General features: G+C 35.8%; 1 protein-coding gene and 1 long non-coding RNA gene across 4 annotated transcripts; one reads left to right on the top strand and one right to left on the bottom strand.

Moving 5' to 3' along the window:
- Positions 1–51,947: 51,947 nt before the first annotated feature.
- LOC150104883 (UPF0462 protein C4orf33 homolog) lies at positions 51,948–202,444 on the bottom strand. 3 transcript variants are annotated; one of them, XM_090395392.1, is made up of 8 exons: positions 201,982–202,444; positions 163,808–163,870; positions 119,591–119,778; positions 100,949–101,006; positions 97,603–97,654; positions 81,855–82,045; positions 64,024–64,127; positions 51,948–52,082 (listed from the first exon to the last, which is right to left on the bottom strand). In XM_090395392.1, exons 3-8 carry the CDS (start codon positions 119,775–119,777, stop codon positions 52,069–52,071), a joined length of 606 nt encoding a protein of 201 aa, XP_090251518.1. In that variant the 5' UTR covers position 119,778; positions 163,808–163,870; positions 201,982–202,444; the 3' UTR covers positions 51,948–52,068. The 3 variants fall into 3 exon arrangements, with proteins under 3 accessions (XP_090251518.1, XP_090251517.1, XP_090251520.1); XM_090395391.1 differs by lacking the exon at positions 201,982–202,444 and adding an exon at positions 164,123–164,151; XM_090395394.1 differs by lacking the exons at positions 163,808–163,870; positions 201,982–202,444 and adding an exon at positions 135,227–135,314.
- Positions 202,219–225,975, top strand: LOC150104882 (uncharacterized). Its single transcript, XR_016548555.1, has 2 exons — positions 202,219–202,351; positions 224,882–225,975. It is a non-coding gene; the product is annotated as an uncharacterized LOC150104882 (long non-coding RNA).
- Positions 225,976–240,876: the final 14,901 nt, after the last annotated feature.

The following is a 240,876-nucleotide window of genomic DNA, read 5'->3' as shown; positions in this document are numbered from 1 at the left end:
CGCGCCTGGTCTTCTGCTACTTTCCCAAACTGGAATAGGTGGAGGGTGGAATTTTTGGTGGGGACGGAGTTCCTGCTTTTTTTCTTGTGTTTCATTTTTTTTAAAAAAAATATTTCTTCTACAGTTGTAAGTAAGACGCGACTTGCGCCCTGCAATTAGTAAAGATCTGAGTTCGATTCTCATCATGACACAAGGAACTTTATGGGTCTTTTCGGATGAGCCAGCCTCGTAGGCAAACCAGCGAGAGAACACCCGCAAACAGTTTAAAAAAAAAAAAAAGAGAGTAAATTTTCCACGATAGTTTAATGTAATGTGAACTGGTTATACGAAGTAGATTAGCGTAGTGTGGAGTTGATTGGAACTGCCGGCTTGCTTGCTGAATGGACAGCATATCAATTCTTCACTAACAAGTTGTGGGTTCGAATCCCATCGTGGGCATGTAAAAGCCTGCTCTGGACGAGCTTATATCGCTCCTTGAGTTTATAAGGCTTGTCTCTAGAAGAAACCGAAGCAACTACAGCTATGAGGACAGCGTATTATATATGTAAACTGCGTATGTTCTTCTGGTCTTTTTTTCCCGTTTTTGAAGAAGCAAAAACCGTATGAGACCGGCTAGTGGAGCACTCAAGATTTAATCTTGAGGGGGGCGGGGGCTCGAGTTGAGTAGACGATTTGAGAATACATACTACGCATTGCATACGACCTATGGCTGAGCATCTGCAGTGATTGTCAATGCATGATACCCGTGATCTCCTCTGGCCCGGCTCGGGCAAACGAAGTTGAACTCGGTCCGCCCGAGCACTCCTTCGTTCGCCTTGTGTTCACAGCGGCCGTGATTCCCGAGAGCTATAGGGTATTCCCACCTTATGTGACCACTAATTCATAAGCAGTATAGAAATAGAAAACACGACACAACATAATAAAAAAATGAATAATTTTAATTAGGAAAAGATTTTTGGGAAATTTTCAAGTGTTTTCCCTTTTTTCTTTTTTTTTTCTTTTTTTTTTTTTTTGCAGGGATCTTTTTCTTTTTTCGGCCCTTCCCTCCTGGATGAGCCACTGAGACCAGTTAACTTACCTTCAGGAGTTCATATCCAGGAGTTTCCTGCCAAAGATCATTGTCTGTATCAACTGAGCTACGGTGGCTCATAGTGTGGCTTACCGATGAGGCCTCTCCATGGAGGTGTCAATAAATAGTAATACGATGATGGAATTGTGGAGAAAATAACTATAATAATTTTAAAAAAAGGACAAATATGTCATTTTTTTTAAAATTATCTGAATTATCCTTTATCTGAATTATGGGATTGTTCCCTGAAGAAAATGCCGTTGATTATTTGTTTAGAGAGTGGTCAAATTGGTCAGACTTTTGCAAATCGGGGCAAATATTAAAAAAATATATCTATGACAAAAATCATAGGAGACAAGTGAGTTTTAATTAAGTAATTAAAAGAGAGAGAGAGAGACAACCAGATGTCATAATGCGCCTGCGCGAGAGATCCAATGATGATGTCAAAATACTAGCAGGTGCACCTAACACGAAACATTGCAATACTCTCATGTGGAAATGTTATGTGACGTTAAAATCTAGAAAACGGGACAGTGAATCTGAGAGTTAGCCAGTTACTAGCATACCGGGGATGTCTAACCACTTCTAGTGTTTAAGTAATATATTGTTTATTATTATTATTATAAAAATAACACAAGAAAAGTTGTGGAATTCATAGCCCATGAGAGTCCTGTATAGAAAAACGGTGTTCGTAATTGTACTATTTTATGAAAGGGTAGTTTATTATGTGAACCAATGTATCCACTTTAGAAAAGTTGCTGTTATTGTGTTCTTAAATTTTCCCCCAAAATAATCGCCTCCCCATGAGACCGTCTAACTCAACTTCAATTGAAGAAACGAAACGTCACGTTATGAAGCTTAAGCCTGTTTCTGTTTGAAATCGGATTATAAAATGATTACCAATCAAATAAAATTGTCGAAATTAGGATTTATTGGCACAAATAACTCAGTGCTGTTGGCACAGAACGAGTATTTTGGTATAATTCCTCAAGGAATCCCTAATTTTTTTTTTCTCGTAAACAAAATAAAAAAATTAATGTTTTATTTTATTTTTTAGTGTTCAGATTTGTTGTTTAATATATTTGCTTTTTCGGAATATTTTTTCGACTTTTTTTTTTTCAAAAGTAAACATGATAGATGAAAAATTTTAATTTTGATTTTGGCACTGCTTCAAGATGCTGTCAAAGCAAGTAAATAGTGACGGCAAAGAAATCCATCATAAGTAAGCAAAGCAAAGGATACCGCTGTACTCTTTCCTAACTTTGACTAGATAAATAAGCCTTTCTTTATTACTTAAATTATTTCCATGCATTCCACCTTACATCAGGCAAGAACTTCAATTTTATATACGACTTCATATTTTTTAATTTTAAAATTAAAAAAAAAATAAAATTAATTTAATACAGTTTTTAACTATTTGAATAAAAGTCCAAATGGTGCTATGATAGGTAAAAAATGAATAAAAAAATACAAAAAAAGTAAAAGTATGAAGGAAAAGCTGAAAAATTCCTTACTTTTTGAGGATACTGAAGTGCTCCAGGCTTACAACATTTCGTGGGTGTGAGTCACATTAAAAAATAACAATGAATAATAATTTTTTTCTTTTTTCTAAAACTTCGTCCATTTAGAGGAGAAAGAGGAAATTTTAAAAATAACATATGTAAAATACAGTACTGTATTGGTCGAATTCTAATCAGTTCAAGCAACCGTATACAATCTAGTCACTTCAAAGACACGAGAAATATTTTTCAGATCTTTTCAACCCAAGCTGATTTTTCGGTTTTGAAACACACACACACAAGTTATTCAAGCTGCTGATGCAATGAACCTGCGTAGCTCATTCAGTACGGATGATACCCTTTTGGTCGGAAAGACTTCGGTCTGAATTTCGTGTAGGACTGGAAGAATCCTTACTGGGGCTTTTCAAATGAAGGTAAGTTAGTCAGTCTCATAGAAAACAATCAAGCTTTTCATGCGCAAAACACGGAAAATAGTCATAAGAACACACGCAATTTATAGACATTATACACTGACCTTGTGGCCTTGGTTACTTCAGCCGTAAATCCAAAACAAATAAATAAACAAATCTTATCAAAAATGGACCAATAGAAAGAAAATATATGGACGCTTGTGCAACGCTTAGACCTATAAGGTCCGTTCTAGGGCAACTCATAAATGCTGGCAAGTGTATTCCCGTAAGTGGTCAAATTTCGTATACGAAACTTTCATAGTTTCTGCCTTCGGCTTTGAAATAATGCTGGATTTAACATCCACTTGATTTATATAATTAGTAAATATAATTAGTAAATAAACAAACATCTGAAATAGAATGAGTGAAATAAAAAAAGAAAATGAAAAAAATATATATATAGAAACTGCGTTGTTTTTTGAAATAGTGTTGAAGAAACTAAGACCATGAGACTTAGCACGCAACCATGAGACTTTAGCATTTGTCAATGATGAGGGTTTTTAAAAGGCGTTTATCTATATGTAGATGAAGAGAGAAAAAACGGTGTTTGCAACAGCAAAATCCCTGATAATTATCCGTGAGAAGCTTCTCCATTAGAAATAAGGGCTAAAAAGTCTTTTTGTACCTTTTTATAAGAATTTTTCAAAAATTGACTTCGTAAATGTTTTTTTTTTTTTTTTAGAAATAAAGGAAAAAGAAAGAAACAGGAAAGAATAAAAAATTGAAGAAGTAAGAACTAGAATACCGGATGAGAAATCATAAGAGAAAAAAAAAGCAAAATTCGGAGAAAGAAAGTATGATAGAAATTTATGGGGAATTGAAAGAGAAAAAAAAAATAGACAGAGAAGACGAAGGAGGAAAAAGGAATAGAGATGCGCATACAGAATCTGAAAGACAGTTTGAAGTGAGCGGAGTTGGCGTCAAACTGTTATCAAAGCGGGGCACACACGTGTCTAGAAGTTAGCCAAAGCAAGCGGGCTGTCTTCTAAGGCTTCTGTTATCTTCCTTTACCAGAATGGATACAAAGTAAATATCCAAGGAGGCCTCGTTAATTGCAACTAATTATTCAGACCGCTGTTTACTTTTAGCCATCGCCTGTTTCCTTCTTCTACCGAGCAGATATTATTGAAGCTTAGGCAGTCACTTCTTGTTGATGACTTGCTGAATAATTAGCGCATACGTAGTAGGTCATAAAGCGAAATTGTTTAAGCGAAGTACGCAACCATATGTGAATCTCTTTTAATGGGAAGTGAAACAACTTATCTCATAGGTGAATCTCTATTACTAGGTTTTGTTTAATATTTGTTACTTTATTCTCTTTCGTAGATTAACATCATCCACTTGGCTATGTTAAGAAAGATTCGAACCGAACCTTACATTTGTTTTAATACAATTTATGGACTTCTGGATAGTATTTTTTTTTTTTCTTTGCATGCGTTTCTCTCTCAAAATCTCTGTCATGTTTTAAACCTGACAGCACTTGTGATCTAAATCCCCCTGCTCACCTTGCAGTTGCAAGATATAAAGTTTCCCAAAGTGTAAGAGACAAGTCACAATGGTTACGCCAAGATAACCATTATAAGCCAGAGTTTTTTTTTTTTTTTTCTTGGTGCACTCATACTTTACTGCGTGGGCAGCATCCTTGGGAAGATTGTCGACAATGATAGCAGACTGGAAATAGAGAAAAAAGAAAAGCAAAAACATTTGGGTGGTTTTTTTTTTTTATTTCTTCAAAATCTATTTCGAAAATAGAGTGGAAACTATTCTCGGACCCCCCCCCCCCCCCAACCTCCCCTCACACACACAAAGCGATAAATGGTTTCTGACTTCCATTTGCTTTTTTTTTTTTTTGAGATCATTTGTTTACTGGTAGATTTTTTCTTGTTATTAGTAGTAAAGAATCGGGTGAACCGCGAACACTATTTGCTATAAAGCAACTAGTTCGGGGAGAAGGGGTGGGGGGGTAAGTAATAAGTTTGAATTCGTATTTTCTTTGTATTATATTCTGCAATATTCTAAGTTTATACATAATGAGAATATTAAAGATCATCCTATTTTTTCTTATTTGTACATTTTCTTTATACTAATTGCATACATATATAAATATAAATAAAACAAAGTGTATATATATATATATATATACAGGGTGTTCGGGATAAATTTGACATATTTATAATTAATTATATTTTTCCGTAAGTTACATGTATTAACACACACTTCTCTTCATTTAAAAGTTTGGACCCTTCTTCATTCACATACAAGATGTCAGAAAGGATGGATAGCTGGAACCCACCTGAATCATGGAAGAGAATAACTTGTATCATGATGATTCGTGCCCGCCATCAAAATAAGGATATTACGACTGCTGCCCAATGCTCCCTGAATACAGTAAAAACAATCAGGCATGAACTAGAGACTTACAATGGTGACTACGAGGATGTAGCAAGAAGAAAGATCCCTAGCAGACGATCTGATTGCGTTCGTACAGCAGAATTCCTCGCAAATCTGCAGGAACAGGTGTTGAAGAACCCTGGCATTGGAATTCGGGCTTTGTTCGTGGAGTTGCTAACTGTAGTCAAGCCCTGGATAACAAGGGTAGGCAATGGTAGGCCGTATGTATGGCAGCAGGATTCGGCCCCTTGCCACACCTCTGGGAAAAGTCAAAAATGGTTGTCTGAAAATTTCTACGACTTCACCAGTCCAAATGTTTGGCCTCCAAACTCCCCAGACCTTAACCCCATGGATTATTTTGTATGGGGCGCAGTTGAAAAAGACACCAATCGCACTTCCAGTAATACAAAAGCCCAGTTAATGGATAAAATTAAAACAGTTTTTGCGGCCCTTCCCAGGGAGACTGTAGCATCAGCTTGTTCGAGGTTCCGAAGCAGAATTGAAGCTGTGATCGATGCTAATGGTGGTTATTTTGAGTAAATCTTGTTGATAGTATTGTAATTAACTCTGCCTGTAATGTTTTTTTGTCAATTCATTAAATTTAATAGATACAAAGAAGATTTTCTTTTTCCTTACGAAACTGTCAAATTTATCCCGAACACCCTGTATATATATAATTAATTTTTTAACTTGGGGATACTGTATATTAGGTTTGCCAAGTAATTTTATAAGCTTGGTTATTTAACTCCTAATCCCAAGTATGCAAACAATTAAGTTTGCGCCTGAAACAAAGTTCAAGTCTAAAGATGGTACAACACCAGGGCAACTCATTGTAAAGGTGGTAAAGCTCTGATTACTATTCTTAGTATTTTCCCATAATGTAAAGCAATGTATTTAGGGTCTAGCTACTCACTGAGGAGACCTCAAAAAAGGTTGAAACTGGTCTGGGTAGTGACCCCACCCATAATGTATTGCAGTATACATCTTCTAGTGAGATGTGCTTTACATCTCACTAAAAGTATTTTCCATTATGCGAAAATACTAAGAATAGTGATCAGAGCTTTACAATGAGTTGTACCATCTTTAGACTTGAACTATGTTTCAGGCGCAAACTTAATTGTTTGCATACTTGGGGATTAGGAGTTAAATAACCAAGCTTATAAAATTACTTTGGTAACCCTAATATATATATATATATATATATATATGTATATATAAATAAACTTGAACTTGCGCCTGAAACTTGAACTATGTTTCAGGCGCAAACTTAATTGTGTGCATACTTGGGATTAGGAGTTAAATATAACCAAGCTTATAAAATTACTTGGTAACCCTAATATATATATTAGGGTTACCAAGTAATTTTATAAGCTTGGTTATTTATATATATATATATATGTATATACACTTTACCTATAGAAGTTTCATTACATCTATATCTCCTCCAGACCCTAAATACCTTGGTATTTAGGGTCTAGCTACTCAGTGAGGAGACCTCAAAAAAGGTTGAAACCGGTCTGGGTAGTGATCCCACCCATAATGTTTTGCAGTACACATCTTTTAGTGAGATGCGCTTTACATTATGGGAAAATGCTAAGAATAGTGATCAGAGCTTTACCCACCTTTACAATGCTTTACAATGAGTTACCCTGGTGTTGTACCATCTTTAGACTTGAACTATGTTTCAGGCGCAAACTTAATTATTTGCATACTTGGAATTAGGAGTTAAATAACCAAGCTTATAAAATTACTTGGTAACCCTAATATACAGTATCCCCAAGTTAAAAATTTAATCACATATATATATATATATAATTCATATAAATTATATAATCATTCAAGATTATCTGTAGCATTTTTTTTTTTTTTTGGCTAGATGGGCGAAGCAAGAATGCTTTATATATTCCCCTTATCTGTAAAGAAAATGTATGGATGAGGTAATATAGTGCCATAAGCTCTGGTCATGGCAGGAGGGTAACAGCAATAGCCGAGCCTCATTAAAACTTCATTGGCCACAGCATTGCCATCCATTACCCTCCCTGGGTACCCATTTTAGTCGCCTCGTACGACATGCATGGGCTACAGTGGGATTAATAAGTAAAGCCACCTCTAAAAATTAAGACGATCAACCAGACCACTCCCTACGAGTAGCCGAAAGACCATCCAACTCAGCGTTGGTTCCATTCAGTGATCGGTTCCCCTGTCACTGAGCAGAAACCTCTCATATTCCAGGGAAAGTATCAACCGACAAGGCCTCTGACGGACCACGGTTTCTGCAGAGACTGAAAATGTTCTCTCAGGCAAACCCCCTCAAATCTAAGCCCCTCTCACTGAGAGAAAAATTCCGGAAGATATCTGAGAGAGCGAAACCCTGCGTCCATTTTAGTCGCCTCTTACGACATGCATGGGTTGCAGTGGACCTATTCTTATCCGGTCACCACACGGAGCAAATAAAAATTAGATTACAAATAGATTATCATTTACTCTATATGAAAAATCAAATGGTGTATAATTAATCCTAATTTAATTTTATAATTTTTAAGCCATATAAAATGTTTTAGTTTTTCTAATACAGGGTATTTCAAAAAGAATGACCCGATTTCAAATAATTATATTTAATAATGAAAATGTGATGCAGTTACAAAACAAATTACCAAGTATGAAGTAAGGCCTAAAGTTTCACTCACCACAATTACAAATGCTCAATGCCCCCCCCCCCCCCCCCACCTGCAGCACGGACAGCATCAAGCCGATAGCTGAATTCATCGGGACATTCTTTTTGAAACACCCTGTAGTATATTATACTTTTTTTTAAATATTTTATTTTAGTTTTACTTTAATAATAAAGAAATTTAACTAAATAACACATTAATGGATAGACTTATTCAATATGCTATACGTATGGAAAGAATAGAATCTTGTTTTCCGTACTCTAAAGAGAATGTTTAAATGAAGCAAACCAATCACAATTCACCATTATACATTTTCGTGAAATAACTAGAGAGAATGATGAGTAGTAGTTTTTTTTTTTGTACATCCCTGGAGTATTGTGATCTTACGCTTGTGATCTACTAACAGCGTCAAGCTGTTAGTTGAGATCACTTCTGTATTTTATAAATGACTGAACAATCATTGAGTCATTGAGCAATTAGATGTTTTCGACCAAACAGTCCACACTTTAGAATGACATCAGTAAGAGAAAGAAGAATTTTAACTTTTAAATGAACAATCGATTCAAGGGATAATGATAATGCGTACTGTTGTAGAAATAGCATTTATTACACACACACACACACACACACACACACACACACACACACACACACACACACACACACACACACACACACACACACACACACACACACACACACACACACACACACCTTTAATACCGTTAAATTATTCTTTCGAAGCTAAAATGTCTGCAATTAATACAGCATTTGTATGCATAAGGTTAACGTTGGCCTCCACTTCCAGTATACAGGAGGTGGCATTCGAATCTCTCTGTGACACGGATGTCTTCAGGCGAGAGATGATTTCCATCGCCCGGTGTGCAACTACCACCACAACCGCTAGCTGATTATTGGAGGCCAGAAATTGTTTGTAAAGTTCCATGTTTGGTCTGAACGGATTTCCGATTTTTTAGACTCCCGCGCATGGTATTAATATACTATACTTTTAAATTTTCATGCACGAGATTATCATAAAAATCCTTAACGATATGAGTTGATACAAATCTATCTGTATGTTGCATGTTTCGCGTTAGCATACTTGTACACTTATAGTGTTAATATACAGATTGCAGACTTTGTGTGTTAAAAGGCGTTACAAGTTGACGACTTCCAATTCACATTTCTCCCACAGAGTATCAATAGGACTGTGTTCTTCTACACACCCTTCCTCCTGTACATAAATGACCTCTCACTGACATCTAGTCTCTTATACACAGCTTTGATGATATCAGTCCATTCCTCTGCACTATCTTTCCCTTTGTAGATAATACTCAGATCATATTTCTCTTTTTTAAGATTTACTTACACTTCTGGTCTTTCTTGGAACAAACACATCTCAGTCATAGCTTCTTCAGCCTTTCAAAAAAAAACAAAAAAGTTGTACTTGCCAACAAGGAATATTACTTCTCACTGCATAACCAATAAACAACGAATACACATTACGCTCTGCATTGCATTAATAAAAAGTGGTTACTCATGTTAAAATATTTAATTTTTCCACTTGTTTTCATTGTTGTAATGATCTTTCATAATAGCGTATATTTTCATTGGCTAATGCCAGTCAGATTGCGTGAGTAGGGGATCTGGGGGGGGGGGGGAAGAGAAGGTTAGCGAACAGTGAGAGAGAAGGCGTTAAAAAAAGAGATATCATGCTTGTGTCGCTGAAAGTGACATAGGGGGAGTTGGGAGAAGAGAAAAATATTAAACTCGCATGTCTAACTCTCATGTTATTATTATTCAAAGGAAAAAAGTATTAGATCTGTTGGTGAATGTAATAGAACACTAAAAATTTATAAAAAGTACTAGATCTAGTTCGAAAGTACTAGTGGTGGTCACACTGCATCCTTCCCTAAAAGCGAACACTTATTTCCTCATCGATTTTACGCTTAACGATTAAATTTCTCACATAAAGGGTGAAGCAAAATGCTTCTCATACTCCCAGCTATCTGATAGGGAAAACAGTGAGTGGAAAAATTTATGGGCCAATTGTTCGTCCTGAGCGGGCTTGGAGATTAGACATCAGAATTGTAGTTTAAGATGGCTTTTGGTCTTTTATGTTTGAAGTAATCTGTTGCTTCGTAATTTGCAGCTAGTCGAACCAATTTGTTGGGGTGTACAGACGCTTTTGAAAAGAACTTTGTTGCTATAGTTTGCAAGAAAGTGTTACTATAGGGGAAACATCTGTGTCTCGATGGAGTTGCACATTTCGTACGAACCATGGTGCGTTTAGGATCATTCGTAGACATTTATTGTGCACTCGTTGTAATTTGAGAATATTAGTATCAGCGATATGGCTTCAAGCCGGAGAAGCGAAAGTGAGTATAGGACAACCATTTGATTCTGGTGTTCAGGTTACTGTTCTTGTTGCTTAGAGGATAGAGTTGAGCAATGGCTTTTGATGTCTTTAAAAAGAGAGCCTTGATATGGCAGCTGAAAGTTAGCCTTCTGTCCAGTAACATATGGGGAGGTGGTATTTGACTTCTGTTTGCCACGGTATTTTTGTGTTAAACAGGACGATGTCCCCTTTAGGAAGCATCGGTCTTCTGGTGAATAGCATGGCTACGCCTTTCTGAGGGGGGGACTCACCTGTAGTTCTCCATTTGGAGAACCATTTTTCAATCAGTAGTAGGTTTTCTTGCAGTTTTTTCATGGCAAAATGTAGAGATCTGTAGAGATCTGGCTAATATTGCTGTATCATCCGCGTAGAGGGCCATGATAGATGACAATGGATTGCGTGGGATATCACACATGTATATGGAAAACAGAATCAGTGCCAGTAAGGATCCTTGTGGGACTCTAGCCAAGATACGTTTCTGCGCTGAAACCGTACCGTTGATCTTGAGTTGCATACGCCTGTCAAAAAGGTATGATTTAATTAGGTGAATCATTTCCAATGGTATTCCAGTTGAGATGAGTTTATGCAGTAATCCGAAATGCCAAATTTTATCAAATGCACTGGCTATGTCAAGGAAAACAGCCCCAGTGCATTGATGCCAATTGAGATGTATTCTACTGAAATTGACGGAACCCAAACTGCTCTTTAGGAAGAATGCTTAACTTGTGTACGGAGGCTTGGAGTCTGGTAAGAATAACTTTCTCTGCAATTTTGGACAAATTTGAGATGAGGCTGATTGGCCGATAATTTTGAGGCAGGTGTGGGTTTTTTCCGGTCTAATGAATTGGAATTATATCTGCTACCTTCCAACAGGAGGGGAAATGTTTGAAACGGATGATGAAATTAATTATGTTGGTCAGATGTACAATATCTATACGAAGAAGAAGCTTTATCACCTTGATGGTGATACCGTCAGGTCTAGGAGCCTTTTTGTTTTTTAATTTCTTGATTATATCATATATTTCTGCTGGTGATGTGGGTGCAATTTGATTGGAGCAAGTTACAGAAGATTTTAATGAACATCTGACATGTCGATGGATCTTGTAGATGTGATTGAAGTCTAGATGTTCATATGAGGGTTTACATTGCTTGTCTAAGTTTTCTGCTATTGCTTCCGTTTTATCTGCATCAGTGTGGATGAGGCCTAGATCTGTTTGGAGAGGGGGAAGAGATTTGTTTTTGTTTTTGACCTTTCCGATTAGATTCCAAATGGAGTCATTGTCAGGAGAGAGATAGAAGTCAATCTTTCTTCCCAAAGTTGACTTCTATGTGCTTTAAGGGCATCTCTCACTGCAGAATTGAGCCTATTCAGAATTCGTTTGTCTTGTGGTGCGCGGGTATCGTGAAACCTTTTTCTAGCCTCATTTTTCACCTTGATCAGGTTCATGATATCTTCTGGCAAGTGGTTGGGCCAGAGGACAGTTGTGGAGGTAGTAACTGCTGTAAAGGCTGTGTTAATTTGTTGGGTCAGGTCTTTAACAGCTGTTTCAATTTCTTCTTTGAATTTTATAAGTGGAACAGGACCAATATATTTCGGGGGTACTTTGGTCAACCTTTCCCATGATATGAATGAGTGTGTGTGTGGGGGGGGGGGGGCAGTTTCTCTTGGTTTCCCAACTGTAGCAGTATTGGATTGTGATCAGATGAAAGATCATTTAGTGTCATTAAACTGTGCTGGAGTCTCGCATTCTGCTTTGACTATATCCAATACATTTGCAGTGCCATACGTATTACAATGGGTAGGTTCAGTGGGACCTGCCACAACCGCGTTGTTGGATCCTGTATAGTTAGCAAGTATGTGGCCTGTTGGTGGTTGGATTGTTCCATGCGGGATGCTTGGCGTTTAAGTCACCGGCAATGACGAGAGGCTCTCTGATGCCCAAGATGGAGTCCAAATCCTGGGACAGTGATGATTTTAATGGAAGATTGTATGCTGCATAGATTTTTAGTCTACCAGCCGATCTCGTGAGAACCTCCACACCTGTAATCTCAAGATTAGTAGTAGGTGGGATGTTTACAGAGTGATGACTGGTGTAATTCTTGATGAAAATGGCAGTGCCACCGCCTCTGTGGGTCAGCCTGTCAGTTCTGTACAGATCATATCCCTTGATTTTGGGGTTGTCCGATGATCTCATATGCGTTTCACTTATCAAAACTACATCCGGCTGATGTCTTTGGGCGAACACTTAAAGCTCCAAGACCTTATTTCTGAGGCCGTTCGCGTTCCACGCGATAATCTGCAGTGAGTCTGGATTTAGTTCATTCCTATTCATGAGTGAGCGCGCTGTGAGGATCGTTTGTGTATCCTTTAGGAATCTTTTAGTAGAGGATGGTGTAGGTTGGATCTGCTGAAGTGTAGTAACATATTTGCCAGAGAAGAAGTGATGATAGATGTCAGGTTTGTGTGTGTGGTACTGGCTGATACTGTTCATGAGTTATCTGTTTAGAACGGACTACATCCGCATATGTCCTTTTAAAGGCCTCTGGCTGCGACAGATGGGCTTCTGACAATTTTTGCTGGTCTTTTAGAGGCTGTGGAGCTGAGGTTTTTGGCGTGGATCTACTGGGAGAGGAAGAGTATCTGTCTCCGATTTGCTATTTTTGGGGTTTTCAATGCATCCCTTGTAGTTGGCTGTGTGTGTGTGTGGGCCACTGCAGTTGGCACATTTAGCCGGAGTGGTTTTCGGCTTTGTACAGATATTGGTTGGGTGGTTGTCCCCACATTTTAGACGTTTAAATTTAGCCTTAACATTTTCTAGGCATGGCCAAATTTTTGACATCTGTGGAACCGATCTGTTGAAGCCCTTTTCCTTAAGGGTTCTGGACTGATTTTAAGTCCACAGATTGACGTCAGGTCATAAATTTGTTTATAAGATTAATGGATCTCAACTAATACTAGTGGCATCGGAGTCTTATTATTTTTTTTTTGGTCATTCTGCTGACCTTGTTGGGGGGGGGGGGAAGGTCCTGATGACATAGATCAGCAGCCACTTCTTTTGTGGATACGTCTTCAGATACTCCTCGAAGCACAACCTTCAGATATTTCTCTGAGCCGAGCGAGATTTCTCCTGTCAGTTTTCGATAGTCCACCATTGTGGTGGGCTGTATCTTGATCGGTGACTTTTTGGTGGTGATATGAGCTCTTTAGATTGGACATAGTGGCCCTAAGAGACATCCATCTTTGTTTTTCGCGGAGTATGATCTGAGGTACCTTCTCTTTAGTGAAGGCCGAGGGGTCCGAAAATGGGCTATCTTCTGCCATTTCATCCTCTTTTGGTGGTTCAGAGGCCGTGGTTTTTCGCTTCTTACGCGCTCGGACCTCTGTGAAGTCTGAGGGGAGCGGGGGTGGAGATCACCAAGTCCAGTTTCTCTTCTGTTGAAGCGTTGTCGTCACCCTCTTCGTCGTCCCCCGACATAGAGTAAAAATTGATTTCAAATTTTTTTTAGAATCTTTTTGGAGTATGTTTATGGCTAGTCCTCTGTTCAGTGACTCTACCACGGTATCACGTCAATTTAGGACCTTATTAGAAACTGAAGTGTAAAAGCACTGATTTAATCTTAAGTCCGCGTAAAAGTCCCGTAGACCCAATCAACGGTCTACCCGCCGAGAGAATCCCGCATCTGCAAAGGACTGCCAGCAAAACCGAGCATTGACAAAACGCTCAAAATAGCAGCAATGATTTAAATTAAATCAACCCGTGATTTAATGGGGATTCAGAACCTGCCTTGTCCCTTCTTTCCACCAAGTGTAGACTGGCAGTCGAAATCTCCTACTAGAAGGCTACTGACGGGCACAGGGCGGGAAAGAGGAGAGGGCCTGGAAAATTTGCATTAAAGCCAGAACCTTACCTTGCGATCAACAAAATCCTTCCAGTCTGAAAATCAATCGACAGTTCCCAAAATCACTAATTGCTACCAATATGCATCAAACAATCCCACAATCTCATTGATTTTACTTATCCTAATAGTCCTTATATAAGGACTGGCTTAAAGGGGCGAAGCAAGAATGCTTTTCATCTTCCCCGTTATCTGTAGAGGACTGCGTAAGGATAAGGCGTTATTGAGCTATTAAAGCTCTGATCATGGCAGGAGGGTAACAGCAATAACCGAGCCTCAGTTAGAACTTCATTGGCTACAGCATTGCCATCCATTACCCTCCAAGGGTATTAATCACCGCATCTCATGGTCGATTCCACTTCCTTCGCTATGCCAATCGATATTATTGCAATTTCAACTTCTACTTCAGTTTCAACTATGATAATTACCAACAGGTGTATTTTAATTAACAACAAAACCCTTTGATATATTAAAAAGATTCACTAAAAAGAAAAGTTATTAAAGGTATTTTTAAACTCTCAGTCATTCCTTATTTGCACTTTTAATCTATTTTATATATACATATAAAAGCTGAAGCCTTTTCATAGGTAAATAGCTTGGCTTAATGGAATATCTAATGCTGTGATACGGCAGTTAATTTATCTGCATAATCTTCCGTGTCTTTCAGTTACGTGTCATCTCTGGTAATTTTAGTTGTCGTGGATGAAAATCTCAAGTTTCTCGAAACTTGAGGTTTTCATCCTCTTGGTTCCGGTTTCTTAAGAGTGGTTTGTTGGATATCTTTCAAACCAAAGGTCATCGTCGTTACAGATTAATCAGGAGAATCTCAGTAACTGTAATTATTATAGCTTATTATAATAATTAAAAGAAAGTTAATTATCATCAAATCAGTTAACGCCTTTTATTCCCATATAGGGAGTAGGCGAGGCCGTTTCAGCCCTGTGTAATTTTTAGATACTTATGGGTGGGGGGAGTTCAATCTCCACCGGAAAACAATCAGCGATAGATTGCCCAAGTCTATCACTAATATATATATGGCGTTCGGTGAAGAGAGGCGACTGACAAGTGCTGCCATCTCCTGGTCCGTAATCCTAACACTATGTCTACTATCTAAAAATGGGTTCTACGTTCGATTTTCTTGAGTTTCCGGGGAAAAAAAACCGCTTGCCCTTGCGAGAGATGGAATTAACTCGTGAACCGGTCGAAAAAAGGATTAGTAAAAGTTCCTCCAGTCAGCGACTAGAAGTGAACTTACGATGCTTTTTCTTCGGGCGACGTAGTATTTTGGACAGCACACACAACTTCCAGACAATATTTTATTTTCTCAAAAGCATCAACGTACATTCTGACGAACTATTTACATATATACAATAAGTACATGGCACGCTTATTTCAGTTCACAATTTTCATTTACATGATAACATGCCCAACATCTATTTTTACCTAAAGTCCTGTGTAATTTTTTGGGCAGTTATTTTACCATTTAACATCCATTGAAATATTACAATATTTTTACCTTATCTGAATATTATAAGACATATACTTCCTCTTATGCCAATAGATATATTCATTACTATACAATATTTCTGCACTTATATATACATATTTATTATGCGTTTATTTTTCTATTCCATTATTTTTCCTTTCAGAGTGAATTGTATTGGCTTGTTTTCATTTTTTCTTTATGGTGGGTCTTTTATTTCTATTATTTGAAGGTTTTCTTCATATTCATCAGAGATAAGGCCTGTCTTCCGCCATTGGTGTTTGGTTATCTTTTTTCTGTTTATTGTGTCTGTTATGATTTCATTTAGTTGTTTGTTGAGTTTTTGCATTATATCTGGGCCTGTATCTCTTCCATAAATTCTGTCACATCTGTATGTCCAGATGGAGTACGTTGTTGTTATAATTATAATTGCTTCGGTTATTGTTATGCTTCCGTCTTTTAGCCAGAATAGTGTGTTCTGTGTCTGGTTCTGTGTTTTATGAATTTCTGAACAATGTTCCATATTGGAGAGGTATGGGGGCAGTATAACATTATGTGATAGTGTGTTTCTGGTTCAGGGCAGAAGTAGCATTTGGCTGGGGCTTGAAGTGGAATACCTTTGTATGCGCACCACATTCTGGTGGGTAGGCAAGCGTGGTGAACCTTGTAATAAAATGTTTTTAGTTTCGGGTGTATAGGTAATCTGAATGCCTTTTTGAGTACATTGGATAATTTAATTTTACCTTTTTCAAACTCTCGGTGTGGTGGTGGTGGTAAAACTGCTCGCGTGAGAGTGATATGTGCAATTTTTGGTTTCATTTTGAGGAAATATTTTATTGTTATATGATTATTAATGAATTTGTACCCCTCCGCAACTTCAATGAACATTTTTGGTATTTTGCCATTCGATTGTGGAAGGGAACAAATTATTTGGTGGGGCATTATTCTTTGCATGTAGTGTATGATATATTCACTCCATGCTTTGTGTTCCGAGTAAGCTCTCTCTATGATTTTTGCTCTTGCACTTAGAGTTTTTAAATGTACATTTATTAAACCAAGTCCTCCAGCTTCTATATCATGAAGTATTGTACACCTTCGTATGGGTTCGTATTTCGAATTCCAAATAAATTTTGCACATTCTGTGAATTTTGTCAACTTCGTTGCCATTGTAATTAATTTCCACTGAGCTACGCCAAGTTAATTATTACATTTTGTTAAACAGGTCTATGATACACTAAAATTTAAAAATTTTAAGTAATTAATATGAATTCATTTTAAACACAGAATTATAATCCATTTAAAATGTTTTATTTATTTAAATTTTATTAAAATGCAAATTTCTTTAATTTATATAGTTTTATTTAAAATATTAGTGTAAAAAGTAGTGTAAACTTTTTATCCTCAATAAAACAAGGCTTGAATTCCAGGTTCTTTAAACAATTTAAAGGACCGGGAACAAAACTATAAATGGCTTAATGTGCATATATTTATCCTCATGTTTAAATCATGCTTCAACTGATTTCGAAGTTTATTTTGAAAATCACAAATATATCTTGTAATTGAAACTTCGTAGCAAACCGACTTTGTCTACTCCATTTATTCGCCGATCTCAAAATAATCCCTATGAGCTTTAAATTGAAATTGAAATACATTAATTGTCCACAGTTCAGACATTTAAAAAAATATAGTATAAGAAAAATAAAAAAAAAATCGATCCTATGGCCATTTATTAAATAAGAATTGAGCATTAAAAAATTACCAGATGGAATAGGAAATAAATCATAACAATCTGAGGCTCGTGTAGATGAGGGAAAGACAAATAAAAAAATTAAAAAAAAAAGGAAAAGGGGAAAAAAAAAACTTCGATAGCCATTTGCTTAACCCTGGAGTTTGGCAACAGCTGCTTAACGGTATTTTTAAATTTAACTAATGACGTCATTAGGACGCAATAACGAATTGCAGCTTTGCACGTGAAAACTAGTGCACGAGATAAGTGTTGGAAACACGAGCGCATTTTGCACGTAACTTGTAAATTTCATTCACAGATAAAATATCCAGACAACAGCTAGGTTGATGATAAATTAATTCGTTAACGTCAAGATTAATAAATTAGTTTTTCTCTGTGTGTGTGTGTGTGTGCATAATGTGAGGAGCTATCGAATATTTAATGGTGGCTTCCTCCTTGAGTGTATGGCTTAATGTGCTCTCTTAGATACTAAGTACCCAACGAACTTGGTAAAGACGGGAGGGAAAAAAATCTGTAATCACTTTAATGAATGCAGAAGAATGATTAGCTATTAGGCGAACTGTTATTGTTTCGGGGATGCAGTTAAAGAAATTGTTTTCCAAATATTCCTATTAAACTTGGGATTTTCGATAATAGTTTTAAATATGCCCATTTTTTATTCGATAATTTCTTCTTCTGGTTATCAGTTTAATCTTGGATAATCGTAAGGGTTTGCTACGCGTATTCAAAGACTTACAGGTAACCCATTGTCCTCTCTTGTTCAATTATATCTCTGACATGCAAATCTTTTTGGTTTTATGAAAACGTAGATATTTTCTACACTCCAGTGGCTTATTCGTTGTCTAATAAAGCGCATAAATCACAAGGAATGGTCAGTTTTATTAGAGGTACTCATTTGATGGAATGTTGGAGAAGAGTAAGACATCGCAAGGGACATCGAATCAAAGCGGTTCCATTTGAGGACAGCGAGTCTCTGAGAACATATTAGGATATTCCATCATCATGTTTGCTGACATACGACCTCTGATATGGTGGATTATCCTGTTCAAAGTTCCATCTCATGAAAGATAAATGCCGAATGAAGTCAGAAAGATTTGGACAGACTGTTACCTATTCTTTTTTTGATTGGCATCAAGAGATTTAAGGAGTATTGGGTAAACATGATCCCGATCATGACTCCAACGCTATGCATTATTGAGAAGAAGCATAATCGTCAATCCATGACCTCGTTGTCGTTACCCCATGATATAACCGGAATTGGAATGCATTATTCTGTGCAACCCTTCTCCAATGGTGATGTTCGTTCTCCCTCCTTAACCACAGTTGCTTAATTTTGTTGGAAAGGTTACCTGTTAGCAGACTCATAGTGAGTTAGGTAAAACTCCTTTGCAGTCACAATTAAATAATTCTACCACACAATCATTAAATCAATTGTAGCATGGCACGTGAGTCGGACGCACGTTCCTATTGATCTTTTGTTTTGCTCTTGCATTCAGCTACTTCCTATCGCTCCCTCGACGTTAATTTGAGTTGATCGTGCCATTCTTTATATACTCGACACGCTGTTGCATGTCACCATCCTGACAGGATAACAATTTCTGAGATTCTTACCGTCTGGTTCCATTATCTTCTTGTTCGAAGTCACTATCTTTGTAGTTTATTTATAGTGAATGTTCGTGTTTGGTCGCGTATGGCTGTTGCATACCATTCATTATACGGAATGAGTCTAATATTTTGGCAACCGACTTTATTCAAATAAATAAATACACTGTCTAATGCCTTTTTCATTTCCCAAAGGGAGTAAGCAGCACTAACCATCTTTTGGAAATCGGTATCTATACCAATATATGAATTCGTGACTATTGACCATTTACAAAGCAAATAAGTGTAGTAGGCCACTAACCATCATCTCGTGATTCTAAATTCTACGGTTGGTTTGGTTCTTCCGAGTTCAGCGAGGAAAAACATGTGTTTCTAGAGGGAGCGGGGGCGGTCGGAAACATTACTTTGGCTCATCTGTGTATATTTGAATTGCAATTAGGATGTGACTTACTTGGACAGAGAGAAGAGTTCTACTGTACCAAATGGAAAGAAAGAAAATGGGAAAGATTTACATGTATTCTACTAAGGACTGCAATAAGGACTTTATGAATATGTAACAAGAGACAAGAATTGCGGGGAGTGAGAAATTCTCCCACTACTGTTTTGCAAGAAATCAAACTCTCCCTAGTAACTTAAACCGATTTAATTTCTTTTCTAAAGTAATGGTAAGGCAATATTATGAGTATTTTGTTGATATCATTGATTTTTTTAATGATGAAACTATCTTTCATTTGTCCAGAATGGCAATTCAGCAATGTGCAATTAATATAGTACGTCAGAAACAGTAAAAAAACAAAACAAAACGAATGTTTTATGCATTGCATTTAAACAATTAAGTAGTGATCAACTCAAGCTACTCGTGTTTGGTGGTTTGATCATGGTAAACTTAAGCAGTGATTTTTCAAATAAATGGTTTTCAAAATATAAAGTTTATTTGTAATAACTGTTTGTAATTTTTTTTTTGTACTTTGTAATAATATTTGTAATTTCTTTTTCAATCGAAGGTGAGTTAGCCGATCTCATACGGAGGTAGCAAAGTTTTTTCTCCTGGAGACTCCGGTTTTTTATCCCGCATACAGACAAATCGGCCCTTCAGAACACACGCAATTTACAGACAAAAAATACTAGTTGTGATGGTGGTGGGCGGTAGATGGCATTAATGTGGATGATTGGTAGTGGAGGTTCGGTGTAGTGGTGGAGATGGAAAGTTGTACAGTAGGTGTCCTCCCGCGATGAGTCTTCAGACTCCTTGGTGGTGTCAATAATAATAATCTTTTCAAATCCTCCTGACATGTTCTGATGGTTTGCTGCCATCTTGTAAAGAGTGAAACAACTATACATAATTCGAACTAAGTCTGAAACGTTTGTTTTGAAATTTACTTTTTTCTTTGTAAAAAAAAAAAAAGTCGCAGAATGGCAAAACAATTTTATTTTATACTTAACATTTATCTTTGTTTCGTTCCATAATTAATATCGACTTAAAGGTTACCTGAAGTAGCAGGTTGCTTATAGACGAAAACCTTTGGTTGAAAATACGTGGGTTCGAGTCCCATCTAGGAAGAAAGACGTTTATTTGAGTTTTTTCATAATGAAGAAGTGTTAGACGGTCTTCTTTCGAGATGGAAGAATTTTTTCCCTCCAGGCAATTGGGCATTTTCATCTCAAAGCATGCTCAACATCAGATTTTGAAGAAGCCAAGTTAGTTGGCCTGACAGACCACTGAAATCTAATTTTTTATATAACCAATAAAAACCGAAATTGCCTAGAATATCTGCAGCGAATAACCTCGCAAGTAGCATGCAGGTTGCGAATTAGGATTTCGCCGCCGCTGCCCTATAATTATTGTTCGTATTGATATTGATATGACTTCTTAAAATTATAATTATGTTTACTGTCTTATTTTGCATCTTGTTGTTCGTCTTATAGCGCCACAAATATAATTCCAATACATTTAAATTGTATAATTCCAATACATTTAAATTTAAATTATATAATTCCAATACATTTAAATTTCAATTATTTATATTATATTATATTATATATTATAGCACCACAAATATAATTCTAATACAAATACCAAAGATACCAGCAGAAAGCTTCAGAAAAGATTTGTATACAAATATTTCATATGTAATTAACAAAATGGTGTGTAGCAATATTTTTTACTATTTTTATAATAGTTTCATCATCATATTACTATTTTTACTCTTGAATTGATGACCCCCCCCCTAGATAGTAGAAGAATGTGCTATACCCAATACATATTTAAATCAAGGAAACTTCTTATCAAGCAAAAACAATTACAATTGGGTAGAGATCTATGTGCGCTAGTGCTGCCATCTATTGATATAGTTTACCACTAAACATATTAAACAAAGATATATTTTTAAGTTTTTATGGTTAAACTTTATTAAAATATTCTTTATAATTTAAGAGACTTCCTATATTTAAATAAATGTTTAAGATTTATTAAAATAAATTAGTTTCTTTTAAATTTCAAATGCCTCACACAGTAATGATTTCCGAAAAACATCACTTATAACGTTCTGAGAAAACACAGCGTCATAGAAATCTTCCTAATTTTGTGTATTGCAAAGATATTTTATGCTTATGCGTTGGCAGCCACATATCCATTAAATCCGATGTCGTTTAGGTATACAAAAATAGTTTCATCGCAAACTTGCGAAAGTATCATTACAAAAGAAAGAAACAAAAAAACAAAGGCAAATTATAAGGTGATATTGTGTTAGAGTATCAGTTTCGCCTCATTCCCTCACTTCGTGCGGTTCGATTTCCAAATTTTCTTTTAAGCCTTGCGTTTGTTATGAGTATGGATTTTTTCCTTAAGGCTTTTCGTCTCCATTAGTTGAATACAAGTTTGTGTCCAATGTTGTTTAGCTTTAGATTCCATCTTTGTATTTGAAACAAACATAATTTATGTTGTTATCGTATAATGTACTTTTTTTTTTAGTTCTTTTTTTCGTCTGCTACAACTTCGATGGCTTCGGTGATGTCATTTTCTCTTCCTTAACGTTCTATTTGCATGCCTTAGCACAGTACTTATTTTCTTTCGTGACTTTGTCGTCATTCGACACTTCTTATCTTCCGGGCGAAGAAAAAAAAAAAAAAAGAGACATATTTGATTTTGAAGAAAGATTTGTTTCTAGTAGAAAGGAAACGATTTGTCGTGCATTTCTGATTCGATTTTTTTTTTTTTTTTAGCGAAATAATTTTCTTTCATGGAGAGTTACATAATTTGATGATAGAAACTTTTCTTGCAGTTTGAAAGTGAACTTTTTTTTTCTTGGTTTTGACGACAACGGTCATTTATTGATAGGATTCATTTGATTTGTCAAGTTCCACTTCAAAAACAATGCGCTATTTTTTTTTTTTAAATAAAAATAAGAGGATGCTTGAGTCTTGGAACTTAGATAAAGTCACTTAACTATGAACGAAGTACGTAATTGCAAAATCGGCACATTGCAGCTTTAAAAAAAAAAAAAAAAAAAAAAAAAATCGAGGATTCATTCTAGCATGCCGATGACAGGGCAAAAATAAAAAGATGCATTTCCAAACCGATTTCAGTTGACTACCCTTACATTATCTGGAATTAAGATTAAGCAGATTGCATATGCACACTGGTGTCTTATGCACGAGTTTGAGGGGCCCCTGGGCTAAAAAAATTTTGGCGCCTTAATCACATTGGATTGAGCAATAATTAAATAATACATATAATTATATAATTAAGATGAAAAGCCAAACGGCTATATTTTCTTGCGAAGTTAGTTAAATTAAGATTAAATCAAAGTTAAATCAAATAATAAGGGATTTTTATCCCCTTAATTGAACATATAAGTACTGTAATTATATGGATTATTAAATACATATATGGATCAATGGCGCCCCTGGGCGTCCATTTAGCTCAATGGATAAAGGAGGTCTTGCATATACATACAATAATGAATCCCCCAAATAGAAAGAAAATTCAGGTCATTCACAGCCAGTGATTAAATTCAAACGGAGGGCCCCTTCAGGGACCGGCCCAGGAACTTTTTTATGCACCGGAGTGAGGTCAATCTTGTGTCAACATGTGTCAAACGCCATGAAGAAACTTGAAGAATACGAGCGGGGGTTCAGCATTATGAAGAATATTGTGACCCCAACAAGAAATGCGCTCATGGTTGAAAATGTCTTATCTTTGCTGACAGTAAATAGTTGTGGTCCACTAATTTCCCAGTGGGATCCTCTTCCATATGTTAAACGCTGGATGTCCCAATGAAAAAACAGTGCCCTTGCTTATTGTAAAACGAGAGACTTGACGCAGACAGACAAATGGAAGGGAGCCTTGTAAAACTATTGTAGACCTCCTGCGACTGTTAACTAAGGGTAAGCCGCGATATTTTTGTGCACTTTCCTGTACATTTCACTAGTAATATTTGAATTTTAATTTACTGATATGAGTAAACGCATACGTTTGTCTAACTTTATCTTTAAAAAGTACAGTATTATTTTACATTTTACAGCATATTCATTCAGATATCAATAAGACAAAAATTGTTCAATGTTTCTACAGTCTAAATAAGTTAAATTAGAAATTTACTAAGGAATTTCAGTTATTTATTTCATCATTATTGTATTTCCATTTTTTTTGCTGCATTTACGTAACAAGCTGAATAGGCCTACTGTTAATTCTCATATAACTTAATGTTATCTTAAACTAAATTATCTTGTAGTATGTTAGAAGTATTATATTAATTTCTAATTTTGTATTTGTATTTAAAGTTTTTGGTGGTGTGGAAGAGAAGGCCTGATAGTTTTAACTCCACCAGAATAAATAAATAAATAAATAAATATATATATATATATATATATTTTTTTTTTTTTTTTTAATGCTGCGACAATCTAGCAATAGCCTCACATTTATGATCCTTGAATGATATATGCACGTAAACACAAGAAAGATATTTAATTAACCAAATATTTCGGTCTAGAAATAGCAGACCATATATTTCCAGACCGAAATATTTGGTAAATTAAATATCTTTCTTGTGTTTATTTACGTGCATATATCATTCAGTCTTATGTCACAAGTATCCTTAAAACAGCAAATTTTTATGATCCTTACTTTAAGGTCCCAGGAGTTGATTCGTTTAGAATTTAAGCAACTATTCGTAGCTCAGAGTGAAAGACGGCGGTGTTTTAAATATGACACAATCCAAATAGGATCAATATAATTTACTTTAATTTTATATTTTTTATGTGCATCTCACTCACCAAAGATTTGAAACCTATCTTACAACGAGTACCGTGGGGGGGATTAAGGGGTCGATAATTTGGAAACGTTGCTTTACTAGTGTCTCCAATGAGCTGGGTAATTGACTCCCGTCAGACAATGGAATCCATCTAGCATCTGTTTATGAATTATTCAAAGTTTTAATTTGTATTATAAAACAGACGGGGGGGGGATTTAAGCATAACCTAGACAAGCTACAGTTTAGGGCCTTACAAGTGGCCTCCGCCGCAGTATAGATGACCTAAAATATACTCAGTAGAGGAGCGCCTCTTAAAAGTTATAGTTTAGGGACTATAACAGCCTTAATTCCGGGTCTGATAGGTGGTTTATGTTTTTGAGATCTGACTAAGAATTTACATAAATATTTACTCCTGTGAATTTACTCTTAGCCTTCGTATACTAAAAGGAATAAAGATAACAAGAAATTATTGGGCGTCAAAATATAACCGATAGATGAACAAAAACTATAATATAATGCAACACATTCGCAATAAATATATTTTTATTCAAAATATTTTAGTTCATTTCCAGTGGCGACTCGTGGCTTGAAATCGTGGGGGTGCTGCAACTTTCGAAATATACATACACACTGTAAGTACAGTGTGTACGTGTTTGGATAAAATATTATAATTTTGATAAAAATTTAAAAAAAAATTAAACATGAAAAAATATTGTTTATTATCGAATTATACAGTTCGGTATAATTCAAAATTACTTAAAAATTACTATAACAAATGTTATGTCTTTAATTGTAATGTCCAAATATTTAAAGAGACGGAGTAAACACGATAAGCACTACGAACATACTTCGCCCACCGATTAGAGGTTCCTCGACACTTCTGCGCATGTCCCAAAAAGGAGAATCCATTCCGATAATAGAGTAATCAAGCTGTCTTCTGGGATGAGTTTGTTTATTATTACAGGTCGGAAAATTTAGCTTTTCTTTTACGAACATTGTAGTTTTTAAAGTGTAACTATTTTGCTTGTATAACAGTTGGAAAAATGTACGTAGAGTATTAACAAAATTAAAAAAGGTATATCATAAAACAAAAATTTAACTAAGTTTATTTTTAAGAAAGTTTTCTATAAAATTAAAATAATTATACAGAAAAACAGAAATTTTTTCAGAACTTAGATATTCTAAACTTACAATTGAGAGAACTGAGACACTTTAATGTCCTAAACCGATTAATTATTTATGCCTTGTTGTGACTCTTTTAACAAACCCATGCAAAAAAAGGTTGGAAAAAAATACCATTATCAAATCCGTTTAATCTTCATAGTCATCTGAATCGGTGTCCGAATCGCCATCACTTTCACTTAAACTGATCACCAAAGGTTCGCATAATTATTCGATAATTCCGTCTCTGTCCCAATACATATTTTCCAATGAGGTGACATGAAAGCAATATTTTCCCCAGTTTTGAACTGTAATACTTTCAATCGCCTGTTCTGAAAGCTTAAAAAGTTTCAACACGTCTTACGTTGCGATGGCGAATGAAAACTTTTCACTTCTGCCCAAACATACTCAATAGTATTAATATCGCAATGATATGGTGGTAGCCTCAAAGCTAGAAATCCATGCTCTTTGAGCATCGTGTCGAATTTAAATAGTTTAGTTGTGGGCGAGTTTCTTTTGACCAAATTAAGCAATTCAATTTTTCGCATATCTGGGGAACGAGAAATGTTATTTGCAGAGAGCCAATCCATAAGAACTTGCTTCTTATTAGACCAATTTGGAACTTTGTTTGATCGAATAGAGTGATATGAAGCGTTATCAATTATAACAACAGCATTTTAGGAAAGTTTGGAATCAGTTTTTCTTCTGCCCACTTTTTGAAGATCGTAGAATTCATTTGCCTATGGTAATTGGCTTTGTATAGTAAGTTTGAATTCAGTAAAAAAACCCATTTCTCCACCCGCACACAAAATTATTATGCGCCGCGAGGCATTTCCGGTTTGTAGCACTCCACATTCTTCTTTAGACTGCCAACATTTTCCATAATTTAAATTACTATCAATCCAAGTTTCATCTAGATACACAATCGGTTTTTTTTACCTCCCTGAAACGTCTTATTGCTCTCAAATACTGCGTTCTAGATAAAACAATGTCACTTCGCTCCATGATAAGTTTCCTTTAATTCTGGGACTTTTTAAAACAAAATCCGATTTCATGAAGTATTTTCCTTAAAGTTTCTCTTTTCCAAGAAAAATTAATTTTTTCTTTAAGCACGGGAATCAATTTCGTAACAGTTGGCACTCTTTTCTCGACTACGTAAAATTCGTGAATAGTTCTTATAACGTCTACATCAAAATCATTCAAAGTTACGGTTTCGATGGTTTTCTTTACTCTGGCGTTTTTTTTTTTTTTTTTTTTTTTTTTTTTTAGGAGATTTAAATTTTGGCTTACCTTCACCTTTTGATTCCCTACGAATTCTTTTAACAGTCGACCCCGATACGCCCGCAATTGCACTTGCACGTTTTATGAATTGAGAAAGGGGAACAAGGAGACGATTCTTTTTCGCAGAATGTCAGCACATTATTCAATATTCTTTTGCAAGAGCTACTGAACGTTTAACAACAGTCGACTGTACTGGATCCATCATACAAATTAATAATAAAAAAATAATGCAAAAAAGCGACAACAAAAATCAAGCTAGTACTAGTACAGCGACAGACAAGAAAGCACGTGATTTCGCATGTTGGCGACCAATTCGTACATTCTTCATTTCTTTCTCCCCTTCAGCATGAATCGACTATTCTTGGCAAAAATGCCAAGGAGAGATATACAAACGGTGGGCGAACTAACTGGCGCAAACTGCATATAAACAGTGGAACTGCGCGACAGACAGTGCCGCATTAAGCTGATAGCTCGAACCTCACTATGACGTGCATATGCTTGCTCGCATAGCAATATGACACTGTGGTAAACACAGTGCTGATAGCGTCCTTCGCCCCCTCCCCCTAAGTGCTACAAGATGGATTTTTATTATTTATTTATTTATTTTTTTTTTACAAAATAAGTTAATTGTATTAGGATTGTTGATGATAAAATATTACAAGCAAATATAAATAAATTAATATATTTATATATCGAGAAAAATTGGGGGTGCTGCAGTTCCGTAGTGCTTATGCACGAGCCGCCCCTGTTCATTTCTTACTTCAGTAGGAAGCCTTTAGATAAGAGCTTAATTAATAGCCCCAACAAGAAGTAAAGACGGTGGATATGGTATAGTTCACTCAAGACGTTTATTGCTGTCAATAGCGGAATCGCATTACCTGACCTTTTAGGATGACGTCTGTGGACCACGTGTTGAGAAACCATTGTGTGAAACTGCAGAATAAAGTTCGACTAGTTGAATGGGATAAAGAGAAGACATTAGTTTTTCACTCAGTTCTCTATTATGATAAAATCACTTTTCAAAATGCTAAACGTACAAGTCTTTTTAACAGTCCGTACTCCAGTTACAGAAATTTTACTCCAATTTAGTGTTTGGAACTCTTACAAAAAAATTCTTCGAGTCATTCAAATCTTTCAGTTGGGCTATTTACAAGGATACAGAGGGATGAAACGGATGGAATCAGCTCGGGTTGGTATTGACGATGTTCTTTGATTGAAAAGATCCAAGTTTGAATCTCGCCTAGAATGCAAGGAACATTTAGACAGTTAACCGGTCTCCTACATTCGCAAGCCAATTAATAGACATAATATACTGGCTTCATGATCCTTTCGTTGTTTTGGCAGTAAATCCAAAACTACAACGCTGGATGGAACTCAATGAAATTTGGATTTTTTCACACAAGAATATGTGAAAATGTCTATGCATTTCAATCAGAACATTTTTATCAGTAAAAATATCAGACTGATAATAATAATTAATCTCTATTAAAATTTGGTAAATCGTTTCAATTTTGGTTTAAGTGGACTTATTCGTTACGGTAAAAGGGAAAACAAAATCATACGCTTAAAGTAAATAAGCCGTAAAGGAATCGAAATTTAATGAAAACGTATTATGCCTTTTGACAGATTTTTTTTTTTTTTTTTTGAATTTTTATCAAGTACCCCCGTTTGAATGTCATACTCTTATCGCAGACATGATAGTTCTCTCAAAATTAATAAAAATATAAATGTGTTTCCTCCTCTTTATATTAGGTCCTAGTGGCCCGTTACGTTCGTATCAGGCATGGCCTATTAGGCTATTACGATTCGAAACAGCGACTGCCTGGATGATAAAGTGGTTAGCCTTATGCCTCCCGGTGTGTGTGTGTCCTATGTCTGTAGATGCCTGTGTTAACGGACCGGTTTGCCTGTTCTGGGGAACGAAAAACTCGAGTTTCTGGGTGAAAAAAAAAAAAAAGAAATGTATATCTGTATGACACCGGCTAACTCACCTTTAGTGGAAAAAGACCAGATAAAGGTTCCTCACGTCTCTGACGGAAATCGAACCCGAGTCTTTCCGACCATAGGGCTTCATCTATACCGACTGAGCTACGGAAGCTCAACTCTAATGTTTATTTAAGTTTAACCCTGCGGAGGTCGCGGTCGAAAAAAATGCAGCGTAGACACGGATCTACGCTGCATTTTTATACTATACTATACTGCCATCGGAGATCGCGGTATCTCTCAGATACAATTTACTATGAATTATCACACACCTTTACATAACACGTGTTAAACCAAAACTGACCGCATAAACAGAGTGGAATATCACTCGTAACATATGCATGCGCGGCTACTAATGACCTCCAAGTTATACACTGGATGTGTAAGAATATTTATATTAAACAATTTGTTTATATCTGTCAGATCAGCCGCGACCTCCGCAGGGTTAATACATTGAGATCATAACAGTTTTCTCTGTTACAGCAATTTTCGATTCAAGATTATCTGATATATGATTTTTGTTGTTTTTCATCATAATTCTTTTTTTTTTCTTTACTGAGAAAACAACATGAAATCGACAATATATATTTTGCCTTTTTCTTTTCCACTAAAACTGGAATTCCTTATTTTAATGCCACAATAAAGAAAAATAAAATTGTCTACAGTACCCAGGCAAAAATCATCACTAGATTCATTAATGAATGAACCAAACGTACTGAATTATTATTTATGATGACAAGCATATTAGTTGAACACTATAACCTGTTTGTATGCCACAAATGTTTCCGTATTGATCGTTGTGTGAGCAGGTGCATTATCATGAAATAGGTGACAAGTAGATGGTTCAAAATCTGGCCGAACGCATATGATTCTCGCCAACAAGCGTTTCGATACTTCTAAACAGTCCTTTCTTCTGGAATGAATTCCTTAAGGATTATCTGTTTGTGATTGAAGAATGTGAACATTTTTGGACTCGCGTAATCAGCCTGGTTAGAATCCTCAAGAGTACTTAACTATCTCCAACATTACTAATCCAATTAGATGTGCGCATTCCACAAAAAAAAAAGTGTCGAATACGTATATTCTGCTTCTGAAAATACCTACAACAGACAGGGTCTCCCCTAGGAATTTTGCTACCCCTTCTCCCTTATTTTTCGTTTATGCCAACTTTGCCGCCCCGTGCAAATACACGTCTTGCACCGTCGGTAGAGACGGCCCTGACAACAGAACATCAACGCTCTTTGAAATGCCAACAATTACTGGTTAAAAGTTTTCGTTGTCATGTGCTGCCATCTACGAGTAGTCTCCATAAATACACGCAAAGATCGTTACATACAAAATTCTCACTCCTCCCTCAAAGCTATAGAAAACTAGTCTGCTGTTGAAGATAAATTTCATTCTCTGTGCCCGTTCACATCGTTTAGGCTTCTAAGGTAGGGTTTATATTTATTTCGTATGGTGATTCAACGGCCGTGAGCCCCTTTTACGGGGAGGTGCAGCACCACCTCAATACCCCCTATTTTTATCCTGCCATAGGTCTGAATTGTGACCTATGGCTGGAGGGATCATCTTAGGTATTCTTGACTGTATCCGTGAGTGTTCACAGGGAAGGTTTACAGGATGAAAAACCCCAGCTAAACTGGGAAGAAAAACCCTGCTGTACACGCCCATGACCGGCTAACTTGGCTATGGCTGAGGAAGATCCTAAACTGGGAAGAAAAACCCTGCTGTACACGCCCATGACCAGCTAACTTGGCTATGGCTGAGGAAGATCCTTAAGCTCCTCTCGTCGCAGACGGGAATCGAACCTAGGACACTCCTTCCCCAAGCATATGGTTGCGAAACACAAAGCCACTAGGCTAACCGCACAGACTAAGGTAGGGTGAAACGAGCAGACTATTTTAGGTATATGAAAAAAAGTACATTAGAATTTTTCTTCACAAAAATACTTTCCTTTTATTGCTATGTTACTGAAAGGAAATACTTCATTCAAAAAAAAAAAAAAAAAAAAAAAAAAAAATGTTTGCACTATTTTTTGAGCAGAGAGGGGGAGGGTGAAAATTTTCTTGGCCAACTTGCCAGAGATAAATAAAGCAGTGTTAATTATTCAAATTTTTGTTTATTGTGGTTCAGTCAATTTTTTATGTGGTAATTTGTCTGCTGATGTTTTTATTTGAAAGTAACAAATGTCATTTACAATCAAAAGACAACTGGGATTATTATATATCCCTATGGAGTCCTAGGACTCATCATGGGAAGTCAAATCTACACTACACAATCCATCACCTCCTGCACACTCCACAGCATTTTGTCTAACTGTATGTTTAATTTGAACAGTTTGGCTGTTTTGTAAAAAATACATTTGTGTGTGTGGGGGGGGGGGGGGGGAATCCTACTACAGCCAGCTATAAGAGACCACCTAACTCACCTTTGACTGAAATAAGTTCATATCAAGATTCTTCTCATGAAATATCAAACCCAAGTCTTTGCCAACTTAAGAACATATGCTTAGTTGTTCTTCAAACTGTGCTCCCATTTGTGTGTCATTTCCTATCCAGGAGATTGGCTACCATGATGTCACTCATGGTTGACTATGGGTGTAACGTGTGGTGAGAACCCTATCTTTTCCACATATTGTCGTTAAGTATTCATGGCTGTAAACCCATGTGTGTGTTCACGGGGCCAGTTTGCCTGTTCTGAGGGACAAAAAAAAAACCTCTGCCTCAGTATGAGACCAGCTAACTTACCTTTAGTCGAAAGAGACCAGATAAAGGCTTTTCATGTCATGGACAGGAATCAAACCTAGGTCTTCCTGACCAAAGGGCTTCGTCTATACTGACTGAGCTACAAAGACTCTTCCAACTATGCTATAGGACTATGAACAGCAATCCCATTTACTGAAACTAGAGTTTGGACAAAATTAAAAAAAAAAATCAACTTTTAAACTTCCTTAAATAAGATTTAAAAAAAAAAAAAACAGTACTGGTTACCTGAATATCAGTAATATACTTTGTATAAGGTTTTAAATAACAGCTTCACATATGTAAAAAAAAAAAAAAACTAAATAGAATTTATTACTCCTATATATTTCGCTCAATATGTCATGAACTTCATTCTGAGAGAAGGTAGAAGAGTGGGTAAGAACACTTAAATCATGAATACAAGAATGAGTCATACAGCATGAGTATAATATCATATGCCTCAGCTGTAGAAGTAGGAGGAAATACTATTAGAATTCAGAGAAAAAGGGTATAAATATATAATTAATTCATCTAGAAAAATTACAAACAGTTAACAGCGATTATTTCCCAAAACTTAGGGAGAGGCGGTACACACAGTCTGTCTGATTAAGATTAGGATGGTGGTATAGGGCTTCACATGAGTAAAAAAATAGATGATCAAACTGAAATCTACTAGTGTAACATGTTGGTATGGTTCCAGTGAACTCTATGTTTACTGTTGATGGCATGAGATGCAAGTTCTGGGCCTTCAGATTCCAAAAATCTTATATAATTTTGATGTTCCTGGATTCTAATCATAACAGAATTGGCAATCATTCCAAAATAGCAAAGATGACAAGAACAGGGTATTTGATAAATACCAGACAAGGATAGAGGTGATAATGTACCTTGGATAGGCAATAAGAAAAATGACAACTTTGGGGCTGGTTTGAAGGTGGCATATCTGCAAATAGTCCTTACTATTTGTTCAGCTTGCAATCTGGGAGAGGGATGATAATTATCAATTATTTTCTATGTCTAACACAACTGTCTCCATTAAACATCTAGTAATATGCTTAAAAATATGTAAAAAAAGCAAATGTACTGCTCTGATAAGAATTACAAGTTTAATTTTTTTTTAATGACAATCAACTAAATTCACTATAAGATGGTATGAACTTTTACTGGGCTATCTATGTCATCAATTAAAGACCCAATACCCAAATTGCTGAATATGATCTCTAGTAACAAATTAAAATGCCTTTGGCTATATATATGTTTGTATTCTACATATAAAAATAATCATTAAAAGTTTTCTTTAAAAATATTTTGTTCATAAACAAATATGTTGCTTTTTGATGGAAAAAAAAAAAAATCCACTGACCATACAAGGTAACCTTGCTTGAAGAAGAAGGTCTAGGAAACCTTTATATCATATATTTGAGCTGAACCTGAATCACTTTTCTAAGTTAAGTGACACATGTTGCTTTTTGATTGAAAAAAAAAAATTCCACTGACCATACAAGGTAACCTTGCTTGAAGAAGAAGGTCTAGGAAACCTTTATATCATATATTTGAGCTGAACCTGAATCACTTTTCTAAGTTAAGTGACACATGGTAAAATTCCACAAGAATGGATAAATCGTCATTTTACTATTATTTCTTTATTTTTGGCCTGCACTGCTTCTGTGATGCTAGATCAACAGAATTCTGCGACTAAATTAAAATATCTAAAAAAAAAGTTTTTTTATATATATTTTGTTATATAAAAATACATACTTTTTTAACATAAAATTTACATTAAAATTTTTTCTAATTTATTTTTCTGACTTTTCCTGGAAAACACATGATTACATGCACATATATTATTATACAGGTACATTAAACTGGTAGCCATTTACCTTTGCCCATATGCTAGTCTACTTAAGTCTTCCTGCAGAATCTCTATATCACCTTATTTTACTATCACTTTTCCTAGTGATCACTTTGCATCACCAGCAAATAATTGAATATTTCCTGTCAAATAATTTCCAATTATCATGATGCACAAATTAAAAAAAAACTGAGGGTACAGAGCGCTGTGGTATACCACCAGCCACCTGCCTTCTCCTGGACTCAACTCTTACATAAACTATGCTTTGATATCTATCTATTAATATCATCCTATTATCCAAATCATTAGCTTCATATTCATCCCCATATTCATCCCTATCATTAGCTTCATATTCATCCCTTTGCACAATTCAGCAGTATTATTATTATCACTCAGTAGCCATTTCCCTTATCCAACTTGATTGTCACTTTATTATGAAAAGTAAACAAATTACTAAGGCAACACCTACCCTTCATAAAACCATGTTGTTCCCTTATAAAGTATCACATAACCCTCCCTCATCCTGTTCCTTCTGTCCTCTCTGAAGATACTATATTCTTTGCATTCTATTCCTATGACTATACAGTGTGCCCGTTAAGTAATGAAACTGATTTTTTTACAGGATAGCCCTTTGAATAAAAGTAACAAACGTGTTCCTAGTTTTGACTGCAGAATGTATTGTAATTGAGGGTGCAACTTTCAAGTTGCACCTTCAATTACAACAGTTTTTGTGTGGCAACCGTTGAAGTAAGGGTGTGTGAGTAGTGTGTCAGAAGTTGCATCATGGAGCAAAGGGCTGTGATACAATTTTACTGTAAATTAGGAAAAACCACTACAGAAGTGTACCAAAACCTAAAAAACGTTTATGCAGCAATGACTGTAGGAGTCTTGCACAGGTGTTCTGCTGGTTTCAACATTTAAAAAGGGGAGGAAGTCCCTGGAGGACAAACCATGCTGTGAACAGAAAGTTTCTGAACAGACAAATGAAAATGTGGTGAAAGCTAGGGAAATTGTTGCCCGTGACAGGTAAATAACCACTAGGCTACAGCTTGGCATCGGTAAGGAAACAGCCAGATTAATCTTAGAAAGATTTCTGCACAAGAGGAAGATTTGTTCAAGGTTTGTGCTACACATGTTGACACATGAACACACAGAGAGAGAGTACTGCGTTGCATGTTGTCAAATTCATCCATGCAGTTGACCAAGATCATGATATGTTGCAAAGAATTGTCACCGGTGATGAAAGTTGGTGTTTTCAGTTTGATACAGAAAAAAACGCCATGGAATGGTATGGAACATGTGAAGGTGAGTAATCTATTACAAAACCTCAATGTCAATACATCTGTGGGATTGGATGGTATACCAGTTCGTGTCATACGTGAAGCAGCTCAAGAATTGTCAGTACTCTTGACCATTTTGTTTGAGTCTCGGGTGTGGGTTGTAAATTACCGACCTGTAAATCTGGGTTGTAAATTACCGACCAATTAGCATATCAGGAATAGTTGTCAAGGTCTTGGAGAAATTAGTCAAGAGAAGAATACAGGATTAGATAAATGAAAATGGGATACTGTATGGGGGACAACATGGTTTTGTGAAGAGTAGATCATGTCTCAGTAACTTGCTCACGTTTTATAACACAGTGACAGCTGAACTCGATAAGGATAATGGGTTTACATTGATTCTACTGGACCTTGCTAAGGCCTTTGACAGGATACCACTCTAATCAGTAAACTGCAGCATATGGGGATGGATAAAGGGTTGGTGAGATGGATAGGAGGGTGGCTGATGGAGAGATATCAGAGAGTGGTTTATTCAGGAGTAGAGTCCAAAAGACGGCTTGTGACTAGTGGTGTGCTGCAGGGTTCTGTTCTTGGACCACTACTTTTCAATTTGTTCATTAACGATATAGGAAAGGATCTGAGAGGAAGTGTTCACTTATTTGCTGATGATGCAAAGTTGGGTAGAGCAATTGTGAGTGCACAGGATGTCAAAATTTTGCAGGATGATTTGGATAGTTTGGAGGACTGGCTAGGGAAAATGGATGTCAATTTAATGTGGCAAAGTGTAAGGTTATGCATTTTGGCGTGAAAAGATTAGCAGCAGTATATCGCATTGGTGGAACCGTTTTCCAGGAGATTGATGAGGCTAGGGATTTGGAAGTATTGGTGGACAGGGAGTTGAAGTTTAGGGGGCACATCACAAAAGTGGCTAAATCAGCTCATCAAATCACTTGGTTGCTGAAAAATACTTTAACAAGCAGAGACAAACAAGTTATCGTTCCTTTGTATCGAGCCTTGATAAGACCCCATCTAGACTACTGTGCCCAGATATGGGCACCAGGGTCTCTTCTTGATGGGGGAGGAGGTGGAGAGGATCCAGATATGAGTGACCAAGATGATGCAGGTCTATGGAATGAACCTTATGAGAACAGGTTGAAGATTTGTGGGTTGCAAAAATTGGTTGATAGGTGGAAAAGGGGTGATATGATTGAGACATTCAAATTACTGAAGGGTTTCTATAAGATTAATCCAGAAGATATTTTTGGGAGGACTAGGGGCCATACATGGAAGCTGGGCAAGAATGTGGTTAGCAGAGGTGTTAGAGCTAGGTTGTTTTTTACTTGGAGAGTGGTGAATGAGTGGAATAAGCTGCCAGAGTCTGTTGTGGGTGCTATGACTGTGAATGAGTTTAAGGCAAGTTATGATAGATACTGTGTGAATGTCGAATAGTTGTTCTTGACATGATGTTAGGGTCTCCCTCGAAGAGTCTGTCGACTCCTTGGAGTTGCCCGAAGTAATAATAATAATAATAATATCTTCTTCTCCCTGGCAGAAGAAAGTCAGGTTGCAAAAATTATGTGTCAAGACAATGGTCATGGTTTTTTCAACACTGCTGGAATTATCCACTGCAAATTTGTTCCTGAGGGCACCACAGTGAACAGTCAGCGTTATTTAGGAGTAATGCAACATCTGTACACCTGCATGTGATGTGTCAGAAAAGAACTGTTCCACAACAATTGGTTTCTGTTGCACGACAATGCACCCATGCACTGTCGAGCAGTTTCTGACTTCGAAGTCAATCTGTGTGATTGAACATCCCCTATTCCCCCTGATTTGACCTCCCCCCCTCAGACTTTTTCCTCTTCCTAAAAAGTGCTTTGAAAGGCGAGTGCTTCAGCAACATTAAGGACATCCAACACAGTGTGATCCAGAGACTGAAGGAGGTTACTATTCAGGGCTTTCACCATGCCTTCGAACACTTGTCCAACAGGTGTAAATACTGTGTGGAATTGGAGGAAGATTATTTTGAATCTGTGTAATTGACAGTTCCAGATACAGTTCTTCGTTTTGACATAATTGTTACTCATCACTTAATGGGCATACATTATATATCATCCTCAGTCAACCAAATGCCAAAAAAATCCCCACTTTTCCAAATACCAATGGCATTAGCATACATAAACTGCAATATGTCCTACATTGGTATTGCTGATTATAGCTCTCTCCAGGTTCTTAATTTTAGTCTACTAAAATTAAGAACCTGGAGAGCTATAATCAGCATCATGTGATCACTTTCCCACTTGCTAACCTCTAGGTTGCCTGGACCCATACTCCCCCCTGCAAAAAAAAAAAAAAAAAAAAAAAAAAAAAAAAAAAAAAATTAGTTTCCTGTTCTGCACTTCCAAACTCTCACGAAACAACACTTTCTGAAGACTCCCCACCCTAAATCCATTCAAATGCAAGTCATCTAACTTATATAAATCCTTCCATCAAACTCACTCCATACCATTTTTCCTGCACGATCTGCACATTGAGTCATTCCCAATCATAGCTCTTCATCTTGGCCTGCCTCTATCATACCAATAGGCAACAGACTTACAACTTTTACTTTCTCACTCTTCTTTTGCAAATGCACTAGCAAAACTTTCATACCTTCTCACATACCACATGTCACTTGCTAAATTTGTACTCTCTGCACCCTTACACCACCACTAACATCCTTAATCTCGGCACCAAGAAAACATGATTTCATCATACTCTCCTCAAACATGCCTCTTATTAATGAATCATCATACCAAATTTGATCCTTATTTTCATGCTTTTACTCTTTCATACTCTGCATTCTCTTCTCTTACATCTCCCCATTCTTTCGCTTCTGTGTCATACATCTGCCAAGCATTTCTCCACCTATATAATACCACTTAAGATTAAGATACAATAACTTGCTGTATTCTCATCATCTTCACCTAGCACGTCCCAAAAAATGCATCATGGCAATGGTGAAGACTAGGAAACCTACCAATTTCTAAAAATTTAGACTAAATGAGTGCTACTCCCTTTGAGAAACAAAACAAATGATTTTATTTATTTTCTATTTTGTAAAAAAATATTTATTTAAATTTCAATTGCTGGCATCAATGACTGAGGGGAAACAACTATTTGTCACTAATATGCAATAGGTTTCAATCCCATTATTATTATTATTATTCAAAGACATCAAAGGAGATCTAAACCAACCATTATTTAACAATGCCTATCACAACCACACCTTAATGTTGTTCACAATCCACTGGGCAACCCTTTCCACTCATTCACCACCCTTGGACAACTTCCAGGGCTGTATCCTCTTGTTTCTTCTGTCCAACCATATATTGGAAAATTTCTTTAACATTTACTCTATAAAATAAATTAGTTGCATTGTGATGCAAACATAAATAGAATAATTAACTGAGTTTATAAATTCAATTTTGAATGTTTCTAGATTGTTAATTTCAGTAGAAAATGGCAAATGAATCACACATCATTCGACAGGTAATTTATAGATGTTATTAAAGAGAGAGATATATATTGTGTTTATTTAACCATAAGAGCCCAGATTTCAACAGTTTCAATATATATATATATATATATATATATATATATATATATATATATATATATATATATACACACACACACACATATATGTAAAAAGTTTTTTACCTTGGGTATAATATATATTAAAGATACCAAGCTATTTTAAATATAAACCTGTTTTTTTTTTTTTTTTACTCCATTTCCGAAGTAAGCAAACAGACAAGTCAGTCAAGTTTGCACCTGCAAGTGTTGCAAGTCTAGCTGACCCTGCACATAGTGCAAGTCAAGGCAACTCATGGTAAAGGTATAATAAGCTCTGATCACTATTCTTAATATTTACCCTTAATGCAAAGCACATCTCCTGGAGGAGATGTATGATGCTATGTGTTAAAGGCAAGGGGCCACTACCCACACCGACTTTTATTGACTGTATTACTTAAAACTTAGTATTTCGTAGCCTGGCTCCCACTGACGAGACCTCAATAAAGGTCGAAACCGGTCTGGGGAGTGGCCCCTCGCCTTTAATACATAGCATCACACATCTCCTCCAGGAGATGTGCTTTGCATTAAGGATAAATATTAAGGATAGTGATCAGAGCTTATTCTACCTTTATCACAAGTTGCCTTGACTTGCACTACGTGCAGTGTCAGCTAGACTTGCAACACTTGCAGGCGCAAACTTGACTGACTTGTTTGTTTGCTTACTTGGGAAATGGAGGGGGAAAAAAAAAAACAGGTTTATATTTAAAATAGCTTGGTATCTTTAACATATATATATATATTTATATATTCAATCAACTACCACAAATTCCAAATATAATATCTGTCTTTTTTCACTAGCTTTTTCCACAAACTGGTTCCCTGAATGGAAAACAGTTTCAAAATGTTGCAAATATACAACTGAATGAACAACAGCTGAGAAATACTGCCAAATAGGACCATCAATAATGCAATGAATAACGAAAGGATTGCTGCATGTGCAATCAGGATGATTACATTTTGAAGGAGATAATAGTATCTTACATGTGCCTTAAATTCTCGACAAAGTGGAGTGGAGTGGTGGAGAATGAATGAAGAGACAAAAACATACATGTGTTGAGGCTTATATAATGTGAGGACATCGTGTTGGAGGTTTCATGGAATATTTTCAGCACTGGGAAAGGATTAAAACCAATTTTTAATGATTCCAATATTTTGTCTCAGCCACTGAGACATCTTTAGGAATTACAAATAACTTTTGTAACAACACACTCAAATACAATGCAATACAATACAATACTAAGTGAAACACGTGGGTGACTCTAAAGTGCTATCTAGGTGGCCTAGGATGTCAAGTGAGATTTCTGATAACACAGCCCAACACAATTTTTGCTGACTTTTATATGAGACTTGTTTTTTACTAATTTCGGTGCGCTGATTTCAAATATCAAATCCATTTTTCTCTATCACGTCAGGTTTTTCCTCTATGGCATTTTCTTTTTGCTAATTTGTAAGTTTTTGATAGTTTTAAGGAGGAAGTACTATTTAGAGGATCAAAAAATCGATTTTTTAATATTATTTTCTGAAAGTATGTACTTTTAAAAATCTGTTTCTAACTTTTTATCAAGAAATTCGAAAAATTCCCGAAGGTATAGCCTATTATTCAAAGCGGTGCACAGATCAGAATCGGAGCACTCACCGCTCTCGCTTGTTAGTAAACGAATAAATGCGTAAGAACCTGCAACGACACGTACTGGCGCTTTGAATGCGAGATAGGCCGATAACCAACCTAATACATTTAGGTGATGAAAATTAGGCAATGACAACTGCCTAAAACAAACGAATGCTATATGCATCATAGCAGACAAAGAACGATCAAAATCAGTCAATCGTTAATCGATCGTGAAAGTATGATGAGCGCTTATAACGTTTCAATAAAGTCTGTTTTTTTTTGTCTTGTTAATTGCATGTTAGTCGGCAGCGAAGAAAATACATCATATCTGCTACTCAAAAATGAGTCAATAGCGTAGATTCCTTCTGCTACATTTGTGGCAGCTTTACTGTTCCCAGTCAAAGGACAAATATCACTGATTTCGTTATGAAAGTGTACTTTGCATACTTTGACATAAAACTTGCAGATCAGGACAAGTCATGGGCTCCAAATAAAGTGTGCAAGTCATGTGTAGAAAATTTATGACAGTGGAGCAAGGAAAAACGCCAAAAATTAGCTTGTGGCATTCAAATGATTTGGTGTGAACCGAAAAATCACGTAGATGATTGCTATTTTTGTTTAGTTCAGACTTCTGAACTAAACAAATGTTATAATTTCTTCTTCTTATTATTATAACAAATAGTTATAAGAAGAAGAAGAAAAAAATTGTGTATCCAAATCTCGACTCAGCAATTCGGCCAATTGCTCATTCCAATGAAATAGCCGTGCCAATTTATAAAGGACTTCCTTGACTTGAGAACAAGCATGATTGGGATATGTCAGATATTCTTGAGGAGCAAGACCCGGATGTTGATTTAGACAATGAAAATTTAATTTCTAGTTCTGGACCGCAACGTTTTACTCAAGCAGAATTGAATGACTTAGACATTTGGGCCTATCAAAGGAATCATCGGAATTGTTAGCTTCAAGATTAAATGAAAAAAACTTACTGGAGCAAGATACAAAGATAACTTTTTATCGTAGCAGGGAAAGTAATCTTGTACAATATTTTAAACGCGAGTGTGGGTTTGTTTACTGTAACAATGTGTCAGGTTTACTAACTGAAATGAGTGTTGTACAATATCATCCAAATGAGTGGCGTTTATTTATCGACAGTTCATGCAGAAGTTTCAAGTGTGTCTTACTACACAATGGGAATGTATATGGCTCAATTCCTATTGGCTATTCAGTCCACTTAAAGGAAACATATGAGGACATTAAAAAGGTTCTGAAGTTATTAAAATATACAGACCATAACTGGATCATCTGTGTGGATCTTAAAATGGCGAACTTTGTACTTCGCTTTCAAAGAGGATATACAAAGTTTCCATGTTTTCTATGCTTCCGGGATAGTCGAGCTAGAAACCAACACTGGAGTCAGAAACATTGGCTTCTTAGAATATCCTTAAATGTTGGAGAACAGAATGTTATAAATCAACCTTTAATCGACAGAGAAAAAATCATTTTTCCACCTCTACACATCAAACTAGGTCTTATGAAGCAGTATGTTAAAGCTTTAGATTTACAAAGTGACTGTTTCCAATACATATGTGAAAAATTTCCACGACTTAGTTATGAAAAAATTAAAGGCCGGTGTATTTGATGGACCGCAAATTAGAACTTTAATGAGAGACCCAAATTTCATCAACTCTATGAACAAAATTGAGAAAGAGGCCTGGACTTCATTTACGATGGTTGTGAATAATTTTCTTGGAAACAAAAAAGCGTGCAATTACAAAGATCTAGTGGAAACAATGCTTGAAAATTTCCAGCACCTAGGTTGCAACATGAGCATAAAGCTTCATTTCCTATACAGTCACCTTGATAGATTTCCCGAGAATTTAGGTGCTGTAAGCGATGAACAAGGCGAAAGATTTCATTTATCAAGACTTAAAAACTATGGAAGATCGGTACCAAGGAAGATGGGATTCTCACATGATGGCCGACTACTGTTGGAGTATTCAAAGGGATTGCCAAAACAGAACACACAGCAGAAATTGCTACAAACAAAAATTTATTCCCTGAAACTCATGTGTAAGTAAAATTGTTATTTTTTTTATAAATATTCTTGTAATTTTTAATGAATATTGTTAAGTAGTTATGTATCTAATTATCGGCCTCCCTCTCTCGCATTCAAAGCGGCAGTACATGCCGTTGCAGGTTCTTGCGCATTTATTCGTTTACTAACAAGCGAGAGCGGTGAGCGCTCTGATTCTGATCTGCGCACCGCTTTGTATAATAGGCTATATCTTCGGGAATTTTTCGAATTTCTTGATAAAAAGTTAGGAACAGATTTTTAAAAGTACATACTTTCAGAAAATAATATTAAAAAATCGATTTTTTTTGATCCTCTAAATAGTACTGCCTCCTTAAAACTATCAAAAACTTACAAATTAGCAAAAAGAAAATGCCATAGAGGAAAAACCTGACGTGATAGAGAAAAATGGGTTTGATATTTGAAATTAGTGCACCCAAATTAGTAAAAAACAAGTGTCAGATCATGATCAGCAGAAAAAAAAATTTTATTTTTGTCGGCCAGTGTAATTCATTCTTCTGATATTGTAGAGCTCTTTTTCTTTGCCATCAATTCTGGTTATTTTTGTTGGAAGAACAAAATCTACAAACAGATAGAGGGAACAGCTATGGGTTCCCCCCCCCCTTGCCAATTTTTACATGGAAAATTTTGAAAAACAAGCCATTGACTCAGATATGTAGATGATGTGTTCTCTATTTGGCCTCAAGACCCAGACATATTAGACTTCTTCCTCAGTCACCTCAATAGCCTACATCCAAGAATCCAGTTTACAAATGGAAAAGGAAAATAACAATAGTTTACCCTTCCTAGACACCTTCCTAATGGTAACCTTTCCTTCTCAGTATATAGAAAACCTACTCACACAGACAGATACATTTCACAAACTCTCTCACCACCACCCCTCTCAACAATATGGCGTTATTAAAACTCTAACCAATAGAGCCCACAAGCTTTGTTCCAGTGGAACCACCCTTTCAACTGAACTTAACCACATACCTTCATTTCCAATGGCTACAGCAATTACAGAATTTGAATAATCAGATCCTCCCCATTCCCCGGCCACCTCTTCAGAAATGCCATCACCATACCATACATCTGTGGCACATCAGAAAAAATAGCCAAGTCCTTAAAAAAGCACAACCTCCACACAGCATTTAAGCCCACCATAAACTTACTACCCTTATCTGTTCTGCCAAAGATCAGCTCCCTCCTCTCTCAGTGCCTGGAGTATATAGAGTATCCTGTTCCTGCAAGCAGGCTTACTTTGGACAGAGAGGCAGATCAGCAACCATCCATTTAGAAGAACACTAATCATACGTGCAATCATCACTATGGTTAATCTGGCCTTGCAGACTATGTTTTGGATACAACCCACAGGATCTCCTGGAGAAAAACCACCATGCTCCACCATAGTAAATTCAAAAAAGAAAGACTGTTTTTAGAATCTGCAGAGGCACTCAGAAATCAACTGAATTTAAATAAATATGGTTGCATGAAATTCCCCCCCCCCAAAAAAAATTGGGAAACTTTAATTATCAGAGATTCCATGTTACATCCTAGGCAACCTACAAATGCCCATAGAGGGTGCACCACCTAGATAGGACTTTTAGTCACACACGTGTTTCACTTAGTATTGTATTGTATTGAGTGTGTTGTTAAAAAAGTTATTTGGAATCCCTGAAGAAGTCTCAGTGACTGAGATGAAATATTGGAAGCATTAAAAATGAATTTTAATCCTTCCCAGTACTGAAAATATTCCATTAAACCTCCAACATGAGGCAAAAATATAGTTCCAAACTGTTTGAGATTAAGTTGTGAATAGCTACAGCTGGTCGTAACAGATTTAGAGGCAAGAGGGGAATTACTAATTTCAATATTGATGAACACAAATGATGGAAATATCTACAGAAAACGAATGCAACAAAACTAAGAATGGAGTTAACTAGCTAGTGAAACAGTTCATTTAATAATCTTCTGCAGTACAGTAAAAATATTTAAGTAACTTTAATTGACATCATCCCAAATTGTAAGATTTTATAGGTAGACTGATTTGTGATTTGTAGAGGCTGTCTGCAGAAGAAAACATAATGTACAGAATGAAAGATATTTATGTTCTATAAAAAAAAGTGAGAACAGGAAAAGGAAGTTCTTTTTTTTCCTTTTTCAAGAAATAAGACAGAAATGAATTTGCAAACATTGTAGTTAACATTATCAGACTTCCACTACAGGTGAGTTAGGAGATCAGTACAGGCAGTCCCTGGGTTACGAATGAGATACGTTTCTGAGAATGTCTTTAAGTCGGATCCCTGATGAACAGTGCATATGAGGAAATAATAATATAATGGCTCATATGTGGCAATAATAATACAGTGTAATACTGTAATAATAATACTCCTGTATACTATAATAATAAGTAACAGTACTATTGTGTTTTTTCTTTTAATTCAAACAAACAGAATATAAAAACTAACTTATACAAAAAGTTGAGATATGAGAAATTTTAAAAAAGAATATTAAAGGTAGAATCAATAGCTTGCTTACTGGAAGGGGCATTTGTGAGGCAAGAAGGTAGGCTAACATTAATCAGAAGATGATGAAGATGGTTCTAGAGGATAAGTGGGTGCTGAAAAATCAGGATTTGATTCTGTTTCTGGAGGAAGGGGAGCTTACCACTGAAGTCAGTTTCTTGAAAAAGGTATCTAAGGTTGTGTGCACGGCCTTTTTCTTTTTCTCATCATAAATGGCCTAGTAGCAGCTGATGTTCTCACTGACTACATGGTAAACCTTTGAAAACTTCTGAATGTTAGGATCTTGCTCCTCAAGCTTAGCAAATCTTGCTTCAATGAGATGAAAGGCTTCAGCTAATTCTTTTGTTTAAACTTTCTTGGCTCTGGATCTTCTGATTCTTCATATTCTTGTGTTTCTATCTGCTGCATCTCTATCTCCATAAAGTCTTCATTGGTTGATTCTTGTGAATGAGATTCTAGTAAGTCAATGATCATTTTCATTGATGTCCAATTGCAGTGCATTGCCACTATTCACCACAGTTTTTTCTGGCTTTGGCGATGTCTTCTGTGAAGCCACGAAAATCATCAAAGAATTGAGGGCACAGTTTGTTCCAGACCCCTTTAGTTGTTGATTGCTTCACTTCCTCCCAAGAATCAGCAATGTTTTTGATGGCATCATTGATGTTATAATTCCTTCAGCTCTCTCAAGGTCATCACATCATCTTCCGTAGCCCTGACTGCTTGCAGAAATGTATGCCATAAGTAATAAGCCTTAAAATCAGAAACGAATCCCTGGTCCATTGGCTGTAGTAATTATGTAGTGTTGTATGGTAAAAATACACTTTTACATTAGGGTGAAGGTCATCTAAAGATGTTGGATGTCCAGGAGCATTGTCCAGCACAAGCAGAATTTTAAAGGGAATTTTCTTTTACGAACAATAACGTTCCACAGCAGGAATAAAACAGTTCAAGATCCAATCTTCAAACATGGAAAGTGTGACCCAGGCCCTTAAATTTGACTTCCAAATAACGGGAAGAGCTGCTTTAATAATGAGGTGAAGGGCAGGTTTGTTTACATGCGCAAAAGAAACTAGTTCCTGTATTATTAATCTAATTATTCTTATGGAGAGTCTTGGGAGCCCGTTTGTATGTACAGAATGCCTAAGTTGGGTCGTCCATAACCCGAGTACTGCCTGTACTTAAGGAGATATGTGATTTGTTCAATTGTATAGTGCAATGTTACATAAAAATATAAACTGGAGTATGAGCTCTTCATCAAAACTGTGTGTGTATTATATCCACTGAATTAATCTGGAATCAACTGAAGATGAGAATAGACAAAGGAAAAGTTCTGTGCACCTAGTAGCTATTGCAAAGTTGGAGCACAGAGAGCTATCCAATAATATGTAGTGTGCAGCAAGAACAAAATGGCAATTCAATTGCATGTGAGTTTACATATCATTTTATTCGAAATCTTAGAGATGCTAAAAGCAACCACTTAAATGTCTCTATATTTTACCATAACAAAAACAATCTCCTATGGAGTAACATGAACAACAACTATTGCCAGTAGTTCACCTTTATCAAATCTTCCTAAGGTTTTGAATTTATTATATTCACAGAATACTTTACATATTTCTTCTTCACTCTTTTTTTTTTGAGGGGGAAAAAATGTAAATTTGAACACCATTAAATTTCATACTAGTACCACTTTTATATACTAGTAACAGTGTGAAAGTGAACTATATTCATTTTAGCACAATCAACTCCTTTGAATACTCTTCCATCATAACTGTTAATTCAAGCTAGACTGAGCTAAGCTGAAAAAGATATTAGGTAACAATTATATAGTAAAATATTTAGAGCTATATATTTATTTAACTTGAATGGTTTTAAAATGTATAATATAATAAAATAAAATATAATGTTTGATATTATGTTCTGATTAATACACGAGGAAATTTAGTAAACATTTTCTGGGTGTTCAAAACTGCACCTCACTATTATAAAAAATAACTCAAGGGAAAAAAACTATCTTTGACATTTGATCTTTGAGATTCAACAACCTTTTCTAGAAATGCATCTCAGTTGAATTTTAAAGTCCTCCTGTACTCATGATGATTTCTTCTATTGACTGATTCATGATGGTTAAAAGGGAAGGGAGACCATACTCTGGAACGACCAACAGTATTTCCCATTTATTGTGTTGCTATAGATATAATCAAACTCTCACTATATCAAATATCATCATTGATAATTCACTCCAAATAACAAAATCGAAAAATCTTGATGAAAGATCATAGCTTTAATGCTATTCTAAAGGAAATTCACTATAACAAACAAATAAGAAACTGCTTATTTGGTCTCTATAAATATGATATAGTAAAAGTTGACTGCATCACAATGTAAACAATATAGTCCTATCACAAAAAAATCTCATGATTAATATGTTTGCATATGGCTAATATGCATACTACTGATCCCCCCCCACTACTAAGAATATATTAGAAAGTATAGTAAAAAGAAAAGGGATAAAAATCAAGTCCAATTATAACTTGTAACTAATTTACAGTAGCAAGAGATGGCTGGGACTAGGAGAAAAATTAAATCTGGAGGAATAAGGATACCCCATCTTCATCTGTACAAAAACTATTTGAGCAACAACCTCAAAATGAGCTAGCAGAATGCGCCAAAGATCATCCAGGCAATTTTTACTTTTTCATATACCGCACATTATTTCAGAGTGTTATGAGATTTTTTTTCCAATCATCCCAAGCATAAGATTTCTTAGCTCTGATTGCCACTTGTTACTGTTAATTTTTTTGTTAATTCCATTGCATTAATAGTACTAGTATCATTTAGCTATGATACTAGTGATGAAACTGCTTGCTGGCATCTTCAACGTGACTCATGAGATGTAAATACTCAGAATACCAAAATGGCATATATTAACTATAAAAGATTGTCACAGTAGCCAATATAATTTTTTTTTGATAACAGATTTATTTGTTTGGATTTATGGTTGAGGCAACTAAGGTTATGAAGCCAATATATTATGTGTAGAAATTGCATGTGTTCTCCTGGCTGGTTTGCCTATTTCATGAAATAAAAATGCTGCCACCTCCGTATGGGACTTAAATAATAGGATTTAATTTTCAAAGGCAATTTATTTTTTATTATATAGCAAATACTTGAAAAACGATCTCTCTAAAATCATGCTAATGCTCTCCAAAAACATTTTTTTAGATATATCTTTAATATTATCATGTGTAAAATACATTTTTTTTTCAGAGAACCAAAAAAGCAATAATCATATAGACTGGTATCCAGACTATTGAGTGAGTGAAAAAAATTTTAAATTCAAATTCCTTACTTATTTCAATGGATGCACTGAACGAACGAGCATTGTCATGATGCAAACGAATGCGTTTTGATATTCCTTGGAATTTACTGTGAATATCAGGTTTTAATTTTTCCTTTGTATCTTTTACCTAATTTGTGCACCTTTTTTTTTTTTAAATTTGACTTCCATACTTTACTATGCTACCATCCTTCTGTAAACCTTAGGAGTGTGGTTGATGCCTTCTGAGGCAGGCAAAAAAATCTGATGACAACACACTAACGGTGTAATAAAAGCAGAGGTGATGTGTTTATCCCTTGAGTGTTGGAGACAAATTAACACTTGTAACTGAAAATACAGGTTTAGGTGTGTTATCTATATATTAGTTATAATAACCTCAAAAGTACATTCTGGCACGTGTTATTCTTACTTGCAAAGTGATAATTTTTCATTTCGCTTTGTATAATTAGGTTTAAATTTTTCAGTCTTTTCGGCCTTATTAATAAAAGCTCAGCTACCTAATATCCTTATAATTTTATCTTGCTCTTGCTAATGAATTCTTTATAATTACATTTGTAATTGGTTCTCTTTTTTTTTTTTTTGTCTTTTTTTTTTATTATTTATGACTCTTCTGCCTAGAATGTTACTGTAGAACTGAGGACATAACTTACTGTTCAGATTTCCACTCTGAGGAAGCAAAAAAAAAGCAAAGCTATGTAAAATTACTTTATTTTCTTTTACATGTGGTTAAGGAATTAATCTAAATGAATAAAATATCATTTAACAACGCACACACACACACACACACACACATATATATATATATTTTTTTAAAAAAATAGATTTAATGACTTAAACTGAGATAACTTATAAAGTTTTAATGAGAATAATGCAACTAGTTTCAGCTTATAACAGCCTTCATCAGGTATTCATTAAAGGAAGAGTATAGTAAAAAACGTATTTTTTGAAGTGTTCTAACTGGCGCGCTATTGTTTATTGCGTGTGTGTGTGCAGGCTCTCATGAACACCAATATTGAATAACTGAAGTATGGTTATCTGGGATGCTATAACTTAAATTGCTGTTTAAGTGTTCAGGATTCAGGATGATTTCCCTGGATTCTACTATTTTTCTTTCGAACTCATTCCCACAACAAAAAATATTTTCTGATTTATCCCAGCAAACGGAGTGGCTTTGTTGATCATCATTAGGATTATTTGAAAAAAGAACATGACTGGATAACGCAGTTGCATGAGATCTTTTGTAAGAGATGTCTCTCTTATGCTCTTCTATACGTTGTTCAATAGATTTGTTGGTTTATCCAAAATAAGGGATATTGCAATCGCGCCATAATTTATACACACCTGAATATTTTAGGTTGTGATGAATAGGTTTTGGATGGCTGATAAGAGAACGGATTTTTGGAAGTGTGGTGAAGAACGTCCTGATGTTGTATTTTTTGAAGACCTTAGCCAATTTGTTAGAGACAGTGCTAATGTATGGGATGGAGATGCTACCTTTAAAATTAATAGTTTCTGTGGTTGCATTGCCTAGGAGGATCCAGAAGAAATTTCTTAATCTTTTTTTCAGAGTATCCATTTTGTTTAAAGATAAGAGAGAGGCGATTTATTTCTTTTTGGAGTTCATCTGGTTCATTCAAAAGAGAGCGTGCTCTGTGTCCTAATGTAGATATAGTTCCAAGCTTCTGTGGTGGGAAATGATGAGAGTGACTATGTAAATATCTATTGGTATGAGTAAGCTTTCTGTATATAGAGATTTTTAATCTTTTAGAGCATCGTGTAATCATTACATCCAGGAATGGTAAGGAGTTATTTTGTTATAGATCAGCAGTAAATTTTATATCAGGATGTTGATTGTTAAGATGACGAAGAAAATCCATGAGAGATGTGCGATTGTGATTCCATATAATGAAAATATCATCAACATAACGTTTCCAAAGTTTAGGTTTAAATGAGAAGGAAGATATAGCTTTCTTTCAAAATCTTCTAGGAAAATGTTAGCTAGAACTGGGGGACAATGGGTTGCTCATTGCCAGGCCTTGTTTTTGTTGGTAAATGGAATCCCGATATCTAAAGTAACCAGAATGAATGCAATGTTTTAATAAAGCAAACATTTTTTTTGATAATTTTTCCTTTAGTAATGTAAGTACCTCGTCTGTAGGAACATTAGTAAATAAAGAGATAATGTCAAAATTTGCTAAAATGTCATTTTCATTAATGGAAATATCTTTGATATGAGAAACAAAATCTGTGGTGTTTTTTATGAACAATAAGGATTTATTGGAGAAACACTTGAGTTGCTTTGCTAGATATTTTGAAAGATTGTAAGTAGGTGAATCAATTCCTTCCACGATTGGGCAAAGAGGGGTGTTTTCCTTATGTATCTTGGGAACTCCATATATGCATGGTATAAGAGGATGTAGAGAGCTTAAAGAAAGGCGAACATTATGAGCAAGTTCACTCGTAGTCTTTAACAAGTTGTTTGTACGGTTTTGTAATTCTCTTGTAGGATCTTCCTGAAGAATTGAATAAGTCATGTTGTCTTCAAATAATTAAAGTTTGCTGTGATAATCCTCAGAGTTGAGGTCAATCGTGGGATTGCAGGTAAAATAACAATGTTATTATTCTTTTTAAGTTTTTTTTAGGGCTTGTCTTTCAGCAGGAGAAATATCTGTTGGAAGTTTAGCATTATTGATAATGAAATTCGATTCAATACAGAGAAGTTTCGCTAAATTTTTTATTTTGGACAAACCAAATCTATTGAACAACGTATAGAGGAGCATAAGAGAGACATTTCCAATAAAAGATCACATGCAACTGTGTTATCCAGTCATATTCTTTTTTTCAAACAATCCTAATGATAATCTCCAAAGTCACTTTTTTGCTGGGATAAATCAGAAAATATTTTTCGCTGTGGTGATGAGTTCGAAAGAAAAATTGTAGAATCCAGGGAAATCATCCTGAATACTTAAACAGCAATTTAAGTTATAACATCCCAGATAGCCATACTGCAGTTATTCAATATTGGTGTTCACGAGAGCCTGCATGCACACATGCAATAAACAATAGCGCGCCAGTTGGAACAACTTGAAAAAATACATTTTTTGTTTCGATTATGTGTTGCAATTTTTACCTGTAATTCCCAGTTTTTCAGATGCTTCAATGTTTTTTACTATACTCTTCCTTTAATGAATACCTGATAAAGGCTGTTATAAGCTGAAACTAGTTGTATTATTCTCATTAAAACTTTATAAGTTATCTCGGTTTAAGTCATTAAATCTATTTTTTAAAAATGTATCTCAACAACCGAGTATAAGTCTATGATTACACACACACACACACACATATATATATATATATATATATATATATATATATATATATATATATATATACTTTGACTAGGAAAATATTTTGTTGGAAGTTTTTTTTCCACTTGGTTAGACTATAATAAATTTAGTTTAATCCTTTATCCAAGTGTAAGCAAATCTGAAGTATCTTCAGCACTGAGGCAACTCCTGGTAAAGTGGACCAAGCTCTCATCACTCCTAGTCTTAGTATCTCCCATAATGCAAAGCACATCTCCTTGTGGACATGTATAATGCTATGCATTAAGGAAAGAGCCACTACCTAGACCAGTTTAGACCTTTATTGAGGTCTAATAATAAGGAGACACCTTTTGGAAACTCGTATAGGTAAATATGACTTCTCCATTGCTTCCACCTTAGTATCACCACCTCTGGGTCTGGCTCCCACTAATGAGACTTCAATAAAGGTCGAAACTGGCCTGAGTAGACCAGTTTCCCTTAATGCATAGCATTATACATGTCTGCAAGGAAATGTGCTTTGCATTATGGGAGACATTAAGACTATGAGTGATGAGAGCTCAGTCCACATTTACCAAGTTATCTCAGTTCTGAAGATACTTCAGGTGCAAACTTTGTTTGCTTACACTTGGAGAAAATATTTTGATATAAAAATAGCTATAATTTTCTGAGGAAATAAAAAACCATCAACCCACATGCTTGTTTAATTATCTATATACATGTAAATAATGGTGCCAAAGTCAATCACAACGATGTTTTCTCTTCTTTTTAAAATACTACTGCACAATAGGAACTGGCTTAAGCATCATTTTCTGGAAAGGAAAAAATAAAAAACAATTATTATTGACATCTAATTTTATAATAATTAGTCTCAAATGTGTTAATTAATAATACTATTAAATTCAATAGAAGGAAGCAAAGCTTATAAATGTTATTAATTAACACAATAATAACCACGCCTGTGTCGAAGCCAAACAAAATCCTCAAGAATAAAAACTCCCTTAATGATCATATATAAACATTCACGATAAAAGAATAGTGCCAAAGTAAATAAATGAATCATTAACAATAAAAATATTATATTAAAAATAAAACAAAAAACAGTTCTGCACCTAAGCATAAACCACAAGAGTTATACCAAATTAGTGCTCTCCAAATAATTGTCTAAGACTTCCTTGAATTTGTTTAAGGTATTTACTGCTATAATACTTTCTGAAAACTCATTCCAATAATTGCCTACTTTCATTAAAAGAATATGTTACCTAAATGAGAGTAATATCATATTACTTCAAAACTATGTCCCCTAGTATGCAATTCTTGGGAAAATGTAAAAATATTACAATAATTCAACTTATTCACTCTTAAATCGCTTTACAAACTTCGATGAAGTCTCCTCTTTGTCTTTTTCATAAGATTCATACTACAAAATCATCTTTTTTGAGTGTGTATGTGTGTGCACATGTGCACACACATACACACACGTGTGTGCACATGTGCTAAATTACTGACAATTAATGAATGAATTCCATTTGCACTCCTGGCTTCATTATTGTGCCACTGTTGAAAATTTCACAAAGTGAAATTTTGAACAGTGGCACAATAATGAAGCCAGAAGTGAATCTAGAAATAATGAAGCCAGAAGTGAATCTAGAAATAATGAAGCCAGAGTGAATCTAGAAATAATGCATTCAGCATTATTTCTAGGTTCTTTTTCATTGTCCATTGTTTTGAGTGTATTCCTTACTCAAATAGTAGGGTATCCTTGAATTTTGCTATTCAGATTTTACAGTTATTAAGTTGTTTGCATCAACAAAGTATCTTATTTAAATGGTATTGTTATTTATAAATATACCAAGGCATTAAGGTTATGTTCAAACATGTAGATAAGTTTAGGTGATGTCAGTTTATTCATCTGAAGTTTTGCAGTATATATAATTCACAACACATCATCATCAAATTCCTGATTTGTACCCTCAATGGGTGTACAGGATATGATAGTACTACATGAAAAATTTACATCATTAATAACTTCCTATCTACAATTTTCCTCCAAATCAGTCTGTTACTTGTCAAGACTCCAATATTACCAGATCTTATATTTCTATCATCTAAGGCACTTTGTACTGTATCAATCCACCTATTTCTTGGTCTTCCTCTGGGTCGTTTTCCTGCCAACCTGGCAGAGAACACTTGTTTTGCTAATCTTTCCTCGCCCATTCTGTTTAAGTGACCATATCACCTGAGATTAGCTCTGCTAACGCATTCATTAATACTGACAATGTCAAGTTCTTTCCTAATATCCTCGTTTTTAATATGATATTGCCATTGATGCCATCTGTTCACCTCTCTAATCTTTCTCAGGACTCTCATATTTGCAGTCTCTAGTCTTTGGTCAAGTGTTTTACTTCTGACCCAACTCTCAGATCCATTAGTTAAACTGGTTTGAACACTGTCTTGTATACAGCTAATTTAGTGTTCCAACAACACAGAGGATTAGCTGCTGTTTCATTGAATTTCTAACTAGCATCTTCAGAGCACAATTTGTCATGGTATACAAGTACTAATAATCAGTTATCAGTGGGAAGAGTTGTGGACAAAAGAAAAAGGGCATCAGTACATACAACCATATACTGAGGTTTGAGGAGTACACTTATAGATTGTTTATTAGACTTTCACAACAATGGTAGCATAAACTGTGAATCTCTTTACATCCACCTCAAATAGCATAAGAAACACATTTGCTACCATTGTTGTGAGTCTAATAAACAATCTATGAGTGTACTCCCCAAACCTCAGTATGTATGGGTGTATATACTGATGTTGTGAAATGGTAGCAAATGTGTTTCTTATGTTATTTGAGGTGGATGTAAAGAGATTCACAGTTTACAAGGTGAATTTTATATAATCATTCCATGAACCATAACAGGGTTATAGAAAATGGTTATAAATTTAAATTTTGCTATTATTCAGTTATTTTTGAGTAACAACTCTATCCAGTACTTGTGCAGTATAAATAAAGGTGGCAAGATATTTAGGGTTGTATAATGAGAGCTGTAATATTTGGCCTGAAAAACAAAGCATACAATGTCAGCAAAGATATCTTTTATAGGACATCTTTAATATGTTCTGTCTCACACTGGCAGATATTTTTATAAAATTAGGAGACAGATCATATTATTATAAAGAGCCTCCATAGCTCAGTCGGTATAGACGAAGCCCTTTGGTCGGAAAGGGCTTCCTCTTCCTCTATATTAGGTCCAATCCTGTAACAGTCAAGTAATTTTAGCTTTTTATAAACCTAATTTTAGTAATATGGAAATGAACTGTTAATTCTATCTCAATAGCTTACTAATTTGTCAATGCATATGTTATCTCACCAGTTTGTTTTGCAAGACCAAAATTCAAAGTTTTCAGGAGAGGAAAACCTTCCCCAACTTTGTATAAACTGAACTAATTCACCTTCAGATGAAACCCTTATGTTTCGTGCATCCTAGCCTTTCTCAAAGTAAGTGTACTATAGAGGTACTATCTACTAATGTTTTATGCTACTATAATACTGAGAATAACAACAAACTACTTGTATAGAATGAACAAAACGTTTCTGTTCTAAATGCATTTGCACCATTACTTATTACATTATAGAATAACAGAATAACATTATAGAGAAATTATGAAAATTATTTTAGTATAAATATACCAGCAAATAATAAAAAAATAGATATTCTGGGGGAAAAAAAAAGTGATATATATCTATTTTCCATGGCCATCTGTGCCGATTCTGTCGTTCTTTTAGTGATAAATTTACACAATTATATGTGTTAGTAATTGACACTAATTTAGGTAATTCTTACTGCAACGAACTTGTGGTGACCAGAAAAAACAGTTGGTTATAATGACCAGCTCGCCATAGTGAACTTTTAACTCTCATAGTTATCAGAATCTCATAGCACTGTGCCTATGAGATTCTGCTAATATATTTATCATTAGCAAAATATTGTGAAGATTCATTTTTTGTTGCCTTGTATAAATATAATCCTAATTCTATTTGTTATATTTAGAAATAATTAATTTGCAATACACTTGGTATATACAGCCGGCCTGGTTAGTCGAGTGGTTAGCATGTCTGCTCTCTAGTCAAAAGGCTGTGGGTTCGAATCCCGACGCGAGCATGGATGTTTGTGATTGTCTGTGGAAATACTAGTGGTGGTGTTGGGAGGTAGATAGCGTTGGTGTAGTTGCAGTTAGATGTAGTTGGCGGATTGAGTGGTGGAGACAGAGTTGTAGAGTAGATGCTCTCCCTCGATAAGTCTTTGGATTCCCTGGAGATGTCACGTAATAATAATAATATCACTAGCTAAGTAATGATCTGATGTCAATAATTATAAAATGCTTTACAATTATCAATATTAAATCAAAAATTCCACATTGCCAAAGAAAATTAATTCAGGTTAATTTTTAAAGTAAATGAAACTAGATAAGAAATTATATTCTTGTTTGATCCTTTACTGAGTACCAAAACAAGCCTTAAAGCACAAGCCATTAGGAAAAAGAAAACAGGACGTCCTTTTAAACGATGACTTCTAAAGCCGGAACAGGCCATGCTAGGCCTAAATCCTTGATATGCATGATGATGATCCTTTACTGAGGCATAAGCAAAGTTCATGGTTCATGACTAATCTACTTGTATATAAGGACTGTTGATTTCCCATCAATTGCTTCAGTATCCATAATGCAAAGCACACTTTCTCTTGAACATGTATATTGATGTACATTATAAGAGCAGTCACTATCCAGACTGGTTTAGACCTTTACTGAGGTGTCAGTGGGAGCTAGACTCAGAAAGATACCGAGGTTAAATCAATGCAAAAGTCACGTATTTCCATATAAATTAGAAAAATGCTGTATCACCATATTATTAAAATATTCTTGATCAGAGATAGTTGTGAAAACGTTTTCTGCTTGGTTACAAAGTAAATTATACTAGACAAGAAATTATATTCTTGTTTTAATCCTTTACTTAAGCAAACAAAGTTTGCACTTGAGGTATCTTCATAACTAGTGAAGGCTAATCAGATCAATGGATTTATCATTTTTTTTCTAGTCAGATTCTCATTTAATTTTAGGATTGCAAGGAAAACTGATACTATAAAATTAGCTTCAGACTTTCTCCCCATTGTAAGTTTGTTAATTTTCAAAATGTGCTCATCCAGCTTGTTCAGCAACTCTTTTAGAATGTTATCTGTTTCTAACACTTTCTGTTTCAATTCATATGGTATGTATAAGCTGCATCTTCTCTTCTTTTATAATTTTTATGCTTTCATGCTTTTTTAATATTCGTCATCATCATCAAATTCCTGCCATGTACCCTCAAGGGGTGTACAGGATATGATAGTACTACATGAAAAAAATCACTTCTTCTTATTGTGCTATCTTCTATCGAAGGTCAGCGACCATCTTGGCGAACAAACTGCGCTTGTCGAGAACAATCTTGGCGAACAAAAAATTACATTATTATTAATTTACTATCTACAATTTTCCTCCAAATCAGTCTGTTACTTGTCAAGACTCCAACATTATCAGATCTTATATTTCTATCGTCTAAGGCAGATTGAACCGTATCAATCCATCTATATCTCGTTATTCTTCCATCTTTAACTATGTAAAAAGTTCTTGAGTTCTAGTTATATGGATCACATAACATTCTGAGCTAAAAGAATAAAAAACTAATTGTGAGGTACAATTCGTGAACTTCGCAAGTTCAAAAATTGTAGTTTTTGTATACCTTTTTGTACACTTCTGCAGAAGAGTTTGTTAAATGTTTGTTTCAAAGGCATCTGATAGGGTGCCACATGATTTTTAAGTTACCACATATGGGCTGGGATACTAGGATTGCATTGTGACTGGCTCTCTGATAGATATCAGAGAGTTGTATATGGGGGGAAACAGTATCAGGGAGTAGGAAGGTTACAAGTGGAGTTCTGCAAGGTTTAGTACAGGGGCCATTACTTCAATCTTTATGTCAATGATATTGTCACAGGACTATAGAGATGTTCAGTTGTTTGCAGATGATGTGAAGCTTGGGAGAGTAATTAGTAATAGTGCTGATGTTTTGGTTCTTCAAGAAGATTTGAATAAGTTGGAAAATGAATTGGAATGTCATTTTAATGAAACTAAATGTAAGGTTTTCAAATTTTGGATTTGAAGGGGATGAAATAACCTTGGAGAGAGTGCAGAGATGGATAACAAAAATAATATCAGGACTGTACAATGTTGATTATGGGAATGGACTGAGGGCATGCAGACTGCAGCATTTGGTGGATAAAGAACAAACAAAGTTGGGGGGGGGGGATTATGATCGAGACATTAAGCTGTTGAAGGATCATTATCATGTTAACAATGAAGAGATTTTTCATATGGTAGAACGAGGGGAAGAAGCAAGCTCAAGAAGCCATCTCTGGAAGTTGCAAAAGGAAGTGGTGAGTAAAAAGGTAAGAAGTAAATTTTTTGCATGGAGAGTAGTAAGTGCATAAAATGCATTGCCTAAGAGGGTGCACAGACGGTGGATGAGTTTAAGAAGTGGTATGATAGACTTTGTGTTGACCTCTCACAATGAGTCTTGCGACTCCGAGGAGTTCAGGAAAATAATAATAATAATAAATATAAGTAAGACAACAAGTGCTATTTTACTATATACTAGCTAATTATAATGGAATCAATCATGAAAATGGTTTAACAATGGATGCATGATGGCACCAATGGCAGCTTGTCCATAAGGGTTGCAGCCCCTCTACTATAAAATGAAAGTTCTTGTTTTATTATTGCCATTCTTAAATTTTTTATATATTTATCTGAAAACCATTACTTTCTTGTTTGTAATACAATACTGCTCGATAGTATTTAATATTATTCATTTTGTAGCAATAGTTGTATTTTGCAATAGTCAATGTGCTATGCAGGCTAGGGCTAGTATACTCAATGCTGGAGCTGCATTCAATGCAGACTTCACTAAACAGCTACCTAGTGGGAATAACGTAGTGGGGGTAGCACGTGATGTGCGTGCAGTTTGGGCTGGTATTATTGTAGCCCCACCACTACAAATTCTTACATGCCACCAATGGATGGCATATGCACTTAGCAGGAATTATCACACACAAAAACATAATATGCATCATATCTGAGGTCTCTCTATGTGAAATTTTAGGCCATTTTCTCCTGTAGTTCCAGGTCTCCCTTTCAAGTATTCCAGCCATTGTTGTTTAGGTCTCCCCTTATTTCCTTTGCTAGTGGCTTCATCTCTGGCACTCTCCTTCCCACATAGCATGACCTTTCTCAGCTCAGCCTTGATTTCCTAACCTTTGAGTGAGTTTTTAATCTTGTCCAATCTTGTTATACTACTTGCAAGTCTGGTCTCTCAGCATTCTCAATTCAGATACATCCATTCTCTTCTCCCATCTCTTGGTCATCTGTCAGGTTTTACTACCATTTTATAGCTCTTTACTTTTAACTTGCAAGACACTCCTGTATCACAAAAGATACTTGAAACCTTTTCCCAGTTTATCCACCCTGACTGGATCCTACTATTGAGTTATGAGTCCAGGTATCCATCACTTTGGACACATGATTCCAGATATGTGAACCTACACACTTGGGCATGCATGTTGTGCCCTGCAATGATATACTTCCTGCTGCTTCACTACAATGCATGTACTATGTCTTATTTCTACTGATCTTCAACCCACTGTCTTCCAAAGCTTTACTCCATTGTTCAAGTCTTTTCTTCTGCTTCCTGTTCAGACTTTGTGCAAATCACCACATCATCATCTAGGGTGATTCAGTTCTTACTGTCTCTGTCAACATATCCTGAAGCATAACAAACAAGTTGGTCAAAGTTGACCATTGATGAACCCCGACTTTTACTGGAAATGACTCGCATATCATCTTTGTTTTGCTACCATCATACATGTCTTGTAGAAGATATACATACTTTTCTTGAATCATTTTCTTCATCATGCTTCTCCCTATCTCTTTTCTTGGAACTCTATCAAAGGCCTTTTCCAAATCAGTGAAGACCAGGAAAGTTCTATTACTCTCCTGGTGTCTTTCTATGAACTGTCTTAGGGCAAAGATAGCATCAATTGTTCCCCTACCAAGCATAAACCCAAAATGCTTTTTGATAATTGACATCAAGTCTCGCAATCTCCTCTCAATTACCCTTCCCCATACCTTCATAGTATGACTCATGAGTTTATTTCCTCTGTAGTTGTTACAGGACTAGATATCACCTTTGTTCTTATACATAAGAACCAGTATACTCTCTCCATTCCTTTGGCATCTTCTTAGTTTCAATGATTCTGTTAAAGGCATCCATTAATAGGGTCATGCCCAATTCACCTAAACTTTTACAGAGGATGTTATCAGGTCTAACTGCCTTCCCATTTTTCATCTTTCTCAGCACTTCCTCCAGGCCATTCTTGTTATGTTAGGAATTGACCTCAGTGACTGTTTTCGAGCTAATTACTTCTCTAGTAACCAGTATGGCTATGGTCCTTGGTTACACATAAATACATAAACTAACTTACATTATCACTAAAACCAGTAACTTATTATAAACTACAAAACCATTCGAAATATAGTATACTCTACTTGCATATGAGAAAACTTTTTATTAACTATAATAAAATAATAGCCAAAAATAAGTGTTAGTGCCAACAGAATATGATAGTAATACTTGAATTTTATTCTATAATACTGTAATGTACATTGAATTGTATTGTGAAATATTGTACATTGAATTATACAAGTTGAATAGTATAATATGTATATCTTGTATACGTGATGTGAATAAACTGTTAAAAAAAAAAAAATGGCCCCATGACCAGATCTCCTCCATCCTTTTGTATATTCATATTAATTTCATTCATTAATTTCTCAAAACATTCTTTCCATCTATCTAACATGTCCATTTCTTCAGACAGAACAGTACCATCATCTCCCTTAATCATCCTGGCTTGGTATATGTCTATCTTGGTATATGTATATATCACTCCATTTGTCTGGCTATCCTGAGAGCCTTTTTGACATCTTCATTATCCAGACTTTCATACAGGTTAGCATTGGCTTCAGCTTTAGTTCTTAGTACTGTTCTCCTTGCCTTTTTCTTTGGTTCTCTATACTCTATTCTGCTATTCTCATCACCTACTCTGTCCTACTTCTGCTTGGCCATTTTCTTTTCCCTAATACACTTTTTTAACCTTGTCACTCCACCACCACCACCATGTTCCTTTGTTCACCTTAATATTTCCTGTTGTCTGGCCCAACATCTCTTTCCCAATACCATGGACATTTTCCATTTTGTTTTCCCATTTTCCATTGGTTCATTTTCAACAATTATTGCTTATACCTTTTTAAAAAATTTTTTTTTATGAACTCTTCTCCAAGATTATTTTTTCCCAGCTTTCACCATCTTGTTTTGATGATCCCTTTTGCTTGCTTCCATTTTACCCCTTTTATTTTCACTTGGCTGAGTAGAAGCCTGTGCTGCTCTGCCACTATCTCTTTTGGTATTACTTTATAATCATTTATCTCCTTCATATATATTCTCTTTTACAGAGTATATAGTCCACCTGAGAGTGCCTCCCTAACCCCCATGTGTACCTGTGGTTTGATGGTTTGCTGTAGGTGTTCAATATAGCAAGATTCCCCTGCTACTGCAAAATCAGCAATCCTATCATCTTTGTTGTTGTTCCTTTCACCAACTCCATATCCTCCTTGTATTGTCTCCCTACTTTCACCAACATGACCATTAAGGTCACCCCACACACACAAAGATACATTCCTTACTTATTTATTATTCCTTACTACTTATTATTCCATAATAAGTAGATTCTAAAGAATCTACTTATTATGCATTCTAAGTCTCTACAAAAATTTTCCATTTCATCTTCTTCACAGTCAGCTTGAGGGGTGCATATACGCTCACTAAAGTAAGAATTTCACCACCAAGGTCTATATACACCACAATTATTCTATCTGATATTCCATTCACGTCTCGCACACATTTCCTTTAAGTTTCTCGATTAAGCACAATTCCCACTCTATTCTGTTGTCTGTTTATGTGACAATAAAATAACTCGTACACTTCTCTAATCTCTTGTGCTGACTGTCTAGACATGACAATATCATGTCTAGTCATCATCCATCAAAAATCTCACACATGCAGACTTTAATTATGCACAGTGGCGTACCTGGGGGGGGGGCAGAATGGGATAGGCCTCCCTGGGCAGTACTTTTCATGTGAGACACAATTTTATTTTTAGATGATTCTTTTATTTATATTAACTTAGTAATTTTTATTACTTAATTAATAGTTAGTTTTTAACAACTATACTGACAACTAAAATAAACATAAACATAGTGTTTTAATTTATTTCCCCTATATGTCGTTTTGACTTCAAAAAGTAGTATTTTTGGCGTGCATTGAGACGGGCAGCAAACTCAGGAACTGCCCCAGGCGACAAAAGCTCTAGCTACGCCACTGGTTACGCACATGTGAGATTCTGTACATTTTGTTTTTCAATGTGATAATTCCTGCTAAGTGCATATACCATTATGCATCCATTGTTAAACTATACTCAACAGTTGATTCCATTACACTTAGCTGAATACAGTAAATGTATTTTGTCATCTTTAATGGTAGATTTTTTTTTAATCTCAGAGTTTTATATGGTCTCCATATGCCATTATGTTGAAATCATCAAGAATTTCAACATAATGACAGAAGCCTGAGAGCATCATATCATCTTTAACTTACATTTAAGAAATATTTATGTACACTCATTCTCCTGAATAAGCGTACAAAAAGGAATGCTAAACTGGGTGAGAACTAGAACCCTTAAGCATCCCTCAATTTTTAGTGAGAATGGTAAATTAAATATAGAAATAAGTAACAGAATAAGCAAAACTGGCATGTCAGAGAGCCAGTGAAATGTCTAACACTCCCTGCATTAGCGACATATTTCAGTAATGCATTACTGGAATATATTGTAATCCAATATATGTAATACTGTAATCCATTCACTGAGCGTTCTTCATGTAAAAAATCTACTCCTTACACTCTTCTTCACCACACTCTTATGTAACTTCTAGAGATGGCTCTGGTTCTTCCTTCTTGCCTTCTACTTTTTATACAATCCCATCTGAATTAATATAATAAAATCCCTTCACTAACTTAGATGTCTCTCTCTCTCATATCACCTCTTTTCCTCTTATCCATCAAACTCTGCAATCCACATTTCTTCAACCTCTCCATAGCCAGCATTCCAGAATCTTGATCCTCTCCAATGTTTTCACATCACATTGAAAACCAGGTAGTCAAAGTGTGGTCTGACCATTGCTTTATATAGTGACATAACCACCTTCTTATTCCTACATGTTAGAATACTTCTTATCATAGCAGCACTATGATGTGCAGTCTTTGCAACACTTGCAATATGCCATCTACACTTCAGTTTACTGTCAGCCATCACTCCTGAATCGCGAATCTCATTAACTTGTTGCAGTACAACACCATCAATATAGTATACAGCCTTATATTTCTCACTCCAGATGCACTTATTAATATTGAAACTACTATTTCACTTTTTTGTCCAGTTAAAAGTCCTGAAGGTAATCTGGTATCAGGTAAACTGAAGATTCCCAGTCAGTTTACCTGATATATTAAGTGGTGTGTCTAAACCCTGGACACGCCACTGGTTACCCTCCTTGTTTAAGACACTGCTCCATCATGTACAACTTGCTGGTATCGTTCAGAGAGCTGATCACCAATCCATCTAACATATATACTACACTCATAACAGCATCCCCTACTGTAACCATGTTTTTTGGTAATTAAATTTGAATGCCTATTTGAAAAGGAATAATAACATAATAATTTTCACAAATAATGATGGTAATATAAAATTTTTATTTTTGATTAATATTTGGCTCTTTTTAGTACAAGATGTGACAAAATTAGGAAATGACAACAAACTTGACAAAGCTGGAGATATTTCAAAATGTAGCGGACAACGATATTTTTACCCTGGTTGGCCGAGTGGTTAGTGTATCTGCTCTTCAGCAAAAAGGCTGCAGGTGTGAATCCTGCCGTGGACATGAATGTTTGTGATTGTCTGTGAAAATGCTAGTGGTGGTGGTGGTCAGTAGTGGCATTGGTGTAGATGATGATGACTTCATCTGCTGACTACTTAGCATAGTTGGTGGATGAAGTGATGGAGACAGAGTTTTAGAGTAGGTGCCCTCCCTTGATGAGTCTTTGGACTCCTTGGAGGTGTCACGTAATAATAAAAGTAATAATAATAAACTAATAAAGCAGTTTTTTTTTTTTTTCAGTTCCTCAATCCTTTTGTATATCCCCATTTATTTCATTCATTAATTTCTCAAAATACTCTTTCCATCTAACACATCCATTTCCTCATACAGAACAGTACCATCCTCTCCTTTAATCATCCTGGCTTGGTATATATAAAAAAAGGTTAATGTGTACTATTGTTCTTGATGTTTTGGTGAAAGATTGACAAAAATTTATTTGAAAAATGGAAAAAGAAAAAAAATCATTTATATTCATATTTAATAAGTTTAACGAAAATACAAAATCTTTAATTTTGAAAATAACTGACAAATATTAAAAATATGATTTTTAAAATTTATTATTGTTATTTTTTAAGTACTTGTCATCAATACGTAATACTGACTCACCAGACTCTTTGATGGCTTGCTTCCAAAGATCAGAAAGTGGGGCATTCTGGTTTCCCTCAAGTATCTTGTGAAATTCTATGTATCTAAAGTATTCTAACCTATGGCTAAAACAAGGAAAAAAACAAAAAATTACACACAAAGACAAACACTGTGTGTGTGTGTGTGTGTGTGTGTGTGTAGTTCATAAACCTGAATGTATTATGCATAAAATGTCCTCCAAAATGACATAATAGCATGTAGATATTACACTTCATTCACTGAGAACATCTCTTATATATATATATCATTTTTATATATATATATATCTCTATATGACATCTTTATATCACAGATCACTGACATCATACTAGATGATGATGTTACACCATCATAAAATCACTAACAATACCTCTCGTACTTGCTTTTTATCATTTTTCCAATGACAACCTAGTCTAGCTAATACATGGTGATTTTATTTTAAGCTGCTTTTTAAGTTATTTCTTTCTTTCTCTATTTTATACTATTTTCACATTCTTGATAATGTTAATATCTGTTTTACATTCTGTGTTCAATGTGAAATAACACTGAATACGGAAGTAAACAATGATTTGTATGATAAAACATCAATGCAAGCTATGTGAATACACAGCTGTGCACTGACCGAGATGCTCCCAGGCACATGGAATTGTTTCCATGCAGCTGAAATTTTCTTTTAAAAAAAACTGCTGGTCACTATTTGCATGTATTTTTGCTTTCCTTTCCTGATGAACTACCTATTCAAAGTAGTTTATCAACTGCCTTTGGATTAGTCAAGTTAGGTCATGTGATCTTGGTGGCTGTCAAGGAATGAAATAAGTGGCCTTCCTATTTCCTATTACAGGAAAGTGATGATTGGCTGGAGTGATTGCTTTACTAGTCATCTAGTGGCAGAAACCTTAAGTAAGATGTGATAGACTCAAAGCCCTGTACAAAGGTGACTTTTTAAAGTGCTGTCCAGTCATCAAGTTGTGTAAAAATTATCTGCTCAGAGTAGGACTGCACAGCTATAAAAAAAAAAAATGTCATGCAATAATTAGAGGGATTATTGCATGACATCCAAATTTGATATGCTATATTGAAAAGATAGGCTTGCTGACCTTGTTGACTGAGTGGTTAGCATATCCACTCTCCAGCCAAAAGGCTGCAGGTTCAAATTCCACTGTGGGTATGGATGTTTGTGATTGTCTGTGAAAATACTAGTGATGGTGGTGGCCATTAGATGGCCTTGGTGTAGATCATGGTTTCTCAAACTTTTCCTGTGACAGAACACTTCACAAATCATGAAATTTTAATGGAATACCTTGGTTAGAATTGAGTATCATCAGTCTCGTATTTAATGTAAAGCTAAGTGCACACCATTGACACAGCAGACTGTATCACATCACAAAAATGTGACAGCAGTCATGCCGGGCAGCAGTACATCGCATTGACCTTGCTTGTGACCGCACGTTTCCTAGAATAGATACCTACATACTTCACTAGCACTTGGAGGTGTCAAGGCCAGCGTGTGCTGGCCTTAATAGCACAATACACATGCAAAGTGAGGAGCACCTGATTTTCAAACATGTTTGAACTTATTGCAGCATTTAAACCTTTCCATGTTCATATTAATTTTGATTTTTCACGGAACACTTATTATTCGCTTTCCATGGAACATAGTTTGGGAAACGCTGGTGTAGATGATGGTAGTTGCGGTTCGCTGTAGTTGGTGGATTAAGTGGTGGAGACAGTGAGTTGTGGAGTGGGTGCCCTCCCTTGATGAGTCTTTGGATTCCTTGGAGGTGTCATGTAATAATAAAGTATTATTCACATGTTATTGTGTCAGTCAGATTTTTGAACTGTGTTCAAAATCTGACTGACACAATGTGTGCATATATATAGAGCACACATTCATGTTTAATTTACATATACAGTAAGCCCTCGATTTAATGGACAAAATTTTCAGTCCTTATGTCACATATGAAAATTAACACCCTGTTAATTTTAAAATGCTTTTAACCAAGATTTACTTATGATTAAATTAACAGGTTATTTTTTGTTATTAATTTCCTGTTATTTTTAACAAATTTTGGCAAATAGGCCATCATGTGTTGGAAAAACACTGCAGTAATTTAGCCGACATAAATGAGTCACTGCTCATAAAACATGTTTGGCAAATGATTAGGATGTGATCACACCAATCGCACTGTAATTGGTTCTTTTATCGCATGGCGTGACTTTCTGCAGCATTTTTATTATACACATTTTCATAATTTTAGGGAGTTAATTATAAAAAAACAGCAGAATTCAAAAGTTCAAAAAAAACTTGATAGTTTTTTCAAAGCAGGATTACCTAAACCAAGTGCACCAACACTGAACATTAACTTCACATTAACTTATCTAAAAAGTGTGAAAATTGTGTGTAAAACAATTTTTTTTTTGTTATTACAGTGCTAATATTGATAAAATTGCAGTATAATGTTACAATATTTTTATTTTAAAAAATCCGCAATTTAACAGACTTTCGATTTAATGGACACCCCTTAGCCCCTATGTCTGTTAAATCGAGGGTTTACTGTATAACCATTTATCCATCTTTCCTTTTTTCATTCAATATTCACTTTAAATTCAATTCATGATTTCAGTTTTTAAGAAACTAAAATTGTCATTCTCAAATGCATTCGTATTTCTTCTGTAGCCAGTCCAGCAATAGAAATAAAAAATAATTACAGTAACATCTGTTATTGTAATTGATTTTTATTTCTGATTAATATGTCTATTTTCTCATTTTTCAACAAGTTTTTTTAATTTAATATTTTATATTATTACTTAACAACAGAGGCGGCTTGTGCATAGGCACTGCGGAACTGCAGCACCCCCAATTTTTCTCGATATATAAATATATTTATTAATTTATTTATATTTGCTTGTAATATTTAATTTTATCATCAACAATCCTATACAATTCTCTTATTTTGTATAAAAAATAATAAAAATACATCTTGTAGCACTTAGGAGGGCGAAGGCCGCTAGCAGCACTGTGTTTACCACAGTGTCATATTGCAATGTGCGCAAGCATATGCATGTCATAGTGAGATGCGAGCTATTAGCGTAATGCAGCACTGTCCATCGCGCAGTAACACTGTTGTTTATATGCAGTTTGCGTCAGTAGTAGAGTGTTTGTAATGCTTATCGTGTTTACTCCGTCTCTTTAAATATTTGGACATCACAATCAAAGGATTTAATTGTGATGTCCAAAAATCGCAAAAAAATAAAATCCATTCCTTTAATTGTAATTAAAGGAATGGATTTTATTTTTAAGTAATTTGGAATTATACTAAACTGTATAATGTTATCGATAATAAACAATATTTTTTCATGAAACAAAACAGGAAGAGCATATTTTATTTTTAAATAATTTCTAATTATACCAAACTGTATAATTTTATCGATAATAAAGAATATTTTTTCAATTTTTACAATAATTTTGATATTTTATCCAAACATGTATACACTCTACTTACAGTGTGTATGTATATTTCGAAAGTTGCAGCACCCCCATGATTTCAAGTCACGAGCCGCCACTGCTTAACAATGAACTAAGACTTTAGAATTAAGCAAGTGTGCTTGTCTTTGTTCTTTTCTAGATTGGCAAAATGGATATTCTATAACACCATATACATATAGAATATCTATATGTGTTATTTATCTATGTATAACACATATAGATATTCCATGTGCAAATATTAAATTTCTCTTAACACGTGCACGCAAACTTGTAATTTAGTCATTATTAAAGACTTCTTTTTGACAATCTTCCTCAAATTGGTCAATTTTCTGTTAGGACTCTGATACTGTTAAATCTTATAATTTGATCATCTAAGCCACTTCTAACTGCATCAATCCATTTAGATAATGATCTTCCTCAGGGTCTTTTTTTTTGTTCCTTGGCATCAAACACCTGTTTTGCTTACCTTTCCTCTCCGATTCTATTTAAGTCAGCATCACCTGAGATTAGCAAATTGCATTCTTATTGGCTTAAACCACAATGCAGAATCATTGTACAATACGACAGAATTTCATTCCAGCTAGGGTGTCGCCTGGTGTTCAACAAGTCCCATGTTGTTTTTGTCAGGGAACCAGGGATAACAGTGCAAAGTCAGTCACTGGAACAAATCCTGGAACACATCCCAACTCAACATCAGCAGAGGTCAAGATTGGTACTATCAATGTAAGAGGCATCAATGAGAAAGAAATTGAACTAGCAGAAGAACTGGATAAGTACCAGATCTATATAAGAGGTGTGACTGAAACAAAGAAGAACAAAAACAGGTGAGCTCTTTCTAAGCAACAAATACAAAATGTTATATTCAGGCAATAACAACCAGGGAAAAGAAGGAATAGCTATAGTGTTCAACACTAAATATGAGGATAATCATCTTGAATAACAGGCAATATCAAGTAGAATGATGTGGATCTATTTCAGAATGGGGAACTGGACAATGTGACTTATTTGTGTCAGTGTTCCCACAGAAGATTCTACTAAGGAAGAAATGGAGGAATTTTTTGAGACATTAGAGAAGGGAGATGACACAATGAAAAAAGTTGGTTTCTTGTTGGAGATCTAAACAGTAGAATAGGAAATGATTACCAGACATATAGAAATGTTTTTGAAAAATTTGGAGCAAAGAGCAAAGCTAATAATAATAGTAAATATTGGATTTCTGTTCAGGACATATACTAGTTATTACTAACACCATGTTAAAACATAAAAATGCACACACATTCACATGAAAAGAAGATGCAAGACAAAAAAAATCTCATTGACTATGTTATTATTTACACACTGGTTCAGGACACAAGAGTATACAGAGGACTGGAAACTGAAAGCTCTTTAGTTTTGAGCAGGATAAAAATTGAATTTCATATTGAAAAGAAGAGTGTGAAAGAAAGTTTTAAATGAATCAAAGTTATCCTACTCAAAACTAAAGAGCAATCACTTTCAGTTTTTCAGAAGGTGACAAATATTCTGGAGGCTGTTGAAAAAGCTCAGAAATGGAGGAAAGTGTAAAAGGAATCAGAGATGATAAAGGTGATATGAAAACTGAAGATAAAGATATTCTAGATGTCTGCAGTAATTACTTTGAAAGATTGCTAAATGAAACAAGTAGTATCAGTATGATGGTAGAACTCAAAAGGAATGCAGTCAAGAAACATATCCATACTTGAAGTAGAAAAAGCCATCAAAAACCTGAAATGTGAAAGGCTGCTAGAGGAGATGATATTTGACCAGAAATGCTCAAATATAGAGGTATAAAAGATTTACAGTGGCTGCACTGCATAATCCAGAAGGCCTGGTCAGAGGGTTTCCAGATGGTTGGAGTAGAGCTATTATAGTATCCATGTATAAAATGGGAAATAAAAGTCAATGTGAGAATTATAGAGGTATTTCCCACTGCCTGTTCCTGGTAAGATTTATGCAAGTATACTTGAGAAACAGCAAAGAAAAATAGTAGAAAAGATGCTTGGTGAAGAACAAGCTGGATTCAGGCCAAACAGATGTTGTTAGGACGACCAGATTTTCACTTTAAGACAAATAGTTGAGAAATCTTGGAACTATAACAGATTTGTATTTAAGTTTCTATGAAAGGTGCCAAGAAGAAAGTTCTTCAAAATGCTATTTTGAAGAACTTTTGACTTATTTACACCATTATATGGTGTAAATAGGTCATTATATCAAGCAATATATAGTCTCTATCTAAGTTGTAAGTCATCAGTTAGAATTGGAAGTGTACAGGAAGATGGTTTGATGTTAAATTAGGAGTGCGACAAGGGTGCACATTACTACATTATTCATTATATCAGCACCTCTGCAGTGCAATTTGAAGAACGGCAGTACATTACAATTTTTCCTTCGATTAGAAAAGGCCTAAGTTCGATTTGCGTCATAATGGGAGGAACTTAATACGAGTTTTTTCAATTGAAGGTGAGTTAACTGTTCTCGTACGGAGGTTGCAGGATTCCCGCATACAGACAAATCGGCCTTGAGAACACACGCAATTTACAAACAAAAAATACTAGTGGTGGTGGGCAAGAGATGGCATTGGTATAGATGATGATGATGGTAGTGGCGGTTCAATGTAACTGGTGAATTACGTGGATCAGAGTTGTAGAGTAGGTGCCCTTTCTTTGATGAGTCTTTGGACTACTTGGAGGTGTCAAGAAATAATAATAATGATAATAATATCAATCACATTATGAAGGAAAATAGTATTACACCTGATATCCAAAGTGGCGATGCTAATTCTTGACTTTATGCAGATGACATTATACTTCTAAATGAATCCAGCACAAGTCTGCACGATTCCCTGACTAAAATGAATAACTATTGTAATCAATTTGGTGGAAAAATCAGCAATAAAAAGAAAAAAGACAATGAAAATAGCCAGAAACATTAAAAACATCAAACATGCCCTGAATGAAGAATCTACAGAACAAGTAAAACATTTCAGCTGTTTAGGCACAATTCAAAGTGAAGATGGCACATTAAATATGGAAATAGACAAGAGAATTAGCAAAGCTGGTATGGTAAGAAGTCAGCTGAATAAATTTATCTAGAAGAAAAAGGAATTAGAATTAAATTATGTACATTCTATTTTTAACTATCTTTTAGCCTAAAAGTTTTAGGCAACCCATATCGAAATGTTCCATAGGAAAGTCAGGTTGGGATTTCAAGAAAGAACGAGACAGGAAACGATTAGAGCTAAGGAGACAATCAAATGCACTTAATCAATGGTTTAAAAAATCAAATGAAGAAGCAGAAACTTTGCAAGCCAGTCCAGGCGACGAACGTCCCGAAGTTAAGACAAATGAAGATGCATCTGTTAGCGTTTTGTTCAAAGAAGAAACAGAAAAATTGCAAGATATTCCAGAAGAGGATGATATTAGCGTTAGTACAGTCGAAAGTACATCTGCTTGTCTTTCAAGCAAAAAAGATTCAAATTATAGTAACACACAAGCCAATGTTCTAACAGTAACATGTACAGAATTTGTCGAAGACAATTTGGATTTCAATGATCCTACACATTTGGAATGTAAATTCTGCTAATTTTAGAAAGCTACTTGTACTTCATGGCCCTGAACATAAAAATTGTAACATTTATCCAACTTCAGAAGACGGTCGTTCATTTCATAATGAATGGATGTTACTATTTTCTAAAAATTCATCATCTTTATTTAGTAAACCAGAATTAGGATTTTCAAAATGGAAACAACTAAATCCATGAATTCCAAAGCATGAATCATCAACAGATCACATTAATAGTTATACCACCTGGAAAATGTTTGAAAAAAAATTTGAAAAGTAAATCTGGCAGCCTTGACAACAATTTAGAAAAACAATTATCTGAAGAAATAGAAAAATGGCGACATATTCTTAGAATTATTTTAAAATGTTTAATGTTTTGTGCGACTAACAATCTGCCTTTAAGAGGAAGTATTGAGAATGATGATAATCGGGTTGAAAATTCGAAAAAAGGAATTTTTCTTAATCTAATAATCTTATCAGTAATTACAATTCTAGTTTAAAACTTGCTCTAAGTCCTCAAATTCAAAATTAATTTTTAATTTTACTAGTTACCAAATTAAGAAATAATATTATAAGGGATGTTAAAACTGCAAAGTATTACAGTATAATAGTAGACAGTACACCAGATGTTGCACATAAATAAACAAATTTGCGAGATAATACGTTATGTGAAAATTACCAACAAAACTGTCACCATCGAAGAAAAATTTTTAGATTTTTCTATTAGCAAAATTAGAATTAGTAAAATTAGTAAAATTAGAATGTACGTAAAAGTTCAATTTTACTAACTTAGCTGTACACAAGTGTTCAAACCAATTTTAACTTATATTATGATTCAGGCTCCATGGAGTCAAAAGATTCATCGTCGGAGGTCCTTCTTAGAAAACACAAAGTCTATCATACCACTACTCCTTGAAATCATTGACTGTTCATGCTCTTTATCAGGCAATGTATTCCATGGTTCAACCACCCTCCATTCATTTTATATTAAATTTAGTTTAATCCTTTATCGAAGTGTGCGCAAACAAAGTTTGCGTCTGAAAGTATCGTCAGGACTGGGGTAAAGTGGTACAACACCCGGCGACTCCATGCAAAGGTGGGACAAGCTACCAGCACTCCTATCTCAGTATCGCCCATAATGCAAAACACATCTCCCTGCGGATATGTATAATGTTATGCATTAAGGGGGGGGGGGGGCACTACCCAGACTAGTTTCAACCTTTATTGAGGTCTCTTCAGTGGGAGCCAGGCCCAAGTGGAGATACCAAGGCAGAAGCATTAGCAAGGTCATCTCCTCCTACAGGAGCTGCCAAAGGAGTTAGCTGTGGAAAGTGGAACAACACCAGGCGACTCCTTGCAAAGGAGTCGCCCGGTGTTGTACCACTTTACCCCAGTCCTGAAGATACTTTCATGTGCAAACTTTGTTTGCAGACACTTGGATAAAGGATTAAACTAAATTTAATATAGTCTGACCAAATGAAAAATAAACTTTCAACACCCTCCATGCAAAGAAACCACTCCTCACCCTTTTGCTCACAGCTTCCTTTCGTATCCCTTGTCCTTGCTCCTTTCCCCCTGTTCCCCCAAGTGAAAGAACTCCCCAGTGTCAACCCTGTAAAACCCTTTAAACTCAACAGTTTAAAAGTCTCAATCATATCACCTCTCCTTCTTCTATCTACCAAACTCTACTGTTCATATTCCCTCAGCTAATCCTCATAACCAACATTGTATAATCCTGAAACTATCTTTGTTATTTATTTCTGTCCTTTCCACAGTTAATTTATCCCCTTCAAATCTTGGGGACCAGATTTGAGAACAATAGTCTAAGTGTGGTCTGATCAGGGTCTTACACAATGGAATGATAACTCTTTTATCTCTGCAGGTCAGCGTCCTTCTCAGTATTGCAGCAATCCTCTGGGTTACCTTCGCCAACTATGGAATATGTACCCTGAATTTGAGGTTTCTATCAATCATCACCCCCTTCTAGATCTTCTGTCTCCCCTACTTCCTCCAGTACAGCTCCTCCAACAGAGTATGCTACCTCTCATTGATGTATCCCAAACTTCACGATTTCACATTTTGCTGCATCAAACTGACAACCCAATTAATTTGCCCATCTGTCCAGTATATTTTATACTTTTTATTTCAATACAATAACACATTTTTACAATAATTTTATTTTCTGAACTTTTATTTGAGCAAAATTATCAATTACATTGTCAAAATTTGCTTCACAAAACACTTCAGATTCTATTGATAAAATACTTAAATTGGTCAGACATTCCTGACTCATTTTTGATCTTAAATAATTTATTATAATTTTTAATTTACTAAAACTCCGTTCTCCTGAAGCAATTGTTACCGGTAAAGTAAGTATTAAACATAATAATATTACTATGTTAGGGTAAGATTCACATAATTTGTAATTTACAATGCCCTGCAAAATTTCAAACTGATACATATTTTCCAAATCCGTAAATAAAACTTGTGCTCGATTTTTAAAACACTCTAACTCATTTATTAAGCATAAAGCATCTAAATCATCATATTTAATGCAACAAGGAGGGAGTGCTTAAGTGTCAAAGCTATATAATTGAGAGGAGACCTCCACATAGCCTTTAAAGGAATGCAGAGAACCGACAGAGCTTCTGACCCAATGTCCAATTCTCACCTTCTCATGTTGCAGGCTGTTGGGTATCTACCTGGATACTGAACGAACGACGATGGGCTGGCAATATGGGATTTAGCCGACCAAATTGTATTCTTATTGGCTTAAACCAATATAGAAAATGATGGTACAACATGACAAAATTTCATGCTGGCTGAGGCGTCGCCTGGTTAAACAAGACCCCCGTTGTTTTCACCAGGGAATCAGGGCGAACAGCGAAAAGTCAGCTACTGGAATAGATGAATGGCATGTATCTGAATGGTACTTATCTAATTCGTCAGCTAGCTGAAGAATTAGATAAGTACCAGATCGACATAATAGGGGTAACTAAAACAAAAAAGACAAAACTGGTGAGATCATTCTGAGCAATAAATACAAAATGTTATATTCAAGAAATGACAATCAAGGAAAAGAAGGAGTAGACATAGTATTCAACAGAAAATATGAGGCTAATCTTCTTGAATGGCAGTCAGTCTCAAGTAGAGTGATGTAGGCAAATATCAGAATGTGGAATTGGATGAGACTTATTTGTGCCTATGGTCCCACAGAAAGTTCTACTAAGGTAGAAGTGGAGGAATTTTTTGATGCTTTAGAAAAAGCAACTGACACAATGAAAAAGGAAAAGTTGGTACTTGTTGAGGATCTAAATAGCAGAGTAGGAAATGATTGTCAGACATACAAAAATATTTTGGGAAAATTTGGAGAAAAGAGCAAAGCTAATAATAATAGCAAATACTTGTTTATATTTCTGCTCAGGACATGGACTGGTTATTACTAACACCATGTTCCAACATAAAATGTGCACAAATCACATGGAGAGAAGAGGCAAGAAATAAGAAAAGTCTCATTGACTATGTTATTGTTGATAGTGATGTTTTCTCCCTGGTGCAGGAGACCAGAGTGCACAGAGGATTTGAAATTGGAAGCAATCACTATTTAGTCTTCAGCAGGATAAAATTGAATTTCATATTGAAAAGAATAACATGTAAGAAAGTTTTAAAGCGAATAAAAGTTCAGCAACTCGGAGATGTGAACTGTAGACTAAAATACACAAAGATTATTGAAGAAAAAATGAAAAATGAAAGAGTTTGAGAACAGGAACCATACCTTGGAGATTCAGTGGCAAGCCTTGAAGAAAACCCCGATTGATTCAGCCAGAGAGGCATGTGATGAGGTTGTCTGCAAGGATAGAAAAATCAGAACTCCATGGTGGACACAGGAAGTTAAAGAGGCAGTGAAGGAAAAGAAGAAAGCATATCAAAAGTTCTTAGCAAACAAGTTAGCTTTTGCTCTTAGAGAATACAGAGACAAACGTAAGAAAGCAAAACACTGTGTAAAACTAGCTAAAAAAAAGTCATTGGAGGACATTATGTTGCAGGTTTAATGGATTTTTTACAACACTCAAAAAGAATTAAAATAGAATTTAATACTTCCTATATTTCGTCCTAGTCACTAGGACATCTACGGGGATTACAAAAACAATTAATGTAACATGCACACAAAAACTTACAATACTAAGCCCAACCACGTGGGTGACACTAAAGTCCTATCTAGGTGGAGCACCCTCTAAGGGCGGTAGTAGGTGGCCTGGAATGTAAGGTGGGACCTCTGGTGATGAGTGTTTCCCAAATCTTCAGAAGCTTAATGCAACCGTATTTATTAAGATTTGGTTGGTTTCTGAGAGCTGCTGCTGCTTCTTAGAAAAGTCTCTCTTTCTTGAATTTGCTGTGGTGGAGCATGGTGGCTTTCTTCCATGATACTCTGTGGGTGGTGTCCAAAACATGGTCAGCCAAGCCTGAATGGCCATAGTTGTGTTTAACAATGTACGACTTGTGTTCCTCCAGGCGGATGATGCTGATCTGCCTGTCTGTCCAAAGTACGCAAGCTTACAGGAACAGGGTACTTTGTAAACTCCAGGCAGAGAGAGAGGAGGGAGCTGATCTTTCATAGAACGGATAAGGGTAGCAAGTTTGCAGTAGGGCTTACATGTTGTGTGTAGGTTATACTTTTTTAGTATCTTGGCTATTTTTTCTGAAGTGCCACGGATGCAGGGTATGGTGATGGCATTTTTAAAATCTTGTTGACGAGAGGGACGGGAAATGGGGGAGGAATTGATTATTTTTTTGATACTGTGTTCACTGTAGCCATTGGAGAGGAAAGTTCTGTGTATGTAGTTAAGCTCAGTAGTGAGGGCGGTTCCACTGGAACAAAGATTGTGGGCTCTCTTGGTAAGAGTTTTAATGATGCCATATTGTTGCGAGAGTTTGTGAATGTATCTGCCTGCGTGTGTGGGTTTTCTGTATACAGTGAAGGCAAGTGTATCATTATGCAAGCGTGTGACTAAGGTGTCTAGGAAGGGTAAACAATTGTTCTTTTCCTTTTCCATAGTAAACTGGATTCTTGGATGTAGGCTATTGAGATGACTAAGGAAGGAGTCTACCGTGTCCGGGCCATGAGGCCAAATAGAGAACACATCATCTACATATCTTAGCCAGATAGAAGGTTTGAGTGGGGCTGAGTCTATGGCTCGTTTTTTGAAATCTTCCATATAGAAATTGACAAGGAGGGGGAGGGGGGAACCCATGGCGGTTCCCTCTATCTGCTTGTAGATTTTGTTCTTCCAAGAGAAATACCCAGAGTTGATGGCAAAGGAAAAGAGATCTAAGAAGTCAGAGGGAAAAACGTTTTCTAAGAGAGATAAAGTGTCAGTTGACTGTCTAAACAGCTGGCCAACTCTCTGTCCCCCCCTCACCGGAAATTCCGCTTTCTATATAAAAAACTCGACCCACTTTAAAGCCCTCACAGAAAATTTAACCTTGAATAATACAGACATATTAGTAAGCTTTGATATCTCCTCTTTGTTTACCAATATTCCCTTAACTGACACTTTATCTCTCTTAGAAAACGTTTTTCCCTCTGACTTCTTAGATCTCTTTTCCTTTGCCATCAACTCTGGATATTTCTCTTGGAAGAACAAAATCTACAAGCAGATAAGAGGGAACCACCATGGGTTCCCCCCCCTCTCACCCCCCTTGCCAATTTCTATATGGAAGATTTCGAAAAACGAGTCATAGACTCAGCCGCATTCAAACCTTCTATCTGGATAAGATATGTTGTATTCTCTATTTGGCCTCATGGCCCAGACACATCAGACTCCTTCCTCAGTCATCTCAATAGCCTACATCCAAGAATCCAGTTTACTATGGAAAAGGAAAAGAACAATTGTTTACCCTTCCTAGACACCTTAGTCAAACGCCTGCCTAATGATACACTTGCCTTCACTGTATACAGAAAACCCACACACACACACACAGGCAGATACATTCACAAACTCTCCCACCACCACCCCTCGCAACAATATGGCATCATTAAAACTCTTACCAAGAGAGCCCACAATCTTTGTTCCAGTGGAACCGTCCTCACTACTGAGCTTAACCACATACACAAAACTTTCCTCTCCAATGGCTACAGCGAACACAGTATCAAAAAAATAATCAATTCCTCCCCCATTCCCCGTCCCTCTCGTCAACAAGATTTTAAAAATGCCATCACCATACCCTGCATCCGTGGCACTTCGGAAAAAATAGCCAAGATACTAAAAAAGTATAACCTACACACAGCATATAAGCCCTACTGCAAACTTGCTACCCTTATCCGTTCTACGAAAGATCAGCTCCCTCCTCTCTCTCTCTGCCTGGAGTTTACAAAGTACCCTGTTCCTGTAAGCTTGCGTACTTTGGGCAGACAGGCAGATCAGCATCCATCCGCCTGGAGGAACACAAGTCGTACATCGTTAAACACAACTATGGCCATTCAGGCTTGGCTGACCATGTTTTGGACACCACCCACAGAGTATCATGGAAGAAAACCACCATGCTCCACCATAGCAAATTCAAGAAAGAGAGACTTTTCTAAGAAGCAGCAGCTCTCAGAAACCAACCAAATCTTAATAAATACGGTTGCATTAAGTTTCCGAAGATTTGGGAAACACTCATCACCAGAGGTCCCCCCTTACATTCCAGACCACCTACTACCGCCCTTAGAGGGTGCTCCACCTAGATAGGACTTTAGTGTCACCCACGTGGTTGGGCTTAGTATGGTAAGTTTTTGTGTGCATGTTACATTAATTGTTTTTGTAATCCCCATAGATGTCCTAGTGACTAGGACGAAATACAGGAAGTATTAAATTCTATTTTAATTCTTTTTGAGTGTTGTAAAAAATCCATTAAACCTCCAACATAATGTCCTCACAGCACTTAAGCCTCTACACAAGAATCATTGGAGGACTTTGGCAAGAACATAGAAAATAAATATCAAGAAGTGGTAAGATATTCTGGAGGTTGTTGAAGAAGCTTAGAAATGGAGGATAGGGTGCTGTAAAAGGAGTTAGAGATGATAAAGGTGACATGAAAATGGGAGAAAAAGTATGGAGTAATTACTTTGAAAAATTGTTAAATGACACAAGCAGTGATAACACAGTGGTAAAAAACACTCAACAGACATACAGTCAGGAATACATATCCATATTTGAAATAGAAAAAGCCATCCAAGGCTTGAAATGTGGAAAGGCAGCAGGAGTAGATGATATTCGACCAGAAATGCTGAAGTAAGGTGGTATAAAAGTCTTGCAGTGGCTGCACCGCATAGTTCAGAAAGCCTGGACTGAGGGACGAATTCCCGATGATTGGAGTAGAACTCTAATAGTACCCATATATAAAAAGGAAAATAAAACTGAATGTGGGAATTACAGAAGTATTTCCCTACTGAGTGTTCCTGGTAAGATCTATGGAAGTATACTTGAGAAACGGTTAAGAAGAATTGTGGAAGAAAAGCTTGGTGAAGAACAAGCTGGATTTAGGCCAAATAGAGGCTGTTAGGATCAGATCTTCACTTTATGACAAATAGTTGAGAAAGCATGGGAATATAACAAAGATCTGCATTAAAGTTTTGTCGATCTGGAAGAGGCATATGACAAGTTCCCAAGAGAGAAGCTATTCAATAAGCTACAGTTATATGGTGTCAATGGGGCATTATACCAAGCAATACTTAGTTTTTATTTGAGTTGTAAGTCAGCAGTTAGAATTGTTGGAAGTACAGGAAGATGGTTTAATGTTAAATCTGGTGTGAGACAAGGATGTACATTATCCCCTCTGTTATTCATTATCTATATGGATCACATTATGAAGGAAAGTGGTATTAAACATGATATCAAAATTGGAGATGTTAATGTCAGCTCTTTGCTTTATGCAGACGATGTTACACTTCTAAATAAATCTGCTACAAGTCTGCAAGATTCCCTGACTAAATTGAATAACTGTTGTAATAGACTTGGTATGAAGGTCAGCATTAAAAAGACAAAGACAATGAAAATAGGCAGAATTGTTGAAAATATCAACTGTTGTGAACAGGGAACCTGTGGAACAAATAAAACTTTCAGCTACTTAACTGAAGATGGTAAATTAAATATGGAAATAGACAACAGAATCAACAAAGCTGGTATGCTAGGCAGTCAATTGAATAAATTCATATGGAATAAGAGAGAAAGTAGTCGGAACACTAAATTAGCTGTACACAAGACAGTGTTCAAACCAGTTTTAACTTATGGATCTGAGAGCTGGGTCAGAAGTAAAACACTTGACCAAAGACTAGAGACTGCAGATATGAGAGTCCTGAGAAAGATTAGAGGCATGAACAGATGGCATCAATGGCAATATCATATTAAAAACGAGGATATTAGGAAAGAACTTGACGTTGTCAGCATCCAGGAATGCCTTAGCAGAGCTAATCTCAGGTGGTATGGTCACTTAAACAGAATGGGCAAGGAAAGATTAGCAAAACAAGTGTTCTCTGCCAGGTTAGCAGGATAACAACCCAGAGGAAGACCAAGATATAGGTGGATTGATACGGTACAAAGTGCCTTTGATGATAGAAATCTAAGATCTGATAATGTTGGAGTCTTGACAAGTAACAGACTGATTTGGAAGAAAATTGTGGATAGGAAGTTAGTAATGATGTAAATTTTTCATGTAGTATTATCATATCCTGTACACCCGTTGAGGGTACATGTCAGGAATTTGATGATAATCTTTGGCAGCTTTTGTCAAGTCTTCTAAAGTTAATGATTCATTAACTTTGGAAGATTTTACTACTGAAACTAAACCTTTTCCCATTATGAAAGAAAAGAGCGATGATATTGTATGAATGCACTCAAAGCAGTCAGTAAGTTGCAAAATAATTATGTCGTCAACTTCTAAAAATAACCGATTTAGTTCTTGTACAGCCGTAATAATCATATTCGAATTATTTGATTCACCTGACAATAATTTTAACTTCTTTTTCTGTTTTTTCAGTCATTTTAGGTTCAATATGTAGCTCTTGACACTTTTGCTGGCACTCCATGCTAATCGCTTGAAATCCATTGTTTCTGAAATCTTTAAAATAATTTACTAATCCGTTGAAAAGAATGGATGTTTGACAAATATCTTGGTCTCTTGTTTGTAGTTGTAAATTTACTGTATTTATCTGTATCAATATTTTTTCTCACATAAACAGCATAAAAACAAATTTATGCTGTTTATAAGACTTAAGATGAAATAAAAGTCCTTTTGCACCACTAATACTATCTGCACCAAAAGATGGATTGTATGATATATCAGTAATAATATTTAATACCTCTTTAAATTGTGTTTTTAGTGCAGATAAACAATTTAATTTAGAACACCATCATATGTCACTATGACCTTTTAAAGATATTTTTAATGTAGATGTTATTTTTTCCAGTTTTTGAGTTGAAACAAAAAAATTAAATACCTTTTGAATTATTCCAAAAAAATTTATAATTTCTAAGTTATTATTTGCAGCTTGAACTTCAACAAGATTAAGCGAATGTGCACACAGGGTACAAATGCAGCTAGATTATTAACTTTCATTATGAAAGCCTGCATACCGTTGTATCTGCTTGACATATTTGCTGCATTATCGTAACTTTGACCTCTTAAATCTTTAACATCAAGTCTGTTTTCGTTTAATTTGTTTAAAATTTCATTAGCAAGTTTCTCTCCTGTCTTGTCTATCAAACAAATAAAATCTAAAAATTTTTCTTCAATAATAACAGTTTTGTTGGTAATTTTCATATAACGTATTATCTGGCAAATTTGTTCTTTATGTGCAACATCTGGTGTACAGTCTACTATTATACTGTAATAGTTTGCAGTTTTAACATCCCTTATAATATTATTTCTTAATTTGGTAGCTAGTAAAATTAAAAATTCATTTTGAATTTGAGGACTTAACTATGATACTTGTTTTTTGGTTCTTTCACAGCAAGTTTTAAAGTAGAATCATAATTACTGATAAGTTGCATTAGATTAAGAAAAATTCCTTTTTTCGAATTTTCAATGCCATTATCATCATTCTCAATACTTCCTCTTAAAGGCAGATTGTTAGTTGCACAAAACATTAAACATTTAAAAATAATTCTAAGAATATGTCGCCATTTTTCTATTTCTTCAGATAATTGTTTTTTTAAATTGTTGTCAAGGCTGCCGGATTTACTTTTCAAATTTTTTTCAAACATTTTCCAGGTGGTATAACTATTAATGTGATCTGTTGATGATTAATGATTTGGAATTCGTGGATTTAATTGTTTCTATTTTGAAAATCCTAATTCTGGTTTACTAAATAAAGATGATGAATTTTTAGAAAATAGTAAACATGTTAAACAATATAAACTATTTTTAGCTTTGCAATAAAATAGCCACTCTCTATGTTGTTTCTCACCATTTGGTAATTTTCTGTACATCCATTCATTATGAAATGAACGACTGTCTTCTGAAGTTGGATAAATATTACAATTTTTATGTTCAGGGCCATGAAGTACAAGTAGCTTTCTAAAATTAGCAAAATTTACATTCCGATGCATAGGATCATTGAAATCCAAATTGTGTTTGACAAATTCTGTACATGTTACTGTTAGAACATTGATTTGTAATTTTTAACTGATTTCTAGTCATATCAAACATCATATCCAATTTATTAAAAACTAAATCATACAGTGAAAGAAAAGTAATATAAACTTACAAATTAGGCTGAACATGATGACCAGTAGGTACTGGATAAAGTGCTTCATAAACTCTGTTTGCTTCTTCACCATGAATGGCATAGGCATTAAACAGATGGACTCTTTGTGGAAAATATTCTGCAGGAATTTTTGCAATTCCATACCATTTGTCACCTCTGATTTCTGCTTCATATTCCAGTGGAAGCATTTGCTAAAAATATTAAACAATATTAAACAAATAAATAATTAGTTAAATCTATTAAATTGTTAATAATCACAAATACTGAAGATATTATAATCTTTTATTTGCTTCTCAACATGTTTTGTAATATGATTGCTGTAATTCTTGCATTAAATGAAAAATATTTATCAAACTTAGAATAAATAATGCAGCTAATTTCTAACAAATTATTTTTCTTGTATGCCTAATGATAAAGTGGTGGTCATACACCAAGCAATGAAATTCATCTATCACCTAAAACCAATCATAAACATTCATGCCAGCAGAAGGATTCAAATCCATTGCCTACTGACTGAATAGTGGAAACACTATCCAATTGCACAACCAGGGAAAACAAACATCAAGGGTGGAAATATCTGGTGGAGACTTGTTATTTGATTTACTAGACAGACTGTAACACAGTTAACAAACTATTACTGTTCATTTAATTAGTGGCACACTTTCAAAAGATCTCACTGGGAACATGTATATATATATATATATATATATATATATGTATATATATGACTAAAGTTTATAAGGCAGAACACTGGAATAAGTTGATAACATTTAATTAGCAGCACAATATTTCATCAACATGTAAAAAAGCTAAACACTGTGTGAAACTAGCTAAACAAAAGTCATGGGAAGGCTTTGGTAAGAACACAGAAAATAAATATCAAGAAGGTGGCAAGATATTCTGTAGGTTGTTGAAGAAGCTCAGAAATGGAGGAAAAAGTGCTGCAAAAGGAATTAGAGATGATAAAGGTGACATGAACACTGGTGAAAAAGATATCCTTGATGTATGGAGTAATTACTTTGAAAAATTGCGAAATGAAACAAGCAGTAATGACAGCACAGTAGTAAAAAACACTCAACAGACATGCAATCAAGAATACATATCCATACTTGAAGTAAAAATAGCCATTAAAAGCCTGAAATGTGGAAAGGCATGGGAGTAGACGATATTTGACTCGAAATACTCAAGTATGGAGGTATAAAAGTCTTACAGTGGTTGCACCGCATAGTTCAGAAGACCTGGACAGAGGACGAATTCCAGATGATTGGAGTAGAGCTCTCACAGTACCCATATATATAAAAAAGGGAAATAAAAATGTGAGAATTACAGAGGTATTTCCATACTGAATGTTCCTGGTAACATTTATTCAAGTATACTTAAGAAACAGTTGAGAAGGATTGTGGAAAGGAAGCTTGTGAAGAACAAGCTAGATTCAGGCAGAATAGAGGCTGTCAGGATCAAATTTTCACATTACAACAAATAGTTGAGAAATCGTAGAAATATAACAAAGATCTATATTTAAATTTTGTAGATCTGCAAAAAGGCATATGACAGTGTTATGTCCAAATTTACGATTATTAGGCTTTCAACTATCCTTACATGTGAAACTCTACTTGTCTTTGTCCAAATCTTATTTATATACAATATATATCACCAAATGCAAATATTCAAGCTTCTTCTCCCCTTAGTGTCCCTAAATATTTATTTTATACTGCACCTTTCAGGACATTTAGTTTAAGATATAAAATTCAAAAACAAGGAGCAATTACCAAAATATGTCTGAGTGTGAAACTAATATGTAGTTGTGACCTTTATCTCATAACTTAACAAATCCAAACCTCCCCCGCGTGATTAGGTTCATACGTTGTTACAAGTGGTGCATTGAGCGGCAATCTCAGACAACTGTATTTTCAATGAACAAAAGTTTATTGAACTCTTAAACATGGTACAATTCATTCTTTATCAAATAAAACTCAGTTCAATACTAAGAATATATAATACAAATTTTCACTAGCTAAACACAATTATTGGGTTAAGATCCTACATGAGAATTGTGATCATATCGCCATAACAGAATCTATACATATAAACATGCATAATTCTCGAACTAGTTGATTCTTTGTCTAACCACTTACTGTTTGATCACGCTATAATTCTGTATTTTCTAGGACATATATAATCAGTTACTCTAATTTTCTCACTAAGACAATATGAATAAAATTTATCCTTTCGCTGAGCTAATACACACCTTTGACCCTTAAAACTCTCTTAATTAAAATATGATGTACATGCATAAATCTCTAGGCACATGAATTATGTATTAATTAATAATAATTAGCTCATTTTTATTCTAGTTTGACATGTACTAAAGTCCTAGTATAATTCTCATTTATCCTTTCAACTGTTCAGAAATTGAACAATGACTACAGTTACAAATGATTTGAACTGACACGAGATTTTAAGTACCTTTTGACTTGGGTTTTCTACACTGGTCTCTACCTTTTTCTGGTATTTTACCTTCCTAGGACAAACTCTTCTATAACTTATCACTCCTAAGTTCTTTTGACACTAAGATGGGCTTTCACAATCTTTACCTTACATTCTTCAATCAAGGACATATATAGGATCATCTATTCTATGGCTGTGAAATTCACCACGTGGGCACTGATTCCTTTATAGAATTTTCTTTCTCTCGTTACGATCACTGGACAATGAAACATACGGACATTATCTTCTCTCTTTTTAACTAAACGGCATCCCTCATTTCTTACAATAGGAACACAGAATCGAAATAACGCACACTTTGTTTCCTTATTGTGTCGGATGGAGAAAACTCCTAACCCGTCACTCAAGAAAACCGCGTGAGACCTATATGAAGACTCGTGAAGAAATCTCTGAGGGGAAAAAAGCCAAAAAGCCTTGTGTGTGTGTGGGGGGGTTCCTAACCCTTTTATACGATGATCGCTATCGGCACCTTCTTCAATTTCTTTTCTTCCCCCCCCTTACTGGAGTCGATTTCACTGACCAATTAGAGTGGCGTTTCTCTGCCAAAACATCATGCGGCCCATGTGCCCGCGACTGACACGTGACGAAGTCTCAATTTGGGAATTATGACCTTGAGCTTTGGTTTAAGCTAACCTCTATGTCATCTATACTAAATTAATCCCCTTTCCAAAATTTTCTAAGAATTAACTCGAATCTTTAATCTCTTATTTCAAGTGTAAAAACTAGTCTCTCACATACAAAATCCTATGACTAATCTTCTTTGCTTTATTTAACCTTATTTTATCATATCACAATTGTAATAAATTTCCCTTCTTTTTTTTTTTTTTTTTTAGTTCAACAAACAATTTCAGCTATATTCTTCACTTGGATGCAAGCATGTTTTTCTTCCTTTTTATATTTTGTATTCATTACTTTCAAAAGCACTTAACGATATCTGCTTAGGAATAAGTTTGCTTACTTAGTTATCTATACAGGGTTTTTTATTTCTTCTCCTGTTACATCATGATAACTGAAAATTTCACATTCTTAAGTTATCAGGGTGTAACAAAGGTCCTCCCTTTCTAAACATTTTTTCCAGAAAATTTCTTTTTAGATGTCCCTCAATCCTCTGTTCTTTTAACAATTCAAGTTTGAAGAATCTCCTATTCTTCGAACTTGAATTGTTAAAGGAACCTCTAGATCTTTCAATTCTCTCAATTAAATTCACAGCGATTGTTATCTGACTATTTTTCCCTAATTTCCTTTCCCCTATGCTTTGATCATCTACTACTTTGACACTTGATATGAGGTAAGTTTCAGTCTGGCTGTTTTCTTTGGATGTTGAAGTTAATGAAGAATCAGCCTGGTTATCTATACATTCTTCATTATCCCCCTTAGAGTGTACACTTTCTGTGATGTTATTCTCATTTTGCATTCTGCCTTGAAGTGATTCCCTAACTTTCTTTCCATTATTATTTCTCCCTTTACTTGACCGTTTTCTTCCCATAACGAACATTTCATTACGAGAGAAGTCGCATGAGAATTTGTACACTTCTCTAGAAAATTTATTCCCAAGATGATTTGTGCGCTTGGGTAGGATGTCCTAGGGAGGACCAACAAATCTTGCCAAACAGTCATGTTAAATTCAGGTAAGTATAATTTTACTCTAACCTTCTTTGTTACATATATCTCTGATATTGAGATTCCTGATAATGTAATCGGTCTCTTAAGTTTATAACTACCTCACCATACACTGGATTTTATTTCTTGAATATAATCTTCACTAATTACAGAGGCCCAGGAACCAGTATCTAGCAATATGTTACAATAACATCCATGTATATTCCCTTTGATTTTCATTCTCGATCTTCTAAGATGTTCATGATTCCTTTGTCCTCTCCTCCATGGTTTACCTTCAAAATTATGAGGAGTGTGCCCAAATCTCGGCTCATATCTATTATTTCTATTGGAGGGTCTCTTGTTACTAAAACAATTTCGGGCTAAATGCCCAATCTTGCCACAATTATTAAAACATCGAGGAGTCTCCTTTCTTTCTCCTTGCACACTACTTCGTTCAGATTTAAGTAGAGACTCCTCGGGGTTCTGTTCTGTCACTGCTGCCAGCTGCTTTAGTACAGCATCAAGACTGTTGAATTCTTTCTACTTCTTGTCTGATGAATTCATTAGTCTTCTCTGGTTGAGGGATAGATGATTTTGAAGTCTTATCTGTGACCGCCGCCAGCTGTTTCAGTACAGCATCAAGACAGTCCATTACGGGCTGTTGAAGTCATTCAACTTCTTGTTTAATTATAGAACATACTTCTTCCATATTTGTTAGTCCTACTTGTTTTGGGATGTTCATTTTAATTTCAGCCTCTTGATTAGTGTTGACTGAATTTTCTCTTACTTCCTCACTATCCCTTTGATCTTTATTCGTCCCTATACATGAGCTAGATTCATTATCCATTTTTTTCTCACAGTTGGAACTCTTCGTCTCCTTAATCACGTTAATGTAGCTGGCAGTAGATGCGGGATAATGTCTCCAAACATCTGTTCCTTCTCCTTTAAGGCGGCATAGCACTCTTCTAAGTTGGTTATTTCCTTACCGAAAGCCGTCTCCTTCAGTTCTGGTGTTAGTCCAATCCTAAAGTGTTGGAAGACTGCCCAGTCCAAATGGTGCTCGTCTTCACTTGAGACGTTTAGAGTACTCGAAGAGGGTCAGTAATCTGTTGTGGAAGTCAGACACACTCTCCTTATCCTTTTGCACCATTTCCTGCAGCTTCCACAAGTTAAGTCCTAAGCTTCCCAGTTTTGAGACCTCAGAAAGTAGGACTGTCTTAAATCGGGAGTAATCCAGGGTTTCCTTGAGAAGGGGGGAGGAATACAGGAAAGTTTTAGCTTTTCCCACTAGTTTACTCTGGAGTAAGACTAACAACTGAAAATCAGTCCATCTTCCAACTCTTCTATATAACTAAAAAATTTGAGGACGTCATCGGTCTCCTCGCCCGAAAATTCTGGGAACACCTCCTGTGGGTTAATATAACGAAAAAATTTGCTGTTATCATTGCCTAAACTACTAGAGGAATCAGTCATATTTGCATCCAGTTTACAGTAATTTACTCTTTAAATTTTTCAACAACACTTAATTACACTTTTGTCTCTCAGTTGTCTGACCTACACCCAAAACCAACTTGCTGTGAATAGCTTGTAATTAGGATTTAATTAGCTAAACTACATCCTGCCGACTGCGCCATTTATGTTGTGTCCCAATTTACGATTATTAGGCTTTCAACTATCCTTACATGTGAAACTCTACTTGTCTTTATCCAAATCTTATTTATATACGAGATATCACCCAAATACAAATATTCAAGCTTCTTCTCCCCTTAGTGTCCCTAAATATTTATTTTATACTGCACCTTTCAGGACATTTAGTTTAAGATATAAAATTCAAAAACAAGGAGCAATTACCAAAATGTGTCCGAGTGTGAAACTAATATGCAGTAGTGACCTTTATTTCATGACTTAACAAATCCCCCCCCGCGTTATTAAGTTCATACGTTGTTACAAGTGGTGCATTAAGCGGCAATCTAAGACAACTGTATTTTCAATGAACAAAAGTTTATTAAACTATTAAACATGGCATAATTTATTCTTTATCAAATAAAACTCAATTCAATACTAAGAATATATAATACAAATTTTCACTAGCTAAACACAATTATTGGGTTAAGATCCTACATGAGAATTGTGATCATATCGCCATAACAGAATCTATACATATAAACATGCATAATTCTCGAACTAGTTGATCCTTTGTCTAACCCCTTACTAGTTTGATCACGCTATAATTCTGTATTTTCTAGGACATATATAATCAGTTACTCTAATTTTCTCACTAAGACAATATGGATTAAATTTATCCTTTCGCTGAGCTAATACACACCTTTAACCTTTAAAACTCTCTTAATTAAAATACGATGTACATGCATAAATCTCTAAGCACATGAATTATGTATTAATTAATAATAACAAGCCCATTTTTATTCTAGTATGACATGTACTAAAGTCCTAGTATAATTTCTCATTTATCCTTTCAACTGTTCAGTAATTGAACAATGACTACAGTTACATATGATTTGAATTGACACGAGATTTTAAGTACCTTTTGACTTGGGTTTTCTACACTGGTCTCTACCTTTTTCCGGTATTTTACCTTCCTAGGACAAACTCTTCTATAACTTATCACTCCTAAGTTCTTTTGGCACTGAGATGGGCTTTCGCAATCTTTACCTTACATTCTTCAATCAGGGACATACATAGGGTCATCTATTCTATGGCAGTGAAATTCACCACGTGGGCACTGATTCCTTTATAGAATTTTCTTTCTCTCGTTACGATCACTGGATAATGAAACATACGGACATTATCTTCTCTTTTTAACTAAACGGCGTCCCTCATTTCTTACAATAGGAACACGGAATCGAAATCCCGCATACTTTATTTCCTTATTGTGTCGGAAGGAGAAAACTCCTAACCCGTCACTCAGGAAAACCGCGTGAGACCTATACGAAGACTCGTGAAGAAACCTCTGAGGGAAAAAAGCCTTGTGCGTGTGCGTGTGTGTGTGTGGGGGGGTCTTAACCCTTTTATACGATAACTGCTACTGGCACTTCAATTTCTTTTCTTCCCCCCTTACTGGAGTCGATTTCACTGACCAATTAGAGTGGCGTTTCTCTGCCAAAACGTCATGCGGCCTGTGTGCATGTAACTGACACGTGACGAAGTCTCAATTCGGGAATTATGACCTTGAGCTTTGGTTTAAGATAACCTCTATGTAATCTATACTAAATTAATCCCCTTTCCAAAATTTTCTAAGAATTAACTCGAATCTTTAATCTCTTATTTCAAGTGTAAAAACTAGTCTCTCACATACAAAATCCTATGACTAATCTTCTTTGCTTTACTTAACCTTATTTTATCATATCACAACTGTAATAAATTTCCCTTTTTTTTTTAGTTCAACAAACAATTTCAGCTATATTCTTCACTTGGATGCAAGCATGTTTTTCTTCCTTTTTATATTTTGTATTCGTGACTTTCAAAGGCTCTTAACGATATCTGCTTAGGAACAAGCTTGCTTACTTTGTTATCTATACAGGGTTTTTATTTCTTCTCTTGTTACATCATGATAACTGAAAATTTCACATTCTTAAGTTATCAGGGTGTAACAACAGAGTGCTAAGAGAGAAGCTGTTCAAAGTGTTACAGTTGTATGGTGTCAATGGAGCATTATATCAAGCACTACTTAGTCTATATTTGAGTTTTAAGTCAGCAGTTAGAATCGAAGGAAGTACAGGAAGAGATGGTCTCATGTTAAATCTGGTGTCAGACAAGGATGTATATTATCCCCTCTGTAATTTATTATCTATATGGATCACATTATGAAGGAAAGTGGTATTAAACTTGTCAAAATTGGAGATGTTAATCTCAGCTCTTTATTCTATGGCAGATAATGTAATACTTCTAAATAAATCTGCTACAAGACTGCAAGATTCACTAACTAAATTGAATAACTCTTGTAATAGATTACTGTGCTCAGGTCTGGTCACTTGGATTCCTTGGAGATGAGGAGGTTGTGGAGAGGGTTCAGAGGAGAGTGACTAAGTTGGTGAGTGATGTAAAAAATACTCCCTACATTGATAGATTGAGAGCTTGTGGATTGCAGCAGTTGGTTGATAGGCAGAGAAGAGGGGGGGATATGATAGAAACATTTAAGTTACTAAAAGGTTTTTATAAGATTGATGCAGGGGAAATGTTTCAGCTGTGTGATAGTGATGGAAGAACAAGAGATCATCCCTGGAAATTAAGGAAAAGTCTGGTTAACAAGGGTGTGAGAACTGTGGAATGCATTGCCTGACTCAGTTGTGAATTCTTCATCTGTAAATGAATTCAAGAAGAGATATGATGGATATTGTTTTGATAGTTTGGGTCTCCCGCAATAAGTCTACTGACTCCATGGAGATACCCATAATAATAATAATAATAGATTTGGTATGAAGGTCAGCAATAACAAGACAAAGACAATGAAAATGGGCAGCAGCATTGAAAATATCAACAGCATTTTGAATGGAGAACCTACAGAACAGGTAAAACATTTCAGCTACTTAGGCATGATTTTTAATGAAGATGGTAAATTAAATATGGAAATAGACAACAGAATCAACAAAGCTGGTATGGTAGGAAGTCAACACTGAATAAATTTATATGGAATAAGAGAGAAATTAGTCAAAACACTAAATTAGCTGTATACAAGACAGTGTTCAAACCAATTTTAACTTATGGATCTGAGAGTTGGGTTAGAAATAAAACACTTGACCAAAGACTAGAGACTGCAGATATGAGTTCTGAGAAAGATTAGAGGAGTGAACAAATGGCATCAGTGGCAATGTCATATTAAAAACAAGGATATTAGGAAAGAACTTAACATGGTTAGCATCCAGGAATGTGTTAGCAGAGCTAATCTCGGGTGATATGGTCACTTAAACAGAATGGGAGAGGAAAGATTAGCAAAACAAGTGTTCTTTACCAGGTTTGCAGGAAAAAGACCCAGAGGAAGACAAGATATTGGTCAGTGTTTCCCAACGTTTTTTTGATCATGCCCCACCTCAACACTGACAGTTGAGTATATCAGTATACGAGGTGAAGAATGCAACATATTTTCTAATTGCCCCCCTTGTGGGACGTATGCCCCTCGTTAAGAAACATTGATGTATAGGTTGATTGATACAGTAAAAAGTGCCTTATATCTGATAATGTTGAAATCTTGACAAGTAACAGATTGATTTGGAGGAAAATTGTAGATAGGAAGTTAGTAATGGTGTAAGTTTTTCATGTAGTACTATTATATTCTGTACACCCCTTGAGGGTACATATCAGGAATTTGATGATGATGATGACATTTCATCCTAACTTTGCAAGATTTCTTCTGGTGCAAATATACAAACTAGTAGACAAAACAATAAGAACAAAGTTGATAACTGTAATGCAGTTATAGAAGAGACTGATATTATTTTTAAAATACTTCCAAATGTTCAAAACCTTCTGCATGTTTACACATTCAAGTGAACATGTTTGACTAATGAAGACTAGAATTGTACTCAGACAAGTTAATGTTTTGGTTAATATTTTGATATTTAGGAACTAATGCCATTTCTAAAGACTGCCGAATTTTTCTCTCTATTGTGTCATAACAACAGTGTAATAGTTCTGATTTATCCCATAAAACTTGATGTCTCATTTGCGAAGCGTCTTTTGGGTTAATGCGTTGTTCAATTGACTTTTCTGACTGTCCACAGTAAGATGACTGGCAATCACAAGTTTTTTCCATAAATCGCAAGAACTGGCAAGTGCTGGTTCAAATGAGCACTTGCCATAAATGCAACAAAACCTCCTATTGATAATTTTTCACATTTTGAATGAGCTGCTCTCAATAAGCTTAGAAACAATTCTGACATAGTGATCTTACCTGCAGACAAAGGAAATGCTACTGTTATTATTGACTCAGATGATTATGACCAAAAATTAGACAGCTTCTTAATACTGACACTTACTCCATTATGGATCATGAACCTACCAAAAATCTTCAAAATTGCACCAATAACCTTTTTAAAAACAACCAATGAATTTAACATAGAAACCAGACTAGCTTTCCGTTCTCTTCATCCAAGTCTACATGGGACATCCAAAATTCATAAAGTAGACACACCTCTACATCCAATAGAAGACAGATTCTCCGTCATATCTTCTTGACAAACATCTAGCTAAATTACTAAAGGGCCCGACAGGACATTCACCATCCTTTGTTAAAAACTCCAAACATTTTGTTTAAAGCATCAGCAACATTATCCTTGATGAACATTACATTTTAGCAAGCTTTGATGTAGTTAATTTGTTTACCAATGTTCCTACTGATGATCTACTTGCAGTGCTTCAAGATAAATTCTCTAAGAAGGTTATGACACCCCTCAAAGAATGTATTTCATTTGAATACTTCAAATATCATCATCAAATCCTGCCATGTATCCAGGGGTGTACAGGATATGATAGTGCTACATGAAAAATTTACATCATTACTAACTTCCTATCTACAATTTTTCTCCAGATCAGTCTGTTACTTGTCAAGACATGAATATTATCAGATCTTATATTTCTGTCATCTAAGGCACTTTGTACCCTATCAATCCACCTATATCTTGGTCTTCCTCTGGGTCGTTTTCCTGCCAACCTGGCAGAGAACACTTGTTTTGCTAATCTTTCCTCACCCATTCTGTTAAATGACCATACCTCCTGAGATTAGTTCTGCTAATGCATTCCTGAATGCTGACAATGTCAAGTTCTTTCTTAATATCCTTATTTTTAATATGATATTGCCATTGATGCCATCTGTTCACGCTTCTCATATCTGCGATCTCTAGTCTTTGGTCAAGTGCTTTACTTCTGACCCAGCTCTCAGATCCATAAGTTAAAACTGGTTGAACACTGTCTTGTATACAGCTAATTTAGTGTTCTGACTAATTTCTCTCTTATCCCATATGAATTTATTCAATTGACTTCCTACTATACCAGCTTTATTAATTCTGTTGTCTATTTCTATATTAAATTTACTATCTTCACTAAAAATCGTGCTTAAGTAGCTGAAATGTTTTACTTGTTCCACAGGTTCTCCGTTCACAATGCAGTTGACATTTTCAACGATTCTGCCTATTTTCATTGTCTTTGTCTTTTTATTGCTGACCTTCATACCATATCTATTACAACAGTTATTCAATTTAGTCAAGGAATCTTGCAGACTCGTAGTGGATTTATTGATAAGTATAACATCGTTCGCATAAAGAAATGAGCTGACATTAACATCTCCAATTTTGATATCATGTTTAATACCACTTTCCTTCATAATGTCATATAGATAATATACATCCTCGTCTCACCCCAGATTTAACATTAAACCATCTCCCTGTACTTCTTTCAATTCTAACTGCTGACTTACAACTCAAATAAAGACTAAGTATTGCTTGATATAATGCTCCATTGACACCATATAACTGTAGCGTATTGAATAGCTTCTCTCTTGGCACCTTTTCATATGCCTTTTCCAGATCTACAAAACTCAAATAGATATCTCTGTTATATTCTCATGATTTCTCCACTATTTGTCGTAAAGTGAAGATCTGATCCTGACAGCCTCTATTCGGCCGGAAACCAGCTTGTTTTTCACCAAGCTTTTCTTCTACCATACTTCTCAACCGTTTCTCAAGTATACTTGCATATATCTTACCAGGAACACTCAGTAGGGAAATATCTCTAATTCTCACATTCAGTTTTATTTCCCTTTTTATATATGGGTACTATGAGAGCTTTACTCCAATCATCGGGAATTTGTCCCTCTGAACTATGCTGTGCAGCCACTGCAAGACTTTTATACCACCATACTTCATCATTTCTGGTCAAATATCATCTACTCCTGCTGAATGTATGCCTGTTGAGTGTTTTTTACCACTGTGCTATCACTGCTTGTTTCATTTTGCAATTTTTCGAAGTAATTACTCCATACTTCAAAGATATCTTTTTCTCCTGTTTTCATATCAGCTTTATCATCTCTAACTCGTTTTACAGCACTCTTTCCTCCATTTCTAAGCTTCTTCAATGCTCCAGAATATCTTATCACCTTCTTGATATTTATTTTCTATGATCTTGCCAAAGTCCTCCCATGACTTTTGTTTAGCTAGTTTTACACAGTGTTTAGCATTCTTGCATTGGTCTCTGTATTCTCTAAGAGCACAAGCTGACTTATTTGCCAGGAACTTTTGATATGCTTTCTTCTTTTCCTTCACTGCCTCTTTAACTTCCTGTGTCCATCATGGAGTTCTAATTTTTCTATCCTTGCAGACAACTTCACCACATGCCTCTCTAGCTGAATTAATCAGGGCTTTCATCAAGGCTTGTCACTGAATCTCCAGGTTTTGATTCCTGTTCTCAAAAACTCTTTCATTTTTTCTTCAATAATCTTTGTATATTTTAGTCTACAGTTCACATCTGAGAGCTGCTGAACTTTTATTCGCTTTAAAACTTTCTTACATGTTATTCTTTTCAATATGAAATTCAATTTTATCCTGCTCAAAACTAAATAGTGATCACTTCCAATTTCAAATCCTCTGTACACTCTGGTGTCCTGCACCAAGAAGAAAACATCACTATCAACAATAACATAGTCAATGAGACTTTTATTTCTTGCCTCTTCTCTCCATGTGAATTTGTGTACAATTTTATGTTGGAACATGATGTTAGTAATAACCAGTCCATTTCCCTGAGCAGAAATCAAACAGATATTTCCCATTATTATTAGCTTTGCTCTTTTCTCCAAATTTTCCCAAAATATTTTTGTGTCTCACAATCATTTCCTACTCGGTTATTTAGATCCCCAACAAGGACCAACTTTTACTTTTTCGTTGTGTCAGTTGCTTTTTCTAAAGTCTCAAAAAATTCCTCCAAGTCTACCTTAGTAGAACCTTCTGTGGGACCATAAGTCTCATTGTCCAGTTCCTCATTCTCATATTTGCCCACATTACTCTACTTGAGACTGACTGATATTCATGAAGATTAGCCTCGTATTTTGTGTTGAATACTATGGTTACTCCTTCTTTTCCTTGATTGTCATTGCCTGAATATAACATTTTGTGTTTATTGCTCAGAAAGATTTCACCAGTTTTTGTCTTTTTTTTTTTTTGTTTCGGTCACTCCTATTATGTCGATCTGGTACTTATCTAATTCCTCAGCTAGCTCCATTTCTTTGCCATTCAGGCTTCTTATGTTGATAGTACTGATCTTTAACTCTGGTGATGTTGAGTTGGGGTGTTTTTTCAGATTCGTTCCAGTAGCTGACTTTTTGCTGTTCACCCTGGTTCCTTGGTGAAAACAATGGGGGCCTTGTTTAACCGGGCGCCGTCCCAGCCGGCATGAAATTTTGTCATGTTGTATCATCATTTTATAATTGGTATAAGCCAATAAGAATTACAATTTGGTTGGCTATATCCCAAATTGCCAGCCCATCCTCGTTCGTTCAGTATCCAGATAGATACCCAGCAGGGTGCACCACGAGAAGGTGAGGATTGGACATTAGGTTAGAAGCCCTGGTCGGTTCTCCGCATTCCTTTAAAGGCTATGTGGAGGTCTCCTCTCAGTTATACAGCTTTGACCCTTAAGCACCACTACTTCAAATATAAAAATGCAATATTCAAACAGAACTCTAGTCTTGCCATGAAAGTGCTCTTTTGCCAGTTTTAGCAACTCTTTATATGGAAACATTTGAAAACAAGGCACTAGAAGAATACCATCATAACCCAAAATAATGAAAAATGTATGACAATATATTCTTAGTATGGAACCATTGTCTACCTTCGCTTCTGCTTTTTAATGAGTACCTAAATTATCAATACCCTAACATAAAATTCACCTATGAATTAGAATCTAATGGTTCACTCCTATTTCTATTTCCCTATTTCTAAGAAATTATGTAAATTAAAAGTTTCTATATTTTGAAAGCCTACATATAGTGACAGATATCTACATGCCTTGTCCCCTCAAAAATTGAATATTCTTTCCACACCAGGAGCAAGAGTCTGCCAACTCATCACTGACAAGGACAAACTAGCCAAAGAACCTTAACATTTTCCTCCAAATTGGCTATAATGACAACACCATCTCCAGACTATTCAGCCGACATGAGACCAGAGAAATTTCTAATGAAGAAAACAGAGGATTCATCACCCTCCCATATATTAGCTCTATTTCCAAAAAATACTTAAGGAATATGAAATCAAAGTAGTATTTACTCCCTTTAACAAGATAAGATCACTGCTCCTCTCGTGGAAAGGCTTAGACGTTGGTTATGCATTTTTTACGAAATGATTTAAGGAAATTACAACGTCAACTACGACATACATTAAAATAAATTTTAATATATTTCAATATTTCAGCAACGTCACGTTGCCATTTTCAAGAAACTTAAGAACAAGACACGTGTACGCAGGCACAACAAACAGTAAGTGAGGAAGAAGCAGGAAGCTATTATTTCTCCTAAAGTCCTAATGGTGCCCCCTAGCGGGCAAAGTTGGTATTCTTGGGAGATTGGGCTGAAGGTCTTCTTATGTAGGTTTCCAAAATTTGTGGCAGTCTCATGCAGCCAAATTTGTTGAGGTGTGGATTGTTTCTTAGGGCTGAAGCTGATTCCATGAAAAGCCTTTCATATTTGTATTTACTACGGTGTATTATCATGGCTTTCTTCCACCGTATTCTATGGCAGGTATCCAGCGCGTGGTCAGCAAGACCAGAGTGGCTGTATTGGTGAAACTGGATGTAGTCCTCGTGTTCTGAGATTCTGATATTGGCTGTCCTGCCTGTTTGGCCAAAGTAGGCCAGCTTACAGCTGAAAGGGACCTGGTATACACCAGGTAGGTGTAGGAGAGGAGGTTGGTCTTTAGTAGAGCGAATAAGGGATGTCAATTTTTTATATGGTTTATAACAAGAAGTTAAGTCATGTTTTTTTTTAGGATTTTTGTAATTTTTTCTGAGGTGCCTCGGATATAGGGTATGGGGATGGATTTAGAGTAATCCTTGTTGTGAGGGGAAGGGAGGGTCGTGGTTTACTGGTTTCAAGATTTTTTGGATTTTTTTTTTTTTTTTTTTTGGGGGGGGGGGTTGCCATTGGCTGAGAAAGTGTTGAGAATGTGGTTTAGTTCTGTGGTCAGGGCACTGTCATTTGAACAGATAAGTTTAGCCCTGTTGTGTAGTGTCTTAATGACTCCATATTGTTGTAAGGAGGGGTGGTGGGATTGTTGGTGAATGTATCTGCCTGTACGGGTGGGTTTTCTATTGACTGAGAAAACCAAGGTTCCATCAGGCTGCTGGGTGACTAGTGTGTCTAAGAAAGGAAGGCAGTTGTTTTTTTTCTTCTTCCAGGGTTAAAACTTCCAGGGATAAAACTTTTATCACACCTAAACAACCAATACCCCAGAATTTGATTCTGGGGTATTGGTTGTTTAGGTGTGATAAAAGTTTTAAAAACTTTGAAGATAAATTTCTGCTAATAAAAAAAAATCCACTAATGCCATTTATTCTCCATAGGGAGTTGGTGAGGCTGTATCCGTCCTATCTATCTTACCTTTGGAGAACGAGGGGTAGTCAATCAGTGGAAACATATACTTACTTTAATTGCACGACTCCTTCCATTCAACAGTAATAAAAGATGTTGGCCATGACTGAAAAATACATGAAAATGCTCCAATTAATTATAAAAGTAATAGCATCGAAGCTTATTATCTAAACTTTGAATTAAATATAACAAATTTGATAGCCTTTATATAATATGAATTTAAAATCAGTACCATGTTATTCAGTTGGGGATATAATTACACATCAGAAATAGAAAACAAACATATACAGTAATTCCCCCCACAACACCTTATTGGTGAGAGATAGGTTCCAAGATCCTCCAGTGGATACATGAAACCACGGATAGTACCGAACACTATATATACTTATGTTTTTTCCCTATACATACCTACCTACAATAAAGTTTAATTTATAAATTAGACAAAGAGATTAACAACAATAACTAATAATAAAATAGAACAACTATAACAATATACTGTAATAAAAGTTATGTGAATGTGAATCTTAGCAACCTCAGCATTCGATTTTTTTCTTCATCTTATTACTATTATCTGAGCCTCAAGGACTCATTGAGGGAAGCTATAAAAGGCTTTCTTAAAGGCTTTAAGAAAACACCCAAACCAGCTATCATACCTTTCCTTAAATTCATTCACACTAGGTGCACTCATTACCCCTAAAGACAAACTTCCACTCACTCACTGCTCTGTGAGAGAAAAACCTAGTATTTATCCCTTTCTTGACTGTGAACAAACTTAACTTCCATGATTCCCCCGTGTTCTCTCCCCACCTTCCATATAATGAAAAATTTCATCAGACGATATCCAATAACACCACTCAACAGTTTATAGACCCCTATCATATCACCCCCCCCCTTTCTCCTGTTAACCAGAGTCTGTAATCCACATGCTCACAATCTGTCCTCATAATCTAAATCCCATAATCTTTCCAACTCTTTTTTGCACCCTTTCCACAGCTTCTTTATCCCCTTGGGATCTGAGAGACCAAATCTGTGCATCCAAGTGTGGTCTTATCAAAGCCTTATAAAAAGGCAAAATGACTTCCTTATTATTGCATGTCAAGGTCTGCAATTATCCTCTGAGTTGAATTTGCAACTTTTGCTATGTGACCCTTGAACTTCAAATTATCCATTAATATGCCAAGATTCCTTGCCTCTTCAGTTTCTTGTAACATAACCCTGCTAATATAAAATGTTGCTAGAAATCTTATCATGCCAAAGTGAATAACTTTACATTTGCTAACATTAAACTGACAGCCATTTTCATTTGCCCAAATTTCCAGCATATTCAAATTATTTTGTAAGTGTGAATGTCAGTAGCATTCCTGATTGCCTGCCTATCTTAGCATCATCAGCAAACAATTGCGCATTTAATGTTAGACCCTGCCTGATGTCATTTCTGATGTTCCTTCCTTATGAAATTGAGAACTTTCACTTTTTCACTTAAAGGAAGAACTTTATGGCTTCTCTCTGCATATCTGAATTGCAAGTATCACTACTCTTGCACTTTGGGACCATTATTAAGTAAAATAAATTACTTGAATACAAGTACTGCAATATCATGCAACATCAGTTGAGCTGATAACTGAGACAACTAAGTATCTAATGGGCAGGTAGCATATACAGTAGAGCATGGATATGCTGGACAAAGGGATGATTCATGTCCTGGGCAGGACAATGTGAGATTTGATCACACTACTCAGAACAACGTGCAATTTTAAACTTGTGAATTGTTTATTTCTGGAATTTTCCATTTATTATTTTAATAAATGGAAAACTTTCAGTTACTATTTTAATAAATGGTAACTGAAAATGAAAATGGGGGGGGGGGGGAGATACACATTTACACATTACAGGTACTATATTTATCAGACTAGCTAATATTTTTATGGATTACAACCAGCATCTTTAGAGCATTTTAATTACTAGCTACTTACAAAAGAGATAACCATAAAGTGAACTGTATGGTTGAAACTAACACTAAGCAAGAATTAAAATCTTGGTAGGCCTCATATGTGACTATATATGTATACTCCCACATGAAGCTTACCAGGATTTTATGTAGAATATACTTCCTGGACTACATATCATATAGCCTAAACCAACATTTGACTTGAAGGTGTGCAATAAACTGTTCACAATTTTAGGTCTCTATGCAGCTACCAGACTTGCCATAATAATTGCGATATGTATTTTTTATGTTCTTTAAGGCAAACAGTTTATTCCTCTTTGTTTGTACAATGCTGTCAATTTGTTGGTGCAAGATAGCTTATCTGTCTTATTCAGTTGGGGATATAATTACAACATCAGAAGTAGAAAAACACTAAGCAAGAATTAAGAATCTGCTCAACACTTCATCCTTTGTCCAGATGTGGCAAAGGATGAACAGTTAAGCAGATAAAGGTTGTCAGTTTGTAGCATGGTCTGTGTAGGTGTATGTTAAACATACCTGAGTTTAAAGTGGTGTTAAAAGCATATGCAAGCAAAGTATCTTTTCTGAAGTACAACATTATGAGGTATAACACAAAAATGAGATGGAAACGTATTTGAGGGAACTGTAGTCTCCAAACCCTTCGAACTAAAATAAATCTTCATTATAGGTCCTAATTTCAATGTTCGAGCCGGCCTGGTTAGAGAGTGGATAGTGTATTATCTGCTCTGCAGCCAAAAGGCTGTGGGTTCGAATCCTGCCATGGGCATGGATGTTTGTGATTGTTTATCCAATTTGCTGGGGGAGGAGAGACCCAAGATTTCAGAAGGAATGAGACCAGGTAAATAATCTTCAACTGCTACCTGTATGAAGAATGACAAACAAGTGAAATGTATTACCAAAGAGGACGATAAGTGCACTGATGTGAAATAACTTGGTGAAATATGATATTTATTTATTGTTATTTATTTTTTTTTATGGTGCAAAGACATCAAAAGTCATACTGCACCAGGACACAGGTTACAGCAGTACATGTGGTAAATAGTTAGGACAATCACAAACATCCATGCCCTTGGTGGGATTTGAACCCAAAGCCTCTTGGCTGGAGAGCAGATGTGTTAATCACTGTGATAGGTAGAGTAATATTTAAAATGCACCTCTTGTGAACATGAATTCGATGAAGATTCAATGGTGGCAAAAATAATAATAATCATATATTTTCAACATTTCAAATAATGTGAAATTTTCTTCTAATTAAAAGTATGATGCTAATTTCAAATTGTATCACTACATAAAAGAATATAATTCTGAATTTGAGATAAAGGTATCAATAATATTTTAAATGAAATTTTCTAATAATGACTGAAATAGCGGATTATTTTATTTATTTATTTATTTGATTTATAGGATAGTGGTAGATTTAGAGATACTTACGGACTTAATTCTACCTCTAGATATCGTTCATCAGTCCCAAGAAAGAAAGCTTCAACCACTAAAAGAAATTAAAACTATTACAACAAGAAAAGAGAAATCCTAAGTGAGATTAACAATATTAGTTACCTGCAACCAGTATGATATGAACTATTTTCACAACTCAGATATTTTTTTAAAAAATTCTACATGGTATTCTGAGTCAGTCAACTATTGTTTTATTAATCTTCATTATTTTCAGTCAATAACTAAAAATTTTCCATTTCTTTGTGCATCCTCCTTCACTCCCGGGGGGGGGGTCTCCTTGTCAAGGATTTCCTGCTCCTTATTCATTCCTCATACTGTGGATTTCTTTGATTGTAGAAGCACCGTGTGCCCCTGTGGTTGTTTGCATCTTCACTTAGTTTATAAATATCATAATCTGCCTCCTTGGATTCCTTCCCTTCAACTAACCCGTTTCTTGTTCCTTCCCCTTTCAACCTTTCAGAGGTGTTCTGTTTGCCAAAGAAATACCTTGTGAATTGGAGACATTGGGTCCTGCCAAGTTCTTTGTCACGATGGAGACTTAGTCTCCCACTGCCAACAGAATTTCCCTGTGATGTTCTTACTACAATGGACACATGGTTTATACGAGGTCTTGTCTCTCCTGACAAAGTGTGCTCCTTCATGCTCAAGTTATCACCTGCTAGCTCACCTATGGATTTATTAACTTGGTTTTCAAGGCTCCCTTTATAAGATCGGATTCTGAGTGAGTTTCTTCCTTTCTCATGTGATTTTGGTTCAAACCCCCTTTTAATAATTTGCCTTCTTCCTAGGAGATATACTTCTTTCCTCGCATAATCACACTTAAAGTTGCACCTTATCAAAAAATCATTACCCAGAATCAGTTTTATGTGTGGGAGAGAAGATCCTGACAAGACTGGAAACTCATGCCAAACACACATTCTGAATTCAGGTAGGTACACTTTAAGATTCACGGATTTAGATGCGTGGGATGTGGAGGCTGTACACCCAAATATTCTCACAGATCGTTTGAGGCAAGTAATCTTGTCCTTAATATAGGGTTCTAATATTTTAAAATAGTCTTCAGAAATGGAGGTTTGGGCTCCAGTGTCAAGTAAGGCATTGCAATGTTCTCCATGCACACTGGTCTTCATCATCATCATTTCACAGGACTGCCCTCTTATTCTTTGTCCTTTCCTCCACGTCTTATTAGCGTACATGTGAAACCTAAGCTCTACATTATGACCTCTATTAAGGTGTCTCCTGCCATTGAAACAACTGCGAGCAAAGTGCGTGCCCAATTATAACACCTGGAAGGCTCTCTTCCATCGCGTTGATCATTAGTTCTGTGATTTGATGGAGGTGCTATCATTTCCTGGGAGGTGATTTCTGATAGCCTTTTTATTACTGAGTCTATTCGATTGAGAAGGGGCCTCTGTAGTCGCTCAACCTCCTCGCAAATTAACCTTGTGGGTTCCTCAGTTATTACTACTAGGCACCGGGGTTGTTCCCAGTTGTTTCATCACTTCGTCTAAACGCTCCATGATGGGCTTCTGAAGAATTTCTATTTCCTGTCTTACAATGGATCCGATGTTGTCTGTCTCAGCAAAAGACTGTTAATTTATTTATCACCTGACTGTCACTGCTTTCATTTTCCCTTTTCACCTTAAAAATTTCCTTCTTGTCTTTGCATTCTATACTTTGCTCAGGCCTTTTAACTGAGCTGCAATCTTCTTTGACCATATTTACAAACCCAGGGGAAGATGCAGGACGGATGTCCCCAAGCATCTGTTCACATGCTTTGACCACATTGTAAAAGTCATTCAAGTTGGTTATCCTCTTATTAAATGCAGTCTCCCTTAATTCTGTTCTTACCCTCTGCCTGAACTGCTGGAAGACGGCCCAGTCCAAATGAGGTTTCTCTTCACTGTGGACACTCAGGGTACTGGTTAGTAATCTGTTCTGAAAATCAGACACACTCTCCCTGTCCTTCTGAGTGCACCTCTGGAGTTTCCATAAATTAGGCTCCAAACTTCCCAATTTAGAGAACTGGGAAATTAGGACCGTTTTAAACTTTGAATACTCCTCCAGGGTTTCTTTTAGAATGGGAGAGGAGTATAGGAAGGTTTTGGCCTTCCCAACCAGCTTACTACGGAGCAAGACCAGTAAATGAAAATCAGTCCATCCTCCAGCCTCTCTTAGTTCTTCTATGTAGCTGAAGAATGCGATGGCATCATCCAAATCCTCGCCCGAGAACTGAGGGAACACTTGTTAGGGGTTAATGCATTGAAAAACTCATTGTCTTCCATTATTGAACTACTAGATGGGTTTGACATGCTTGCATCTAAGTTAACAGTAAAGCACACTAAGAAAATTCAAAAGCATTCTAATTCAATCTTTGCCTTTCAGTTGTCTGTTTAGAATCCGAAACCAGCTTACTGTGGTTAGTCTCTAATTAAATTTTATTAAGCAAAACCACATCCTGTCCGGCTGCGCCATTTATGTTGTGTCACCTTTTCTTAATAATTTTGTATCTATGCTCTTTACGTTTATTCACCCCTTGGTGTCACGTGGTACTCTCTCTAAGTACAAAAGGAATTGCCCTGTGGTAGAGCCAAAATCCAAATGTAACGAAGCTTCTGAGGTTCTTCTTCTCATAAAATCCTAAGACATTTATTTGTTTTTGCTGCGTCACTTAGGACAATTAGTTTAAAGGAAAAAATCTTAAACAAGAAGTGAACACCCAGCTATACCTCAGTGACTAACAACCGTGCAATTGTGACCGTAGACACGCTACTCAAATCTCCCGCTTAGGTTTGCATATTTAGCAAGCAGTGCATCGGATAATACTAACAAACAACTGAATCAGAGTAAGCAAAAGATTTATTTAACATTCTAACATATATACAGTTCATGGAAGTCTGGGAAAGATCATCTCTAAACTACAAATTTATGTGCTATCATAGATATCAAATACGAACAGTAAATTCTCATAACTCACATAGGATTAACAATAGAGCTGTTCTATATCACTTCACACATAAGATCCTCATAACTCTCTTAATTAAAACCTAGTAAACATACATTATCACCTTGTATTCACACATCCTAAGGGTATAACTCTTTAAGTTACACTTGTCTACTTTCACAACTTATAATTTGCTATAGTCCTAAGTTTTATCTTTGTTAAGTCCTTAGATCTTGATTCACATAGCATTCATTTACACTATTTAACAATAAAATTTCATGATACCGTATTATAGTTATCTCCTGTGCTTGTTCCTCTCTTTACTTGTCCTTTGACCCTCAAATTGATTTCTTTGTGCTGGGATTGGTACCTGGAATTCCTCGATTATATGCTGGCCCATTCGTTTCAGTCGGTTATGCCTTCCTTTCAATAGGATTCTTGGGGCAAAGTCACTCTTTCACATGTGTTGCCCTTTTACCTAGATTCTAAGGCCTCTACGCAGACTACCCTTTTCTTCTGGAGTAATGTGATTCGCCTCGGACCTTGCGACGCATAACCTTTTCCGTGGATACGTGGCATCTACTGTTTCCGTCTGCTGGGCATCAGGGCAGAGATTTCCCCTCACGTTATTGAACCATCCCTCCACTCGCTAAGTCCACACACCAAAACCACCAGGAAAAAAGAGCCTCATGGGGGGAGGTTAACTCTTTTATATCTCTGCACCTTCCGTAATTCCCCCCCCCCCCGACTCATCGATAGTGCTCAACGCGATATCTCTCGGTAGAGGATTTCTTCTTTTCTGCCTGCTTATCATGTGCCGTGTGCACACGATACGCTTGCGGCAACTTCCTTTAATCCTGTGCTCTTGGCCTTGGATTATGTTACAATTATCGTTAAAAATTGTGAGTCATTCATCTAAGCTTTGTCTATCTAATTCCTAGGAATGCTATACTGCTTTAATCATACTTTAACATTCCTTTTCTCTAGAATTTTACCGCCAATATTTCACTAGCTTAAATAATCTTTCTACATAATGGAATAACACTTCTTTCTTATGCATTTTCACAATTATTATCCTTTTGTTTAATATATCCAATTTTGTTCACATATGTAGTTTACACTCTTAGATGCAAGCAAATTTTGTATTATAGGTTCTTTACTTGTTAAATTATGAACGAATAAATTCTCTTAGGAATTTTATCAATCACAATTTAACACCTCCAAGGAGTCCAAAGACTCATCAAGGGAGGGAGGGAAGGCACCTACTCTACAACTTTCCATCTCCACCACTCAAACCACCAACTACAGTGAACGGCATCATCTACATGACAGATCGCATCTGTTACCATATGATAAGGTGATGGATGTGTTGGATAAGTGAGATTAATATACAATGATTTTCTTGGACTTTGCAAAGACATATGATAGATTACCACATGACAGAGTAGTGTATAAGCTGCAGAAGATGGGATTAGATAACAGATTGGTTAGATGGATTGACGATTGGATTTCTGAAATATACCAGCAAGTTGTGTAATGTCTCAGAAAAGGAAGATGACTAGTGGCTTGCCTCAGGATTCTGTACTTGGGTCTATTGTTTATTGTACATTAACTTATTGTTAATGATATTTCATGTGGATTAACTGGGGATCTTCAAATGTTTTCTGATGATGCAAAGTTAGGTAGAATTATCAGGATTACTGCTGATGTTAATTCTCTACAGGAAAATTTGAATAGGGTTTGAGCTTAGACAGATGAGTGGGATTATAGTTTTAATATTAATAAATGCTAGGTGTTACACTTTGGGGTATAGAGATATAAGACTATGTACTGTTTTGGTGGAGCTGTACTTCAGGAAGTGGAAGAGATTCGGGATCATGGGATGATAGTAGACAGCGGACCAAAGTTCTGATGGTGCACTGCACATGGTGCAGTGCACCATCAGAACTTTAGAACTTTCAAACTTTATATGGGCTGCACATCATATGCAGTCTTTGCATAAGGGATAAGAAAGTAGTGGTGCTTCTATATAAGGCATTGGTCCAACCACACAACTATTGTGCTCAAATTTGATTGCCTAGTTATCATTGTGATGTGGAAACACTAGAAACACAAAGACATATGACCAAATAGTGATATCAGGACTCTGGAGTGATACTTATGCAGAGCATCTGAGGGAATGTGGATTACAGAGTTTGGTGGATAGAAGGAAAAGAGGAGATATGATAGAGGCCTTCAAGTTAGTTAAGGGATTCTATTAGATTAATATAGAAGGAATTATAAAAAGAGTGGATGTCAAGATGGGAAGAACAAGAAGTCATCCTTGAAAGTTGAATAAAGATGTGGTGAAGAATTTTTTTATGTGGAGAGTTATTAGTGAGCAGAATGCATTGCTGGAGTGCACTATGAATGCAGGGAGTGTAAATAACTTCAAAGTTCATTATGATATACATGTTGCTGGTTGAATGGGCCTCCAATGATGAGTCTATTGACTTCATTGAAGTCTTTTTTTTTTTTTTTTTTGGTGATCTCCAGATCCACTTTGAAGATGTAAAGGGCTTTCTCCCCACTGTTTCATAGCTACTTTATGGTTAAAGTTTCCTGTTATAATTTTCCGGTAACAAGTATTATCACTAAGAGGACTAGAGAGAGAGAAATCTTTATAGAAATTGCTAATTTCTTCATTTTAATGGCTAGAAACAGGTGCATATATTTGTACTGCACTCAAATCAAACCTCCTGTTGATTTGCAATCTAAGAGTTGTAATTCTCGAGAATGGTTCAAATTCAAGAATGTTATTTTTCTAACACTAACTCCTCCTTGTTAGGTCTCCCAGGTGGTGTCCAAAATATACTTGCATGTTTTAATTTCTTCTAATATGTGCCTCCATAGCACAATTGGAAGAACAATGGAACACTGCACCCTTTGATTGGAAAAGACCTGTGTTCAAATCTCGTCAAAACAAGAGGAATCTTTATATGGGCTGTTTCAATTGAAGGTGAGTTAGCCAATCTCATATGGCAGTTAGCAAGTCTTTTTCTCCCAAAAACTCAGGTTTTTCATCCCACATACAGGCAAATCAGCCATGAGAATATATGCAATTTAGAGGCAAAAATATTCTTGTTGGAGATGATTTGTGGTAGATGACACTGATGGTAGTAGTAGTGTTATTGTATGTATTTGGAGAATTAAGTAGTAGGGAAGTTGGTGAGATGTGTGTGTATGTGTAGCTGAGTATAGTAGAGTGTGCTCTCTGCAATGAGTCCTTGGAGGTACCACTTAATAATAATAATAATTCAATTTGAACTAGAATACAAGAAAACTGTAGTGAATATATTTACCTCAGACAATTAGTTAGTCAAACAATCATCATCATCATCAAATTCCTGGTATGTACCCTCAAGGGGGTGTACAGACCACAATGACAGCACTGCATGATTAAGTTTACATTATTATTAATCTCCTATCAACAATTGTTCTTCAAATTAGTCTATAACTTGTCAGTACTCGAATACTGTTGGGTCTAATATTTCGGTCTTTTAAAATACTTTAATGAATCAATCCCCTCAGACTTAGGCCTTCCTCTGGACCTTCTTCCTGCCACCTTGGCATTCACAATCTGTTTTGCTAACCTTTCTGCTCTCTCATTCTGTTTACCCTGTCTACTGGCCGAGGTGGATGAAATAGTGAGACCAACTTGCAATTATTATCCATGTTATTCAATAGGTGTTACAGAATCGTATTCAGATTTATCTGGACATATATACGTCCTGCCCGGTTGGTGGGGACTAAGCGACCGTACCACCTTAAGTTCCTTCCTAATATCTTCATTTTTAATATGATTCTACCGCTGCTGCCATCTGTTCAAGCCCCTGATTTTTCTCAGGACTCATATCTGTAGTCTCTAATCTTTAATCAAACGATCTATTTTTAACCCAACTCTAAATCCAAAATTTAAAGCTGGTTTGAACACTGTCCTTGTATGCTAGTTTAGTGTTTTGGCTCATTTCTCTCTTATTCCATATAAATATATTCAATGGCTCCACATCACAGCAGCTTTGCTTATTCCATTATCTATTTCCAAATTTAATTTGCCATCTTCACTAAAAACTGTGTCTAAATAACTGAAATATTTTACTTGTTCTATAGGATCTTCATTCAGCATGCAGCTTAAGTTTTCTATGCTCCTGCCTATTTTCATAGTTTTGGTCTTTTTATTGCTGATTTCATCATCATCATCAAATTCCTGCCATGTACCCTCAAGGGGTGTACAGGATATGACAGTACTACATGAAAAATTTACATCATTACTAACTTCCTATCTACAATTTTCCTCCAAATCAGTCTGTTACTTGTCAAGACTCCAACATTATCACATCTTATATTTCTATCGTCTAAGGCACTTTGTACCGTTTCAATCCACCTATATCTTGGTCTTCCTCTGGGTCATTTTCCTGCTAACCTGGCAGAGAACACTTGTTTTCCTAATCTTTCCTCTCCCATTCTATTTAAGTGACCATACCACCTGAGATTAGCTCTGCTAACGCATTCTTGGATACTGACAATGTCAAGTTCTTTCCTAATATCCTCATTTTTAATATGATATTGCCATTGATGCTATCTGTTCATGCCTCTAATCTTTCTCAGGACTCTCATATATGCGGTCTCTAGTCTTTGGTCAAGTGTTTTACTTCTGACCAAGCTCTCAGATCCATAAGTTAAAACTGGTTTGAACACTGTCTTGTATACAGCTAATTTAGTGTTCCGACTAATTTCTCTCTTATTCCATATGAATTTATTCAATTGACTTCCCACCATACCAGCTTTGCTGATTCTGTTGTCTATTTCTATATTTAATTTACCATCTTCACTAAAAATCGTGCCTAAGTAACTGAAATGTTTTACTTGTTCCACAGGTTCTCCATTCACAACACAGTTGACATTTTCAATGATTCTGCCTATTTTCATTGTCTTTGTCTTTTTATTGCTGACCTTCATACCCTTGTTTTCCTAATCTTTCCTCTCCCATTCTATTTAAGTGACCATACCACCTGAGATTAGCTCTGCTAACGCATTCTTGGATACTGACAATGTCAAGTTCTTTCCTAATATCCTCATTTTTAATATGATATTGCCATTGATGCTATCTGTTCATGCCTCTAATCTTTCTCAGGACTCTCATATATGCGGTCTCTAGTCTTTGGTCAAGTGTTTTACTTCTGACCAAGCTCTCAGATCCATAAGTTAAAACTGGTTTGAACACTGTCTTGTATACAGCTAATTTAGTGTTCCGACTAATTTCTCTCTTATTCCATATGAATTTATTCAATTGACTTCCCACCATACCAGCTTTGCTGATTCTGTTGTCTATTTCTATATTTAATTTACCATCTTCACTAAAAATCGTGCCTAAGTAACTGAAATGTTTTACTTGTTCCACAGGTTCTCCATTCACAACACAGTTGACATTTTCAATGATTCTGCCTATTTTCATTGTCTTTGTCTTTTTATTGCTGACCTTCATACCATATCTATTACAACAGCTATTCAATTTAGTCAGAGAATCTTGCAGACTTGTAGCGGATTTATTTAGAAGTATAACATCATCCGCATAAAGCAAAGAGCTGACATTAACATCTCCAATTTTGATATCAGGTTTAATACCACTTTCCTTCATAATGTGATCCATATAGATAATGAATAACAGAAGGGATAATGTACATCCTTGTCTCACACCAGATTTAACATTAAACCATCTTCCTGTACTTCCTTCAATTCTAACTGCTGACTTACAACTCAAATAAAGACTAAGTATTGCTTGATATAATGCCCCACTGACACCATATAACTGCAGCGTATTGAATAGCTTCTCTCTTGGCACCTTGTCATATGCCTTTTCCAAATCGACAAAACTTAAATACAGATCTTTGTTATATTCCCATGCTTTCTCAACTATTTGTAGTAAAGTGAAGATCTGATCCTGACAGCCTCTATTTGGCCTGAATCCAGCTTGTTCTTCACCAAGCTTTTCTTCCACAATTCTTCTCAACCGTTTCTCAAGTATACTTGCATAGATCTTGCCAGGAACACTCAGTAGGGTAATACCTCTGTAATTCTCACATTCAGTTTTATTTCCCTTTTTATATATGGGTACTATGAGAGCTCTACTCCAATCATCGGGAATTCGTCCCTCTGTCCAGGCTTTCTGAACTATGCAGTGCAGCCACTGTAAGACTTTTATACCACCATACTTCAGCATTTCTGGTCGAATATCATCTACTCCTGCTGCCTTTCCACATTTCAAGCCTTTGATGGCTTTTTCTACTTCAAGTATGGATATGTATTCCTGACTGCATGCCTGGTCAGTGTTTTTTTATCACTGTGCTGTCATCACTGCTTGTTTCATTTAGCAGTTTTTCAAAGTAATTACTCCATACTTCAAGGATATCTTTTTCTCCTGTTTTCATGTCACCTTTATCATCTCTAACTCCTTTTAAAGCACTCTTTCCTCCATTCCTAAGCTTCTTCAACAACCTCCAGAATATTTTGCCACCTTCTTGATATTTATTTTCTATATTCTTGCCAAAGTCCTCCCATGACTTTTGTTTAGCTAGTTTTACACACTGTTTAGCTTTCTTACATTTGTCTCTGTATTCTGTAAGAGTAAAAGCTGACTTATTTGCCAGGAACTTTTGATATGCTTTCTTCTTTTCCTTCACTGCCTCTTTAACTTCCTGTGTCCACCAGGGAGTTCTGATTTTTTTTATCCTTGCACACAACCTCACTACATGCCTCTCTGGCAGAATCAATCAATGTTTTCTTCAGAGTTTGCCACTGAATCTCTAAGGTTTGATTCCTGTTCTCAAACTCTTTCATTTTCTTTTCAATAATCTTTCTGTATTTTAGTCTACAGTTCACATCTGAGAGCTGCTCAATTTTTATTCGCTTTAAAACTTTCTTACATGTTATTCTTTTCAATATGAAATTCAATTTTATCCTGCTCAAGACTAAATAGTGATCGCTTCCAATTTCAAATCCTCTGTACACTCTGGTGTCCTGCACCAGTTGAGAAAATATCAACAATAACATAGTCAATGAGACTTTTCTTATTCCTAGCCTCTTCTCTCCATGTGAATTTGTGCACATTTTTATGTTGGAACATGGTGTTAGTTCATGTCCTGAGCAGAAATCCAACAGATATTTGCCATTATTATTAGCTTTGCTCTTTTCTCCAAATTTTCCCAAAATATTTTTATATGTCTCACAATCATTTCCTACTCTGCTATTTAGATCCCCAACAAGGACCAACTTTTCCTTTTTCATTGTGTCAGTTGCTTTTTCTAAAGCCTCAAAAAATTCCTCCACTTCTACCTTAGTAGAACCTTCTGTGGGACCATAGGCACAAATAAGTCTCATTGTCCAGTTCCCCATTCTCATATTTGCCCACATTACTCTACTTGAGACTGACTGCCATTCAAGAAGATTAGCCTCATATTTTGTGTTGAATACTATGGCTACTCCTTCTTTTCCTTGATTGTCTTTGCCTGAATATAACATTTTGTATTTATTGCTCAGAAAGATCTCACCAGTTTTGGTCTTTTTTGTTTCAGTCACCCCTATTATGTTGATCTGGTACTTGTCTAATTCCTCAGCTAGCTCCATTTCTTTGCCATTCAGGCTTCTTACGTTGATGGTACCGATCTTTAACTCTGGTGATGTTGAGTTGGGGTTTGTTTTCAGATTTGTTCCAATAGCTGACTTTTCTCTGTTCGCCCTGGTTCCCTGGCGAAAACAACGGGGGCCTTGTTTAACCGGGCGACGCCCCAGCCGGCATGAAATTTTGTCATGTTGTACCATCATTTTTTATTTTGGTTTAACCAATAAGAATACAATTTGGTCAGCTAAATCCCAAATTGCTAGCCCATCCTCGTTCGTTCAGTATCAAAGTAGAGACCCAATAGGGTGCACCACGAGAAGGTGAGGATTGGACATTAGGTCAGAAGCCCTGGTCGGTTCTCTGCATTCCTTTAAAGGCTATGTGGAGGTCTCCTCTCAGTTATACAGCTTTGACCCTTAAGCACCCCTATTGCTGATTTTCATGCCAAATTTGTTACAACTGCTATTCAGTTTATTTAGAGAATCCTGGAGACTTGTACTGAGTGTGTTCAGGAGCACATCATCATCTGCAAAAAGCAAAGAGCTGTTTGATATCTCCAATGCTAATATCAGGTTTAATGCCATTTTTTTCAAAATTTGATCCATACAGATGATGAATAAGAGTGGAGATAATGTGCATCGCTGGTTAGTGTATCTGCTCTCCAGCTAAAAGGCTGCAGGTTCGAATCTCTCCGCTGGCATGGATGTTTGTAATTGTCTGTAAAACTGGTGGTGGTTGGCAGTAGATGGCGGTGGTGTAGATGATGATGGTAGTGGTGGTTCGGTGTAGTTGGTAGATTGAGTGGTGCAGATGGAGAGTTGTAGAATAGGTGCTCCTCCCTTGATGAGTCATTGGGCTCCTTAGAGGTGTCAAGTATCAATAATAATAATAATTACACATGATTTTACAAACTATTTTCCTATATTTCCTTCAATTCTAACTGCTGATTGACAACTTAAATATAGACGGTGTATTGCTCTGTATAATGTTCCATTTACCCTGTATAATCGTAGTGTTTTTGAAAAGCTTTTCTCTGGGCACCTTGCCCAGAGAAAAGCTTTTTAAAGTATGCCTTTACCAGATTTACAAAACGTAAGTACAGATCCCTGTTATATTTCCATTATTTCTCAACTATTTGTCATAAAGTGAAATTCTGATCTTGATAATCTCTATTTGGTCTGAATCCAGTTTGTTCTCTTTCACAATTTTTTGCAGCCTCTTTTCAAACATGCCTGCATCAATTTTACCTGGAATATTTAATTTAAGGAAATTCCTCTGTAATTCTCGCATTCTTGCAAGGCCCTCTGAATTATGGAGAGTAGCCAATGCACAAAATCTATACCTGAGTATTTGAGCATTTCTGGTCAAATATAATCTGCCCCAGATGCCTTTCCACACTTCAAGTTTTTGATGGCTTTTTCTACCTCAAGTATTGATATGTCATCCTGTTTGCATTCCTTCTGAAAAGTTTTTATTGCAGTTGTGTCATTGCTTGTTTTTGTTTGACAGTCTTTCAAAGTAATTACTCCAGATTTAATTACAGATGTCAATATTTTTAGATAAGAGATGAATTTCAATGCCTGGTGAGAGACCACCAACCCACTTATTGGAGACTTAAAGTGGCTTGAAAAAGTTCCCTGTTGGGCTCTAGAGAAGGGTTTCCAAACTGTGTAAAAATATAAATAAAAAATTACAAAAAATATATAAAATTGATAAAAAAGAAAAGAAAAAAAAACTCCTTAGCTTATTAGTACATGTTACAAAATGTACTAAGGGTTTACAATAATCTTTCATGCGTGGGATTCAACATGTAGGAAATCCTTATCTTGTTTTCATGTCACCTTTATCCTCTTTGATTCATTTTATAGTACTTTCCTCCATATCTAAGTTTTTTTCAAAAATCTCCAAAACATTTTGCCACCTTCCTGATATTTATTTTCTATATTCTTACTGAAGTCTTCCCATGATCATACTATTTAGCTATTTTTACATGTAGCTCAGCTTAGCTCTTTTAGAAATACATATGATGTACAATTAGTTTTAAGGCAAAACAAGATAAAGAAAACATTTTCAAAATAGAAAGTACAACCAAATCTCATAATTATCCATTATGAGATTTGGTTGCACATTTAAAAAGAAAGTTATTTAATGCCATGTGTATTATTCCGGCCTGTAGAAGTGAGACATGGGCAATGACTAAAAAAATACGAAGATAGGTTGCATGAAGCCCAAAGAGCCTTGGAGAGAAGAATGCTCCACATAACAAAAGTATTGTCATCATCATCGAATTCCTGCCATGTACCCTCAAGGGGTGTACAGGATATGATAGTACTATATGAAAAAAATTACATCAGTACTAACTTCCTATCTATAATTTTCCATCAAATCAGTCTGTTACTTGTCAAGACTCCAACATTATCAGATCTTATATTTCTATCGTCTAAGGCACTTTGTATCAATCCACCTATATCTTGGTCTTCCTCTGGGTCGTTTTGCTGCCAACCTGGCAGAGAACACTTGTTTTGCTAATTTTTCTTCGCCCATTCTGTTTAAGTGACCATACCACCTGAGATTAGCTCTGCTAATGCATTCCTGGATGCTGACAATGTCAAGTTCTTTCCTAACATCCTCGATTTTAATATGATATTGCCATTGATGCCATCTGTTCACACCTATAATCTTTCTCAGGACTCTCATATCTGCAGTCTCTAGTCTTTGGCCAAGTGTTTTACTTCTGACCCAGCTATCAGATCTATAAGTTAAAACTGGTTTGAACACTGTCTTGTATACAGCTAATTTAGTGTTCCGACTAATTTCTCTCTTATTCCATATGAATTTATTCAATTGACTTCCCACCATACCAGCTTTGCTGATTCTGTTGTCTATTTCTATATTTAATTTACCATCTTCACTAAAAATCGTGCCTAAGTAGCTGAAATGTTTTACTTGTTCCACAGGTTCTCCATTCACAACACAGTTGACATTTTCAATGATTCTGCCTATTTTCATTGTCTTTGTCTTTTTATTGCTGACCTTCATAACATATCTATTACAACAGTTATTCAATTTAGTCAGAGAATCTTGCAGACTTGTAACGGATTTATTTAGAAGTATAACATCATCCGCATAAAGCAAACAGCTGACATTAACATCTCCAATTTTGATATCATGTTTAACACTACTTTCCTTCATAATGTGATCCATATAGATAATGAATAACAGAGGGGATAATGTACATCCTTGTCTCACACCAGATTTAACATTAAACCATCTTCCTGTACTTCCTTCAATTCTAACTGCTGACTTACAACTCAAATAAAGACTAAGTATTGCTTGATATAATGCCCCATTGACACCTTAACGTATTGAATAGCTTCTCTCTTGGCACCTTGTCATATGCCTTTTCCAAATCGACAAAACTTAAATACAGATCTTTGTTATATTCCCATGCTTTCTCAACTATTTGTAGTAAAGTGAAGATCTGATAATGACAGCCTCTATTTGGCCTGAATCCAGCTTGTTCTTCACCCAGCTTTTCTTCCACAATTCTTCTCAATTGTTTCTCAAGTATACTTGCACAGATCTTACCAGGAATACTCAGTAGGGAAATACCTCCGTAATTATCACATTCAGTTTTATTTCCCTTTTTATATATGGGTACTATGAGAGCTCTACTCCAATCATCGGGAATTCGTCCCTCTGTCCAGGCTTTCTGAACTATGCAGTGCAGCCACTGTAAGACTTTTATACCACCATACTTCAGCATTTCTGGTCGAATATCATCTACTCCTGCTGCCTTTCCACATTTTAAGCCTTTGATGGCTTTTTCTACTTCAAGTATGGATATGTATTCCTGACTGCATGCCTGGTCAGTGTCCTAACTGCTAAATAAAACAAGCAGTGATGACTGCTTGTTTTATTTAGCAGTTTTTCAAAGTAATTACTCCATACTTCAAGGATATCTTTTTCTTCCATTTTCATGTCACCTTTATTATCTCTAACTCCTTTTACAGCACTCTTTCCTCCATTTCTAAGCTTCTTCAACAACCTCCAGAATATCTTACCGCTTCTTGATATTTATTTTCTATATTCCTGTCAAAGTCCTCCCATGGCTTTTGTTTAGCTAGTTTTACACAGTGTTTAGCATTCTTGCATTTGTCTCTGTATTCTCTAAGAGCACAAGCCGACTTATTTGCCAGGAACTTTTGATATGCTTTCTTCTTTTCCTTCACTGCCTCTTTAACTTCCTGTGTCCACAATGGAGTTCTAATTTTTCTATCCTTGCAGACAACTTCACCACATGCCTCTCTAGCTGAATCAATCAGGGCTTTCTTCAAGACTTGCCACTGAATCTCCAAGGTTTGATTCCTGTTCTCAAACTCCTTCATTTTTTCTTCAATAATCTTTGTGTATTTTAGTCTACAGTTCACATCTGAGAGCTGCTGAACTTTTATTCGCTTTAAAACTTTCTTACATGTTATTATTTTCAATATGAAATTCAAATTTATCCTGCTCAAGACTAAATAGTGATCGCTTCCAATTTCAAATCCTCTGTATACTCTGGTGTCCTGTATCAGGGAGAAAACATCACTATCAACAATAACATAGTCAATGAGACTTTTCTTATTCCTTGCCTCTTCTCTCCATGTGAATTTGTGCATATTTTTATGTTGGAACATGGTGTTAGTAATAACCAGTCCATTTCCCTGAGCAGAAATTCAACAGATATTTGCCATTATTATTAGCTTTGCTCTTTTCTCCAAATTTTCCCAAAATATTTTTGTATGTCTGACAATCATTTCCTTCTCTACTATTTAGATTCCCAACAAAGACCAACTTTTACTTTTTCATTGTGTCAGTTGCTTTTTCTAAAGCCTCAAAAAATTCCTCCACTTCTACCTTAGTGGAACCTTCTGTGGGACCATAGGCACAAATAAGTCTCATTGTCCAGTTCCCCATTCTCATATTTGCCCACATTACTCTACTTGAGACTGACTGCCATTCAAGAAGATTAGCCTTGTATTTTCTGTTGAATACTATGGCTACTGCTTCTTTTCCTTGATTGTCATTGCCTAAATATAACATTTTGTATTTATTGCTCAGAAATATCTCACCAGTTTTTGTCTTTTTTGTTTCAGTCACCCCTATTATGCCGATCTGGTACTTATCTAATTCCTCAGCTAGCTCCATTTCTTTGCCATTCAGGCTTCTTATGTTGATAGTACCGATCTTTAACTCTGGTGATGTTGAGTTGGGATGTGTTTTCAGATTTGTTCCAGTAGCTGACTTTTCACTGTTTGCCCTAGTTCCCTGGCGAAAACAACGGGTGCCTTGTTTAACCGGGCGACGTCCCAGCTGGCATGAAATTTTGTCATATTTGTACCATCATTTTTTTATTTTGGTTTAACCAATAAGAATACAATTTGGTCGGCTAAATCCCAAATTGCCAGCCCATCCTCGTTCGTTCAGTATCCAGATAGATACCCAACAGGGTGCACCACGAGAAGGTGAGGATTGGACATTAGGTTAGAAGCCCTGGTCGGTTCTCCGCATTCCTTTAAAGGCTACGTGGAGGTCTCCTCTCAGTTATACAGCTTATAGAGACAGGCTAGCCATATTAGCAGATTAATAAATGAAAGATAGACAAAGTAAGTACTGACTAGATACTAAGAGAAGGAAACGTCCCCCCACAGACAAGATAGAGGGGATCTACTGAGGTTTGATATAACCTGATGGATAATGCTAAAGAAATAATTACAAAATTAAGGGAAGGGGCTATATCCAGCACTGGATGGAAAGAGGCTAAAGAAGAAAAAGATGGAAGTACATTATACTTGACAAGAAGCCACATTACTGTTTTTGTACACATTTTATTCAATACTAATAAAAGGCAAATATATGGACACTTGGGCAGCACCTATGTCTTTGAAAGCTACGGCAACTTGGGGATTATTATTATTATTTCGGGCGACTCCAGGAGTCCTTAGACTCATCAGGGATGCCAAGGATTGTATTCTCATAAGCTCTCAGGTCAACTTAGAAAATTTTCATAGTTTTTTTTCAAACATTTGGATTTGAAATAATGTTGGATCTAGAAGAAAGAAAAAAGTACATTATACTTGACAAGAAGCCATATTACTGTTTTTGCACACATTTTATTCAAGCATGAGCAAACAATATTTTTAGCAAGATATCTGCTTGTCTTATGATGTCGTCTTATACTTAGATAAAACGTGGATCAAAGCATATATTAGCTCCAAGTATACAAGCTAATTATAATAGCTATGAAAGTTTTGTAAGGTGACAAAGGAGCTTATGAGAATACAATTCTCAGCATCCCCAAGTTGCCTTAGCTTGCACTACTTAAAAGACGTGGGTGTTGCTCAAGAGTCCATATATTTGCCTTTTATTAGTGCATTTTAAAAAACTTAAAACAGCAAAAATGAGAATTTTTGCTGTCTTAAGTTTTTTTTCCTGGTCTATGAAGAAAACAAACCAGTTCAAAACATATGTCAGGCCAGTGAAACCTCAAAATATGCACTAATAAATGGCAAATATATGGACACTTGGCCAACACCCATGTCTTTTAAGTAATGAAAGCTACGGCACCTTGGGGATGCCTAGGATTGTATTCTCATAAGCTCTCAGGTCAACTTGCAAAACTTTCAGTTTCTACAAACATTTGGATTTGAAATAATGTTGGATCTAGTATCCACTTTGCCTATGTAATTTTACATCACCAAAATGAAGCCTTATGGCTTTTTCTTTTAGTAATTAATTATGATAGCTATTTTGTACTGATGGTCATTTATTTTTTTTCCTTTAATTTTAAGTGTGTGTTAATATAATGTTGTAATGAAGTTTAATAATAATCAATAATCAAATTCATGAATATGAAAAGATGCAAAATGTGGGCAGCTATGTTGTGAAAAAGAGCCCTTAAAGCATGAAACGTTAAAATCTAGTTATCTCCAGAAACCAAGTCTTGGTGTTTTTAATTTTTTTTAATACTATAGTAGCTTGAATGAAACACCTATCAATGTATATATATATCTCAGGTGTATATAGCAATAATAATAAATTATATCACTATTTAAATTAATGAGATATTAAATCCCACATTGTTTCAAAACCAAATAAGAAACTCAAAGATTGGAATCAAAGAGTTTCATGCCGAATATAGTAAACTATAAAAGTATCGGCGGATACTAGCATAAGCTAAAGCATGTAGTACAAACTAGGGCAACTCATAGCAAAGGTGGGTAAAGCTCTGATCACTATTCTTAGTATTTCCCATAATGTAAAAATACATCTCCCAGGAGATGTATGATGTTATACATTATGGTGGAAAGTCACTACCCAGACCAGTTTCGACCTTTATTGAGGTCTCATCAGTGAGTAGATAGACCAAATTAATACTGAGAGTATAGCAAAAAGAACTTATATACTCTGCTATAGTGTTATATCGCTGAAATAAAGCCTATTTCGGCAATGTAACATTATAGCTCTTTATTTAAGTAATTTAATGGGTACACCTGTTTGACAACTCATATAGCAGAGTATATAAGTTCTTTTTGCTATACTCTCAGTATTAATTTGGTCTACCTACTCACTGATGAGACCTCAATAAAGGTCGAAACCGGTCTGGGTAGTGACCTTCCACCATAATATATAACATCATACATCTCCTAGGAGATGTGTTTTTACATTATGGGAAATACTAAGAATAGTGATCAGAGCTTTACCCACCTTTGCTATGAGTTGCCCTAGTTTGTACTACATGCTTTAGCGTATGCTAGTATCTGCCGATACTTTTATAGTTTACTATATTCGGCATGAAACTCTTTGATTCCAATCTTTGAGTTTCTTATTCAGTTTTGAAACAATGTGGGATTTAATATCCCCTTAATTTAAATAATGTTACATCGCTGAAATGTAGCCTATTGGCTCTTTATTTAAGTAAATATATCACTTTTTAATATAAAAAATTAGCACAACTTTTAAATAAAATATTTACCTTCATAGTTCCATAACTGTGGAAAGGGCAGTCCCGGTTCACCATTTGGAGCACCAGGCTCATTGAAAAATGGTGCAGTTACTTCTATAATTACACGCTTATTTCCCTCTTCTTGTTTCAAAATAATTTTTACAGGTTCATGATCTACTGGCCTACTATCCCATGTTTTAGTTATTGAGAATTTCATGCTGAAAAAAAAAAAATTATTCATACATAAATTATCTTCTTTCTTGTATATTCATTAAATTACCTATTACCTATGATCAAGTTCAAGGATATTTGGTGAACATCAATCTTTCATAATGCTGTATAAAGATAAGTAATTTTCTTTGAATTTTTGCTAATAATACTGAATTCATTTACTGTATTTATTTGTTTTATAAGTGTGCAAGATAGACCGAGTTAGACTTAAGTAAAGTGTGTTTATTTCCTTAAACTATATATTGTCAACTTGGCATCTAGGCATAGCAGTAAACAATGGTGGCAAAGATGTCTTTGTGGGTGAGCTAAATCTGCATGATTTTGGCCACTGTAAAACTTGTGGGATGCATTTGTCAAAAGTTGAAAGTTTTGTGGAAGGAGAGCAAAACTGGTGAATGAGTGTGTAATAAATGTTTTGAGAGTGAATGCAGAGAGAATAAATTATGCGATAGTAGAGTAGAGAGTATTGATAGAAGATAAGAAAATGTAAATATCAGTGATAATACTTCATAGGACAAAGTGTGAGATTGAAAGGCTGTAGAAACAGAGCAAGAGATTTGTCATACTGAGAACAGATAAAAGCAAGAGGACCAAAGCCAAAAAGAAAATTATATAAGAATAAATGAAAGAAAAAGCATAAGCAGATAATTTTTCATGATGATTCCATGATAAGGGAGTACTTCATGAAAATACTACAAAATCTTGTTTCCCTGTTGTGAAAATTAATATTAGTAATGCTGTCAGATTGCAAAAAGGGAGGGTGAAAGAATTGTTTTGGCTGTAACCAATGACCTAAGATGAAGGAAGATGTGAAAGAGTTACTGAAAGAAGCAAAAAAGAAGAGTGATGAGAGGGTCAGGTTTGGAAATCTGCTGCTATGTTATGATAATGGTAAACTGAGGAGGAAGGCGATAATAGCTAATGAATCAATATGCAGGTTGTAGAAGGAATGATGTAGAGTTTGATGGACCCATGGCCTGAATTTGATGAACAGACACATTTGTACAATACTGATGGATTACACTTAGGTGTCTAGAGAGAGTTTTGTTCACTGAGAGTGGACAAAATATAAATTGGAAGTGCAGTCAGGAAAACTAAAGAAATTATTATTATTATTATTATGACACCTCCTGGGAGTCCAAAGAATCATCGAGGGAGAATGTGCCAACAGCATCGAACAATTGAACCACTTCCAACTACTAACCGCGCTCAAACTTGCTTAACTTTTTGCAAGCCATTAGTAGCACAGGCTCTACCAATCGACCAAGTCCTAGAACAAGTGCAAATCGAGTAATTATTATTGGGGACTTCAACTTCAGAGACATTGATTGGAAGGAGGAAAGATCACATGGCAGGTAGGAAATGGAATTCATGTACTTTTATATGGAATTTATACTGAGAGATAATTACTTGAAAGAGATTGTGATGGAAGGGACTCGGGGTACAAAAGTTTTGGATCTGGTTATAGGATCAGAAGACCTCTCCATTGCCTCCAATTAGGAAAAGTGATCCTGTGGTCTTGACTTGGGAGGTAGCAAAACATGTGGAAATTCCATTTAAAAAGGGATATATGTGAATTACAAGGCAAGTTATTATGATACACTTAGGAGGCAGCTTGAAACAGTACCATGGCATAAAGATCTTCAAGGATGGTCAAGTGCATGGGGGATAGTCAAGGCAGAAGCAATATCACACTGTATCCCAAAGTCAGGAGGGTAAATCGAATAGGAGTTAGATGGATGAGTAGTACCATTAGGCATGAGAGAAAAAATGAAAATGTTGTGGAGAGTATATAAGGAGAAAGGTGACCAGCATGGTAAGGAAGGCAACATCAGATTATGAAAAGAAATTAACCGAGCAGGCAAAAGAAAAAAGCACAAAGTTTTTTCGTTATGTGGCAAGTAAGAGGAAGAACGACTATGGAAGAATAATTTTAATGAGTGCAGACGTAGACAGGTGGACAGAAGCAGATGAAACTGTTGAGCCACTGAGTGACTACTTTGCAAGGATATATCATCTAAGTGAAGATATTGTTATGGCAGAAGTGACAGGGACTGATGTGAAAACAGAGGTTGATGAATTGGAGGTACTTAGGATATGGCAGAATCTAAATGCAAATACAACTGTGGGAATGAATAGGATTTTTGCTCATGTTTTAAGAGAATGTGCAGGAGAACTGGCATTTCTTTGACTGGGCTTTTAATTTAAGTTTTAGCTCTGACAAAGTTCCAAAAAGAGTGGTAGAAGGCCAAAATAATTCCTTTGCATAAAGGAGGATCTAAGTCTGTGGATCTAAATTATAGACCAATTAGTATCTCAGGTGGGTGGTAAAAGTACTGGAAAAGTTGGTCAAAAGAGAATTCAGGGATGGATGGATAAGAATATGACACTCTACGAGGAGCAGCATGGCTATATGAAGGGCCAGTCATTAGTATCTACTAACTTTTTATAATAGTGATAGATGAGTTGAATAAATGGAATAGCAATGGAAGATGTGTATAGAATACCACATACACCATATAAAATGTAACAAATGGGGATGGTTACAAAACTGATGATATGGATAAAACGGTGTCCGATGGATAGATACAAAAAATGTACCAAACGTACAGTAGCAAACAAATTAATCTAAACAAGCTGAATTTTCATGAAGTTTTTGTTTTGGTTTTGTTTCAGTGCACAATAATTTTGCTTTTAGTTCACTATTTTGGTTGAGTGCTGCTTGTTTTAACTGTCTCTACGATGTTTATTAATAGTGTAAAGTTGACATTCGTAGTGTTTTATTCATTTTGTGTAGCTATAAAATGGATATATCTCCAAGTAAGCAATCAAATATATGTACTCTTTATCAGCCCACATCCATGACTCAAAGACAAATTGCCAATGAGCATGGTGTTGGTTTGGGTACTGTTAATGCGATTTTAAAGAGGTTTAGGGAGACAGGTATTTTCCTGACAGAAAAGGAAAATGTGGGTGAGAAAGGAAACTAAAATTACTTAAGATTGTCTACTAGTTAGGAAAAGTAAAATGAATCCAAGATTGTCTGCTGTAGACTTAAATAGAGACTTTGCAGTTAGTGTAGTTAATATTTATGACATGACAGTCCATTGAAGACTGCTGGAAGCAGCAAAGACTACCCACAGACCAAAAAAGAAACAATTGTTGATTAAGGCTATGCAGAAAAAGAGGCTCCCATAGGCAAAAATGTGGACTGTTGAGAACTGGAAGAAGGTCATATTCTCAGATGACAGTCATTTCTTTGTCTAAAGAGAGCAAGTACCTCTTTTGCAAATTAGTGGCTGAGAAGACTTCTCCTGCCCACCTTCAACAAGCTCTTAAACACCCAGCTAAAAAAAAAGATGTTCTGGAGTTGTTTTACACATCACAGTCCAGGATCACTTGTGCCTGTTGACGGTACGATGAAAAGTGACCAATATAAAAATATTGGAAAAAAAGATTGGTCCAACAGATCCAGAAAGACAAAGAACTCTTCTTCCAACAGGATCTTGCTTCATGTCACACTTCAAAAAAGTGAAAGACTCTCCTGACATTAACCCCCAAAAAATTTGTGAGTCATAGTTAAAAAGAGACTTGAAAAATTAAATTGTGGTACAATTTGATTACAAATTGTATGGTTTTGAGATGCAGAAATAAGAAAAATGTGTTCTACATTGGTAGAGTCTATGCCTAAGTGAATTAACGAACTTATTAGGAACAGAGGAGCACATATGAATTATTAGATAAAGTTGGAGTTTAATTTTTGTACTTATTTTCTTGCAATATTAAAATTTTTCTTTAAAATATGTGCTCAGATTAATTTGTTTGATACTGTACAAATGTTCCAAAAAGTAGTGTATGGAGAAGCAGAATCCAGGAGGAGATAGGTAACTGGATCTGCGACACAGGGCTCTGTGCTTAGATCACTGCTGGTTAATTTGTACGTAAAAGATATAGGAAATAATTTAAAGGGAGATCATCAGAACATATGCAAAGTTCGATAGGATAATAGTTAATCAAGTGATGTTGTGAGCTTGCAAAATGATTTAAATAGGCTGACAGTATGGGCAAAACATAATGGATGTTAATTCAATGTGAGAAAGTGTCATGTTATGCATTTTGGGATACAAAAATTACAAGCTGTGTACAACATGGAGGGAACTGTACTCCAGGAAATTAATGAAGCCAGGGATTTGAGGCTAGTAATAGAATTACCATACTTTTGGTAAATTTACATTTTGTAAATTGGATGAACCTTTGTATTTGCCCGTTAGGGGCAAAATAGAATACAATTGATAACTGCAATTTTGACAATCAGAAGTTTCATCCAGAATAATGGCTACAAATGTAGTGCAGCAATTTCTTTTTTTGAAGTGTCTTGTTTTCTTTACATGTTCATTATGATGGGTAACTTCAAATTTTCTTGTTCGTCAACGAGACTGTCAATTCTTTGTTTTTGTCAATTCAATGGGAATCAAACCTAGGAGTGTCCTAGGTTCGATTCCCATTGATGACATGAGGAGCTTAAGGATCTTCCTCAGCCATAGCCAAGTTAGCCGGTCTTGGGTGTGGACAGCAGGTTTTTTCCCGCCTGTTTATCTGGGGTTTTTCATCCCTCAAGCAGACAAACTGGCCCCGTGAACACACATGGATTACTGTCAGGAATACTGACCCAGCCATAGGCCTGATTCATCAGCTATGCCAGTTCCGAGCCCGGATAAAATTTGGGGGATTAAAATGGTGCCGTACCTACCCGTAAAAGGGGATTCACGGCCTTGTATCATCATACGAAACTAACTATAGAGCCGAAGTTTAAAGTACATATTGCTAAAGTAGTCAGGGTAGCTCACAGGATTACTTGGTCATTGAAGAACATACTGACAAGCAGAGATAAATGAATTATCATTCTTCTTTATAAAGACTCGATACGACCACATCATTTGAATCACTGTGCTCAGGTCTGGTCATCTGGGTTTCTTGGCAATGAGGAAGTGGTGGAGAGGATCCAGAGGTGAGTGACAAAGATGGTGAGTGGTCTGTGGAATGTTCCCTGTGAGATAGATTAAGGATTTGTGGACTGCAAAAGTTGGTTGATAGGCGAAAAAAGGGGACCTGATAGAAACATTTAAGTTAAAAGATTTTATAGGATTAACACAGGAAATATTTCATCACTTAAGAGGGATAAAACAAGAGGACAAGACCTCTTGTCTTGCCCCTGATATATAAAGATAAATTCATCCCTGGAAGTTGGGTAAAAATGTGGTTAGCAAAGGCAGAGAACTAGATATTTTGAGTAGTGAATAAATGGAATGGGTTGCCTGAGTCAGTTATGAGTGCTTTGGCTGTTGATAGTTTCAAGGAGATGTACAATGGATAATGTTGATAGTTTGGATCTCTCACAATGAGTCTTTGGATTCCATGGAGGTGCCCATGAAATAATAATAATAAATAGAAATAATCAGAATGGCTCAAAATCACAATAATTCTCAAATAAAAAAAAAATCACAATAAAAATCTCAAAATCACATAACTTGAAATTTTTTTCTTGACAGCATCATAATTTCTTGATATGTATCCTGGATGTATATAATATTATGATAATACAACACAAATAATTTTCAATAATTTTCTTTCACATTATAATCTGTTATTTGCTGAGGCTCCAACATGTCAAACCATACATTTTGGTTTTTCAGGAGATTAATTGCATCAATCCACCTAGACTTCTATTTTTCCTGTCATCAAAGCTTGTTTTGCTAACCCTCCCATGTGACGAGTCCTTGGAGGTGGCATATTAATATATTTTTTTAGGAAGGTGCAAAACAGTTCACTATGCTGCTGGCCTGGATTGAATGATTCTTGCAATGGGGAATCCCAAAGGAGTGGAAAGAGAGCAAAATAGGACCAATGCATAAAAGTAGTGATAAGTGTTTCCATTAAGGTATTGGAGAACTTGTTAGGAATGGAATATAGGATTGCGCTGATAGGATTTTTAATGAGTCTACAAAAGGTGGTTATAGACATCAGTGAGACCTGGTTGACAGAAAATGATATAGTTATAGGGATATTTTTAGAAACAAAGGGGTTGAGTTTATTGCTTTATTGAATACGATGTGGCCTAAGATTGTTAGCATTAGTGAAACCTGGCTATCAGAATCAGATATGGTAAGTGGGATTGAGTGTAATGGGTATACTATTTTTAGGAATGACAGAAGAGATAAGAAGGGAGGAGTACTACTAATGATATCAGATGACTTAAGTCCAGTTAGGGTAGAAATACAATAAAACAATGATGGTAACAATGTCCCATGTAGCTGTGAGTTCGAAGTGACACTATCTGGTGTGAAGTGGAGGTTAACAGAATGAAATATATGGTTGGGTGTTGATATAGAGATGGCGGCTCAGTTGCAGAGGACAAAGAAATGAATCGCTTTTTCAGTACCAAATGAATGATCATTATGGGTGACTTTAATTTTCCAAACATTGATTGTGTAGAAGAGAAACCTCATGATAAGAAAGAAGAGAACTTTATTGAATTGTTGCAAGACAACTTTCTCAAGCAGCATGTGAAAGAAGGAACTCGAGATCAAAGAGTGTTGGATTTGCTCATAGCATCAGAAGGGGTCTCTGTCAAGAATATAGCTATTTTACCACCAATTGATGACAGTGATCATGCTGTTCTTTCTTGGGAAGTATCTAATTATATTGATGCTCTGATTAAAACAGGTTACATGCTGAACTACAAAGCTGGAAATTATGATCAACTTAGGAGAATACTATCTTAGGTCCCATGGTATCAGTTACTGAATGGGAAAAATGTCAGCAATGCATGGGAATCTTTGAAAAAGTGCTTAAATGAGGCGGCATCTGAACGTATCCCTAGTGTTCGAAAAATAAATAGGTTGGGAGTGAAATGAATGTGAAACCTTATTAAGCAGGAGATCCACATGAAGAATATGATGTGGAAAGAGTATTGTGAGAATAACAGTGAGAGGAGTTATGAAATATATAAAGATCAAGGCAGAAAAGTAACAAGTGTTATGCGAAAAGCTAAATCACAGTATGAAAATAAATTGGCCATGCAAGCTAAAGGCAATCGAAAAGAATTTTAATGTTATGCTGCAAGCAAAAGAAAGAATGAATGTGAAAGAATAACTTTATTGAATGCAGATGGTACTCGAGTGTCAGAAGCTAATGAGATTGTTCAGTTAATGAGTTCTCACTTTGCTAAGATATATCAACCAGGTGTATGTAACATTATGCACAGTGCTTCTGCTACATTGGCTGAAGAGTTAGAGGTTCACGAAAATGAGGTTGAAGAGCTGTTGCATAACCTGGATAAGAATTTGTCTGTTTGCTAAAGGAATGTTCAGCCGAATTGGCTAGGCCTTTCACATATTTGTATAACTTGAGTCTCAGCTCAGAAATGATACCACAGGAATGCATGATGGTTCCATTATACAAGGGTGGTGCAAAAACTGATGTGTCTAACTACCGACTTACCAGTATCTCTGATGTGGTAATGAAGATTTTAGAGAAGTTGGTAAGAACTCATGCCAGGAGCAACATGGGTTTACTAAAGGAAGGTCATGTTTTAGCAATTTGCTCATATTTTATAACAATGTTACAGCCGAGTTGGATAAAGGAAATGGATACACTATGATAATGTTGGATTTTTCTAAGGCATTTGATAGGATACTACACGAAAGGCTGTTGCATAAACTGGAGAATATGGGATTGGAATATAAACTCTTGGCTTGGATCAGGAGATGGTTGATTGACAGACATCAAAAAGTGGTATACAATGGTGAATTTGCCAGATTTAAGGAGACCAGTGGTGTACCTCAGGGTTCAGTCTTTGGGCCATTATTGTTCAATCTCTACATTAATGACATCAGGCAGGGGTCTAACATCAGATGTGCAATTGTTTGTCGATGATGTGAAGATAAGCAGGGCAATCAGGGAGGATGCTACTGATATTCAGCTGTTACAAAATGATTTGAATGGGCTGGAATTTTGGGCAAATGAAAATGGCTCTCAGTTTAATGTTAGTAAGTGTAAAGTTATGCACTTTGGCATGATTAGGGTTCTAGCAGCATATTATATCAGTGGGGTTACATTACAAGAAACTGAGGAGGCAAAGGGTCTTGGCGTATTGGTGGATAAGAATTTGAAGTTCAAAGGTCACATAGCAAAAATTGCAAGTAGAACTCAGAGGATAATTGCAATGTTGAAGCAAACCTTGACATGTAAGGATAAGGAAGTCATTTTGCCTCCTTATAAGGCTTTGATAAAACCAAACTTGGATTACTGTGTGCAGATTTAGTCTCCTGGGTTCCAAGGGGATAAAGAAGCTGTGGAAAGGGTGCAAAGAAGAGTTGCAAAGATTATATCCGAATTATGGGATTTAGATTATGAAGACAGATTGCGAGTATGTGGATTGCAGAATCTGATTAACAGGAGAAATAGGGGTGATATGATAGAGGTCTATAAACTTTTGAATGGGTGTTATAGGATATCATCTGGTCAAATTTTTCATTATATGGAATGTGCGGAGAGAACATGGGGGCATCCATGGAAGTTAAATTTATTTGCAGTCAACAAAGAGGTAAGAACTAGGTTTTTTTCTCCCAGAGAGCAGTGAGTGAATGGAATAGCTTGCCTTTAAGGGTATTGAATGCATCTAGTGTGAATGAATTTAAGGGAAAGTATGACAGCTAATTTGGGTGATTTATAGCCTCCCTCGATGAGTTCTTGACCCCCTGGAGGTCTCAAATAATAATAATAATAATAATAATGTAAATGGTATTGTATTTTTATGGAGGATAGAGGGAATGGGATGGAGGTGGGCTATTGCTCATGATAGCTGAAGAATTACAACCAACAAAATTAGAAATTAAAGAGGATTTTAGGTCTGGGAGAGATGGTTCAGTTGAGGAGGTCGGGTGTGAGACAGATGCCACTAGGACAAAATATATTGTTGGTTGCTGCTATAGACTTGGGGTCCACAAGATGTAGATGCCATGTATTGGCAGATTAGCACATTGAGTGCAGCCAAACAATTATTATGGGAGATGTCAATTATGGGGACATAGATTGGAGGGAGGAAAGGAGGCATGACAGGATGGAAGTGGAATTTATACAATTGCTAAGGGATAATTACCTGAAACAATGTGTTATAGAGGAAACTACAGGTTTGAGAGTGCTAGATCTGGTAATAGCATCAGAAGATATATCCGTATCCAAGGAAACACTCAGCCTTTAATTGGTGAGAGTGACCATGCAGTCGTGTTCTGGGAAGTTTCTAAACATGTGGAATTTTTTGTCAAGAAAGGGTTATGTTGAACTATAAAGCTGGTAATTATGACAGACTTAGGATGAATCTTGGAACAATGCCATGGCTTGAAAAGCTACAAGAAAAGAAAGTTAGTAGTACATGGGAAGTGGTCAGAGACTGTTTGAGAGAAACGGTATTGGACTGCAAGGTCAGGAGAATAAATAAAACGGGGATTAAGGGATGAGTAGAGATATAAAGCAGGAGCTGCAAAAAAAAAGAAAAGAAAACACTGGAACGAATACAAGGAAAAAGGTGATCAGCATACTCATGAGCAGTACAAAGTACAAGCAAGAAGGATGACTAGTTTGGTAAGAAAGCCCAAATCAGATTATGAGAGAAAATTAGCTAAGCAGGCCAAAGTAAATCCAAGAGTATTTTTTTATTATGCAGCAAGTTAAAGAAAAACTACTAGGCTGGATAACTTTAATCAATGCTGATGGTAGGGTAACAGAGGTAAAGAATTTGCTGAGTGATCATTTTGCAAAGGTGTATCATTCAGAGATCTTGCAGGTGCTGATGAGACAGAGATGCATGCCAAAACTGAGGTAGATAAACAGAAGGTGTTTAGCATATTGAAAAATATCAATGTTAATACAACAGTGGGACTGAATAGCACGTCAGTTCATGTACTTTGTGAATGCAAAATAAGTGGCATTTGCTCTGATGAGTTCAATATAAATCGCAGCTCTGGCAAGGTTCCAATTGAGTGGAAAGACACTAAGATAGCAAACTACAGACCAATTAATATATCAGGAGTGGTTGTTAAAGCATTGGAAAAGTTTGTGAAAGGGAAAATACAAAAGTGTGTGAATAGGGATGCAACGCCCTAGAGTAAGAAGCACGGCTTTGTAAAGGGTAGGTCCTGTCTTAGTAATTTATTCACATTTTATAATAAAGTAATAGTGGAACTTTATAAAAGAAATACTACAGCATGATACTACTGGACTTGGCAAAAGCATCTGACAGAATATCACACAGAAAACTATTACAAAGTTGGAGCAAATGGGAATGAATATGAAGCTAGTAGCGTGGATAGCAAAGCAGCTGACAGACACCAGAGAGTAATGAGGGTGACTAGTGGAGTACCAGAGGGTTCTATGCTAGGGCCACTACTCTTTAATTTGTATATCAATGATATAGGGAAATATTCAAGGGAGAATATTCAGTTGTTTGCTGATGATGCAAAACTGAGGAGGGTAATAGTAAATAAAGGTAATGCAGATATCCTGAAGGATGATTTAAATAAATTGGCATTGTGGACAAAGGATAATGGTTGCAATTTAATCTTGCAAAATGTAAGGTGAGTTGAAAAGGTTACATACTGTATTTCACATTGATGGTACTAGATTGCAGGAAATTGATGAGGCTAGCAAAAATCACGTAAAAAAATCTTTTTACGTGAGATTTTCCGTCATTAATTTTGTATTTATATGTCTACTCACGGTATTCCCTTACTAAGAGTTATGAGGCTAGCAACTTGGGGATAATGGTGGGAAGAGAGTTGAAGGTCACAGGGCATATTGCAAAAGTTGGTAAAATAGCTCAAAGGATTACTTGGATGTTGAAAAACATACTAAAAAGTAAAGATAACAACGTTATTATCCCTCTTTATAAGGCTATGATTTGGCCACATCTTGACTACTGTGCACACATTTGCTCACCTACATTTCTTGGGGGATGAGGATCAGGTAGAGAGAGAGGATTAAGTGACCAAGCTGGTGACAGGTCTGCAGAATGCTCCCTATGAGAATAGATTGAAGGTGTATGGATACAAAGTTTAGTTGATAGGCAGAAAAGAGGGAACATGATATAAACTTAAAAGATATTAAAGGGATTTTATAAAATTAATGCAAACGAAATTTTTCAATATTACTTTATTATTATGTGACACATCCAGGGAATCCAAAGACTCATCGAGGGAGAGTGTGCCAACAGCTTCTAACGATTGATCCCCTTCCAACTACTAACCGCGCTATGACAAATAGTCAGAGAACTAGGGGTGATTAATGGAAGTTGTGTGTGCGTGTGGTAGTTGAGTGTGGTTAGTAAGGGTATGGAGACTAGGTTAGTAAGGGCATGGGGAGTGGTAAACAAGTAGAATGGATTGCCAGAGTTAGTTGTGTGTGCTCTGACAGTGAATGAGTTTGTGGAGAGGTATGATAGGTTTTGTGTGTATAATCATTAGTGTGGGTCTCTAACGATGAGTCTCTCGACTCCATGGAGATACTGTATAATAATAATAAATATTCAGTTGTGTGTTGATGATGAAAAGTTGGGGCAAGTTATATGGCATTACACTGACCAATGTCAAGTCTCTTCATGAAGATTTAAACACACACACAGACTACCATGATCTATTATCTGTGATGAGGAAACTCTGAGTGAGATAATACAGGACTCAGAATTTTAGTTATTGAAAGAGGAAGCTGGGGAGATGTAAATTGCAGGGTTCAGGAATTGAAGGAAGAAGTGAGGAGTAAATTTTGTACATAAAAAGTGGAGAGATGGAATGTATTGCCAGAATGTGAATGCAGGGCAATTTTCTTAGAGTATATGTTGACCTGAGGTAAGCACTATTTTGCCACACCTAAATTCAAGAAAATATGTAAAATTAAAAACAATGTTTTTATGGTTGAGATACAATTTTGTCAGGTGTTGCAGTCTTCCAAACTTGCCACTGCCTTAGTTACTTAGGGTGTTCCAACAGTCCTTAGTGAATGCTTGAGAATGTGAATGGTTGAGTGAGGTTTCTCAATGAGTCTTCTGAGTTTGTGGAGGTTTATTAATATTAATAATTATTAATGATTATAAATAACAACTTGCCAGGGCACTAACTGCTGCTCAAGTAACATGGTGATGTGGACTACTGCTGATAATTTAAATAAATCATGCAATTATTATTATTATTTGAGGAAAGAAAAAATTGAATTCCCTCTTGAAACTCAACTTCTTATGAAGAATAATGCCAACATCAAGGTATTTTATCTTATGGCCCAAGCTTCAGGATATCCTTGAAAGTTATGTTTCCAACGAATATGACATAAATGCCAAAGATGAATGCTCAAAAAAACTCTCAGACTTTGAGAATCTATGAAAATACAATTCCCATTTTATCTACTCATCTACTGTTGGACACTAACAGCAAAAACAATTAAAAAAAGCAAATAATGATGAAAAAAAATTACAATTAAAACAAAAGGATAAAATTAAAAAACAAAAAAAAATGACTTTTCAGAAGTATGTAATACATCTAAAAAAAGTATCATGTATAATCTTTTATGGTATTACTTTACTAAAGCTACTACTATCTGATAAGTGAGAAATAAAATTATTTTACCTACAGCTGACTGACATTAACAGATGTAATGTGATCAGTTGGTTTACATTACGTTTGCAAAAGTGTGTCTTTTTGATGTTCAGAATGGTTGCGAAAGGGGCAGAGATATACATTTTTAGTGGTTTTAGTAGAATTTTTGCAAATGGGGTTTGTATTGTTCGCATGTATTTTTATTATGCTGGTCCCATACAGTAGAGGTTGGTTGGTCAACCTGTAATATATTATTATTAGTAGTAGTACACGACATCTCCAAGGAGTCCAAAGACTCATCAGGGGAGGGCATCCACTCTACAGCTCTCCATCTCCACCACCTACAGCAAATTGCAACTACCATCATCATCTACACCAATGCCACCTACTGTTTACCACCACTAATATTTTTTGTTTGCTATTTTGAATAGCAAACTGTGCAGAATAGAGTGCCCACTCACAATCAGTGCTTGGACTCAATCCAAGTGTCATGTAATAATACAATAATAAATTAAAATGCAGTTTGAGTACTGGTTTACGTTCATACAAAAATAGCATACACGTGTTTTATTTATTTTTTTTTTTTATGGGCACACTTTCATACATACACAATAAATCATTATTTTTAAAAAATTACAACGGTCGAGGTATAGTATTTTTTTTTTTTTTAAAAAAATAAGCTAAACTTTTACTTTCCATAAGAGTAAACATAATTTTGAAATTAAAAAAAAAAAAAAATTGCATTTTACACAGTTCCATTTTAATTTGAGGGTGGCCAATGAATAGAATGGGTTGCAGAGCTTCACTGGTGATAGAATTCAAACCGAAATATGATAGATATTGTGCAAATGAGAATTCAGACTTTTAGTGGACCTTTCCTGATGTCTACAGACACCATGGCGATGTCAATGTAATATTAATAATAATAATTATTATTATTATTATTTCAGGCAACTCCAAGGAGTCGACAGACTCATCGAGGGAGGCCCTAACATCATGTCAAGAACAACTATTCGACATTCATACAGTATCTATCATACCTTGCCTTGAACTCATTCATGGTCATAGCACCCACAACAGACTCTGGCAGCTTATTCCACTCATTCACCACTCTCCAAGTAAAAAACCTGGCTCTAACACCCTTCTAACAACATTCTTGCCTAGCTTCCATGTATGGCTAACAACATTCTTGCCTAGCTTCCATGTATGGCCCCTAGTCCTCCCACCACTAGTCCTATTCTAAAATATATCTTCTAGATTAATCCTATAGAAACCCTTCAGTAATTTGAATGTCTCAATCATATCACCCCTTTTCTGCCTATCAACCAATTTTTGCAACCCACAAATCCTCAACCTGTTCTCATAAGGTTCATTCCACAGACCTGCTATCATCTTGGTCACTGGTCTCTCCTCTCCTCTCCACCTCCTTCCCATCAAGAAGAAACCCTGGCACCCATATCTGGGCACAGTAGTCTAGACAGGGTCTTATCAAGGCTCGATACAGAGGAACAATAACTTGTTTGTCTCTGCTTGTTAAAGTATTTTTCAGCAACCAAGTGATTTGATGAGCTGATTTGGCCACTTTTGCAATGTGCCCCCTAAACTTCAACTCACGATCCACCAACACTCCCAAATCCCTGGCCTCATCAATCTCCTGGAGTACGGTTCCACCAATGTGATATACTGCTGTTAATCTTTTCACGCCAAAATGCATAACCTTACACTTTGCCACATTAAATTGACATCCATTTTCCCTAGCCAGTCCTCCAAACTATCCAAATTATCCTGCAAAATTTTGACATCCTGTGCACTCACAATTGCTCTACCCAACTCTGCATCATCAGCAAGTTAATGAACAAATTGAAAAGTAGTGGTCCAAGAACAGAACCCTGCAGCACACCACTAGTCACAAGCCATCTTTTGGACTCCACTCCTGAATAAACCACTCTCTGGTATCTCTCCATCAACCACCCTCCTATCCATCTCAGCGACCTTATATCCATCCCCATCTGCTCCAGTTTACTAATTAGAGTTCGATGTGGTATCCTCTCAAAGGCCTTTGCAAGGTCCAGTAGAATCACTGTAAACCCATTACCCTTATTCAGTTCAGCCGTCACTGTGTTATAAAACGTGAGCAAGTTACTGAGGCATGATTACAAATCGGCCCTTCAGAACACACGCAATTTACAGACAAAAATTACTAGTTGTGGTGGTGTTGGAGGTGGGCGGTAGATGGCGTTGATTCGTAGTAGAGGTAAGGTGTAGAGACAGTTGAAGATGTCCTCCCGCGATGAGTCTTCAGACTCCTTGGAGGTATCAGGAATAATAATAATAATAATAATAATAATGATCTACCCTTCACAAAACCATGTTGTCCCCCATACAGTATCCCATTTTCATCTATCCAATCCTGTATTCTTCTCTTGACTAATTTCTCCAAGACCTTGACAACGATTCCTGATATGCTAATCGGTCGGTAATTTACAACGGCAGTCTTGGAACCTCCTTTATGCAGTGGAACTATTTTCCCCTTTTTCCACCCTCTCGGGACTAACCCAGACCCGAAACTCAAATTAAACAAAATGGTCAAGGGTACTGACAATACTTTACTGCTTCTGTTTATTAATTATTATTAATAAATAAATTTTTAGGATGCTCCTTCTTATAAATATAAAAATACAGAAAAATACACACTCAATAAGCATATAAACAGATTAATCGATTTAATAAATTGCACTGGATAAAAAATTTACTCCATATCTTCTACCAAAAAAATAAATAAATAAATATAAACCTTCAAACGACTTTTATCCTCAAAATGGAGTTATTTAGCAACAAAATATATACAGCTAAATAACAAGTATTTGCTAAACTACTTGCCGGGAGCACGTGAATTGTTTACAAGCGCGTTCGCCCTCTTTTAGCGAAAATATTCAGAATTCATAAATTTTAATAACAATTATTAATGCAGTATTACCATTGTTATTATTATTATTATTATTATTACTATTCTTCTAAAACAAATGTGCTATATTTTCCTTATTAAAGTTCGCAGTAATGTGAAAAATAATAATAAAAATTTAAAAAAAAAAGATAACATGCTCACCCCCATGGAGTCCGTAGGTTCATCGTTACAGGTCCATTACATGAACATTACCCATCGATACCTGTACAATACCTGTAATAATATATTGCCCTCCTCACTACGAAAAACCAAAAAAAAAAAAAAAAGGATATCAATCAAATCGCAGAAAGCTGAACACTACTGTCTATAAGGGTAAAGCATGCTTTTAATCCCTGCTATCTGATAGGTTACTATGTAGGGAAAAATTTATGAGCTACGTGCTCAGCCCGAGTTGGGCAAATTATAGATCTTGGAAGGGAACTAGGATGGTCTTGGGTCGTCTATATTTGCATAATTCCGATTCATCATAATTTGCTGCTTATTGAACTAGTTCATTTGGAAGTGAGGACGATTTTGAGAAGTACTTTACTGCAAGAGATTGCAGGAAAGAGTAGATACAAGGGATATTTGTGTCTCGATGAAGTTGGACATTTCTAATATACCATGGTGCATTTAAGATCATGCGTAAGCATTTGTTTTGCAGTTTAAGGATATTTGAGCTTGAAGTATGGCTCCAGGCAGGGGACGCATAAGTGATAATGGGACGAATCATCAACTGATAGAGGAGCAATTTGATTTTATTATCTAGTTTGCTGTTCCTATTGATAAGAGGGTAAAGCTGTGCTATGACTTTTGATGCCTTTGCACATAAGGATTTTGTATGTGTGCTGAAGGTTAGTTTTCACTCTAGCAGAAGGCCTAGATATTTGGCTTCTGTTTTCAAGGGAATCCTGATGTTAAATAGAAAGATGTCTTCTTTAGGAGTTGTTGAATTTTTTGTGAACAGAAGAGTACTACTTGTTTGAGGGTTTACTTGCAGTCGCCAATTGGAGAATCAGTGTTCCAATTTCAGCAGGTTATCTTGTAGTTTCTTTGAAATAAGATGCGGTTTAAGAGATCTGGCCAGTATTGCTCTATCGTCAGCATAGAGAGCAATGATAGATGACGTCCGGTTATGCGGGATGTCCGCCATGTAAATCGAGAAAAGAATCGGCGCTAGTAAGGATCCTTGAGGCACTCCAGCCAAGATCCACTGCTGGGTAGAAACCGCCCCATTTAGTTTAACTTGCATGTGTCTTCAAGAAAGAAAAATTAATGAGGTGGATCAGATCCAGTGGAATGCTGGCTAAAATCAACTTGTATAGGAGTCCAGTGCCATAATTTATCGAAGGCCTTTTCTAAGTAAAGAAAGATTGCTCCAGTGTATTTATGCCAGTTAAAGCTGGTGGTAATGTATTCAACTAGTCTATGGATCTGTTGAGTAGTGCTGTAAAGTTTGCGAAAACCAAACTGCTATATAGGTAGGATATTTAGCTTGTTAACAGAAACTTGAATTTTGGAGAGGATGACTCTTTCAGCGATTTTGCCCAAATTGGAAATAAGACTGATGGGGCGATAACTTTGTGGCAGCTGTGGGTCCTTACCAGGCTTATAAATAGGGACCACATCTGCCAACTTCCAAGCATAGGGAAAGTATTTTAATCTAAGCATGGCATTTATTATTGTTGTAAGATGTACAATGGCCTTTCGGGGTAGCAATTTAATAACTTTATTTGGGATGCTGTCAGGTCCAGGAGCATTTTTATTTTTTAAATTTTGTGTGATGTCGTAGATTTCGGCTGGAGAAGTAGGTGTGAGTTGGCTGGTACAAGTTTCACACTGTTTTAGTACGTATCTGACATGGCAGTGGATTTTATAAATATGATTGAAGTTCAGGTTATCATAAGATGGACTTCACTGCTATTCTAAGTTTTTGACTATAGTTTCAACTTTTTCAGCATCTTAGTGAACTATGCCTAAATCCCATTTGAAAGGAGGAAGAGTTTTATTTTTATTTTTGATATTTCTTAAGAGTTTCCACACGGTTTGATCACCGGGTGAAATGGAAGCTAATTTATCTTCCTATAGTTTGTTTCTGTGGGCCTTCAGTGTATCTCTCACTGTACTATTCAACCGGTTGAGTAACTTTATCCTGGGGAGCCCTGGTATTAAAGTATCTTTTTGATGCCTTATTTTTTCCCTGATTAAGTTCATAATATCTTCTGGAAGTATTTTAGGCTTAGAAGTAGGCATATTTGAGGTGATAGATGATAAGGCTGCATTGATTTGTTGAGTAAATTTATTGATTGCAGAATCAATTTCTTCTTTAGAGTTAATATGACGAACAGGACCAAAGTAGTTTGGGAGCACATTGGATAGTTTTTCCTAAGGTATGAAGGTGTGAGGCAGGGAGGAAGTCCCTTCTGATTGCCTAATTGGAACAGAATAGGGAGTTGTGGTCAGAGGTTAATTCATCAAGTGAATCCAAGTTGTACTGCAATTTGACATTTTGGAGGACAGCTATATCCAGGACGTCGGAGGAGCCAATTGGACTGATATGAGTTGGTATAGAAGGATCAGCCACAACTATGCAATTAGAACTTGAGTGGTTAAACAGGATTCGGCCATTTTTGTTGGTAGATTTACTGTTCCAGGCAGGATGTTTTGCAATGAAGTCTCCAGCGATGATGACCCGGTCCCTTTACTCCAAGGATGGCATCCAGACCTGAGGTCAACAATGTTTTTGATGGAGGGTTGTAAGCAGCAAACATTTTTAGGTTTCCAATTGAGTTTGTGAAGACATTAATGCCTGTGATATCGAGTTTGGTGATTGTAGGGTTGGTTATTGAATGATGGTTGATATAGGTTTTGATAAGGGTAGCCCAACCTCCACCTGTATAGTCAAGTCTGTCGTTTCTGTAAATCTGATACCCTCTGATTTTTAGGTTGTCAGAAGGAATTAGGTGAGTTTCATTGATTAGAAATATGTCTGGATTATATCTATTATTGAATTCCTGGATTTTTAACACTTTGTTTTTGATACCATTGGCATTCCAAGCGATAATCCTAGGCGAATCTGGGGTGATTTTTTTCCTATGCATCAGAGAGTGCAGATAACATGGATTGGGTTTGCTGTAAGAATCTTTTTGTAACAGTTAGTGATGGATTTGAGTTGCTAAAATCCTGCAGAATATTTGCAAGAGAAGAGGTGATAATAGCTGATTGATTTGAATGTGGATTAGCCAGGTTCTGGGTTTGGTAGATTTACTGTTCTGCATTGATTTGTTTGGAGCGGGCCACATCAGCATATGTTCTTGCTTGATGTTGAAGATTCATTTTCTTAAGGGGCTCAGTTAATGATGGGCGAGCACCTGTTGTCATGTTCTCACTCTTGGAGGACTGATGAGCCTGAGCTTCAGGAACTCTCACACTAGATGAGGAGGTAGATTAATTATTTGGATCGTTCCATCTGTTTTTGGGGTGATGTATACACCCTCCATAATTAGCAGGGTGAGGACCACCACAATTAGCGCACTTAGCCAGGTTGGATTTTGGCTTGTCGCAGGTGTTTGTGGGAAGATTCTCGCCACATTTTAGGCATCTGAACTGAGCTTTGCATAGCTTCTGGGCATGGCCAAATTTTTGGAACTGTCCAGAAGATGCTTTCTTTCTCAATGGTTCTGGGGTGATTTTGAGTCCACAGATTGATTTTAGATTGTATATGTCTTTGTAAATATTATGAATTTCTACTAAGTCTAAAGGCATAGGTGTCTTATTTGATCTAAACATTCTAGTGACCTTTATAGGCGGTAGATCCTGTAAGTTGAGGTCAGTAACTACTTCATCCATGTCAATATCCTTGGAGACTCCTCGTAGGACCATTTTCAGATTTTTTTTCGGAGGCAAGTGAAAATGTGTGATATTGTGTTCCTCTTGCGTCGAGCTCCTTTGTAAGAGTTCTATAATCAGCCACCGTGGCGGGCTGAATTTTTATGCCCTCATCTACATTTTTAGCCGATCTATAACTTAGCCATGGTGGTTCTTAGTGTTGTCCATCTCTACTTTTCCCTTAGGATAATCGGTGGCACTTTTTCATTGGGGGAGGCAGAGGGATCTGAAATGGAAGCGTCCTCATCTATACCAATATCATTTGTTGGCTCAGAAGCGAGAGTTTTTCTCTTCTTTCTAGCGTGGATCTCTTCTTGATCAGAAGGATTAAAGGCAGAGACAGCTAGATTGAGTTTTCCCTCCATTTGAGGAGAGTCTTCATTTTCCTCATCATCAACCTCGTGTGAAGAATATAAGTTTAAGTAGCCGGCCAATCTCGTTCAAATTTTTGGAAAAGCTTTTTAACAATAGTGAGTGCTAGCCCTTTATCGAATGACTCGATAATGATGTCGGGGTCGATCATGCTAGTAGGCCGTTTCAGCTTGAACTTCTTTTGGAGTTTATTAATGAGTATAAGAAGCTCTATCGAGAAAATCAGTGACGACGTCTAGGTCAGGGACGCTCATATCGATTTAATTGCGTGTGAGCACTAGTACAAATCCCACAGGTCTAGAGACCTGCCAGCAGAAATTTTGTAGAAATTCTGTAGAAAATTTGTAGAAAGGACTGCCAGCAATACCAAGCGTAGGCTAAACCAAGCAATATCAATTAAATTGCATCAAAAACCAAAGTCTTACCTTGTGCTCCACTATCAGTAATCGGATGAGTCTTTTCGTCTTCAATCAATCACTAATTTATAGCACCAATCACTCTGATAATCCTGAAGAAAACATCATTCACTAATCCCATCAATCAAATCAAATCAGATAACGCCTTTTATAGGGAGTAAGCGAGGCCTTTATACCCTGTCTAGCTTTTGGAGGCTGGGTGGACACTTCAATCTCCACCCATAACCAATCAGAGATAGCTGGCCCATGTCAATCACTAATTATAGCAGCCGCCGATGAAGAGGCTGGCAAACAAGTTCTGCCATCTCTTGGTACCTAACCATAACAAGATATGTTACTGTCTGAAATAATGTGGGTACTACGGTCGATTTTTTGAGTTTACGGGATGAAAAACCCGAGTTTCCGAGAGGAAAAACCCGATTGCCCGTGCCAGAGATCGACTAACTCGGGAACCGGTTAATAAGAAAGGCTTAGAAAAAGTTCCTCCAGTGGGCGACTAGACTTGAACTTAAGTTTAACTTCGAGCGACCACGTGCAGAGGAAGAAAACGTCACTTCCACTGAGCTACACAGGCATACAAAAAAAAAAAGGGAGGGGAGGGAATAAGCAATACTATTTTTATGATCACATATTTCAGTCTGAATATTACAGGCCATCATCAGTGGCAACAACGGTTAATTACAAAGTAGAACGCGAACAATAAATAGATTAATTAGAAAAGTAAGAGAAAAGTAAGAGCAGGAGTTAAAAGGCATTAGCTGATTGATTTTTTTTTTTTTTTGAAGAGCCATGTGATGTTATAGATAAAATATCAAAATGATATAACTTAGGAAGTATTGTTAATTTTTCCTCAGGTATACCATTACACTGTTTGCTAATATTGCAATATTTCCTCAGTTATAACATTGCGTTGTTTTATGTATAACATCACGCTCTTACTTTTTCAAATGAACTCACATTCGACTTTATAATTAACTATTGTCGCCACTGATGATGGCTTATAATATTCAGGCTGAAATATATGGTCCTTAAATAAATAGTATTACTTATCCCTAGTGGTTGTATTTTTATGTGTGTGTGTGTGTGTGTGTGTGTGTGTGTGTGTGTGTGTGTGTGTGTGTGTGTGTGTGTGTGTGTGTGTGTGTGTGTGTGTGTGTGTGTGTGTGTGTGTGTGTGTGTGTGTGTGTGTGTGTGTGTGTGTGTGTGTGTGTGTGTGTGTGTGTGTTAATTGTAGAAACCTCTCATGGCACAAGTATCTCTTGAACAACAATTTATTGCCTTGAAATCATTCACCAACAAAGCACACACAATTGACTCTGGCAATTCATTCCATTCATTCACTACTCTCTAAGCAAAAATCTACACCCTTGGTAACCGAAATCTTATTCAACTTCCAATAATGACCACTAGTTTACTTCACATTATTCGTGTACTGAAATATTTTTTACAGATTAATCCTATAAATCCCTCTGAGTAACTTATACAGTAGCGAATAAATTAATTCGAACAAGCTGAATTTTCATCAAGTTTCTGATTTTGGTTTGTTTTTTGTTTCAGTTCACAATAATTTGGGTTGCGATTGTTTACTATTTTCGGTTTTGATTTTAATTCAGTATTTTAGTTGGGTGCTCCGTGTTTTAACTGTCTCGACGATGTTTATTAATAGTATTGGCCGTTTTTAATAGTGTAAGCAAGTTGACATTCATAGTGTTTTATTCAATTTGTGTAGCTATAAAATTGATATATCTCCAAGAAAGCGTTCAAAAATATGTACTCTTTCTCAGCACACATCCATGACTCAAAGGCAAATTCCCAATGAGTGTGATAGTACTGTTATGGGTACCGTTAATGCAATTTTAAAGAGGTTTATGGAGACAGGTACCTTTTCTCCTGACAGGAAAGGAAAATGTGGGCAAAAAAGAAAACACAAGATCATTTATTAGTTAGGAAAAGCAAAATGAATCCAAGATTGTCTCTAGACTTAAATAAAGACTTGGCAGCTAGTGGGATTAATGTTTCTAACATGGCTGTCCGTCGAAGATTGTGGAAGCCGAGAGGACTGCCCATCCACCAAAAAATAAACAACTGTTGACAAAGGCTATGTAAAAAGAGATTCCAGTTGGCCAAAGTATACAAAGATTGGACTGTTTAGAAGTGGAAGGTCATATTCTCAGATGAGAGCAATTTCTCTGTCAAAGGAGAACGAGTACCCTATGTTCATAAATCAGCGGCTGAGAAGACTTGTCCAGAACACATTCAACAAGTTCCTAAATGCCCAGCTGAAAAGATGTTCTGGGGTTTTGTTACCCAGTGGCAGCTCGTAAGAATTTGTAGTGGTTAGGCTGCCATCCTACCAGCACAAACTGCATGTAAATCAAGCGTTTCCCCCACGTTATCCTCACTAGGTAGCGATTTGGTGTGGTCTGCATTGAATGTAGCTCCAGTGTTGAGTATACTTGCCAGTACTGATATTAGCCCTAGCCCGCACAGCACATTGATTATTGCAAAATACAAATTTTAAAAAAAAATCAGCTAACATCTTTTATTCCCTTATAGGGAGTAGGCGAGGCCTTTATACCCTATCTAGCTTTTGGAGACTGAATGGACAGCTCAATCTCCACCGGTAGCCAATAAGAGATATCTGGCCCATGTCTATCACTAATCATAGTAGTCACCGATGAAGAGGCTGGCAAACAAGTGCTGGCAATATCTTGGTACCTCACCCTAACAAGATATGTTACTGTCTGAAATAATGTGAGTATTACGGTCGATTTTCTTGAGTTTACGGCACGAAAAACCCGAGTTTCCGGGAGGAAAAACCCGCTTGCGTGTGCTAGAGATCGACTAACTCCGGAACCGATCGAAGAAAGGATTAGAACAAGTTCCTCCAGTCAGCGATTAGACTCGAACTTAAGTCAAACTACGAGCGACCAAGCGCAACTTCCATTGTGCAAAATACAACTGTTGCTACAAAATGAATTATATGAAATACTATCGAGCGGCATTGTATTGCAAACAAGAAAATAAAGATTTTTAGATAAATATATAAAAATTTAAGAACGGTGATAATAAAACAGGAACTTTCATTTTATACTGGAGGGGGTTGTAGCTCTTATGGTCGAGCCGCGACTGGTTTTACCCAATATGATTTACGATGAAAAGTGTTATGTTTCATCGAGTAGTTTTCGACTCCTGGTGATTCTATGAACACATGCTGTCCATTCAGATCCATCCCTGGACATAAAAAAAAAAAAAAAAATCAGCTAACGCCTTTTAATTCCCGTATACGGGGAGTAGGCGAGGCCATTTAGCCCTATCTAACTTTTGGAGACTGAGTGGGCAGTTCAATCTCCACTGGTACCAATCAGAGATAGATGGCCCAAGGCTATCACTAATTAAGCGGTACTCAGCGAAGAGAGACGGCTCAAATGTGCCGCCATCTCGTGGTCCCTAACCCTAACACAATATATTTAATGTCTGAAATAATGTGGGTTCTACGGTCGATTTTCTTGAGTTTACAGGACGAAAAACCCGAGTTTCCGGGAGGAAAAACCAGCTTGCCCGTGCCAGAGATCGACTAACTCGGGAACCGGTCGAAAAAAGGCTTAGAAAAATTTCCTCTAGTCGTCGACTAAACTCGTAACCAAGTCTTCCTTCGTGCGGCCAAGCGCCGTGGTTGGCAAACGCCACACCCACTGAGCTACACAGGCTCTTCCCTGGACATATCTTTCAGAATTTCCAGGCGCATTCCAGTTGCTTCTTTAAATCCATCCACTCATCTAATTTTTGGCCTTACTCTTGTCTTGACTCCATTAACTTTAACAAGCATCATCATCTTCTCCAGACTGTAGTTTGCTCACATAATATGTCCAAAATATGTAAATTTTATGAAAAGTGACCAATGCGTAAAATTATTTGAGAAAATAGTGGTCATACTGATACAGAAAAACAAATATCTCGTCTTCCAATAAGATCTTGCTCCATTTTGAGTGTTCCTCAAAATTAAAAAAAAAAACAATCAGATAACGCCTTTTATTCCCATATAGGGAGTAGGTGCTTCAGCAGCCACGTGACTTTCCTGACAATAACCCAATAGAAAATTTGTGGACTATAGTGAAAAAGAGGCTTGGAAAATTAAATTGTGATGCAAAAGATAACTGAAAAAATTTTTTTTTATGTTGAGCCCATGCACAGGAGGTTGGTTGGTCAACCTACAGTACATTAGTACCATGTATGGGTAGTGGGTTGGTAAAGGAGGAATTTGTTTACATTTGATTTGAATGACTTTAAACTGCATTCTTGGGAAACAAGCAGGTGGGAGATTGTTCCACAGTGCAGCAGTTGCAGGAATGAAGGAATAGGAAAAGAATCTTGTTCTGTTTGTTTCTAGGTGTACTGTGAAGGGATGTTGTGCAGCAGGTGCACATGTTCCAATGAGCTAAGGAATTATTGATGTTATTTCAGATGAACATTTCCCATGGAAATATTTGTAGAATATACATATTGCAGAAACCATACGTCTGTGTGAAAGTGGAGGGGGGGGGGAGATATAAGGGATGGATCATTGATAAGTGCTCTCCTCTGTATTGAGTCGAGCATTTTGAGAGAGTTTTTAGGGACCCCACCCCATATGTGGGAGCAGTATTCAATAGCTGGGCGGATTGGTGATTTGCATAATGTTAATAGCTGTTCGGAGGTGAAGTACCGTCTTGAGCAAAAGAGAAATCCCAGTTTTTTGGAGGCTGAGGATGCAATGGTTGTGATATGTTTATGCCAGGAGAGGTTTGATGTGAGGGTGATTCCAAGAAGTGGGATCTCAAACTGTTTGGAAATTTGGGTATCGTCAAAAAAGGATACTGGGAAAAAAAATGGTTCTTTTTTAAGGGAAATCGTACAGAACTGGGTTTTATTAGTGTTGAAATTTATGAGGTTATCCGAACCCCATTGTAGGATGGCTTGGAGATCAGAGTTGAGGGTGATGGTGGTTGATGATCTGTAGGTTGAGGTGGGTTGTGTAGGGTAAGGTTTATCACATGCAAGCAAGGAGTGTAGTGTGCTGTCGTCTGCAAAACTGTGTATTGGTTGGAGGTCAATTGCAGTAGGTCATTGATATATAGCAGGAAGAGGGTTGGTGAGAGGACAGAACCTTGTGGGACCCTGGCATTAATTGAATGGTGAGAGGATAGGGAGCCATCCACCACCATCACACAGTGTGCATCCAGACAAAAAGCTGGTAATCCAACTACAGAAGTCCTGGGTCAGACAGAATGATGGTAGTTTGCCTAGTAGGCCTTTGTGCCAGACCAGTCAAAATCTTTGGAGATATCTAGTGCAATCACTTCAGATTCGCCAAACCTCTCCATAGCATTTGTCCAGAAATGGGTGACATAATGTAAGTAGATCTCCTGTTGATCGGCGGTGGCAGAATCCATACTGGCGGTCATTTATTTCGTGAGTGTCTTCAAGATAGTGTAGGAGTTGGGAATTGATGATTTTTTCCATTACTTTTGACAGGACTGAGTAAGCGAGATAGGGCGGTAATTGGATGGCAGTGACTTGTCACCCTTCTTGAAAATGGGCTGAATATAGGCCAATTGCTAGTTTGTGGGATAGATTTCAGTAGAGTAAGAGAGTATACATAGGTGACATAGGACAGGGGTCAGTTCTGGAGCACAAACTTTCAGAACAGTTGGGGGAATGCCATCAGGGCCAGAAAACATTTTTGTGTCTAATTTGGACAGTATTTTTCTGATCTCATCCTGGCAAAAGGATATAGGGTCATTGTACGTTGGGTGTCTGGAATGGTTGGGGGACATTTACCATCGTCAGTTATGTATGCATTTGAAGCAAAGTATGAAGCCAGAAGATTGGCTTTTTCTGTGGGTGATGATGCAGTAAAGTCATTTGGGTATGATAGGGGTGGGAATAGTTTTGGAAGCGTTGATTGTTTTTTTTTGTGCATCTATTAAGGGCTTCGGTCTAAGCTTTGAAGGAGGATGAGGTTCTTGATTCCAGCCAGTTGTGGTATGTCTGGTGTTTCATCTCTACAGCCTTGGCACATCTTTTGGAGAACCAAGGTTTTGTTAGGGAATGGCAGTTCAGAGTGCTGTGTGGAATGTATGTATTCATGCTGGTGAGGATTACTTTGATAATAAGCTCGATGCATGTGTTTGGGTTGGAAGTCCATAAGCAATAGTCTAACCATGAGAATGCAGCATGGAAGTTGTGGAAGCTGTTCCACTTGGCACTGTTATAGTGCCAAACTACTCTTGTATGGGAGTATCTGTGTAAACGTTGTTACATGAGGGAGGAGATGAGCACTAGGTTGTAGTCAGAATTGCTCAGGGGCTCACTACTTTCAATGTGTATTTGGAAAGGTGATTGGTGAGCAAGAGATCTAGGGTGTTTGGGGAGTGGTTTGGGTGGTCTGGTATTCTGGTTGGCATCTGGACAAATTGTGTAAGGTCGTTAGTGATGGCAAATGTTTCAGCATTTCTGCCTGCAAGATCTGTACAACTGGAGGAGGAAAGCCAGCTAGTGAAGTGGACATTAAAATCTCCTAGGATGATGATAGCGCTGTTGGGAAAGTGGGATCGGAGAAAGTCGATTTTTAGGGAGAGGAAATTAAAGAGCTCAGGGTGGTTGGTTGTGTTGGGGGAGCGATAGAGACAGCAGATGAATTGGACTGAGTTGGGAAGGGATATTTTCAACCAAAGAAGGTCAGAGTTAGCTGATTATAGGTTGGGTGCTTTCTGGCAAGGTATGTCGGAGTGGATGTATGCATAGACACCGCCCTTAGGATAAAAGTTGTTAAAGAGTGAGTAGTTTGCAAGGTTGAGATAAGTGGTGCTGGGGATGTGAGATTTGAGTTTCTGCCAGGAAGAGTAGTGGGAGTTTGGTAGACTGTAGGTGGTAGTGGACATTATTCAGGTTGGAGTTTAGGCCATGGATGTTGGTGAAATGGATGTGTAGGATTTTGTGAGTCATATATTGGACCGCATGAGTCTTGCACATTTCCAATGTAGTGCCTGCATGCTGGTCTTCATGGTGGCTGCTAGTGGCATTACTTGGTGTTTTCACCAGTTTATCTTGTCTGTAGTCGATGATCCAACTGTTGTCACCATTTTGATGTTTTTCTTCGAGTTGTCCTCGAAGCTGGCGTCTTTGTTCTCTTTGTGTAAATGATAAGTCTGGTTGTGCAGTTATGCGCGATTGGGGACAGGTGTCTTTGAACTTGTTGTTGATCGCTATTATTATTTTTGATGTGCTTGTCGACGTGTAGCAAGTCACTTTTACTAGGCGCGGAAAGTTCGTTCCGTCCTTCCTTTTATTTATAGGCCCAAAACGATGACACCTGACGATATTCTTAGGATCGATGTTGCATTTTTCAGCTAGTTTGTTGATGTTCTCTTGCAATGATTTTCCCTTTTCCGTCGGGAAGTTCAAAATGATGGCGTTGAGTTTTTGTGTTTGGCTCATCAACGGTAAATGACTCTGTCAATTACCGTTGATGTGATTAGATCGCGAAGTTCTTTCGCTTGCGAAGTAGAGCTTGCGTTGCGCTGGTTTAAAATTTGTTCTAGCTTAGCTTCGACTGCACATATTTTGGAGGTAAAGTTTCATTTAAAGCATTGATGTGCTGTTAAAGGTTTTCGACACGTTTACCTATGTTCAGAAGTTGTTTTACCAAACGGAGGCACAGCCAACAGAAGAACGGCTGGTTAAGTTCGATAAGTAGCTTTTGCGCAGGTTCATCTATTTTCGCGCAGGAAACGTGCAGCCAGTGGCAACAACAGAACTCACAGAATATGCCTTTTTTTTCTGTCTGTGACACCAGTTTTGCAGCTGCGGCACGTAATGAGTTTGTCGGCGGCGATCGACGGCACTATGCTGGTGAGACACGTGGTGCTCGTTCGCCGTTGGCTTTTGATGCCGCCATCTTTGCTGCGTACGGTAGGCATCGTGAGCGCTTGTGGCTGATTTAAAATGGGAAAGATAGCTGATTTAATACACTATAAGTACTTACAGGTTGTACTGAAGTATTCCGCTGCTCAGCACCCGCTGTTAAGGTTTCCGTTTGATGGTTTATTTCGATGAAAAAACACTCGCAATAACGGTAAACTCGGGAGCACAAGTTTCGAGTAGCTTATTCACCGATCAGTTTAATGCAATCATTATAAAAGTATGGTTTTAAGATGCAGAAATAAGAAAAAAATGTGTTCTACCTTGGTAGAGTCCACATCTAAGCGAATTAATGAACTTTTTAGGAACAGAGGATCACATATTAATTATTAGTAAGAATTTAATTTTTTACTTATTTTCTTGCAAAATTAAAATTTTTCTTTAAAATGTGTGTTCGGATTAATTTGTTCGTTATTGTATGTCTCTATCATATCCTTCACTCTTAATCCGTCAATCTACTAGCCTCTGTTATCCATAAATCTTCAATCTTTCCTCATATGGAGCATCAGACAGACCTGCTACTATCTTGGCCACTCGCCTCTGAATCCGCTTTACCTTGATCACACCTTCCAAAAAAACTAGGCCACCACATCTGTTCAGTAACCCACAAAAGCCCTTATTAAGGCCTTATAAAGAGGAATATAACCTGCTTATCTCTGCATGCCAGGATGTTCTTTAATAACAGATAATCCTATGTGTTGTTTTAGCCACTTTTGCAATATGCTTTCTGAACTGTAAATCCCTATCCATCAACATCCCCAAATCCATGGTTTCATCAATTTCTTCGAGTGCAGTTCCATCAATATGGTACACAGCTGGTAATCTTTTCACTTCAAAATGCATAACTTTATACTTTGCCACATTAAATTGACATCGATTCTCCATTGCTATGCTGTCAGTCTATTTAAATATTGAAGTTTATTTTATTATTTAAAGGAAATCTCACCACAGTGGTGGAACATACGCCAGTTTGGTTACATTACATAATTGGCGCGGCATCAGTTTATGAAAAGCACCAAAACTAAATAAATAAATCCTCTATAACCTTTTTATTTTCTAACGTGACATAGTTACTTTAGTTAACAAATAGTAACGTTTTCTTTTAAAAAAAGAAACGAATATTGAATGATCTGAAAAGAGAGAAAGTTAAAGTGAACTAATATCGCGCATTATGTCAAGTTATACAGTATATTGTAACCTGATATGCTATTATTATTAATAATTATTTTATTTATTATTATTACGTGACACCTCCGAGGAGTCCAAGGACTCGTCGAAGGAGGGCATTGCTCTACAACTTCCCGTCTCCAACGCTTTATCCACTGATGAAACAGAATGCCATTACCATCATCATCTGCACCAACGTCATCTACTGCCCATCACCACTAGTATATTTTGTCTTTTTTCATGTGTTTTCCTGGACACTTTCACTGTATGCAGAATGAAAAACCCGAGTTTCCGGGAGAAAAACCTGCTACCCCCTGTATATGATAGGCTAACTTTACCGTCAGTTAAAATGGTCATATAATGATTCGTCTCGCCAAGACGTGCCTCGAACTCAGATATTTTCCAACGGAAGGGTACAATACTGACATTAGAGCATTTCATAGTACTTATTTTCTTTTTACAAACCGTGGCCTATTTGGATTTGGCTTCGATTAAGGGGCGGCATTCTTCTGTGCTGAAAAATAGAGCCAATTATTTTGACTCATATTTTTTTCGCCAAACAGACAGTCACTATGCTTGCCGAAATTGCATGTTTTCGTTTCGCTGCTCAGCTGAACATTCTAATCCTTCTCAATAGAGCTGTATGGAGTTCAGATTGCAGATACTGTGCTAGAAGGTCCATTGAAACTCCGATTTCCTCTGACCATGTCTTTATGTTTGTAGTATAACATGGTACATTATTATGAGCATCCTGTTGATATCTAAGAGCGTCATTTTCATAGAACTCCCACAGCATAGAGATGCCTTATTGTTTCAGAATTCGAATAAGGCTTCCATTCCAAACGATAAAAAACGTCTCTATATTTAAAAGATGACAGGATACTGTCTACAGACACTATGATACTACAGCGGTTCTCAACCTTTTATGCTTTACATACCCCCTGGAAATCTGTATGTAACTGGAGTACCCCTTGTATAGATAGATAAAACTATAGTTATAGTATAACAATGGGAATCAAATAAAATATATGTATACACACATTAAATTTTGTATTCATAAATTACATATATAGATAAATACAAAGAGTGACATAAACAATTCGCCACTCAGTTCCCAGAAATTAATCAGTGTCAGTGTTGCCAACTTAGCGACTTTCTTAGTAGATCTAGCGACTTTTGAGCTCTCACCGCGTATCCCCAAAAATTTTTGGGGATACGCGGGATTTTGCAACATTAAATTAACAATCATCCTTTGCCAACAATTCCAGTTTATTTAAACCATCCTGAAGGATATCTACATCACCTTTACTTACTATTACCCCTCCTCAGTTTTGCATCATCAGCAAACAACTGAATAGCTTCTTAAATCTTTTCCTATGTCTATATGAAGTCTATATATATAAAAAAAGCGCCTCCATAGCGCTTTTTAATATAGACCCTTCGATTAGAAAAGGCCTAAGTTCGATTCTCATCATAACGGGAGGAATCTTTATATGGACTTTTTCAATCGAAGGTGAGTTAGCCGATCTCATACGGAGGTAGCAAGGTTTTTTTCTCCCGGAAACTCGAGTTTTTCATCCCGCATACAGACAAATCGGCCTTTCAGAACACATGCAATTTACAGACAAAAAAATACTAGCTGTGGTGGTAGTGGTTGTGGGAAGTAGATGGCGTTGATGTAGGTGATTGGTAGTAAAGGTTCTGTGTAGTAGTGGAGACAGAGAGTTGTACAGTAGGTGTCCTCCCGCGATGAGTCTTCGGATTCCTTGAAGGTGTCACGAATAATAATAATAATAACAATAACACCAGTCAACTTTTTATTTATATGATATCTTGTTTTGACTGTGTATCAATTATGTGAATAAAATAATAATAATAATAATGCCATTGATATAAAAATTAAAGAGTAGTGGTCCTAGTACCAATAGTGCTGCACTAGTCTGATCTGATTTTCCCTTTCAGTCGTTTCTGACCATAGGTGACTTTGTAGGCATTGCCCATAAAGTATTCCTGGTGAGATTTTTACAGGGTAGGTCACCATTGCTTCCCCCCCCCCCCCCAATTTTATCTGGGCTCAGGACCGGCATATGGCTGGGACGAATTCATGACTGTAATCCATGTATATTCACAGGGCCGGTTTGCCTGTTCTGGGAGACGAAAAACCCGAGTTTCCAGGTGAAAAACCCCCCTCTTCCGTATGAGACCGGCTAACTCACCTTTAGTGGAAAAGGACCAGATAAAGGTTTCTCACGTAACTGACCGGAATCGAACCCGGGTCTTTCCGACCAAAGGGCTTCGTCTATACCAGTGATGGCGAACCTTTTTACCCAGGTGTGTCAAACATCTTTTTTTTTAAATATTGACGTTGTTGGTGTGCCACTTGCATACATGCATTATAAATTTAACTACATAATCATAGAATGGTGACTTATATACATATCATATTAGGCTATTTATTTAATAGGATATTGATATAAAATCTATTAATTCATATTATACAATTAATTTAATAAAGTGAAATTACAAACTTACATTACATTTAATGACTTTTCTGGTGCTGAGAACTGGAAGAAAGTTGCCTTATAGAAGGGCTATAGTGTGTACATTTTAATGCTACACAGGAAGGGCTCATATCATTGTTCAATCTATTTCTCCCTTTCGATTTGATATTATTTAAGGCAGGAAATAGAGTTTCACAAGAGTATGTAGAAGAGAAAATTATTAGAAGAGCTTTAGCTCTAACTACAAAATAAAATAGAAATAGGCTAACTATAAAATATAATTCTTTCTTTCAATGAACCGAGACCTACCTTCGCCTTAACTGAGAGCGATCTTACACGATTTATCGCAATTTTTTCATCAGAATACCAATATTTTTCAACATCCAAAGTGTGTCACCTGAAAACGTCGTGTGTCAGTGTTGACACGCGTGTCATAGGTTCGCCATCACTGGTCTATACTGAGTGAGCTACGGAGGCTCCTGAACTAGTCACCATCATTCATATAGACTCCACTCGACCATATTCTACTCTAGTGTCTGTCCATCAGCCACCCCTATCCATGCTACTATCCTCATATCCATTCCCATCATCTCCAGTTTTTGTAATAAATTTCCCATGTGGTATTCTGTCAAATGCCTTGGCAAAGTCGAGTAGTATCATAATGCAGCCATTTATTCCTTCCTTATATGTATATATTAGGCCTAATGGCCCGTCACGTTCATATTAGGCATGGTCTATTACGATTCGAAACCGTGACCGCCTCGAGGATAAGGTGGTTAGCCCTATGTCTGCTGGTGTATCCAATGTCTGTAGATGCGTGTGTTCATGGGGATGGTTTTCCTGTTTTTTTTGTTTTTTTTTTGAAAAAAAAACCCTACCTCCGTATTAGACCGGCTAACTCACCTTTAGTTAAAAGAGATCAGATAAAGCTTCCTCACGTCTTGGACGGGAATCGAACCCAGGTCTTTTCGCCCAAAGGGCTTCTATACCGACTGAGCTATGGAGGCCCTGGTGTAGCCATTATCTTTATCGAATTTTGCTGTCACTTTATTATAAAATGTGAATAAGTTACTAAGACAGGACCTACCCTCTAAAAAGCCATGCTGCCCAGTATAGTATCCCATCCTTATTCATCCACTGTTGTATTTTGCCTTTCACCAACTTTTCGAATACTTTATCAACAACTCCTGATATATTAATTTGTCTGAAGTTTACTACCTCTGTCTTCGGAACCACTTTTATGCAATGGTACTACCTTATCTTCTTTCCATTCCCTTGGAAACCTGCCAAAGCTGAGACTTAGATTGAACAACTTCGTCAGAGTCAATGCCAATTCTCTTGCATATTCACGTAGTACACGGGATGATATGCTATCCAATCCCAATGCTATGTTTACATTCATATTTTTATTATGCTGATCACCTCCTGTTCATCTGCCTCGATGTTGATATGCATCTCTGTAACATCAGCACCTTGATGATACAGTTTTGCAAAATAATCACTCAGCAACTCAATTATTTCTTTTGGTTGAGTCACCTTACTACCACGAGCAGTGTTTAAAGTCATTCTACCATAACCATTTTCCCTCTTACTTGCTACATAAAGAAAAAACTCTTTTGGGTTTTCTTTGGCCTGTTTGGCTAATTCTCTGTCATAATCTGATTTGCCCTTCATTATCACACTAGTCACCCTTCCTGCTTGCACTTTGTACTGCTCATGTTTATATTTCCTCCACAATGTTTTCTTTCCTTTTTTTTTTTTTTTGCAGCTCTTGCTTTATATCTCTACTCATCTACTTAACTCTAACTTCGTTTATCCTCCTGGTCTTGGGAGTCAACTCTCAAGCAGTCTCTGACTACTTACCATTCACTACTGACATTCTCTCCTTGTAGGCCATGGCACTGTTCCATGGTGACTCCTGGGTCTCTCATAATCACCAGCCGCATAGTTGAACATAAACCCCTTCTTAACAGAGATCTCATCATGTTTGGAAACTTCCCCAAACAAGACCGCATGGTCACTCTCCCCAATTGGAGAAAGAGTGTCTACCTTAGTTATGGATACATCTTCTGATGTTATTATAGGATTCAACACTCTCAAACCCCTTTCCCCCTCTATAACATGTTGTTTCATGTAATTATCTCTTAGCAACTGTATAAATCCCACTTCCATCTTGCCATGCCCCTTTCCTCCCTTCAATCCCTTCAAACACTCATTGTGCTAATCTGCTTATACATGCCATCTAGATCTTCCTGTGGACCCCAGGTCTATAACAGCAACCACAAATATACTTTGTCCTATTGGCATCTGTCACACACCAGACAACCTCAAATGAATTATCTCTCCCAGATCTAAAATCTTTAATTTCAATTTTTTTTTGTTGTAATTCTGCAGCTATCATCAGCAATACCCGACCTCCTGTCCCATTCCCTCTATCCTCCCTAAAAATACAATACAATTTACATTCTATCCTCATAACTATATCGTTTTCAGTTCACCATGTCTCACTGATGCCTATAATTTTTGACTAAGATGGACTTACCAATGCCAAAAACTCCTCACCATTATTCCTGATACTTCTTATATGCGTGTACATGCATTCCAAAATCCCTTTGTACCTATAGTTACCCTTGTGCAATGTCATTACGAACCCATCTAAATTGAAGACTTATGAAATCCCGTTCAGCATTGCATAATAATCATTACTGTACTCATCGTCATTTATCACAGGGGTGGCCAGACACATGCTTGATTTCATCCTCCCTAATATCACTACTTTCCCTGGTTTTGCACTACCACACTCTCACTAAATAATATTTTCTTCAAACATCTTACTCCAAAACCATTTAAATGTAGTCCATCGAGCATATATAAATCCTTTCGTCCATGAAATTCACTTCATACATTAATAAACTGCACACCATTCCTCCCACAATCATGATCCTTCTTTCCAGTTCTGCCCTATCATGCCGAGGCAGCAGACTCACAATCTTTACTTTCTTGCTCTTCTTTTTTATTTCCACTAACAACTCTTCCATATCTTCTCTCATTGCACATTTCTCACCTTTCAAATTATTTGTGCCAGCCAATACAATCAACTCGTTCGCTTCATTCTTCTGCATATTTACAGCGCCACTAACATCCTTTATCTTTGGATTTGATAAACATGCTTTCATCACTTTCTCATTAAGTACACCTCTCATCATCGAATCCCCATACAATACTATCTCTTTACTCCCAGTCTCTCGCACTTTTATGATTTTCCCATTCATTCTTTCTTCCATTCTTCGTCCATCCGTACCACTCGCCAATCGTTCCTCCAATCGCTGGAGCTCACGTTTTGTCCTGTGAAGGAGTTCAAGTAAGCGTGCAATTTCTTTCCACTCTAGCATCTCATTATTCACATTACTTTCAACCACTTCCTTCAAACTCTTATTCGTATTTTGTGCCCTATCACTCGCTGCTTCCGCTACATTCTCCACAACACTTTGACAATCCTGCCTTATATCCTTATCAGTCACTTCATTCTTTCGCGACTCGAATTTCTTATATTCGCTTGTAAAACATTTCCAACAAATACTTTCTCCATTCTCGCTCTCGTACCACAAACCATTCACTCTTGGCAACAAATACATCAAACACACAATACATTGAACTAAATCTGCACATTGATATCTTGGTCGCCATTTTTCTCGAAGGTATCGTGCCGTAACGAAAAGCGATTCTGAAAAAAATATCACTTAATTATAGTTGACTAAACAACGCGACTTAACTACACAGTCAAAAATAAGTAAATTACCACCAAATATATATAACAATTTCGCTAATATCTATTAAAAATAATGACTTAGCTGAGCAACCCGTGTACTGCCGATATGTGTATTCCATTTCAGTTGCTGCAAATGTACTAAAAATGATATTAATATGAACATTTATGAAAAATAACAACTATCAAAAGACGACTGATAAATTATTGTTATGATCGAATTCTGTGATCGAGTTTCAAGAAATTAATTTTTTTGTCTTGTCTCATTACTTTGATACAAATTATTTAAGATTATAACCTTTTGGTTTTCCTTTCAGTAATTATGCAATAGGAAAGGTGACTAAAAAATATAGGTGGTAAAAAAACTTTTTTTTTCACTTGGCTAGGACTGTGTAGCTGAGTGGAAGTAACGCATGCATCCTGTGCGCCAGGATGCCGAAGAAAGATCTATGTTCTAGTCTAGTCGCTGACTAGAGGAAATTTTTCTAAACCTTTCTGCGATCGTTCGCGACATGGTCAAATAGCATTAGGTTCTCCTATACTCAGGTTTTCCGTCCCGTAAACTCAATAAAATCGATCATCAAACTCACGCCATTTCAGATAATAATATATTATGTTAGGGTTAGGAACACATGTCAGGCATCTCATTATTGGATGCTGCTCATAATTAGTGATAATCTTGGGCCAGCTATCTCTAACTGGCTAATGGTTGAGATTAAATTGGCCTCAGTCTCCAAATCCTAGATAGTACTAAAATTGCCTAGCCTACTCCCTATAAGGAAATAAATGGTTAACTGATGATTAGGAAAAATACACAGCTTAAAACTTCCAGATTCGAAATTAAGACATGTAACCCTGTGCAAATGGTATTCCATGGTGCTGGCTGTCCAAAGACATATCGTTTGAAGTTCAATTCCATTCACCATCTAGAGGAATTTTTTCTAAGCTTTTCAATTTTTCTCACGGAAAATCACGTTTTTCATTTTGTAGATATCGACGAGAGAACTCAGAATATTACAGAAAATAATACGAGTCTTAGGGTTAACCGCTTCGAGATGGGGGTAGTTGTCGTCACTCTCTCTCTCTCTCTCTCTCTCTCTCTCTCTCTCTCTCTCTCTCTCTCTCTCTCTCTCCCCCCCCCCAAGAAGGCTGGATGGCTGGATGGAGACTGACTGCTTTTTGTTGTCATGTTCCATCTAGTCATGTTCGACTCCTGGTGATTCTATGAACATACTCTTTCCATTCAGATTTGTCCCTGCCCATATCTTTCAGAATTTCCAGGCGCATTCCAGTTGCTTCTTTAACTCCATCCACCCATCTAATTCTTGGTCTTCCTCTTCTCCTGCTTCTGTCAACTTTAGCAAGCATCATCATCATCATCTTCTCCAGACTGTCATTTGCTCGCATAATATGTCTAAAGTATGACAATTTTTGTTTGATGAACATAGCTTTGACGGAGATATCTGGCTTTATTCTGTCTATCACTGATTTATTGGTTTGCTTTGCAGTTCACAGGGAATGCCATTGCTTTCACGATTCTGATTTTTGTTGCGAGGCTGATATATTTATCTTTAAAGATCTTGCTTAAATTTGTTATTGCTTTCCTTCTGAGTATTAATTTCTTCTTACTTCTTCAGTACAATACCCACCTTTATCAATTCAGAATTTTAGGAGCACAAAATTGTTAACTACTTCCATATTTTCCCCATCTACTTCAAAATCATTAAGTTCACATGTTGCCAAACTATTGTCTTTTTGAGATTAAGTTTAAGGCCATATTTAGCACTTTCTTCTTTAACTTTCATAATCAGTTCCTCCAAATCTTCTTTGTATTCTGCTAGCAAGGTGGTATCATTTCCATACCTCAAATTATTAATATTCTTCCACTAATTTTAATTCCAGCTGAAGACTCCTCCAGCACTGCCATGTATTTGCTGTACAAGCTAAACAGATACGGAGATAAGATACATTCTTGTCATATCCCCCTTTACCTATTGTGAAATAATTTCTCCGAGATCTGTTCGGACAGTAGCTTCTTGTTCAAAATTCCTCAGAAGGATAATCAAATTCTCTGGTACTCCCATTGTTCTTAACACATTCCACAGTTTCACATGATCCACAGAGTCAAAAGCCTTGCTATAGTCAAGGAAACAAAGATAAACGTTCTTTTGATATTCCTGTGCTCTTTCTATTATCTATCTCACATTGGAGATCTGATCTCATTTCTCTCTTAATGAATGGTTCCAGTCTTTTCTGAATGATCTTAAATAAGACTTTACTTGCATGAGAAATCAGTGCTATAATTCTGTAATTTACGCACTCTCTTGCATCGCCTTTCTTCAATAAAGGTATATAAACTGATTTTTTCCATTCCTTAAGTCATATAGTTGTGATCCAAATTCGTTGACAGAGAGCTGTTAAAATTTTAACTGCCTCTTCTCCCAGGTCTTTGAGCAGCTCAATAGATATTCCATCACTTCCTAGCGCTTTCTTACTGGATAGCTGTTGCAGTGCTCACCTCACTTCACTCTCTAGTGGTAATGGCTCCTGTGTACAATCCTGCTCTTCAAATTTTTCAGTAATTCTGGAGACCTTTCCGTAAAGGGCTTCTGTATACTCTTTCCATCTTTCTTTGATGTCTGCCACTTCTGTAAGATATCCTTTCTGATTACTTTTCAATATTATCACCTTAGCGCTGAACTTCCCTGTCAGCTCCCTGATCTTTTTGAAAAGATCTCTTGTTTTTCCTTTCTTGTTTTGGTCTTCTATTTATTGGCATTCCTGGTTAAAGTATTTATCCTTGTCTCTTCTGGCTTGTTGAGACTGTGCATTCAAATACCGTACTTCCTGTAAATTTCCTATGGCATCCATTTTCCTCCTTTCCTGAGCAGTTTTGATGGCATCTTCTGACAGCCATTTGGACTTCTTCTTACACATTGTTGGAATATTCTTCTTTGCTTCTGTTTTAATTATATCTTTAATTTCTTCCCATAGTTCATCTGGTTCTCTTTCACACAACTTGAGCGTGTTGAATATTCTGTATAGTAATATTATATTCAGACGGTATGTTGACTACTAACCAGTCATCAAAATTAGATGAAACTGGAGATGTCTTCATAAGTTAGTTGGCGCTAGAGGAGCTCCTCCTACTTCTTTTAGGAAATAAGTGCGTTAGAAGGTTATACGACTTATTAGATTAACGTTGCACTAACTCAGGAAAGTAAAATCCATAATGTTTTATCTTTTCATAAGGTAATACTATATTAAAGTATATATATATATATATATTAAAACAATATTTTCGAAACAAAATAAATAATCGGTTACATTGTATTAAAACCTGTTTTCATTAGAGATTGTTCTTTTCCTTGAACTTTTTATATTCGTGGAATTTTTTAGGATTTTTTTTCACCGATTTCCCGAGTCGATCTTTGGCACTAAAACCATGTTTTCTTCCATGAAACTCGGATTTTTTTAACCTCATAACTTAAAAAAAATACCAGAAATCACACCATTTCACACAATAATATGTCCCTGTTAGGTTTGGGACAATGAGATGGTGGCAGTTCTGTCTTCTATGCTTTCTCTCCTGATGCTTTTGGAATCATGGATAGCCTTGGGATCATTTAGTAATGACTAGAGTGGAACCTGGCTGCTGACTGATCTTCCAAGTTAGGATGAAAAGGAATTCACCTGTTTAGTACCTTTGGGAGAATAAAAAGTGTTAGAAGAATTACTTTTTTTTGACAAGTAACGGGGTGGCTATTGGCATAAAATGTAATAGTTTTATAACAATTGGCTTGTCTATTTTTTATAATGAAAAACACATCTAGTTTCTGACTGAGACTAGATAAACCAACTTCATCCGAAAAAGCTTTATAAACGTTCCTCGCATCGCAAGCAGACTCAGTTTTTCCATCTGTGATAAGCAGGACTTCAGGACTTTAATATTCTACAGCTTAACTAGAATTTTATCTTTACTTATAAAGTACTGGTCCTATTTGTCCCTTCTTTTATTTAAATAAATGGCATATTATCTTTAGTAGTATCCTATTTCCATTTTAAGAATAAAACATTCCCTGACCTTCTAGTATTCTGTAAAAAAAGATTTTGAAAAAAAAGTCTTCTTAAAAAATCTCCTTTTTAGTCTTCCAAATTATGGAGTTCTCTCTCTCTCTCTCTAGTTTGGCACTTAGAGTCAAAAGAAATTATGTACCCATTCATTACTCTTTGATAATCGTCAAAGCATATCCCATTAATATTATTTCAAGACATTTGTCATATATATTTGCAAATAATGATTGATTGTTCTGAAAACGTTAATCATTATTTCTTCTTTTTTCAGATTAATTCCGCATATAATGTAGTTCAATGCAATTTAAGGAAGAACTGCGTTAAAAATGAAATGTCAGTTAACTTGAAGAGATTTTGCCATGAGACTCGCCTTCTCAATATTCACCGAAGAACTGGGATTTCTGTTAAACATCTCGAAAAGAAAAAGAAAAGAAACTGGTACTTTTAGTCTTCTTCTTCCTAACATGGATTTTTGGCAAGGTTCCGGTCTCATGCCATCTCTTTCTTGGTTCTCCGAGAAAGTCTTATGTAGTAATTAATTGGTTTTATATTCAGGGATTGTAAAATTTCTTCATTTGTTTTATGGTCCCACTGTATATCCAGCTGTTTTTCTGAGAAATTTCCCTTCTGCTGTTTAAATTCGTTTTTCATCTTTTCTTTTTATGGTCCATGTTTCGCTTCCGTTTAGTAGAATTGGTTTTGAAAAGACATTATATAGTCTGATTGGTATCTCTAATTTCGTCAAAAAATTTAAGGATTTTGAGATACTTCTAAAAACGTCTGAGTTTTTATATTCATATACTATTTGCATCGTTAGTGTTTAATTTGCCGTAATTTGCACTGTAACAGCAAATCTTTATACGAACTTATTCAGATGAATGTGAGTTAGCCGACCTCATATGGTGGTAGTAGCGTTTTCTTTGGTGCTGTACCTCTCATGTCGGCCTCACATATGGGCCGTTGTATCATCATGCGCTAAGTAAATAAATAAATAATTAAACAGTAAATAAGTCCTCCCAAGGTAAATTTGCCGGTTGCAGTCATGAATATAAAGAAATTTTATGATACTGCGAAAATAACCTAAAGACAGCTTAAAAGAATTTACAGAATACATACCAATATAATTTTTATTGACTGATAGATGACATGCAGAAAAATCAGGAAGCATTGTTATTTCTTTTCATAAATAACAGTGTTTATTACCACGTATCTAATTAGTTTAAAATGATGTTCACAATTAACTAGATTACCAGCGTGGTATGTGTACACTACCTACTGAAAATTATTCAAGGAATCAAATAGCTGCTTCATTTTAAGATAAGAAGTTAATCGTTTAAAGTTATTAGAAATATAGAATTGGTGAAGTAATATTTATTGAATATTATGTCGAAACAACACTTAAACTACATTTAAGTGTTGTTTCCCTCATATTTTGCATACTCATTACAAAAACTACATCAATAACTGTCATATTCAGGTGTTTTTTCGTAGTACAAATTATATTTACCTTAGGAGAAAGATTTATAAGAGACAACCTCGAAAATTAGTACCTTTTGACTTCATAGTTTTTGTTCTCTAACTAAAAAGCAATTCCTTTTAGCAAAACTTGGTCACAAACAGTACTAATACATTGAAGTTCACCAGTGTCGCCAACTCTATTCTTGAGAGACACTTGTGACATGAAATTAAGAATTATCAACACGTTAGCACAAGAATATTTTAATAATTGCCAAATATTTCACTCTGAAATCAACAGACTATCATCAGTGACTTGATAGGAACAGTTTTTACAAGGTGGAATACCAACAATGGATCATTAAAAAGTAGAACGAGCCGCGTTCCTTAGATTAGTAGGTTGTAATGAGATATTTTTTAATTTGGTTTTATGGTCTACCAAAAATTCACAAGACAGACATTATTTCTCTTTGTCCTATATTTGACTGTATTGATTGACCTACTTACCGCATAGCCAAATATTTAGCGAAATTCTTGAAATCGCATATAGGCAAATCACGCTCCTTTTTGAAAAACTCTTCTGATTTCTTAAACAAATTAAAAAATGTCTAATTACTGATCTTATGGTGAGCTTCGATGTAGAATCTCTATTCACGAATGTACCTCTCAAAGAGACTTTACATTTACTTCTTCTCACAAGATATCGTAAAATTATTCGATTTCGTGATGCACTCTGGATATTTTTTGTGTCAAAACAAATTCTAAAACCAAGTAGAAGGAACGGCCATGGGAAGTCCACTTTCACCTGCTCTAGCCAACTTTTATTTGGAGCATCTAGAAGACATCCTTTTTTCATCTATATACCCTCAACCTTCCTTTTGGGTTAGATATATAGACGACATCTTTTCAGTGTGGTCTCACAACAGAGATTCCTTACCTTCCTTTTTAGCCAAAATCAATTCGTTACACCCTCGTATCAAGTTTACCATGGAGATTGAAAAAGACCACGAGTTATCCTTTTAGACATCCTTCTCATTCGCTCACCTTCAGGTATTCTGACAACCATAACAGTTTGCAAAAAACCCACTTTTACTGTACGTTACATTCTCAAAATCTGCTCATCATCCTTATCAAAAAACAGGAATCATAAAATGTTTAATTCGACGAGCTAGAACTAATTGCTCAACTCCCCACGAATTACAGAAAGAACTTTCCACTATCAAACATTACATGAAATTTAATGGCTTCTCCGAAAAGACTACACAACATTTGTTCGATTCCTATAATTCAATCCAGAACAACAAAGAATCAATACGTCGAGTTCCAATTCCATATGTATTTCTGGAATTTCAGAACCAATTTCAAGAATTCTGAAGAAATATGATTTAACAGCCACTTATATCCCTATTAACAAAATATCCACCTGTTTCTCCTCTTTTAAAGATAAACGCTCAACTATGTCGCTGCCTGGTGTATATATATCGAGTTCCGTTTGACTGCAATCTGTCGTACTTTGGACAAACCGGACGCTCTATAGAAAAAAGAATACAAGAACATCAATCGTACATTCTTCACAACAAATCCGATGAGTCTGGATTGGCGCAACACGGGATAGAGACAGGCCACACGATTCTTTGGTCCAGGACTCGCCTACTACACAGATGTCGCTATAAAGTCGAACGCCTGTTCAAAGAGAGTGCTGAGACCTTACTTTAACGCCCTAACTTGAATCGAAATGATTGCCTATCCTTGTCAAAAATATGGGAAAGTTTAATCCGGATAACACACAGTTTTTTTTTTTTTTTCAATTGAGATTTTCTAATTCTTACATTAGTCTAACGTTATCTGTAATTGAATTAAGATTGTTGTATGAAATTATGAATTGATACCTATAATTTATTCATCATTCTGATGAAATTTATCTCTCTTTAGTGCTTAGCAATGTAACATCACCCGGCTGGTTCTACTTTTGAATGATCAGTTGTTTGTATTCCATCTTGCAAGAACTGTTCCTATCAAGCCACTGAGGATAGTCTGTTAATTTCAGAACTGAAATATTTGGCAAACATTAAAAATATTCTTGTACTAACGTGTTGATAATTAATCGTTAACGCTGGCCAGGAAGTACGCTTTATATAATAGAAAAAAAATAGCTATTTGATGGACATGTGTCGCTTACTTTGAGTGAGGTACTAACATACTGCCTAGTGTGTAACTTCTACGTATCTCGCGAAACAATCTGTCCCCCCCCCTTAAATTAACATGTTTGCTTATATCTTAACAAAACAAATAATAGGTAAGGTAAGGTAAAAATTCCAAACATTTTGACATGATTTGTTTGTTTTGCTAAACGAAAAAGGTATAATAACTATTTTGCTATTAACTATTGTGAAAAAGAGGTATATAAAAGTTTTACATTTCAAATCTTTTAAGAAAATCCTGGAGGTGAGGAGATCCATGTAACCAGCGCCGATGGGGGGGGGGGGGGACTAGTACAAATTACTAGTCTTAAGGGTTCTCTTCTGGTCTTAAGAAAAGCCAGCCTTGGCTTTTCTTAACATATTTAGCTCAACACATTTAACTTAACACATTTGGCTTTCTGGCCAAATATATATAATTAAAATTGAGAACTTCATATATATATATATATATATATATATATATATATATATATATATATATATATATATATATATATATATATATATATATATATATATATATATATATGAAGTTCTCAATTTTAATTTACTATGGACTTTACGAAATTTTGCTATATTTCATATATTTTATATTGCTTAATACCACTATGTATCTACTGTGAACTTACCTTTGGAGTCCTTGAATCAAAAAACGTTCTGATGACAGGAGAAAGACTCCAAGGATCAATGATCTAGAACATAAATAAGTAATTATTAATTAAAGCATAATGTCAATTACTCATATATAATCTAAATATCAATTAATTGTGTTTCCCACGCAATACTCATGTACCAGAGTTTCTGCAATCTCTCTCGCTCCACACACACACAAACACACACACACACACACACACACACACACACACATACATACACACACATTGACAAGCCGGAAATTTGAGGCAAAGGAAAAATCAGGTATCTTTCAAAATCAAAAATCTTACCTATAGAATTTCATTCTGACTTAACACAGGTATCTAAGCAGATGGTAGCTTGAAACTGGTGGTTTTAAGAGTGTTATATGCAGATAGGATAGTCTGACATGCGATTTTGTTTAATCGAATAGCTTTAGGTTATTCCTCTGATAACCAAATGTCACCTCTTGATCACGATAATGAGGTAACATTTGGTGCTGTTCTCAGGAATATCGCTCTAGGTTATTTTTTATTATTCAACAGATATTCAAACTAGAAAAACAACTTTTTAGTTTGTTTGTTTTTATTGAAAATTCTTGATAAATGTAATGGCACCTGAACTGAATATATTTTGTGTTGTACAGATTCAGTTCATAAAAAGGATATGTGTGTCGAGAGAGAGAGAGAGAGACAAATATATATATATGTGCGTGGCGCCATCTTTCGGATAACTTTCGTACTGACGACTCTCATGTACAAAGTTTGAATGAAGAAAATAGCTTATCCTCTCTATAGTTTATCCTGTCCTGGGTAAGTTATAGAGTTCAGCAGAGCAAATACAGTTTCCTTCAAAGTGTCGAAATACAAGGACTTACAAGCATTCGCAGATTTGCTCTTTCTTCGTAAGTATTAAAGTTAAAAAAAATCTTTTCTGTTTAACTGTGATCATTTACAATGCATTAAAATCACGTGACAATGCAAAGCTATTTCCTACATTATCACATCTTTCCGCAATGGCAGATGATAGCTTGCCTGAGAACACAAACGGCTGCTGAGGCCGAAAGATGGTGAATTCGCATTGGAAAATTACGACTACCTACCTCTAACAACACCCAGTCCTGATTGGTCACTAGAGATTACTACCTATTTAGTCCTTTTAGGAAGCGCTTTGGTGATCTCGGGGTTTAAAATAAATTTTGCAGTTCAGTGGGCTGTTCAACAACGTTTGAATTAGCGAGTTCATACCACGCTTGCAATATCGGCTCACTAACATCACACCGTGACTAACATCACAAACGTACAGTAACTAAAGTGAAACAAAAAGCGTATGTTTTTATAGTGTTTTATCTGATACAAATTTTTTTTTTCGAATATGTAGGTAATACAAGTAATTTAAGTAATTTTCGAATATATAACACAACAACTTAAACAAAGAAGAAGAAGAAGAAAAAAGAAATAGAAATAGAAAATTTGATCATAAAAGAAACGAGGAGATTAAAATACTTAAAACGAAAATCAAGAAAAGAAAAAAAAAACAAATACCCAGAACTGAATATAGTATGTAAACAAAATGGCAAATGCCGTAAAACAAATATTAAATTATAAATCATAAGGAAAGAAAAAAAAACAGGAGAGAGGCTTCATAAACGGTTGTTGGATTAACGAAAGAGATGAAAAAGGTGACGTATTTTGTGGCGTCATGCTGATAATGGAGTAGCATCATCAGCATAACTCTGCAGTCAGCTATTAAGATTTAAGAATAATATTCCGTTTTGATATAAAGGGTGTCGTTGTAATGGTTTATGTTAGGTGGGAAAAAATGGAGATAGAAACATTGGTTTGCAACGACCTTCTGCTCTTACTTCAAATTAAAAATAAAACTCCCCCCCCTTCTGAGATCAACCATATCTAGAAAAACGATTAAGTCATCTTTTTTGGACATTTTATCTACAGAAAATTAAGTCAGTCACTCTTCGAATGATATAAAAGTAAAAATAATATTAATAAATCTGTGATCAAAGTTATTTTATTTGATCAGAGACTAAGCAAATAAAATTTAATTATTTTTGATGTTTTCTAAATCTTCTTTGGCTTCATAGAATTTTTGGGAAGATGTTTCCCTTATGGTTTCCTTTCTATAACTAATATATTAACCATGTGCTGTTTTTTTTTTTTTTTGAATGATTTAAGAGTTCTAAAGACAATCAGAAGAACACCACGTGCTAAGACAGGATATCTTTTCACGTTTTCGAAATAAAGCCAACATAACGATACTTAAAGTTGTTAAAACGTGTTAGGAGAAGACAGAACATTTGGGAGTTATTATCACTATTAAGAGTATTCACGTGAAAGTCGCCACGTAACTAACATACGTGATACCTAAAATTATAACCATAAAGGAAGAAATAAAAATAACAGAAAAATATATAAGTCATAGAGTAACATACCGTACAAGGAATCATCAATATCCTCGGTATACGGACCTTTTGTTTTCCCTTGAGATGTCTACTTCTTCTTAAAAATGACATTTTACCTTTTGGGTCGATAGTTTTCATCAACAGAGAAGATCAAGGCGACTTCAACAAATGGCATTCGATAGATGGCAAAAGAGTAGTCTCCAAAATTGTTTTTAGGTCATCAACCTGCATTACACGAAATCTGTACATGTGCCGGAAGCCATAAAGAAGATGGCGGTGTCGCTACACATTAACGACTGATCCTTATTCTCTCCCACTCCCTAAAAAAAATTCCCTGACACTTTGACTGGTTATTACTGTAGCTATGTTTTGAATTACGTCACGAAATGAAATTACAAAAAGAAAATACATTATTTTCAAACTATAGTTATTTCTCTCTTCACCTATTTAAAAAGATATCTTCTAATAATTGCAAAGTGTTTCTAAGGATGGATTTAAATATTTAAACGTCTTATTTAAGAAAATAAATACATTCTTTGAAGTTTTGTTAATATATTTTATAGAAAGTACAGCTTAATCTATAGAAGGCTCTCGGCTTACCCCGTCAAGGTACTATACAAAATGCGTGAGAAAGCATTTATGAAAAAAATTGAACAACTATGGTACAAGTTATCCTTTTAAATACGACACAGTTGTAAGTTATTATACTGCCTTTAAATATTGGAATCCTGTCGGCAATTTAAAGAAAAAATAAAGAAGTAAAAATGGAAAAAAAAAAAGTTTGAAATGCAAAATATCTAATAGAAATATCCAAGTATTTTTGAAGAGACTATAAATAGCTCATTTAATAGAACAGTTATAAAAATTGGTAATTTTAGTGGTCGTAGCAAACATTAAATCATTAACTGCGTGATCAAAGGATAAAATCCACATAATTTATTATAGTTTTTACAACACTTAGTTAAGTGATCTGAAATTAAGCCTTGCGACTAGAACACATCAATAATGAATGAAGTAGTTAGAGGATTCATCCATTAATTTTTGTTTTTTTCTTAATTAATTTATGACGTGACCCATTTTCGTGTTAAACTGCCTAAGTTGTAGCTCTTCAAATTTAGTTCGGCGCACAACACGATTGCTATAGTAACACTGAATCAACACAACAAAGCGTTATGATAAATAACCTATTTAGTGATGTATAACGTTGCTTCTATTGGGTGTAATATATCATTATAAAAGACAATTTACTAAAAATAAATCCGTGTTTTCATCACCATTCATACGGTGTAGACAAAATAAACTGTCGTCTGCTATTCGGGCTGCTTTTATTCCTTGTGTGGTAATTTTCATTTCAGTGCAGACGACAATATAATTCCAACCTAACTAAAAGTAAAATAGCACACACAGATATTTATTTCGAAATCATAACTTTAAATATCTAACTTAGTATATTAATGACAGTCAATATATATATATAATAAAATAAACAATAATATTAACTATTGCTTCCCGCCCTCTAGAAAGTGTCGTATTTTCCTTTAGAGGGCGCCCCACAGAAGATTGAATGATTTAAAATATAGAAAAATACACTGGTTCAACAGTTTATGATACATATTGGCGGTTAATTTTCCAATCTGGGAATGTTAATATTAAGTAATATGTTCTTATTACTTGAATAAATTTATGGGTTCAATTATCTTTAATTCTTTACGTAATTGAAGTCAATAGCTAATTTTTTTTAAAGAGAAAAGACAATAACATACACCGATGTCTGATGGCGAAATAGAAATTGATAAAAAATATTAAAGCACTAACGTTCTATGTGTAAGCATTAAGTATTATTTATTTCTAAGATTTTTAATGAAATTTTCAAGTGATTTTCCTCTCTATATTGAGTTAACCGATTTTAAATGTGAAACTCGAACTCCCCTTCCTAAACAGACGAAATATTTTTCATCTTCTCTGACAGCTCCAAGAGATATATCTCGCCTTCAATTCGCCCTTGGTCATCATTGGCAGACCACAGGCAGTCTAGGAATGAAATACTGAAGAAGAAAAATAAAAAAAATAAAAAATTTCATATTATGCGAGCATTTCTTTTGATGCATACTATAATTAAATATGTACATGGAAGTTAAAAGTTCTCTCGGTTCATTTATTTCTCTTTTTTATTAAAGGATCCTGACTATTTTTAATTCGTCAGTCTACGAGCGTAAAATTATCTCCAGGAAGCTAGAGGGCGCAACAACAAATATTGTAAGGAAGCAGAAATAGAAATTTAATATGTGCTTCGCTAGATAGATTCACTGGAGTTGATTGTTGACTAGTGGAATCAGCTCAGCTTCGTCTGATAGAAATTACTGGAAACTTTTTTTCCCCCTTTCTTGGCGCATTTTAGATTAACGGGAGAAAAGAAGAAAAGAAAACCGTCACATTCTACTCTCAAGTTGGAATATTAAAAGAAGAAATAAGAAAATATTAAAAAATGAAGACCGACTGATCTGTTCCGAGTTTCATACTAGTACTTTTTTAATCAGGAAATATAATTTCTTTAGACACAGATAAAATTCACTTCCGGTTTATTAAATACAGTCAACAACAATTATATAACAATTCTTAGCATATGTTAATAATAACATATAATCGCTTTTTTTTAATGAAAGTTGTTTTAATAATATTTTGAAATTTCTTGAACTGTCGAAATATCAATAAAGATAAATTCATAAATAGAAAAAGATAAATAAATAAATCATTAAAACATGATTTTATTTTTTAACTATCTCCACTTTTGTACTCTTTGTCATAGATATATGGTATGTTTCGTTAATTTTAGAAAATATTTTAAACTACCGAGGTGTTTCTAAAAATAAAGTAATAACAAGTCTCACGTGAACATATATCGTTTACAATAAGATAGCATGCGATACTGTCTTATAGTCAAGACTCAAGATATCTGACAATTGGAAACACGATACGTAGATATACGCATGATGATCAGATTTCTGCATGTACTAGAGTGTAGCAGAAGTTGGTCGTCAGTTGGTTAGAATGTAGGGGACAAACTGATATCATGTCACGGAAATAGACTCGATACAAAGCCTATGCTAAAGGTAGACCAGATGTCGAACACTACCCAAGCACGTCCATTACGAGAATGCTTATTGCGCAGATGGCTTGATCGGAAAAGGCAGATGCATTAAGCTAGCTCAGTAACATTATCTTGCTCAATAGTTTAACACCTGACTGGGCAGTACGCACGGCATTATTCACCGTTTTGATTACAGAAAGGATTATATACTCTGGGCCCTAATGTAATTCTAGATTAACAACAGCATAATTGTCAGTTTGAAGTTGCTCTAGTGCTCAGAATGCATAATCATATCCACAGTTTAGAGTTGCTCCGCTTCTAATTTTACATCCAGTGATTGCATCAATTTGAATCCCCCCCCCATTCCCAGAAAGAGTACTTGGCTTGCAAGAGATGTAGTTAAAGACATTGAAGATTTCTTCTATACCAAAATATACTTTGGTAGGTCACATGAATATACCTTATTTATTTATTTTGAAACGCTCATTTCTATTATAAAATGGTGAATTATAGGTTTGAAGTAAAACATAAGAGACATACATTGTACTTTTCGGAAAAAATAAAATATATATATATATATATATATAGGAGATGGTAGTATGGAAAGAAGGCTGTAACGCGGATTCGATCAAATGCCTTTGAAATATCAAGACTCACCACATACTTATAGATGTACAACAATGGGACGATAGTTTGATGGCTGATTTTTATCTCCCTTTTTTAGGAACAGGCTGAACAAAGGCTTTCTTCCATGGTGTTGGATAGATGTTTAGATGAACAGGGCATCTTGCGGAGGCGATGCAAGATGCGTGTTAATACTGGAGCACGTTCCTAGTGCTACTGGAGGGGTACCATCTGGACCTGAGGACTTATTAGTATCAAGACTGTTGAGTATATTTCTGATATTCTTTTTTTCGAAAGATTACAGGAGACATACGCAGGGTGGTTTGTGGAATAGGGGAGATTTGTTTTGGTAGTCTGCAAAAAGTTAGAGGAGAAGACTGATCTTAAGAAGTCTCAATATTGTCATTTTTCCATCAAGATAAGAGAAAGGGAGACAAAGGTCGAAACACAGTAGAGCAGAAATCTTGCCCAACCCAACAGATTTGTCACGAAATCAAAAGGCTTTACTGCCAGTTAAGAGGGATCAGCTTAGTACATTTGGCCCTTTCAGGTTTAGATGGTGATTTTTTTTTCAGTTGTTATGAGCCGTTTTGTAAGTTGAGTGAAAGGCCCTAGTCTTTAATTTAAACATTTGAATGTATGATACATTTTTAACTTGCGCTGATTTGTTGGTAAACCAAGACCCAGATAAGGATCGGGGTTTTTAGTGGAATGAGAAATAAAAGCACTCATACTAGAAAGAATAATTTTTAGACCAGAGCAAATGCTTAGATAAGGAGACTAGAAGCAATAATCAGACCATGGAAAAGAGACAGAAAAATCTCCAAGGTTGACGCAATTGGCACCATTGTAATACAACAGGATATCAAGCTGAGATTAACTGGAAAATTTGTAGGAAAAGAAACATGAACAATGCTACGGTCAGTTTTCAAGAGGAAAGCTAACGTCATCAATATATTTGGAGGAGGTTAAGAAAAGGATGTTGATAGAATGATGCGGATTATCTGGAATTCTGCTAGGTAGGTTAACAATTTGGGTTGATCATTATTGACAGCAGACAATTCAGCCTCTCTTCTAGCTTCGAGTGTGAAGTTGAAGAAGAGCAGCCTGTCGGAACTGTGTACATTGAAATTCCCAGGGAAGATTATATCACTGTCTGGATAATTAGACTGCATGTGATCAGCTACTTTCAGAAAAAGATAATCAGATTAGGTCAGTATAAATATTGAGAGAGAGAGTAGTAAAGGCAGCAAATGAAGGCAACAAAATGAGGTAAGGAAACCCCTTATACGAACTCATCGACTTATATGTTTTGAGTCAAAGCAGACAAGTAGAAGAGTTCGTATAATCTTCGGCACAGAATATCAAACTTGACGAAAGCGTATGTTCCACCTTCTTACAGAAGACATCATGCATGATACACTTTGGAAAGTTTAGGTGATCTGTAGGTTCGGTGATGAATGAGAGCTTGGGATTGGATGTCTGTAAGTGGTGATGCATATCGTTAATGTTGGTATTAGGTCTGGGATGTTGGTAATTCATGTTACCAACAATTTCGGTCCGGTGTACTATCTGGTAGCCGGCTTTCGGTTGCCGCTTTACTACTGCACCCTCAAATGGAAGAATAGTAGAGAGCATGCTCAGCATGGTCACCACCTGAACTGCATGTAAGAAGGTAGGGAACAGAAACCGGAAATCCTACTATAAAGATGAAACATGACTAGCCACTTCACGCCCTCTAGTAAGCAGGACGATAGAGATGAGTCATCTACCACCTAGCGGACTAGTTGGCATTTCCTGAAACTAGAAAAGGCATGCTTTTAAGGCCGCAAATCATAAATCTAGCTATGTGTATGGCTAGATATTGAGCATCAACATTTCATTGATCACCCACGAAACAAACTATCTTGTCTAAAATAAACTGTCAAATGAAACTTTTTCATGGGTATGTTAATACAATTACTATAACGTTTTCAGCAAGCACTGCATTGTTAATCGTAATTTTGTTCTTCATTCAGTATATCTATGGCAACTGAATTTGCTAACTATGACAAAACAATTTCTTAGCAATATGTCATTTGCCTTTATTGTAAGTCGAAACATCTTTGCCGTTTAAGACTTTTGGATGATTTATCACTTCAGGAAATGATAAATATTGATATCCGTCTGCAAAAAGCTATTTACTCTTCATGATCACTAGTGATGAAAACTAATTCAGGGCCTAAATTGATTATTGTCATAAAAAGTGACGCAACTTCAGACGACGTTATTTTAAAGAAAAAAAAACACACCGTAACTCAACTTTTTTTTCTAACATCGTAGTCTTCAATTTTGAAAGATACTGCTCCATTATTGTTTGACTCTCTGAAATAATTTATCATTATAATCCTTCAACCATTTCCGTTCCTGTAAGAAGATGGCTGTACATGAAATTTCTCGTTGTTATTACAGATGTCAGGTATTTACAGTGTCTGCTTGTAAATCTATCATTTGAATTGATATGCTCAAGGTCAATCTTGCCAACACTGTCTATTAATAATACTATATTTAGTACGGTTTATAATAACCCATGGTTGACTGAGAGCCTTAAGTTAATCTCCAGTCTACAGTCAAATGATATTCTGTGGACATGGCAGTGATCGGTATCTTTATTCATTAATATTCATTTTAACATTCTCTCTAACTTTTAACATTAAATGAGTTTATAAATGCTGAGCATGAAAATATCAAGGCTGTTTGTGTTCTTTATTTAGAAAAAAAAAATTTCCAATTTCTTAATATTTAAAAATATCTTTTGTACTTTTACATCTGAAGATTTCAAGTTATATATATATATATATAATTTCTACATAATTAAACAACTTTGATGACCCTTAAAACTTATGTAAAGTTAAGAAATTAATTATATTTTAAGTCATTTAGAATTCTTAAAGCAGTATAAAATAATTATCTTTCAATTAAACAGGAGAGTTGATTAAATATAATAGCCATTTTAATTGTATCCTCACTTCCGGCTTTTCTGCATCAAAGTAAAAATGGCGAATATTAAATGAACAATAATTAATTGAATTCTTAAAACAAAGCATTGACTAAAAAGCCGCCCCACTATCGTCTGTCAAATTAGATTTTATTTGTCTCGCTGTATTTTTCAGTGGCGCTCATAATTTTATTTGAAATTCTTGTTCGCTCCACCTACCAATTCATTAGGACTAACTCTGGCATCAAGACAGACTTTATCTTTATTAGAAGATTCCCTTGAGGCTATGCTAAGACATTTTATGGATCATATCGTGTATACTGCTGAATAAGCGACAATGCAAGAGGTAAACTTTGTTCTTTTTATTGACGTACTTGGAAGATTTTTACGAAAGAAAAAAAAAACACACTTAAAATCTGCTGATTAAAGTGGTGATTATTTCCACTTACTTAATACAGCTTTCTGAGTGCCTGTCGTTTCTATCAAGTTTTGGTCTCTAATAAATTGGTTCGCGCCATTGTTTTATCGTCAAAGAACTATGCTCCGCATACTGCCTTTTCTTTGACTGCCACTACACTTCGGTAAGGCAGTGATAAAATAACCTAGCGACGTCTATTGGAGAGATAAGACGGCATCTTTCATTTCTTCGCATTCCTTGCGAAAACCTCTTAAACCAAATGCATGATCTTACGTGTGCAATCTAATCATATCGTCTTCTTTATTATGGTGAAGCACTCAGAATTATCAGATGTCCAATCGCTGTTGTGCAAGTTTTTATTTTTTGCTATAGATTGCTAAATCTCTCTCTCTCTCTCTCTCTCTCACACACACACACACAGGTGCGCACGACTTTGAAAAGCAATGAGTAGTAAAAAAAAAGTGGGGGGGGGGGGGAATTTTTTTAAATTTTTTAATTTTTAAATAAAATGCAAACGTCTTAAAAATCAATAAATAGTGAAGAAATCAATGAATACTGTAAATTAAATCATTAAATAAATATGTAAATAATGTTCAATTTCTAAAAAAATGGAAATTTAAGCAAAATGAATCTTCGGGAACGACAATATCTGATTGTTTAATAAAAATACATGAAAAACATTGGAAATTAAATAGATATCGTTCATAAATGTCTTATTACAAGATAATCATCTGGAATCTTTTTTTTTTCAAATTGGGTTAGCGGACGTTAATTATGAACTGTTATGAACATTAATTATAATATAATTAATTACGATTGTAATTAATTAAACTTAAAATCTAATGAGTTGATCATGTTATAATTAATAGTTACTATAATTAATGGACTATTAATTGTTGCTTGTTTGAAAAAGAGGTGCTGTTGGGTAGTGTAAAGTCGAAATAGTCAAAAACTTTTCCAACGATCGTTCTACTTCATCAGGACTTTGACCTCTCCGAATTCATTTTTAATTCCTCTGATCTCAGCTTATGATTTTAATAGTTCTATTTCCGCTTCTACTCTTACGTGCATCGATTTTGCTTTTTGAAAATAATAAACCCATGGTATCTACATAAAAAAGATGCTAACAATCAAATCATCTGATTGAATTGGTTTTGAAGCCTTTCCACTGATCACGTGCTTGTAGCCCTTCGGGAGGGGTACGCAGTCTGAGAACAGCAAATTTAAGTCAAGAGGTTTCGATACGAGAACAGTTGCGAAAATAATCTAATAGATCGAGTAAATGGATCTTGACAGTTGTCTAAAATAGGATCTAAATTTGGAGGCCGAAAAAATATCGTAAATTATTGATATCTTGAACAGAAAGATGCTTGGTACGTGAACATGGAAATAGGAGTACACACAAGAGGGAAGTGCGTTGGTACCTCCCGTCGTATAATAACCAACTAATATCATCTATACTTACATTCAGTGTCATCCAATTATTGTTTACTACTGTAATTTGATATTAAAACCTTAAAGCTGAGGCAAACAAAATCAATTAGATATAGAATACACGTACCTGATTCTGATTTTGAAGTACTACATTGTAGAGAATACTTTCAAATCCATACCAGTCATCTTGGTTTTGTTTAAAATATCAGTATTTTTCGCTTTACGTAGTTCTGAATTTGCTAAGATCATCAACAAACAGGGAATGCTTTTTTTTTTTTTTTAAGCTGATGTTGTTATGTCTTGATACAAAATCACTCCAATGATTTTCCAGGATCCAAGTTCAACTGTTTAAGACACTTTAAATCTGGGTTTAATCCGTCTAATTCTGGCTCCGCTTTTTGGGGGTGGGGTGAGGAGAATTCCCTTCTCTAGAAACAGGCCTCATTCCTGAGACTACTACACCCTCCCTAGTTTGCTCTTAAATCATTTTAAAGACGTACCAGTGTTTTACTACGATGAAAAGACCGTTGTCTACCTTTTTGTCAGACTGATTTGTCTTTGTGGGATGACAACGTATGTAACCGGCTGACTCACATATAGTAGAAACAGGATTGATTTTCATTTCACATAACTTTTGAATAGAATCGGACCTAGATTTTTTTCTAATTAAATTGTGAACATCGCATTGTTCTTCAATCTGCTATGAAAGCGCTGTATTAAACTTCAAAACTATTAAACATTCCCACATGGTTGTTAAGAACGTCTCTAAACATTGGAACGAGGGCAATTAGCAATGCTTTTCCTGTATTGAATTAAAATTGGGAAGTTGGACCCCGGCATTAGTATTATTACTATTTTCCCCTATAGACATTTTAAGAACACTTTAGTCTTCGAAGGTATTTAGATATGTGGACCCTATATTTATGATTGTTTTATGACATTGTTAATATCGTAAATAAAATTTCTCTGCAATAATATTTAACGGATGTAGAACTTAATTATAGTGGAGGGGACGCTTCTATAGCGCAATCATCGAGCATGCTCTATGGAACGATTTGCTTAGTTCGAATCATGTCTAGTATGTGAGAAATCTTTATAGCTCTTCTAGCAGAAGATGAATTAGCCGGCCTCACACAGGTGACAGGGTTCTTCCTTCCCGAAACTCGAATTTTTCAACCATTAGAACAACCAAACCATGTAATAAACCATAAAACGAAAAATATGGGACCAAATAAATAAGAATCAACTTCCTGGTGGAGACCTGAAGTAGCTTGATATACTTCTGTGCTGAAAAGATACCAAATTAGCAACGCTCATCTGGCACACGGTATCCATGTTTAAATGGAGGTTAAATCCTCCGGATGAGCGACCCCCAGGATCAAATATTCAGCATTGTTCCCCTTAATAACAGGCTCACCCTGCCACTGAGAACCGGTTGGCTCTACACCGTGACAGGCTCCCCCCCACCGAGCAGAGCCTCTTATTTGCTCATCTAAGGGGTAACAGCAACAGCCATGTCTCAGTTATCTTCACAGGCAACAGCAATGCCATTCATTACCCCCATACTTTGGGTGACAGCAACATCCAAGCCCAGTTAAAACTTCATGGGCTACATACAGCATTGGCATTCATTACTCAAACTCACGGTAACTTAGTAAAGGGCGAAAAATCACGCTCCAGGCATTAGGAACAAATTGTCCTTATAAGGACTGGCTTAAAGGGGCGAAGCAAGATTTGCTTTCGTCATCCCCGTTATCTGTAGAGGACAGTGTAGAGAGAAGGTGTTATTGAGCTATTAATGCTGATCATGGCAGGAGGGTAACAGCAATAGCCGAGCCTCAGTTAGAACTTCATTGGCTACTGCATTGCCATCCATTACCCTCTAAGAGTATTAATCACCGCATCTTGCGGTCGATCTTCATCTCTCCCGATCCCCCTCCCCCGAACAAATTGTCCTTATAAGTAAGGACTGGCTTGAAGGGGTGAAGCAGAATGCTTTTCATCTTCCCCGTTATCTGTAGAGGACAGTGTAGGGATAAGGTGTTATTGAGCTAATAAAGCTCTGATCATAGCAGGAGGATAACAGCAATAGCCGAGCCTCAGTTAGAACTTCATTGGTGATACGTAAGTAAAGCCAATCTCTAAAAATTCGGACGATCCCTAGACCACTCAATAGTGGCCGAAAAACCGTCCATCTCAGCGTTGGCTCCACTCAGTGATGGCCTTCCACCCACACCACCACCGAGCAGAACCGCTCATATTCCGAAGAAAAGCATTCACCGACAAAGCCCCTCAGCGGGCCGTGCCGGAGAACACTTCCCCGGAGACTCAAATTGCTCCCTTAGGGCAAAAACCTTAAGAGAGCGAACTCATAACTCTCGAATGTCAGCGCCCAAGGGGGTAACAGCAACAGCCGAGCCTCAGTTAAACTTCATTGGTACAGCATTGCCATCCATTACCCTCCGAACAAATTATTCTTAAAGTTCTTAAAAGAACTGGGCGATGGACTGAGTCCTTGACTCTTTATCCCGTCAGCTGAATGAATAAAATCTGTGTGAATGGGGTGTTATTGAGCTAAAAGCTCTAGTCATGGCTGGGTAACGGCAATAGCCGAGCCTCAGTTAAAACTTCATTGGGTATAGTATTGCCATTTCTTACCCTGCAAGTCCTAAAAAGGACTCGTGTTAATTTTTTCTTTTTCTTTTTAACCCCCGAACAAATTGTTGAACTTTGAACTTAATTGGTTGATGGACTGAGTCCTTGACGCTTTATCCCTTCATCTGGATTTTTGATTGTGGGTGATGAGATTTTTGTGAGCAATTTACCCGCTCATTGTGAGCATCGAGGCTGTATCAGCTTTCTCTTGCGATGGAGGATTTCGGATTTTTATGTTTGAAAACGATCTGAGGGATTATAGTCCGCTGCCTGTCGAACTAGCTGATTTGGGTGATTATCCCTGATTGTGAAGAATTTCTCCTCAATGCTTGTCATGTAGGTCTTAATATCTGGAAGATTGGCTTCTTGATGTAACTGGATGTTTCTGATGAACCATGGGGCATTAAATTCCATTCTTAGGCATTTATTCTGTATTATCTGAAGTCTGTTGATGTTGCTTTTAGTCGTATGACCCCAGGTTGGAGAGGCGTAAGTTAGTTGCGGTCTGATTACCGATTTGAAAAGGAGGCTCTTGTTGCTTATGCTTAGGAAGCTGTTCCCATTCAAAAGTGGATATAGCTTTGCTATAGTCTGACTTGCCTTAGTGGCAACACTATCCATATGTGACTTGAAGTTTAGACGTCTATCAAGATGAATTCCCAGATATTTGGTAGAATTGTGCCAAGAGATGATTTTACCAAACATTTGTATGCTTGTATTCGGTTCTGCTTTACGTCTGGTGAAAAGTACTGCAGAGCTTTTATTTGGATTAATTGCGATACGCCACTTGGTGTACCAATCCTCCAATTCATTGACTGCTCTCTGCAGCTTGATTGTGGCCAGGTGTGGACGGAGGGATCTGGCTTTAATGATTGTGTCGTCGGCATACACAGCGGTAATAGCTGGAGACAGTTTGGGGAGATCTGCCATGTATATGGAGAAGAGTAGGGGAGACGGCAGAGAGCCTTGAAGGACTCCGGCCGTGATTCCCCTCTCTGTGGATCTGATACCGTTGAGTTTTATTTTAAATTTTCTGTTATTTAGATATGATTTGATAAGTAGAACTAGTGGCAATGGAATACCAACTTTGTGTAGTTTAAAAATTAGTCCATGATGCCACACTCTATCAAATGCCTGAATGATGTCCAGGAAAACTGCGCCAGAGTGTTGGTGCCATTCATACCGTTGGGTATGTTCGATAACTCTGTAAATTTGTAGCGTTGTGGAGTGATATTTCCTAAAGCCGAATTGTTCATCTTGAATGACATGGTTGATATCTGTTGCCTCTTGAACCCATGTGAGAATAGTACTTTCGGCTATCTTACCTATGCATGAAAGAAGACTGATTAGTCTGTAATTTTCAGGAAACTGTGTATTTTTTCCAGGTTTGGGAATTAGGAAAACATCGGCAATTTTCCATCGCTGTGGGAAATAATTTAGCCGGAGGATGGCATTAATGATGGCTACTAGATGCATAACCCCTTTGCGTGGAAGTAACTTGAGTACCTTGTTTGTTATTCCATCTGGACCCGGAGCCTTTTTGTTATTTAGTTTTCTTAAAATCTCCTATACTTCTGTTGATGACACGGATTTGTTATTGGATTGGAGTGAGGCATTTTGAGTTATTTTACGCACTTGGATGTGAATTTTACTTATGAAATTTATATCTGTATTTATATAATTGGGGCTGCATTGTTTTTCTAGACTGTCAGCAAATGCTTCAGCTTTTTCCTCGTCGTTGTAGACATTAGATTCGCCTTGGATTGAAGGAAATGTAAAACGCTTTGGAGTGATTTCATCATTTTCCATATTGATTGGTCCTCTGTGTTTAATTGGAGAATTTCGTTATTCCAAGAGTTGGTTTTACGGTAGTCCTTTAGGATATGCCCTTTAGGGCATATCGAACCTGGTTTGTTGCTCTATTCACTGCTTGTTTATCCGCTGGGTCCACTGTTCTCTGATATTGTCTTCTTAATCTGTTTTTCTCTTGGATAAGACGTTTTATATCATCTGGGAGTTTATTTGATGGTGTACATTTGGTTATATTTGTTACCTGTGTTATAGCTGTCAGCAGTTGTTTTTCAAGAGTCTTCACTGCTTTTTTCTACATCTTCGGCAGATGTTATATGCGGTATTGGACCAAGGTTTTCCTGTAAGGCTGAGGGAAGTTGTTTCCAATTTATAAATGTGGTGGTGTTTTCAGTTAAATCTTGTATGGTGCCTAGTTGTAATATGATGGGGTTATGATCAGAACTTAAGTCGTTGATTGCTTGTATCTGATAGCTGTGCGCTATGTTTTTTAATATAGCTATATCTAGTACATCAGGATGTCCGGTAGCTCCGTAATGTGTGGGTTTAGTGGGTCCTATCACTATCATATTTCTTGAAGTGGTGTAAGAGTTGAGTATTCTTCCGTTAATATTTGAGTTTCTGCTGTTCCAGACTGAATGTTTGGCATTAAAATCTCCGGCTGTAATCACTGCTCTGCCTGTATTTAGTATCACATCTAAGTCAGATTCAAGGAGTTTTTTATTTGGGGGGTTGTAGGCTGCATATATATCGTAATGCTGCTTGTGTTTTCCATATGTATTTCTATTCCTGTAGTTTACATGTGTTCTGTTTGGGGTTCTGCTATTGAATTATGTTTTATGTTTTTTCTTTTCACAAAGATGGCAGTGCCTCCACCTCTAGCAAAGCATCTGTCTGTACGATAAGTGCTATAACCGTTGATTCTGATTTTGTCACTTGGACGAAGATGTGTTTCATTTATGAGGATGATGTCTGCTTGGGTTTCTGCTGCAAACTCCTGCAGCTCCTGTAATTTGATAGATAAACCATTTGCGTTCCATGAAACAATTTGTAACGATTTCGGTTTTCTTTTAGACTTATCCATTAAGAATTTCCATAAAGAGTGATTGTGTATGCCTTAAGATGATATCCTTGGCATCTTGAGTTGGGTTGGTTTGTTGGAGTTCAGCAAGCATGTCACCTAAGTGACTTGTTATGTTCAGTAGAATAGGTTTGTTGGTTTGCTGCGACTGCTTTGGTTTTGGGTCTTTTTGGAAGGTTGATCTCGTAACTTCAGCATACGATCTTCCATCCGTTGTGGAGACTATGGTTTGATGGGAGGACGCTTGTTCTTGAAGAGATTTACTGGTTTTGAGTTGTATCTTTTGGTTTGGGGGAAATGCTATACAGCCCCTATAGTTTGCAGGGTGTGGTCCTCCGCAGTTTGCACACTTTGCTGGAAGTACGAGGTTTATTGCATTCATTTGATGCATGTTTGCCACCACATTTTACGCAACGAAATTCAGCCTTGCAGCATCGTTGTGCATGCCCAATCTTCTGGCATCTATGGCACTGGGTTGTAGTTGATTTATGTTTCAATGCCTCAACTTATATCACTAGATCACAGATGGTTTGGATATTGTAAATATGCTTTTGGTCTTTACTTATTTCCACCAGAATTAGGGGATAGGGTGTTTTATCAGCTCTCCGCATTCGGCTGACTTTAATTGGGCTAAATCCCTTAAGTTGGAGGTCTGCAGTGAGGTCTTCTATTTGTAATGTTTCAGTTACTCCCCTTAACACTACTTTTAAATTTTTCTCACTGTTGAGTGTAAAAGTGTGGTATGGCAAATCGTTGTTGTCAAGAAGTTTGGTTATTTTTCTGTAGTCTGATGACGCTTTAGGTTGTATGCGAATCCCTTCTTCTGTGTTTGTGGCTTTAATGAAGGTGATATCTGAAGATTTCGGTGCGGATGCAACGGACGTTCAGTGCTCCTTGGCCCTTAGGACGACTGGGGGTACCCTTTCTTTAATTACATTATCTGGTTCTATCTTCGCTGTTTTGGGTGTATCTGCAGTAGAGGAGATTTTCTTTTTCTTTTTGACCGTTTGGAATTCTGTGTTGGTGTCCAAAAACTGCGGAGTATTTCCAGACATGCAGCATCCTCTATATTCGTGGAGTGACAATTCTGGTTCAGTCAACATACTTCCTTCATTAAAATCATCCATCCTATCTTCTGTGACTGCTGTAGGGGGAATGTATCTAACAGCTTTACTTTCCCTGGCTAGTTGTCGCTCAATAGTTTTCCTAATGTTAGGAATTCTCTGTATACTTCGAATATGCTTCGAATAAAGTTTGAGAAATGGGTCCTAGAGCCCAATGTAAATATCCTGTAGATCAAATCGATCTACCAGCATCGGTAGCAAATATTTCACAAAATGAAGAAGCTTACCTCTATATATAAATATCCCGTAGATCAAATCGATCTACCAGCATCGGTAGTAAATAAATATTTCACCTTAAAATGGTGAGTTCTAAACTACAGATTTTTTAACACTAACACGCGAGCCACCATTTTTTTACAATCCCGAACAAATTGTCCTTATAATGACTGGCTTAAAGGGGCGAAGCAAGAATGATTTTCATCTTCCCCGTTATCAACAATTAAAGCTCTGATCATGGCAGAAGGGTAACAGCAATAGCCGAGCCTCAGATAGAACTTCATTAGCTACAACATTGCCATCCATTACCCTCCAAGGGTATTGGATTGAATGAATCAATCACCGACTGTTTAAGTAAAGGTGATATCTCAAAAGATCGGACGATCTCTAGGCCACTCCATAGTGGGCGAAAGACCGTCCCTATCTCAGCGTTGGTTCCACTCAGTGACAGGCTCCCCGACCACCGAGCAGAACCGCTCAAATTCCGAAGAAAATAATTCACCGACAAAGCCCCTCAGCGGGCCGTGATCGGAGAACACTTTCTCCAGAGACTCAAATTGCTCCCTTAAGGCAAAAACCTCAAGAGAGCAAACTCTCGAAACTCATTATCCAAGGGGGTAACAGTAACATCCGAACCTCAGTTAAACTTCACTGGTACAGCATTGCCATCCATTACCCTCCAAGGGTATTTTAATGAATCAATCACCGCATCTCATTGTAATGAAAATGTGGAGTGATTCCTTCACTCCACCCGAACAAATTGTGCACTTCATTGATTCTTGATAATTACCAAACATCATGTAAAATATTTGGTGTGCTTGTTATTTTTAAATTATTCACAAAAATCTTTATATTTTTTCAAGAAAGATCCTTAATTTTATTTTATAAAAATGAACGCATATTTTTTGTATAGTTGGTAAATTTTTGTATACGTTTTTGATGATGATCCCAGCATACTGAAAATTTTGGCTGCTGCTGGGTTGGACTGTAGATTAAAACAGCCTCTTAAAATCTTGCAAGTTGCAAGCGTTCTGCTAAGTGCATGTATATGCATATTTGTGTATTATGCGCATTTTATTGCTTTCTTGCTTTTAATAATGATTCAGTTAAGTTTTAATTATAAAAAAAAAAAGAAAAGAAAAAGAAAATAAAGTGAGCAGGAAGAAACCAAAAATCTGACCAAGAGAATGTATCTCCTTTATAAAGATGAATATTCGAGAAAAATATCTCTTCAGTAAGCTTGGTAGGAAAATAATTCTACATGCATATTATACATTAGATAAAAATGGTTGAGAAGTAACTAAAACCCACTTAATATATAAAGTGGAGTCAAATCCCCAAACAATGCAATCAAACCTCTAAGAGATTGTATTGCTTTATTTGTATATTTTTGATATGACATCGCTTATTTCACTAAGAATAATTCCAAGACTATATACGAAGAAAAAATTCAATCCTAGCGAATTTGATAAGCTAATACAAAAAAGAGATGTTTCCTTAGTTTATTCGTGTTTTTATTTTATTTTTTTTTTAGTATTTTTGTTTAACCGAATAACGTGAACTTCAAAAGCCAGGCATTTTTTAATAACAAAAATAATCTTAATTAAAGAACAATGACGTTATATTATAACAACAATTAGTTGACCGACTGGTTAACGTCTCTGCTATCAAACCAACAGGCTGCGGGTTCGAAACCCATACTGGGCATTAATATTTGTGATTAGATGGTAGATGAATTTCATGTGAAACCATTATCTGCTAACTGGAAACCTGAAGTTGAATAAGTTCTATGTTTGGTCTCTAGAGCAGGGTTTTCGGATTATGTAAAAAATACAAACATATATAAACTCGATAAAAAATATAGAAAAAAATCCTTGACCCACCCAAGGTACGAATGCGCTATAAGTTTACAAAAAAAAAAAAAAAAAAAGAGTAGGAAGTTGTCTGTGCATTCACCGAATCACAGGCAACGCATCCCATTCTCCATGAAAAACAGCCAGGTCTCATTCCTTACTTTATGCCTTACTTGATACAATTTTCAAGAATGACTGCCTGTAACTGTTCCTTTCCATTTCTTAGTCCATTGGAAAATATCCCAGTTATCTAGATGGTAAGCTCCTCTTAACATTTTACTCCGCATTATTATGTATGCAAAGTATTCTCTCAACCTATTATTACAGCCGATATTCCATAAACGAGATTCTGCCTTAATTGTAAATCTTATCCATGGCTTGTTCTTCTGAGAACTCCAGCAGAGTAAATTTTTATGCATAGTATTCCTGATGTAGTTTAATCAAAACCTCGCACAGTAGGATGACTATCTCTTTATCTTTACAGGATGGCAAAAAAAAAAAAAAAAAAAGGAAAATAAAAAGAACAAATCAAAAGCCAGAATTTTTTATTCATATTCAAATTCAAATGAAACTGAATACAATATAGACAAATGAGTTTCCTACAATTTTTAAAAACTATTACATCCATTGCTTTCCGAAGTTGTAGCACATGCTCAAGATGACCACATTTAGTTCTATGCATTTTTGATGGCAAAATTCTGCATAACACTTTTGCTTATAGCTCTTGGAATTGACGTGATATCTTCTCTGATTTTTCCCCCTTTTTTATTGCGAAAGCGTGATAGGACGTGTTTATTATATCGAAAGTTGGTTGGGTTACGGTAATCGGCTACTGCTTCATGTTGCCTACAGTATCCTTTGCATTTTGATGATACTGCCACTGTCGTCTAGTGTTTGATGGCGAGAGAATAACAGTGATATATTCTTTCATAAGGTTATCACGATTTTTCAGGACTGATTACCTTTTGTCTCTTTTTTCGACTTCCTTCTTAGAAGTCTATTGGAGCTTATAGTCATATCTTGGATATGTAGCAGAAGATTGGCTATTATAATCTTCTTCGTCTTCTAGCGACCTGACATCCGTGTTCAGGGTTGGTAGTGGGTCAATGAGTTGGATTCGGTCGGCCATTTTGTTTGCAGAAGATGTCCCAGTCTTCTGAATAGGTTTAACGCATAGTTGAAATCGAGATCTTCCAAAGGGTACATATGACATTGTGGATGATTTCAATCGACACTATCAAATATAGGGTGCAGGCAGGGTGTTTGAGCTATAAGTAGCGGAAATATGAAAAATTAGGATTATACTGACTCATAAGAGAAGCAACAGACTCATAATAAACAAAACCAAATATATAAGTTATGGCTAACTAATAATCTAAGCAGTTATTTGATTCGACAGATCGCAGCACTCAAAATTCAACGAACCCGAATTAGCTGATCACGGTACTGTCCGACCACAGATCCGAAACCCTACTCTGGCAGTTATATAAGTCTGGAAGTTATATAGGTTAGTTACACATATTTTTAAATATATCACTTTTTATAGTACATCATTTATTGTTAGTAATACCGTAGTCTCCTCCCCTTATTTGCGGGTTCGCTATCTGCAGTCAACCACGGTCCGAAAATATTAAATAGAAAATTCCAGAAATGAACAATTTATAATTACATCGCCAAAATGGATATTCGATCCAACATTATTTCAGATCCGAATGTTTGTAGAAACTATGAAAGTTTCGTAAGTTGACCTGAGAGCTTACGAGAATATCAGTAGCTAAGGCAACTCGGGGTTGCCGAGGATTGTATTCTCGTAAGCTCTCAGGTCAACTTACGAAACTTTCATAGTTTCTACAAACATTCGGATCTGAAATAATGTTGGATCGAATATCCATTTTGGCGATGTAATTTTACATCGCCGAAATGAAGCCGTGTGGCTCTTTCTTTTAGTAGCAGACAATTCGCTGATCCCAGAGGCAGTCCAACACCAGGGTAACTCGTTGCGTTGCAAAGGTGGAGAAAGCTACACGCATCTTGCAGCCTTTCGGAAATCAAGAATATCGGGAATTGCGAGCCGTTCTGAGTAGTTCTCGGTTATCAGACCGACTGTCTCGGTATCGCAGTGCTTGTATTCAAGCAGCCCTTATTTTACTTAATAATGTCCCCAAAGCGCAAGAGTTGGGATGCTGGCAATTCGATGCCAAAGAGAAGTAAACTGCTTCCTTTTAAGTGAAAAAGGTGAAAGTTCTCAGCTTCGTAAAATAATAAATAAATCATAAAAAAAAGAAAAAAAAAGAAAAAGAATTCTGCTACCTCAGCACACGTCTTTTTTTATTCCATTCACATTCAGATAACTTTATTACAGTATGTTGTTAAAATTGTGCTATTTTAATATTAGTTACTGTAGTTAATCTCTTACTCTGTCTAATTTATGAATTAAACTTTTTCATAGGAAAAAATAGTACATATAGGATTCGGTACTATCCGCGGGGTGTCTTGGAACGTATTCCCCGCAGATAAGGTGGGGACTACTGTATTTTATTCACCGTTCTTACCTCAACATATTACATATTAATTTACGTCTGAATGTGAATGAAACATACCATTTCCTAGTAATCTTAAAAGTCCTTAAAAGGACTGGCTAGATGGGCGAAGCAAGAATGCTTTTCATATTCTCCGTTATCTGTAGAGGACAGTGTAAGGATAGAGTGTTATTGAGCGATATAAATAAAGCTCTGATCATGGCAGAAGGGTAACAGCAATAGCCGAGCCTCAGTTAGAACTTCATTGGCTACGGAATTGCCATCCATTACCCTCCCAGGATACCCATTTTAGTCGCCTCGTACGATATGCATGAGCTTATATGTAAGTAAAGCCGTCTCTAAAAATTAGAACGATCCCTAGACCACTCCATAGTGGCCGAGAGATCGTCCAACTCAGCGTTCGCTCCACTCAGTGAAGGCCCCCCCCCACCGAGCAGAACCGCTCATATTCCAGGGAAAAGCGTCCACCAACGAGGCCCCACCTCACGGGTCACCCCGGAGAACACCCTCCCCAGAGACTCAAAATGCTTTCCCAAGGCAAACCCCCCTCCCCCCGAAATCAAGCCCCCCCCTCACCGGAGCAAAATTCCGGAAGAAACCTCAGAGAGCGAAATTCAGTCACCTCTTATGACACGCATAGGTTGCTATTTTTAAGTAAAGCCGACTCTAAAAATTAAGACAACCTTTAAGCATAGTGCCGAAAGACCGTCCAACTAAGCGTTGGCTCCACCCGCCGGGGCGCCCCCCACCACCACCACCACCGAGCAGAACCGCTCATATTCCAGGGAAAAGCCCCTCATACTCTCCCCGGAGACTCAAAGTATGCACTCCCAGGCAAACCTCCAGAAATCTAAGCTCTCCCCCCCCCGCACCGGGAGCGATTTTCCGTAAGAAACCTGAGAGAGCAAAACTCTCGAAACTCTGCGTTCATTTTAGTCGCCTCTTACGACTCGCATGAGTTGCGTTGGCGATAATTAAGTAAAGCCAACTAAAAAAAATTAGTGAGGACGATCCCTAGACCACTCCATAGTGGCCAAAAGACCGTCCCACTCAGTGACGGGCTTCCCTCCACCACAGAGCAGAACCACTCATGTTCCAGGGAAATACATCCACCGACAAAGTCCCTCAATGGGCCGTGCAGGAGAACATCCTCCCCGAAGATTCAATATGCACTCCCAGGCCAACATCCTGAAATCTAAGCCTCCCCCCCCCCTCCCCAGGAACGAAATTCCGGAAGAAATCTGAGAGAGCAAAACTCTGGAAACTGCGTCAAATTTAGTCACCTCTTACGACATGCTTGGATTTGCATTGGTGTTATTCTTATCCCAGCAACCACACTGGAACCAGTAATCTTATCCTAATAAGGACTGGCTTAAAGGGGCGAAGCAAGAATGCTTTTCATCTTCCCCGTTATCTGTAGAGGACAGTGTAAGGATATCTGTAGAGGACAGTGTAAGGATAAGGTGTTATTGAGCTATTAAAGCTTTGGTCATGGCAGGAAGGTAACAGCAATAGCCGAGCCTCAGTTAGAACTTCATTGGCTACAGCACTGCCATCCATTACCCTCCAAGGGTATTAATCACCGCATCTCACCATATTCATACATCCCCAGTAATATTATCAAGTCCTTATAAGGACTGGCTTAAAGGGGCGAAGCAAGAATGCTTTTCATCTTCCCCGTTATCTGTAGGGGGAAGTGTAGGGTATTATTGAGCTATTAAAGCTCTGATCATGGAAGGAGGGTAACAGCAATAGCCGAGCCTCAGTTAGAACTTCATTGGCTATAGCACTGCCATCCATTACCCTCCAAGGGTATTAATCACCGCATGTCGCGGTCGATTAATCCTATCGTAATAATCTTACAGTAGATAATGACAAGTCATTCTTTACTATACAAAAAATTTAATGATGCATTGGCATATTTCAGTTCAATTCGGATACTATGACAATTATAGAATTTTATTAAAATGTATAGAAATCTATCAAAGCTCACTGCAAACTTATATTTGCTGGAAAAACTACTGATAGTACATTTATAATTAAAATTAAACTGAAATCATAATGAAGGCAGCAATAATAAAATAATCCTTTTCGCTCTGTAGGATAATACAGATTTTATCAAATACTAAAATGATGTTATTTCGCTGTTCTGATATTATATTATCGATATACAAATTGGTATAAACGATAAGATGGTATTTTAGGAAACTTTTCATTGTATGGCGTCTTGTATAATTAATGGTACTCACAGTAAGACGCAACTGTGTGTCAAAAAAAAAAAAAAAAAAAAAAAAAACTTCGTCAGTCTACTTACTATCAATACATATCACACTTTATCCCAGCGCAAAGTAATTCTGTAATTTTATATTAAAAGTGTTGAAAGATTTTTGGCTCGCTCTGTATAAATAACATACTCTAATTGCAACTCGTAATCGAATCAATACGTACCTTATTTAAAAAAAAGCTTTCCGTTACCAAATGGACTGTTTTAGGATAATATTTGAAAGGTATTTCCAAGTGATTTTTTTCCTCCTTCGTTAATGAAGAGCATATTTAACAAGAAAGCATATTAATGAAAATTCCTATCTCCAGACTTCTGTAAAGCTTGGTTCTCAGCTTCTAAGATCATTAATCATGTGAATTCGGCAATTATCTCCATTGTCACAAAGTTACTTAAACTCAGCTTATCGCTTGGTGAATTCGATAAGAGGTATTTTGGAAAGAAATTAAATTGTGAGGGTACAACAGTTTTTGATCCAATTACAGACAGGTGATTAAGGCACATAGCAGTTGAAGTTAAATTGATAATAGGATTTAGTTCGTTACATTTACTAAATAAATAACTAGAATATCTGGAAAGAATAACTAGAAACTCAAAAACAGTACTTTAAAGTGATATTCATTTATATATATTAAAAAAGTCTGATTTTCTATCCTCGCCATGAAATAGTCCAACGGAAAACGATATCTTTGATATACTGTTGTGTCGCTATTGCTCATTAAGCCTAACTACGTAAGCCTAGGTACGTATCATTCACTTATATTAGTTCTATTAGCAGAAGTCACGTCCAGGCCCATTCGTTATCTAGATAAAGATAATAGCATCTTTCTTTCAGAAATGAAAGAACGTAATATCTGCAGTGAAGATTAAATAAAATGAGGGTTATTTAGATCCCCAGAACTAAAAATGATTATTGTCTGCGTAGTATTATTTTCTTGGTGAAGTAGGAAGCCTTTCTCTTCTCTCATCTAAATAGTTTACTAGGGTATTTTGTAAATGCTATCTAGCAAAACACATTAGCTGCATTCTTTTCAATAAGTAGACTGTCACATGCACTAAAAAGTATGTCATAAAGTGATAACACTTTCTGCAGCAATTTTACTGGAGAAAAGATGTTTTTTGTGGAATACTATCTCAGCTTATCAGCATACGAGCATCGATGTAATCGTGAAGTTAGTCTGTAAATGTCAATGAATGACTTTCAATATGATTTTTAAAATTCCCACTTATTAAGAAGTCAGTTTGATATCTAAATTTTATCCAGCTATACTATTTTTTTTTTAAATTAAAAATAATAATGGGCGGTTATTTCTGTACGTATAAATGATAGTAAATGTCGTTTATTAAATTTAATTATAAATAAATTTTACAAGATGTATTTAATATTAATTATTGCTTAATAGTTATTACATTTCTTAAAATTTAATTATTATTTATCCATTTTTAATGAATTTATTAACGAACTCATTTATACTCATTTATATGCATTTCCTAAATATATATAATTTATAAATAAAAAAAAACAAGCTATTTAAAATATTTATATTTATCTCATAAAATAAATTATTTATTTCGTATTTGCAATAAAACATGGATACATGCAACCATTCGACTTTATATTTTAGTAATTGATTATACACCTACCGAGAGTTCACTTATGGTGAATTTAACTTTATGACAAATAGGATTGTTTTAATTCGAGGGTGAGAAGAGAATCGACCGTGAGTTGTGGTGGTACCCTTGGAGGGTAATGGATGGTAATGCTGTACCAATGAAGTTTAACTGAGGCTCCGCTGTTGCTGTTCCCCCCCCCCCCCTCCCTTGGGCGCTGAGATTCGAGAGTTATGAGTTCGCTCTCTTATGGTTTTTGCCTTAAGGGAGCAATATGAGTCTCCGGGAAAAGTGTTCTCCGGCACGGCCCGCTGAGGGGCTTTGTTGGTGAATGCTTTTCTTCGGAATTAGAGCGGTTCTGCACGGTGGTGGGGGAGCCCGTCACTGAGTGGAACCAACGCTGAAATATGGACCGTCTTTCACCCACTATGGAGTGGCCTAGAGATCGTCCGAATTTTTTTGAGTTCACCTTTACTTAAACAGTCGGTGATTAGTAGCCATGGAGGGTAATGGATGGCAATGCTGTACCAATGAAGTTTAACTGAGGTTCGGCCGTTGCTGTTACCCCCTTGGGCACTGAGATTCGAGAGTTTTGAGTTCGCTCTCTTGAGATTTTTGCCTTAACACGTTCATTGCCAAACACGCGATATCGCGCGATGCGAGTTCTCGCCAAACAGTCGATCACGCGTTATCGCGTGGACGTCGCTAACTAAATGAAAAAAATTTGGCCACCACACGAAATTCCAATTTTCAGCTTGGCAATGAACGATATCACGCGATGCGAGTTCTCACCAAACGGAAGATCACGCATTATCGCGTGGACGTCGCTAACTAAATAAAAAAATAAAAAAAAATTTGGCCACCACACGAAATTCCAATTTTCAGCTTGGCAATGAAAGTGTTAAGGGAGCAATTTAAGTTTCCGGGGAAAGTATTCTCCGGCACGGCCCACTGAGGGGCTTTGTCGGTGAATGATTTTCTTCGGAATTTGAGCGGTGGTGGCGTGTGGGTGGAAGGCCATCGCTGAGATGGACGGTCTTTCGCCCACGATTGAGTGGCCTAGGGATCGCCTGAATTTTTAGAGACGACTTTACCTTTAAATATAGCAATGCAGTAGCCAATGAAGTCCTAACTGAGGCTCAGCTATTGCTGTTACCCTCTTGCCATGACATGATCAGAGCTTTAATAGCTCAATAACACCTTATCCCTACACTGTCCTCTACAGATGAAAAGCATTCTTGCTTCGTCCCTTTAAGCCAGTCCTCATAAGTTTTTTTTTGTTTGTTTTAATTCGAATGCGTGATTTTTAGAATTTTTTTTCAAGATCAAAAAGCAGTTTAAGATTTATTGAAGTAAGTACTGAGCTTTTCAAGATGTCAGGCAGAGGAATTGATTATTAGTCTCGCGTTTTTGATTAGTGTGATATTGTTGGGACTTCCGAATGATATATTTAGAGGTAAGCTTTTTTCGTTTTGACTATTTTTGGGATTACACATTGCTTAGCTGGTAGACTCTTTCGTGAGTCTAAGGGATTTGTCAATAGACCCCTCCTAGGTCGACAGGAATATTCCTTCATTGTACACAAGGATGGAGAATGTAAAAGATATTAAGGACGCCATTCAACATTTAAACAAAGATATGTCACTCGACATTCTCAAATTCATTCTAAAGACATTTGAAACGGAATATCCAGGTTGCTTGAATCTCTTCACTCAAGTAAATGACACCGAAGACGATGATGTGGACACCGAAGAGGACTTTACACCTGTTCCGCCTACAAAGACTCCCCGAAAGTTCGATTGTTCGCAGGAAGAACAATCTAATAAAAGACGTAGAACATCGGAAGATGAAATAGAAGAAGATGTAACAACTCACGAAAATCAAGTCACCCAAGATAGAAAAGAAAAGGTCCCGCCAGTCATTCTTCGAGAAAAAGATAAATGGACCTCAGTCTCAAGATCCTTAGGGGAACAAAATATCAATTTCTCCTGGGCAAGAAATACTGACGAGGGTGTAAAGATTCATCCTACCACTGTCACAGATTATCGCAAGATGACGAAAATGCTGGACAACTCTAAATTGCCCTTCCACACCTTTGCGCTAGCAAGCGAGAACCTAAAAGTGGTTCTAAGATGGGTGGCTGAGGGCATCACAACTGATGAGATCACAGCTGACCTCATTAGTCAAGGATTGACCCCCAATCAAAGTCAGTAGGATGCTGAGGTCAGATAAAAGACCAATGCCACTGGTGTTGGTCGAAATCTCCAATACACAAAAAAGAATCTATGAAGTAACTGACATTTGTAAGCTTAAAATTACAACCGAACCTCTCAGGATGAAGGCATCGGCAGGGCAGTGCCACAGATTCCAAAGGTTCAGGCACGCCCAAAAACTGAGCAGAGCTGACAGATGCCTAAAATGCGGTGATGGTCATCAAACCAACTCCAGATCCACACCTGCCTGCTGTGCCAACTGTAGAGGATCACATCCCGCTAATTACAAGGGATGCCTTTTCCATCCAAAAAACCGTGGATCAACAAGAACGAACCACGCTCCTTCAAGCAATGACACAAACAACCAAGCAGGTCGCCCTTCAGATCATAATACCTCACATTCGGCAGCACAGGAAGGTACTCGACCTTAATCTATGTCCAAATCATGCGGAAGCGGTAAGAACTCAGACTCCATCGCAAGAGCAAACAAGCTCCAAACTCACATCAGCTCTAACCTCTTCACTTGCAACAATGCTGCACGAATTCAGCAAAGCAAGCACCTCACTATCTTCCAGAAACAGATTTTATCTAGAAACCCAATCCATATTAACAGCTCTCTATAATGTTTAAAAAATTTAAACCGAATTCCTTCATGATAACAGCATGGACTGCTAATGGCTAAACAAATAAAATTCTTGAGCTGCAAGAATTCGCAAAGAGATACAATCCAGACATAATCTTGATCAGCGAATCCCACCTCACACCATCAAACAACCCAAGACTAAGAGGTTATATTCTATACAGGACGGACAGACTTAACTCTAGTGGAGGAGGCACAGCTAATTTTATTAAAATTATTTGAGCCACAATGCATTGATCAGCCCCCAAAAGCTAAATCTTGAAGTGACAAGTGTAGAGTTGCACACTATTAACGCAGGCAAACTCAAAATCTACGCAGCGTATAATCCTCCCAGCATTCCACTATTGACAGCAGACTTAGACTCCATCCTCAGCTCCATGGACTCCATAATTATAGCAGAAGACCTCAACTCCAAACATACAGCTTGGTTCAGTTCGTCAGTCAACACCAAAGGCCGTACTTTATTCAACTACACGTCACTTGACTCATCAATAGTAGCTGGACCCACTGAGCCCACCCACTACAGCCTATCAGGAAGTTATGATGTATTAGACATAGTTATCCTCAGAAAAATCAAATATCAATACCAGCTGTAGATATTAGAAGAGCTTAACTCAGATCATAATCCCATCCTTCTCAAGCTAGGACTTGAAGACCAGCTCTCTCCCCATCATTCTTTCTTACCATAGGACAAGCTCTCTAAGGTTCTCCCAGTCCACATCAGTCCATCCCCCTGTTATTCGTAAAAAAAGAAGACATAGACCAAGCTGTAAGCAATTTAACTAGGCAAATCAACACAGCAATAGCATCAGTCACTCAAACCACTGTCTTCCACGCTTCAAACTGGATCCCAGAAAAGATAATGGGCCTGATTAGGGCCAAAAACAAGCCAGAAAGCGATATCACAACACTAGAGCCCTGCAGGACAAAACAACCTAAAACAACCTGAACAGACAGGTTCGAGAAGCCCTCTAGATACACAGGAATTCCAAATGGGAATCCAAACTCATGGAAATCAACCCAGAAAATAACTCCATGTGGAAATTTGTAAAATATCTTCGTACCAAAAGACAACCCCTTCCCCCTTTGAAGACCAATCTTGGAATTGCACACTCAGATGAAGAAAAAGTAGAAACCCTAATTGACAATCTGGAAAATCAATGCAGCCCATCTTATGTAAATTTAAATATCAATCTCATTTACTAAGTTCATCGTAAAGTTAGAAAAGCATTAAGACAGCCTAAGGATGATTCAGAAACTATCATCCCCACATCTCCAACAGAAATAACCAACATTATTTCCCATCTGAAGAACAAAACGGCTCCCGGCCCCCACGGCATTACCAATAGAATAATAAAGCTACTGCCACAGAAAGCCATAATTCATCTAGTTAATTTTACCAATTCCATTTTAAGATTCCAGTACTTTCCCACAGATTGGAAAATCGCTGACATTATATCTCTGAAAAAGCCTGGTAATAACCCACAACTTCCCCAAAACAACAGGCCCATCAGTCTTCTTTCCTGCCTCGGAAAAATAACAGAAAAGGTCATTCTATCAAGACTACAATCAGCAGTGGACAAACAGAAAATAATCCGAAATGAGCAATTTGGGTTTCACAAAGCTCACAACACAGTACAACAAATTCACCGACTAACAGAACATATCACCCATGGTTTTAACTGGCAACTTCACACTGCTGCTGTATTTCTAGATGTTGCCAAGGCCTTTGATAAGGTCTGGCATCAAGGCCTTATCTTCAAACTAATTGATAACAATATCCGAATTAAACTAGTGAAACTCATATACTGATACATTAGTGAACGATCTATGCAAGTATAAAACTCAACGAAATTGTGTCATCAAGGCGCAAAATTCTGGCTGGAGTACCTCAGGGTTCTCTTCTGGCCCCAATACTTTTCACAACTTATGAGCTAGAAAACTGGTTCACCAACTGGAGGATTCAAGTGAACCCCCTCAAAATCTCAGCCATGCTGTTTTCTAGGAGAAGGTCTGCAATAAGGAAGACATCCTGCTCTCTGGTCATAAGATCCCATGGCAATCAGAGACCAAATATCTTGAGGTATTAATGGATAAGAAACTTCTTTTTAACAAGCACATCAATCTCATTGGCCCCAAATCTTCCAATGTAATAGCACAGTTCTACCCATTGATAAACCGCAAGAGAAATTGAACTTATATAATAAATTGCTACTTTATCGGATAGTAATACGTCCAGTGATTACCTATGTCTCACTAGCATGGAGTCACACTTCAAGATCAAACATTTTAAAATTGCAGAGAATCCAAAATAAATGCCTTAGGATGATCCTGGATGCACTATGGTTCATCAGAAATTCAGAGATTCACCGAGAAACCGGCACTCCATACATCTCCTCCCTTCTTCGTGATTTTGCAGGAAAAATTCTTCGTGAAGTCAAGTTCACATTCAAATCCACTGATTGCACAAGCTGTCAATTACAATGAAGCTGATTACTACAAACACAAAAGACCGAAGGCTATTCTTCTCTCAACTGATCACAGCTAACACAATTTCCCCCAGAGGGCAAGCTTAATTGCTCACAAATCTCCCTAAGAAACTAAGTATCCACCACTGGTCCTCTTTGCGGGTGGGGTTTACACAGCCATTTGACTTATGCACATTTCGTGCAGAAGGGGAGAATGTAGGTTTTGAGTTGAGTAATAGCCAGTGCAATTTGAGCATCACTAAACACCTCTGAAAAGAAAAACACAGTCCACACTCTCAATCTCTACAATCACCAGTACGAGTCATTTGCAATACGCTAACAATAATAGACAACTTATAAAAACAATTAACATTAACCATTAACGTTACTGACAGGATGGGTGAAGCACTAGTGCTTTTCATATTCATCTTTATCTGAAATTAGAGTTGTTTGGAGAAGGGAGATTTGTGAGCAATTAAGCTTGCCCTCTGGGGGCAGTTGTGTTAGCTGTGATCAGTTGAGAGAAGAATAGCCTTCAGTCTTTTAGAGTTGTAGCCATGTGAGAACACAACACTCCTTCCTCAACACTAGGTATTTTAGATACACACTGCTTTCGCTAGTAGACTCTCGTGTGTGTCTACAGGAGTCTACGGGATTTGCTAGTAGGCTCTCAATCCAACAGGATTACCTTAACCAGTCCATTATACTCCAGGAACTGGAAATATCTCCATCCAGCAGGCACTGCTTGATTCAGCATGGAGAACATTAATGACCCCATCCAAAACTTGAATAGAGATCAAGCACTTGACCTGTTTAAGAGGTTGTTAAAAAAGGTTGAGTCGGAGTGGCTTGGCTTTTTGAACTTATATGCTCAGGTCAATGATCCCAAGGGAGATGATGAGGACGCAGAGGGTGCAATTACAACTGTCCCATCATCTAAGAATCCTCGACAGATGGATTCCCAGGGGAAATACGCAAATAAAAGTCAGAGGACAGCAGACGATTATATGGATGAGGACTCAACAACACAAGACGTTCCGGAAAAAAAGGAAAGAGTCCCACGAGTTGTTTTACGGGACACGGAAAAGTGGACTGTAGTCTCACAGATCTTCAAAGAACAAAACATCTCTTACTCCTGGCCAAAAAACACGGACAAAGGAGTGAAAAATCCAACCTAACACTGTCACAGACTACAGGTTGATGACCAAAAGGTTGGATAACTTTAAATCATCCTACCATACCTTTTCACTAACCAGTGAGAGAAATCTTAAAGTGGTTCTCCATGGGGTTGCTGAGGGAATCAGCACTGATGAAATCACAATAGACCTCATCAATCAGGATCTAACTACGATTAAAGTAAGCAGGATGCTGAGAAATGACAAAAGACCAATGCCACTAGTGCTGGTCGAAATCAGCAACACTCAGAAGAGGATCTATGAGATGACTGCTGTCTGTGGAATCATAATAACAATAGAGCCGTTCAGAAAGAAGGCATCAGCAGAGCACAGTCATAGATGCCAAAGGTTAGGCCATGCTCAAAAAATATGTAAGGCAGACTTCTGGTGTCTGAAATACTACAAAAGCCATCAACCCAGCACCAAGCCAAGCCAAGATGCACGCCGGCCCGGGGAGGGGGTCAATAAGAACTACCCCTTCATCCTCCCGCAATGACACTCAGAGCAACCAAGAAAATCACTCTCCAGCTCAAATAAAGTCTATTTAGGAAAGAAAGCAACCCACAACCAAAACCAAAATATATGCTGAGGCTGTACAAACAAAGACTACAGCATCTCAAGAGCAAGCAAGCCCCAACTTAACATAAATAATGACTGCCTCAATAGCTACCATGTGACACGAATTCAGCAAAACTAGCCCCTCACCATCCTCCACTAAGAGATTCCTGCAAGGAACTCAATCAATCCTGATGGCCCTTAGTCACGAATAAAACAAATTCAAACCAAACTCCCTCATGATCATAGCCTTGAATGCTAATGATCTGACCAACAAGATCCGGAAATTACAAGAGTTCACATACAGATATAATCCGGACATAATTTTAATTAGTGAAACGCACCTCAGACCAGCAAATAACCCAAGACGTAGAGGCTGTGTTATGTACAGAACTGATAGACTTGACTCCTGAGGTGGAGGTACTGCCATCTATATTAAAAACTATCTGAACCATAATGTCTTAACCAACCTGCAAACTATGATGGTGACTGGAGTGGAGGTGCACACCAACAATGTTGCCAGTCTCAAAATCTATGCAGCTTACAATTCACCAAGCAACCCCTTATTAATGTCAGATTTAGACTCCATCCTCGGCTCTACAGATTCCATTATCATAGCAGTTGACCTTAATGCCAAGCATACTGCTTGGTTTAGCTCCACAATTAATAGGAGTGGCCATATTCTATTCAACTACACAACTCTCAATACAGCCATAGTTGATGGACCTGCCGAGCCCACCCATTATAGCCATTTAGGCAACTCGGATGTACTAGACATTGTTATTTTTAAAAATATCAGATATCAGTACCGGTTAGAAACGGTTAACGAGCTATCATCAGACCATAACCGTTTCTAACCGGTTATGGTCTGATGTTATGATCAGCAGTTTTCCATAGCCTGGAAAACTGCTGATCTCATACTCTTAAAAAAAAGCCTGGAAATAATCCCAACTCCCCCAAAGTTACAGACTCATCAGTCTGCTGTCCAACCAAAGTAAAATTGCTGAGGTCATCCTCTCAGGATTACAGAAAAACTAAGAATCGTTCCTAATGAACAGTTTGGCTTCAGAAGGTGGCACAGACAGTACAACAAATATACTGTATCTGCGGCAGTCACTCAAGGTTTCATTTGGAATCTACACACCACCACCACCGCCGCGTTTTTAGATCTTGCAAAGGCTTTTGATAAGGTCTGGCACCAAGGCCTTCTCCACGAGCTTATAAAAGCAAACATACCGATAAACCTCATAAGACTGATTAAATCATATCTCTCGGATAAATATATGCAGATGAAAGTCAACCGTATTGTATCATCCAGACGAAAAATTCTAGCAGGTGTTCCTCAAGGCTCTTTACTGCACCCCCTATGATTCTCAATCTATGTAGCAGATATCTCACAAAAACCTAACGCCAACCATCACAACCCTATATACAGATGATACAGTAATACTGGCTAGATCTCTCAGCGCCAAGGTTGCAATCAGACGACTCCCTCAGCTATATTTTTTTCTAGAAGGAAAGTCCTCATCAATGACGACATCTAACTTTTTGGAAAAAAAGATTCCATGGCAGACAGAAACCAAATATCTGGAAGTACAACTTGAGAAAAAAACTTCGATTTAACAGCCACATTAAACTTATTGGCTGTAAGGTATCCAGAGCCATAGCTCAGCTTTAACCTTGATCAAGTGCGGAAGTAAACTACATATACAAAACAAACGACTAATAAACCTGATGGTGATACGTCCTGTAATTACTTACGCCTCCCCAGCATGGAGCCATACCTCTAAATCAAATATGCTAAAACTACAGAGGATTCAAAACAAGTATCTGCGGAATATTCTGGACGCCCCATGGTTTTTTAAAAATACCCAAATCCATCGAAAGACCAAAACTCCATACATTTCCTCCCTTCTTCACGATTTAGCTGAAAAATTCTTCGCCAAGACAAGCACGCACCCAAAACCCAGTAGTCAAACAAGCCTTCAATTACGATGAAGCAGTCTACTGCAAACACAAAAGACCTAAATCAATTCTACTTCCCGCTTAACACAACTAACCACAATCTCCGTAAGAGACAAGCGTAAAGCTCTAAACCATCCCAATCACAAATTTCCTCGCTCAGACAAAGGGGAATATGAAAAGCATGTTTGCTTCACTATCTAGTCAGTAACGTTGTTATTGTTGTTGTATTAAACGAAGTATTTCTTATCTCTTTAAACGAAGAATTTCTTATCCTGTGGCTATGCCGGCTAAGGTTCGATTCAGTATGATCGAGCGAAGCACAAAGATTCATAACAGATCCAGTTTTGAAGGTACATGAGAGGGAGTGACTTTCTTATGTCACACGTTTTTGGAACTTGGCCAAAAATGAACAAACCATTTGTCTGCTGCTGCCCTCTTGCTTTTCGCCTAGTTCTTTGACAAGAACTTACTGTTCTTGTCAAAGAACTAGAACCAAACCCGCTAGTGGGTTTTGTCTTCCGTTTTGCTGAGTGAAGGCTTAGCACGGTGGCAGTGACCTGGATCTCTATGAATCTGTAGGCTCCACCCGAAAAGTGCCGAACCTCAGTCCACTTGTGACTATTGTCACAAGTGCAGACGTTAATAATATTATTAATAATATTAATAATATAATAATAGTGCAAACCAAAGCAATTCCAAAACCGATAGTATGTGGTCATAAGCTCTTTTGTGAATTTCAAAACTATAAAAGTTTTTTTTTTTTTTTAATTTAGCTATAAAATATGGTTAGATCCTTAATATCCATCATTGTAATATCTTTCTTTTATGCCACGTTGAAGTTTCTCGTTGAAGCCACACTGAAGGCTGTATACATTAGTAATAAAATTATGTTTATAATTGTGCACTAATTTATAACATAAATATTTAAGTATTTATAATTTGTAAAAGTCTTAAAGAATTTAAAGGAAGTATTTTATTTTGTTAAAATTCTTAAACTTAAATTAAACTCATAAATTATTTAATCATTCTATTGCAGTAAAACTGTTTTATTATTGTTTTATTTTATAATGAAATAATAATTAAAATTTAGTGAAAATATAAAGAGAGAATTTCAGCACCAACTAGACATTCGATTCAAACATATTATTGTTTGAATGTTTCGAGAATGAAAGTAATACTCTCTGGACATCCACTGTCGTTTACGAAATCATGAGGTGCACTGAGCAAAGGTAAAAAAAAAAAAAAAAAAAAAATCAGCTAACGCCTTTTTATTCCCGTATACGGGGAGTAGGCGAGGCCATTTAGCCCTATCTAACTTTTGGAGACTGAGTGGGCAATTCAATCTCCACTGGTACCAATCAGAGATAGATGGCCCAAGGCTATCACTAATTAAGCGGTACTCAGTGAAGAGAGACGGCTCAAATGTGCCACCATCTCGTGGTCCCTAACCCTACCACAAATTTAATGTCTGAAAATAATGTGGGTTCTACGGTCGATTTTCTTGAGTTTACAGGACGAAAAACCCGAGTTTCCGGGAGGAAAAACCTGCTTGCCCGTGCCAGAGATCGACTAACTCGGGAACCGGTCGAAAAAAGGCTTAGAAAAATTTCCTCTAGTCGCCGACTAGACTCGAAACCAAGTCTTCCTTCGTGCGGCCAAGCGCGGTGGTTGGCGATCGCCACATCCACTGAGCTACACTGAGCAAAGGTACATGATAATAATCCTGGTGGAAAGGACATAAGTAAGGATGTGACAAAACCTTTTTTTTTTTTTTTTTTTTGTTCGACCCATTTATGTTCTTGGATCCTTTGCATTGCAGGATTTTGAATTATAGTAATTATGCTTCTGGTGAGAAACAAAATTTTTTTAGTTTGTTTTTCTCTCAAGATGTGGTTCTATAGACAAAAAAAAAAAAAAAATAGACTACAGTTGGTATTCTTATAGTTCTTATAAGAACTGGGCGATGGACTGAGTCCTTGACTCTTTATCCCGTCATCTGAATGAAGTAAATCTGTGTGGATGGATGGGGTGTTATTAAGCTAAAAAGCTCTAGTCATGGTGGGTAACGGCAATAGCCGAGCCTCAGTTAGAACTTCATTGGCTACAGCATTGCCATTTGTTACCCTGGAAGTCCTAAAAAGGACTTTTTTCATTCAATCTCCATTTCCCTTCCTGCAGTTGGTATTAAATTTTATCTTCTATAATTAGTCCCAGAGATTCTAACACAACATTTATGTTAGAATTGTTATAACGGACTTTCAGCTGAAGAAGTCATTCAGTCGTGCGAAATACTTTCCAATTCCAGTATAGTTTATTCAGCATAAACTCTATTCTAAATTCATTAACAGTTAAGTTTATAATTTAATTTCGGCTTATAAATTTGGTTGAGATCCTTTACATAAGATTTTCATAAATTTGTGAAGCTACTAATAATTTCTTAATTATATTATTAGTATTAGTATTATTTCGGAGCTGCAATTTTTACCACTAACAGTAATATCAATATTATACAAGCTCGTCGCTATTTAATGGAAAGATCAATATATACCTTCTGCGAAAGTATATATTGATCGAAAGTATATAAAGTATATATTGAATGTCATGTAATAATACTAATACTAATAATAATATTGTTTATTATTTTTGAAATATCAAGTATAATAAAAAGCATAATCAAGAAAAATGTTTAAAGTTTAATATTTAAATCAATTTTAAAAATAAATAAAAAAATGAAAAATGAAAAATAAAGTCATTATAATTAAAATGTCATTATTATGTTGGTCTGGTGTTTTATTTATTACATGCACAATATGCAAAATTGTTGTTTTGAACTAGCAATTTTTACATTGTATACCGCATATACGCTATCCATTATGACATGTTATAAACACTAACAAAATATTGAATCAAAAACCATGTAAAAAGTCATAATATTATTGTATAATTAAGTATCCTTGACAGCGATGTTCAATACGGAGTAATTAGGAATATCATACTGTAAATTGCGAATAACTTATAAGTTACCTCAAACCGATGTGAAGAAATCACTCAGGACGTGAATTATTTTGAAAATCTACACTTCCCTTTCACATATCTTCGGTGAATTCCAGAAATTCTATTTGGTGCCAGAAAAATTCAAACTTTAGTCGCTTTTCAGAAATTCGTCGCTGCATCTTGTATCACATTCGGTCGTCGTTTCGCTGCAAAATACGAGTTCCGATTTCAAAGCAGCCCAAAGGCTTTTTGCTGATGTTACGGGATGTCCACATGACGTAAACAAGACTACTTTCGCAGAAGGTATATATTGATCTTTCCATTAAATAGCGACGAGCTTGTATAATATTGATATTACTGTTAGTGGTAAAAATTGCAGCTCCGAAATTTTTTCATTTCGGTAAGGATATTTTAAGTTATCAAACTTGCTAAATAGTTTTACAACTTTATTTGCAGAAATATTCGTTCTAGTATTCTAGTATGTAGACAGACGCGTCGCACTTTATTTGCTGTAACTTGACTAATGGCAGTTGAGCACGTGCAAAAGTTTACGTCATAGCAGACGATTTCATAATAAAATATCTTACTAAATAAACACGTAGAAAATGTTTCTATAGTAAGATATTTACGACCTCATTAAAATGAACTTTATTACGCTATATATCATTTTAAAATGAAAATAATTAAACTGTTATTCAAGAGTCTTGTAATTAATACTGTTAAACTTAACTCCATAAAATAATTATTATTTGCTTATTAGAAGACTGTTTTATAAATTTCAAGCACAAATATTAGAAAATGCGTAGTACACAAATCAACGAAACGTTAGTAAGACAGGTTGAGAAGTTATTAAACAAGTGGCTTTTTTTATGGTAGAAAAAAAAAGGACTCTTTATTGACAGTTTTGTGGTTTAATGATTAGATAAATCATAGAGTATAGAAAGAAACAAAGCCATGAAAATAAATGGAGAAGGATAATAGATGGCGTCAATGTAACTAAAATGCATCGATATAAATCATTCTTTCTCTAAAAAAGTTTCATCTTTACTAATTCTTGTCTATGATTCTTGATCCAGATGTATATAATGATATTTTTTCTTGGTTGATCCCTATTCTAGATAAACACATTATATTCATATGATTAAACTGCGAGGCAAGACATAATGCAACATACAACATGAGCGTTTTCATTTTTTCCTTCCTGTTTTACAAGGGAAAAAAAGATAAAAGAAATAGAATTTTTCCTTTTTTCTTTCTTTCTTTTTTTTTTTTTTTTTTTTTGTGTGTAAAAATGTCTATTCGATTTTTGTTTTCAGAGAAAATTTGCCTGAACATTTTTCTAGTATTTTGTTACTGGTAGATATGTATGTTGTCACCATTTAAAGAACGATCAGTTTTATGTGTTCATATTGTACGCTGAAAGATCTTTGGAGCAAATGACATGGACTTGACTGGCAAGGGTCTTAATGATACCAAGTTTCTGACCAACTGATAGTCCGTATGGATATATCTTCCGATAAAAGGATTTCTGTAAACGGCAATGCATAATGATCCTGTCGGTAAGACGATGTATGTGTATGATATAGTCACAAAAAAAAAAAAAAAAAAGGTAAGGATCGTCTGCTTCTTTTTTCCACAGCGAATAGGATCCGTCAGCGAATGTTATTTATCTTTTTTTTTTTATGAAGATTTGAAGTTAATTTCCACAGGTAGGAGAGAGAGCATTGAAAACAAATATTGTTGAAGATGAGTTGATTGTTCTTTGATGGTTTCTACATTTATTGTATTAGCTATGAAAATGTTAATGTTACACTACTCTATTTTACCGAATTCATAACTCTTTTTAACTAGCTACTTAGAAATTTCAAATCTACCATAAATAGCGTTGATTTTCTTAGATGAAGGTATATAAAAGATGATCCTCTCTCCTCTTAATGACTTACTTCAATATCATAAATATTGTTGTTGTGTATTCGGTATTTCTATGTGCACCATAATTCCTCTACTTTCGTCAAAAATGTATAAAACATGGTCCAACCAAACCAGTTTTTTTTTACTTCTACAATCAAGTACCTTCTGAGTTTTATTTATAATACCAACGTAAAGTCACTTTTAGTGAAATTTTATTTATTATTATATATATTTTTTTGACGTATCTTACGATAGGATCTTTTGGAGTATCGCTATGTTAATGAAATTATTATAGGCACTCAAATTATAAAAGATTTATGATTATATACAATTATCTATGATTTTTTCCATAATATATATTTGTAAGATGTCTCTGATAACAATACACTCCTCCTCCTCCTTCTCGCCCGTCCAACACACCCTATCAGCACACTAACAAAAATAATTTAAAGTAATAATTTTTATATGCAAGGTTTTTTTATGTGTACGTCCCCGTTTTTATTTCTAAGCGTTGCTTTTTTTGTATAAAAATATAGAATAAAGGGAGAAAATATTATAGCTTAGAATTACTGTTTTCATAATTTCGTATTATATAATTTGTAGCCAATGGTATATAAATGTAACATTTAAATACAAGTAACTCTCGTATAACGCGGATGTTAGGTTCCGCATAAATACCGCGTTATATAAATCGCGTTATGCGAGTCTCAGATCACATAGAAAAAGTAGGATTATGTTCCGAAATCGTTTTTTTTTTTTTTTAATATAAACAACAATGACATATCCAACAAAAAATATTTTTATTTAATTCAGGTAATTCATGTAAGTTAAGCAAACATATAAACTATGAAACAAATACATAGTATAAAAGTATAAAAATTACAAATTGTACTTAAACTTCATTGCACATAATGCATAAATGTTTTAGGCAAAATAAAATAGTGCATAATTTAATCTTTCATAGCAGGAGGATTTGAGGATTGGTTAATAAACACTGGTTTTGTCATGTAATCACCTGATGCATTACTACAAAACAGCAGAGTAATTCTATCTTTGGAAACTTTGAATCCAGGAGCTGATCTTTCATTTTTCGAAATATAGGTGCGTTTTTACACTTTTTTCCAATATAACCCGGATTCATCCGCATTGAACACCTGAACATTGAACCATTGAACATCTGCACTATAAATGTTTATAAATTTTGAGAGTTTTTTGTTTAATAAGATTTCCATTCATAGGAATTTTCTTTTGAGGTGCAATCTTCTATCGAAATCATTAGATATTTCTCCATTAGAATATCGTATACACGAGCAACGCGCTTTGCACTTATCGTTAACCCAGCAATAAACACTTTCTCGGATTTTATGTTCATTTTGTTTGATTGTTCGAATTGTTGATTCATTTAAATTCGAAGTCCCTGCAAAAACTCCTGGTTTTTCTCCATTTTTCAACCGATCCAAGATTTTGAATATTTTTCTTCGAAAGAAATTAATTTTGTTTTCAATGTTGGTTTGTGGCCATTACTATAAATATAATTTTTACACAAAAAAGCAAGCATTACATATTGTATGTAATTCACCAGAAAATAAAGTGCTCAGCTTGAGATGAACACACTTATGATTTTTAATGCACTTTCCTGGCAGAAACGAGGACAATTTTCAATAATAAATGTTTTATATGGTAAATAATTGAGGTACATGCGTGCTAAAGGGTATTTCCCCTAATATAAATTCGCTACTTATAATTACATGCGGGATACGGGCGGACACAAATTTAACGAAGATAAAATTTCATTTTTAAGTCGTGCGGTGAAAAACATATGAAAAGGAAAAGATAAAGGGTTACTACAATTTGTAGACCGTGTTTTTATCGGAACCGTGTTGTATAAGTACCGCATTCAACAAGGGTTATTACAATTTTAGACCGCGTTATATCGAAACTGCGTTGTATAAGTACCGCGTTATACGAGGGTTACGTGTAACATATATAGCGTGTGTGTGTGTGTGTGTGTGTGTGTGTGTGTGTGTGTGTGTGTGTGTGTGTGTTCGCCCAGTTCCGACTTAGCATACTGGGTCTGGCTCCCACTGATGAAACCTCAATAAAAGGTCGAAACCAGTCTGGGTAGTGGCCCTTCCTATTATGCATAGTATTTTTACACGTCCGAACAGGGGGGGGGGGGGGGGTTTGCATTACGGTATACATACTAAGGCATGTGATGTGAAGTCATATAATAACTTCACATCACTTGCCTTAGTATTCATATTAGCCTTGATATGTATATAAAGGCTCATATATAGTAGCTCAGACGTGAATATATTTCAACCGCAAAACATTGTTTTGCTTCCTTGGGAAAAGAATTAAAGTATAGAATTTCTTGGTATCTCTAACATATAATAGAACCAACGTAATGAAAAAAAAACAACATAAATATATGCTGCTGAATAAAATTCTGTGTCAATATTATTGCGTGAAAGTTTATTGTTACAGAATGCATTAATAAAGCAATAAGCAGTTATTACATAAAATGATAACTATTTTACATAAAAATATAAATAATATTTATAATAAATAATAAAAAATTTAAATATTGGAAAAAATCTTAGAAAAATTAAAAAAAAAAAAGAAAATTTAAAACACCAAGTTTTAATGAATATGATTGAAATATTTAAGATCTCTTAACGCATTGTTAATTCTTTTTTTTTTTTTTTGGCATTAAGGTGTGTGGTTGAAGATGATATACCCTTGGAGGGTAATGGATAGCAATGCTGTAGCCAATGAAGTTTTAACTGAGGTTCGGCTATTGCTCTTACCCTCCTGCCATGATCAGAGCTTTAATAGCTCAATAACACCTTGTCCCTACACTGTATTAATTTTGTTGAGATTGAATCGACCGTCAGATGCGGTGATTAATACCCTTGGAGGGTAATGGATGGCAATGCTGTAGCCAATGAAGTTCTAACTGGGGCTAGGCTATTGCTGTCACCCTCCTGCCATGATCAGAGCTTTAATAGTTCAATAACATCCCTACACTGTCCTCTACAGATAACGGGGAAGATGAAAAGCATTCTTGCTTCGCCCCTTTAAGCCAGTCCTTATAAGGACTATATTAATTTTTGTTGGCAAGGTGAAGTTCTTGCTGTTTTGCAGCTCTGTTAGAGTACGACGTTCCCTTACAAATGCAGTCAACGAAAAGAGCTCTGATGTTATCCCAAAATACCAACTTCCAGGTCGTCGGACACAACAGAACCACTAATCTGTTTCTTTATGCCCTCAAAGCGCGTGTGGAGTCGTCGGCTAGTTTTTGAATTAAGTATTACTAATTATTATTAAGTATTAATTATTATGCTTGCATCCTGCTTAATAAACTAAAGCATAGGTATCTATTTTTATCTTGGAAACCTATTCGTCTAATTTTACTCATTCTAAAAATGTTGATGTTCATTTTTTGTTTCATATTTTATAGTTTTTTTTTTTTTTTTGAATAAACTGCTTATATTCCATTTTGCTAAACGTAGTCTAGTTTGTCTCATTTCAAAGTTACAACATCAGATGTTGAACGTCCTGTATGGTTTAATTGTGACTTTTACTTCGGGAGGTAATTCTAGCCCCTTCCTCGTAGTGCGAAACAAATAAGGTCAGAGAACACCTAACTTTATCTGTATTTTACTTTTCCTTTAAGTATACTTCCATGGTTTGGGTTGGTTTGTTTAGATTTACGGCCGAAGTAAATCAGGCTATGAGGCCAGTGTATTATGTATGCTAATTAGGTGTGTTATAATGATCGGTTTGAGGGAATAGGTCATTTGTGATTTATTGGACACAATTGAAAGTAGAAAAATGTGAAAGATGTAATAAAGGATTTTTTTATCACATCTTTAAAAGTTATTATTATCTAAAACGTACGCAAAAAAATCGCTGTTTCTTAAAAAAAAAAAAATACAAAAAATACTAGAAGAATCAATTTCACATTACGCTTGGTACGGTATTTCATAGAAACCTGTTCTCTCTCTCTCTCTCTCTCTCTCTCTCTCTCTCTCTTTGTCTGTCGTTCTTACGGTCCATTGTAGTTCTGGTTTCTGTATCAAGTCACCTGTACAAATAAGAAACGGCAACTGTAATGGATTAAATCTAATTCGAGTAAGATATTTCACGGTGTTCACCACTCTTCGAAAAGAACAATACAACCTTGAAGGTACAAGACGAATGTTGCCTAGTCAAACTATGGCTGGTTGCCAAGGCAATTAATTCGATAATAGCTTCCAACTGCTACGGTTATCTTCCATTTGACAGACGCAGTCATCAAAGGTTCCACGTCTCCTAGCTACCAGACTGCAGATATATAAAGGAAATACTTTTGTTTTGCAATGATTAATCTTATTTGTTTCAGATTACTCACTACGAACTGCTTGAAGACAAAGAAAAGTTTCGGCCTGAATGATTTACAGTCTTAAATGCGTGACTAATTGTAATCTGTAGTTTAAAAAAAAACAAAAAAAAAACAGTTGCACCAATAAAACTATTAACTAATAAGTGTAGTAAAAGACTTCACTAGTTGAAATCGGACATTTTTATACTTATGTTGTTGACAGCCACACGCCTTTAAATTCCTCGCAAATTTCAATCACTGCAAATTCACCGGCTTTATCTGTGGTGTCTTTAACTGTGATCACCTTTATCAGTTAAATTTGAAAGTCGATGCCACGTCGCAGACTCCGCATTGGTTAAACAGTCACATTACTCTCTCTTCATATATGATTGGTCAACGCATAGTATCCATTTAGAAACTGTGGTATGAAAAAGTATGTACTCTTTCGAATATGCAGTCAATTTAACTTCATTATTGACGTTTTATTCATGTTGGCATTAATATCCGTTGATTTGTTTATTTAAATTGATTTTGAACTATTCAATAGTGTTCTATATTTCCTTTTATACAGTATTCATGAAACCAACTTTTGCAATCGGTGTCTTCGTAATGGTTGCATTACGAAGACACCGAGATATTACCAAGAACCAACGATAAATTAATCGTTGTTTTCTCTTAAAAAAAAAAAAAATCAAAACTTTAGATGTGTTAACTATTACCATCACTAGAAAATAAAAATAAATAAAATATGAAAAAGAAAAGAAAAGGATCCTGGAAGACAAATGAATAACCAGTGATGTTCGATTTATTTTTCACACACAATATTTTAATATACATTTTCTTTATCCCTTGTTTTTACTTTGAAAATAATACCATAATACCATACTTTTCTTTTATCGTGTGCGTATGTGTGTGTGTGGCGCGCGCGTTCTCCCGACCCATTAGCTGAGGTTTATTTATCAAATTCCGATCATAAACATGAGCATCTTTATATCAGCTGTTTGGGTTTAGACCATCTCATGTTTATCTCTAAGTGTATTTTACCCTAAAGTAAGTGATTGGATAGTACAACTTAAACTCTTTTAACGTGACGGACTCTCGCAAAAACAAGAAACGTATCCTTTCGCTCTTATCTGTTCTGCGGATTACCATTTCGAAGAACTACAATAATTCCAACAGTAATGTAGCAATTCTTAGTTCCATATGTATGTTTCCAAATGGGGTACTACGAACTTTGACATTAGTCTTGGCCTAACGACAAAGGCCACATTGTATGTCATGAAGTCCTTTGCTTGCCCCAGAGGATATTTCACAGTGAATTAACTCCTTTGTCCACTAATTGATTGTGCATAGCCGCAACTGGAATTTAGTACTAGGGTATTGTAGCACCTGTCGGGAATTAACTAAAGAGCATGTTTGTCAAACAGTTGGCTTTTGATGAAACCGTGTTCTAATTTACTATGGGCCCTGTCAGTCAGGGATTCACAGACCATAACAGTCCTCTAATTTAATTATACAAGTATGGATTATCTCTGAACAACAACTAAATATTCCTGTTATCAGCTTGTATAGGATCATACAGAGCTATCGCCTTGCGAATAAGCAAAAATAAAATTGAGAATGCATTTAATCTGGTAAAATTAACTGCATATTTAGAATCTTTGTTTAAAAAAAAAATGTGTCTTGTCAGTAAATGGGTAGACTGTCATCTCAGGAACTTATGTCTTTTGAAGTCAGAAATAACAGTGCAAAGAAAACCTGCAGCCCATAAACTACTTTCTATGAAATTTACAGTTTCATGTAAATATATTTATTATTTCTGTGTTAAATATCATTACTATTTTATAACAAATATGTTCAATTTCTTTATTAAGTATACAGATGTGACTGTCAAGTATATTCATAATTTTTCCTTGAATTATATGCACAGTTTTTTTAAATACATACGTGTTTCTTTTGTGAAGTGTGGTAATGCCTTTATCAAATTAGTGTACAATTGCTTCTTTAAACGTGCTTTTTTTAAACTAGTTAACAAAATCCTCCATATAATATATCTTTTATATTTTAAATATCTATGTAATAAATTGGTGTATTATTTTGTTCAAAAATTTCTCTGTTGTTTTATAAAACATCTAATTAGTTATTTTGTTAAATATTTATATAATACTTTTAAAAAATATGGATATTATTTTTTTATCAACAGTTTTCATGTATTTTGGGATTTATTTATTCAACAAAAGAGTTATTGTTTTCAATTATGCCACATAAATATGGCATATATATTTTGCCATGTTTTTGTGAAATGTTTGTTTTATTTCTGTTTGAAACAAGCTATTGTCATTGAATTTTTACACAATGTGATCTTTAAATGTATTTTACGGTTAGGAGTGAAGCATCATTGTTATTTCTTACTTAAATATATTTTTAATTTCTTTATTAAGTATTATATTCCCTGTTTCGTTAAATATATTTATAATTTTTTTGTCAAGCTTACACATTACATTCGTATGTCAGTAAACTATTCTTGTTTATTATTTTTAAGATCTTTTTATTTTTGTATGACAAATAATTTCTTATATTTACTTCTAAATTATTTCTGTCATTTGTTTGTAAAATTTATTGGTTATCGTTTGGTTAACTATTACTGCTATTCTTTGATAAATTATTTATTTTATTTATTTTATAAGTATTCGGGTCATATTTTTATTAAATATTTTTCTTATTTCTTTGCAAAGTACTGCCTCTATTATTCTGTTAAGTATTTTTATTTTATTGTAATTAAATATTTTTGTTATTTCTTTATTAATTACCACAGCTACTACATCGAGAAATTTTTATGTCATATTTTTATTAAATGTTTTTGTTATATATTTAAGTACTATTGCTATTACTTTGTTAAATATTTTTCATATTTATTTATCAAATACTATGCCTATTATTTTGTTAATTTTTTCACATATTTATTTGTTAAGTACTGTTGCTATTACTTTGCTAAGTATTTCTTATATTTATTTATTAATTACTATTGTTATTATTTAGTTAAATATGTTTGTTATTTATTTAAGAATGTTTCCTACTTTTTTGTTAAGTACTGCTATTTGTTAGTCAAATGTTATTGTTATTTATTTGTTAAATATATTTCTTATTTTTGTGTTAAATATGCATATTATATTTTTGTTCAGTGCATCATATTTTTGTGGAGAAGTGCATATGAATAACAAACTGAATTCTTTGGGGAAATTTGGCAAAGGGTGAAAAATAATTTCTATTTTGATCTCCTTCCATTTCTCTGCCTTTTTTCTTGGCGTGTGTTCGGCACTACATTCCACTTGTTTTAATTCATCGATTTGTCGTCAAAAAATATTAAATCGAAGCTCATTTCAGCACTGCATTTATGCCATCAACATCATTAGCTAATGTCATTTACTTGTACCTTATTCAATTACCGAACTTCGTATTAAACTCTCACCAGTTTTGACAGTAGCATTTGCCATCTGATTGCGTTCCTTTCATTGCCAAAAGGTAGAAATTCATTACAACCAACTTACAATTAAATTACATTTGTGACTAAATCGTCATTTCTCTCCAAAACATATTTTTTAGCCTTGTATTTAAAAAAATAACATAAAACAAAACAAATGAAAAATAAAATAAAAAACGTATACACATCAGGGATTAACTTGGTCACTTTTTACATATCAAGCAAGTCACGAATTAAGAACAATTCGAAAAATGCATATTAATCTGTTTTTCTCTTCCGTTTGTTTGTTGTGTTTTGTCTATTTTCCGTTTTGATAGCTCGACAGATTTGTGGAAATCATTTCCGGTAACAAAATTTGGCAACACGTCTTGAAAGGATAAAAAAAAGGGTAAAAAATAAATAAAATATAATAAAAATTCCGCTTTTTGTCTAAATGGAATTTAAAGGAGGGCAGCTATACTCGTATATACACCACCATCTAGGGAAATGAATGAGCAAGGTAGTTTCCCGTTGTCTGCGTTGCCGTACTATATCCTATGACTGTAGCTTGTGTTCACGGAGCCAGTTTGCCTGCTTTGCGATGAAAAACTCCAGATAAATTGGGGGAAATCGACGCCCAAGACCTGCTAACTTGGTTATGGCTGAGAAAGATCCTTAACTTTTCACGTTTTCTACGGGAATCGAACCTAGGACACTCCTTCCCCCTATGGTTGCGAAGAGCATAGCCACTAGGCTAACCACGCGGACCTATATTACACTATATAAGCCAAAAAAGATTCTAGATTGCTATTATGATGATGATGGATGCGACAAACACCATTTGATTATTGTCTTGAATTATTTTAAAATTTGTTCTTTATTAGGAAATAGCACATGAATCACTGATTTCATAAATTTCATAAATATTGCGTAATACAGTCTTTGTCAGGATCGTATTTTTTGAAAATCTGATGTACGAACAGCTTAGAGGAATGCTAAAAACTAAATTAGAAATCAATCAGGGGAAAAATAATAATTTTAATATAGAATATCAGTGAAAATATTAATATCTTTTAGAAATTTTATATAACTCTATTTTATTTTTAAAAAATAAAGTAGAATAATAAATTATTTAAGTCCACCTTTTAATATAAATAATAATTTTAAAATATATAGATAAAGTTTGGCTTTTATCTCTATGACATGATAGAGCAGATATGGTATGATAGGGCAGACAGATAGGATTTGATCCTTTTTAGGACTTCCAGGGTAACGGATGGCAATGCTGTAGGCAATGAAGTTTTAACTGAGGCTCGGCTATTGCCGTTACCCAGCCATGACTAGAGCTTTTAGCTCAATAACACCCCATCCATACAGATTTTCTTCATTCAGATGACGCGTCTATCTCTATGTCTCTCTATGATATGATAGAGCAGATATGGTATGACAGATTTTCTTCATTCAGATGACGTGATAAAGAGCCAAGGACTCAGTCCATCTCCCAGTTCGTTTAAGAACTGTCTCTATATGATTGCCAATCGACCGTGAGATGCGGTGATTAATATTGCTATCCATTATCCTTGGAGGGTAATGGATAGCAATGCTGTAGCTGCTGCCCTCCTGCCATGATCAGAGCTTTAATAGCTAAATAACACCTTATCCCTACACTGTCCTCTACAGATAACGGGGAAGATGAAAAGCATTTTTGCTTCGCCCCTTTAAGCCAGTCCTTATAAGGACTGTTTCTATATTCTTCTAATAAATAAGGAAAGTAGATTGTATACATGTTTTTTATTATATATTTCTCTTTACAGAAAAAAACGAAAGTTCAGAAAACGATAGTACTTTAATTGTAGTTTGGAAACAGAGAAAGACTGGTTCTAATTTTGAAAGATTATTGCTACCCCACCTTATTAGAAGCACATTCCTTTGCATTACTGCCTTAAATGCTTTCATTACACTTTCTGTTATTTGTGTTTTATCTACCTATAGTGGCTGCCACCTATCACATTCGCCTAATGCAGTCTATCTGATTTTCTTCTATGTCTCAATCTGAATTATTGCTGTTTTTGCAGTTCGAAAGAGTACTTTTAAAGTCAGAAACTAATGCTTCATTGGTATTCCGTGGTCGTGTACATAATTTTGCTTTCACCGACAAATCCTGTAGATTTGAATCTCGCCTCAGCATGGCTAGACATCCATGAACCTCTCTCCAACTGTAATGCTTAACATTTATTAGGAATGTCAAAAATAAATTAATGAATAAAATATTTTTTGATATCCTTTCTTCAGGAACCGGGATGGTCTGGAAATGAGATTTTTCAGGTCTCCCCAGACTTTTTTTCATAAGTTATTTCTTCTCATGTTTATACTACTTTGCTTTTTATTTTCAATTAAAGATTAAATTATTAAATATTATTAATATTCTTAGTTCACCCACAATATGAATGTGCCTCAGGATTCTAACCTTTCATGAAATGAATTATCACAAAAAAAAGTAAGTAAATAACTAGAACCCTCAGAATACAACCATGGTTTGTTGTGTGGCAATCCATCATTCAAATGAATGGCAAATAATCGTGATATATTGAATGGCTTTTAGATAATTCACTGCATGTAAAATTGCAGAAAAAAAAATTGATTTTAAAAACAAATAGTGAAAAAAAAATCTGAGATAAAAGTCATAAATATTTTAATTTTTAATTAAAATATTTATGACTAAATATTTATGGAAACGTTGAAATGTATTGTTAACAACAGAATGTTAACATTTCCATGATTGCATATCGTTATAAGTGAAATTGAAAATGTATTTTTAAAAAATATATATAACTGCAGTTAAATAATTAATAATTTATTAAATATTATTATTACATAACACCTACAGGGAGTCCGAAGACTCATCGAGGGAGGGCACCTACTCTACAACTCGGTTTCCAACACTCCCAATACACCAACTGACCGCAACTACACCCAACGCCGTCTACCGTCGACCCTAGTATTTCCACAGACAATTACAAACATCCATGTCCACAGGGGAATTCGAACCTGCAGCCTTTTGAGTGGAGAGCGTATACGTTAACCACTCGGTCAGCTTTTTATTATTTTTATGAGGATTATAAATTTTTTATGCATTAAATAGTAGTATACTACAGATTTTAATTCACAAACCAAAATTAGAAAAAAATATTCTTCCTATTTCCTAACCACATAGACATCAATTATCCGAGATGATCCAGAGGGAAACAGATGGCAATGTTATAGCCAATGAAGTTTTAACTGAGGCTCGGCTATTGCCATTACCCAGCCATGACTATAACTTTTAGCTCAATAACACCCCATGCACACATTTTCTTCAATCAGATGGAGAGATAAGGAACAATCAGATGGACTGAGTCAAGGACTCAGTCCATCTCACCAAAAAAAGATCCGAGACGATTTCTTTTGATCTTATGTTAGCCTTTGTTGTTTTTGAATTATATTTTTGAGTGCACGATTTGGTACGTGATACTTGTTGATTGAATCTCAGCCCTGATGTACTGATGTCGATGATTAGAAGGAGAGTCGGTTGCTGTATTTATTCGTTTCGTGTCATTCATCTTTTATTTTGTCTAAAATCAAACGTCAGAAACAATGGAAGATCCTATCATTAGCAAATCTTGATTATAACGTTCCTTCAGAAAGATAGGATTAGAGGCTTGAAACAAGATGCCCAGGCAGAATTAAACTCATTAAATCGCCATTTAATCGACTCAGCTAACAGTCTTACAGACAGATTTTGATCAGTCACAGTCCTCCCTACAGGATCCACATTCGGATTCTGAAGAGAAATCCGATGAATTTCAAATAGTGAATAGGAAAAAAAGGTCATTGATACCAATGAACCTGTTGCATCAATGGATGCATCTGTTAACTCAAGCACAGAGCGGATTCTTCCAGTTGTCCTCAGATCTAAGGAGGAAGGGCCAGAATTAGCCTGCATCATGAAAAAACAATCACATCTAACGCAAAACATTCCACGGAGGATGTCCGCATTCAACCGGAATCAGTAACAGACTACCTATTATTAACAAAACTATTGCACGATTTATTGTTTCCTTATCACACATCTGCCCTTAAAGGTGACAAAAACTTAATGGTCGTAATAAGAGGAATTGTCGAATCCATAAGTACCGATGAAATTACAGTAGATTTGATAAGACAGAGCTTTTAAATCATAAAAGTATCAAGAATGCATAGGGGAGACAAGCATCCGATACCGCTAGTTCTGATAGAAATTGATAAAGACACACATGAAATATATAATTTAAAAACAGTATGCAAGCTCTGTCTTATCAAATCTACTGTCATTTCATCGGATTTAACAACTGTCCTTGGAGATACGCTGCTTGAATTGAATAAAACAAACCCTACTGAATATTCAACAAACAGATTTATGAAAAACACTACACTCAGCTATGAGTAACATAACTAACACCAATTACTTACTACAGATTGCATACTGGAACGCAAATGGCTTAACAAAATGCATGAACTACAAGAGTTTGCTTCCCATTTAGATATCGATATATTGCTAATCAACGAAACTCACCTGTACCATTCGACAAACTAACACTACAATATTATTATCTTTTTAGAAATGATTGAACTGATACCAGAGGTGGAGGTAGAACTAGTTTTATTGAAAGACATCTAAATTTCAATGAAATTAAAATTCCATCATCCATAACCTTGGAGATTAGCGGTCTACAAATTCATTCAGCCAATACAAGCAGTCTCAATATTCCGTATACAACTCTTTAAACAAACAGATTTCTACTTCAAATCTCTCTCAATTCTAGATACCAAAGAAGAAGTAATAATTGCTGGCGACTTCAACTCAAAACACACGGCTTAATATAGCAGAGTTACTGACCAAAACGCTAAAATTCTAAATGATTTTGCTATTAAAAAGAACATTATGGTTGCTGGTCTACTCAAACCTACACATTATGGAACGATTGAGCGACCAGATATTCTAGACCTGGTTCTTATCCTTAAAATTGTACCTTACCAATATCAAATAAAGGCGATTAGTGATGTCACCACAACCCAGTTTTACTCCAGCTGGGTGTTGTCCCAGAAGATATTACGATTAATCCAACCATCACAAACTGGATTTAACTACCTATAACAATTACGAATCTTATTGGTCCTGTATCATCTATATCATCAAATGATGAAGTCAAAGATACTGTTCTAAGCTTAGAAAAGCAAATACTATCAGACTTAGCATGAGTCACATCTGTAGCAACCCGCACGAAGCCCAACCAGCTCCAGGAGGAAATTTTAAATGTCATTCTTACTAAAAACAAAATACGACGTCGATATCATAAAACTTGGCTCCTCAAGACTGCCAAGAACTTAATAGGGCCACTAATGTAGTCCACTACGCTATTAGAGACTTTCATAACCAGCTCTTGAACAATAGCTCAGATCTCTGCAACCGGATGACATCTTTATGGATTTTCTTCATATCTCTCGGCAAGACACCAAATTATGTATCACCAATACATGGCAAGCGTGGCATTGTATACCGTGAATATGAAAAAAAAGCGGAAGCATTCTCAGACAGTCTCAAATTACAATCCAGTCCCAACTATACGTTTGCAGACTTATCATTCATTTCCAAAGTACATCGACAGGTACGTCGCGCTCTGAACCACCTTATCCATCAAATGAATATCCTCCCAACCTCTCCAGCTGAAGTCTGCAGAATCATAAAAAAACTCAATAATAAAAAGACTCCGGGTCCTGATGGAATCACAAACAAAGTTATTAAATGTTTCTCGCAAAAAGCCATCATGCATATAGTTGCTATCACAAATGCAATGCTCAGACGTACTTTCCAACTAGATGGAAAACTGCTGATGTAATTTTAATTCCCAAACCAGGAAAAAATTCGAAATTTCCTCACAACTACCTACCTCCTCTCCTGTCTGAGAAAGCTATCAGAAAAAAATAATCAACAAGACTGGAAGAGTCTGTGTAGCTCAATGGAAGTGGTGTTTGCGCTCGGTGTTAAAACGTCCGAAGAAAGAGCGTCTCGAGTTCGATTCTAGTCGCCGTAGAACTCACACTATTTTCAGACATTAAAAATATTGAGTTAGGGTTAGGTACCACGAGATGGCGGCACTTATTAGCCGTCTCTTCACTGCATGCCGCTTAATTCGCGACAGCCTTGGACCAGTTATCTCTGATTGCTACCAGTGCAGATTGAACTGCCCATTCAGTCTCCAAATGTTAGATAAGGTTAAAACGGCCTCAGCTACTCCCTACTCTATAAGGGATTAAAAGGAGTTAGCTGATTTTTAATTTTTAATCACTGCAAGAAGTATCCAATAACAACATCCTACCAGATGGACAGTTTAGATTCTGTCCAAACCACTGCGCAGTACAGGGAAACGTGGAATATATCTAAAACGGATTTAACTGGAAGCAACAAACTGGTGCCATTTTTCCTTGACATTTGATGTTCTATGGTTTTGTTAGAAATTCACAACTTCATAGAGAAGCCAACATTCCAAATATTTTTACTCTTCTTCAGCATACGGCTCTAAAATACTTTTCTGTAGCAGCTACCCATCCAAATCAATTAATAAGATTCGCTGTCGACTATAATGAACATGATCTTGTGAAACACAAACATTCTCAAACAATCCTACTGAACCAGACCTAATCACTAGCTTCACTGACGGCAGAGGGCGAGCTATATGCTCCATCAGATCAACCTATATTATTAAGGTAGTGAAAACCAAGGGCTTGATCGTCATCATATCAGTTTAGTCCAAATTCAAGTTATTTAAGACGTCCTTAGAATATGTACAATGTTTATTCATTTATTGAAGAAAAAAATCATTTAGGACACAATCGCCGTACATCATGTGATTCCAAGTCATTACAACTTAATAGAAAAGATACTGGATATTTCTGCTAGTATCAGGCCTCTGTTTATCACCAACTTACAGAAAAGCAGTTGTTGAACAGCGTATTAGGATAACGAATCAAATGTAAAACACGATTATTTTAGAATATTTATAAAAATAATTAATAACAAAAAATATTTTAGTTAATTTTTTTCTTTTATAATTTTTGTATAAACATGATTTTTTAGATGACATCAAATTATGTAGACAATATAATATCATTTATTATTATTAAATGTCATAGAATAATATTTTCTGAGCCTCCTTAACTCCATTGGTTTCGACGGAACCCTTTGGTTATAAAGACCTGTTGGAATCCTGTCTATGACGTGAAATTATCAGGGCTTTTCAATCCAAGGTAAGCTAGCCAGTCTCATACAGAGATGGAGGGATTGCTCCCGGAAACAAAACTGGCAAATCGTGAACACACCCCTCTATAAACATGGAATCGTTACTATTGGACAAAGATGGCAACGGGAAACCACCTTGTTATATAATAACATTTCCCTAGTAAGCACTGCTATCTCATCAACCACGCACACAATATTTTTATGTTCTGCTTAACTTTCAGCATACGAAGTTTATTTCAAAAGTTTGACATACCACACATGCGCTTGGGATGATGTAATAATATCCACCTTTATGTCAGTTGTGAGCAGGCTGATTATAATAATCATGTGATCGCTTTCTATTCCTAATGTTCTTGTTCCGCGAAATTATATTAATTTCGTCTATCCCACAAAAACAGGTGGTGCTTTCACACCGGGCTATAAGACACTATAATGTTTCAAAGCACAAAATTGAATTTAACAGCTTTATTATAGATCGGAGTGGGAACTACCAATACCTTAGACAGGAAATATATATGGATATCATCATTCGAAGGATTATATCAGTAATTAAAAAAAAAAATAGTACATAGTATATATTGTTATGTGAAAACATTAATTTTAGATTTAAAAATAAATATTGAATCTTTGTAATAGTAATATTTTCTAATCAATAATATTTATTCAATAATAATAATAATAATAATAATAATAATAATAATAATAATAATAATAATAATAACAACAACAACAATTTTTGATAACTGTAAAATATTTATTGAATATAAAAAGATTTTGGCTATATTAAAAAATTACAACTAAAATGAATAAAAAAATAAATAAAATATATTGAATTTTACTTATCTAAATAAAAAATATTTAAAAAATAGCAACAACAGTTAACTTTTTATTTCATAAATGTTTCTCTTTATTTGAAGCGTTAATTTAATTTTTTTATCATCCCCGTGTGGTTGCCGGGATAAGAATAGCACCAATGTAGCTAATGCATGTCGTACGAGGCGACTAAAATTGGTACCCTTGGAGGGTAATGGGTGGCAATGCTGTAGCCAATGAAGTTCTAACTGAGGCTCTGCTACTGCTGTTACCCTCTTGCCATGATCAGAGCTTTATTCATAGCTCAATAACACCTTATCCCTACACTGTCCTCTACAGATAACGGGGAATATGAAAAGCAATATTGCTTCACCCCTTTAAGCCAGTCCTTATAAGGACTAATTTTTTTATCTATGATTTTATGATACGTTTACTAATTTTGATCTTCATAAATAAAAAATTATATAAAAATAAAAATACAAATACTTATCTAATTCTTTAAGAAACTTTTGAATAACTAATACATTTTTAAAAAGATTTTTAAATAAATTCCAACATCATATATAAATTTGAAATTAATTCTTTATAAATATAAATATTATTAACGGGTTGTGTAATCGAAATAAAATGGAGCAAGCACATAAAAAAAAATAAAAAAAAGACGGGTTACAGATAAATGACAGGTGTCAAATGATATCAGTGAAACAATTTATGAAAGCAAAAGAAGGATGGGCAAGGCGATGTCGAGGTACTAAATGATAACAGATGGTCAGGTCAGGTGACAAGTTGGTACTCGAGAGAGAGAGAGTAGGCGGATGGAATAAAACTGGAAGATTACTAACCTGATAGAAGCACCGATGGTCAAAGTAATGAGCAAGTTATGAAGAAGCAAAGCTCATGATCGAATGCACTGGAAATCTGCGACTACTTTCTCAGCGAAATTCATGAAATGATTTAGAGATCCACTTAATAATCAAGATAATAGTAAAATCAAGCGTTTACGTTTACTAATTTTAATCTTCATAAATAAAAATATATAAATACTTATCTAATTCTTTAAGAAATTTTTGAATAAGTAATAAATTTTTAAAAAGATTTTTTAATTAATTCCAACACCATATATAAATTTGAAATTAATTTTATAAATATTATAATTTATATTTATAGAATTATATTTATAAATATAAATATTGCTAGCTACTAGCTATAAAAAATATCCATTCACTTTGTGTGTCTTAAATATAAACATATAAACACAAATTAATCATAATTTTGCCAGTGGAAATCCTGATAAAAATTATCATAAAATCAACTCCAAAAAGCATTCGTCGAATACATAAGAAACTTTCTTTTACAAATGACAAACCTAAAGAATACGAAAAAAAGTCAGTGTTTATTTCTAATTCGTATGTTTCATTTGACGTCGTTTTCATGACTTCAACGCAATCACGTGTCTTGTCCTTTGGTCATCAGAGACAAAGAAATACTTCAAACAGCTGACGGAAGTGATAAAGCTCTACAGATTAAGATGTATTGAATATTTTTTTTTAAAGATAAAATACACAAACTGATTATACTTTTTATTTCATTTATTTAAAATAAATATTTTCAACTTTGTTCGTCTCAGATGAAATCTGGATCGACTGTTTTTGCGAGATGAAAAAGTTTCCATTCCATACGAGACCCAATAACTCACCTTCAAATGAAAATTATTATAAAGGCTTTTTTTTTCACACTAAGAACAATTTCTCTGGATCATTTCATCTTCCCCATAACGTATTTTGCTCACTGACTTGTCATGGTCCAGTAATTTGCCTTCATAGAAACTTAATTAATGCTGTGATGAAGCATTTAATCCCATTAACATTAAATGCGTGTTCCACGGTCGATTTGTCTGTTTTTGGGCAAGCTACAAATTTCTAGGAATAAAAATTCTTTTGTCTCCTTATGGTTAGCTCATTTTCAGTTGACAAGCTTCTTATATGTGCTCCTTGCATTCTCGACGAGATTCGAACTTACAGTTTAGCAACCAGATGGCGTTATTAGTATCGATTAGTCTATCCGTAACACAAACATTAAACAAATACGTGGCCCAGAAAAGTTTTAAGAATATTAGAAGCGTAAAAGACAAGGAGATTGTATACATAGAACTGTGCTATGCATATAATCAAAAGTTCTGCATAGGCTTTCAATGTAATCTCCATTCTTCCTTAATACTACTGTTCAACCTTTGGAAATTTTGCATTGCTGCCAGTAAAACTGTTTTTGTTGAAGTATTTCATAATTGGGTCACTTTAGCAAAAAAACTTTGTCAATGGCATTGGGGCAGTTCTCAAAAAATGGTTCTGTCAACTTTGGAATAGGTCAAAATATGGAGAGCTTAGGGCAAGAATGTACAGGGGAGTGGGTGAGAAAACACTTGTTCTCCATACTTTTCCATAATATTATACATATTTCAAACGTGTTCTCATAAACGAGAACATTTGTCATATCCTTAATCTATTAATCTTAATCCTGTGGCTACAACTCTTTGAGAGAGAGTTGTAGCTGATTACTAGGAAGATAATGCTGCAAGGTGGTTTTCCTTGCCGTAAGTATTCATGACTGTAGCCATGTATGTTCACGGAACTGGTTTGCATGTTTTGAGGGATGAAAAACCGGAGTTATCGAGAGAAAAAAATCCTCCACCTCCGTATGAGACCGGTTAACTCACCTTTAGTCAAAAGCGACCACATGAAGGTTCCTCACCTCATAGACGGGAATCGAACCCAGGTCTTTCCGACCAAAGGGCTTCGAATATCATATTTTGCATTAGTGTCCTTTCTCTATTTTTTTCTTACTGTGACTGTTCCTTGATATGAAAAAACCAAGCTCTCATATCAAGTCTAGAAACTTACATAACTTAAGTAGCTTATATATTCTTGACTAAGATGTAAGCACTATATAGTCCTAAAGTCTTCCACGATTTCACGATCTTTTCCACTCTTTGGATCTAATCAAATGTTTCTGAAGGCAGTGGCGTAGCTAGAGTTTTTGTCGCCCGGGGCGATCCCTGAGTTTGTCGCCCCTCTCAATACACACCAAAAATACTACAAAAAGTCAAAACGACGTATAGCGGAATAAATTAAAACACTATGTTTATTTTTGAAGTAAAATTTAATTTCAACATTCTAAAATGTTATTTTTCTTGCTTTTCTGTTAGCAAAATCGTCGATGACATTTGGCGAAGTCTATTTCATAGTAACGTAGGTAATTCTTAATCTATTTTATTTAGAAAAACTCCTCTCACAACTAGCAACACTTACAGCAGTTGTGAGGAACATTCGCAGTAGTATTACAATATTTGGAAATGAGTTCTCCAGACTGTATTTTAGAATGAACTGCGAAAATTCAAAAAGGTTCAAAGTGTCGCCCTCGGCGGACCGCTCCTTCTGCCCTTCTCTAGCTACGCCTCTGTCTGAAGGTCTACGAAAGCTATTTTTTTTTTATTCCTAATATTCTATTATACGAGGGATGTCCAGAAAGTAAATTCCAATGGGCTGTCAGAGAAACAAAAACATACTTACAAAAAAAAACTTTATTTGAAATTAAAGTAGACATCTTTCACTACTTTTCTACATAATTTTCGCCATTGTTTAAGCACTTATCATAACGGGGCACCAAGAGTTGTATACCTTTGTCGTAGAAGGTTGCCGCCTGTGACGTAAACCACGTATTGACTGCTTCTTTGACCTCGCCGTTGTCTTGAAACCACCGGGCACCAAGGAAAGATTTCAGATGTTAGAACAGGTGAAAGTCGCTTGGCGCGAGGTCAGGACTATATGGGGAATGATGGAATTGGTCCCAGCCGAAGGTGGCGAGAAATTGTTGTGTTACGCCGGCCGTGTGTGTGTGTGTGTGTGCGGGGGGGGGCGTTATCATGAATCAAAATAACGTCCCTGGTAAGCATGCCACGTTGTTTATTCTGTATCTCATGACGTAGTTTCTTAAGAGTTTGACAGTACATACTCGCGTTGATTGTGGAGCCTTGACCCAAGAAGTCGCGGCGGACGATTCGATTTTCTTAGACGTTATAAACACACACACCAAGAAACGTACGCAATGCGAGAATGTCTGAAAATGGCACAAACGCCTTGCTAAGAAATCAACAAACTCTGCACGCATGCGCACCATTGCGATCATAGCGCTGCAGTTAAAACATTTAAAAACGGAACTTACTTTCTGGACGTCCCTCAAACTTCTTAGAATGTTAATTCTATTGCGGATTTGTTTTGTCTAAATCAATGCTGCTCATCTTGTAGAATAGGTTTGTCTGGAAAGGGAACAGATGGAATCGTTTTTATGAAATATGAGCGTTTCTTATTTGTTGCGTGATTTTTAAGAGGGAGTCGACAGGGGCGTTGCTAAAGCTTTTGTCGCGATCCCTGAGTTTGGCGCCCCTCTCTCAAAACAGCACATCAAAAATACTACAAAAAGACAAAACGACGTATAAGGTAAGGTTTAAAGTGTCGCCCAGGGAGGACCCTCCTCCCCCCAGCTATGCCACTGGGGTCGAATATGTGAAGGAAGGAAGAAACGTTTGAAAACTGGAAAACAGCATTATATAATTTATATCATAGCAGTCATAACTTATGGATTAAACTAACCCCCTCCCAGCGCCATCTATAAGTCGAGCAGCAAACTATTATATCTTTTCCAAGTGCAAATAGGGAGGTAAATCAATGGTAAGGTGAAAAAAAATCGGTGTCTGTGTGCACGCGAGCGATCGTGCGCATGTATTCTGGGTAATGCTGTTTAACTGTTTACTTTATTTAACTTTCATTTTCTTTATACTGTTTAAATTTTAATTTGTTTAGTTTACTTATTTTTTCATTTTAATTCTTAAAATTATATTTTTATTCTTAAATTTTAATTCTCAAATATTAAATTTAAACTATTTAATTTTTAACTGGTTTAATTTATTTACTTTTCAGTTTTTTTTAATTTAAAAAGTTTTTTAATTTTTTGAAGTTGTTAACTTGTTATTTTTATTTACTTACTTATGCACTAAATTGTTTATCTGCAGGTCTGCTTGGCCGAGTAATGTATCCGCTATCCATCTATCCATCTAACAGCCAGTGGGTTTGAATCCCACAGCGGACATGGATGTTTCCGAATATCTTTAGACAGTAAATGAATATTATTAACCAGCGCAAAACCACCACCATCACTACTACTACTACTACTACTACCACCACCAAACTGCTAAGTGGAGGAATGAAGTGGCTAAAGTCTCGTGTTTGGTGTCGAGAGTAGTATTTTAGAATTATCTAGCTCTTAGCACACACAGAACTAATACTAACATATAAGCTAACAGCCTTTTGCAGATAAAATTCACACACAGGCTTTTTATTTTAGCAAATCCTGAATGTAGTATTCAATTATTCAAAAACGGATGTGACGTCAATAATCTCGTTCACATTCATGTCAAACAAGCAAGGAAATCTATTTTAATACACTTATCATAACTCAAGCACGTAGGACAATTTAATTTTCTTTTAAATTTAAAGCCATACTTTCATGACATTGCTATTTATTTAAGGTAGGTTTTGAAGTGTTTCTATTAATATTCATTCAACATATATTCGCTATCACACTCGATAATTCTGGATACGCTCCTACCGTCAACTACGGGAATCTTGTGAAGGTCGCTATTGGAGGTGACGCTCTAGGAAACCTAGGTAAAATGGGTCAAGTTTGTGTTGTTTCAGGTCATAAGCGACAAACTCAAGGACGTAATGCACCCCTTTTAGGTCACGAGGGTAACCCAGTGTGAAACAGAAGCTGTTTTCCTATACCCGAAAGTATCGACCTTCATCACGAACACGTACATTTCCACATGTTAACCTTGACCATGACCCAGTTGTCGGTGTTGCAGCTAGTGGGAAAACAGAGTAGCGGTGAGGGAGGCTAACGAAGGTTGTCAGATGTCCCGGAGAGGCACCCAACCAAAGCCTCTCTCTGTGAAACACGTGTAGAAAAAACATTTGACGGGGGATGTTTGATATTTGCGCATCGATAGCTATGATGTATACGTTTACTCACATAGGAAATGTCATAAATCCAAAGTCCATTCGAATTACGTTGCTATGAGAAATAAAGCCCTCAAATTAAATCATTCATGATAGTTGATTAGTCATTGCCTAGCCTTAATCGGATCAACGGTAGCTTGCCTTGTCGGATGAAAAATTTATTATTTTTTTTTAAAATGTGCCACTGTAACACTATTTTGTTTACTAGTTATTTATTTTGTGTTATTAATATTTCTTCACAATATAATTCATATGTTTTTCTATGCGATTCTCATCCACGAAGAATTACAAAAAAAAAAAAAAAAAAAAATACAAAATCTCTAGAAACTAGATAGCAGACGGATTCACTATAGTACGCCCACAGTTGCAAGATCCTTCGACACTTCTGCGCGTGTCAACAGAAGGAAAATCCATTCCGATAATAGGGTAATCAAACCTTATTGTGGGATGAGTTGTTTATTATTACACATGGGAAAATTAACTTCTATTTTATGATCATTGTAGTTTTTAAAGTGGGACCTATGTTGCTTGTATTACAGTTGGAAATTTTTACCTATAAAGCATGTGATTTCGCGTGTTTGCGACCAGTTTGTACATCCTTCATTTGTTTCTCCCCTTCAGCATGAATCGACTACTTTTGTCACAAAGCCAAGCGAAGCTCAAGCAAGTGTGGGCATACTATACAAATAAATTTCCAGCGACCACATATAACATCGTTGACGAAGACATTTATTACCTAAAAGTAATTACTATTAAAGATATTTAGTACCATATTTTCTTAACTTGGGAGAAATACTTTTTATTCTCCAATTAAATTTAAAAAAGAATGGAGATGAGAGAAAAAAAAGTTTATTTTTTCAACTCTCATCCTGCTTCTAATCTCTTAACAATGGTTTATGGTCTCAGCATTAAGACCTAAATGATAAATTATAGAGACTGATTTTGTTTCCTACTCTGATTCACGTGATTAATGATCAAGTAGGATTGCTATTATTGAGTATGTGTTTAATGTGTTTCGGGGAGGGGGGAGGGAAGAAATGCTTCTGAAATCGACTAAATCAGCTTCGGTTGAAAGAAATACAAAGGAGTAGAATTTGTATGTGTGTGTGTGTGTGTGTGTGTGTGTGTGTAGTAATATGAACAATATCATCAGATTGGAGGTCACAAGCGACAAAGAATATAATATCATTTTAATAGTATTAGTATTTATACTGCCAATTATCGATCTTCTATTAAAACATAAATCAAATATTTTAATTTATTATAAAATTATTTTCCATAATTATACATATGAATATTTTATTATGCGCATAACAAACCTTTACCATCCCTTATGAAGACTTGCCAAATAGGCTGCAATTTACATTAACTTGCAGGCCATAAAATTTCTCCAGCATTACAAAAAAAAAAAAAAAATAGCATTAAGACTTTAAATGCTATTCCGGTATTAAAATATACAACTAGTTTGTATATTGGTGTATGAAGAAAGTCCTTGCAAATATCTATCATAAGAAAGCTCAGTAAAACACACTTTAATAATTTTGTATGTTTCTATCATATACCTTCTTTTTATCATCTATTTTTCATATTTTGAAACCCACATTCTCTCAATCTGTCTCTCCATCTATTGGAACCGAGAATAACTTCTTTTTTGCTTACACATTAGTGTTCTTTTCAACAGTGCAGTTATCCACGTGGCATTAAAATACATCATTGTCCATGTCCTGCAAGTCTCCTGTTTCATTTACTACTTGTAGCAAATTCCCCTTAATATGATAATCTGTCTTCGACGTCCTTCGTCCATAATGATAACCTTACATTTAGAAACATGAAACCAACAGTTAGTCACATTTTTCTTAGAATCAATCTAAGTCGGCCTGCAAGCATTCTCTATCAGAATCTCCAGGTATCAGGGGAATCTGATAAAATGAAAGAATGGTAAGGGGAACTGACCCTTACCGTTCTTTCCAACTTATCGTCATCAGCAAACAATGGGATATCATCCTCTAGCTCCAATATCATTAATACTCGTAAGCTAAACAACAATGATTCAAACAGAATCCTGATCTTGTCAATCAGCTACTCTCCAATCCATATCACAAATTTATTTTGCATATCCATCCCTTTGAGTTTGTATAATAACAACCTTGCATGACGAATCCTGTGAAATGCAAGACCCAGAAGTATCATGCTATATCCATTCTCCTTATCTAATACATCTGATACCGAGATACTCGATTATGAAAATTAGTAAATTAATAAAGCAAGCCCTATCTTTTGAACAAACCCATAATGTCCTCTAGAGAGAATCCCAGTGCTGTCCAAAACATTGATGACCACACCAAAGATACTGAATTGTGCATAATTTGCTGCATCCATCCCTCCTAGCTCCTCCCTTATCTTTCACTATTCCACTCATTGATAATTATACGCGTGTTAAGACCCATGCTGAACAACCAGATTAGGTGCATTTCTAAGCCTGTTGCACATTACTTCAGCACCTTTGCTGATATCCCATCCTGTCCGAACTATTGAATTCGAATCAAGCTCCTGTAATGGCTTTAACTTTGATATGATGGCTTTCATAGATATCATTTTAGGATAAAGTAATTAGTCTTGTGCCAAATGAGTATATACTCCTAGCCGTTTCGCTTAGTTATGGGATTAAAAACCAGTATTGCTAGTTGGGAGAACCCTTTTGCCTTTGTATGAGACCTTAACACTCAAGCTGATGTGAATAAGGGCGAAGACCTGTCTTCACGATTATTGCAGTACATGTTTCTATAATGCAGTATATACACTGCAACAATAGTAGATCATTTATTGTATGTTTATATATTTGGATGATGGATGCACATTTAAAATGAAATTGTGTGTTATTTGTATTTATGCACATTAATCAATATGTAGCAAAACATTACTGCTTCATAGGGTGAAGCAAGATGCTTTTTATGCTCCCCGTTGTGGTTGCGGAGATTCCGCTGTCTTGTGTTGAGCATCGTAAGACTGGGAAACCGAAGCCTCCATATTTGAATGTGAGAAAGAGAGGTGGACTGACTATTTGAAACTATCCTCTTATTTTTTGGATAATAAATTATATAATAAAATTATATAATAATTATATAATAAATTATATAATAAATACATCCTCTATAATTGGCTGGATGAGGGCCACAGTAGTTTGCACATTTGGCCGTGGTGGTTTTGGACATGATGCAAATGTTAGTGGGGTGGCCTTCACACATTTTAAGCAGTCAGCTTTACAAAGCTTTTGTGCATGATCATATTTCTGATATCTGTGGCACTGACCCGATGAAGCTTTTTTTCCTTAAAGGTTCAGGTGAGATCTTGAGTCCACAGATTGATGTTAGATCGTAAATATTTTTGAAGGAGTTTGGAATCTCCACCAAGACTAGTGGCATCGGGCTCTTGTCAGCTTGTAACATTCTGCTAACCTTAACTGGTGGTAGCAGAGATCTACTGTTGTCTCTTCCGTGGTGATGTCCTCTGACACGCCTTTGTCAGAGCACTACCTTTAGGTTTTTTCCCGAGCTGAGGGAGAATGTGTGGTATTACATACCCAGGCCATCCATCGTTTTAAATTACTATAATCTTCCACTGTGGCGGGCTGGATCTTTATGCCATCGTCCATTTTTTTAGCCCCTGTGTAGGTTATCTGCAGATCTTTCATAGTGCACCTTAGAGTCGTCCATTTGTGCTTCTCCCGCAGGATAATCGGAGGTACGTTTTCTTTGGGAGAGGAGTCAGTAATGGGGACGTCTTCCTCCATTCCGTTGCCCCTGTGCGTTTCAGATGTTTTGCGCACATGAACCCCTTTATAATCTGTGGGTGAGGAAATCACCAAGTCTAATTTTTCTTCTCCTGGAGTTGTGTCTTCTCCTTCCGTGTCATGGAATACAGGTTCAGGAAACCCGATCACTCAACTTTTTCAGCAGTTTTAATGCCAGTTTCCTATCTAGTGTTTCAATGAAATCGTCGGGATCAATTTCTCTCATATTTATAGGCTTACTTGAGAATTTACTGGTTTTTCTTCTTATAACACTACGAACATCCTCTTCGAACTATCACAGTATAAACAAAACTACGTACGAACTACATAATTTACTCATCAAAACTTGGTCTGATTTATCCACTTCACCGTCCACACAATTCAAATTGAAATTCCCCAAATAAAACTATGGTAATCTAATGAATGATATAATAATAATAAGCTTTTCATAATCAAAATTATGCAGTCATAATTCCGTAATCAAAATGCCAATTGTATACAATCTATAAGATTTTTTATTATATCCTTTATATACAAAAAGTAAAAAGGTGTATTTAAAATGTTTAAATAAATCTAGTAAATCTTTATAATGAAGAGATATTTTAATTTATTTTATATTATAATAGAGTTTACAATAAATACTATAATAATATTTAATTCAAGACATATTAGGCGATTACAGACACTAGTATTATACATAATCATTTAGCATCTACATTAACGGAGTCGGATGCACATAGCTTAGGAAAATGCCTGTCTGCATTAACTCGTAAAACCATTTAATCATTACCAAATACGCATTTAACTTTGCATTCGATTGTTCCATCTAAAATGAAACCGAAAACACAGAAAAGCCATTTGGATTAAAAGCAACTCGCAAGAGATATTACATTCCCATTAACACATTATCCTTCTATGTATTGTGCTAAGCCCAGTGGAAAACAGGAAGTTCACGCGATTTGGTCCCCATCGTATTACAATGACCTTGGTGTACCCGTATCGGTTGGACAGTGCTACCCGATTCTGAGGGGAGGTAAGGATACTCCTGCTTTAAAACGCAGCCACCCCCTCACAAGCCTTTTGATGGTATCATCCTCGCCTCTTTCAGCTGTCTACCACACAACGTGATATTTAGAGCAGAATACTGAGCATCTGCCGTTATAAGCAAGGTCGTTGTACTAAACTATTACTTAGTTCGTTGACTGTTTATCTTTTGTCCTCCACGTGAACTCGACCTTCTCCGCTGTGGTGCTACAACCGGAGCTTAGGAGAAAGTTAATGCAACGCCATATTCCTTGTATTGTAGGTCGGTTACTTGCTCGGCTAGAGGTTTATTTACCTTCGGTTCAACACGGCGTGTCCTTGACAAGTTCGTAATGATCGCGAGCTGTCTTTGCATGACCTGAGGTGTCTTATTAACACTACGTTCACTTGGTCATGACCAGAGGATGATTACCCTTCACCTAAATGGACTAATACTGGGCGAAGTTGAGGTCAAACCCCCAAACAAGTGGAGGAACGAAAGGAAAGATTAACATACAGCAGTGATTACGTTTAATTAAAATTTAATTATTAAACAAAGAGTTATGTGGCTTCATTTCGGCGATGTAAATTACATAGAAAAAGTGAAGATTAAAGATCAGGCATTATTTCAAAGCCAAATGTTTGTAGAAACGATGCAAGTACAATGCTAATGTACGATAAGTTGACAACCTAATCTTTCTTGGATGTGATTCGCATAAAAAAATAAATAAATAAAAATAAGTAATCAAAAAAACGGAAATAGAAAAAGAGAAATTAATAGCTCGTTAATAGTTATTAATGACTACAGGTGGATATGAGCTCATAACAAATGCACTAATCATCATTCCATAGTTTAAGTTAATATTCAATTTATTTAAGATACAAGATATTAATGAAGTTTTTTTCATTATTCCTATGAGTAATGAGAAAAAAAATAATCTCTAAATGGGCATGAAAGTAGCACTTTTCAAGCCTATTTAGAGGTATTATCATCATCATCATTGTTTGATCATCGTATTAGTTAAGCTTTGACACACAGGCTACTCCTATCACTGAATAGACTAAAAAGCAGAAAGAAAATTGTGTATTACGTATGTGTGCAATAGAAATGTTTCCTGAGCTAAAACCAGAGCAAGTTCTGGTCGGGTTGTGATAACGTTAGGCTGATGCAATTAAGACTATGAGGCCAGTATATTGTGTTTGTTAATTGAACGTGTTCTTAGGCAGGTTTGAATACTTTTCGGGAATGAAAATCCGAGTTTCTGAAGGAAACCATGCTGCCTCCATATGAAACCAAACTCATCTCAAAGCCCTTTAAAGATTCCTTACTGCCTACACGGGATTCGAACCTAGCTATTTCTATCCAAACAGCAAATGTCGAGACGTGGAGTGTGTGTGTAAATAGGATTTTTTCTAGAATAGACGTTGAGAAAAAAAGATATTATTTGGATATTAAAACTATTGATATCTTTACATATTAATTCACAATTATTTTAATGACCAATATAGCCTACTTTCGTTTAGGAGTGCCCCCTTTTTTTTATAATGTCACTGGCTCTTTATCCAAAATTCAAAAAAATTCTGACATTACTGAAGTGTTATAAAACTAATATGTGAAGAATAAAAAATAGAAGAAAATTTGGACATACCTTTTTAGATGTTGTTTTCTGTCTCCTTATTCCGGCGATGTGCCTTCATAGGCTGTTAAGCTGTTAAAGGAAGGGCTTTTTTGGGGGGGGGGAGTTGGGGTTAATTAATCTGGGGAATTATTTGAAAAAAACCTGTTTTTTTAATATATGTATAAATATTATTATTATTAAGGGTGGGTAGAGAGCGATTTGGGAGGTATCTGAAGATAGAAATTACTTTTTTGGGGGAAGAGGAGGGATTTAAAGGAAAAAGTCAAGGGTGGGAGTTAATTCACAATATTAGATCAAGCATATTTCCTATATTTTTTTTTAATCATTAAAAATGTTTGTCTTTAACTATAACTAGTGGTAATGTTGTAAGTATTACACCTTAAGTCAAAAATACGGATATAAAGTTTAATAATAACCATTTATGCAAATAATTTTCACATGTGTTCTGCGGAAAAATATTATCTATTTACAAATAAGATCTAAAAATGATCTACTTAGAAATATTAAAAAGCAATAAAACTTAACCAAAGTGCAAATGCCTTGGCAGGTTTTATGGTCCATCAAAAAAGATCTTAGATACTCTACAATGTTAGAAAACATTTTGTGGGTCGCGTAAAGTGAAATGAGGGGGAAGATATGCCCTCTTGATATAAGATAATTTTAGTGTTCTCCATCTATGCTTAATAATAATAAATTAAATTCCCTTGTTATCTCCGAATAGCTAACACCCATGAAACCCCTATATTGCTTCTTGCGTATAACTTTCTGTTTTTGTTTTCACAATTTACCGCTCTTGAGGATTTCTGGCACAAAAATTCAACCAATGGTGACCAAATGTCGATCGTTTGTAAACTAGAGTAAAAGAAGGGACAGAAAAGTGGCACAATTCGTTATTTGGGCCGTCCGTAGGTCATGATGGGTCGTTAAGGATACACTGAGGGATCTATGTGTGTCGGTGTGGTGCCGTTCGGCATGAAAAGTGGGACTTTTAGGGTCGGCGGCGATATTTAGAGGACAAACAGTGCTTAGATGCCGAATTTATCGAAAACAGGTCAGTGATGTGAAGAGCAGCATACTATTGACCTTAACCCACTCGTAGCAGCGACAGCAATTAAGGGAGAGATAGATAGATAGATAGATAGATAGATAGAGAGAGAGAGAGAGAGAGAGAGAGAGATGGGTATTTTGATACAGTGACCTAATTAGTAAGACTAGAACAACTGACTCACTTATCCAATGCACTGTCAACCCACTTTTGGGTTGGTAAAATCTGTATGAGAAATACTTACCTACTTATATGTTTTTATGAAATAGTTTAATAGATGGGAGAAACACATGGGAATCCTTTAAACGGCGACCTAGTCTTTGGTGTACCTGCCCACAATAACTCATTTCATCTAAATCCATTTATTCGTTATTAGAATTTTAGTACTACAAGATTTATGTCATTATCTGCGATCATTTGATGCCAGACTAATAGTAAGTTCAGAGGATATTATCAGCAGGTCATAATTGTATTATTATATCGTTATCTAGTTTCAAAACTATTCTTTCCATATTTATTGCAATACACTGCTTTGTTGATTAATTTCGTACTTGCTAGATTCTTTATAATACGGATTGTTGGTTTTCTAACCCACTCATTTTATGACGTCACGAGCCCAACATAAAAATATGCTGGCCTCCCATGTTTTGTCAAAAGAAATTTTCTAAACATTACTGAATCTTTACATCATTTTAATCGACTTTTTCCACGTCTAACGGTTCTAACTTTTTTTTAGCAACTCTTAATTTAATCCTGGATTAAAGACTACATACTGTGCAAGCAATTTGACTACACCTAGTGATGACATTTATAGCCATCCAAAACAATTGGTTTAAAAGAGAAAGAAGATTCAGTAGATCTATTGAGAATACTTGCAAGAAACTTCCATGAACAGAAAGAATTTTTCTTTCCTCTGTATATCCTAATCAACTATTTAAATTTGTTGTAGCAGGAAACATTTTTTCCCCTAAAAACTATTAAGTTGATACTTAGCAATAAGACACATGTGAAGAATGCTTCTGCGTTTGGTATACATAGCTTTAACTCTTTTACATCTCTACAAATAATACTTAAGACTGTTATTGAAATATTATAAATACTGCATTAATTTATGCATAAATTAAGTAATAATTTGAGCCAACGTTTGAGACTTCAAAATTAATGCCAATAATCAGACATCAGTGAAATATAAACGATTAAGATATATAAAATATAATTTACCACAAATCAAAGGAGGATATTAGAATTATGACACGAAGCACTGCATTAATATTAACAATAAATAAATACACGTCTACACAGCCACAAAAGAGATGTGATTAATGAAACAGGCGCGCATCTCTACTAGCGCCAGTACAATACATAAAAAAAAAAAAAAAGAAAGAAAAAAAAAAGAAATAAATGTAACAGCAGAATTTGAGGGAATAGCTCAGAGAAATTATGTAAGGGTACAGAGGAAGAGCAAATGATGATTTTTTTTTAAATGATGGGAAAAAGTGATATTGTTTGTTTGTTTTATTAGTTATTGGATGAAATTGTTGGTCCTGAAGGTGGAACGCCTATCTCGGGTTTTTATTCACAATCCCTAATTTAGGAACACATATAACTAAACATACACACGTAAACCACATTAATTAAATTATTTTTAATAAGTAAATATTTCGTCTTAAGTATCTTAGGACATCATCAGTACAGTTATTATTTCAAACAATACTAGGAAGAACATACAGTTAGGACTCATGCTTACAATGGAATCCCAATATGCCTGCAGTAGCGTGTTATAGAATTAAATTAAAATAAATATATCGGATAAAAAAATAAATTAGATTAAATTAAAATAAAATAACATACATAAATTTATTTTACACAATTAAGGATGACAATTTACTAGAATTTAGGGATAGTAAGAACGTCATTACGGTTTAAATTGGGTCTGTGACGTAGGGCTTTGAACCAAAATAAATTTATGTATGTTATTTTATTTTGATTTAATCTAATTTATTTTTTATCCGATATATTTATTTTAATTTAATTCTATAACACGCTGCTGCACGCATAGTGGGATTCCATTGTAAGCATGCGCCCTAACTGTATGTTATTCCTAGTATTGTTTGAATTAACTGTACTGATGATGTCCTAAGATACTTATCATGAAATATTTACTTATTAAAAATCATTTAATTACCGAATACTCCACAGGCTATAATATAAAGACACATATAGTGTCCCTATTCAAGGCATAACAGTGTTTAGTGGCCCATAAATAAACTAAATCATGTAAATATGCATTATAGTAATAAATAATTTTAACTTTCGGAGATTCTTCAAATTTAGGGCACGGAGTCGTATTATGTAGGCCCATACGAAAAGTGGGTTCTGTGGAACAGTTAATTTAAACATCATCTTTACAGAAGGAGATGAATAGAATATTAATTAAAATTGTAAAGAAGAGGGGAACTAAATTGGATGATCAAATTTAAAATTCCCAACATATAATTGAACTAGCAATATTACATGATGCAAAGATGGCGACTCTGAAAAATAAGGCTCATTAGCAAATACAAAAAGTTAGGATGTAGTAAGTTATAAAGTATCTTACAAATAAGATATAAGGAACAAGAAACAGAATCGTAAAAAAAATGTTTGAGAAAGCTAAGACAAACTACAAGAAAACACATTAGTAATGGAAGGCAACCATCACAGTTACGCCCGAGGAGACACAGAAAGATTGCAAATTAGCAGAGCAGACAGTAGACTTTGCTGATTTTCTGTATTGCCTCCAGGCTACCGAGTGAATTATAAAAGACGTAATACAGTTCCGACTATTCATTCCAAAATAACATATAAAAATAAATCAACTAATTTCTTTTCATTTCTCAGAGAGAATGGGTGGAACTTATTAGCACTAACTAACATTTTTGAAATCGTTATTGTTAGTGACGATTTCGAAGAATTCTGTGTGTGTGTGTGTGTGTGTGTGTGTGAGAGAGAGAGAGAGAGAGAGAGAGAGAGAGAGAGAGTACGGCAAACATAAAATATTTTAAAAAAATATTCATTTTCAATAGCATACCACAATAAACTGTGTTATCTCATATTAAGAACAATGAATAATCCGAGCAAGGATATGCTGAAAACATCCTCAGCCAGTATAAAAGCTGTGCATTTTTTTTTCAGATCCAATAAACCAAAAATTTTGTTTCTTTTTCCAACACTGAATATTTAAATTAAATATACACTTCATACATAACAAGTTTCAAGCAGTAGTTTTATTGTTTTTGCAATTTGAATGAAGACTTTTTTTTATCTTGCATTTATTTTGAGGTAATAATAAAAACCTTAAAAAAAGTAATTTTTATAAGATAAAAAATCATTTTATCTTATTGTATTTTCGCTGACGATAACGTAACCAGCTGTTTACATTTATAAATTAATTGTCGATTGCAGATGTGCAAATGACGTCATATCCTCATCTACTGCACCTTCTACAACAATTTAATGTGGCCAAGCTAAGGAAGCCGCAACGCCGTAAGCTACACCTGCTCTTCCCGATACCTCCCAGAAGGCCTCTCTGGTGGCTTTGGTAAGGAGGTAAAGGGTCCATTTTCACGTGTACCTGAAGGTCGTCTGTAGGTCGAACTAGGGATAACTGGGTCAACAGATGTCACCTTACTCCTTCCCTTGAAGTCTGCTACAACTTCAGGGTCATCGGCGAGGTTTAAAGGACGCATTGGATGCATCCTTTAACTCACCTAAGCGAACGACCTTGTCAGGAGATGAACGCTTTCCCTAGCCACGATCGTTGATCTTCAGACTTTTTTTTTTTAGTTGGTTTGTGGCAAACGCACTCCAGAGTATGGGAAGAGAGAAAGATGATTACTCTTGCTACGGGGTAAAAGTTTTTTTTTTTGTTGTTGTTGTTGACAAGAACGGAAGTAATTAGATAGCTACCAAGAAATTTAAGCAAAGGATGCAACTCTGTTCATTATTATTCACGCCTGATAATGTTTTAAATGTTTTCCTTAAAACATTTTAAATGTTTCTTTAAAATTGCTTATACGAAATATTTTTCTACTTTGTATTAATTGCAACTATAGTTTAATTTTTTTTTCAATCAAACGATATTCAAATCAAACAATTAAAGAAATTTACAAATAAATTTTGAAATTAAAATTGATATTATGAACGCATCCATATTTTATAGATAAATATAGAAAGAAATTTAAAATTTTCGAAATTTGTTAAAGAGACTTATAAGAACGTAACCCTCGGCTACAGAGAAGTTACCTGAGTTTGCACTGATTAGGGCAATTTCGAAACTTTTCAGTATCTTTCTATATTTGCTATAAAATATGGATGGATCCATAATATTCGTTCTACCAAACTGAAGAGCGATTACAATGATCATAGAAATAACAACAATGATACAAAACAAATACAGGTAATAACGCGGTTTCGATATAATGCTGTCTATAAATTGTAGTAACTCTTTAACTTAAAAATCAAAATTTGTCTTCGTTAAATTTGCGTCTGCCCGTATCGCGCATGTAGTTATAAGTAGCGAATATATATTAGGAGAAATACCCTTTACGTCAATTGATTACCGTATAAAGTGTTTATTGTTGAAAATTGTCTTCGTTTTCTGCCAGGAAAGGCATTAAAAATCATAACTGTGTTAATCTCAAGCTGAGTAGTTTATTTTTTGGTAAGTTACATACAGTATGTAATGTTTTTTATGTAAAAATTTTATTTTTATAGTAATGGCCATTTAGAGTGCTTTTGCGATATGGTTGAAAACGAAATTAGTGAATTAATTGATGGGGAAATAGATTTAAATGAGGAGGAACTGGTACAATTAATAGATGACGTCGAACCAAATGTCCGGGAAAGTTTTGCCGAAGATTCTGATTACGATGAATCCGTTAAAGAGTTCAGTTTAAAGAAATTAGCAGAAGGATTGGACTTGGCAAGAAAGTTAGGAAGTTATTTTACGGATAATGATCTCTCAATGGAGCGCTCCGGAAAATACACGAGACAATTGGATATTTGTTCATCTCAATATTATGAACTTAATAAAAAAATTGCAGCATAGTGGTAAGCAAGGTCTTATTACTGACTTCTTTATAACTAAACCAGCCGAAGTAAGCAATGAGAATTATACAAATGATGTCAAAGAGATTTCAAGTGATGACGACTTCCGGCCACTCGTAAATAAAGAACATCTACGAAATGTTCGTTTTGAAGACGGTGATGACGATTAAAATATGCATTTTATTTTATTTTGCCTAAGACATTTGTGCATTATGTGTAATTTGTATTGTAATTTTATAAGTTTATACTATGTATTTCTTTCATAGTTTATATGTTTTCTTAACTTACATGAATTACCTGAATTAAATAAAAATATTTTTTTGTTGGGTATGTCATTGTTGTTTATGTAATTTAAAAAAAAAAAAAACGATTTCGGAACTTAACCCGACTCTTTCTATATGATCTGAGTCTTGCATAACGCGATTTATATAACGCGGCATTTCTGTGGAACCTAACATCCGCGTTATACGAGGGTTACCTGTAGTTGATTACAATAATACAATTAATAATAGAAAATAGTAAATAGCAATACTAAAGATATAATGCAATACAAGTATTGTAGAATTGATCATATAAAGACTATTTTGTAATTTATATTTGATATTTATAGTTTTAAGTAATAATAATAATAATAATAATAATAATAATAATAATAATAATAATAATAATAATAATAAATAGTATTTATTTATTTTGTCTTTATCTTATTTTTAGTTCATCAATAATACAATTCTGATAATAAAACTTATTTTATTATATTGCAGTTTGTTATCTGCATATTTAATCGTTTTGATTAATTCCTCATATAATTGCTTTATAACTAATATATTCGTATGTTAGTTGATAATTTTTCATACATTTCTCCAATATTTTCAACATATTATAATTGATACGAATTTGAATATCTTCATGCTCACAGCTAAAAGGATATTCAGTAGTATAAAATTAATATTTTCTTTCTTTTGTATTTGTATAGTTAATTTACATTACATAATTAATTTACATTAACGTAAATATAATATACTTATTTTATTAATATCATTTTATAATAGTTATAAAACCTATATTAAGCATTATTATATAGTTTAAAAGTTTTAATAAATTTGATAATTTTCTTTATATATAAACCAAAACAAATACACCATTTGATTATATAAAAGTTCACAGTATGAAATTAAAGCAAAAAAAACTTAGCGTAAATATATTCAAATATTCAACATTTTATTGGATATTTATTGATCTCGATGTTTTCATAATTGGGCTAAATATACAATATTTCACAATTGGGATAAGTAATTTGTGTTATGTTATATATTATAATATGTTATATATTATAATATATAATATATAATATATAATATTGTATAATATATAATATAATATATAATATTGTATAATATATAATATAATATATAATATATAATATTGTATAATATAATACTGTCCTATAAATTTTGCCTTTCAGATTGATCGGCACCCTCTTATCGCATAACACTCCAACCATCTCCCTCCAGTTCCTCCAACTCGCTTGTATCCTGCATCCCACTTCCTTCTCAGCTCCTCCATCTTCTTCCGCTGTTGAACCTAAGTATCTAAAGTCTCTCACCTTCCTGATGACATTTCCTTCCAACTCCAGATCTGTCTCCTGGCCGCCACCGCCCACTGCGAACACATATACTCTGTCTTACTTCTGCTCAGTCTCGTACCTCTCTCTTCCAGTACTTTTCTCCATCTTTCCAGTTTAGTTCCCGCTTCTTCTCTTGAATCTGCACACAGCAAGATGTCATCTGCATACAACATTGTCCAAGGCGCATCTTCTCTCACCTCCTCTGTTACCACCTCCATCACAATATTAAACAGAAACGGACTTAATGCTGATCCTTGATGCAAGTCAACTGTTACTTGAAAACTTTCTGTCTGTCCCAAACAGGTCCGAACACTAGTCTTCACATTTCTGTACATTTCCCGCACCAACCTGACATATTTCTCCGGTACCTTCTTCTCCCTCAGACACCTACAGACTTCTTGCCTTGGCACTCTATCGCATGCTTTCTCCAGATCAATAAATACCAGATGTAGCTCCCTTTGTTTCTCTCGATATTTTTCCATCATCTGTCGTGACCCAAAGATAGCATCTGTTGTTGAACTACCAGGCATGAAGCCAAATTGTTCCTTTGCAATCTCCACCTCCTTCCTCAATCTACCATCAAGAACCCTTTCTAGGATCTTCATTGTGTGGGACATCAGCTTTATTCCTCCGTAATTTTTACAGTCTTGTGCATCCCCTTTACCCTTGTAGATGGGAACAAGAGTACTCTCCCTCCATTCCTCGGGTATATTTTCCTGTTGGCAAACTTTCATGAACAGGTCCCACAGCAGGTCAATTCTCTCTTCCCCCAGTGC

This window comes from Typopeltis vanoorti, chromosome 7, assembly GCF_054136105.1.
Source record: "Typopeltis vanoorti isolate ZY-2024b chromosome 7, IOZ_Tvanoo_1.0, whole genome shotgun sequence".
Lineage (NCBI taxonomy): Eukaryota > Metazoa > Arthropoda > Arachnida > Uropygi > Thelyphonidae > Typopeltis > Typopeltis vanoorti.
Note: the sequence above shows the minus strand (reverse complement) of the source record. Positions and strands in the feature narration are given on the sequence as shown.

Coding starts and splice junctions, on each gene's coding strand:
- LOC150104883 (XM_090395391.1), bottom strand. Junction 82,046..97,602: donor GAAGGAGTCGTGCAATTAAA/GTAAGTATATGT, acceptor TAATATTTTTAG/CAAATGCTTCCACTGGAATA. Junction 64,128..81,854: donor CATCATGTTCAGCCTAATTT/GTAAGTTTATAT, acceptor TCCTTGTTTTAG/CCATAGGTTAGAATACTTTA.